The 249578-nt window shown below is 43.7% G+C and overlaps 1 protein-coding gene and 2 long non-coding RNA genes across 4 annotated transcripts; 2 read left to right on the forward strand and 1 right to left on the reverse strand.

Annotated features, from left to right (window-relative positions):
• Positions 1 to 27424: 27424 nt before the first annotated feature.
• On the reverse strand, positions 27425 to 193151 carry LOC123328548. 2 transcript variants are annotated; one of them, XR_006543439.2, is made up of 4 exons: positions 192633 to 193151; positions 136721 to 136862; positions 29758 to 29873; positions 27425 to 28829 (listed from the first exon to the last, which is right to left on the reverse strand). It is a non-coding gene; the product is annotated as an uncharacterized LOC123328548 (long non-coding RNA). The 2 variants fall into 2 exon arrangements; XR_006543438.2 differs by lacking the exons at positions 27425 to 28829; positions 29758 to 29873 and adding exons at positions 50265 to 51889; positions 80228 to 80324.
• On the forward strand, positions 50180 to 183139 carry LOC123464773. Its single transcript, XR_006639805.1, has 3 exons — positions 50180 to 50298; positions 169850 to 169968; positions 183053 to 183139. It is a non-coding gene; the product is annotated as an uncharacterized LOC123464773 (long non-coding RNA).
• LGALSL (galectin like) lies at positions 191993 to 200442 on the forward strand. Its single transcript, XM_006079811.4, has 5 exons — positions 191993 to 192522; positions 193249 to 193320; positions 193466 to 193554; positions 194771 to 194948; positions 197302 to 200442. The coding sequence occupies exons 1-5, from the start codon at positions 192487 to 192489 to the stop codon at positions 197443 to 197445; spliced, it is 519 nt and encodes a 172-aa protein (XP_006079873.1). The 5' UTR covers positions 191993 to 192486; the 3' UTR covers positions 197446 to 200442.
• The last annotated feature ends 49136 nt before the right edge of the window (positions 200443 to 249578 follow it).

The following is a 249578-nucleotide window of genomic DNA, read 5'->3' on the forward strand; positions in this document are numbered from 1 at the left end:
CTCCCGCAGAGTCCATAAGACTGATCTATACATCAGTGTCTCTTTTGCTGTCTCGTACACAGGGTTATTGTTACCATCTTTCTAAATTCCATATATATGCGTTAGTATACTGTATTGGTGTTTTTCTTTCTGGCTTACTTCACTCTGTATAATAGGCTCCAGTTTCATCCACCTCATTAGAACTGATTCAAATGTATTCTTTTTAATGGCTGAGTAATACTCCATTGTGTAAATGTACCACAGCTTTCTTATCCATTCATCTGCTGATGGGCATCTAGGTTGCTTCCATGTCCTGGCTGTTATAAACAGTGCTGCGATGAACATTGGGGTACACGTACACGTGTCTCTTTCCCTTCTGGTTTCCTCAGTGTGTATGCCCAGCAGTGGGATTGCTGGATCATAAGGCAGTTTTATTTCCAATTTTTTAAGGAATCTCCACACTATTCTCCATAGTGGCTGTACTAGTTTGCATTCCCACCAACAGTGTAAGAGGGTTCCCTTTTCTCCACACCCTCTCCAGCATTTATTGCTTGTAGACTTTTGGATCGCAGCCATTCTGACTGGCGTGAAATGGTACCTCATAGTGGTTTTGATTTGCATTTCTCTGATAATGAGTGATGTTGAGCATCTTTTCATGTGTTTGTTAGCCATCTGTATGTCTTCTTTGGAGAAATGTCTATTTAGTTCTTTGGCCCATTTTTTGATTGGGTCATTTATTTTTCTGGAGTTGAGCTGTAGGAGTTGCTTGTATATTTTTGAGATTAGTTGTTTGTCAGTTGCTTCATTTGCTATTATTTTCTCCCATTCTGAAGGCTGCCTTTTCACCTTGCTAATAGTTTCCTTTGTTGTGCAGAAGCTTTTAAGTTTAATTAGATCCCATTTGTTTATTTTTGCTTTTATTTCCAATATTCTGGGAGGTGGGTCATAGAGGATCCTGCTGTGATGTATGTCGGAGAGTGTTTTGCCTATGTTCTCCTCTGGGAGTTTTATAGTTTCTGGTCTTACATTGAGATCTTTAATCCATTTTGAGTTTATTTTTGTGTACGGTGTTAGAAAGTGTTCTAGTTTCATTCTTTTACAAGTGGTTGACCAGTTTTCCCAGCACCACTTGTTAAAGAGATTGTCTTTAATCCATTGTATATTCTTACCTCCTTTGTCAAAGATAAGGTGTCCATATGTGCATGGATTTATCTCTGGGCTTTCTATTTTGTTCCATTGATCAATATTTCTGTCTTTGTGCCAGTACCATACTGTCTTGATAACTGTGGCTTTGTAATAGAGCCTGAAGTCAGGTAGCTTGATTCCTCCAGTTCCATTCTTCTTTCTCAAGATAGCTTTGGCTATTCGAGGTTTTTTGTATTTCCATACAAATTGTGAAATTATTTGTTCTAGCTCTGTGAAGAATACCGTTGGTAGCTTGATAGGGATTGCATTGAATCTATAAATTGCTTTGGGTAGTATACTCATTTTCACTATATTGATTCTTCCAATCCATGTACATGGTATATTTCTCCATCTATTAGTGTCCTCTTTGATTTCTTTCACCAGTGTTTTATAGTTTTCTATATATAGGTCTTCAGTTTCTTTAGGTAGATATATTCCTAAGTATTTTATTCTTTCCGTTGCAATGGTGAATGGAATTGTTTCCTTAATTTCTCTTTCTGTTTTCTAATTATTAGTGTATAGGAATGCAAGGGATTTCTGTGTGTTGATTTTATATCCTGCTACTTTACTATAATCATTGATTAGTTCTAGTAATTTTCTGGTGGAGTCTTTAGGGTTTTCTATGTAGAGGATCTTTTTTTTTTTTTAAGATTATCAAGCTGTCTTGTCTCTGTCTCACATCCTCTCCATCATCTTTTATTTAGCAGTAGTATGAGAGTAGCGATTTAAAAAACAGATATCCTGAATTAAAATTCCAGTTTGACCACTTTCAATCTGCATGAATGTGGCAAGTTAACTGCTTTTGCTTCAGTTTCTTCATCTGGATAACAATAGGAGTTAATAATACCACCTACCTCATGGCGGTCTGAGAATGAAATTTTATTTATTTATTTGTTCACACATATATAAAATATGATGTTGTAATATAATTGAATATTAATCATGTATAATATATACTAATATATATTAATGTGTGGTGGTTGCATATATTATCCACGGTATCTGATCATAAGCATAAAATGGTTATACAATGAAAAGCATGTATTAAACACTCAATATTTATTGTTACTGTTATTTTGTGTTATGACTGGACAAGACTGGCAGAAGACAGCTGAGTGTAAAACAGAGTGGCAGTCAGCTGAAATACATGTTTCTGGAGGTGGAGTTCCATCAGAAGTGAAGGAGGGAAGAAACCACATCCATCTAAGGCAAGAAGAAAGTCGGACTGAGCCCAGATAGAACAGGAAGGTCAGCCTGCAGTAGGAACTGGGATGCAGCAGAGAAGGGAGGTGTTAGTGGGGAAGTTTGGGAATCAAACCTAGGCCCCCTCTATCGGGAGCTCAGCGTGTTAACCACTGGACCACCAGGAAAGTTCTACCACTGACTCTTAAAGCAGTTGGAACCTCAGGCAGGTCCTGGGAACAGGAGCTGGCCCTTTCTTTGGGGTGTCTCAAGTTGAGAAATTTTAGCTCTAGGATTTTCCATTGACCCCTATCTCTGTGTCTTAGCATAAGTCCCACCTTTAAAATCCCATTATCCACAGCATAGAACTCAGGCTCTGAATCCCACCCAGTCCTTCTAGTTATGTTGGCTCTGACTTTACCTACTTTCCTATCTCTTCTGGCATTGTTTACACACCCTTTCCCCACAAGACTTATTATCCTCACCAACACCATTGACTTCCACATATGACAGTCTTCCTATGGTTTGCTAAGCACATGGTTTTGGAAACAATGCCGTGTTCACCTAATTTCATTTTCCTGGGCAGCTGAGAACCTATTTCTCAGTTAGGTTGGGACAATGACCAAATTCTTGACCACAGACTAGTGAGCAGAAGGGATATACTTCTGGTTCAAGGAAGCTAAGATAGAGTCTGAATTCATGGTAGTCATTCTCTCTTGTCTATCATTCAGAAAGTGCTGAATAGTGGTTTGCAAGGTAGAAACAGACTGCATCCTGAGTTTCTGTTGCAGAAAACCTAACCGACTGGAATTGTACCTTTTCTTTTAATGAGAAGACAAGCCATTGCGATTATGGGGTTTGCTTATTTTCTCAGCAAGAGCCCATCCTATCCTGACTAATAATACACATGCTATACTCTTTCTCATTTTGGTGACTCTATAATAACATTATGCCACTTGGAATGCCTCTTGGATTTCCTACCCTGCAATAAAGAGCTACTGTCTTTGGAGTCTCCTCTGCATTTTTTTTTTAACCCCTTTCCTTTCTTTTTGTATTCTTATATTATGCTCAGATTTCTGGGCTGAGTGATTGGATAAATCTTGGCACCAATAAAAGAAAATAAAAATGAGTATATTTGGTAGAGAAGACGAGCTCACTAATGTGCATGATGAATTTGAGAACAGGATATCCAGGCAGAGATGTCCTGTAGATATTTGGATATATGAGAAGTAAGATTAGAAGAGAGTGGAAGATGGGAAGATGGAGCTGAGTGAAACACCAACGTTTCAGGGAAGGAAGAGAAGACAGAGCCCTTACAAACTTCCCTAACTTCACAGTATCCTCCTAGGCCTTTCAGGATCCAGCATGAATCTGGGAAACTAGCACTAGTTTGTTGATCAAAATTTACAAATGTGAAATTTAATCTTAAAGAAAACAGGGTACTGTGCATTCAAAACTGTTGAACAGACGAAAATGTCTTTGAAGATGGAATGGCTTGCCTTTATTACTGAGAAAACTTCCCTGTGAAAATTTAGCTTTGATCATATTAAGGGAAACCATAAATTGGTAAATTTAATTTAAAGCCTATCCTGGCTTTTATATTCCTGGCTTTTCTCAATCCAAAGTCTTCTGGCTTAGATCAACCCCAAAGACTGAGAAAGTTGCAAAGATTTTAAACTTGCTATAGAAGTGGATTGTTTTCACCGTCTTTGGTTTTGTTTTGTTTTTCTTCATGTGATTACTCTCTGCAGGTAAATCTTAAACTATTCTAAGTGGTCACTCAGTAACTGCAGGCCTTTAAATGGCACCTGGACTACCTTCAGGGGTATGAGAGAGATGTCACTGGTGCATATTTCACGGCTATCAGCAGACTTCTGAAGTTCTTTCAACCCAGATACTGTTTAACATCTGCAGTGTCGAAGGTTCCCAGGTCCAGATTACTGGAGTATGTCTCCCTCAGTAGTGTAACCCCCTTTGAAATCAGTTCCATGTGCAAAGGGGATGCTTTCTCTTTGACACAGAGCTATAAATAATATCAACCATTATACTGTCAGATAAAATTCCAATTGCAGCTCACCATGCTGGTTTCATGGAATTTGGGTTTGGAAGGTGAGAACCCCCAAATGCTTTTCAGTTGCCCGTTCTGTCACAAATCCTACCATAATTAGATGCAGCAGTAAGTAATTTAACCCCCTCTTTTTTTTTAAGTCTTTGGGTAAATTTAAGCACCTATTACTTCTACCCTTAATCTTGGGAATCTGTAGTAAAAATGCAGTCTGTATGGTTTGTGACTACACCACCATGCAGTATGTGGTGTATTTAATGCACATCATATATAGAAAGCCATAACTGAGAGAGTTTGAGGGAGGGGAATGAAAGGCAGCCTGCCCTGTGTCAAGGGCAGCACTCCAGGATGACATCTGCTCTTAAGCTGCTGGACAGCATTTCTCTCATACTGAAAAAATTATCCTTGTGATCTGCAGATTGAATGCCCTGCCTATGTGTTTACTAGTGATTTTATATTTCCTTTCATCAAGTCGGTGGAAACCTTTCCAGGTCCTCTAAATGTATGAACCTCTGCTGTTCTTTGTGGAACCATGGCTGTGACCATTTTGTTTGCTGGTTTGTCCCTGAGTGCCTATTATGGACTAGTCTCCATGATCATGCTTGGTCTCTTCAATCGTGTTCAATTCTTTGTGACCCCATGGACTGTAGCCTGCCAGGCTCCTCTGTCCATGGGATTCTCCAGGCAAGAATACTGAAGAAGTTGCCATGCCTTCCTCCAGGGGATCTTCCCAACCCAGGAATCAAACCTGAGTCTCTTACATCTCCTGCATTGCAGGTGGATTCTTTACCACTGAGCCACCAGGAGAGCCCGGATTAGTCTCCATATTGAGTTCAGTTCAGTTCAGTCGCTCAGTCGTGTCTGACTCTTTGCAACCCCATGAATCGCAGCACACCAGGCCTCCCTGTCCATCACCAACTCCCGGAGTTCACTCAAACCTATGTCCATCGAGTCGGTGATGCCATCCAGCCATCTCATCCTCTGTTATCCCCTTCTCCTCCCACCCCCAATCCCTCCCAGCATCAGGGTCTTTTCCAATGAGTCAACTCTTCTAATGAGGTGGCCAACGTATTGGAGTTTCAGCTTTAGCATCAGTCCTTCCAATGAACACCCAGGACCAATCTCCTTTAGAATGGACTGGTTGGATCGCCTTGCAATCCAAGGGACTCTCAAGAGTCTCCATATTAGGGACTTATATAAAATCTTCAGTATCCATATCAACTCTGCAAGATGGCCATTACAGTTTTCCTTGTGCAAATGAGGACATTGTGTTTTCAAGAGGTTAGTACATTGCTTTTTGTTCCAGCTTGTGTGTGGTACTGTTGGATTCAGAGCCTCCAGAGCTCATGCCCTTCCTGTGGGGCCTTGCCACTCCTCAGTTAGTCTTCCTTATGCCATCTTAGTACTTTTCCTCCATAATTTATCACTTGACCTTGGAAGTTCCAGTTTCCTGAGCCAGCCCCTTAGAGATTCTGATGAGTTGATCTCAAGTTTCTTCATCTGTTGAGGGAACTGTAAATTCCCTGAGCCTCCACCTCAAATTCCATTTATCTTGAATTCCTGCCTCCTCAGCAAGTGGCCTCCTCAGTGGCTGACCAGTTGAGTGGTAGCTAGTGGGTGGGTGTGCATCTGGTTCTCATCTTGGCTCTGTCTCTAACTCTCAGGGTGACCTGAGGATGTCATTTAACCATTTCATGTCTCTGGTTGTCCAAATATAAAATGAAGGTATTATGAATGATCTTCATTCTGAGAACTTGCATGGTATTATGAATGATCTTCATTCTGAGAACTTGCATGGTATTATGAATGATCTTCATTCTGAGAACTTGCATGGACTAACTAATTAGGCCCTGGACTACATTGTTGAACTAAGAAGCATATTAATTCAAGGCAATAAACATTTACTGAGTTGCAGAACAAGTGGAAGCATGATGTACCTGGCCTGTGGATGCCCTATTCTAAATATTTCCTTCATCTGCACCCTGAGATTCTACTCCACATCTAGAAATGCCTTTATCTTCACCTACATGTTTCTTTAATTTCTCTGTGTGCCAAGACTCACTCTTGAATGCTTTTTCATCCTTCCTCAGTCTACTTTGTTTGCAGGGAAACAGAGCATATTTCCTTCTTGTCCTTTAGGAAATTCTGTTAGAATTCAACCAGTTTGGAAAATGAGCTCTTCCTGGTCTGCTAAACTGGTCCTAATTCTCTGGGTTGGGGCATAGCATGGTCCAAAGAAGTCTACACAGCTAACTTAGAGGAACATACTTTTTATTTTTTATTTCAAACATGGCGCCTGGCCTAACATTGAGTCTTCCCACAGTGAGATCATGATAGTGACAATAGAACCTTCATGAATTTGGGGCTCTCTGCCAAGTGCATCCGTAAGTCTGAGATACAGCATTCCTGAGATTCCCAGGTCAGATCTTCCTTGGTCTCTGTGCCAACCCATGAGATAAACAGCATGCTCTGAACAATTCCAGTATTATGTTTACTTCTCTAGATCTGGCTCTCCAAAGGTTGAAACTTTACCCCCACCTTTTTTTTTTGAACCTGTTTTCTTATATTTTCCACTTGGGATCTTTTAGTAACAAGACAGCCTACTGGGACTCTGTTGTGAGGCATTCTGGAACTGATGGGTATTTTCACATGTGTGTACATTTGCTCCTATTCTTTTGTGTGTGTGTGACTTAGAAGAGGGAAGAGTCTCTGTTTGGCTGGAAGTCTGGGATGATCCAGTCTCTACTGTTTTGGTTGCATTAATTAATGGAGCAAATGTCTCAGAAACTTAGTTATCATAGGGATACCAGGGGAGGGTCTTCAAAGAATCTCTACCATAGTCAAAGAGTGAATAGCCCTGTGGACCAGGAGCAAAACTGCTGAAAAGCACTGGTGGAGGGTCATTCGCTCCCTCGTGTCTTAATGCTCCATTTCATCAAGTTTGTGAAAGTTGTTCAGTTGTGTCTGTTCTTTGAGATCCCATGGACTATACAGTCCATGGAACTCCCCAGGCTAGAATACTGGAGTGGGTAGCCTGTCCCTTCTCCAGCGGATCTTCCCAACCCAGGAATCAAACTCAGGTCTCATGCATTGCAGGTGAATTCTTTACCAGCTGAGCTACCAAGGAATGCTCCATTTCATCAAGTTTGAGCTATGTCCATTTCTTAAAGCTTTTGGCCTGTGATAGGTGGTTCAAAACATGATGTCCAGTGACTTGAAGCAGAAGATTAAAGGAGGAAAAACTACTATTTTGGAAGAATAATAACAATTAAGCACCTGAACTTGCAGAACAAAACAAAACACCTCAAACTTGAAACAATACCAACCAACAAACAAAAGACTCCAAACCCACAAGACAGAGTACTCTTAAAGCCTCCTCTCTACTTCTGGTATCATCTCTGGAAACCAAATTTTATTAGAAATACGAAAATGGGATAAAACTTTTGAGACCATTTCTTGTCTGTTGGGTTCCCCCCACCTCCGCCCAGGTCCCTTAACTATCAGATATCTATTGTAAGGGATCCAAATACATGTTGAAGACTTTGTTTTATCCACTGAGTTTATTTATCTGACAACATACAGGTTTGCAAGATGAAAGATGGCAGGGAGGGTTTTACAGATTGAGCATCTATTAGGGTTTTCTGAGATTGGGATCTGCTTTTTAAAAAAAGCTCTCCAAGGTAATGACTGATGTACCAGAAGCCCTGATGTCACAAATAGCTATCTGAGACAAAGTTGTTCAATGAGGTTCAATAGCTGTACTGTTTTTTGCTGTGTCCTGTAGCATTTCAGTATCTAGATGTGTTGTCCTTTAAGAACCACCACTGCTGAAATGCATCCTCTACAATAGAGTTCCCCAGCCCCAGCAATGTGACCTTTTAGGAATCGGACCACACAACAGGAGGTGAGCGGCAGGTGAGTGAGGGAAGCTTCATCTGTATATACAGCCGTTCCCCATCACTCACATCCCCTTGGTTCATGGAAAATCTGTCTTCCGTAAAACTGGTCCCTGGTACCAAAAAGGGTGGGGCCCACTGCTGTACACTAAGGTTTCTTCTAGGTGGGAACATCATGGTCCCTTATCTTTTATTTCTACCATTAATTTTGGAGAAACTTCCACTCCTCGAGGAATGTCAGCAAAGCTGACTTTCCCACAGACCCTGAGTCCTATTATCTATGAAATCAGTGATTCTATTCATTGTTACACACAGTAGGACTGGCTTCATATTAATTTTAGAAACTCTTTTATCTTGGGACCACACAAGCCATGAAATGACCTGATTTGCCTTTTAGGAGGTAAGAAATCAAAAGCATTCAGTCTTGACCTTTTAAAATTCTTGCTAGTCTAGTTGAAATTCTTACTAGTCTTACTAGAAAATTAGAGATTTTTCTTGGAAACATAATGGAGTGGTTCATGATTGCTTTGTAAATTTACCAGTTGCATACATTTAAAAACTGTCCAGAATTAGAAGAAATATCATGACAAATATTTTAAATATTCACTGTCAGAAATGTACCACAGACCAAGGTCCTGCCATTCCCAGATGGTGTGTTAAGAATTTCTTTTAACTTTGCTAACATTCTGCTGCTTTGATTGAGGTGAGATGAAGAAATAATAAAACAACTCAATGAAAGTAAATTAAAATGCTAAATGTTTTTAATGCTGTTAAATGTTTTGAACTTGTTAGCTCTGTTCTCTGTGAATTAAAGGAAGGATATGCTCTCTTGCTTGGATAAAATACATCTGAATCCACGTTCTTCTCAAATACAATTGGAAATATTGATTCCTATAATTTGATCCCATCAATATAGTGAATTTATTCCAAGCAAATAATTAAGAAGCGCCCAAAGGTTTAACTACATGTTGATAATAGCAAAAAAAATTGGAGGTAATCTAACATTTAGGTTGCCCAATCTTGGAGGAAGAGTTAAACAATGGCACACACATGCAGTGGAGTTCTTGTAGCCACTTGTAAAGATGTTGCAGAGGAACATTTGATGATGTAATAAGATGACCAATATATGCTGAATGAAAAGTGCAGTTCACAAAATAGTATACAGCATTTGTTTTTAACCCTTTTGGGTTCCACATATGTATTTGAAAATCTGAGTGAAATGTACATGATCCTGGATGGTCTCTTCCAAGCTTTGCTTTTGGCAGTTTACTCATAAAACTTAAGTTTCTCCTTGGTTTGTAAGTTAGGTAAATCATGTAGTACTGACTTTGAGACTTTCCCCTAAATTTTATGTAAACAAAAAAGCTTCATGCATAACTTAAGAGGAGATCTACTATTCATGAAGATGATTTTAATGTTCTTGGTGCTAATTTTTGAAGGTCTCTCCTTTTTTCCATCTAATGTAAAATACTCAGAAGAGAGCTTGACATGTAGTAACAAATACACAAATGATACTGCTATTTTCACTCACATGCATTGATTTACCCATTCAAATTCTTATTGAACAATTGCTTTGAAATGGCTAGCCAGTGGTGAATAAGACTGATATCATTCTGCTCCCCTACAGCTTCTTACTGTTTATGGGGGCATGCAGACATCAATCAACCACTGAAGGAAACGCGGGGAGAGCACTACAGGGTGGAGATAGAGAGTACCACGTGAACATAGATGGGCACTCAGCCTCTTCTGAGATGTCAGGGAAGCTAAGATCTTAAGTGGGGAGTGAGATTAGATTGGAAGTTGGGGTACAGTGGATGGGAAGGAAACAGCATTCCAAGAAGAGGAAACAGCATGAAGAGAGGGCTCTGAGTCGACACTTGACCTGGATTCCAGTAGGTTTTCATAATTTAGAAAAGGTGTACGCTTAGTCTTTGGCAGTCAACAGAAGTGTAATTACTACTCTTTCCTTTAAAATGGACTTCTTTCTGTTTTCAAAGTTTGTCTTCCGTAACTCTATTTAGATTGGACATCCATTGCAATTATGGTGATCTTCCCAATAGCTCCAAGTATATGTAGAATGTATCGTGGAAAGTAAGCCTGCAAGACTGTTCAACAACAAAGATTGATCAAAGAGAGCATTTGATCACCATTATTTTTCTGGGGGGAAAAAAGGTTCTACTTGCCCCATAATATGTACAGATGGATCTGACTTTCTTCCTTTGAAGTCTGTTTGAATATATAAATAGATGCAAGGTCACTAGAAATTAAAAATATGGTAGATCATTTTGCAGGCATATCTGACTAGACTGGACCCTCTTATGGAGTTGCAGTTATATCAAATTTTGCAGCAGGCTTGAGTCCATGAAACCAGATTTTGTGGAAGAGAAAGTTCAGTGTAAGTTCACAGACAAAGGATGTGACAGAACCACTTTGCGAATATCAAAGACTGAAAAAAAAGTTACTTCCCTATATTTAAGCATTACTAGCCTCCCTCTTCCTACATAACATCATGTAAGACAATATTGCAAACAAATGCCCAGAGAGATGTTGAATTATTTATAAGAAACAGACTACTGCTGTGGATTAGAGAGAAGAAATAACAAAGCAAGAAATAATACTGTTATAGAGACTTATAGAGTAAAAGTGGGCTTCCCTGATAGCTCAGTTGGTAAAGAATCCACCTTCAATGCAGGAGACCCCAGTTCTATTCCTGGGTTGGGAAGATCCATTGGAGAAGGGATAGGCTATTCACTCCAGTATTCTAGGGCTTCACTTGTGGCTCAGCTGGTAAAGAATCTGCCTGCAATGTGAGAGACCTGGGTTTGATCGCTGGGTGGGGAAGATTCCCTGGAGAGGAGAAAGGCTACCCACTCCAGTATTCTGGCCTGGAGAATGCCATGGACTATATAGTCCACGGAGTCACAAAGAGTCAGACACGACTAAGCGACTTTCACTTTCAGAGTAAAAGCTCTTCTATCCCTGGGTTGGGAAGATCCCCTGGAGGAGGGCATGGCAACCGATTCCAGTATCCTTGCCTGGAGAATCTCTTGGGCAGAGAGGCTTGGTGGGCTACAGTCCATAGGGTTGCAAAGGGTCGGACAGGACTGAAGAGATTTAGCATGCACAGAGTAAAAGCAACAGAGTAAAATCACATAAGCAAATGTGTGTGAGCAATATCTGGAGATTTACTCCCACAGGAAAGCTGTATGCTGTCACTTGCTTCATGTTTTTTGCTATTATCAACATGCAGATCCTTACTTGAGAAGAGAAACAACACCTGGGAAATTAACTATACTGTATTACTTAACATTTATTTATAACTTTTCAACAATTTCCATAACCAGCATTATGTAGTCACAGATGTCTTGGTAATCAGGATCACAGGCTCTGATGGCCATATTTTTTTTTAATAATATATTTATTTTATTGTATTTTTTAACTTTACAATATTGTATTGGTTAACCCTCCTCCCTCCTCCCTCCCCGTACCATCCCTCTGGGTCATCCCAGTGCACCAGCCCCAAGCATCCAGTATCGTGCATCGAACCTGAACTGGCGACTCATTTCATATATGATATTATACATGTTTCAATGCCATTCTCCCAAATCATCCCACCCTCTCCCTCTCCCACAAAGTCCAATAGACTGTTCTATACATCAGTGTCTCTTTTGCTGTCTCGTACACAGGGTCATCGTTACCATCTTTCTAAATTTCATATATATGCATTAGTATACCGTATAGGTGTTTTTCTTTCTGGCTTACTTCACTCTGTATAGCCATATTTTTAAAAAGAGATGATTTGTAGTGTCTCAAGGACATTTGATAACTTTGAACTTTCCAGTCCTTGCCTATTCACTATTGTGTTTTTACAACAGACTACGTCAGTGATGACAATTAGAAGATTTTGAAGCTCTATTCTAGTGCTTTTTTCAAAAGAAATATCTTAAGACTGTCTGTTTCTAAGGGTTTTATTGTTCTTTTTTTTTCAGACGTAAGTGGCCAAGATAGTATTTATATTTTGGCCAAGAGCCAAGAGAAAATCTCAATGGTTACCACTGGGGTAGGGATACAGAAGAGCTAAGAATCTTAAGAAGGAACTTTCTCTTCAGAAAGTTATTCTAGGGTGAAGGTGTGCACCCAAAGCTTCCTGTGTGCCACATCTACTAAATCCTCCTGATTTTAAATTTAAGTCTGAATCAGATTTCCTTATAACAAAATCATATTTAAATTAAATCATAGCTTTAAAAATTAAAATATCGATAATCCTTTCTACTCCTGATTAGGATTTAGAACGCACGTAATGTACATTGAAATATATTTTTCCTGCTTGTGGGTAGGGACTTTTTTCATGAAATCAGATTTGTCTCTTTTTTTAACTCTTTCATCCCTAATGCCTAGAACAATGCCTGGCCCAGAGTAGGTGCTTATAAACATGAACAAATGAAATAAGATATTTAAGTGATTAAGGTAAACCAGAACAGAAACACTTATATAACCTATATGTATAGACCTTAGTCGTCTTAAACTACAAAATTAGTCACATTTGATATCCACTTTATGATGGCTTTGAACCTCTGCCTGGTTCTATGGGAAGCTAACTCCCATCAAATAGCCCCCAGGGATTTCTTAGAAGTCCTGAATGTGAGGGATCCCATGTGTTTATAAATGGAACCAATAGGTTCTTCTCTAGCTATGTGGCTGAGCCACTATACCCAGCCAGACTCCATCTATAGCACTGGGAGAGAGGTTACTCTTTTCCTCTTTGCTACTCTGTCCCAAGCCTGACACAGACTCTTTCCTTAGTTGCTCATAGCATAGCTGAAATGGGACTGCAATTTGGGGTAAAACTTGTATAGGGTGTTAGAGTTAAGAGTTTTGCATAGGGTGTTAAAAACAAAATTCAATTGGGTAAATTTGAAGATCTAGTTACTCAACAATTCATGGATCAGGCAGTGTCCCAGTGAGCAATCAGAAAGGTGTTCCAAGGGGTCATACCAAACAGGAGTTTTATAGGTAGAAGTGGGCACAGACAAGGCAAGAATAGCTTACCTCATCCTTTTTTGGAGAACAGAAGGAGTTTATCAGGTGGATTACCTCACTAGTGCTGACCTAGAAATTCCAGACTGACCAGTTTAAGATTATGTTCCTGGGAGGAGTTGAGACTGCCATTAGGTTAGGTATTAAATCTTGATTTGTTGATGTGGATCTTAGCACAAGTGACTCCATTTTGGACCTGTTGTTTCTTTTTAACCTGGTGATTACTGTTGTATTAGGTTGTACATAGAACCCATGAGTTCCAAATCTAGCCACATGAGTTTGGAGGCACTCAGCCTGTCTCAGTGTGGCAAGGGTCAGTCCCTTCCCACTGCTGGGAGTTCCTTCTCTTAGATCACAATGTCTTTAAAAACATTTGCAAGTACATGAGGGCCTAATGCTTGGTCCAAACAACAAATGCTAAGGCCATCCAGGTATAGGTGGTCAAAGGTACTTTCACCACAAAGGTGAGAGCTGTTGCTGCTTGAAAATATAGACATGAACTAAAATGTGATCCTGATAGTAGGTAATGAAGCTACAACTACCTTCGAACAGAGGAACATCTACTTCTCAGGCTAGATAGCCAGAAAGTTTAATCTGGGTAGAATCTGCCCTGGGATGTGTCAGAATGCCAGATCTTACTGTATGTTGACTTCACATTCAGCCATAAAGTTGCTGCTACTGCTGCTAAGTCACTTCAGTCGTGTCCGACTCTGTGCGACCCCAGAGACGGCAGCCCAGCAGGCTCCCCCGTTCCTGGGATTCTCCAAGCAAGAACACTGGAGTGGGTTGCCATTTCCTTCTCCAATGCATGAAAATGAAAAGTGAAAGTGAAGTCGCTCAGTCGTGTCCGACTCTTAGCAACCCCATGGACTTCAGCCTACCAGGCTCCTCCGCCCATGGGATTTTCCAGGCAAGAGTACTGGAGTGGGTTGCCATTGCCTTCTCCGAGCCATAAAGTTAGGCTAGATTTTTAAAAATAGGAATCCAAAGCAAGTTTTTATTTTTGTCTCTTAAGGTTTAGATTTGCTTTTGAGGCAAAAATACTAGAAAGGATGTGATGCAGAAGTAGTGGTCAATTTAACACAAGTCCACTCCTTGCTCCCCATCAGTTTCACATTCCATTTACTTTTGGGGCCCACCCTTGGTTCCCCCAATACGTGGAGAGGGCTGACCACACTGGGCACTCAGTGTAATGAAATGTTTTACTTGTGAGTTTTGTATCAACTCACAAGTAATTGCAGAACAACCTGTGTTCCACAACTCTCATCAGTCTAAACCTTTGTGAGCAAGGTATCAGAGCTTCCTTGTCTATCAGTATTGAGCTAACTTTGTGGCATTAAATAGAGAAGATGATGGTGTTGCCATTAAGATGTGAAGTAGGACTATGGGCATGGTTTTTTCAAGGCCTCCATGTACATGCCAAACTCTCCCTATGTGGGTGATTTAAATGAACTGGTAATTTTGCTGAGGTTTTTTTTTTTTTTTTAATATTTCCTTATGTCACTCCAAGTTTTACATTCCTTCCTTGTTTATTTATATCACATGAATTCATCTTACTGAAGAGAGGAGATGTGTTGTAAGTTAAGAAAGAACAAGGACTCTGGAGGCAAGTGGGTCAGCTCTGTCATGTTCTAGTCACATGACCTTGGACAAGTCATTTCCTTTCCTCTGAGCTGACTTTGCAAAACAGGGAGATAATTCCTTCCATCAGGGCTGCTGAGAGGTTTAAAGATAAAACTGTAGGAAGGTAACTTTGCAAAATGCGTGTCACACTGTCAATGCTCACAATGGGTAGCTACTATTATTCTTGATTTTGTCTTTCATGTTTCTAGTTTCTTGGTGGAAGAGTCATAACTGTTTTATTTTTTTTCAACAGGTACACAACAGGATCATTGATGGTGTTTGTGTCTGTATCAGTATTATCTACTCACCAGCCTAAGCCATGGAAGCAAGTGTTCTTGCTTCTTCTCCATGCCCTGCTTGTGGGACGTCTCTCCCTTCTCCCCACTTTTCTCATCCTCCACCTCTTTATCACTCACTGTCACCCCTTTATCAAGGTAGAAAATGTGGGCACACCACTACCAGTTTTCAGCATAGTTTTAATTTAAAAAAATTTCATATAATCCCATAACACTAGGTGGTTTCTGTCTAAAAATCAAAACCCAAGACTATTGTGTAGACCAAAAAAAAATATTTGGCAACTGGCTTTTTAAATTTTTTTCTACCATTTTTCATACAATGTACACTTAATACAACTCTGAGACTCTTTGAGAACAAGTTAGCAGGAATTGGTGAAACGTTTTTATAGACTAAAAACTCAACTTACATCCTTGGTTTTGACCCTAGTGAATAAAGGAATAAGAATGCTGAATGGTCTCCTCCCAAGAAGGGGGCCTGGAGTGGGGGAGGTCCCCACCAGTGTGGTGTCATTAGCAGTTGACATGCCTCAGCCATACTTCTTGACTCACCTGCCAGTGTCTCTCAGACATCACTCAGGCTCTGGGCCAGTTCACCTCCACCCCACACTCCTGCCTTGGCTATGCCCTCAGCCCAGAAATACTCCTATTCTTCTGGGGGAATTAATGCATTCATGGCACTTATTGGAAGAGATAGTAGATCTGGAAAAGAAAACCAAAATATGGTAGAGTGGACAGAATGCATCTTGGGAAGTCATTGGCAAATGTAGCTTCAAGTCTGGACTCTGTGAACCTCTGAGTAAATCATTTAGCTTCTTGAGCCCATTTACTTTGTCTGTAAAACAGTTTTTCCTTTATTCACAATTGGATATTTATTGAGTTCTTAGTAATTGCCAGGCATTGCTCTAGGTAGCCCCTGTGCCAGAGAAGAGGGTTAGAGGATGTAGGTAAAGGGTGTATAAGTCCAGTTTTAAAATAGGTCAGACAAGGGTTCACTGAGAAGGTGACATGTAAGTGAGCATTTGAAGGAAGTAAGGGAGTAAGTGTTGAGGGTATCTGGGGAGAGAATGTTCCAAACAGGAAGTTGCTTGTGCAAAGGCCCTGAGGTAGGAGGGAGCCTGACATGCTGGAAGAATAGTGGGTAGACCAGTGTGGCTGCAGCCCATGAGGGAAGCAGACAGTAGTGCAGATAGGTTCAGAGGGAAACAAGAGGGAGCTAAGTTGTGTGCAGTCTTGTAAGCCATGGTGAGGTCTTGGATTTTCATTGTAAGAGAAGATAGGAAATCCTTGGAGGGTCCTGAGCCAAGGACTTAGGTTTTGGAAGGGTCATTCTGGCTGCTGTGTGGACAATAGACTGTAGGTGGGCAGGGGTGTGAAGCAGGGACACAGGTTAGGAGGCTGTTGCCCTTAAGGTGGTTTGGACCAAGCTCTAGCTGTGGAGGTGGTTGGATTCTGGACGTATCTTGAAAGCAGAACAGTATGCTGATGGATTGGACTGAGCATGACGGAAAAAAAATAGTTAAGGAGCTCTCAAGGGTTTTGGTCTGAACAATTGGAAGAATTGTGCTGCCATTAAGGGAGATGGAAAAGCTGGGGGAGGAACAGATTTGGAGTCGGAGGGAGATGCGGAATTTAGTGATAATAATCATATCTGCCCTGCCTCCCTCATGGGGTTAAATTTGATGATTCATGTGTAATTTACCCTCCCAATATTCCTTACAGTTCCTAGTATTCAAAGACTCTATCCCTTTCCATTCAGATGCTGTCTGTACTGTGGAGAGTTGCCTCTCGTTTGCTCTCAGCTGGTTGCAGGTGGTAGTGGGTGAAGGGTTCCTAGCACGTGGACTCTTGGATCTGACAGGTATTATCTGAGCTATATTTAGGTGGATATTTTAGGATGGGTTTTCACAATCATGACTCAAGTATGACTTAACAGTTGATACCTTCATTTCTTCCCAGCAGAATATTGTTTCTAATTTTTCTTTCATATAGCAACTGATGTTGCCATGCAGATCTTTTGGTTGCTATGAGATGGTAACATTACTCTGCCCCACGATTGGCCGGGTCCTCCTAAGCAGTGTAGTTCTCACTTGGATGACTGGCACTGAGCTGTTACTATGGTGAACTTTACAATTTCCTTTGATTGGTGGTTTCAGAAATAGGTCATCAGTGGAATTCATTATATTTTGTAAGTAGAAACGAAAAATAAGTATTGTAACTTTTTCCCACCACCAACATGAAGGAAATCTGACACTTAATGACATAATGAATCACTGTTCGATGACTTAGGAACATGTTGAGAACTGAAAAGTAATGATAATCCTGTACTAAATTTTGGTGGGGGTATTTTCCCTCTTTCTTTGAGTTGATTATTCAGAGTTAGGGACATCAGGCTGACCAGAGTTGGGGTGGGGCTGGGGAGATGTACTTAGATTGAAAGGTAAACTCTCTTCTCTCTGAAGGATTCAAGGTGATGCTGGGGGCCTGGGTGTGGAGGGCAGGAGGGATGTGGGCTCCAGGCAGTGCTGATTCATGCTGCATCTCAGGGAAGTGTTCTCGTGGTCTCAGGAGGGGCTAAGCCTTTGGTAATCAGGTTTGCCTCTAGAGGGGAAAGCTATTGAATGTTCCTGGTTGGACATGGCTTGATGCAGGGGTTTAAGAGTCCAAGCAGGGCTTGTGCTAGCTGAATCCTATCTTACACCCCTTCCCCAGCTTTTCTCTGGTGGGTAGGCAGATCTTGAACAGTCAGGCTTCTACTCACCTTTGCTCTCAACAAATGGGAAAAAAAGGTAGAGGAATGCATTTTAACCTTTCTGATTTTATAACATCCTTCTCTATAAGAAAGCTGGAAGAACCTCAGAAGAAGGATGAATTATTTTAAGTACATGTGATCTACCTTTGTCCAACACTTGACTAACAGGTCTTGTTTGGAGTGATAGGTGGGAGGATAGGGGCAGGGATGGCAATGAAACTGTGTGGGAGAGTCAGGGAGCCCCCAAATGGAATAGGTAACAGATTAGGGTGCTAGGGCTAATATTTGACACCTAGAGGGGATCATTGCTAATGCCTCTTTCCGATATGACAAACTTATCTTTGGTAATCACACAATAAAATCAATAATAAGAGAAAAGAAATGTTCTTTTATGAAATTTTGTACCATATGAATTTAAAAAATAAAAAATATAAATCACAATCTAAAAAAGGGAAAGAGTTACAAAGTAATATTTGTAATTTCACTAATGTATTTTTGAAGAAAGAGATGAAAACATAGACCGACCTATTGGTTTTATACAGTAATGAGCAGCAACTTTATACTTTCTGTTTTTGCTATTGCCTTCTGCGAATTTGTCAGTGAATTTGTCAAACTTCTCTTCCCATAATCATGATTTTGATCCAACTTTGATCAAAGAACACTTTTCATTCATTTTAATTTTAGAAGCTTTCTTTCATAGGAAGCAATAGTTTAAATAAATAGAAAGCCTTCAACATAAGGATACTTTTGGCAGAGATGCATAAAAATCCCATTTCACAATCAATTCCAGAAACTTTAAACACAATAAAAACTCCAAGTGATCACACAGCATGACAGAATTGAAGTACCTCAAGTTCTGTTTGTCCTTACAATCACTGTGCAGTTGTTTATTTTGAATCAATTGTTTGAACACAGAATTTGAAGGACCAAAGAGATTGGACACATGTGCCCAAAGCAAGCTTTCTTATGCACTTACTCTTAAAATAAAGGCACCGAGTTAATTCTCGGAGTCAACTTCCACATAGAATATGCTTACTAAAGGAGAAGCAATAAAAATATGCTAAATTGAAGCTTACATTTATGTTGTTAAAACTCAATATCAGTTGCAGTAATTGTTTGGAACCTAGACCAACAAAAATATTTTTTTTGGCGAGGGCAGAGCAGTTTATTATTGACATTGTTTAGAACTGCTTGCCATCCTGATAATAGAAAGCAGACTGGCTTTTTAGCTGATTTTGTCACTGTTTTTAAGTCTCCTTTAAGCCATGTACCCCTGGATGGCCCGCCCCTGGGGTGGCCCACTCCTCTTGCCCCCAGCGCTGCACCCGAGTAGAATCACTCTGATTGTATCTTGCTGGAGACACAGCATAGCAAAAGGTGATGATGCAGGGGACTGAAGGAATGACAGGCACTGAGAGGCTGTCAGTCAGCAAATATCTGGTAAATCCTCTGACTCTGATACAACCAAATGGATTTTTTTTTCTCAAACATTATTAGCTTAAGCATCCTTCTTTCTCATAAAAACACTGGTGATTCCTGCAGCTTTGCATGTTTTTTGTATAGCTCTTCTGTAGCCTGACATTTTCTCCTAAACTTCTTGCTATTTTATTTTCTGTTCTGGGGCATTGTTTTTAACCCCTAATTTAATTCTGCACTAAAATCAACCCTGAGCTTATCTTTACTAATAAAACATGTGACGTGCTTTGCTGAGTCTTCAGAACTGGTTGAGTCATGGAGCAAAGGCATTGGATGTCTGAAGTTGCAGGAACCATTATGAGGGCTAGAATGATTGGTAAGGGAAGGAGGAAAAAATAAATAGCAGAAGTCACAACTTACCCTTCAAGGTTTGCTGTATATGACACCCCTTTTTTTTTCCTTTCACCACATCAGACAGATATATTTAGATCCACCCTTGTATTAACAGATAGTTTCCTGGGTAGGGTGATTTAAAAGCACTGGTGCCTGAACTTCTTCATTAGCTTTCTCTATCCCTTTAGCTTAAATATTTGCTCTCCACAGGCCTCTGGAAAGCAGCTACCTCTGGAATACAGGTACCCCTGGGAGAAGTAACATATCCAGTCTCTAACACTTTAGTATAAATGAGTGTATTTGATTGCTTCTTCTGTCACCTGATCAGCAGGATGTGGGCCCTGGGTAATTAGAAAGTCATGGAGACACTTCTCAACTCAGCCCAGCTCAGCCTTGAATGTGTGCATTCGCTTTAAGATCTTCCAATTCCCTCTCTGAGGATAAACAACAGAAAAAGGCCCACCCTGTTGATAAGAAGTCTGAAAGAACTTCATGTGTAAGGAATAATATGGTTTATTTCTCTCCGAAGAGCCAGAACATCCTCCTATCCTACAGCACAGCCTCGGACTTTGCCCCAAGAGCTGCGGAGGCCTTGTGCCATCACTTGTGACTCATTTTTATTCTACTTGCATATGTCTGGGGAGAGGGCCCTCTGAGATTTCCTCTTGGCTGTGCTTTAGGCTCCATAATAGCAATGGATCCAAGCTTCTTAATCCAGTGAGGTCAGGTGGCAGCCAGCCAAAGTGGCCTCCGTGGAGTGCGTTGGTAGGAGTGGCACTTTCAGAATGCATTAAAATATCAGGAGCCAGCCAGGACAAAAGCCCAGACTGACAGCACGCCTCTAAGAAGAGTGCCTGCACCAAGCTTTAAAAAAATAAATAAAGGAAGGAAGGAAAGTATTTCTATTGAACCAAATTATTGTTCTGTGCCAGCTTTTGTTCCTAGAAGCATTGTGTTTGTGTGTGTGCGCACACACATCTGTGAACATGCAGTGACTGATTACTCATAGAGGCCACTACCTGAAAACTCACACAGGCAAGTTGTAGAGATGAGCTAGAAAGTGTTAAGAAGGCAGCTGAGAGGATGCCCGCCAAGGTTATCAAGAGCAAATGAAGTGACCTTGATTTTGTTAATACTTTGTCTTCCTCTCAGGGTTTAAAAATGTGTGTGTGTGTGTGTGTTTTAGTCACTCAGTCGTGTCTGACTTTATACGACCCCATGAACTGTAGCCCGACAGACTCCTCTGTCCATGGGATTCTCCAGGCAAGAATACTGGAGTGGGTAGCCGTTCATCCTCCAGGGGTTCTTCCCAATCCAGGGATTGAAAACAGGTCTCCAGCATTGCAGGCGGATTTTTTTTTTTTTAACCGTCTGAACCACCAGGGAAGCCCTTAAAAATATATTTATGTCAGTATATAATCCAAGAATGTTCATTAACTGCCTACTGGGGTGGTTGTGTTCATAATATGTATCTATTCCAAACACAAGATGTTCATAGGAAGCATGAAAACTGCTCTGGCTGTGGAATAGTGTCTGCTGTTTTAAGGTTTAGAGCCACATATATAAATGTAGTACCATACAAATTCACCCTCCCTTCCATGAGCCATTGTTCTTCATTATACACAGGTACTTTCCCAGGAATATGTGTATAAGATAAATATTTTCAAATAAAATCATATTTTGATTGCTCTAAAAAAGGAAGTGCATGTGGCAAAACTTTCCTTTCTGAAAAGTATGAGTACAGAATGAGAAGCTCATGGGCCTGGTTATTTTCCCTCTGTGGGCTCGGTTTTCTCATCTACAGAATCAGAGAGTGAGTGCAATGAACGTCTTTCTAAGACTTCATCCCAGTTTTATCCTTCTGAGTTCCAAAACTGTTTTAACATAATCACCTCATAATTTGCCCATCATCTTTTTAAACCCAGAATTTTGACTCTGGGCTGTCTTACTTAAGAAGGGTTCACCTGAATTGGTACTAACAGGTTGTCTGAATGTGTTATTCCTTTCCACTGTTCTTTAGGGATGAAGTAGAATGAGTCATAAGTGAGGAGGTTATAGAGGCCCAGGCACATCAACAGGAAGACAGAGACAGGAAGAGGGGTAGTGAGACATGTCAGCATTTTCCCCCAGACAGCTTGAAAGCAAAAGCAGAGGCCCCTTGTTTTGCTCACTGCTTTTGTAACACTGACCTGTCCGCGTGGGACACCTGGCCACAGAGCACAGCCAGGAGCATTTCCTGGAAGCCCACAGGCCTCGAATGCAAACAGCTGCCCTGCAGGTTTCTCTAGGAGAGAAAAGTCTGGGAACTGCATGAATTACAGGAAGTGAGCCTTAGGCAGGACTTCCCCAACCGTTGCCCCATTTGACAGTTTGTTGAAATTCTCCCCAAACCAAATATGCCTTTAAAGAGGATTTTTTCTTAGTATTTCCACTGTGGGAAATTAAAAGCCTCTTACTTGGTGATGGTAAAAATTTGGTAATTTTGCACCTTTGGTGCCTTTTTTGTGATTTATATCCTTTCTTCTGGAAATGGCCTGTTGACCAAGAATATTTATTAACATACTTTGAAGGACAGTGACAGCAAAATATGATCTGCCTCTTGTTGTGTCTGACTCTTTGCGACCCCAAGGACTGCAGCATGCCAGGCTTCCCTGTCCTTCACTATCTTTGGCAGTTTGCTCAAACTTATGTCCATTGAGTCAGTGATCCATCCAACTATCTCATCCTCTGTTGTCCTCTTCTCTTCCCGCCTTCAATCTTTCCCAGCATCAGGGTCTTTTCCAATGGGTCAGTTCTTCTCATCAAGTAGCCAAAGTATTGGAATTTCAGCATCAGTCCTTCCAGTGAATAGTCAGGGTTGATTTCCTTTAGGACTGCCTGGTTTGAACTTCTTGCTGTCCAGGGGACTCTCAAGAGTCTTCTTCAGCATCACAATTCAAAAGCATCAGTTCTTTGGCACTCAGCCTTCTTTATGGTCTCTCGCATCCATACATGACTCCTGGAAACACCATAGCTTTAACTAGATGGATCTTTGTCGGCAAAGTAATGTCTCTGCTTTTTAATATGCTGTCTAGGTTTGTCATAGTTTTTCTGCAAAGGAGCAAGCATCTTTTAATTTCATGGCTGCAGTTACTGTCCTCAGAGTGATTTTTGAGCTCAAGAAAATAAGATCTGCCACTGTTTCCACTTTTCCCCCATCTATTTGCCACAAAGTGATGGGACCAGATGCCATGACCTTAGTTTTTTTAATGTTGAGTTCTAAGCCAGCTTTTCACTCTCCTCTTTCACTCTCATCAAGAGGTTCTTTATTTCCTCTTCACTTTCTGCCATTAGAGTGGTATTATCTGCATATCTGAGGTTATTGATTTTTCTCCTGGCAATCTTGATTCCAGCTTGTGATTCATCCTCTAAATCACACAAATTACTCAATTTGTAGATGAATGACCACACCCTTTAAAGAAAAGAGTAACTTGGTTTATCTTAACAGCCATTCTCTGAGCATCTATTCTTTGTCCAGAAGTGTGTTAGGGATGAAGTGATCAGGCCTTTCTTGCTGTATTTTAATATTCCTGAATCCTCTACACCTATGGACTGAGTGTTTATATCCCCACTGTTCTGATGTTGAAACCCTACCCCCACAACATGATAGTATTAGAAGTTAGGGCTTTGGGGGAATAATTAGGATTAAATGAGGTCATATGGATGGAGCCCTCATGAATGGGATTAGTATCTTTATATAAGTCATGAAAGAACTCGCCTCCCCTCTCTACTCAAGACCATGTGAAGTCATAGGGAAAAGCTGAGAGTCTGCAACCCAGAAGAGGACCCTCACCAGAATCCGACCATGCTGATCTCAGACTTTCCTCATCCATCCTGCTCTCAGACTTTGAGGCTTCAGAACTACGAGAAATAAATTTCTACTGTTTATAAGCACCTCAATCTATGTACTTTATCATAGCAGTCTGACACTAATACACCCTCTGTTGGTATTTCCAGAACCACATATTTATCTATTGTCCTACCTAGGATTTTGTGATGTGCAACAGTACACATCAACAAATTCTAGTTTAACTTTTGTTGGTTATAAGGCAGCAACCTTGCCAAAATTCTCTGTTCTGTATTTTGACCTTATGCCAGTTAGTGGCTTTCTAGTAATGCTTGTTTTCTAATACTGTCTTCAATTTAGTGTGTGCTGCTAGATTAGTTAAACACTACTACCTCATCTATCTTATAGTTTTAGCACAATTATTGTGGCAGCTTCTATTACCACAGGAAGGGGATTAGAGTTTAGTCTCCCATTGGTGACTGTACTCTGTTTATGTGCGTGAGTGCTAAGTTGCTTCAGTCATGTCTGACTCTTTGTAACACTATGGTCTGTAGCCCGCCAGGATCCTCTGTTCATGGGATTCTCCAGGCAAGAATACTGGAGTAGGTTGCTGTGACTTCCTCCAGGTGATCTTTCCAACCCAGGGATCAAATCCATGTCTTATGAGGCTCCTGCATTGCAGGCAGATTCTTTACCACTGAGCCACCAGGGAAGCCCCACTCTGTTTATATGTAATATCAAGAGGTTATTTTTTTGTAAAATCATTTTCAAAAACCATAACCCTCTTATTAATTGTTTAAGAAAACTTCTATATAATCTTGACTGAATTGATGCAGGTAAATACCACAAAGATAATCCAACCTGGAGTAGGATATACTCCTATTATACTGTAAAACTAGAATGTCAAAGTTCTCTAGATATCTCAACGCTTGTCAAAAGTGGATGCTAAGGGATCCAGGGCCACTATTTGCACCATACAATATTAAGTTATGAAAATGGTAACTACACTCCAAACCCTATAAAAAAAAAATGAAAACCCAAATCTGAATATGGAATAAAATAGAGCTTTAAAGGAAGGGGTGTAGAAAGGTGATAGAAAGTTGGTGAAACATGCTCACTTGCTCAACCATTTTTTGCAGACTGAGGTGGTAGTATTCATAGTTATCAGAACAAGACTGGAAATTATTTCAGTGCCCCTTTTGGCACACAGCATAAATGCAAGCCTGGGCACCTTTAAATTGAATGTGCTTGTGTGGTACATATATATGATGGAATATTAATGAAATAGCACCGTTTGCAGAGATGTGGATGAACCTAGTGACTGTCAAACAGAGTGAAGTAAGTCATAAAGAGAAAAACAAATATTGCTTACATGTGGAATCTAGAAAAATGGTAAAGAAGAAGCTTCTTGCAAAAAAGAAATAGAGTCACAGATGTAGAGAATGGTTACCGCGAAGGGAAGTGGGGATGGGATGAATTGGGAGATTGGGACTAATATATATATACACAACTATGTATAAAGTAGATAACTAATGAGAACCTACTGTATAGCACAGGGAACTGTACTCAGTGCTCAGTGATGACCTACATGGGAAGGAAGTCGAGAAAAGAGTGGATGTATGCAAAAATATGCCTGATTCACTTTGCTGTACAGAAGAAACCAATACAACATTGTAAAGCAACTATACTCCAATAAAAATTAACTTAAAAAATTGAATACACTCAGCGTAAATTGAACCTTTTGGTCTGAGGATCCATTTCCTCGTGAAGAGGAGCAACTCCCACTTCACTCTCCTCCTGCTTTCTTGGTAGTTGCACCCTGAGCTGGCCTTACTGGTCCTTCCCAGGGTTAGCTGGGGTTGCCTTTTGGCTCTTGGATCCAGTCTCCTTTAAAATTCTATGAAAACACCATTCAAAAGAGGATTGTGAGCTCTTGCTGCCTTTGATCCCTGAGCAGGAAAGGTGACTGTAATATGATTAATGAGCTCAATTGGACTTTGCCCAGTGGCCTAGAGAATGATATGGGCTCCCAAGAACATTTAGAGGAAAAACAGGAAGAGACCCAGAATGTTCTGAGGGCAGTTGGTCTCTTGGAAATGTGTAGTCTTGGAGGAGATATCTCAGCCCAGCAGGGTTGCCTGTCATGGAGTGACAGAGACAAGCTGAAGTGGGTGGCCACCCATCCACTCACATAAACCCACCCTTCTGCTAGCTATGTGTTCCCTCTAGTTCAAGGAAGTTTCCACTCAGTGTGGTAGCACTTGAATTAATGGGAGAAATGGATTTGAATGGGATACAGAGAGGAACTTAGCTAAGAGGGAGGGCCAGGTGAAAGGGAGACAAGCTGGAATGTGACCAGCTTTAGTTCTCCAGCTAAGAAAGACTGTGATCACTACCCAAAGCATACTAAGTCTATACTGTACCTGTCACCTTCTTGGTGAGCTGTGTTGTGTTTATGGTCCCATATGGATTCGGTTCTTCTCAGTAAGCTTATATTTCTTTTGAGAAACATCCCTTCTTCCTGAAGGGAGCTCTCTGAACAGGATGGTTCAGTTTGTACCAGCTGACAATGGTGTCTTTTCTGGGTGAAGGATGTGAGGAGGGGCTGGATCTCAACTGGCTGAGCTTCTGGCCCAGGGTGGAGTCAGCTGAAGGAAGGAACACCTTTGTATAATTGGCCTGCATTTTTTGAGTTTACTAGAATGCTAGTACTATATGAGCACCATCCCAGGAGGGTCAAGGCACCATGTATGATGCCATCCTGGTACTCACCTTGGATAGCTCATAGGCACACCTGCAGGAAGCCTGTACCTCTTTAGGTTGCCACTTATGCTCTTGTACCTGAACAATGACAAAACCTTGATCTTCAAGACTTCTACAAATGGCTGCATTGGTCTAACTGCTCTTGTGAAGCCCCAAGTTCCTTCTAACATGAGAATAAACCCCTATCCTGAGAGGACTCTGAAGACATGAATTTTTCATCTGATCTACCTCCAACAGCTGTTTGATCTAAAAGGAGTCATTTAACCCTTCGGATCTTCTGTTTCCTTACCTGGAATGACAGGAAAGGGAATGACAATTTTCACATCAAAGGAACAAGATAATGTTTTGGAGAACATTTTGAGACATAATATCCTGAACAAAGGAAAGTCAGGAGTGACCATCATTCTCCTGCATCACCTTGAGATGGAAACTAGATGTTCTGTTTCCAGTTTGTACAGCGTCCACTTCAAACTCTTGTGTCGTCTGCTGCATGATGCTGGTGAGAACCGAGCCCCTGTGCTCTGGAAGCAAGGCTCCAGAGCTCGCTGTCGCTGCTTACTTGGAGAAGACTTCTCTAGAGATAAATAACACTGCTCAAGGGAATTTCAGAGAGAAAATCTTCCATGGGCCATAAAAAGGATTTATCTCTGGGAACTTAGCTATCTGTGAAAAGTAAAAAGGTAAAAGATTAGGGGACAACCAAAGTTAGGAATCTGACTCTCTTTAAATGGACTTCCAAATGTTTTTGTCAGTTTATAAGTGATAAGAATAAATATTTGAGTCAGATGGAGACAAATCTCCTGGGTCATGTGTTTTCCGCTCCAAAATGCCAGCTATGGCAGTCCCAAGCTGCTTTCAGACTGACCTCTCTTTCAAGTCTTTCTCCAAATCATTGTAATTATCAAAATCCTCCATTTTTGGCCCCACAACTGGGTTGATGGGCAGGTGGAATAGGTGTTCATTGAACTTAAGAAATTCCTCCACCTCAAAATACCTCCTGAGTATCCCATTGCCAATAACTGAAATTCTGCTATTAGCCATCACTTTCTCTAAATGAAAGATGTTGCCTCTTATTAAAATCTAAGTAATGGATTTTTTTTTTCTCCTGGAGAAGTAACATATTAAAACTGTAATGCCTTAGTGTGAAGGACTTGATTCAAGGGCCAGTAAATGACTTTTTCTGTAAAGGATTGGATAGTAACTATTTTAAGCTTTGTGGGTCATCAGATCTCTGTTGGAGCTGCTCAGCTCTGACGTGGTAGGATGGAAGCAGCCATTGAATAAGCATGGCCGAGTTTCTGTAAGATTTCATTTGCAAAAACAGGAGGTGGGCTCTAATTGGCCTGTGGGCTGTTGTTTCCAACCCCTGACTTAACTGAATCCTTTTGAAAGGAGCAACCAGCTGAGAGCAGGGGAAGGAGCACCTGACACCTGGTTTAAGGGAAGGGAAGTGACCAGTAGGGTATGAAATGTGGAACAAAGAGCCACAGGGAGAGATGGGCTGCACAGGCCAAACTTTGTAAGAGTTAGTACTGTTTAGCCATTCAGACTTTTTTTTCCTAGTTGAAATAATTTGACTCAATCAGTTTGCTTACTATATGTATTTCTACAATTTTTTATTTGGTGGAAGGGTGACACTCATTTTAATTGTGTTTAGTATATCATTCTTATTTAAAAGTGATAGTGAAAGTTGCTCTGACTTGTCTGACTCTTTGTGACCCCATGGACTCTAGCCTGCCAGGCTCCTCTGTCCATGGAATTCTCTAGGCCAGAATACTGGAGTGGGTAGCCATTCCCTTCTTCAAGGGATCTTCCCAATGCAGGGATCAAACCCAGGTCTCCCACATTGCAGGCAGATTCTTTATCATCTGAGCAGTCACACGACAAGGCAGCTCCCATTCTATCACTGAACAGCTCAGGATACTAGTCACATCATGAAAATTGCTAAACATTAAAAGGGAAACATTTTTGCATACAAAAAAAATTCAGATTGTATTATGCTCTCTCTCCCCTTCCTCTGTTTTCACTGAACATTTTTGATGCTTGAATTATGTTATGGATGGTCTGATTCAAGAAAATCAGAATGGCGTTCTGATTTTCTTGAAGCTGTGCATAAAAGAAGCTTTTTCCAAACAGGGTTTTATTTCAGGATCAATGAAAGCTGATGCATGGCTCTTAGTCTTAGCTGTGACATATTCTTAAAGGAAAAAGAGAATTATCTATAAGCTTTTTCAAGCCTCATTCAGGTGTTCGTGGACACGTAGGGGAAAATGCATGATATCCACAGAACTGTCATGGCTGACCCACACCACAGAGGGATTGAGCTTGAGTGGTCTTGAGTGGCTTCAGTGGTCTTCCAGGAGTGGGGTGTGGTTTGACTAAGATGTGACTCCTTGTTGCCAGTTCCTCCTGAGTCACGCTGCGAACATGGAAGATGAAAAATTTAAAATTAGCAATGGAGCCTGCAGCTATGGACCAGGCAAGCTAGAATCATCATCTCAGCCTCTTGAGAAGACTACTGCTGACCACTGGACTGGGGATAGCAAGGACGGTGGGTTGTTAAATTGGTGCCTTCATGTCACTCTGAGACGTGCTGGCTTCTCTCCACTTGGGAATAGGCCCAATGCCTTGGATACAGTCTAATTATCTTTTTATACATTCATAAAGAAGTTTATTTTTGGTAAAGTCACTAAAACTGGAATAGACTTGATTGGTTTATATTGGAAAAGTAATTTGGGGCTCATCATCCAAATTACATTAAAAATGCTGAAATGCATTCCAGTTATTACCTAATCTAGCCTACTTCTTTTTTATCAGGGAGATGGAATAACATTCAAATTATAGGGCTTGTGTATATTTTGTGTCCCTAAGTATAAGCTATTAAGAGAAAAACTGTTTTAAAAAGGGGACTGTTAATATTCACTGTATGGTTTATAGATGGACCCCCTTCTTCCCTCTGCAGGATATTGTTGGAGATCTGAATGCAGAAAGGACAAAAGATCCTCATCAACTGTGCTGTACACAGCCAGCCCTGGAGGAAAGGGTGGTACCTGCATGAGTCAGGGTGCCTCCAGAGAAACAGAACCAGTAGGGCGCACACACATGCATGCCAATACACACACACACAGTCAGTCCTCACTATTCATGGTAGTTATGTTTCATAAAGTCTACAAACATTGAATTAGTAAGTACAGAGTCATGGTTCCTAGGGGAAATACAGTGTGGTTCCTATGAGCTTCTGGTCACATTCCCATCAACTGATCAAAATATAATCTTGTTTTATCTGTATTTCTGTTTAAAGACACCTTACTTAATATACACTCTTGATTCATTAACGTTGAACTCACGGCCTGCAGCTCTGTAACCGATGCCTGAAGGAAGTCTGTTTCCTCACGGGGCTCAATCACAGCCGTCTGGCATTAGGAACACTGGACAAGCACTTCAGCATGATGCTTAGGAGCATCTGCAAACAGTAAAATCACCAACAAAAAATGTAAAAATATGAAAATCATGGTGCTACATACACCGTGTAAAGAACACTTGTTTACAGTCTGAGAGCTGAACAAGAAGGCAGAGCGTCATCTCGTTCAACCTTAGATAGAAACGAATGGATTAGGTGACAAATTCTTTACCACTCTACATGTAGCCAGGAATGACTGTGGAAGCACCAGAAGTGTTAATTTGGGGGTAATACTAAATTTTAACAAGTAGGCAAAGTCACAAATACAGAATCTGTGAATAATGAGGATCAAATGTATACCGAACAAGATTTATTTAAAGCAATCAGCCTTCACGATTGTGGGGACTTGCAAGGCTGGAAACTCTCTGGCAAGAGCTGAAGCTGCACATTTTAACAGGTGGAACTTCTACATCAGGGAAACCTCAGTTTTGCTCTTAAGGCCTTTCAAGTGAGTGGATGAAGCCCTCAGACTGTGAAGATCTTTATTTAATGCTAGTTGATTGTACACGTCAACAGCATCTACAAAATAACTTCACAGCAACATCTTAACTAGTTTTTAATCGAACAATGGGGTGCTATCATCTAGCCAAGCTCACACATTAAATTAACCATCACAGCATGCAATTTAGAGTCCAGGATAGTGGCCCTGGAGATCTTCCCTTTGCATTTTCCTAGAAGCTTGTATGAGAAAGCATCAGTCTATCATAAACCCCACCCTCTTCCTAAGTCAGTGTTTGTTCCATGTACTTTGACAACTTCCAGTCTGCAAAGGGACCTCACTCTGTCAGAGCACTGAGCACAGTGGGTGGAAGTGATAAGGATCTTTCATGTGAGGTGTTTAAAAGGGACAAAGGTATAAATAGCCAGTGGGAATTTGCTGTGTGACTCAGGGAACTCAAACTGGGGCTCTGTAACAACCTAGAGGGGTGGGCTAGAGAAGGAAATGGCAAACCACTCCAGTATTCTTGCCTAGAGAATCCCGTGGACAGAGGAGCCTGGTGGGCTGCTGTCCATAGGGTCGCACAGAGTCGGACAGGACTGAAGTGACTTAGCATGCATGATGCATTGGATAAGGAAATGGCAACCCACTCCAGTATTCTTGCCTGGAGGATCCCAGGGACAGAGGAGCCTGGTGGGCAGCCATCTATGGGGGCATACAGAGTTGGACACGACTGAAGCAACTTAGCAGCAACAGAGGGCTGGGCTGGGGAGGGAGTCAGAGGGAGGTTCAAGAAGGAGGAGACAGAGGTATACCTATGGCTGATTCATGCTGATGTTTGGCAGAAACCAACACAAAATTGTAGAACAGTTATCCTTCAATTAAAAATAAATTTAATTATAAAAAAAGGGACAGAGGTTTTCAACCTTTTCCTTTGATTCATCAAATACAACCCATCTTTGTTTGAAATTTGATAATTTTCTTATGCCTGAAAGATTCAGGCTTTTTCTGCTCTGAGCCTCATCCAGCAGCCAGCTGTTCAGCCCCTGCCCTGGAATTAATGACAGGGCTCAGACTTCTCTCAGTCTCTGGGCTGCCGCATGCTGTCAACAGTGTTGTTGAGCAAGAGCAGTGTTATTGCCCAATCTCTAGGCTTCCTCATTCCTCTCGGGCCCGTGATGGAGGAGGAAAGGCAGGAGGGACCTTGCCTCATGCTGTAGCCCCTTTATTCCGAGTGTGATGCACAAACCAGAAGCACTGGCATCACCTGAGAACTCATTAGAGATGAAGAGCACCAGACTTACTGAATCAGGATCTGCACTTTTTGTCAGGTTCCAGGAGATTCATATCTACGTTTAAGATTTGCAAGCATGCTCTGGGGAGTTCTGTGGAGCCTACGATCCTTCAACCCTCATTGTTTAGGTCTTGAATCCTGACCCATCTTTCCACCTATTTTGAATCAGATATTCCAGAACAATGCTGCTCTACCTGGCACTGGTGAATGGACACCTCCATCTTACTTTCCACAATAGGAAACCTTTGAGTAATCCCAGCTGCAGAGCCGGCCTGCAGTTTTTCTTCCCCTGGTTGTGGGTGACTTTATTCTCAGTGCCTGCCCCGGAGCATGACTTCTGCCCCATCCTGCCCTGTTATCCTGCCTGCTCACTGCCCCCTGAACTCCTGTCAGGTTCTACACACAAACATGTGGGAGAAGAGACTGGAATTTCCTCTTCAGAACCGACTTGGACAGATTCAAACACTGATGAGCACAGTTGGAGAGAGGAAGTAGAATCAGCTGAGAGATGCAGGGAACAGGGAGTCAGTTTCTAGCTGCGTCATTTCCAGAGCAATCTGAGGTCACCATATGAGCTCTACTGAAGCCTCTGTTGCCTAATTCTAAATTGACAAGGCATCTACCTACCTTTGAAACCCTTCTGTGAAACCCGTTAAACCAGTTCAGAACCTCAAAGTTTCTCTGTACATTTGCTTTTGAGGCTGGTTTAACAAGGATGTGGCCAGCAAAGAGCTACAGTATTGACTTCACTAGAGGTCTAATGGTATCATTTTTATTAAGCATGGCATCCATTAACCTGTCATTATGGGATACCCCCATGCCATGAAGTCAAATGATTAATTTACCATGCATTTAATAGTATAGTCTGTAATTATCAAGGCTATTTTCCAAACTTCACATTTGATCATTCTTGAAGAGAGAGGATTTCTTACCATGAAAACCAGCTTTAGGCTTGGATAGCAATTACTCATCCTTTTTCCCCCTGGCATTATAACTATGGGGAAGACAATAGATTGGTTCCCAAAATGACCTCAAGCTTTTTCCACTTGCTTTGTTGTTCAGTTGCTAAATTATATCTGATTCTTTGCGACTCCATGGACTGTAGCACACCAGGCTCCTCTGTCCTCCACTATCTCCTGAGTTTGCTCAGTGATGTTATGTAACTATCTCATCCTTTGCCATCCCTTTCTCCTTTTGCCTTCACTCTTTCCCAGCATCAGGGTCTTTTTCAATGAGTCAGCTCTTTGCTTCAGGTGGCCAAAGTATTGGACTTTCAGCTCTAGCAACAGTCCTTCCAATGAATATTCAGGGTTGACTTCCTTTAGGATTGACTGGTTTGATCTCCTTGCTGTCCAAGTGACTTTTAAGAGTCTTCTCCAGCACCACAGTTCTAAAGCATCAATTCTTCAGTGCTTACCTTTCTTCATGGACCATCTTTCATATTGGCATAAGACTTGGTCCCTAAGAAGGCTAACATCACCAAAGAACTGATGCTTTTCCCACTTAAACTGTGTCAATTTCTAGCCTCATCTCCCATGTCTCTAGAAGGGGAGAACATTTAGTCATAAGCTGATCAATAAACACCAGCCTGCAATTTGCTGAGGGTCGTTTTCTTGACTCGTCTGAACCAACACACGCTTATTGTGATTGCCATTGTGTCTAGACTAAGTGCCTGTCAGTAGATGTGCAAGTCAACCTGAGCAAAGGAAATTGACTAGACAAATGAACTGACTAACATGTGCCTGGAACACTCTGAGCTGTTCTGCTGTACAACTCTAGGGGGTACTATGGTTATCTGTGTAAACAGAGTTCATGAGCAGTGCGCAACCTGTAAGACGGCATGTGGTGGCCCTGGGAACATTCTTTCCCTGGCTCTACCTTGTCATCCATCTGCTATTGCCTAAATACCATCTCAGAAAAGCTTTCTTGACCATTTCATCATAAGGGGCTGCACTCTTACACCCCACTCTGTTTATTTCCTTCATTGTACTTACCACAGTCTGAAAGGATCTGGTTTAGTCTCTGCTTTTCTATACTAAACTGGAAGTTTCTGGAGGGCAGGGGTGTTATCTGTTTGATACACAGGAGGTGCTTAATATGTATTTGTGGACTGAGTGAATGAGATACTTAATATATGCATTTAAAGCAATGCCTGAAAGAAGGGAGATTACTTCAGGAATCTTTTACCCTATCATCAAAATGCTTAACTAAAATTTTTCCCATGGTTATTCTTTCTGGAATTTTTTGTTTTGTATAACTTCTGTCCTGTTTTACTTTGCCTTGTCTCTTATCCTCTGCTATCTTAAGGTAAAAATAATAACTTTAAACATCTCTAAAATGAGAGAAGCACCTGGTATGAGTGCCCACCGAATACCAGGCATGGTTACCAATACAAAGTAGTGAAAACCATGGTCTTTACATCAATTATAAAGCAAGACACAAACATGAAACGTCGATGCTTTTTAATAATTCAGGCTATGCCTATGTTCTTAAGGATTGATAGAGAAGGGGACTATCTTTCTCTGCTCAATATCCTTAGAACCAGAAAGATAATCCACTAAATATATTTTTTTCTAGTACAATAAAAATAATTAACACCAATTTGAGGAAAGAACAGAAGAGTTGTCACAGACAAAAACATGATTAATTACCAAATTAGCTCTGTAAACACAATTGCTTCAGAGGCCTGTATGTTTAGCCTGAGACACTCAGAGACTTGATAAAGGTTGGTGCTAAGTCTGAGAGTCTTAAAGGGAATGTAGTGGGATTCCTGATTTGAATCTAAACTCTTTCCACCAGCAAGACTAGAATATATCCAAGTTCCTCTGAGTACAGCCAGGCGAACAACTCTCAGATGTACACTTGCATGAGTAAATTGTCAAGAGTGCCTCTGTGTGGGGTCAGGGACCAGAGACCAGGAAGGACTCTGGTCTGAGCCTGTGGAAAGAGGGCAGATGCCCAAGGAGCTGCCATCAGGAAGGGTCTGAGTCACAGAGCTGCGGGAGGGTCCCCTGGTGTCTAGTGGGTGGAGGCTGGCCTACTACCTGTGTCTTAAGGAGTCCACGAGACACAATGCTGGCACCTTGAGGGTCGACTCTTGGGCTCATCAGGAGAAAAGATATTACATCATTCATGGAGGATATTTAGAGGAATGGCAGACTTGGCTGGAAGCATACACGTGGGGGCATAAGGATAGCTGGCGTGGGAAAAGAAGAACATGGCAGAGGCCATGTGTTTGTGGCACATAGTGAGTATACGTCAAACAATGTGTGGGGTGAAACTTCTGGTGTGACTCTGAGGGGCCTCAGAGATCACACATCACTCAGGTGAGGTGATGCAGGGAGGTTCTATTGCTGTGACTCATAGGCCAATAAAGCTAGACAGACTCAGCGTATAGAGTTTGCAAATATTTGAAGAGTTGGGCCCATAATGTAGCAGAAAGATGTGAGCGAGAAGATTGGGAGTAGGACCATGCACATCACTTTCCAGAAACAGGGTCTTGTAGGGGGTGGATGGGAAACCAGGGTGCAAAGATAGACTGTGGCCAGAAGCAGTGGCCCTGAATGACCAAGCTAAAGATATTGTCATTGGAGGCTAATCAGAAGGAAAGTGATGCAAGGAAATCAGGATTCAGGGAGACTTACCTGGTCCTGGTGTTTAGTAGTAGTTTTCAAACTTGCTTTAACATTGGAAACATTTTTGTGAAATGAAATTTAATGAGGATGCTTTGTAGGTATGAAGTAGATCAGACCAGAATGGTATTAATAGAAAGGGAGGGTAGAAAAAGCTGGGGCCTGGGTTACACTGTGATGCCCAACAGATACTTCTTGGTGGTGCAGTAGTTGGAAGTTTAAGCTTGTTTTTCTCACCTGTATTTCCTAATATAAACAGTTATTAGTATCATAATTAAAAATTCCAAAATTATTTTAAAAACTAAAACAATTCACTGCTTTGTATTTAGAATCAGTTCATGGCGAGCCTCCTCAAAAAACTTTCTTTCTTTCTCTGAACCTCATGTATTTTCTTCTAATATATCATCTTGTATGCTCTTTGAAACTTGTGAATGGATTCACAGAGGTGCTGTTTTGGTCCATTCAGGCCACTGTAACACTATACCATAGACTGAGTGGCTTATAATCAACAGAAACTTATTTCTCACTGTTTGGAGGCTGGAAAGTCCAAGAGCAAGGCACCAGAGCATTTGACTTCTGGCAAGAACCCACTTCTTACATGTGTGAGTGTGTGTGTGTGTGTGTGTGTGTGAATATGCATATATATGAATGAAGAAACGATGCAGTACAAGGAACAGTGCTCGGATGGCAAATTCGTTAGCCAGTAAATCTGAGATTGATTAAAAGTCCTGCTATTCTCTCCTGGGTATGCCCTGTCCCAATAGATGACTCACTCAAATTCACACTGGGCCCAACCACAGAGGAGCAGCAGTGACTAAAAGTGACTAAGCACTTTAGGAAATCAACATTCTGGTTTCTCAAATGTTGAGTCTGATTATAGTTTCACATCTTGGGACCCGCCTCACTCTGGCACAGCTTCATTCAAAATCTCCCCAGAGAGGGTGTGGGGCAGACACAAGAGCCCCCGGGGCTTGAAAAGAACTTTGAGAGGCTAATTGTCTGTGGAGATGAATGGTTACAGTCAGTGGGCCCTCGAAACTGGAATGTAGCTTATGAAATAGAACATTATTATTCCAAAACCCACTCTATGCAGAGGAAGTGGAACTTCTCTAGCCAATTGGTGAGCTGAGCTTCTCAGTTGTTTACCTCTGGGCTTCACGTTCGAGAAGAGCTTATTTCCTAAGGCCTCACCAGCCACAGGGAGAGAAATCAAGGATCTGAGTTACAAAGAGGTATTTGATTGCAGGCACCACCTGGTTTCCCAGGATGTCAACATTTGCCAGAGCTCAAAGAAGCTGCTTGGGCTGTTCCTGCCCCAGGTTTGAACTTAATGACCCCGTAGAGAGGAGGCCTCCCACAGGCCTCAGAAAACACAGGCTGTCTAGTATCAGATGTCCATCTGGTGGACTAGAGATCAGTTGAAAAGGGGCCAGGACTGATCCTCACCCCTTTTTTTGGTACCCTGAGCCCAACCTCTCCCATTCAGGGAAAGTTCTCCATCTCATAAAGGAGTTGGGTAGTGGGGAGCGTCTCTTTTTTTCTTCTCCTTTACATGAGGGTCTAATCCCCAAATCCAGAACTTAGAGAAAGGTCTTCCTTCTCCTTCAGATCCTCTTTAGAGCAAAATCCTGGTGGTCACTTGGATGTTCCAGGCCCTGAACCAGCCAGGCAGGTTAGTTTCGGCTGCTGCCCTCCCTGTAAACAGGTATTTAGATGCCCTTTTTGTGACAACGTGTGCGTGCTCAGTTGCTCGGTCAGGTCCAACTCTTTGCAACCCCCCAGACTGTAGTCCACCAGGCTCTTCTGTCCATGGGATTCTCCAGGCAAGAATACTGGAGTGGGCTGCCATTTCCTTCTCCAGGGGATCTTCCTGATTCAGGAATCAAACCTGTGTCTCCTGCATCTCACGCATTGGCAGGTGGATTCTTTACCACTGAGCCATTGGGAAGCCCTTTTGTGACAATATTTGTGGTTAAATATAGGCATCTTAGTCAAACAGGAAATTCACGTTCTTTAGCCAGAGTTGAAGAAGATGCTACAGAAGCAGCAGTGCAGGTCAAGAATCTGTGGAATGTGACTGTTCCTCATGTTTCATGCTTTGTTGGAAACCATGGTACCTTCTCCATCCTCTTTGTCCTCTGACATGACAACACTCACTCTTCACCTGGTGACAGCTCAGAAAGGACTAGAGCATGGCATGGCACTTACAGGATCAGCCTTCCATGTTAGCACAGACCAACTTTCAAATCTTCGGGCCACTCAATCACTTAAAGGACAGGGCTCGAGGAGACTCACTAAAGGAAAAGAGGAGAACCAGGAAGGTCTGGTATCTGGGAAGCCAAGAAAAGTGACAGAGCCTACTTCAAGGTAAGACAGGTATGTGGCCAGAGTCACGAAAGAATGGACTTTTCCAGAACTTGGCTGTGAGGGACAGGGACAGTGGCAGGCAAGCCAGGGAGAGAGGTGTTAAGAAGGGAGAGACCTGACCATCTCTAGGCTGGGAAGAAGAAGTAAAAAGGAAAGAGCAAAGGCCCAGAAGAGACTGGATCCAGAGCCCCAGAGGAGTCTCTGGGCAGGAGAGGATCCATCTTTTCCTTTGTGAAAGCTGGAAGGTAACTGCAAAAGTGGCTGAAGTTCCAAGGATGTGAGCTGAAGTAGTTCATGAAATAGAAACTGTAATCCCCTAGAGGAGGAAATGGCAACCTGCCGGGAGCCGGCATATTGCATATTGAGTGTATATTGCATATTGCATATTGGGTGCAGCACTTTCCACTGCATCATCTTTCAGGATCTGGAATAGCTCAACTGGAATTCTATCACTGCCGGGAGCCAGCGTGAGGAGCTCCACCCATGACAAAGGTCATGAGGAAGGAGGCTCGGCATACGCAAAGGCGGGATCGAGCCTCAGGAGTCCCCCTGGAAATTCTCAAGCATCTATCCCCCAAAACCAGAGTCTGCCTACTTTCTGCTTTGTGCTTTCACCTACACCTCTGACTTTACGGGGGGCTGTCCCCCACTACCTCTCTCTGAAAAAAGAGTTAACTTACAGCTCCAGTTAATAAAATTCCTGGGTGTGATAGTGTTTCAACCTACAAATTCCTTTGGAAGTCCTCTAGCCTGCCTGAATAGGTTTTTCCGGCCACATGTGATTGCTCAGAGCCTCCCAACTGTGAGAGGCATGAGATGTTCTAAACTGTCTAAATACAGATTCCTTTGAGCAGTTAAAAGATTGATTAGAAATTGTATTGGTGAAGGGTTTTTCACTTATTGAGCCAATGTTTGCTGCTAAGTTTCCATATCCCTTACCTGCTGTGTCCCTGGCAGTGTATTGATTAATATAATTGGTGTAAGTAGTAGCTTTAATGTTTGTAACCTGGGACCCTTGAGTTAATTCTTTTTCTTGTTACAGCCCACCACACCTTTGCTCTGTAGGAATGCAACTTTATCTAAGGCTTTTGGAGGGTGGCTCCTGACCAATCACCTTTAGAGAAAAATAAGTTTTCTGAAGAAAGGGTCTTAAAATGTTAACAGGTCTCCGGGCCAGAAGATGATGCAAATCACCTAAGCTTTTGCATATGATAAGTTTGCAGGAAGAAAGCCTGGCTTGCTGCATGACTCTTCCCCTTCCCCCATTATCCTCTATGCATAACTTAAGGTATAAAAACTACTTTGGAAAATAAAGTGCGGGCCTTGTTCACCGAAACTTGGTCTCCCCATGTCGTTCTTTCTCTCACCTTCTGGCTGAATTATTCAGCCTCTTTTCTCCACTAAATTTCCTCACTGAGCTATCCTTATTTCAGCCTCTTTTCTCCACTGAATTTCCTCACTGAGCTATCCTTATTCTATTACTCTTTATATCCTTAATTAAAGTTTAATTAAGTAGTTGTTTCCTGATCCTCGCCGACGCCGTCCCCGCTTCGAATTCCCTGGATCCACCGGGGCTGGACCCTGGCAGCAACCCCTCCAGTATTCTTGCCTGGGAAATCCCATGGACAGAGGATCCTGGTGGGCTACAGTCCATGGGGTTGAAAAAGAATCAGATGTGACTTAGTGACTCAGCAACAACAATGGACTAAATGTTTATGTCCCTCCAATTTGTATATTGAAGTCTTAATCCCCAATGTGGTGGGATTTGGAGGTGGGATTTTGGGGGGATAATTTGGTTTAGATGAGGTCATGTGCATGGAGCCCCTATGATGGGATTAATGTCCTTATAAGAAGAGGAAGAGACCAGAGCCTCTCTCACCCTGCCATGTGAGGGAATAGCAAGAAGGCAGCCCTTTACAAATTAGGAAAGGGGCTCTCACTAGACACAGCATCTGTGAACACCTTGATCTTGAAATCACCAGCCTCCATAACCATGAGAAGTCAATGTCTGATTTTGAGCCACCCATAAGTATATGATATTTTGTTATAGCAGCCCAAACTGCCTAAAAAAGAAGCCTTAGTTGTCTGCTGAGAGAAAGGTGGCTATGGCTGGGTGTAGTGGTGAAGGTTTAAACAGCAACTGGGAGCGTCACAGGAAGAAAGGAAGCTTGATCAATGAATTGTGAAAGGGTGGCTGTGCTGAGAACCCAACTGAGGATAGAGGACATGGCTTGTCAAACCCAAACCATAAGACTATGAATTCCTATGCTACCCTCAGTGGCCTTCACATAGGTAGTAAGTAGGAAAATGGTTGGGGTGATCCACAGAAAAGAATTTGTGGGACTGACAGCAAGAGGAAGGGGGCAAGGAGTTTGAGGCTTGTTGCAAAAATGACAGAAGAGTTATGTCCTGGGGTCCAGCTGTGTTGTCAGCGATGGGCTAGGAGAAAAGAATAGAGATGAGCAGCAGATGACCCAGGAGAAAGGGGGTGATGGAACAGAAAGAATAAGGGATGGGTTTGATGAAAGAAGGGGCTCCCCAGGTGATTCAGTGAGTAATGAATCCACTTTCAACGCAGACCTAGGTTTGACCCCTGGGTTGGGAAAATCCCCTGGAGGAGGGCATGGCAACCCACTCCACTATTCTTGCCTGGAAAATCCTGATGAACAGAGGAGCCTGGTGGGCTTCATTGGAGTCACAGAGTTGGATGCAACTGAAGGGGCTTAGCACACATGCACCATCATCAAGTAATTGGAATTGACTTATGAGATGGAAACTGCTTTCAGTTCTGTTCCAGATGAAAGGTGACAAGCCTGGGCCAGGTTTTTAGCAACATGGGTAAAGCAATAGTGATGTGTAAACTAAGGTCAGCTTGTCATAATCCATGTATCCTTCCTATTCATCCTTAGGTGCTCAATTAATGCTTACTGGCTAAGGAAATATCCTTCTGCTAACCTGGGAGGGAGCAGGATCCGAAGCTCACCTGTACCTATTTAAGCTGTGTTTGGAGTGTGGCCTACAGCTTTAGGGACTTTTGCATATATCTTGAATATTGACTTGTTTTTAATTACTGGATTCCTACTGCTCTCCATAATGTTATATATTTGGTCCTAGCCAAAAGAGACTGCACCTGAAGAGATTCTGCCACTTACTCAGAAAATCTTAGTCTTTTACTAGTTAGGTTAGGAGAGGACACAGAGAGAAATGTGGGAAGCTAGAAGCTACCAGAGCTCAACCTCGAGGAAATACCATGAGATGGGTAACAGGGAGCATGTGTATTACTCTCAAGCTTCAAATCTGCCAAGTGTGTGTCTCGTCACAGATATTTCATGTCATACCTCTATTTGCCACACAAGGCTCTCTCATCTTCTTACACATCACAGATGCACACACGCATACACACAATCTCAAGTGTTGTGGTTTCCTTTGTAAATCAATAAGGCTTTGGTTCTATAGATCAGGATTTTCCTTTCTTCAGTTCTGGGCTCTTCTGCTAAGTACCAAAGGGGTAACAAACACGAACAATGAGATGAACAGCAAAACCCAGTCCCGGAAGTCCTCATATTGAAGCCATCTCATTATGTAACAACAATTTAAAAAGTCCTAAATAAGTGAAGACCAGGATGACATATAGATGACTTTTTAAAATATTAATAACAGTCTAAAGGAAGTTGTGGAGACAACTCAGGGATTACCTCTTTACATGGTATCTGATCTATCACCACCACTGTGCTTAATAGGATTCAATAGTCTCAGTTATATTGTACAATCAGAGATCTGTTTGGCAATGGCTTAAGAAGACAAAGGCCTAAAATCAAAAAGTTCCAGCAGAAAGGAAAGAAATGAGGCATTTTGCCAGCTGAAGCCACGTACCCAAAGGGAAAAGGATTGTAAGGTGAAAGGTGTTTCTCAGAGATGGGCCCAACGCTGCTTCTGTTTTCTCATAGCCTCAGGCTGGGTCTATCTTTTAGGACATTGTGACCCAGAGTGACTAACTGCATCCTCCCACCAGCTCCTACCAAGCCAGGGACAGAAATACTCATCTATGGCCGATGTGGATAATCACTGAGTCATGAGATCTGTGTTTTCCCTCATTCTCCAGCTCTGGAAGGCAGCCACGGCTCACCAACCTGGGATTGCCATCTGGGACAGCAAGAGGCAGTCCAGGTGAGCTCTGGGGCTTCAGTAAACTGGCCTTAGGGTGCCCCCAGGGCAATTCTGAGTTTTGGGGTCATCCCTAGAGCCACCCCTCTCGGGGTTCTGAGAACCAGTGAGGCTGAGCTGTGAGATGTCCTTTCCCCCTGAAAGAACCATTAATTGAGCATCTATTGATGAATAGGAAGGACACATGGATTATGACAAGCTGACCTTAGTAATTTTACAGAATGGTTAGGAAGGAACATTAACACACCTTAGGCAGTAGGTGCCTGCCTATCGTATATGGACTGTTTGTGTCCCTGTAAAGTTCATGTGTTGAAACCAAATCCTCAACATGATGATATTTGGAAGTGATGGCCTTTGGGAGGTGATTAGGTCTTGAGAGTGGAGCCCTCAGGAATGTGGTTATACTCTTATAAGAAGAGACCCCAAAGAGTCCCCTTGCTCTTTCTGCCATGTGAGGACACAGTGAGTAGATGGCATATATATATATATATACACATGTCCACTCATATATGTATATATTCAATCACATATATATTCATAAAATAGAGAAATAGCCTTGGGAAATAGCTCTTGAACTGTTTTGCTAGAAGATCAGTAGTAGTAGCTTACCTCATAGTTCCCTCAGCATGAATACTGAGGGGTTTCCTAATTTGGTGGTACAGATTATTCCAGAGTTTATCCTGTGGGTGGAACCCCCACTCTCCCTCACTTTCCCTCACTTTCCAGCTCCCAGTGGAGTTTCGGAATGCAGAAGGAGATGGCAGGAAAGCATTTGAAAGAGCCGCCCACCAAAAACAAACCCAACCCAATTCCAGACGACTTGGCTCCATTTTGAATGGGGCTTTCTTATTGTTCTTCTTTTTCGCTTTGAAATTGGTTTTCATTATCCACTGTTTCCCTAAGTGGATAAGAACTGAAAGTGTGGATATTACATTTTAATTGGGGTCGGGATTATTTAACGATTAGGAATTTAACTGATGTTTTTCTAGAAAACTCCACTTTCTGGCATGAAAAATATTCTTTTGCCCCAGTTTTTCATATGTTGATGCAGGAGTGTAGGAAAAGTCATCAAATGTCCAAAATACAATATTTTCAAATAGTAAACTGTAACTCAGTTCTTTTATTGTGTCACAGATTGCAGGGACCCTTGCAGTTGTCACCACTAAATGGATATCTGTCACAACAAATCAGATCAGATCAGATCAGATCAGATCACTCAGTCGTGTCCGACTCTTTGCGACCCCATGAATCGCAGCACGCCAGGCCTCCCTGTCCATCACCAACTCCCGGAGTTCACTGAGACTCACGTCCATTGAGTCAGTGATGCCATCCAGCCATCTCACCCTCTGTCGTCCCCTTCTCCTCCTGCCCCCAATCCCTCCCAGCATCAGAGTCTTTTCCAATGAATCAACTCTTCGCATGAAGTGGCCAAAGTACTGGAGTTTCAGCTTTAGCATCAGTCCCTCCAAAGAAATCCCAGGGCTGATTCCTTCAGAATGGACTGGTTGGATCTCCTTGCAGTCCAAGGGACTCTCAAGCGTCTTCTCCAACACCACAGTTCAAAAGCATCAATTCTTCGGCACTCAGCCTTCTTCACAGTCCAAATCTCACATCCACACATGACCACAGGAAAAACCATAGCCTTGACTAGATGAACCTTTGTTGGCAAAGTAATGTCTCTGCTTTTGAATATGCTATCTAGGTTGGACATAACTTTCCTTCCAAGGAGTAAGCGTCTTTTAATTTCATGGCTGCAGTCACCTTCTGCAGTGATTTTGGAGCCCAAAAAAATAAAGTCTGACACTGTTTCCACTGTTTCCCCATCTATTTCCCATGAAGTGATGGGACCAGATGCCACGATCTTCGTTTTCTGAATGTTGAGCTTTAAGCCAACTTTTTCACTCTCCACTTTCACTTTCATCAAGAGGCTTTTGAGTTCCTCTTCACTTTCTGCCATAAGGGTGGTGTCATCTGCATATCTGAGGTTATTGCTATTTCTCCCGGCAATCTTGATTCCAGCTTGTGTTTCTTCCAGTCCAGTGTTTCTCATGATGTACTCTGCATATAAGTTAAATAAACAGGGTGACAATATACAACCTTGATGAACTCCTTTTCCTATTTGGAACCAGTCTGTTGTTTCATGTCCAGTTCTAACTGTTGCTTCCTGACCTGCATACAAATTTCTCAAGAGGCAGATCAAGTGGTCTGGTATTCCCATCTCTTGAAGAATTTTCCACAGTTTATTGTTATCCACACAGTCAAAGGCTTTGGCATAGTCAATAAAGCAGAAATAGATGTTTTTCTGGAACTCTCTTGCTTTTTCTATGATCCAGCGGATGTTGGCAATTTGATCTCTGGTTCCTCTGTCTTTTCTAAAACCAGCTTGAACATCAGGAAGTTCACAGTTCACATATTGCTGAAGCCTGGCTTGGAGGATTTTGAGCATTACTTTACTAGCATGTGAGATGAGTGCAATTGTGTGGTAGTTTGAGCATTCTTTGGCATTGCCTTTCTTTGGGATTGGAACGAAAACTGCCCTTTTCCAGTCCTGTGGCCACTGCTGAGTTTTCCAAATTTGCTGGCATATTGAGTGCAGCACTTTCACAGCATCATCTTTCAGGATTTGGAATAGCTCAATTGGAATTCCATCACCTCCACTAGCTTTGTTCACAATAAACATCACCCTACAACTCTCTTACTTTGCTTGTTAACTCCTGTTAAGTGGTTTGAGACAGTAAACAATTCTTTCTAACTCTAGAACTTCCAAACAGAATGGTTTTAAAGAATTAATCATACCCATTATTAAAAGTAGTCCCAGAAAATATGTGATGTGATACATTATCATATATTCTCCGTTTGTGAATATAAAGATATCAAATAGAATTAACCTGTTTGTCACCAGCTTAGGGAGACAAATGGAAAACCCCATTCAGTATTAAAGATCTAATTAATGTATCAGCTATTTGCCTCATCACTTGACCAAAATAAAAATGCCATTTATAGAAATTATATAGATTTGTCATATTTTATTTTCTAGACTAGTTTTATAATTATCTTAGCCAAAAGATTTCAGCTAGTTATGTCATTTCTTATTTATTATTGTTGTTCTAGTAACTTGGAAGGTGATTAAAATGACTTTATAGATTGACTATTGAATGATTCAGTAGATCAGTATCTAACCTACACCCAGGAAATAAAACTTAACTTACTTTTTAATCTCAATATTACAGCTACACTATTTCATAGAACCTAGATTTAGTCTTCAGAATTTTGGAAGGAGAAAGTGGCAGGGGAAAAATGATGGACTTAGTTTTTAATGGGACAGAACACAAATATACTTGCTTCCCTTACACGGTCAAACGTGAAACCACATTGATCCATCAACCTATGAATGTTTAAAATCTGTCTAGTTCAGCTCTTTTCAATGCCTGGAACATTTAGGAATGTAAAATTAATTTAAAAACACTCTCTAAAAACAGGTTTCAACTCAGTTCCTCAGAGGAGTAGTAAGCGTGTTGATAATCACCTGATTGGATCTTCTGTTTCCTCAAGAACTTACAGAATACTTATGACCTTTCCATTCCTATCATGCTTGTCTTTTAGACGTCGCCGTTAGACTAGTTTTGTCTGTACATTTATTTCACTATCAGTTGAACAGGGTAAGGGAGACCCTGAGTGATGTCTGAAACCAGAATTGCCTGATTCTTGTTATTTGGTTACATAAAGTATAACATAAACAGAATGAGTGTTGCCTTGTAGGACAGAAGTTAAAGCACTCAAAGCAGAGTGGATCTTGAAGAGAGTCATATGGTTGTAAATGGATCTCAGTAGCCATTGCCTTTGCTCTTATTAACTACTTCAATTCCCACTTTTGCTTTCACTTCAGAGATTATTAAATCACTGGCCCCCAGCTCCTACTTCAATCTTTTGACTGCATATTGACTGATACACAAGCAATACTCCTCATCGTGTAGAAGGGATCTGAGGATATCAATTGTACTTACATAGCTGTAGCTCGAAAGACATAGTTAGAAGATGCAGACTGTATTGCTGTGCAGCTGAGCATCTGGGAGGTTCGGGAACATGGTTAGCACTTGGCAACTGACTGAGCCAGGACCTCCACAGCTATGATAGCTGCCATAATCAGGTGGGCAATGGGTCTTCCTGATTTTCCATTAACTCCATACCACCATGGAATAAGGCATATAGGATCACTCCCAAAGCAGAATAAACCTATGCTTCAGCCACCAGCAAAGCAAATGCCAATCCCTCCTTCTCTCTGCCCATCTATCTAATCAGTTGAAGGCCTTAAAAGATTGAGATCCCCTAAGAAGCAAGAAATCTGTCTTTGGACTCTGACAGCAGCATCAGCTCTTCCCTGGGTCTCTAGTCTGCCATACAGATTTTGGACTTGCTAGCCCCACGATTGTGTGAGCTGATTCCTGAAACTCTCTTTTTGTCTCTCTCATTCCATCTATCATCTACTACCTATCTATTCACTACTGGTGCTGTTTCTCTGGAGAGCCCTAACAAATACAATGACATTTGTTCAGAGGTGGGCACTGAAGAAATGGGATGGAATAATATTCCTAAAATTTTACTGGTGTTTCATGTTCCTATTACTTCTCCCCTTTGCCTGTCCCTCAAGGTAAGGTACTCATTGCTTCACAGCAGATGTAACAGAAACAAGTCTTTCTTGCTTTGGTTTCCAAAAGCCCTATGGCCCTTAGGGGACTGTGACTCCATCCAGAGCCAAAATATATGGGAGACATGGGGTTTCAGAAGAGCAGTGCTTCCTCTGGACTAGACAAGTTACTCCAGACCTTGGAAGGGGAAGTGAAGGGGACATAAGAGGCCAGAGATGTTGTTAGTTCTGAAGTCCAGTGGAGGTGAGGTGGGTAGGTTAAGAGGAAGGAAGACCCTAGCTAAGGAATGACTGTGCAGCAAGTCTGGACAGACAGTCCTTACATAGCCAGGCAGAGTTCTGGTTTCTAAATGAGACATGAAAGCCACAAGGAAAGCCTAGACCACTTGTGCAGAGGCAAAGTGACCAGGAACCCATCCCAGTGATGACTAACATGTTTCCATGGCCTGTAATTAGGAGAACAAAGGATGCCTCCGTGGACACCCTTGTGGTTGGATGATGTAGGACCAATGGGCCTTCACCAACCCAGTGACCTGACACAACTTCAGCTTCCAGGAAGTGAGACGCCACCAGAGAAACTCCAACTTGGCTTAGTTTAAGTTTCTACCACTCTGGAGAATGGGAACGCAATGGTTTAGAGAAAAAGCTATGTCTAGACACCTGGACTGTGGCAAGCAGCATATAAGAGTGGGATGGCTTTGGGGAACTGAAAGGTGGCCATGAGTGTGCAGTGCAGTGAGCGAGCAGAAGGTAGTCCAAGCTGCGAGGATGGGCAGGGGCCAGATCACACATGCCTGCAGAGAGCATGCGTTGTGAGTGACAGGGGAAGCTGTTGAAGGATTTCAAGAATGCCACAACTTTTAAAGGTGACATTGGCTATTGCATGGAAAATGGAAGGGGTGTGGCCTGTGTGTAGCTTAGGGGAGCTGCCTGATAAGCTATAGCAGTCATCCAGACAAAAGATAGTGACAAAAGATGGAAGCTTAAACCAGGTTGGTGGTAGTAAAGGGGATGGATTATTGATATGTTTTAGTGGTAGAAATAACAGGTCTTGTCATTGGGGTGTACTTGTGGAGTGAGGGAAAGTAAAGGGTCAATAAGGACTGTCAGGTTTCTGTTTAAGCAACAAGTAGAAAATGAAGCCATTAACTAAAGGAGGAAAAGTCTGAAAGAAAACGAGTACCTGTGGGGAAACACAAATTTCTGTTGTGATTGAAGTAAGTTTGAGATGCCTGAGTGACAATCCTGTGGAAATGTCCAGAAGGTATAAACAGAGCACAGAGAAGAAGTCTGGGTTGTAGGTATGAATGTGGATGTCATCAGAATTAGCCTTTGCTGTTTTTTGTATTGTTTTGATTTGCACCTGCCCAACTTCCATTCATCTTTCAGGTGTCAGCTTAAATGTTGCTTTCCGTGAGGTCTCCCCTCCCCCCACCAATAAACATCAGTATAAATGAGGGGCTGTACTAGGGTCTCTCCCTATTTAACTTTTTTCAAAGTACTTATCATGGTTAGAAATTAAGGTTCATGTTTGCTCGCTCCTTAGGGATGAATCTCAGCCCACATTGAGATGCTCTAGGAAAAAAATGACTGTTTTTCTATAATGAAATCTTCTAGACCCTAAATTTTAGAAAAAAAGGAAGACAGGAAGAAAAGAAAGGAGAGCCCAGAGCTGAGTGAAGATAGACTGACACATTCATGGGTGGAATAGAAGAGGAAGCTGACAAAAGCAGCTGCTAAGAAGGAACTAGAAAGAATACAAGGTCTGGGATGTGAGGGGAGACAAGGACTGAGGGAGTGTCACTGTGTCCACTTCTGCTGAGAAGTCAAGCCCAGTGGAGAGACTGAAGTGCCTGTTGGATTTACACCATGGTGGGCATGGGGGGCTTTGTAAGAGCTGTTTGTATGGAGCTGTGTGAATAGAAGACAAGTTGCAGCGAGTAAAGGAATGAATGGAAAGGAGGAATGATAAATAATACATGAAGACTATTGTTCCAAGAAGTTTTACTGTTGGGGGAGAGGAAACTAGATCAGTGGCTAGAAGGATATGTGCGGTTAAAGGACGGTAACGTTGGGCAATACTGAATTGTATTCCTGTGCAGATGAGGACAATGGGTTGAAGGGGAGTGGGGAGAAATAACAGCAGAAGGAATTAGAGATGAATAAAGAAAGAAGAGGAAGGGACAGAGCAGGTAGGAAAGTGGTGACACACAGAGAATGGAGCCAAGAAGCCTTTGAAGGCCACGGCCAGAGCTGCCCCAGCTGTGCCCATCGCCTGAGGCAGTGCCAGCTGCTGCTAGGAGGGGGACGCCATCGCTGGCTAAGAGGTTAGTCACTCTGTCGGCAGCCAGACCCTGGCCCCTGGCCAGCCACATGTTGGGAGCAGAGTAATGAGTTTTCTGGCAGGCGTTGTCGAAGAGAAAGGGCGGTGTGGGTGAGCTCTGAGCAGCGGGAGGGCAGTAAGACAGGCTTCAGAGGGAGCCTGCAGCTGAGATGCCACCCCCGCGCCCTCTTTGTTCCTCTTGCCCACACAGCCTGCAGCCAAAGGAGTGGGGGTGCAATTTCACTCCTTTCTCCTACCACCTCTCAGTTCTGCCACTCCAGGGGGTCGGACCCTGCAGCCCCAGGAGCAGATGGGCACTGCTCTGGCTGCCCCATGCAGACCTCACCTTCTTGGTGGGGAATCTGAAGCTCACAGATGGGAGAGGGTGCTGGCCTCTCAGTGGGAGGCCCAGGCTGGCTGAGCCCCAGAAGCACACAGAGGAGCAGGCCTGGGCTCTTGGCACTGCAAGAGCCTGGGGAGGGTGTCTGCTGCAATACACAAAACCATTCCGTGTCCCCATGTGCCATAGACCAGTGCTTTTCAGATTTTAATGTGCAAGAGAATGGCCAGGGAGTTGTGTTAAGAGGCAAATTCTGAGGCCACAGAACTGGGGTGGGGCCTGAGAGTAGGCACTCCTTTTTTTTTCCCTTTCAAATATGTCCTTATTTATTTGATTGACTCGGGTCTTAGTGCGGCACAGGGGGGGTGTTCCTTTGGTCACGTGGAATCTTCCTTTGGGGCCCACAGATTCTCCAGCTGTGGCCCACTGGCTCTGTACCGTCCAGGCTTAGTTGCTCCACGGCATGTGGAATCTTAGTTCTCCGACCAGGGATTGAACTCATGTCCCTGCATTGCTGGACCACCAGGGAAGTCCTGAGAGTAGACATCTCTAACAAGTTCCAGGGTGATGCTGACACTGATGCTGCTCTGTCAGGGCCTTGAATTCATTAGCAAGGCTTGAGAGCCCTGATGGGCCTCTTTCACAGAAACACGTATCAGCTCATACGCACAGACCTTCCACACCCTCTTGGAGTCACACAGACACTGGAGGCTATTCTTTGGGCTTCAATCCCCAGGATAGTGACCCCTGCACCACACAGGATTACTGTCAAGTCATTGCCCTTCCCCTAACTCCACCCCAGAAGGTCTCAGAACTGAGAGGACCAAGTCACCTGGGATACTTGGTAAAAACACAGACACTCTGCCCCCTTTCCTCATTCCCAGAAGACCAGATTCAACAGGTCTGGGGCAGGGTGTGGGAATACACAAGTTTGATCAAGTTCCCCAGGGGATTCTGATCCAACTATTTTCATCGAACACACCTGAGAAACACTAATTACAAACACTTAGGTTTATGGTTTCCCAGGAATACGTGTACTGAAGTCTGAAGACCTGAAGACTTGAAGGAATAAATATTCGACTGAGGAAGTTTAGAGGCTGAGGCTGGTATTCCTGCTCAAGGGACCCTCCTGAGCATTCTCTCAAGTCAGCCTAGAACAATCACTGTGACCGCATGCTTGGTTGATCCTACCTTCTAGCAGACCAGCAGCTGCCCCCCAGGAAGGTGAGTGCTATTTTTCAAGCATTGGCGATGGATTTGAAGTGGCTGATCAGGTTCTTCCAGGAACTGGGGACACCTCCTTACTAGCTGCTATGTTAGCCCCTTTGTGGAAGGGTTCTGGGGTCTTTCAGACACTTTTAAATCATAGGACAAGTTTTTCTCCTGCTAATGGAGCAGGCAGGAATCTTATTCCATTATCCAGGGACCTGAGAAATGTCGCATTAACTTGCTTTATTTATATCTGATTTTAAGTCTCTGGTCCCCTGGGCTAGCAGAAAATTTGAGTTCAGTCATTACTAGGGAGCTTAAAACCTCTAGGGCAGTGCAAAGATCCCCAAAGACCCTCAGATATTTAGCTCATGCTAGTCCCCTTTCAAGGCCCCTGTTACCCAGTGAATTTAGTCAGAACTGTTGCTCTGTACTTGGATCTTTATGGAGGCTGGGAACGCCATGCTTAGGCTCTACCTCCTAGGTGCCCTGTTCAGTATTTCCTTCTGGAAATCCTGCTACTTTTCCGGAGAGTGGGCCAGGGATCAACATAATCTTTAGGGCCTGTGGGCCCATCACCTTCTCAGCCTTGGGGATTCTCCCTCCTCTGTCACCCTACTTCTGCCTTCTTTTCCTGCCCACCTTTCATAAACTCAGAAGAAACTCAGGCTTTTGAAAAACAAAAGCTAGAAAGAGAGGTTGTCTGTAATATAAATCATTTTTGAAGGAGTGTAAAGTTTTCATTAAAATATAGCAAGTACAAACCTCAAAATAATATCTCAATGATCCCATCACAGAAATCACAGAAGCATATGACTCTCATTGATATGACCTCATTCTTTTTTTTAACACTTTTTTTTTTTTTTTTTTTTTTTTTGCTGCACTGCATGGCATGTGGGATGCAGGGATCAAAGCTCAGGGAAGTCCCATTCTTCCACTAGCAAAGTATCTTTGTCTTTACTCTGGCTCACCAAAGGAGCCCCCCACTTCCTACAAAAGGAGGAGGATGAGCAGGATATAAACCTCTTTCTGTACCATATTAAACTCTCCAGTGGAGAGTCAGCCCTCTGTTGTGTCCCTGAAGCAAGTTTACAGATCCTTCTGAACATTGCTTGAAAATCCACAAAAACAGAGAACAGAGGGAAAGCTCATCCTGGATCTCATTAGTGTGAGATGTTAGCCCACCTGTCCCATTATCAAAACCTGCACTCTAACTGCAGCTTGCTGCCCGCCCGAGGCCTGGCTAAGTCACAAGAAAAGAGTTGGATATATTGTGACAAATCACACCTGGGGCTGCACGTTGTTACACAGAGGAGAGCAGCCCGAGAACTGCACCTGTGGGGAGCATTCTCCTTCCTGAAGTTGACTGCAATGGTCTCTCTCACTTCCCCAGGTCTCACTTTGTGCATTGTGTCACAAAGAAGACCCACTTCCTGTGAGCAGACAAGTATTTGCTTCCTTAGTTTGTAGAGCTGGCCGTTCGAGTCTCCATGGCTGTGCTGTTTCCCTTTCCGGCTCGCGCTGCCCCATCTTCCCTTTGTTTCATATGAAACTCATCAGCAAGGCAGTCTTGGGGCAGGAGTCACTGTAGCCTCTGGCAGGGATCCTGAACGGGAGATCAGAGAGACCGTGAGAAAAATGTCAAGCTCTGCTCTGACCGGATGTGTCCCAAGATGGGAGGAAGGTGGGTCTCACAGAAGAGAAACTGTTATTCATCTCAGTCTTTTGGATTTAGAAGCTAACGTTACACATAGAGTTTACAGAAGTGAGTTAACCCCTAAGCCTCTAAAATACTCAGATGGCCAGCTTCCCTAGTGGCTTTTCAGTCTGAAATATTGCCTTGTCCTTCTAGATTTATGGTTCATGAAATGTTAGCATGTGCCAGAATCACCTGGATGGCTTGTTAAAACGGAATCCCGCATCCTGCCTCTCAGAGTTTCTCATTCAATGACCTATGAATTTGCATGTTTAACAAATTCCCAAATGTTGCCACTGCTGCTCCAGGGAACACACTTTGCGAATCACTTTTTTAGATTAATGCTTCTTAAACTTTAATATATATAAGAATCGCCCAGAGACGCTCCTTCAAAGGCAGATTCTGGGTCAGTAGGTCTGGGATGAGATTCTGCATTTCTAGCAAGTTCTCAGATAATGTCTATACTGCTGGTTTTCAGACCACAGTTTGAGTCACAAATCTCTAAAGCAGTGGTTCTCAACCCTGGCTACATATTAGAAACATCTGGTGGGGTCTTGAAAAATCCCCATGCACAGGCCACACTCATCCAGTGAAATCAGAATTTCTGGGAGGGAGGTCCAGACATCAACCATTTTAAAAACTCCCCAGATGAATGTAATTGTGCAGCCAAGATTAAAGACTATTGTTTTAGAACAGTGGTTCCCAACCCTACTGCATATTTTAAATGTATGAGATGCTTTTCCAAAACACCTATTCTTTTTTTTCCTCTTAAGCTTTATTTTTTTAATTTTCTTTTTAAAATAAGCTTTTTATTTTAGGGTAGTTTTCGATTTACAGAAAAGTTGCAAAGATAGTCCAGAAAGTTCCCATGTACACAGCACTCCATTTCCTCTGTTTTTAAGATCTCATATGAGTGTGGCACATTTGTCACAACAGATGTCACAACTAATTCTGTTGATTATTTGCTCAGTCATGTCCAAGTCTTTTGCGACCCCAGGGACTGTAGCCCACCAGGCTCCTCTGTCCGTAGGGATTCCCATGCAAGAATACTGAAGTGGGTTGCCATTTCTTCTCCAGGGGATCGTCCCAACCAGGAATGGAACCCACATCCCTTGCATTGGCAAGCGGATTCTTTACCACTGAACTGCCTGGGAAGCCTGTCATAACTAATACTGATATGTTATTATTAACTGAAGTCCATGCATTTTTCAGATTTAGTTTCAATATAATATCATTGTTCTATTCTAGAATCCCATCTGGGAAACCACATTATATTTGTGTTATTTTGGGTTTTTGAAAAATACCTGGTATTTTGGTATTTGAAAAATACCTATTCTTGAGTCACACGCCTAATAACTTTCTAGCTGATCTGCCCAATAAACATGATTGCATGTTTTCCAAATAAACACACACACACATACTCACACACCTTTAAAATCTTCAATAGCTTCTCTTTCCTTTTAGATAAAAACAAAAGTCAGAATTTCTGGACATGGGACCTGGGTCTTTATCTTAGAAAATACCTCCAGAGATTCAAGTGTGCAGCCAGGATTGAGAACTGCTCTAGATAGTCTCTAGTTACATTCTACCTGCTCTATAACATTTGCCCATTAAATGTGGTCTGCCCACCTGCTGCTGCTGCTGCTGCGTCGCTTCAGTCGTGTCTGACTCCATTCAACCCCATAGATGGCAGGCCACCAGGCTCCACCATCTCTGGGATTCTCCAGGCAAGAACACTGAAGTGGGTTGCCATTTCCTTCTCCAATGCATGAAAGTGAAAAGTGAAAGGGAAGTCGCTCAGTCGTGTCTGACCTTCGCGATCCCATGGACTGCAGCCTACCAGGCTCCTCTGTCAAAGGGGTTTCCCAGGCAAGAGTACTGGAGTGGGTTGCCATTGCCTTCTCCCGCCCACCTAGGCATGCAGAAACCTACCCTGGGCAGCAGCCTCTGCTGGCTGACCCCTCCCACTTGCCTGCTTAACTTGCTCTTCCCCACTTTGATCGTTGTCAGTTTGATCCTCTTCATTTGTTCTTTGCCTCCCCAGAGCTGCCTTGGGACTCCTCCATGTTTTACTAAACATAAGCCCCTCATCTCTGGGTTCTGACCCTGCTCCACAGTCTCCCACACTCTGACTTGGATTTTGGCTCTGTACACTTACTCCCCTCTTGGGCTTCCCTGGAAGTTCAGAAGGTAAAGAATCTGCCTTCAGTGCAGGAGACCCAGGTACAGTCTCTCAATTGGGAAGATCCCCTGGAGAAGGAAATGGCAACCCACTCCAGTATTCTTGCCTGGAGAATTCCATGGACAGAGGAACCTGGCAAGCTACAGTCCACGGGTTCGCAGAGTTGGACGCTACTGAATGACAAACACTTATTTCACTCCCCTCTTGGCATCAGCTTTCCCACCATCCAATACTGGCTGCCTGCATAGCCTCCCAGCCACCAGGTCAAGTATGTAGACTCTCTGCAAATATTTACTATGGGTCTCTGAGGTGCCCGGCACTGTGCTAGACAGGAACTGCCTTGTGAACCAAAACAGACCTGTCACTGCCCTTGGAGAACTTTGCTTTCTGGTGTGGGAAACAGTGATGAAACAAATGTAAAATGTGTACAGTATTATGTGCTGGGGAGAAGAGGGCACAGTACTGTGGATGTCTATCAGAGGGGAGCCTTGCCCGAGGAGCAATATTTAAGCTAAAATCTAAGACAGCACTGGGTGTTACCTAGGTAAAGAGGAGAGGGAGATGGAGGAGGAAAGGGTGTCATGTGCAAAGTCTGGGCTGTGGGACGGAACATGTCATATGAGGGGACAGAAGGCCTGGGTGGCTGCTGCAGAGGGAGAGAGAGGTGTGAAGCGGCTTTCGACCTTCTATAACCTATATGGCACCCACTCTCTGGCCAAGGTTCAGCACACAGCGGCCACCCACCCCGATGTAGCAGTCATTTGGTAACTGGCTCTAGTGGGCCACAATTTGTGCAGTGGTGCAGGTTGTCAGCCCTGACTCTGTGAATAGCAAAACTGAATGTCTCTCTTCCCTCTTCCTAGCCCCTATCCCTGGAGCTTTCACCCTTTTTCTAGGGAAATAGGACAAATCTGACTACAGACTATAATAGAAAGAGATGGGTTTCATGGTTTATTTTAGCTGGCCAGGCACAGGATGTTCAAAGTAGTCCTTTATTTTAAATTCAAGTTGTGCATCTTCCAATTCATACGTTGTCCATAGAGGTTGGAAGTCTGGGAGGAACTCCTTTATCCCATTCAGTTGTCCCCTACATCCTCAGCAATTGAAGTGTTCCCACACATCTTACCTTCTGGAGGTCAGCCCCGTCTCCTCCAGCCCCTGGAGAACAACAGACTTCCCTTTGAATCCTCATTTACAATAGAGTGTTCTAGGAAGAGGTGACTAATCACAGTGAAGAAGGGACTGTCCTAAAGGACTCCATGATTCAACAGGGAACTCCAGAGCTTCTTGTCTATGGGGTGTACTCCCCAAGAATGTACTCAGGTCTTTAAATGCCAAAAATAGGGAGGAACCAGCCCTTGCACTAGACCCAATGAGAATACCTGAAGCCAAAGGGAGGAAGATGCTAACATAACTAACTATAATTAAAGGTAGAAAAAAGATGGTGTGTTAAAAAGCCTGCAACTTCCTCAACTTGATAAATACTATCTATTAATACAAAAATTCTACAGTTAACCTCATGCTTAAATGATGAGAAATAGATGCTTTCCACTAAGATCAGGTACAAGGCAAGGGTGTCCTCTCATACCACAACTTTTAACATCATACTGGAAGTCCTTGCAAATATAATAATGCAAGAAAAGGAAATAAAAGGTATAATGATTAGGAAAGAAGATATAAAACTATCTATTCACAGATAACATGAGCATTTATGTAGAAAATCTAAAAAATTCCTGGAACTAATAAATGATTATAGCAAGCTGGCAGGATACAAAGTTGATATGTACAAGTCAATTGTTTTCCTGTATATTAGCAATGATCAAGTAGAATTTGAAATTAAAAACCATTTACATTTATGTTAGCACCCTCAAAAGATATGCTTAAGTATGTGTGTGCATGTACAGGCTTAGTCACTCAGTCGTGTCTGATTTTGCAACCCCGCCAGGCTCCTCTGTCCATGGGATTCTCTGGGCAAGGATACTGGAGTGGGTTGCCATTCCTTTCTCCAGGGGATCTTCTAGATTTGGGGATCGAACCTGGGTCTCCTTCATTGCAAGCAGATTCTCTACCATCTGAGCCATCAGGGAAGCCCATACTTAAGTATAAACCTCACAAAAAAAGTACAAAATCTATACACAAAACTCTGATGAATGATATCAAAGAAGAACTAAATAAATAGATATTCTATGTTCATGAATAGTTATAGCTAAGTTGGTAAAGAATCCGGCTGCAATGCAAGAGACCCCGGTTTGATTCCTGGGCCAGGAAGATCCTCTGGAGAAGGGATAGGCTACCCACTCCAGCATTCTGGCTGGAGAATTCCATGGACTGCCACGAACAGTATAGTCCATGGGGTCACAAAGAGTCCAACACGACTAAGCAACTTCCACTTTCATGTTCATGAATAGGAAGACTCGATATTGTCACTATGTCAGCGCTTCCCAATTTGATCTATAGATTCAATGTAATACTAACAAGAGCCTGTAGAGAAAGGTAGCCTACCGAGAGAATGGAGAAGCAGCAGGTTTGGCCTACAGCAAATTTTGCCTGTCCTTACTGAAGGACTAAATTACTTGGTTTCCAGAAATGTACATTTAGTAAAAGAATTTCAGAGAGTAACAAACAAGGTCTGGTGAGGTCTGTGTGCCTGGGACTCTGTGTACCTTTCTAATTGACAGCTGACCTGCAGAGAGATTTGATCATCTCAGATTACAACGAAAGTTTAATTACTAAGGTGAGAAAATTGCCCTGTAGTAATGGCTCTCAATCCTCACAACCTGTTACTAACGATGTACTTTTTCATGATTCTTATGCTATGCAATCATTCTTTCTTTCCTATAGTCACCCATCCATCCATTGATTCAATAATATTCATTTAGCACCTACTAAGTAACAGGCTTTGGCAATACCAAGACAAATAAGTCATACTCTCTGTTCTCAAGGGCAGTGAGTACTGTTCATTCATAGACCTTTCATAGCTTGTAATGATGTGTATTTGTAGGATTCTTTGTTTAATCTCTCTCTTCCCCATTATGTCAGTTTTATGAGGGAAGAATCATGTCATCTTGTTCACTGTCGTAACCTAGCACCTGGCCGAGTTCCTGGCACACAATGGGCACTTGATACATATTTGGTGAACAAAGGGCTTTCAGTCTATTCAAGACTTAGAATTGTCTTTCCTTGGTTTTTATTTAGCCCTTATTATATCCTACTACGTAAAAGGAGATTTTATAGGAGAATCAGGCAATAATACATTTTGAAAGCTAGGTTACTAATGTCCCACAGTGTTTGAAAATTACAAACTCTGTGACAGGTGCCTGAGATAACAACTTGGTAACAAAAATCCTGCCTTGTAATCGGGATCCTTGGCATCTGGGGACTCTTCCTTTCTTGGTAGCGCTCAGATTAAAACTGGTCAAGAGAGTGGGTTCACAGAATGCAGCCGATTCTTTCACCTTGAGGAAATGGACTGTGGAAAGCAGAAGTGACTGTGGGAAATGCCCATCCCTAGACTGATAAGAGGGGGTGGGCAGAGAGGACAAGGGATGCCTCACAGAGTTGGGCAGGTTGCACACTCCTTAAGGCACCCAGACAAGGGGTAAGTAGGGGCTGAAACCAAGCCATGCTCTTTTTCTTAACAGTGAACATTGGTGAGAGGCTGTGTCAAAGGAGTCCCAAGGAGGTGGTAGCCCACGGAGGAGTCCTCATTTTCTTAGGAAGAATGAGAGTAATGAAGAAGGGTGCGGAAGGAACCTGCATTTTTATTCAATCAGAAAGCAGAGAGTGGAGCCTTGCCCACTCTGATGGCCTCACTCTGAACCACTGATTCCCCCTCACCCCCTTATCCCCACTCCAGCACACCCAGTCCTCATGGTGATAAAGGCTGTCTCCTAGTAAGAGCAGGAAGATTTGTGACAAGACATCTTAAAACCAAAGATGTTAGCAAGAGGAGACGAGCCACCTGCTTCCCTGAAGGTAGATGCAGGGGGCTGGGAGGGCCGACAGAGGGGTTGCTAAGCTGCTGACCCAGGTCTGGCTGGCGGCATAAGGCATCCTTTCCCCAAATGTGGATAGACTCTATGACACTGCAGAGAACTCATGTACACAGCTTAAAAGAAAAGCAGTTTGGTACCAAATAGCTTTAAAAAAAAAAAAGATTACCCACACCCACCCTTATTCTGCTCTTTATGGTACATGGAAACTCCAGGGCTATTTCTAGCTCAAGATGAAGGGACGCTGGTGAGCAGTGAGGTTTCTGCAGCTGATTACTCATACGCCCGAGCTGTTGCCACCCTGCAGAGGTGCTAGGGCCAGGCAGCTTGACTGCACATGGCCAGCACATGGCGGGTGGGCGGGAGGACGTCTGGCTGGTTCTGTGGGGAGGAGGGGGGATGCAAGTGGCTCAGAAATTGCATTTTGGGAGCAGTAAGCTAAAGACAGTGCAGTTCTATGTGCCTCCAACACCACCTTCCTTCCAGAAAGAAAGAATGAAAACTGGGGATATCAGTGCTGCTTCTGTGATTGTTTCTCTTGCTTCCAGTCTGGAATGTCACTGCAGGGGGCCAAGATGCAGTTCTTTTTCCTGATGGAGAATGAATAATCTTAAAGAAAGTGGTCAAATCTATCTCTTTTTTTTTGGCTATGAGGCATGTGGGATCTTAGTTCCCTGACCAAGAATCGAAGCCATGCCTACTGCATTGGAAACACAGAGTCTTAACCACTGGACCTCCAGGGAAGTCCCTAAAGTGGTCAGATCTTAAGGAAGGTTATCAAAACATCATGGAGAGATCAGGAAAGGGAAGGATTAACTTCAACTATAAAATTTCAGAGACTTTGAAATCAGATGAATTTGAGTTCAGTTTCTGTCTCTTTCATTATCAGCGGTGTGACTTTCGGCAGGTATTTAACCTCTCTGCAACTCATTTCCCTCATCTGTTAAGTGGGGAGAATCCAGGACTGGACTTTTTGGTGGGGTTTTATTTTGGTGGGGTTGGGGGGTTGGCCGCCAGTGCATGGTCATGGATCTAAACACTCATTTTCTGAGTAGGTCAGTCATTCCAAAACCCAGGATTCTGACTCTTGTTCATCCTCTCCTAAGACAGTACTCATTGATTTTCTTCACTTTTATATTTTATCTTAATGGAAAGCTGGCAGTTTTGCACAAAGACCAGATAGAAATGTGATTTATATTACATATGGTATGTTACTTACAGAACAAAATTCACACAGTGCCTTGTTTTTAAGTTTAAATATTTTTGCCCTCTAGGATGTGGGGTGTCAAATATTGCTCCTCTTCAAAGCCATGTCTAAATTGACAGTAATATGTAAATTGAAATGACTTTTGTAAGAGTTAGGCATGTGAGTATTTCTCTCCATGCCTGGCATCTAAGCACAAAGGAAAAAAAGTGGCTTTGGTGGGAGGTGTGTGTTTTCAAACACCACACATAGGCATAGAATTATTCGATTACTTTCTAAATCAGATTGTACCTTATTCGGAGCCTCCACTTTGTACATCCTATTCATTATCGAGGTTGGAATATTCTCCTCAAGTCATGAGAAGTCTGAGGAAACTCACATGGAGCAGAAGTGTCCAGAAGGCTCTCTGGCTTTCAACCCACATTGGTCACTCGCTGCTGTGCTCATGGTCCGAGCGCTCAGACGGGGCCTTCTGATGTTTCCACCCTGTGCTTAGGTTCACAGTGTTTACAGGGACTGAAAGTCCCAGCCCCTAGCACCCGGGTCCCCCCACCCCCCCAGCCCTTCAGTTTACCTCCTAGCTATTCTCCACCCAGACATCTCTCTGGGCGACTGCAAAGAAGCAGAGGCTCTATTATCTGAATGCCCCTAAGACTCCTGGAGCCCAAACCACCCTTCTCTTCCCGGGCTCAGAGATTATCTTCTTTCCCGGAAGGGAGGGGGTGCCAGACAAGGCTGCTTCAGCATCTACTCCTCCAAACACCAGGTAATCTCTCTCTAAAGAGGCCATTTTCCTCTTAATTCACATTTTTACTCCATTATCTTCACTATTTTTGAACAGGATTTGTCGTCTTATCATGGGGATTTAGGACTCTTTGGGGAAATCCCTGGTGACTAAGATGGTAACGAATCTGCCTGCAAGGCAACAGATCTGAGTTCAATCCCTGGATCAGGAAGATCCCCTAGAGAAGAGAATGGCTACCCACTTCAGTTTTCTTGCCTGGAGAATTCCATGGACAGAGGAGCCTGGCAGGCTACAGTCCATGAGGTTGCAAAGAGTCAGACACAACTGAGTGACTAACACTTAGCACTTAGTCTCTTTTGCCATATTTTTATTCCAAGAGCTACAAACACTCTCAAAATCCCATACATTCTGATACCAAAAGAAGATCTAGACCTATAGAGCAGAAATTAGCTCAGGTCCATTGAAAAACAGAGATCTCTTTCATTTGTTTCCTGTTCCTTTCAAGATAGCACAGTGCTTTAAATTCTTTGTGAAATATCCTCTGCTTACCTTTCTCTGTTACAGAACTTCCCCAACTCTATGAGCTATTTCACTTGACTGTACTGGGAAGAGAATGTGTGTCTGTAGAGTGTGATCATCTCAGAGGAGGAAGTATGTTTGTCTGGGATTTTTCTGCAGAAGGCAGCCAGCAACACAAGCCCATAGCCTATAAATAGAACATCTGACTTTCTTACCAATGTGGTTGAATCTTCTGTTTTCTTACTCAGCAAGAGTTTGTTGAAAACTGACATTGTAGTTGCTGGCTGGGGTCATAATGCTGCAAATTATTTCTAATGGTATGCAGCGTTTCTAACAGGAGTCAAGCAAGGTCAGCTCTGTGGGTATTTGTCTGATAGCCTCCAGGGTTAATGAGCATTTTTGTTTACTTTGAGAAGGGGAAAGATAGGAGAGGATGAAGACCTGTGATCTGCGGTCCAGAAAAGTTCTGCTATTGGCTATTACCATAGATGTTTCTGAATTTTTCCATCCATGAAGAAAATGACTAATAAAATATGTGCAAACTTAGCTCTTAATAAATCTATTTCTACTATTATTAAATGCTTTTTAAAGTCATCAGAATGTTGAAGAAGTAGATGTGCCCTTGTTGATAATTCATGCAAATGAGGAAGCCACAAAGGAGAAGGATGAGAATTAGTCCAGACAGACATGGCCAATGATAGAAAGTCATAAAATCTTATCACAGACTTTCCAAAGCTCTGCTTCATTTGTGAAATTGGGAAACAGTTAGGGAGGACTTTAGCTAAAGATGATAAACACACAAAGGGAACCTCTTGACTCAATCCAAATATTTGAGAACTTCTGGATACAATATAATCAAAGTGCTTGTAATATATAAGTAGACATGAAGTCAGAAAGGAAAATCACCAAGTTGCAGAAGGAAAAAGAGAACTCATAGTCAGAGGTGAATGGGAGTTGTACTGTGTATAAAGTGAGATCTAATCTCATAATATCTACAGAATGTGGAAATCCAAGCTTTGATACTAACATTAAAAACCTGTCTTGACCTTGATGTAAAAATATGAGTTCATGAAAAGATAGATTTAAAAGGCTTCAAGATGAAAAATAAATCAGTTTCAAGCTTTTAAGAAGATTCACTATCAAGATCAATTTGGCCAGGTTTATCTGTAAACTTGGGAATATTCTGCGGATATTCTGCAGAAAAATCCCAGCTTCTTATAAAATGTACATGGAAGGGCAAAGGGCCAAAAAGAGGAGAGGAAATTCTGAAGAGGGAGAAGTAGAAGGAGGAAGAGGATTTGCCCCATCAGGTGGCAAAAACTGACTGTAAAACCCTAGCAATGAAGACTTGGGGGAGGGGAGAATTGATGGGGATGGGATAAACAAATAAACCATTTCTAGAATGGAAAAGAGCTTAGAAATAAACTCACCACATGAGAACAACTTGATTCATAACAGAGCAAGCATTACAGGTAAGTAAAGAAAGGAATGGGATGATCAAAAAGAAGTCAGGACACGTACATTCAAAATAGATTATAAAGATTTAAATGTAAGACCTGAAACCATAAAACTTCCAGAAGAAAACATAGGTATGCTCTTTGACATCAGTCTTAGCAATACTCTTTTTGGATCTATTTCCTCAGGCAAGGAAAACAAAAGCAAAAAGAAACAAATGTGACTACATCAAATTTAAAAGCTTTTTACACAGTGAAGGAAACTATCAACAATATGAAAAGACACTCTACTGAATAGGAGAGAATATTTGCAAACAATGTGTCTGACAAAGGGCTAATATCTAAAATATACAAGAAATTATGCAACTCAACATCAATTGAAAGTTAGTCATTCAGTCGTGTCTGACTCTTTGTGACCCCATGGACTTCTCTGTCCATGGGATTTCCCAGGCAACAATACTGGAGTGGGTTGCCATTTCCTTCTGCAGGGGATCTTCCTAACCCAGGGATCAAACCCAGATCTCCCGCATTGCAGGCAGACCCTTTATCAACTGAGCCACCTAAACAACCCAATTTAAAAATGAGCAGAGGACCTGAATAGAAATTTTCTAAAGAAGACACTCAGATGGCCAGAAGATACATGAGAAGATGCTCAATAACACTAATCATGAGGAAAACACAAATCAAAACCACAATGAGATATCACCTAACGCCTGTCAAAATGGTTATCATCAAAAAGACAACAAATCACAAGTATTGGTGAGAATGTGGAGAAGAGAGAACCCTCAGGCACTGTTGGTAGGAATGTAATTTGGTGCAGGCATTATGGAAAACAGTACAGAGATTCCTCAAAAAGTTAAAAATATGATCCAGCAAGTCCACTCCTGGATATGTATCCAAAGAGAATAAAAACACGAATTAGAAAAGATGTATGCACCCCTATGTGCATTATTTAGGTAGCCAACATAGGGAAACACTAAAGGCCCCTCAGTGGATGAATGGATAAACGGTGCAAGAGAACTATACCTTTGTTTTCCATAGTGGGATTGCACTATGATTCTAACCACCAAAACAAATAAGCAGACAAGAAACAATGACACAAACGTGTTATTTAGAGATGGAGCAGTAAACCCCAAACAATCAACTGAAAGAGCTGAAAATGACTTCTCTGGGGAAGAGAACACAGGATCCCTATATGCCTGTTTCAACAATGAGCACATATATCTTTATAATAATAAAAACTGACTCCACTGATAAATAATCACAAAGAACCAAATTGAAAGTCTAAGAATTAAAAAATTAAACCATTGGAATTAAAAGCTCAAAAGATGGATTGAACTGAGAAATAGACACAGCTCCCTCTGGAGTTTCTTGGGCCAACCAATAAAAGTAGGGAGACTAGGAAGAGAGTGTGTCTTCACCAGGAAACAGACTTGCTGAGCAGGGCAAGGTGATTTCTAAGTCATTTAGCACTCTGCCCAGCCCTCTCTCTCTGCTCTACAGCTTGGCTAAGGTTCCAGGATGAAAGACCTAGATTTTTGGCATCACTTCCCTACCTGCCTCACATTAACAATAACCATTAACATTAACTGAGCGCCTGTTCTAAGCACTTTACATATACTAATGTATTACCACTTTATCCTCACAATCACATTATAAGGTAAATATTTTGACTCTCATAATTAAAACTGAGGGGCACAGAGTGAAGGAACTTGCTTAAAGTCATTCATCTGGTAAGTGGTATATTTGGGATTTGAACCCTGGCAGTCTATCTTCCCAGGTGGCTCAGTGGCAAAGAATTCACAGGCCAATGCTGGAGCCACAGGAGACATGGGTTCAATCCCTGGGTCAGGAAGATCTTCTGGAGAAGGAGATGGCAACCCATTACAGTATTCTTGCTGGTAAAATCCCATAGACAGAGGAGCCTGGCGTACTATGGTCCATGGCACCGCAAAGAGTCAGACTCTACTGAGCAACTGAGTAGGCAGCACCTGGTCTGTCTTCAAGGCTCACATTCTCAATGATTATGCCATGCTGTGTCTTGTTACACACACATACATTCCTGCCTGAATGTCTGAAGTCTTCAGTGAAATAGCAAGTTTATCTCTGATCACAGGTTAACTTTGTTGTTGAGCTGCTAAGTTATGTCTGACTCTTTGTGACCCCATGGGCTACATTATGCCAGGCTCCTCTGTCCTCCGCTAACTCCCTGAGTTTGCTCAAATTCATGTCCATTGAGTCAGTGATGTTATTTAACCATCTCATCTTCTGTCACCCCTTCTCCTTTTGCCGACAATCTTTCCCAGCATCAGGGTCTTTTCCAATGAGTTGGCTCTTCGCATCAGGTGGCCAAAGTATTGGGGCTGCAGCTTCAGCATCAGTCCTTCCAAATAGGTGGGAAAACAATGGAAACAGTGACAGACTTTCTTTCCTTCGGCTCCAAAATCACTGCAGATGGTGACTGCAGCCATGAAATTAAAAGACGCTTTCTCCTTGGAAGAAAAGCTATGACCAACCTAGACAGCATATTAAAAAACAGAGAGACCTTTGCCAACAAAGGTCTGTCTAGTCAAAAGCATGGTTTTTCCAGTAGTCATGTATGGATGTGAGAGTTGGACCATAAAGAATGCTGAGGGCTGAAGAATAGATGCTTTTGAACTGTGGTGTTGAAGACTCTTGAGAGTCCCTCGGATTGCAAAGAGATCAAACCAGTCAATCCTAAAGGAAATAAATCCTGAATATTCATTGGAAGGACTGATTATGAAGCTGAGGTTCCAATACTTTGGCTACCTGATGTGAAGAACTGACTCATTGGAAAAGACCCTGCTGCTGGGGAAGGTTGAAAGCAGGAGGAGAAGGGGACAACAGAGGATGGGATGGTTGGATGGCATCACTGACTCAATGGACATGAGTTTGAGCAAACTCTGGGAATTGATGATGGACAGGGAAGCCTGGCATGCTGCAGTCCATGGGGTCATAAAGAGTCAGACATGACTAAGTGACTGAACTGAACTGAGAAACTAAATAAAATATGAGCAAAGTAAAAAGAGCCTAAGCAAGTGGTTAAATGAATATGCCAACCAAAAAGTCAAGAAGTTTGCTGTATCTGAAAATAAAACCAAAATATGATCCTCCTGGCAGCCAAGACAAAGAAAGGAATACAAGTAGCTGCAAAAATCTCATTGTAAACTAGGAGACAGTTGATTGAATGTTGTATGATGTACAAGTTAAGTGCATGATAGAAAAAGAAGGGTAGGTGAAATGTCTTGTCCTTACATATGGAGTCACTGTGATTTTGGAGAAAGATACCACCTTTCTTACATCAGTTGGGAAAGTAAATTTGGAAAAGCTTCACGTGGCCCCACTGTCTGCCTTGAAGATATCTGGCTCCTTTCTTAGGGTCACAACATTAAAACTACAGTTCAGGCTGCTTTTCTAAGTCAATGGAGCCATCCTTAAGACGAATCAAGCTGCTGCTGCTAAGCCGCTTCAGTCGTGTCCGACTCTGTGCGACCCCATAGATGGCAGCCCACCAGGCTCCCCCGTCCCTGGGATTCTCCAGGCAAGAACACTGGAGTGGGTTGCCATTTCCTTCTCCAAGCCACAAAAGTGAAAAGTGAAAGTGAAGTCGTTCAGTCATGTCTGACTCTTAGTGACCCCATGGACTGCAGCCTACCAGGCTCCTCCGTCCATGGAATTTTCCAGGCAAGAGTACTGGAGTGGGTTGCCATTGCTTTCTCCGATGAATCAAGCTAATTCAGGGTAAATAGAGAAAGCAATCAGTGTAGAGCCAGGTGGGACTTGAACTCCGGTTGCAAAAGTGCAATAACGTTTCCTGTGCTCATGGGCCTTGTTGGCAGCCCTCTTCCTCTGCTGGGTGGAGCAGCTGATTGTGCAGATTTTGGAAGGCTGGGATGGAGGCCACCTGTGGATTGATAGCCAAGCGTACCCGATTCTGGCATTGAGAACAGAGTCCTTAGGTGCTCCTGGGATCCTGGGTACTTGAGGACAATACTAGCTACACCCACTGTGATATTTCAGAGAAGAGAAGACAACCAACCAGCCAGCAGTTTACATGCCAGCTCCCTTCCTTGTCTCTTTGACCTGATAGCCCTGGCATCCTGGGACCCTCTCTTTTCTGGGAAATTTGCATTGACCCTAATATAAGGAGACTTAGAACTCAACAGAAATTCAAATAATCATTTAAGGGACCAAGACGATCTTCCCTGTTCGGGCTGAGTCCACTCAGTGCAGCCATCACATCCTCCTCCAACAGCCACCCTACTTCTCTCTGCCACAGCCAAACTCCTTGAAGGAACTGTCTCCACATGCTGTTTCTACTTCTTTACCTCCCATCCAATCTTCCAGCGAAACTGCTAATGATCTTTTTACCTTTTTGTTGTTGGTGGGCACATCTCTTGTCTTCTTGATCTCTTTGCAGCAGGGCTACCCTTTCTTTGGAAACTCACTTCCCTTGGTGTCCATAACTCCATTGTCTCTTGACTTTTATTCTCAGGTTCTTGCCCTGGGCCCTGAGTTTTTATTGCCCCCCCTCCTGCATGCAAACCTGGTGCCCTGTGAGCTCTGAGGGAAGAGAAGATCTGTTTGCTCACCACTGTTTCTCTCGCTACAGTTGGGCTCAAGTCCCAAGAGAAGAGTGGACAGCTGGTAGTGCCAGCTCCTCTCCACCTCTGGGGAGAGACTTGCAAAATGCTGGGCATGTAGAAGGTGATCAATAAATATTTTTGAAGGAATGAACAAATGAAAGTCTTATTCATGTTTATTTAGGATTTGTATCCTGATGACTTCAAGGAAAGGATTGAAGGTGGCTTATAATATTAAAATATATCAAAAATACAAGTAAACATTTAAAGAGAGAAAGAAATGGTGGAAACCAAATGAAAGTAGAATTAGATGGACATATCAGCTTCCTGGAATGAATTAATTACTGCAATGGAACATTCAGTTTAGTTCTGAGCTTCCTGGTAAGCAAAGCAAAATGAGAAACAAACCAAGTTATATACACAGTTCCTCATTAGCAAGTAAAAGGAAGCTTACAAGTTTGAGTATAGGTAGAAATATTTTCTGATACTAAATTTTAGTAGGTGTTCTACTATAGTTACCTTGATAAGGAAGACACATTACTAATATCCTGGGTACTGTCTTTGACCATCATTTTTATGTCTAGATGCTTGTCCAAGTTGTTCTTTTTAAACACCTAGATGATACTACCAGAAGGGTTAGGTATTTCAAGACATATCAGAGCTATCTTAATTGAAGAAGTGAATTGAGATTGAATGGGATAAACTCCTTGTGGATATCAGGCATTCACAAGATGCATTTGTAATATGTACTCAAACACTATGGCTCCCTTCCCCTTGTTGAAAAGTCTAAGTACATTTTGATGAAGGCCAAGGGGACCAGCTATACTGATTTTCACAAGGAAATACACACAGAAACCCTAGCTCCATTTCTCCTCAGATATTTAACACCTTGGGTTCATAAAAGCTCCAACTTGGAAATGGGGAAATCTGTGTTCAAATAAAACCAGCACTCTGGGAGCATGTGATGTTAAAATCCCCAAGAGCGGCTAGGTAGGATTTCTGCTGGTGCATCCCTTTCCTACAAGATTTGGGCTACATCCAAAGACACCACAATTCAAAAGGAGGTACAAGGTTCAAAATTAGGTACAAAGGCCTAGGGAAAAAAAAAAAAAAAATCCAGTGAGATAATTCTTAATGCCCTCTCAACATCCAACTTAAAAGTAGAGCTGAGAATGGAACTTTAGAGACAAGACTTTCAGTGAGAATTTTGGAGAAAACCAGTGGTATTCTGAGGGCTTCCTTCATCCCTGCATACAAATGGAAGAGATGCATGGCCTTCCTCTCACCATAGAGGGGCTTACGGAGAACTTAAAATGTGTCGCCTTTAGTTTGGGAGACGCAGAAGGTTGAAACTGCCTGGAAAACCTACACAGACAGGCTAGTGGCTTTGATGGCCGAGTGAGGAAAGAGGGCTGCACGAGTGAGTGTAGATCAAAGAATGCAGGGAGCAGACCATGCATGCTGAGATGACCAACATGGAGACTGCTGCTGCCCCTCAAGTCATCTCGGGGTGGGGTAAAGGGATCTCGGCTGGGAGAAGCAGAGACATCACTGGATTTCCAGGAACAGAGGGAGAGTAAGCACACTCTGGAATCTAGATGTGTTGACCTTTGTTGTTCTAGAGCTCACAGTCCTGGCCAGGGGATGCTGAGGTGGAGGATGGGGAGTGGTGTCTCTGAAGAAGACGAAACTGTAATCCTGACCAAGTCTTGAGAAAGCTAGAAATTTCCAGCTTCCTCTCCAGGTCTCCCTTTTCCTCCAACTGCCTGGTATATGTGTGTGTGTGCACGCCTGCATGTTTGGGAGGGTGGCGGGGTCAGAAACCACAGTCAGCAGTTACAGGAGGAGAAGGAGGGAAGGAAAATGACCCACAGCTGCCCTCCCTCCCACGGCTGGCCTGAGCTGGAAGCCAGGAGAGGCCTCAGCTTTAAATCTGGTTCATAGTTTTTATTAGTACATAGGAATGGACATTTTTATTTCTGGATTGAGTCTCTTATTTTTTTAACTTCAATGACTATAGGCCTCTTTTTTAGCTAAGATGGACCTGAGAAGTCAGAGGGTCTACTTAGGTTTCCTTTCAGAGCCAGGGGGAAGAGCCCATAATACAAGGTTTAAGGGATCCTGGAAGATGGAACCTAGCTTCTGGGTGATGCCTGCCCCCAGTCGCACTGGCACAAAGTAGCGGGTACATAAGCAGGCCCATCCCTGCCCTGAAGCAGGGACAACGAGAGAGTGCAGAGTCCACCGAGCTCAGGCTTGGGATTCCAGCCCATTCAGAGGAGAGGCCTATCCCTGGCGGCAAAGCAGGACGCCGAGCTCACTCTGGCACCAAAGAGTCTGGAAAGTGCGGGCCCTGGTGGAGAGGCTCCCAGATCCTGGTGGGGAGGGACGGGGCAGAGCCGCATGGAGGCTTCTGAACCACCCTAGGGTCAGGTCCAGCCCCCGGGGGCCCCCCGCCCAGATGAAAAGCTCCTCCGTCTGATAACACCCAGGAAAGTGAGCCCAGGTGATGCACTCTTCTGCCCCAGGCTCTGGTAAAGAAAATGAGTTTAGAGCCCCAATCCAAAGAATGTGTAATTAGAATCTGCATGTAGACACAGACAGACAGGTCATACCTGCCCTCACACAACTGAGAGTACTCCAGGCACTTTGGAAGAAAGGCACAGGGAAAACACAAAGTAATATTATTATCACTTCATTATAATTAGAACCTACAAGTCAAGTCTTGAAAGACATTTATAGCTCATCTTTACTTGTTTAGGTAAGCTTCCCAGAAAGAGCAGGGAAAATAGACTTGCACTTTTAAAATCTAGGCAAGAAACAGATAGATCTGTGGGTCAGGGCCACTATCTAGAGCTCCTCTATGTTAAGCGTACCCTTTGGGGCTTAGGTATATTAACTCTTAGAACCTAAAAGTTCAACATGATTTAAAAAAAAAAAAAAAAAAAGGCTTGTTTTTTAGCCTTGGAGGGCTCCAGGCCAACTGGAAGCTTCTATCTGCTGTGAAGTCATGTGACCAGTAAAATAGTTGGTGAATTATCCAGGACTCAGCATCTGATGAGTGATGTGTCTGCAAAGCAGAGCATGAAGGGAGGATGCTCAACAAGTATCTAGGGGAACCCCAATGTTCCCTGATTATTACAGGGCTTATTGTCTTGTTTGAGGATAATTCAGACTCATTGGCCTTTTGCCTCTCACCTCCTGCCTCTATTAGAGGCCAGGAGGTGGCGGAGTGGGGCCAGAAGGGGAAATGCTCCCTGCTTATTGAGGTATGAAGGGCAACTCTGGTAGGAAAATCCATGTGAGCAGGTGAGGGCTGATGGTTGCAATGAGTCTCTGTCTCTGTGGATTTCAGGCCCCTATTCTCAGAGCACTTTGGAAGAAAAAAATCCAGAAACGCCTGTGATTGGCAGAGACACTGAAACCAGAGATGCATAGACATGACGCAAAGAGTCACACCATGTGTGTTGCAGCAAGGTCTGAGGCTTTGTGACTGATGAAGACAAGTGTTGCACAACAGCCTATGAAAAACTGGTTTTAAAGGGCCTGTGTACCTGTGTCAGAGTCAATAAGGACTTAGTGGAGATGCAGTCAGGGATGATCTGCTTCTATTCTCCTCCTACTCCCAAAACATAGGCTCCTAGGCTTCCTGGGCTATCCAGGGCCCTGCTTCATGCCTGGCACTGCCTGTCTCATACTCTGAATCTATTTCTGAGTCCTGTTTCCCTTCTCCACTCAGTTGTTGTTCAGTCGCTAAGTTGTGTCCAACTCTTTGCAACCCCATGGACTGCAGCGTGCCAGGTTTCCCTGTCCTTCACTATCTCCCAGGGTTTGCTCACACTCATGTCCATTGAGTTGGTGATGTCATCCAACTGTCTCATCCTCTGTCGCCCCCTTCTCCTCCTGCCTTCAGTCTTTCCCAGCATTAGAGTCTTTTCCAGTGAGTTGGCTCTTCTCATCACATGGGTGAAGTATTGGAGCATAAGCTTCAACATCAGTCTTTCCAATGAATATTCAGGGTTGATTTCCTTTAATATTGACCACTCAGTCCTTATATTCCAAACTTACCCATCCTTAGTCTCTCCCTTAGGGACTCTGAGAGTTTGAAAATTAACAATGTTGAATTAACATATCCCTTCTTCTAGATAGCATTTTTATTGTACTTGACTTTGTGGAGCTGTGCCTTCCAAAAGGAGACTGGTATGAGCCTCTGAGGCATCGTGTAGCACAACAAGGGGTGGGTAACTGGGGGTAGAATATTCCAACAGCACCAGATACACGTCTAAAAAGGATCTTTTATTCAATGCTGTCCTGAGTTTCTTGGCTGCTATCTTCACTCAGATAAGTTTTCCTCTTCCTAAATTTCTGATCCCTCAGTTTGTCACAACTCAGGATGAAAACAAATTTTACTCCCCCACCCCTGCCAACCCCAAGTGTTGTAGCAATTTTTCTGTGGGTGGGAAGAAACTGACGAGTCCACCTCAGAAACCTGAGAAAAGGAAACTTCACTTCTTCAGAGACCAGCATGTATTTGTCACTGACAGGGGGTTTCCCTGAAGTAAGGAGTATTTTGTATGCCTTCTGGGTGATTTGGTGCAAAAATCCACAGTGTCGAGAGAACATGGTTATTAGCAGCAAACCATACAACCCCTTATCTGTTTCTTCACAGGCTCTAACCATGGGGGTTAGAGCCAAGTGCCAGCTCTTCGTGCTAAAAATGTTCACAATTTGGTCTATGCCAGCAGTGAAGACTGCAGTGTGAATATGTGAATTCTTGCTCCAAACTGGCTAGACGCACACTCTGTAAATGTCATTTCTCGGGCGCCTGTTTTATCTGAGAAACCAGATTTCACCAGCGACACTGACACTAGCTGATGATGTCGTACAAGCTCTGCATCTTGCAGGGAGAAGATCTTTTAAGGCCCCTTTCAATACGACTGGCGTGCCTCTCACTTTCAAACCTTTTTAGGATGAGGTTAAATCCGCAAATCACTCTACAAATCTGACAAAGTGAAAATCAAACGTATTACTTTTACAAACCGCTCAAGTCCACTTTCTCCTTTACATTTGATATAACTGCCAATATAATAGAAAATATTAAAACCTTCTCCTTGCTATCTACCAATGGAGTAATATGGGTTTGATATATACCAAAATGGAGCTTCCCTGGTAACTCGGCTGGTAAAGAATAGGCCTGCAATACAGGAAACCCCGGTTCAATTCCTGGGTCAGGAAGATCCCCTGGAGAAGGGATAGGCTACCCACTCCAGTATTCTTGGGCTTCCCTGGCAGCTCAGATGGTAAAGAATCTGCCTACAATGTAGGAGACCTGGATTTGATCCCTGGGTTGGGAAGATTCCCCTTGAGGGAGGGCATGGCAACCCATTCCAGTATTCTTGCCTGGAGAATCCCCATGGACAGTGGAATCTGATGGGCTAAAATCCATGGGGTTTTCACAAAGAGTCGGACACAACTGAGCAACAAAGCACAAGAACATACACCAAAATGAAGAACTGAAAATGCATTACAAATTTAAAATACAGATTTTTCTGTAACAAGATGACCATCCCAGATCTCCCTCTTTAAAAATTAATGTCATCATAGCCAAAGTATTTTTTGACCATGCAAAGTCAGTATCAGGTAAACCTCGAATTCTAATCCTAGGGTAAAAGATGCTGTCTCAAAATGGAACAAACTGTCTTCTTCCAGAATTATTAGATGCTTGTATAATATATGTGCAATAAAAGCATTAAACCAGATAAGCTGGTCTCTAGGTATGTATTAACCTGAGAAAGGACATAGAGAGATATACCATGTATACAATCCTCAATCAGATACTCTGCTTTGCTTCATTAAGGCTTGTACTCAATAGAACTACTATCTATGTATATTTAAATGAAATATAATTTTCCCACTAAATGGAAAATTTAGGGAAAATGTGTGTCGCTATTTTGGCAGGCAATGAATAACATGATGAGGGAGCTACATGTTCAGTAAATTTAAAGTTGAAAATGAGCATTTGTTGTTCAAATTACAAAAAAAATTCTTGTTTGCCCGGAATCCAAATTGCTTGAGATGTCCAAAAAAAAAATGCTTTGGAAATATTCTGCTTTTATGGTTTTTATGATGTGCCTAGTAACTAAGCTTTTACCCCAGGATATCTGCCATCTGAGATTCTACTAGAACCTGCTCTAGGTTCTGTGCCCATGGGAGGGCCCTGAATGGGTCTGAAGGGTTGTGTGTGCCCAAGGCCCAAGGACAACACCGACAGAGCAAAGAGGCAGGAAATTACTGTGACTGAGTGTGTGGATGGCAGCTGGCAGCTGGCCTGGGTTCAAAGCCCTGCCAGACCATTTAACTACTGTGTGACTTTGTGCCAGTTATTATTCTGTTTTTGTCTCAGTTCCCTTATCTGTTAATGTGCATCATAGACTTGTGAAGAATATATAGAATATAGAGTGTCTAGCATAATATTGGCACATAGAACAATAAACTTAGGCCATAAACGTCAGTGATTATCATTCCCAAATGTTTTTCTCCCAATGGATCCCAACCTTCAGTCTATGCTTTGACCTGACTAAATATAACGATAGGACCATATTTGGGAGGGTTACCATAGAAACGCCTATCACCTTTCTATCGCCCCAGGTACAGCTCCTAAAACTCTATCATTTGAGCAAGTGTCAACAGAGTATATTTGGATGTAGAACACAAGTGTTACTATTAGCAGTAACAACTGCAAACACTCTTCTGCAAGTGTTACATCCTCTGCCTCGGAAGTCAGTTAAGATACAGGGCTCTGCCCCAGCTCAAACCCAGAATCCCCAGGCTCCTGCTCCCTGTGTCTCCAAACACCAGGCTCACCATTCATCTTGGCCTTCTGACCAATTACAGATTTTCTCACTCCTCCCAATGATCATGTGCTCTAGATTTAAGAGGAGCAAATCTCCTTTCATCTAGGCCAGGGCAGAGCAAGCATGAAGGAGACATTTGTTTCTCTTCCTTGCTTGACTGTCAGGTCTTTGGGAGCTGGCCAAGGACAAAGGATAGCACCTTGGGGAACTGCAAAACCAGTGTCAGCTGCCTGGCTATCACAGGCTATACAGACTCCTGGGGTTTTCACTTTTCCCTGGCACTCAAGCAGCGTGACAAGGACCCCCACCCCATATGTGGAGAAAGCCGGCGTGCCCCTCCCTACAATGTCTCAGGGGACTCGCAAGGAGCTTACTTGCCTCCCAGTCACCTCTTTTCCAGATTTCTTGCTTCCACTGCACTCTTGAGCTACTGCATGTCTTGCTTCCTAGAAGTACTCCGTTCTCCCCACTGTTCAGTCCCATGCCGACCTTAATTTCTACATTTTCGCCAACGCACCACCAATAGGAGGCTGTGGTATGTAGCAGCATTCGGAGCAATGGAGAGGTGACAAGAACAACAGGAACAACAAACCTCAGGATGTGAGAGCCCATCAATTATTGTCACCTGGGGGAATTTCCTGCTGGCCTTAGACCCATCTTTTTTTTTTTTAGTTATTGGCGTATAGTTGCTTTACAGTGTTGTGTTCGTTTCTGCTGCCTAGCAAAGTGAATCAGCTGTATGTTTACATATATCCCCTCTTTTTAGACTTCCTTCCCATTTAAGTCACCACAGAGCACTGAGTAGAATTCCCTGTACTATCTATATCTAGGTGCCATTTCCCAGGTTCCCTTCTCCCCTCTGCAGGCCTTTCCTCCCTTTGTAGGGGCCAGTCTTCTCCAGATTCAAATTTCTTTCTCATGCACAGCACCTAGCTCTCCATCGCTTGTTTCCCACTAAACTCATATCTACCTTTGCATGTCTACCAGCTCCCCCAAGGTGCTTTGCTAAGCAGAGGCCTCTGCCTTTGGGGTTCTGCCCTTAAGCTGCATAATGATCTGAGAGAAGCTTTGCAAACACACAATCAAAGTTATAACTTGGACACCTGTTCCCCACAATCTCTGTAAGAGAGAGGACGACAGCATAGTGAATAGGATAGGGTACCAGTGTGGCTCAACGTCAGAGATCCACAACAACGGTAGCTGAAAGAAACAGAATTTTAGCTTCTCCACACAGAGATGTCTGATCTGGACCTGGGGCACTGCAGAGTCCTTGCATCTGATTGCTCTTCTATCCCTAAGGTGTTGTCTTCATCACCCAGTTCCAGATGGCGCACGGCTACGTTCCAGTCAACTTAGCAAAAAGGAGCCAAGAGCCAGGGGAAGGGCTGCTTCCCTCAGACATAACCTGAAAGTCGCCTGTATCGTGTTCCTTCGTATCTATTGGCCAAACTGTAATCCCATGCCCACAAGAGAGGCTATGAAGCGAAGTCTTTATTTTAGGTGACCATGTGCCCAGCTAAAAATCGGGGCTACTCCAGAACTTTGCCCTTCAGTACTGGTAGGCACTGATTGTGAGTGGCTATGGAAACAGCCTAAGTGTCTGACACCAGGGGAATGGATAAAGATGTGGTGCATACACACAATGGAATATTACTCAGCCATTAAAAAAGGAATGAAACTGGGTCATTTGTAGAGACATGGATGGACCTAGAGAATGTCATAAAGAATGAAGTAAGTCAGAAAGAAAAAAAATTCTGTATGCTAATACATACATGTGGAACCTGAAAAAATTGGTAGAGATAATCTTATTTACAAAACAGAAATAGAGACAGACATAGAGAGCAAATATAGGGATACCAAAGGGATAATGGGGAGGGGGTGTCAGATGAGTTGGGAGATTGAGGTTGACATATACACGCTACTGACACTGTGTATAAAATAGATAACTAGTGAGAACCTACTGTATAGCACAGGGAACTGTACTCAGTGCTCTGTGGTGACCTAAATGGGAAGCAAATCCAAAAAAGAGGGGATATATGTATACGTATAGCTGGTTCACTTTGCTGTATAATACAAGCACAACATTATAAAGCAACTATACTCCAATAAATATTTTTAAGAAAATTAATTAAAATAAATCTAAATTAGTTAAAAATTCAAATTCAGTTCTTCAGTCCGTCTAGCCGCATTTCAAGTGCCCCACAACCATGAGCCAAGTGCCGTGGCTCATGGCAACAGCATGGCACGATGTGGATCTAGAACATTTTCATCATCACAGCAGGTTCTACTGGACAGTGCTGCTAGAGCAGAAAGAGTGGGACACTGGGGCAGGACTCGTAGTCACTGTCACCAGCAATATAAAGATTTACTTTGCCCCTCTCACGAGGAGGTGCCTTCGGGCTGAGGGCTTTGTCCAGTGCCACTCTGTGCACTGGTTACTCACTCGTTTGAGCGTGCCCTACAGCTGTTCACCAGACAATATCATGGGTCGAGGATCTAACACAGGCCTGGCACATAGTAGGCAGTCACTAGATGCCAGCTCCCTATGTGTCCCCCACCCACCAAGCCCGCATCCATACTCACGGTGCCCCTTCCCTGTACAGAACTTATTTCCGGAGTCCTACACTGCCTCCCTGAGGGACAGGCATCATTAATCACTCCCCCATAACAGAACCCCATCCCTATCACACAAAGTGATTTTTTCTTGGGCTCCAAAATCACTGCAGATGGTGACTGCAGTCATGAAATTAAAAGATGCTTGCTCCTTGGAAGAAAAGCTATGACAAACCTAGACAGTGTATTAAAAAGCAGAGATATCATTTTGCTGACAAAGGTCCATATAGTTAAAGCTATGGTTTTTCCATCAGCCATGTACAGATGTGAGAGTTGGACCATAAAGAAGAGTGAGTGCTGAAGAACTGATGCTTTCAAATTGTAGTGCTGGAAAAGACCGTTGAGAGTCCCTTGGATAGTAAGAAGATTAAACTAGTCAATCACAAAGGAAATTAGTCCTAAATATTCATTAGAAGAACTGACACTGAAGTACCAACACTTTGGCCACCTGATGCGAAGAGCTGACTCTTTGGAAAAGACCCTGATGCTGGCAAAGATTGAGGGCAGGAGGAGAAGTGGGCAGCAGAGGATGAGATGGCATCATCGACTCAATGGACATGAGTTTGAGCAAACTCCAGGAAGTGGTGAAGGACAGGGAAGCCTGGCATGCTGCAGTCCATGGGGTGGCAAAGAGTTGGACAAGACTTAGCGACTGAACAATATCACAAAAGAGGATTTGAGACTTAGCCAAGGTGAGGGAGCAAAGTGTCTACCAGGGTAGGGGCTCCAGCTCTCTCTTGCTCTGCTCTTTAATGTCCCCTTCGATGCAGGGAAAGCCTGACAGTGACAGATGACCACATTCTCAAGCTTTTTTAAGAATTCATGGGAAAAAATAATCACATATACTTGCAGAAGAGAGGGAGGTTATTCTCTCTAACTAACCCAGCCCTCAGCAGGCACATTTGTCTCAGACAATACTTGCTGGGAACATTCTGGGCTGAGTCTGGAACCTTAGAGCTGGGTCACTTTGTCCCCTTGACCTTTTGCTTCTGGGAGGTCTGTGACCTTAGATTTCCTTTCTTTAGATCAGGAATTCACATGCTGAGACATACCGTCAGAGCTGCTGGAGGCTAAAGGAGTGAAGGAAGAAGCCAAGGGTGTGGAAAAGTTTCAACATTGGTCCCTCAAGTGAACATCTACGTTTGGGTTCTTTGGAAAGAAGGAGGAATCATGAAATTGCTAATTCTTAAATTTCGTGGGGTCACTTGCCTGTTGGAGAGTTTGAGACTGTCTCCTCAGAAAAATGCATGTACACACCAAAATCTACAAACATCTTAGAAAGTTCATGCACCCACTTAATTAAATTGTGTTACCATTTGACTTGGAGTCCCCAATGATTGCCATGGCTTCGAAAAGTTTTATGAGAGAACATTATCAGGCTTGAAGAAGTCCTCCGGGATCCCAAGCTCATTAAGGGCCAGGCTTCATAGAGGCCAGTTGTAGACTGATGTCACAGCTTGTAGGCTTCATTTTCCCTCTTTTTTTTTTTTCCTTTTTTGGATTTCTTTGTTTCTGGGAATATGAAGAACTCCTTCTCTAGAACGACACCCCAGGGATAAAGTCAGCCACATCCACCAGGCTGAGAAAATACCCGAAGGTTCAGCCAGGAGCACAAATTACCCAGATTGGAAGATAGGGAAATGAAAATGCATGAGAAATGAAAATGCATGAGGCTCAACTGCACAACTTTCAAATGAGAAAATAAAATTCCTGATTTGAAGTCTCCTTGGGGAGGTTCTTCTTTGCTCTGTGATGGGAACAAAAGGTTATTGCCTTGGTGGATGGCGGATGTTTTCTCATTAGCGTGTGGGCGGCTCGATGAGAGGCTTCCTGAGGCCTCTTGGCTCAAGTGCAGAGATTGAAGTGTGAGTGGAGGGTGGAATGAAGCGAGGAGGGGCCACACAGGCAGAGACTGGATCGTTACAACCTGTGCTGTCCGCTGGGGCTGCCATCTATGACACTTTGAGCTCTTCCTGCTTTGCCCAGGGCTGCATTTCCTGGGGCAGCTGGTGCTCATAGCTTTGGAAGCTCTGCCCATTCAGTCAGTGGTTCTCAGCCCTGGCTGTACATAAGGCCCCCCTGGAGAACATTAAAATCACCGCTGCCCAGACACTGCTCTTTGACTAGTCTGGAGTGGATTCCAAGACTCCTGGAAATAAACACTCCCTGGGTGATTCCAGTGTCCACCTAGGGTAGAGAATCATCACTCTCAGTGTTGTTGAAACTATCGTAGGTTTTCTGAGGAGCTGTAGAGAACTTAGAAACTTAATAATCAGAGAAAAGCTAAAAGGACTGTTCCTTTAACAAACATGACTGCCTTAGAGAGAGAAAAATCGTGCTGCCCAAGAAGGTTGACCAGGAAAATGGGCTGTGGGTACATTTGTCTTCCTTTCAGTCCTTAAATAACAGATTCTGATCAGCTTTGGTAACAAAACTGAAGTTCTATTAAATACTTAATGAGAGTTTCCAGAGAGAATTAATCAAGAATGAGTTTAATACTATTCCAATTAGGTGTGGGTTAAATAACGCACGGCATAAAAATTCAAACCAAACAGAGATCAAGTAGGCTGTGGGAGTCCCGCTGGTCAGGGAGGGAGTGGCTGTGCTCGAAGGTGGGGAAGGTTGGCTGTGCACGTCACTTGGCAATAAAATCTGGTGAGTTTGCACTTCCTTACAGTTTAATATTATTCCAATGAGGTTAAATGTCACTTTTCTTCCAACAAGATTATTTTTGTTTTTAGGAAGCAGACAGAAGGTTAAGGGTGACCCCTGGAGACTGGTCAGTCATATATCAGAGCAATCAGTAAGTTGAAGGTTTTAATTCTGGTTCCCACAGAAGCATGCTCTAAAACAAGGATTATATTAATAGGGCAAGTAGTTCATTTGGAAGGTGATGCTAGGAACCATTGGAAAGACAATGGAGAAGGGAGAAGGGAAGAAAAGAAAGGGTATAGAGGATCTGTTATCAAGCAGTTACCACTGAGGGCAACTGGGTTGCCATGCAACCATGCAGACATGCCTCGGTCACCCTGACTGAGATGCAAGGAAGCTGGGCTGGTTATCCACCAAGTACCCATCCACCATAGACTGAGGGCTACTTCTAGGATATTAACTCTCCTCTTCTGGCTATCAGGCCTAATGTGCTCCCCTGGCCAGATAAAAGCTCTCAAAGACAGAGAGGCAGGTATGGGAAACAAGCAGCCTTTGGCGTACAGAGTTCATATGCGCAAGGCACTAACAGTGTCTGCTGCAGTGGATGAATACTGAGAGTAAAGTAGTATCCATCCATCCATCCACCCACCCATCCAATAGAATCATGAGCAGGTGATGTGTGTGCTCAGTCACTAAGTCCTATCTGACTCTTTGCGACCACATGGACTATAGTCCTCCAGACTTCTCTGTCCATGGGATTTTCCAGGCAAGAATACTAGAATACAAGAGTGGGGTGCCATTTCCTCCTCCAAGGGATCTTCCCCACTCAGTGATTAAACCCACGTCTCCTTCATCTCCTGCATTGGCAGGTGGATTCTTTACCACTGAGCCACCTGGGAAGCCTTCAATCAAGTGGCAGACATATACAATTCAGATTAAGGGCTGGTTACATAAACGCTTACAGATTTCTGTACAGTGGCTTTGCAGAGAAGAACCAGGACAGTACACCTGTCCACCATATTTCTCTTTATCTGCCGGCTAGTCTCCTAGCCCACTTGATCACTAAATCTAGAAAGTATTGTTTACTCTGATTCTCCAAAAAAAAATCTGTCGTGTTTAAAACTTCCTTCTAACCCCATTCCCACTCCAATGCTCAAAACTCAATGACAGGTTGGCAGGTGGAGTCCCCTTGAATCTGGCCTATAAGAGATAAAGGGAGAAAAGTCACTTGGTAAGAGTCATTGACACTAAAAGAGATGAAAATGACCTACCCAAGCTGGGCTGGATCTCCTGACCATTTTGCCATTGTTAACTGCTCTGCTATCAAAGGAGCCTTTGCCATGACCTCTAGACCCAACCCAAAGCATGGATTCTTTAACAGTTTTCTGATATTTCTTTATACTAATCGAGTAATCAGAGAAATTCTTACCAGTAAGAAGCCAGGAGTGAGCCAGAACGCAGGGTCACTGCAGGGAGAAGAGGGGAATCATTTCCGGTGAGTGAAATTCAAATGCAGTCATTTCATCCTTTAACAGAGCCAAACAGAAACATCTACTAAATCTTCAGGCTTCAAAAAGTAACTAGGGGCACATGTATACCTGTGGCGGATTCGTTTTGATGTTTGGCAAAACTAATACAGTGTTTCAGGTTTAAAAATAAAATAAAATTGAAAAAAAGAAAAAGTAACTAGGGATTTGCAGAATCAAATAATCTCACTCAATCCCTGGCCTCCCTTTTTGTGGAGCAGGGTTTGAGGTAAGGCAAAGGCCAGGGAAGGATGAAGTGGAGGGGTCCCTGGAAGGAGGGGCTTGTGGGCCGAAGGGCTGATACCACCTGGCACAGAGATCCAGGTTCCTGTTTTTGTTCCATGTGCTCATCTCAAGAGGTGCCATCAGTCAGACAGACAGCAACTGCCCTTCTCTGAGAGTTTGCTCATAATTTACTAGTCCACCTCTCACATTCTCTGCTCCATCCCTTAAAATTAACTAGTTGTTGTGTGGGGTTCACTGAGGACATTTGAACCATAACATAATCTCTTTTTCTTACTTCAGCATGCCCAGAAAAACCATCAATAAAATTTCTAGGGCTTCTCTAAATACTTTCGATTAAAGACACACATTAAATGCATCACGGTGCCTCCCAAATTATGAATTTTTTAGAGACAAAACTAATGTAGCCCTAGAGTCTTCTCCTGTTCTGGCAGACTTAAAAATTCTCTTTATGGCCTTTTCTGATTATAAAAATAATTCACCTCATAAAAATTCAAACCAAACAGAGATGAAGTAGACTGCAGGAGTCCCTCAGGGTCAGGGTCAGGGTTAGGAGCAACACAAAGCCAGGAGTGTCTGCTATGCATGTTACTTGGCAATAACACCTCATGACCTTGCAGTTGGACAGGGCACTAACGACAAGACGGTTCCATCGTCACAGTCACATGGGCCTCTTTCAGATGTCCCGCCTCCTGGGGATGGAGAGGTGGAGGCCTCAGGCTCCTGGCCTGTTCTGTTCTGTGTATCATGCAACACAATTCCACAATTCCATACATGCTTACTGAGTGCCAAGCTCTAAGACGTTGATGAGCAGGGCAGACAAAAGACACAGATCGCTTCTCTCCATGGCCGGTCTGAAGGGAGATAGACCTAAAGAAAATTGGCCACACTCCTCATGCACAATTGTAATCAGTGATGAGAACTCCTGAGGAAAGGAAACTGGTCCTAAGAAAACAGGTAACAGAGGACTCTGCCCTAGATGGGATTGAGGACAACTTCCCTGATGAGATGATGCTGAGATCAGAAAGGATGGGGCAGGGAAGTGGGAACCCTGGGTGTTGCAGATGGCAGGGACAGCATGTGCAAAAGCCCTGTGGTAGGAGGGGATCTCTGCAGTTCTAGGAAGGCTTGCAGGGAACAGAGAAAGGTGTATAATGCAGTGGAATCAGGCAACGTTTGTCAGTCAGTCTAGGGTTTAAGCAGTCAGGAGGGTTTAAGCTGGATTTGAGCATGTGGATCAGTGGGGTGCCTGGTGGGGGTGGGGAGGCATGCTGATGCTGGTCACAGCTGGAGGGTGGATAGGGCAGGGCAAGAGTAGTGGCTGCATTATTGATGGGTATAACCCCAGCTTGTGGTCTACTGCGACTGTCCTGGCCAAAGCAGCTGAACATGCCTGGGGCTGGCATGTGCCTCCAAAGCCTCTTACGGCCACAGACACAACATTACTGCTTCTGTGACTGGCTTCCAGATCCTAGTCCACCCTGCCAGCCCAACTGCATCAGTTTCCCTGAGGAAGCTTCCTTTAAAGTGTTAGTTGCTCAATCGTGTCCGACTCTTTGTGACTCCATGGACTCTAGCCTGCCAGGTTCCCTTGTCCATGGAATTCTCTAGGCAAGGATACTGGTGTGGGTAGCCACTTCCATTCTCCAGGGGATCTTCCCAACACAGGAATTGAACCTGGGTCTCCTGCCTTGCAGACGGTCTCTTTACCAACTGAGCCACCAGGGAAGTCTACTCCTATACATATCGATTCTTATTCAGACGGTCTCAGGAGGACCCAGGAATCCAGTTTTAAAGCTTCTACAGGAGTCTCAGATGTGTGTCCACATTTTTTTCCATTTTCTCCACAAAGATTTGCTTGGGAAGATGGTGTTGAATCTTGGACTGAGCCCTGGGTGTTAGTTCAGTTCTACTACTCCTAACAGTGTGGCCTCAAACAAATGGCTGCACGTCATGAACCTCAACTTCACCATCTGTAAATTGGGCATCATATTTATTTTCTTCCTGAGTGCCTGGGCAGGGGGGCATGGAGGGTGTTTTGAGGATCTAATGAGATGCTGAATTGGAAAGTTTAACACAAATACCTGATATTCTTTACCTGCAAACAAACTATAGTTTTAAGTGTGGATAACGCATTCAGAATTTATTGCTCGGTGCTTTGGCCCTTTTTCCTCTGGTTACCTTTTGTAAGTGAAAGCTGTCCAAAGGCATTGATGCTTGGTTCCAAAGGCACCCTCCCTATTCTCTGAGGAAGGGGTGGTCTCCCCCGCTTTCCTAAGGGTCTGTCCTCCCTCTAGGCAATGGCCACAGTGTCCCCTTTCACGTGCTCATACACTCGTCCCCACTGCAGCCAGCATTGCTGTTCCCGCTGCCTGTTTGCTATGTGCCAGGCATTGAACTTAACTCTTCACGCTTATTAAAAGTTACCCCCCATCACCCTCATTAAAGATAAGGAAACTGAGCTGTGAAGAGGTCAGATAATTTACTGAGGGTCATGTGGCCAGGAAAGCAAGGAGCTATTTAACCACTCTCTTATACCATTATTTGTAGGAGGCGTCTGACCATTAGTCTTAAATTTTACCTTTGCCTTTCTTCCAGAAGAACAGGGGTATCATAAGGCAATGGTGACTCTTCAAGTGAGTGTAGATACAACCTTGAGTCTCATTAAGCAGTGGAAATACCCGTAAGATTGTGAGCCTCCTGAGGGCAAGGACATACTCATTCATCATTGGGTGAATGGCATAGATCAGGTGTTTGGTAAAGTTTGTTGATGAATGAAGTACTGACACAGTTTACACAATGGCACAACATAATATTTATCCCATGAGATGATTTTTATACCTATTAGAAGGAAGACAAAGGTGAGGCATGAGAACAAAGAGAACACCAGCATGGAAGCCAGATGGATGGATCACAGCTTTGTTCACAATAGTTATCATGTGACTATGTGGCACTGAACTAGGTACTCATCCCCTGGAATCTCCACATTGTGTGTTTGTGTGTAGTCACTCAGTTGTGTCCAACTCTTTGCAACCTTATGGTTGCAACCTTATAGCCCATCAGGCTCCTCTGTCCATGGGTTTTCAATCCTCGCATTCAGTTCAGTTCAGTTGTGTCCGACTCTTTGCAACCCCATGAATTGCAGCACACCAGGCCTCCCTGTCCATCACCAACTCCTGGAGTTCACTCAGACTCACGTCCATCGAGTCAGTGATGCCATCCAGCCATTTCATCCTCTGTCATCCCCTTCTCCTCTTGCCCCCACTCCCTCCCAGCATCAGAGTCTTTTCCAATGAGTCAACTCTTCACATGAGGTGGCCAAAGTACTGGAGTTTCAGCTTTAGCATCATTCCTTCCAAAGAAATCCCAGGGCTGATCTCCTTCAGAATGGACTGGTTGGATCTCCTTGCAGTCCAAGGGACTCTCAAGAGTCTTCTCCAACACCACAGTTCAAAAGCATCAATTCTTCAGCACTCAGCTTTCTTCACAGTCCAACTCTCACATCCATACATGACCACTGGAAAAACCATAGCCTTGATCCTCACATTACTCATAGGTAAAATGGAGGTGTTTATAGCACCATTTACATAGTATTTTCTTGAAGTTAAATGAGATGATGCATAAAAGCATCAGGCACATAGTAAGTGCTCAGTAAATACTGGCTCTTGCCAGTGGAAATAGAACTGATGAATTCTGGTCATTTGGCTTCAGGTGAATGTTCTTTACCCTAGATTTGAAGTATGTGAACAGTATGTTTATACTAAACAAATACATAGCAGAATATTAGAGAATTTATGAAAATACTTACCCAAAGAGTTGGCATTTGCATTAATGGAAACCAAAGTAGTAGGACCCTCGGGACTGAACATGGGTGTGTGTCTTTGACAAACTTGGGTCCTTGAAACTAAGAAAGATGGTCCTCTCTGCTTATAATACAGTGGCCAGCACACTGACCCTGGCTTATTGTCACCAACTAATTTCAATCGTTACCTGAGGCATCACTTGAGAATGGAATTCATCTAGTCAACAATCATTTATTGGGCACCTATTGTACCAGCCTATTGTAGGGATCACTATAGTGACTCAGACGGTAAAGTGTCTGTCTGCAATGCAGAAGACCCAGGTTCGATCCCTGGGTTGGGAAGATCCCCTGGAGAAGGAAATGGCAGCCCACTCCAGTATTCTTGCCTGGAAAATCCCATGGACGGAGGAGCCTGGTAGGCTACCGTCCATGGGATGGCAGAGAGTCAGACACGACTGAGCAACTTCACTTTCACCTCCCTCTTGAGCCTCCTCCCATCCCATCCCTCTAGGTCATCACACAGTGCCAAGTTGTTATATAGCAACTTCTCACCAGCAGTCTATTTTACACATGGTACTGTACATAGGTCAATGCTACTCGGGGTCTGTTATAGTCCATTTCTTCTTAGTGGTAAAGTTGTGAACAAGTCTCAAAGCCCATTTCTGCTTGGAGGAAATACAGGTAAGAAATGGTCATGGATACAAAACAGAGAGGAGTAGAGTCCAAGGATCCATGAAAACGTCTCCTGATGGCAGATACCCTCTGCCTGCAGAGAGAACCCCATGACTCATCCTGATGTAATCTGACCATCCTTTACAATGCTGTCCCCAGGGATGTGCATTCTTGGCTGGATGGAACAATGAAGGGAGTCCCTTTGATTTCCATGATGAGACTTAACCTCCCTTCAGTGTAGATTCACAGAGATGGTAGTTTAATAGAGAGATTTAAATTATCCAAAATTAACTACTGAAAACATAAAACAACATTTACAAGAGACTAAACAATATTTATGGTCTTGGCCTCTTAGCTACTGATACAGAGATAACTAGAGTTAAAAACATTGGTTTACATGTCCTCTTACTAGGGAAGTATTTACTTCCAAAGAAACTGTGTTCTCATTTCCAGATCATATTTTCTGAGTGTCCTAAACCCAGCACTGGAGCTGGCAGAAAGGACATAGCTACAATTTGTGTTGTGCCTTTTCATTTATATGAAAGGCAAATGCCTTACATAGGACCTGCCTTGTAGAATTAGCTTAGTAATCAAATGAGATCATGTATGTAAAACAGCACAGTGCCTGGCATGTTATAAGCTATAACTATTTGTAGTGGATTTCTGGTGTTGGTCTGCCTAGCACCCATCTCTCCCTTGGGGAACAGTCCTCCCGTTTCCCATGGCCTTGGTAGGTATGGAACCCAGACTGGGCTGATCATGGTACCCTGTCCCTTATTTACGGCAGACAAGAGTTATGTCAACATGCAAAAATATGCAGAAATGAAAACCGGGTGGACAGAGAGACAGTCCTGACATACTTGTGGCCAACCGTAAACCCAGATTCCTATTTAATAGCTCCTCATGCAGTTCTGTCAGCTGCTCTGAGCTGAGTCACAAAGGTGAGCCAAAAGTTCCTCTTTTGCTTAAGTGACTTGAGTTGGGTTTCTATAACGTACTGTTGGGATCATGAGGACGTGAGAACGTGAAGCTGCAAGCCTGTACGACAGGAGGATGGGAAGAGGCCGTGCCCTTTCAGGAGCCCACAGCTGAGAGGTGAGAATGTTCTTGGTCCATTCCCCAGGTCTTAGTCACTGATGTTTCAACCAGATGCAGAACATCTCCTTTCATCTTCCTCTCACCTGTTCTGGATGAGTTACATCACGTGGCTCATCCCCAAAAGTCCCCTTCCCTTCCGAGTCTCAGAGACAAAAAGTAGGCTGAGAAAGGGAACCAGGTCTTAGTGACGGGGACCCCTCACTTGTTTAGACAAGGAAGGACACCCAGTGGTCAGTCCAGGGGCTGGAAGGAAAGCAAGGTGGGCGTAATGAGCAGTGAAATTTAAACTGGAAAACAGGCACTAATCCCAGGGCACTTCCTGTGTTTCATTCACCTTTGGAGTCCCCGGGGTGAGTGCAGTATCAGGTGCTTCACTGAGTCCTCTGGAAGGTCTCAGTGAGTGGAAGGAATCTGAGTAGGCAAGTTCACTCGGGTTATAAGGCCATAAGGGACGAGGCCCTTAGTGGGAGCTGACAAGGCTTGAGACCTGCCTCCTGCCTTCAAGGAGCTCCACCAGAGAGAGGGAGGCGAGGAAATCGCTGTACTGGGGGAATTCAGTATATCATGGAGATATGATTCCACATCCACGGGGTGGAGCTCTCTCTTGAGAGGTTGGAAGGGCCGGGGAGTGGGGTGTCTGCTGGCCTCTGGTGGGGAGGGAGGGGGAATGGTGACTAGGATTCTGAGTGTGAAGAGTGAAGCCGAAGATCAGGCAGCTGTGGGTTAAGGGAAGCAGGAGCTTTAGACCTGCAAGGGGTCAGGAAGATATAGCTGAACAGATAAAATGAGAACTGTCCTGGTGGGCGTGGGGGTTTGTAGTAGTTAGGACGTGTGGGAGGGTGGTGGAGAGATTTCTGCTCACACATTCAAATCTGTTGATTGGGTAGCATTTGACCTTGAGTGACTGGTGGGACAGCTGCCTTTGGTGGCAATGCAGAGGTGTGGACAGAGTGCTGTTCTTGACAGCAGCATCCAGGAGCTTGTGAGTAAAGGCAAATCCTCCACCCTACCCTAGACCTGCTAATTCAGAAACTTTAGGGGTGCAACCCTGCTGCTTGTGTTTAACAGGCCTTCCAGATGGTTCTGATGTCTGGCCTCGTGCAGTCCACGTTCAAAGAATGTCTAGGGGGGCCAGGCAGGCAAGGTGGGCTGGCATCTGATTGCAGGATCCTGAAGGCCAGATTCAACACTTAAGGTTTCCCTGGTAGTTTAGCTGATAAAGAATCTGCCTGCAATGTGGGAGATCCTGGTCCAATTCCTAAGTTGGGAGGATCCCCTGGAGGAGGGCATGGCAACCCACTCTAACATTCTTGCCTGGAGAATCCCTATGGACAGAGGAGCCTGGTGGGCTACAGTCCATGGGGTCACAAAGATTCAGACATGCACATAGCACAGACATAGGGCATTTTCCCTGTACCACTGAGAAGCTACGAAAAGTTTCTGAACATGAGTCATGTTTTCTCTCGTTCACTCAGCTAATGTATATTGTATACCTGCCATGTGCCAGGCCCCACACTGGACATGGGAGAAAATACACCAATGTGAGTTCAGGCCAGCATTTTAAGTACAAACTTATCTGGAGACAAGATTGCCATTGTCTGTCTTTTTAAAAAAAAAAAAAAAATCTGATTTACAAATGGGAAAAAACACCTATTATGCTCTCCAGAAACAACTCTGCTGCTTGTCTGTGCCAACAGAAGTTATTCAGCTAAATGTTTACTAAAATCTCAAACACTAGGGATGGGAACTGATGAAGGGAAAACAGGGACACACACACACACACACACACACACACACACACACACACGCTCACACACAATGAATGGAAAGGGGTGATGGGAGGGTCAAAGGAACAAACTTCCTGATGTAAAATAAATGAGTCCTGGAAATGTCATGTACCATGCAGTGGCCATAGTTAGTAATGCTGTGTTAGAGATCTGAAAGTTGCCAAGAGAATAGATCTTAAAAGTTCTCATCACAAGGAAAAAAAAAAATCTGTAACCATGTGAGATGAAGGAAAGTACCTAGGCTTCTTGTGGTGACCCTTTTACAGGGTGTACAGATATCAAGTCACTATGCTGCACACCTAAAACGAATACACTGTTATGTATCAGTCATATCACAGTTTTTAAAAAAAAATTAAACAAGGGGGTGGGAAGGAAGCATTTTTCTCCTGTCCATGCTGCCTGTCAGAGAGCTGCCTTTTACAGAGTTCTCAGATGGACCTGCAGCCTTGGAAGGTGAGGGCCGATTAGCTCCAAGTGTTTCTATGTTTACCTAACAGTTTTGGAGGGTGGGAGGGGAGAGAAGGGGAGGAGAAGGAAGGAGTCAAGTGTGGGAGGCTTGCTCCTGTTCTCAGACATCAGTCCTGGCTGCTCAAGGAAACTGGAGCTTGACTTCAAAGGCAAACAGGTCTTATCATCTGAGTCCAATGAAACAACCAAGGTGCTCGTCTGGAAGGTCACGTGCCCTCAGGACAAGTTTCAAGCCTTTTTACTGTCTATGCAGGCATGCACGCTAAATCACTTCAGTGGTGTCCAACTTTTTGCAACCCTATGGATTGTAGCCTGCCAGACTCCTCTGTTTATGGGATTCTCCAGGCAAGAATACTGGAGTGGGTGGCCATTCCCTTCTCCAGGGGATCTCCCTAACCAAGGGTTTGAACCTGGGTCTCCTGCACGGCAGGCAGATTCTTTACCATCTGAGCCACCAGGGAAGCCTTTACTGTCTGGCCAAACTGGGGGTGAGGAGGGGGAGGCTGGAGCACCTCCGGGGGTCCCTGTCTGCGGCCACAAGTCTCCTCTATGTTCCCATCTGGCACTCTGAGGTTGGTGGACCTGGCCCTCCCCTGGGGAGAAACCTACTAAGGCTAGTGGTGATTGCACCAAGTGGCAGAGGACCGGACTCAGAGGTGTCCCGGGGCTGTTCCAGTTTGAGTTTCTGTCTGGCCTGTAAGAAAAGAGACAGGTTTCTGATCTCCCCTAAATCCTTTGTCTCCCAAGTCTACACCCCTCTGCCTCCCCAACAAACCAATTATCGTCCACTCCTTCCTCTGAGTGGTCCTCTGCTGCTGCTGCTGCTGCTAAGTCGCTTCATTCGTGTCCAACTCTGTGCGACCCCATAGACGGCAGCCCACCAGGCTCCCCCGTCTCCGAGATTCTCCAGGCAAGAACACGAGTGGGTTGCCATTTCCTTCTCCAGTGCATGAAAGTGAAAAGTGAAAGTGAAGTCGCTCAGTCGTGTCTGACTCTTCGCGACCCCAGGGACTGCAGCCTACCAGGCTCCTCCATCCATGGATTTTCCAGGCAAGAGTACTGGAGTGGGGTGCCATTGCCTTCTCCAGAGCAGTCCTCAGCTGGCTCCAAATCAGAGGAAAGGACCAGAAGAGAGAAACTGAGAAATCTCCGTGTTCAGTATCACCCGTGCCACCTACCCTGTTTCTGTGTCCTGTGTGTGATAATGCAACAGCAGCCTGACTGATGCATGACCCCCTCCTCATTTGCTTCCTGAGGATTGTTTATTAGAGACCAGCATTCCAGAGAGCAAGGGCCAGCTTGAACACAGCAATAAGCAGCTCACCGTCACCGGCATGATGGAGCTTATGTTTAACTAATTACATTACAGAGGGGTGGGTGGCAGGGAGAAGGGGGTGGGGCATTATAATTGGATGAATTTAAAAAAAAATAGTTTTTTAAAAATCTCAGGCTTAATTTAGTAAATGTCAATTACAAAGGGAGTTACTAAACTGCAGATTATTTGCATTAGATCCTTAATCACCACTTCATTTGTACCGGGGATCATCAATAGAGATTCTTGAGAATGCGCCGTCAGAATAAGTGATGGGTCCTAATGAGGTCTTTGTTCTTCCTGAGTCTCTCTTCTGAAGCTCTTTCCTCCCTCTGTGGAGAGGCACAGAGTTTTCCAAACAGGGTGGAGACACCTTAAATTAGAAATGGAGCGTGTGAAGAAATCAAGAGTTTTTCAAGCTGGCTTCACCACCAGGAGAGAGGATGCCATACTCCTCCTCCAGCTCTCTTAACGGGGTTTTTTAATTTCCCTCATATGCATTAGCTCTGCTGGGCTGCTATGGATGCGTCTGCTCCCGTGCCGGCCACAGACATCCGCCTTTATTAGCTGGCAACAGAGAAAATGGCCTTTCTGGACCTTCCTCTTGCGAATAATGGATATGCTGCTGTAGACCTTCCTGCTTCTGTTTTTTCTGCTTCCTCTGAAGAAAGTGCATCCAGTGGTCCCTGGCCACTAGGTCTTTATTGGAAAAGCTGTTTTCCAAGATCATTTAGCTCTAAAAAAGTGATGAACCCACAGGGACTTTGAGACTGTGTGTGTGTGTTAAGATCCATTTTGTAAGAGAGGGTCTCTTTTTTTGGGGTGGGGTGAGAGGAGTAAGGAAAGGGTAAAGTAAATAAAAATCTCTTATCTAAATCCTAATACCTGCAGTTCTTTCCTTCATATGCCACCTCCTATTCTGCAGGGCTTTATAAAGCACTTGTTTATTATCTTATAGGTTTAAAAAAAAAATTTCCCTCATCCTGCAAATGAGAAAACTGAGGCTCAGAAAGGTTAAGCGACTTGCCCAAAGTCAGTCAGCGTAGGGGGTGCCAGACTGAGGATTTCAGTCCATGTCTCTGAATCCTGTGCTCCTTCCAATACCCCAAACCACTTCTCACGGGCTGCCGGCAGTCCGCACATTCACCCCATTTGTGGAGGTCGGCATCTTCACTTTCACGCATTGGAGAAGGAAATGGCAACCCACTCCAGTGCTCTTCCCTGGAGAATCCCAGGGACAGGGGAGCCTGGTGGGCTGCCGTCTATGGGGTGGCAAAGAGTTGGACACGACTGAAGCGACTTAGCAGCAGCAGCAGTGTGTTATCCATTTCAACTTCATTTCTGAATCTGTGTATTTCAGCAACAGTTTTGTTTCAGAGGACTCCAGAGAGTAGCCTTACTTAACCTTCCTCTGGAGGTATGTCTCTTTGGTGGGGAGCAGAGAAGAGGGTGGAGGGGGGAGCGGAAGGGAGCAGCCAGCAGAGAATTTTCCCAGTTTTCCACTGCAGGAAGCCAAGCCCCGGGGAATCAGACAAATCCACGATTCTCCTGGCATTCTGAACGTTTGCCAGGTCCCTGCTCTTTGCTCTCCCTATTCTTCTGGGCTGGTTCCAAGTGTGGAGGAATGTCTGCTGAAGTGTTTGTGTTGGGGTTGTGTGTGTTCTGGGGGGAGTGCGGGGAGACTGATGCTGGCAAGAAGGAGGGTGTTTACGAAGAGTCCAGCCAAGCCTTGGGGTCACAGGGGCTGGTCCAAAGTAGGAAGTGTCCTCTGAGCTGGAGGGTCATTTATGTCCTCCAGAACCTCCTGTATTCTGTAGCTTCCTCTGCTCTAGCTGGCTACCCCCTCATGGTGCAGATAGAATGTGTGTGTGTGTGTGTGTGTGTGTGTGTGTGTGTTAAGTCGCTTCAATTGTGTCAGATAGTATACTTTGGTGAAATGTTTTTAAGCTAAATAACTGGATTCAAATCCCACTTCCACTTGTTAGCTGACAGATCTGGGCAAGTCACTTAACTTTCCCAAGGATCAGTTTTCTCATATATTGAATGAGAATATTAACATCCACTCTCTGGGTTGTTCTGAGGTTTAAACGAATGATGTAAAGCAAAGAGCAAAAGGTGGCTTTGATTAGTAGAGGGTTTGAGGCAGCCAGGAAGTGGGAGGATAATAAAAGGAGACTGCTTGTCCCACAAAGACATTAGCAAGAGGGCAGGAGTGGGTTCAGTGATGAGACAGCTTGCAAGGACTTTTGCAAATAGGCCATATGCTGGCTCTGGGGGAAACACTGAGAAACTAGTTTGAAAAGCACAAAAGTCATAAAATAGCACTGGTATTATTGGTTTTTTCCCCTTAGTGTGAGCAAAAATATTCAAGCTGACAAAGCCAAGCCAATCTTCTGGGAACATGACTCTAAATTTACTTGTGAATCACCTCAGCTTCCTTCCAAGAGAAAGACACCCCCGTCCCTTCACCCAACACCCCCATCTATGACGCATTAGGATCATAACGTCTCAGTTTCTCCCACCAAAATCATAGTCCCTCGTCGTGGGCTTGAGGACAGCCCTGAAGTCTGGTACTGTTTCCTTGTCAGTCCCTCTGGCGGTTGGAGTCAGTTTCCAAAACACCCTATCAAGGGAGCGGGATGCGCGCCAAGCCCTACAGTGGACACTAGGTGGCGCCGGACCCCACATTATTCAGGCAACTTGACACCGCTTCCCTTTCTGGAAAATTGTGGCTGAGTGACGTCCTCTTCTCCGAGAAGGGGGCTATTTCAGTTTATGCCATAAGCATAAAGGGCCACTAGAAGATTGCCCCCGGCTTTTCTGCTAACTGGGACAATTGTCCGGATGTGACTGCGGAAGGCCGTTCTCAGACCTGAAGCTGGAGACCCAGCAGTCAGTTGCTGAGCTATATATAACTTGTTAGGAACAAGTAGCTCTTTTCAATTTCTGCTCTGCCCAAAGGGCCAGGAAGGAAAAGAACTTTCTCCCTTAGGAAGAGTGGGGGGCGGGGAAAGTGGCAGATGCCCAGGCTCCTCCCTGAACTGCCTGGCATCTGCCCTGCCCGGAAGGAAGGGAGCCGAGGACTTCCAACCCTGACCCCAGGCCATTTCATTCCAGGCCCCACCCCCTGTCTGGCGGGGACCAGCCATCCGTAGTGCCCCTGAGGAGTTGGGCTGTGCGTTTATTTTCTGTCGAGGGATCTGAGCTGAGGTTGCCATTAAGTACCCGCTTAATTTCATTGCACTGAGAGTACACTCTCACATGGGTCTGTGGCATACTGGGATCCTGAGGGCTGTGATCACAAAGTTCTTATGGACAACAGCAGGAAGTGGCAGTTATAAAGTCATTTCCAGTTTTCTAAGTGTTTATGAGCACTCTACCCACAGAGGCAGGTGAATTTCATTTTCTGATTCCAGATAAAGTGACTGACCCTCCAGGGTCTCACTGGAGCTGCTGGCACTGATGTCTCTTTGAAACAGTGATGATCCTTGCTGCTTACTATCATTTTCACTGTTATGTTCCCTTTTGTGTAGGAGGCCAAACAGAACACTTGCCTAAGGACAGCTTTTGGCTACTGAGTTTCTGTTTGGCTCATGCTATCTAGGCAAAGGGTCGTCCCAGCTGGTTCAGTTCAGTTCAGCCACTCAGTCGTGATCCAGCTGGTGTTAGTGGTTAAAAAGAACCTCCTGCCTGCCAATGCAGGAGACATAAGAGAGAAGGGTTGGATCCCTGGGTCAGGAAGATCCCCTGGAGGAGGGCATGGCAACCCACTTCAATATTCTTGCCTGGAGAATCCCAATGGACAGAGGAACCTGGCAGGCTACAGTCCAGAGGGTTGCAAAGAGTGAGACATGACTGAAGTGACTTACCACGCACGTATCTAGGCAAAGGAGAGCTGAATGTGGAGAGCCAACTAAGTGGGGTGAACGCTGAGCAGACCCTCGACTTCTTGGGCGGGCAAGAGTTTCCTTCAGTGGGAGATGGGCTCTGCAGAGTTGGAGGGGGATGTGTTGGGAGGGCAGATGTGTTGGCGGTGCTGTTGAGAAGACAACAGGGGAGTCCCCATCAACCAGGCAGTCAGCACATTCATGGGCACCTACCATATAGAATAGAAATACTGTGGCTCCAGTCTGCCTCCAAAGAGCTGGTGGTACACTGTCAGTGGGGCAAGTATAGCATGTACAGACAAAAAGAAAATGAATGACTCAGAGGAGTCCTAGGGAATATCCTAGCTTGGTTGTGTGGCGCTTCCCTTTGAAGCAAAGAGGAGGGAAGGGGTTGGTGGTGTTAGAAGGAGATGGGAGGAAGGGGCCAGTTGGGACTGCTGGTGGCCTGGGCTGGACCTGAGAGTCTGCATAACATGGGGCTTGTGCCCAGGTCATGTCCAGGCTGTAGACGTCCTGCTTGGGTCAAAGGGGAATCAAAGGTGCAGAGTGCCTGGGGGGTATATTGTACCTACAGGATACCTGTGCTGTGGCCTAGGAAGCCAGAGGAAGTCACCTGGGGCAGGTGAACTTTCTACTCTTGAACTTTATATTCTCCTGCCCTCCTCCCAAAAGGTTCTGTTCCTTAGGTCCTTGGAGGTGTGGGCACAGTTCTAGGCCCATCACCGCCACTTCTGGTCAGTCCTGGCAACTCTGCTCTGGACTTTCTCCTTCCTCCCCACCCCCACCCACCACCACTGACACATTTCAGGCCTCATCACACCTGGTCAGAAGGGCTTTTAAAAATAAAATGATTTCTATAGGAAAAGTGCACATGGAAATGAGTGTGCATGGATAAATCTGACAAAAGCATTTATAGTAAAAGTAAGCCTCCCTTTCACTCTAGGTCCCCAGCCTCCCAAGTCCTCTCCACAAAGCAGTCCTCACCTTTTTCTCCCTACCAGCCCAAGCCTTGTCCAACCACCCTTTTCTGCTTTCTAGAATCTAGTTCTTTAAAGCACAAATTGATCCTGTTTGCCCTTGGCCTTGGATGGGTGAAAATGCTAACTCCTTGGCCCAACCATCAGTCCCTGTAGACTTCTCCAACCTTCTCTGCACCCCGCATACCGCCGCCAGCCCCTCACAAGCTGTGCTCCTGCTGGGCCCACGTATTTGCAGTGGCCTAAATCCACGTTCTTCTCTGTCAGAGTGTATATTTTAAAATAATTTTTAATTTACTTTTTTGAATAGATAACACCAATACACACATACATAATAATCTATGCTCCTAACCACTATTTATTAATTTCTTGTATTTCCTTCCAGATCATTTTTATGCATAGCCTTCTCCCTTTTTTACTCAAATGATAACATGTAAGTCATACTTTCTATATCTGTGTTTTAAACATTTAGTCATAATATCTTAGAAACTTCTCCGTAGCAATTCATAAAGAGCTTTCTCATTGTTTTCCATAGCTCTGTGGTATCCAATTGCTTGGATACACTCTAATCTGGCAAACTTTTTTGTGAAGGACCAGATAGTCAATATCTGAGGGTTTTTGGCCATCCGGTCTCCATGAAACCACTCCCCTCTCTGCCGTGGTGCAAATGGAGCCCTGGGTGTTGTGTAGACAAAGGGGCCTGGCTGTGTTCCGTATACTTCTACTTATGGACACTAATGTTACAATTTTATATGGTGTTCATGCGTCATGAAATTAAATTCTTCTTTTGATTTTTTTCAACCATTAAAAAATTTTAAAATGATTCATAGCTTCAGGCCCTACAATAGCTGGCAGAGGGGCCAGTTTAATGAGAGTTCACTGACCCCTAACCTAGTCAAAAGTGAAGTCGCTCAGTCGTGTCCGACTCTTAGTGACCCCATGGACTGCAGCCTACCAGGCTCCCCCGTCCATGGGATTTTCCAGGCAAGAGTACTGGAGTGGGGTGCCATTGCCTAATGAGCATTTAAATAATTTCTGATTTTTTCCTGCAATTTATAAGCATGTACACATGTCACTTTATATGCATCAGATAGATTTTTCTGTAGGGTCAGCTCTAAGAAGGAGGGTTGCCAGGTCAGAAGGTGTATACATTTATTTTGATGTGTGTGTGTGTGTGTGTGTGTGTGTATGTTAAGTCACTTTAGTCGTGTCCAACTCTGTGCGACCCTTTAGACTGTAGCCCACCAGGCTTCTCTGTCGATGGGATTCTCCAGGCAAGAATACTGGAATGGGTTGCCATGCCCTCCTCCAGGGGAATCTTCCCAACCAAGGATCAAACCTGCGTCTCTTGTCGCTCCTGCATTGGCAGGCAGGTTCTCTACCACTAGCGACACTTGGAAAGCCCAGGTTTATTGTGATAAAGATTGTTAAATTGCCCTTTGGGTCTGGCCTAGTGGACATGCTCACCAGCAATGGACGGAAATGTCTGAGTCCTCACGGATAACCGTGTATTTTCAAACTTGTGTTTTTGCCACGCTAATAGGTTAAAAAACACAAGAGGCATCTCAGCACATAGCCATTTGAATTTCCTTTTGTTTCTGTGAGTTGTCTTTTCATTACCTTTGCTTGTATTTTTATGAATCTTTTCTTTAGAGATCTGTTTATATTTTTGTAATTTAAGGAGATTAGACCTCTGTCTGCAAAGTTGCATATATTCTTTGCAGGTTTTAATTTGTTTGTTACTTTGCTTACACAAGTTTGCTTGTTTGGCGTGCACAAGCTCTAAATTTTTTTTTAAACTTTTATTAGGTGAATTTATCAACTTGTTATTTTATTAGCTTATGGTTTTTAAGTCATAATTAGGAATAATTTTCCCACTGTAAGATTATAAAAGAATTCTCCCATGTTTTCTCTTGGTACTTGTGTGGTTTTATTATCAAAATGTAAATGTTGAATCCATTTGGAATTTATTCTGGTATATAGTATGAGGGGGCTTCCCAGGTGGCACAGTGGTAAAGCATCCACCTAACAATGAAGGTGATGTAGGTTCAATCTCTGGGTTGGAAAGACCCCCTGGAGAAAGAAATGGCAACTCACTCTAGTATTCTTGCCTGGAGAATCCCCATGGACAGAAGAGCCTGGTGGACCACAGTCCATGAAGTTGCAAAGAATCAGACACGACTGAGCAAATAAGCACAAACGCACCCATGGCTTCCACTTAATCTTTTTCTAGATGGTTACCCAGGAATCTCAACACCATTTATTGAATGAGTCACTGGATTTGGAATGCCACCTTTATCGTATGCTAAACGTATTTATATTCTTCCAAACATATATAGTCTGTCTAGTCCAGGATTTCTCAGCCTCAACACTATTGACATCTTGGGCCAGATGCCATTCTTTGTTGTGGAGGGCTGTCCTGTGCAATGTAAGATTTTGAACAGCATCCCTGGCCTTTACTCATTAGATGTCAGTAGCAGGAACACATGCACACGTGCGCGCACGCGCGCACACACACACACACACACACACACACATACTTGTAATATGCAAAAAAGAAAAGAAGAAAAGTTTCCAGATTTGCCATACATCCTCTGGGTGACAAAATCACTCCTCTTGAGAACGACTGATCTAGTCATTCCATGTTGCTCTTTTTTTTTTTTTCATAGCTTCTTGTTTCTTCTTATTTATTTCATCACTGTGTGTTTATACATGCTGATCCATCTCTTGGAAGGTCCTCCAATTACTTTCCCATCAGGATTTGGCTCAGGGAGCCTTCTTGAACCACCCTGCTCTGTCTCCAATCAACAGGTGCGACCCGCATGAGAATTTCCGTGAAATTTGCTTGTCTTTCACCCCTGAGCAGGCTGTCAGCTCCAAGAAGAGAGGGGCTTTGTTCCTGTCTTTATCTCCAGCCTCTGGCACTGAGCCTGGCACAGGGTAGAGGCTCTATCACTATTGGTGGATGAATGGATGAGTGGATACTTCTTTTACCCACCTCCCACCAACAGCCACAAGTTCAGTCAAAGCAGACAAAGGATGCGATTGGCTACTGGGAGCGCAGCCCTGGTGCTGAGAAACAGCCAGGGCGGGGAGAGCTTGTGTGTGCCTGGGCACACTAGTGATGAGATGTGTGCAGTCTCCTGTTTAATACCCTGCAGTCCCCAGCTATGGAGATGTACTCCGCTGCTTAAGAACAGGAAAAGGAGAGCTGGGGACAGCTGGCCATGTGGTTTCTTGGAAAAGCAGGATAAACAGTGATAACAGCGTGAGCCCTGGATTTTGACAGCTTATGTCAGATTCCTACTCTGTTCACTTACCAGGTACTTCACCTCTTTAAGTCTGTTTCTTCATTAGTCAAATGGAGGTAGTAACAGTACTCACCTCAGAGGTGAGCAATGCCCTCTTTGGCTGGTTGTTTATAGTCCCTCAATTCCTCCCAGTTTTCCTGCCTTAAACACCTTGGAGAGAAGAGAGAGAGAGAGACCAACCTGTTCTCCAAGGTATAAGCCAGGCGGTGTGGGAGAGAATGATGGCTTGGGGAGCCTCTGTCTGACTTCTCTAAGGCAAAGGGACCCTAGCATTGATGTGGAAAGAACCAGCTACTAGGTAAGAAGTGACTGCTTCGTCCCCAACCCCCAGCCCCAAAGCTGACACCTGAAGCATTTACCCAATATCTTAAATGAAGCAGAATGCTTCAGTTCTATGCATAGGAGAAGACAATGATAATCATAAGTAGCATCTATTAAATGCCAGACACTGCACCCACTGCTTACATTCAGTTGCACAACCAACCCCCACACACCTCCCTCTCTCAGAGCAGGTTTTCATCTGGTGATGGGATGGGGTGGAATTGCTGTATGCAGCCCCCTTCCCCCATTATCAATTTCCTTATTAATTCTAGCCCTGTTGATCTCCAACCTGAAATCTCTCTCCTGGCTGCCACACCCTGCTCTGTGTAGGCTGGGCTGGAGTTTGAAGCAAACTAAATGAATCAGATGTGAGCACAGACGCTAGTCTTGATTTTAGAGGATTTTAACTCGCAGCTGCTCATGGCTAGAGGAGGAAGGGCTGCGCACCTGGCCTGCACCTCATGCCTGCTGCCTACAGCACCATAAAGAGCATGCCTGTTCCTGGAGAAACGCTCCGAGAGAGAAAACAGAAAAGCCAAAGAACACATGCTTCTCTTTCGCATTTTCTCTGCTGCCTGCTCAGAACCATGGCTGCTGAGAAGTTGTTGCTGATGGGTTTGCCCTGGCCTGAGATGCATTCCTATGGATGTGGCTGATAGAGGTAGTGGGGTACGGAAATAGTGTGCCCCATTTATTGATTTTTTTTCTTTTTTAAAAAATATTTAGTTGGCTGTGCTGGGTCTTGGTTGCAGCACAGGGGATCTGTAGTTGCAGCATGCAGGATCTTTAGTTGTGGCATATGGGATCTAGTTTCCTGACCAGGGATAAAAACCTGGGCCCTGTGCATCAGGAGCATGGAGTCTTAGCCACTGGACCACCAGGCAAGTCCCTTGTTTTCACCATAATCCTTACCCAGGCCACCTGTCACCTTTTCCCCCAGAATCTACAGCCTTTTCAAGGATGTCTCTGACCCTAGCCTTTACCTGCCTGAGATATTATGATTTATAATAAGAAATATATATTTCATCTTTGGCATCCCATCTTTATTTAGTGAAACTCTACCTGGTGAGTGCATCAAATAGCATGTAAATGTCACTTCCTCAAGAAGACCTACTCCCAGGTAGTCATTACCAGCTCTTATGGCTCCAAGTACTCATCACAGTTGCAATTTTATATTGTTTGTGCAATTATTAAGCAATGTTTTCTCTCCCAGTCCATGAGTTCAAGTGGTATCTTTTTTTTTTTTTCTTACCACTTATCCTCAGAGCTTAGCATGATGGCTGAAGCATAATAGATACTCAATATTTATTGAGTGAATAGTGAATGATGGGTTAAGTATAACCTGGTAGGTAATACTAATATTTATGTGCCAGGAAAGTTCTGAGCATGTTAAAAATATTATGATCTTCCTAACAATCTATGAGGTGGGTAGTATTACCCCTACTTTACACATGAGAAAATTCACTCATGATCCCATAAATAGTAAGAGGCAGGATTTGAATCCAGGGTGCTGGCTCCAGAGTCTGAACCTTTAGCTACTATGTTATTCTAGCCTATGTTGTTCTCCCCTGTTTCAGTAAATTCACAAATTTCATTTTGTTCTAAATTATTACATCATGCCTCGTGCCTCTTACATGCAATGAATTGTACTCCTCTTGATGTGACATTAGAAAATTTCTTTGACAAAGTATTTTATCTGCCAAATAGTGCTGTAGTAATATGCATCCTGTGTTTTAGCAAAAATAAGTTCTATGTATTAATAAACATTTGATGGCAAAACTATGGATGTCACAGTATATGTTGAGAACCACTGGTCTAATGGCTGATAACAAATCTTTAGTATATTTATTCATTCCATTCTCTCTTATGGATTATAGTTAAAATTCTGCTCACCATTCTCCTAAGAAAAATATGTCTTCCTGGACTTGGCGGCCTGCTTCATCTTTCTGCTTGGTAAAACTTTGATCTTAAAGAGAAGCAAGGTCTCCTTCTATCCCTAAGCCCCAAACACCTGCCTCTCTGATACTTGCGGTGGTCCACCTCAAAGGGTGAAGCCAAACACGTATTCAGAGGTTTTGATATCTTTCTGTTTAGTTTGTTCCTTGGTACTTTGGAAAAACCAGCCTCACCCCTTTGCAGGAAAGAACCAGGGACATTAATTCAGGGCTTTCTTGAGTAACCTGCATGTTTCACTTTTCTAGATGAAATTGAAAATGACTTACCATTTCTGGTAAAATACTTTTTTTAAATGTATTTTTAAAAAGTTGTATAAATATGTGTGTGTGTGTATACATAGTATACTGTATGTACATAGTATATATATTTTGCAGTCCATGAGGTCGCAGAGTCAGACACGACTTATCAAATGAACAACAATAACAAAGTAATAGAATAGATGTGGGAAGAATCTCTATCAGAAGTGATTACCTCCAGGGACTTCCCTGGTGGTCCAATGGTTAAGACTCATGCAGGAGACACAGGTTTGATCCCTGGCTGGGGAACTAAGATCCCACATGCTGTGTGGCCAAAAGTTTTTTTTTTTTTAAGTAGTTACCTCCAGAGGCAGAGGTAAGAATGAAAGAGATATGAAGGGGAACGTCTTCAAATCTGGGGAGGTGGTATGCTTCTAAACATTTGGATCTTTACAAAGTAAGACTATATTCACATATCAGATAATTAACTCCTTCCCCCCGAAAGAAGAGAGCCAAAGAAAGAACTATTATTAATGCTGAGAAAGGAGGGGAGAGAAGGGGGGTAGTCAATGAAAGGACTCTTTCATTTTTGACTGTATACTTCTGTATTATTTGAATTTAGGCAACAGGGACACACTCATGTATTTCTTGTATAGCTGTTTTTTTATATCATGCGAAGACTCATTGATGCATTCAACAGCTATTATTTTTACTCCTTACTCTATGCTGAACACTGTGCTCTGTACTTGATCTGCTATAATCCTCACACTATTCCATGAGTCACATACTATCATCCCATTCTATAAGAGAGAAATTCGGGGCCCAAAGACTGGTTAGGTCATCTGCCCAATGGCCCATCTAGCTAGCAAACAGCAGGCTGACATCCAGCCAGCTCTCCCTGATTGGATGTGGGCCACAGTGGTGGGTACAGAAGGAATGAGGCTGCCCTGCCTTTATATAAGTGGAACCTAGTTGAGACGGGAAACATGAGAGAAAGGCTAAAGGAGTAAACAGACTGAGAAAAATAAACAGACATTTAGCAGAAAGAAACACTCAGAGAAATAACCCTAGTAAAGCTGAATGACTTCAGAAAGACAGTCAGAAATGGTCTGGTGCCCCCAAACGCCCGTAAACATTTTCATTTGGTTCTACGCACTCCAGAAGCCTCCTGTCACACTGAAGCTCTGTCCAGACGATTCTAATAATAGCCCGATGGAATCCTGTGGTTGGAAGAAACTGTGAGAGGTCACTGAGTCCGTCCCCCGCCTGCAGAAGGGCGTAAGTGTTCTCCTTATGGGAAAACAGAGGCAAGGAGTGACTTCAACTGCTAGATCAGTCACTCCTCCACCCCCAACCCCAAGTCAGCCAAGGAGTTGGAACCGTGTCCTGGGGTCAAGGGCACCAACAGCTTTGTGAGTCAGCATGTGGGAAATATACTCATACTGCAGCTCTTTACAAAGGAAGCTACTGCTCACCGTCTTTTCCAGCTGTAAAACATTTGGCTGGCCGTGGGGGAGGGTGTCAGCTGGGGAAGTGAAGAGGAGTCACCATAATGCCCCTTCTCCCAAAGCAGCAGCAGGCGGAGGAATGAGGACAGCGGCAGGGGCTTGGGGCTGGGCAGGAGCTGGGTGTCAGTTGCTCTTGATTGCTGGTGTCACCCTTCTTCCCATTATCTACTTCGTCAGGATGCGGCTCCATTAGCACACTGGATCAGGCCAAGTGTGTTAGGAACGTTAAGGGCCTTGCAGGAGATTAAAGGAATTACATTTGTATACTCCTTCTAGCCAAAGGCTGCCGGACAACGGCAGGCAAACCTCTTAATAGCTTTACATGCAAACAGTAAGAATAACTGCAGCTGGTTCCAGGCTTAATGCTTTGAATCATGAGGATGTGGTGTGATGCAGAGACAAGTTCTCTGAGGGCAAGTGGCTCCTCAGTCATGGGCACTGAGAAGACTGTGGGTGGTTGGTGGGGGATGTGTTCGTGAAGGTACAAGTCTGACAACAACGATCTAGGAGGCGATCCTCAGGGTCGCCCTTGGGCCACTGGGGCTCACCAGGCCAGGACTAGAGTGAAGCTCTCACCTCCTGGGCCACCAAAAAATTCAGTTATCAAGAAAAATAATATTTGAATGCCATATTTTTAAAAAATAAAAATTAATGTAAAAATTTCATAATGAACAAAGGATCAAAATTTCAAATAAAGACTATTGGAATAGTCTTTCAAACAAAGGGGCCGAGCCATATTGGAGCCTGAGGCAAAAAGAAAAATGTGAGCCCCTGGCTTTAGTGGACGCAAACTCATCAATCCTATTTTCCAAATTTACTTCTCTTCCCTCATTTTTAATTGAGAGAATTGTCTTGTTTGATGATTTTTCTTGACTAAGTGACAATCTTAAATAATTTTAATTAATTATATTATTTTTAATTAATTGTTAGTCATTGATATATTAATTAATTAATTAAAAATCATAGTAAATTCCACTGGGTTATAAATTAAATATTTGAATTTAATGTGAATTTTAACATACCTATTTTTTGATCTTTCAGTATTTTTTCCACGACTTTAATGTTCTGGAAAAAAACAAGTGCATATGGGGTGCACAACTTTCCTTCTGCCTCAGACTCCAACACAACCTCCATGGCTTGGGTGGTAAAGAAACCACATCCGATGGTCTCCAGGTGGAAATGGCGGGTGTCTTGGTCAAGCATGGGGAACCTTGCTGATGATGCCTCCCCTCAGCCTACAGAAGACCCTTCCCTCTCTGGGCCTACCCTCTGGGAGTGGGGATTCAGGAAGTCATCTCATCACATTTCACACTGTTCTAGAGGCCACGAGGTTATTGCGAGCTGTGACATCATCCCACCCTCACTGCTTGATGAGTAGGGTCTCTGACCTTTGGGGAGGGGTCACCTTGAGTCCAAGGGCACATAGCACATCCTTGATAGAGAACTTGTGACTAGTACTCCTACACAGCAAGCAACTTTAAGAAACACCATTGGGAAGTTTCTTGGCTAGAAGAAACTTTCTGAGATAAGGAGGGTTTTTTCCTTATTTTCTTTTGAAATATATATTATGCTCCCATGGTTCAAATACAAAAAGATGTAAAAGGTAAACATTGAGAAGCCGTCCTCCCAACCTTGTTCCACGCTCCTCTTCTCACGTACAAATAGGCTACAACTTCTAGTCATTTCTTGGCAATTGCGGCTTCTTGAAAACCAGTATGTAGATAGGTTTTACGAGTTAGGGTAGGACCCACCCAGCTCCTCCTGGATGAGACTAGCTAGCCTGTACGGAGTACTGAGCAGAGTGGTCACATTCTGTGTACGTGGCTGACCCTGGCAGGAGCCAGAGCGGCCTGCTTGCGGCCACTGGAGTCACAGGCAGGTGGGCTTCTCTCTTCCAGACTGGCACGCAGTCCAGCGTCGGTGCTATTGGATACCCCAGAGCCAGGCCAACAGGGAACGGGTCTGAGGCCACTGGCATGGCTGGCATCTTGATCTAATAGTAATCAGGTATCAACGTTTCCTAGAAACACATGACGGGGTTTGTGATCCGTCCCTCCTGAACCGCGAGCAAGCTTCTGCATACTCGGGATGACACGCATCCTCGCAATCGGAATGACATTCCAAACCACAAACACAACTCTTTGTTTTTGTGGTCACCATGTCCCCTCAAGATATCAGTTGCTCCCAAGGTAACCAATTTCCTCTGCTCTCTTGGTCACGGTTGGGAGGTCACTGGAAGAGTGGAAGGGAGGAATACCCTTATAGCCAGGGTCCCACAGGGCCCAGAGCTGGAGGCTGGGCTGGTTGAGATCTCAGTACCAACTAGGGAGAAATGCTGATTGAACCACCAAGCCACATTAGCTTTACAATGTGCAAAAGGCGTCCTCTCCTCACGCCTCTTTTGACCACATCCTACTCACCACTCTTCTCTATAAAGTTGCTTCCCACTGAGTCACCCTCTAGGGCTTGCTGGCAAACTTTCAGCTCCCCTGGTTTTCAGCCAAGGGGCCGCTCCCAGACTTCTCCACTCATTCTGACCCTTCACAAGGCCTTGGAAACTTTGTTGAAAACTTGAGTGGCATGTGAACTCCCAGGTAGTTCATAAGCAGAGTGAACCCTCTTTGCTCACTCTGGGCTCTCCGTCTAATTGAAATTTAGGAGGACATGGAGCCTACAGGGTCAAGAAAAAGAGAACAGAGTTTGTGGTTCCACCCTAGGGCAGCATTGCCTAGCCTAGAACAGACACATTTTTGGTTCAGTTCAACTAGTGTTAATTAACGCATTCAAGAAAGTGATGATGGCTTTGGAGGCAACTGTAAGTGTAGGAGGAGGGGCTAGAAGTGGTAGCCTGTATTCAGAGATCAGGAAATGTCTAGACAGCTCTGGAAAGACAGGCTATGAATTGGGACAAGTGTCAAATGCCTAAATGCTGAAGGAAATCCACGTGAAGAAAACAGAACCTGCAGGGTGGGTTCTGAAGGGAGGTTTCTAGGTGAAGCAAGATCCCTGAGCACTGTCCCTATGCAAGCCTCTCCCTTCTTCCATTTGTGCAATGCTGGATTGTGCCTACTTCACTAGGGGTACTCAACAATCAACTCAAATAATGTATTTCTCAGTGTATTTTTTTTATCTCCTGGGATAGGTCTTCCTCCATTTTTGAGAAGAAACTTTTCATCAGCAGTAGTCCATTTCCAGAAATACACTGTAGCCTGGGGGCTTCCCTTGTGGCTCAGCTGGTAAAAAATCTGCCTGCAGTGCAGGAGACCTGGGTTCGATCCCAGGGTTGGGAAGATCCCCTGCAGAAGGGAAAGGTTACCCACTCTAGTATTCTGGCCTGGAGCAGGAAATGGCACCCCACTCCAATATTGTTGCCTGGGAAATCCCATGGACAGAGGGGCCTGGTGGTTGACAGTCCATGGGGTCGCAATGAGTCAGACACGACTGAGCGTCTGAGCATAGGACTTATCCTGTGTGCTATGTCTCAGGAACACTTAAACATATTTTCATAAGTAATTGTCACGTGTGTTCCCAAGGGTTATTGGCTATCCTTCTGTCAGTGAGTGGGGTAAAGGGTAGATCATTATCTCACAGTTAGACCAAAACAGAGGGTCTGAATGTTGCTTTGATTTTCTTGACTGTTTGACTCTTTGACACTTGCATATTTTTTCTCAAACTCTGTAATTTTGAGGTCACGCTGATGGAATGCTCCTTTGTACTCCTGCTGCTGTCTGGAAATGTCTGTTGTCATCTTATGGATTAAAGAGATCTCAGATTTCTATAGTTTAATCAGTTCGACCTACATAGCGGTGATCAGCTCACACTTCACCCATACCGTTCTGATGTGATACAGGACATGTAAGCATGCCTTTGAAATTCGGATTAGCTCAGGGGAGTTGAATTGCTTACTTTACTTCCCACTTGCTGTTAGGAGATCTCTCCCAGGTTCATCCCATAAACTCTAGCCACCTGGGGGAGAGGGTGGGAAAGAATCGAGAAATATGTTCTCTCACCGCACAGTTGAATAAACTTCAACTTCCTTCCTTCAAAGGTGAACTGCTTGATAGTTCTCATCTTACCAAACGCCAGCTCCTCCCTCCTTATAGGATGATTCCTCTGATCTACCCAATAACTTCACTCCTTGGAGTGGCCCCTCTTTCTCTGCTGCCTTGCTACCTCTCTCTCTCTCCTGAATCATTCCCATTCACCAAGAAAACACACATGAACACGTCCCCTTCTGTCACACCCCCCAGGCACAGCCTCACCTCCCTGTTCCCATCATACCCAAATGACTTGTCTGCCCACTGTCGAAACTCTTGTCTTCATGGCACCACTGAAATGACCTCTCTCAGGCCCCCCCAGTGACTGCCCTGCTCCCCAAGACTCGTGCTTTGTCCTAAGCTCTTTGGATCTGGCCACTCCCTCCTCTTGGACTTGGCTTCTGGAACAACCCATCTGCTGGTTTCCTTCCTCCTTCCCTGTCCCCATCTGCTTAGCCTCTTCTATCCAACTTCAAAAGTTGGGGCAGGGCTTCCCTGGTGGCTCAGTGGTAAAGAGGCTGCCTGCCAATGCGGGAGACACAGGTTCAATCCCTGATCCAGGAAGAGCCCATGTGTCATGGAGTGACTAAGCCTGTGTGCCACATCTACTGGACCCACATGCAGCAAACACGGAAGCCCACGCACTCCGGAGCCTGCACTCCACAACAAGAGAAATCACCGCAGTGAGAGGCCTGTGCGCTGCATCTAGAGAAGCCCGCACTGGCTACAGCTAAAGTCTGCACAGCCCCAAATATAGAAATAAATAAATAAAAACAAATGGTAAAATTTTTTAAACTTGGGGCCGCTGGAGGGTTTCATCTTAGCCTCTTTCTTCCTCCATCTACACTCTCCCTGGGTCATCTCACCAGTGCCCAGGGACTGAAATTTCCCCTTCATGCTATTGACTCCCAAATTTCTCTCACCAACCCAGACCCTGCCAACACAAGGTTGGCTCACCAAACTACCTGCCGATATGGCTTCTCTCCGGTCTTTCCATTTCATGGATGTCCCATAGCCAACCAATCCCAAACAAGCTCTTATCTGCATTTCTGAGCATCTGAGAATTAAAGGAATTTATTCTTGTCTTCATCCTGGGTGATGATGCGTGATGCTAAAATCTCTGAGTGTGTGTGTGAAGTGCGATTTGGGTGTATGTGAGTGTGTGTGACCTAGAATTCTACCCTCACTCTCCATGTGTACACTTCCCTGATAGGCAGCTATGTGTCATTTTCCCTGAGTTTCCTTCTACTGGACTATGTGGACTTTTCCTGCTACTCTCATGATAATTTGAATCATGACCTCCCACACCCCAGAACCACACCCCATATATTTCCTGAAATGTTGGGAAATGTTTTGTAAACTATGGTGACTGCCTTGCTGGCACCACAGAGCTAGGCCATACCCTTTCAGGTAAGACTGGAGGAGGGTTTCCCTTGAAGGAAAGAGATGTTCTCACTGCTGTTCAGTCACAGAAGGGTTGGTTCTGAGCCTTAGATGTAAGTGAAGGAAACCATAATCGCTCTGGATTCAAGGCCTGGGGGCACTGAAAATGCTAGTAGTGGGCAGGTTCCTTACAGTGACATAAAACATTTGAAAGCTTTTTTTGTGTCAGCTTACTCACTAGTCCATCTCCTGACCTAGGTGTCCCCTAAGGTCCTAACTCATCAATCATGAAGCTTCCAACAAGAGAGATTCTCATATGAGCAAGACCACACGAGAAGGGCCGTGAAGCTCTGGTCCATGGCTTCCCATCCTGCCACTCTGGAATTACTCCGCCGTGCTTAGTCACTCAGTCGTGTCTGACTCTTTTTGACCCCATGGACTGTAGCCCACCAGGCTCCTCTGTCCATGGTGATTCTTCAGGCAAGAATACTGTAGTATTGCTATGCCCTCCTCCAGTGGATCTTCCCAACCCAGAGATCAAACCCTGTTCTCCCGCATTGCAGGCAGATTTTTTTTTTACCATCTGAGCCACGGGGAGCTTTAAAAAGTGCTGAGGGCTGGAACCTTCCCCAGAGATGCTGATGTATATGGTCTGGGTGTGGCCGGGTTTTCAAAGTTTCCCAGGTGTATCAGATGCACAGCCAAGGTTGACAGCTCAACTCTGGGCCACTCTGACACCGGCTTCATAATGTTTCTCTTCACCACAGAAGATTTCCAGTGGTAGGACTTCTGTCCAGTGAGCCTCGGGCTTGCATCCATCACATCACACTGCCCTGTAACGTTCAGCATAGATTTCTCTTGCCCAGTAGACTGTGCAGTCTTTGAGGACTGGGGCTGTGTCATGGCATCTGCTTCTCTCTGTCCAGTACACCGTGGAGCTCAACGTTAGCTCAATGCATAGGTGCCTGTCCCAGACAAGGTGAAGTGGATGGTTGCCCCCACATCCCACGCTCTGGCATTCAAATTCACCTTCAGAGACCCCGCACCATCTGGTGCACACTGGGCGTGTACTTTGCATCACAATACATTTCAAACTCAGGTCCCCAGGCTCCCATGCCTGGCGGGCACTCTGTGTGGAACTGTTCAGTTGCTGCCTCCTCCACAGGGGGGAAAACTCACCACAATAGGCTAGTTCCCTGTTTGCTGCAGCTGCGGACTGTCAGCCCAGAACATTCCATCACCACTCTAGGCCTACTCTCCTACTAGCCCAGGAATGCAGTTTCCTGAACGCTGGAACCAAATGGGTGGTTCTGAGAAAGGTCCCAGAGGCCGTGGAAGTAAGTGTTCCATAAAGAATGGTTTCTCTCTGGGATGTGTCACTGATTTGACATTGTCACTTGTCTTTCTCTGAGTCTCAGGATGACTTCATACAGCTCAGGACTCCAGGTGTGGTGGGTGGTGGTGCTGGCAATCTTTGTGTTTGCTTTCAGGCAGCTCTGTTCCTTGGGACTGAGCGCTTCACGGTAGGGTGTCTTAACCCAGGGCTGACAGATGGGTCTTGGGGAGGAGGGGCCGTGACTCCCTGAGATTGTACGTGGGGTGTTGCATCTGTATGCTTAAGCACATTCCTCTAAAGAGTTGTGCTGTGCTAAGTTGCTCGATCATGTCTAACTCTTTGTGAACCCACGGACTGTAGCCCACCAGGCCCCTCTGTCCATGGAATTCTCCAGGCAAGAATATTGGAGTGGGTTGCCATTTTCTACTTCAGGGGATCTTCTCAACCCAGGGAATGAACTCAGGTCTCCTGCATTGCAGGCAGATTCTTTTTTTGTTTTTCCTGCAGGCAGATTCTTTACTGACTGAGCCACCAGGGAAGCCCCTCTCTAAAGAGAGAGCCCCCTAATTTTCTTCAGATAGTTAAAGCTGTCCATGAAACTGCAAAAGTTTTGGCCCTTTGACTGCCACTGTCTTCCTTACAATTTTAACTTCCTGCTGTTTCTAGAAGGTCCTGAGAGGGTGAGTTCTACATCCTTCTGGCACAAGACGTGGAATGAGGTTGTCTGGGTTAGACCAGCCTCTGTGGATATAGAAAGAGACCGGGGATTACTTGGTTTTCTGAGAGCTTGGAAGGTAGAGGAGCATATTAGTGGCCATCTGTCATCCTCTATCTTGAACACTGAGTGTGTGTGTATGTGAGAGAGTGTGAGAGTGTGAGAATATGTGTGTATGAGTGCACGTGAGAGAGTATGTGAAAGTGTGTGAGTGTGTATGAGAGTGTATGTGAGAGAGTGGGTGAAAGTGAATGTGCATGTGAGTGTATGGGTATGTGAGGGAATATGTGAGTCAGTGCATGAGTGTGTGAGAAAATAGGTGTCTGAGAATGTGTGTTTGAATGTATGAGAATATGTGTGTGAGACTGTATGGGCGCGTGGGTATGTGAGGGAGTGTGATTATGTGTGTGTGTGTAAGAGAGAATATATGTGAGTGTTGTGTGTGAGAATTGTGTGAGTGTGTGAAAGTGTGTTAGTGTGTATGAGAGAGTGTGTGAGTGTGGGGATGTGTGAGAATGTATGTGAAAGAATTATGTGAGTGTGTAAAAACATGTAAATGTGCATGTGAGAGTGTATGGGTGTGAGAGTGTGTGGGTGTGTGAGAGTGTGAGTGTGAGAATGTATGGGAGAGTGTTGAGTGTGTGTGAGATGTGTGTGTATATGTGAGACAACTGCAGCCCTCCTCACACTGAGTGTGTGTGTCACTCGCGACAGCGCCTGTATCTCACGTCCCTGCCTTTCCCTGTTCACAGCGTTAGTATTCTCTGGCTCTGTGAGGCCTACTCAGAATGACTGGAAATTCCTCCGAGATGACCCTCCTGCCTCCAAAACCCCCACCCCTGCCCACCTTGAACTCCTCACACCTGCCCAGTATCGCCCCGTTCTCCAGGCCTGGTTGGGTTTATTTTCAGCAAGATGCGCGCCTGCTCCCCCTCCATGGGCAGAGGCTGCTCATAAAGGGAAGCCTTGTTCCTACACGAGAGCTGCACCCCCAGCCCAGCCCTCACTCCATCTCCTTGGCGTGGAAACACTGACAAGTGAGGACTGAGGCAGGGAGTGCAGCACCCAACTTGGAGATGCTGGGTGACAGCACCCTAGGCTGGAAATGCCAGGCCCACTCGCTATCTGTGCGGGGCTCAGCTGCCCTGGAGAGAGCCCAATGCCCGAGGCCTCCCTCACCACCCTCCAGGGGAGAGCAGGCGGGGTGGGTCGCCAGACTCTTCCAGGTCCTCTTTCCACACAGCCTTGTATTCCGAGGGCTGGCAGCAGCCTCAGGCCGCTGGTGCTTGGGTAGTAAAAAGGTGGCATGGCGCCAGAAGACACTTTACTTGGCAGATGCTGGGCCCTGAATTTAGGGAAGCAGGTCCCATGTTAGGAACCTGGAAATCCTGGGCTTTGTTATGAAACTACCTGTGGGCCTGAACCCATAGTCTTCTCTCGCTGCCCAGAATTTTCTATGTTTAAACCGTTCACATATATGAGTGCCTACTTCGGTACAGAAGGTACTATAGCTGGCACCTGCCCTCGAGGAGACTGCAGTATAGTGTGGAACCCGTTATGTGCACACAAGAATAACGACTACTGTTTCAAAACAGTAGCTGGCATTTATGAAGTATGGGGTACACCACATACACTGCTAAGCACGTCATGCAGATGACCCCTTTTAATCCCCATGGGACACCTGAAGTAGGTACCGCTGTTATGAGAGTTTAGAGGAAGCTAAAGCTCTGACAAGTTAAGTAACTTGCCCTAGGTCTCACGGTAGGCAGCACTGGGAGTGGTGCAAACGGCAGGTGATATGGCAATTCAGAAGAATGAAAAAGCCAGGTGATAAAAGGAAAGGGAAGGAGTGGAACGGGAACGAGACATAAAACTCTGGAAAAGAGAGCCTTGCCTCTGCCATGGAAATCCATTAGTTCCACTCCAAGCTTGATATTGAAAGGATGCCTGTGGTAATCTTGAAAGCTGTGTCTAATCTCTTCACTCTGACAGGCCATCTGGCCACCAGTGTGGGAGCCCCTTGTCTGCTCCCAGACCCCTCTCATTTCGGTTGATTCTGGGGACTCTGAGTGTTCTGTCAACGCTCCAGTGCTCCACCGCGTCCTCCCAGGTCCCTCCTCCCCTGTGTGGGCTTGGCTTTGAACAGCCTGCGCCTGCAGCTTCCTTAAAGGCCTGCCCGTGGGCTAATGGAACCACTTTCTCCTTCAGAAGTAGGAAGCCCTGGGAACGTGTAAGCCCCCAGAGTCGCCTGTAACCAAGGCTAACTGGAGGATGAAAGCTCAGCAACCTTCTCTCGAGGTGGTACCGGCACTGAGGTGCGATTTCCACTCCAGAGCTCTTCGGCGCCGGGCTTCCCCCAAGGTCACATCCACTGCCCGGCCACCCTGCCTACTTCCCCACTCCCTGCGATTTCTCGTGGGAGCACCACCTGCACAACCACGTGTGCAGAAACCTCATCTCAGGGCTGCTCCCAGGAACCAGACTTAAGACAATATGGCTGTGAAGTTCCAGCAACACCTCTGGGGAGACCGAGTTAACCTGAGCTGACTGGATACCATGCCAAGTCTGAGACTCTGGGAACCTTTGTGGGTTAAAGAACCCCTAAAGGAAGCGCGAGAGCTTTCAGAGAGCAGGGCAAGGGCACAGGCTGGCATTCACCCCTCCCAAAGGATAGGTAGGAGGGTGAGGGAGAGCATTCTTGGGGGAGACACAAGATGAACACTGAAGAGGAAGTCCTCTTGGGTCTCCCACTCTTTAGTGGAGCTAGACCTGGGGCCACGGCCCTGCGGCCAGCTCACTGAAGGTCAGACCCCTCTAGGCCACCTGTAGAGTCCTCAGCCCGTGGTTGGGACAGCCACTGAATATGAGCCTTTTCTTCCTTCAGTAACTCCTACTCCTCCAAGCCACAGTGCACTAAGGTGAGAGTGGGTGGTGATTCCCACAGGAGTTACCTCACCTGAGGAGCCATGTTTCCTGAGTTTCAGATACAAATATTCTGATGGGAAGACACCCAGTGATTAGGCCTCCCACTGTGGAGACTTCACATTACCTCCTGCACATACACACCCATGTACACACACACACACACACACACACACACACAGACCACTTGTAATCTCTCATCCATGCGTTGACCTCAGTCAAGGCCAGCTGGGTCGATGCAGGTGACCCGGCCTTGAGGCCTGCAGTAAAGGCAGACTCTGGGGTGCCTACATTTTCATGCTTAAGTAAGCCCTAGCTGGCAGCCTGACCCAGATAACCAGCAGCTCAGGTCACAGAAAAAGTGGTGGCGTCGGAAGAAAGAAAGTGAAGCACCGTAGGGCCTTGGGACCTAGCTGACAGTGATGGGCCCCTCCCCTGCTTAAGTCATCTTGACTCTCGCCCTCCACACCTGCTCAGAGAGCGTGACCTGCTGCTTGCGGAATGCAGGTGCCTCCCTCCACAGCCTCGAAAAGGAGGACAGCTGTTCCACCTCTGGGGAGGAGTCTCTTCCTTGGCCCTGGAGGGATGCTGAGTCCCGCCCTCTTCCTCATTTCTGAAGTTGTGGCAGTTCTTCTTCCTTGGGTGATGCTAGGTGTGGTCTTCATTGGAGTTTATCCTCCACTCGTGGGTATTTATCCATCATGAACCAGGAATGCACTTCCTCCCCTCTGGGAAGGTCCTAAGGTAGTACACCATTCCTCCTCCTTTGTCAGAACTTCCACTGATACTTCCCACAGCCAAACTCAAGCCTTGAAGGAGGCTGAGAATGTCTTCAGCAGGAAATGTAGAGTTCCTAGTGGTATACTTCCCTCCATTCAGGAAAAGCAACAACTTCAGATTCTCTCAAAAACAACTCAACTGACCCTTAGGACCATTGTGGACAGTTCCATAGGTTGCATACTGCACAAATTTGCCCTGCTGAAGGCATGAGGGGAGGCTGAAACTCAGCCAGAGTTTTATTTGGCAAGTCATGTACTCTGGTATGGGACTGCATCCTTTTTTGCTCACTGGGCTGTGTACCTAGAAGGGGCACCCAAATGGCAACCCACTCTACTATTCTTGCCTGGAAAATCCCATGGACGGAGGAGCTTGGTAGGCTACTCCATACTACTAGTCCATAGGTTTGCAAACAGTCTGACACAACTGAGCGACTTCACTTCACTTCACTGCTTAATTCACACAAAGGCTCCCAATTATCTAGCTTCTGACCTGCCAACCTTGCTTCCCTTGCGTTCTGCCTAGAAATATTCCCAGCTCTGCAGTCTCATGGAGAAGGCAATGGTACCCCACTCCAGTACTCTTGCCTGGAAAATCCCATGGATGGAGGAGCCTGGCGGGCTGCCGTCTATGGCATCACACAGAGTCGGACACGGCTGAAGCGACTTCGCAGCAGCAGCAGCAGCAGCAGCCGCAGTCTCAAAAGACAACATCTTTTCCCTTTTCATCTCTTTCCCTTCTGTCTTAGGAAGGTCTAATAGAATCAGGGGCTAATAGTCTATGCCTATCATTGAGAAAGTATGCCCACATGCCTTCTCAGGATCTTCATTTTCAATGAACAGCAGCTCCAGCCACTCTGGACAGAACTGTCAGTACCAGTTTGCCCATCCACGTGGCCTGGTCTTCCATCTCTTCCTTCCACATTTCCAGCAAGACTATTTCTTATAAGGCTTTCTCCTGGAGAGGTGAACAAAGATGAACCTGAAAAGAGCCCCCTGCCCCTGCTGCAGCCTTAACACATAGTAAGTGGAGCTCGTGACCAGCCTGGCTCCAGTCCCCCTTTGATCTCCTATTAATATTTACATCCCCTTGTCAGGTCTTCCCCTGCTAGGCTGTGAGCTGGGACTAAGCACTGCATCTGAGGGCAGTGCCCAGCATGGAGAGGCGCTCAAACAAAACTATGGAAAGTGCCTGCCACATACACCGCCCGCACCAGCTTCAGTCTGTCTGATGCACGGAGGCACACTTCTATTTCAGGTTCAGTTAGAAGCCAGGCCCAGGAAGAAGCGGGCTGATTCCTCACTGCCTTGTCACCACTTTGTTTTCAGTAGCATCTTAGTGAAAGAGAGCATCGTGGTTCCGAAGAAGTCAAAGCACTTACTCTGTGGCTCTGTGCATGTGCTCAGTCCTATCTGACTCTTTGTATCTCCATGGACTGTAGCCCACTAGGCTCCTCTGTCCATGGGATTTCCCAGGCAAGAATACTGGAGTGGGTTGCCATTTCCTTCTCCAGGGCATCTTCCTGACCCAGGGATCGAATGTGAGTCTCATGCATCTCCTGCATTGAAAGGCGGATTCTTTACCACTGAGCCATCAGGGAATCTCTGTAGTCATATCCTATTGAACCTCCTCCCTACCAAGGGCTTCAAGGATGTTTTATCTATGTGTCTTCTTGACCTTGGTGTACACGCGAAGAAAGAACAGTTCCTCCTAAGAAATGAATGCAAGAACTTTATGCTTGGCAGAGGGTAGAGAGACATTTTGACACCAGGGCTCAAGTCTTCTTTAGGGATGAAGATAATACATGACCTTTGGTAAGCTCCCAAGTGCTGAACTAATGCAAGTCATTATTGCTATGGTCTAATTCTTCTGCCCTCCATCCTGACCCTTCACAGAGAGAATACTGAACCTGGGGAAACTCTATATTGGTAGAAAAATCTATCTCCCAGGACATAATTGTTTTCTCTTTAGACCTTTATTAGCAGTTGTGGGAATGTTTTATAGCTCTGGGCCTTCTAAATTAGCAGTGGCTTTCCCACTTCTGTCTCAGGAGGCTTCAGCAAAAACAATCAGTCTGGGTTTGTTCTCCCTCCACCTTTGTAACTACAGCCCTGATCCTGCAACCCAGCACGTGCTATAAAACGTGGACTCGTGGAGCCCAGAGGATGTAAAACACCTTTGGGAAAGTGTGTTTCTCACAATCCAAATTGGCAAACTTCACCTGCTGAGAAACAATTTAAGTTGCTGTTGCTAAAGAAAAGACTCTTGAGAGTCCCTTGGACTGCAAGATCAAACCAATCAATCCTAAAGGAAATCAGTCCTTAATATTTGTTGGAAGGACTAATTCTGAAGCTGAAGCTCCAATACTTTGGCCACCTAATGTGAAGAACTGACTCATTGGAAATACCCTGATGCTGGGAAAGATTGAGGGCAGAAGGAGAAAGGGGTGACAGAGGATAAGATGGTTGGATGACATCACTGACTCAATGGACATGAGTTTGAGCAAACTCCAGGAGATGGTGAAGGACAGGGAAGTCTGGCGTGCTGCAGTCCATGGGTTCGCAAAGAGTCAGACATGACTGAGCAACTGAACAGAAAGAGAAGAAAGATTAGAGGACTGAGGTTAATCACACATTTAGCTTTCTATGCCAGTCACTGTACTAGGTAGTTCAAGGTTAAGGCATTTGATTCTCAAACCAAAATAAAGAGAAATGTCCTTGTATGACATAGAAGGAAAGTGAAGCTTCAGTGAAGTAGAGTTCCTGAGGTTATATACCTTCAAGATCGGTGATTAGTTTTTTGAGACAGATGTTTTTGACTTCAAAGGTTGTCGAAAACACACTCATCATACTTAGAACAGTGAGGCTGAGGCTCAACCTTAAAATTTTTTTAAACTGGAATGATGGGAATGGAAGCATCGGGGGTTCATAGTGGGGCTAAGAGCCTGGAAAATGACTGTTCCCTTAAAGGTGCCAGGGGGGGTTTAGTCTCTGGAGGTGGATACTTCTTTTCAACTTTGGTGAAGAGTAAGGTATGGCAACCCACTCCAGTATTCTTGCCTGGAGAATCCCATGGACAAAGGAGACTGGTGGGCTATACAGTCCACGGGTTGCAAAGAGTCGGACACAACTGAGCAACAGAGCACACACGCACACTCCTTGGTTTGGGGACTATCGCCACCAGAATGGGCTTTCTCGTGCTCAGAAGCACTTGCAAGAATTGAGGAGAATGGTTTCCTGAGAGACGTGGGGACCTGGCTGAGGGCAGCTGCTTCTTGGACCAAGGAAGTTCCATGGCACTTTGGAACCCTTTGCAATTAAACAGTACAGGTTTCTTGCCTCTGCAGTTCCCTAAAGCTGTTAATACTGGTTGTATCTTTATTCACGATGCTGCATCATCCATCACGTCACCATCTGCCAGTCACTCTTTCAAAGGCTTCCTTGATGATGGCCACAAATAAGAGTCTTATTCAGAGTATGCAGATAAATGTAAACAGTTATTTGTCTTTTTGTTGTTGTTTAGTCACTCAGTTGTGTCTGACTCTTTTGCGATCCCATGGACTATATAGCCCGCTTGATTCCTCTGTCCATAGGATTTCCCAGGCAAGAATATTGGAGTAGGTGGCCATTTCCTTCTCCAGGGGATCTTCCTGACTTAGGGATTGAACTGATGTCTCCTGCATGAGCAGGCATATTCCTTACTACTGAGCCTTTCTAGTCATGTTGAATTATTAACATTTATAAGAATTTTATAGTGAAAGTATAGAAACATATTTTCTAATCTTGTCTTCTCTTAAACTCATTAGTCAAAGTCACTGCATTCCTAGAATGTAACCTCTTTCAAGAGAAGGCATCCCTAAAGACAGCCTCTTCAACAAGGGGTGTTGGGAAAGTTTATAGCCACATGTAAATCAATGAAGTTAGAAGATACCCTCATACCATACACAGAAGTAAACTCAAAATGGCCTACAGATGTAAATATAAAGCATAACATCATAAAATTCCTAGAAGTTTTATGAAGAACTCCATAAAACATAGGCAAAACATTCCCTGACATAAATCGTACCAACATTTTTTTTGGATCAGTCTACAAGGGCAATAGAAATAAAAGCAAAAATAAACAAATGAGACCTAATCAAAGTAAAACTTTTTAACAGCAAAGGAAACCATAAGCAAAATGAAAAGACAGACTACAGACTGGGAAAAAGTATTTGCAAATATATAACTGACAAGAGCTTAATTTTCAAAATATACAAACAGTTCATACTCTTCAGTAACAAAAAACCAAACGACCCAATCAAAAAATTGGCAGAAGACCTAAACAGACATTTCTCCAAAGAAAACACACAGACGGCCAATAGGTACATGAAAAGATGCTTAACATTGTTAATTGTTAGAGAAATTCAAGTAAGAATTACAATGAGGTACCACCTCACACCAGTCAGAATGTCCGTCATTAAAAAGTCTACAAATAACAAATGCTGGAGAGGGTGTGGATAAAAGGGAACCCTACTACACTGTGTATACACACACACATACACACACACACACACAGTTGGTGGGAGTGTGAATTGGTGCAGCCATTTTGGAAAACAGTATGGAGATTTCTCAAAAAACTAAAAATAGAGTTGCCTTATGATTCAGCAATCCCACTCCAGAGCATATACCCAGACAAAATTATAATTTGGAAAGATACATGCACCCTGTGTTCATAGCAGCACTGTTCACAATAGCCAAGACATGGAAGCGACCTTAATGTCCATTGACAGATAAATGGATAAAGGTGTACGGAAATGGAATACTACTCAAAAAAAGAATGAAATAATATTGTTTGCAGCAACATGGATGGACCTAGAGATTATCACACTAAGTGAAGTCAGTCAGAAAGAGGAAAACAAATACCATATGATATCACTTATATGTGAAATCTAAAATATGACACAAACGAACTTATCTACCAAACAGAAACAGACTCACAGACACAGAGAACAGACTTGTGGTTGCCAAAGGGAGGGGGCCTGGGAAGGGAGGACTGGGAGTTTGGGACTAGCAGATGCAAACTATCATTAATAGAATGGATACACAACAAGGTCCTGTCATATAGTACTGCTGCTGCTAAGTCACTTCAGTCGTGTCTGACTCTGTGCGACCCCATAGACGGCAGCCCACCAGGCTCCCCCGTCCCTGGGATTCTCCAGGCAAGAACACTGGAGTGGGTTGCCATTTCCTTCTCCAATGCATGAAAGTGAAAAGTGAAAGTGAAGTCACTCAGTCATGTCCAACCCTCAGCGACCCCATGGACTGCAGCCTTCTAGGCTCCTCTGTCCATGGGATTTTCCAGGCAAGAGTACTGGAGTGGGGTGCCATTGCCTTCTATATTCAATATCCTATAATAAAACATAATGGAAAAGTAAAAGAAATTTTTAAATTAAAAAAAAAGAAAGCATCCCTGACTACTAAACACTCCCCTAGTAGAGATGATAATTGAGGGACCAGTGATGGAACCAGAAGATCCAACCCATTCGTACAAAGAGGTCAGTCCTTGTCCTGGTCCGGCAAGGCTGAAGACTAACTGGGCGAGTATGAGATCAGTCAGAAAGGCTCATTAGCACTGCAGAGCAATTGTTCCTAAACCCCTGGAGGAGACAGGCAAGGCCACCCCAGGGGACGGTCTGACACATGGCCTGGAGCCTGTGGTCGAGGTGGGGTAACAGTGATGAGGGGAGGAAGGTGTGCCATAGGGTACAGGACATCCCACTGACACCCTTGCCGCCCTTGGGTGTTTACACTGGGAGTGACTCCACAGTGGGAACACACGTGGGTGAGAGTCAGAGCGTAGCTCAAGCCCAAGTCTGGCCACAGGTACCCCAAAACCGCAACCTTGTCCTTAGTCCTACAAGAGTGAGAATCTTCCCCTGAAAACAATATTGCACTGACCCAGAAAAAACAATTCACTCACCAGGCCTCCTTCCCAGGGCTCCACACGTCCCAGGAACCATCCCAACTTTAGAAAAGCAGATTCCAAAGCAGGGGAGCAGGGGTATGGAGGATCAGGGCCTCACTCGTCTGGGCCTAAGGCTGGTAGGAAAACACTGTCTCCCTGTGTTGGGAGCACCTGCAGCGGTTCTGGCATCTGCTCCGGTCCTGGCAGTGGGATGACTGAATGTAGAGGGAGGGACCACAGCCAGGGTTAGCTGGAAGGGAGAGGGAAAGCCCACAGGTTCTGCTGGAGAGGCACTTCTAATTCCCTTTGAAAACTTTTCCTTTGCATTCACAACCTGGCTATCTGTTTGGTGCAAGAGGCCTAGATTTTGGCCTATCTCAACTTTTGACATGCCTTCCTCTCTGTGCTCAATCACTCGTACCTTTTGATTTAAAGTGAGAGATGTGTGACTCTTCCTTTCACTTGAACATGCAGAGGCCATGGTAGGGTTATTAACTGACCTAGTTTCAATATTGTTGGGTCTCAGGGAATAGGGAGGCCGAGGAGAGTGAGCAAAATGGGGGAGACAGCGGCTGGTGGAGCAGTCAGAACACACACAGCATTTATTAAGTTTTCTCTTACATAGGTGTAGTTTTCAGGACCCCAGAACTGTTATAGTAACATCAAACTGATCACAGATAATAATAACAAGAAGGCATAATAATAATGTTTGAAATATGACAAGAATTACCAAAATGTGGCACAGAGAGAGAATGAGCAATCGCTCTGGTAAAAATGGTGCTCGTAGACTTGCTCAACACAGAGCTGCTGCAAACTTTCAGTTTGTGAAAAACATAATATTTGGAAAGCACACTAAAGTGAGGTATGCCTGTATTTCAGCAGTTCTTTTTTTTTTTATTGCTGAGATGATTCTGTTTATTTCTGTTCTACAAACAGAATTCACAGCTTATTTTCCTACTGATGGACTTGGGTTTCCTACTGATGGACTTGGTGTTTCCATCACCTGTGATTTAGAACCATGTTCTGAGGCACCTCGGATGTATGCAGGGTCCACTCAGGATTAGCTGCTAGAGTGGAAGTCAACGCCTCCGTGTTACAGCTCCCTAGGAAAGAGTTGATTAGTTTTCTAAGAGCTGAGAGTCCCTTGGCTTTTTGCCAGCATCAGTGCTAAGGGAGAGACAATCTAGATTAAGTCAGAAACCAATAAACCAGGGGCAGTCACAGCTGCCTGATGACTGACTGCCAAATAGACCTGTCCAGATATGCCATTCAGCTCACTCTGGTGAGTAACTCTGCTCCTGGAACAAGGACTCTTGTGTAATGAACAAAATTCACAAAAGGAATTAGACTCCTACTGTTTGCCACATTCCAAAGCAGTTAACCAACTGAAGGCTAATGGGAGCCTCAGCTTCTGCTGGAGTTTAGGTCAGACATATCAATACAGACATATAAATCAGTACAATAAAATAAAGCATAACCATCTAGAGTGTCTCCAACTTATCATTCATCCAGAAAGTAGAATATGGATGATGTGTCTCTCACAGGAGGACAGTGAGGTGGCTGACAAGGCCTGGGTTCTCAAAGAGGGTCCATCAAATGGGCTTGCAGAGGCCCAGCTTGGAGAATTGGATAAAACAGGAGGTGTGGCCATGCACAGAGCTAGATTTTCAAAATGACTCCTGCCTTCTAGTCCTCTTTTCCTCTCCACCCCCCAAAATACTGGAGTAAGAGGAAATGTACTGCTGGCTCCACCAACACAGCTGCTCTAAAGGGGCCCACAGTGAACCACTGACACTCTCCCACCAGCCGCACCGCCAGCTTCCCTTTCTGGGTCTTTACCCAGTTTCACAGGAAGCTTTGTACTTTCTGCTTTCGGCCACCAGCAAACTCAGAGAGACATTTGCCACCCACATATCTCAGGTGTATAATACCTTATCATCTAGACACCCTATTTTTTTTTCTTTAAAAAATTTTATTTATTTTTTTGACTGTGCTGGCTCTTAGTTGCTGCATATGGGATTTAGTTCCCTGACTAGGGATTGAGCCCAGGCCCCTCTGCATTGTGAGTGTGCTTAGCCACTGGACTGCCAGGGAAATCTATCAACCTATTCTGATTGGTCCTTTCCCTCTTCCTAATTTCATTTTGCATTACATTTCACTAACACACTGTACATTTCCTATAAGCCATGTTTAATCCTTTGTGGAATGAGGTGAGGTATGAATAAATAAGTCAGAAAGCCTGACCTCAGAGCTAAGTTGAATCCTTCTATATTTCTTCTCTCCTCCTACCCAGCAGGTTGGCTGACACAGTGACTCCTTCTGGTGAGTGCAGCTGCCTCTGGAGGTGATGCTTTCCAACCTTCTTACCAGTGCTTTGAACTTTTACTTATTTATTCATTCAACAAGTATCTACTGAACACCTAATATATGCCAGTGGCCAGGTGAAATAAGTAGGTCCCTGGTCCTGTGGAATCTCCCCCTGTGGGGGGGGGGGGGGAGGGGAGGTTGACAGAGATAAGTTACTGAGCCAAAAAAAAGGGAAAAATATCACATGATTTTGGATAAGTTCTATAAAGAAACTGTGTTTTAGCTAGGACAGTCAGAGGAGGCCCCTGGGAGGGGGCGATATTTGAACAAAGACATGAATAAAGGGATGGAGGTGAGCCAGAGGATGTTCTGGCGGAAGAATTTTCCAGGCTTCGGGAACAGCCGTGCAAAGGCCATGTGATGGCCCAGTGAGCTTGACCCATTCTGGGTGAAATTTGACTGCCGTCACCATCTCCTTCACTAGCATTCAGGTCTGAGCCGCCTCACACCCCTGCAGGGGCCTCCTGACTAAGCCCCCTGCTTCTTCTCTTGGTCCTCTTCAGTCTATTCAGCACACAGCAGCCAGAGAGAGCATCTGAAATTATAAATCAGTTTATTCCACTCTCTTGCACAAAAGGCTTCATCAGTTTCCAATTATACTCAGAATAAATTCCGAAGTCTTTACCACAACATATGAGGACCTATACGAGCTGATTCCTTCTCTCCCACCACCGGCATTACTATCGTCACCACCACTCCACCATTATGACCATCAGCTCCACCACCACTCCACCATCAGCTCCACCACCATCACCATTATGACCATCAGCTCCACCACCACTCCACCATCAGCTCCACCACCACTCCACCATCATCACCTCATCACTACCATCAATATCACCATCACTACCACTTCATGCACAACCAAAAAAAAAAAGCTTCCGTAATAATTATACTAGTTAATATATACACAGTATCAGTTCAGTTCAGTGGCTCAGTTGTGTCCAACTTTGTTAATATATACACATTAGTATACATATAGTTAATATATACACAGATATCTATGTATAAATCTCCTATTGTATGGCAGACATTGTTCTTAGCACTTCCCAGGTGGTGCTAGTGGTTAAGAACCCGCCTGCCAATGCAGGAGACGAAACAGACGACGGTTCAATCCCTGGTTCAAGAAGATCCCTTGGAGACGGAAATGGCAACTCACTCCAGTATTCTTGCCTGGAGAATCCCATGGACAGAGGAGCCTGGTGGGCTACAGTCCATGGGGTCTCAAAGAGTCCAACATGACTGAAGCGACTTAGCACACAGCACATTCTTAGCACTTTCCACATACCGACTCATTTAAGCATCACATTTAATATGTAAATTCAAATATAATTTATACAAATGTAAGTCATATATAAATATAAAGCCTCAAATTTTCACATAATAGCCACTTAAGCTTCAACAATGCTGAGGAGAAAACACTATTATCCTCATCATCACCACTCTCACTTCATAGATAAGGAAACCGAAATTTAACAAAGTAACAAAATAGGAGAAACTTAGGTCCCTGACAGGATGGAGCCCTTTTATCCATTCTGGATTGCTTAGGGGAGAAAAAAATCAACTTCTGCCTGGTTTAAGCCTCTGTTATATCAGGTCTTCATGACAACAGCTGAATCAGTATCTGTAATGACAAATGGGCAAAGTCAACCTGGAAAACAGAGGTTTGCCCATGGCATGGCCACCGTCCTCATCTCAGAAACTGACGTTCCAAGGGGCCATGTTCGTCTCTGTGTGAGGCTGGAGATTTCTGAAAACCTCTACACCAGGCTACACAAGCCAGGCTCACACTAGAGGTGGGAGGAGCCCATCTCTGCAGCAAGGTGCTGATGCTTTTATTTATGTAGATCCATAAATGTCCCAGTAGTTTTTACGAGCGTAAAGCAGAAAATTATCAAATCAGAGCAAGGCTTACTAAGCCAAGAGCTGACACTCCAAAAAAGAGGCCTCATCTCACAAAAACAGGGTGTGTGTATATTTGGAGGATGTAAGATCATAGGAGAAACTAGATAGGCAATCTAATCTGATCTGAAGTCTGGAAAAGAGAAAAAGAGAGTGAGGTGAAAGAGGCTGAGCTGAGTCACAAGGGGCTGGTTAGGGAGGAGCACAGAAGGATTCAAAGTGTTTTTTCAAATCTCTTTTTTCATTGAAAAATCACTATAATAGTGAAAGAATGTTTTAAGCTTCTGTGATTTCACTAGTTTTTAACAGAACTTTAAAAGGAATCTTTGATATAAACATCCCTTCTAGTTTTTGTACTGGTTATTATCAATTTTATCTACAAGTTAATTCAACTCTAAAATTTCTAATTATACTTCCCCATATTTCTACACACCCATTGCTGTTGTTGGGAAAGTCACTTAACTCACAGAGCCTCAGTTTTCTTGTCTTTAAAATGGGGTTAATAATACCTATAATAATACTCCATAAAAATGGGATTGTTATTGAGGATTAACTGAAGTAAAGAGGGTCAAACACTTAGCAGAGGTCCTGCCACAGAGTCAGTGTAACCCAGAAGCATCATTCTCTCTAAAGAGTTCAAGTTTCCCCCAGAATCCACTTCAAGGGCCCTGAGAGTTCAAAACATCCCCTTCAATTCTGTAAATTTCTGACAGTGAACTTCCTCAAGGTTCTAATCTCCATGCTCATAAGCTATTTCTTTTCTGTTCACATCAAACAGCAAAGTAGCATATAAAAGCTTGGATACATAAATCAATAGTTGATTGATGGAATGCTAGACAGCAATAAAAAAGAACAAATCATTGTTACAGGCAGCAATACAGTGTAACTCACGGTTGTAATGTTGGCTGGAAGATATTAGATACAAAATGACACAGACTCTGTGGTCCCCTCATACAAATTTCCAAAAGAGGCAAAACTGAGCTATGATGACAGATATCACAGTAGTAGTTACTTTAGGGGGAAGATGATGGGGAGGGGGTACAAGGCAGGGGTTTAAGTAATGTCCAATATCTCGATCTGCAAGATAGTTACACAAACATGTTTACTTTGTAAAAAATACATCACCCAGTTCACCCTTGATTTGTGTAGTTTATTTATGTTCTACTTTAATTAAAAAGTTAATTTGTGGGGCAGGGGGAAGGATAAATTGAGAGTATTGAATTAACTCTCACATTAGGTACAAATTACCATATATAAAATAATCAACAGGATTTACTATATAGCACAGGGAACTATATTCAATATCTCATAATAAATAAACATGGAAAAGGAGTGAGAAAGAATACAGATATAAACATACATATGTATAATTGAGTCACTTTGCTGTACCCCTGCAACTAATACAATATTGTAAATCAATTATATTTCAACAAAAGAAAAAAGTTAATTTACAAAGTGAGGGGGTCTGAGCTGCCACAGGAGCAGATTCCAATGCAGGATCCCTGGCTTGCCCTGAATGCGGCCAACCCCACTCCCTCTCTGCCATCTCCCTCTCTAGTGTCCAAACACATTTCCCCCCCTTTCTCAGGCAGAACAATTTTTCCAAGTCTAAGGGTCCAGGAGAAGCTTGAAGTCTGCTCTTATGTGTCATGGTGATGAATTTATTCCTTCCAAATTCTTTTCTCATTCACATCACTGTGATAAACTCCTTTATGTGTGTGTGTATCTTTTTCTCTTAAATGAACTTCTAAGAGTGAGATCACATCTTTATGACGTTTTATTCGTATGGCCACTGAGTTTTCTTAAGTTGGGGGTACCCAGTCACAGCATCCAAGGGATTTTCATACACAATTAGCTCTTGCTAGTTTGTAGCCCAGGAAAAACACACCACTCCTGAGGACACCAGCCTGGCTACTCTTAAGCCATTCCCTAAAAAGGATGTTACTTCCCCTGAACTCGAGGCGATTGTTCATCTCAAATGTGTCATCATTCACATTCACGCATTCCACGAACAAGTCTACCCAGGCCTGGTACTGTGCTGTGTGCTAGGATGAGCGTTACAAGGGTGTGCAGCCAGCACAGTGATCTCTGCTTTCTGGCAATGTCTGCTTTCTTCCTAATAGTTCTTGGGAAGGAGGAGAAGAAGGAGAGTCACCCCCAGTGAAGGAGGGCATCTCTCCTGGTGGGAAAGGAGGTGTTGAACAAACCAAACAAGACATGATCTTTATGACACAGTGAGCTCACACGTGTGCATGCATGTACACACGTGAATGCAGATGCTCTCTTAGCTTCAATTCTGCCCCCAAAAGACCCTGACACAGATTTGAGTGCAGTTTTTTTGGGGAGGTGATCCTAGTCAAGACAACAAGAATAGAAGTGAGGGAGGGAAAACATCCATGAAGGGGACATTTTTTAAAATATTTATTGATTTATTTAGGGCTTCCCTGGTAGCTCAGCTGGTAAAGAATGAGCCTGCATTGCAGGAGACCTGGGTTCGATCCCTGGGTTGGAAAGATTTCCCTGAAGGAGGGGATGGCAATCCACTTCAGTATTCTTGCCTGGAGAATTCCATGGACAGAGGAGCCTGGTGGTCAACAGTCCATGGAGTCAGACAAAGTCGGCAAAAAGTCGGACATGACTGAGCGACTAAGCACAGCATACTGATTTATTTAGAGCCTTCCCAAGTGGCTCAGCGGTAAGGAATCCACCTGCCAATGCAGGAGACATGGGTTCTATCCCTGGGTCGGGAAGATCCCCTGGAGAAGAAAATGACAACCCACTCCAGTATTCTTGCCTGGAGAATCCCATGGACAGAGGAGTCTGGTGGGCTATAGTCCATGGCATTGCAAAGAGTCGACAGACTTAGTGACTAAACAACAAATTGATTTATTTACCCACTGGACCACCAGGGAAGTCCCATGAAGAGAACATTTTAAAACCAAATAGCAACAAGGCTAACTGGAGCTTAAGCCCACTGGAAACTCTGGAGTCCACACAGCAGTCACCTGAGTTATCCCACCTGAGTAGCTGCTGCTTCACCAATTCGCATCTTCCATTGGTGGAGGGCTGCTCTGGAGCTTGGGGGAAGTTCAGTTCTCTGAAACTTCTGGCCTGTCATCAGCCACATGGCCACCTGTCTAGCAGGCTCCGGGTGCCAGAGAAAGCCCAGTGCATTGGGAGATCTGGCCAGCATTCACGATGGTAGAGGCCCTGGGAAATATTGTAGGGGTGTTGACAGTGTCTGCTTCACACATGCTTACATTTCAGGGGCAGAGACAACTCTGGGAAGCCCTATATCTTTATACATAATGTCAGAAGAATAAGAAACTTGTGTCCCCTCTCAGCACACATGGAAGTGAGGCTCAGGTCAGAATAGCTCTTGGGAAATGGATAAATACAGAGCTTTACCTGAAAATCTGTTAGCTTCCCAGCACCTGGAGTGCTGGGCTATGCTTCCGGGGGCAATGACCCTAGACAGGGTGTTCATGTATGGGCATATTTATTGGCTTCTTTCCATGCAGTGTGGCAGATCAGTGTATTTCATGGCCCAAGTCCTAGCAACCGGTTCAGGGATGAACTTCTGATCCACATTAGTAAAATTCAGAATTAATTCTAGAATGTTTGCTGGAATAACAAGGAAAATATTCTCTCTTTCTGCAAGACATGAAACTGGGAATGTGTAGGCCTGGAGCTATGGAAGCCACTGTAAAAAAGGAAACTGCCTGAAGAATGGCAACAGAAAAAAAAGAAAAGAGCCAAAGGCTGTGAAGCACCCGAGGGCTGATGACATCACATGAACTACTGGGTCTAGCTATGCCTGAGTACCAACCAAACACACTCCTGACTTTTCAGTTATGTGTATTAAGATGAATACGATTTGCTAAAGAATTTTTTTTTCTGTCACATATCTGAAAGAGTTTTCGCAAATATAAGATGTGAACTTGCAAACAGTAAGATTTCCAGGCAAGCCCTAGTTGAAAGAACCAAGAAAATGTCAACTGCTCTTTTTTTTTTTTTTAATTTATTTTTAAAATTGGAGGATAGCTGCTTTACAATATTATGTTGGTTTCTGCCATATATTAACGTGAATCAGCCATAGGTATACATATGTCCCCTCTCTCTTAAACCTCCCTTCCATATCCCACCCCATTCTACTCCTCTAGTCAACTGCTCTTAATGCTTCTCAGAACTAATTTTCTGAAACATTGGTGAATGGCATCTTAAGGGTTACCACTGCAATGCAATCAGTTCTTACAAGTGAGTTTAAGCCTCTCCTTCTTTATCTCTGGAAAATAATTGATGGGACACTTGCTAGAGAAAAATCCACATTGGCTGGTTAAAGAAATAAGTGACTTCTAGCGCCTTCCAATGAGTTATTGGCCCAGTAGAGCCTCAGCCAGACTTTTCTGGCATCTTTCAAGGCCAACCAGAGTAAGAGATCAGAGTAGGATCGCACAGTAACAGCAAACATTTTTGAGTACTTATTATGTGTCTGGTAGAGTTCTAAAATGTTTCATATATATAAACTCACTTAATCGTCACAAAAATCCTATGAGATAGGCACTATTTTTATCCCTGCTGTACAGATGAGGAGTTGAAGAAGAGAGGTTAAGTAACTTACTAAAAGTCACACAGCTGGGGCATAGTGGGACCAGGATTCAATCCAGGAATCTAGAACCTACACTCTTATCTCATCCCCAAACCTGCTTTCCATTAATGCCACAGCACCAGCCGAGCATGTCCCCAACCTATTCCTACAAGTGAGATGTGAACTATTCCTCTCAGGATGAGATGGGCCAAGAGTAGTCAGGCATTTGGGGGCAGAGGCTGTTTTGTGGAATTAGTTGTATGTGGTAATATAGCTAAAGTCTTGGAGAACATTCCTGGGGGAAGGTGGGGTCTAGCTCCTCTCCATGTCCCTTTCCTTCTCCTTTTCCGTCGTCACTATACCAGAGCACCTCATCCTCAATGTCCTATTTCCCTCACTATCCGCTGATGGCCTCATCACCTGTTCCACCAAGAAGACAGCATCTGAGCCCCTCAGGTTCCTGCTTCCATAAATGTACCTGCATCTCCAAACATAGAAACCCAGGTTCCTATGCTTAGCCTGAGGATGTGTCCCATCTCCTCCAGGCTTTGCCTTCACTCCAGATCCCATTCCTGTTACCTCTGCAGACTTCCCAGACCCGATTATTTTCTCTCCACCCTGGCTCCCTCTCCTTAACCAGTAAGACTGCCCAACTCCCTCCCAACCTAAAAAAAAGTTAGAAAGCCAACCGCCAACTCCTTTTCATTGCCACACCTCATGAAAGAGGTCCACAGTGGTGTTTCTACTTCTTCATACCCAGTCTCTCTGCAGCCTGCTGCTGTCTGGTTTCTGCCCACCACCCGCTCCCTTTACAAACTGTTCCTGTGCCAAGCTTGGATGACCTAATCTTATTTGACATCCCTACTGCATTGGCAACCCCCTTCTCCTTTTTTGAGTGTGAATAACAGTGTGGCAGTAAAGAGTGCTATCTCAGGAGACAGACTATCTGAATTCAAAGTCCAGCTTCTACCTGTGTGACCTTGAGCAAGTGACTTAATCTCTCTGAGCTCCATTTTTCTCTTTCTTGCTGCTGCTGCTGCTGCTAAGTCGCTTCAGTCATGCCCGACTCTGTGCGACACCATAGTCGGAAGCCCTCCCCAGTCCTTGGGATTCTCCAGGCAAGAGCACTGGAGTGGGTTGCCATCTCCTTCTCCATTGCATGAAAGTGAAAAGTGAAAGGGAAGTCGCTCAGTCGTGTCCGACTCTGTGCGACCCCATGGACTGCCGCCTACCAGGCTCCTCCGTCCATGGGATTTTCCAGGCAAGAGTACTGGAGTGGGGTGCCATTGAGGTACTTAAAAAAAAATTCATTCATTTATTTATTTGGTTGCATCAGGTCTTAGTTGCACCATGCAGGATCTTTTGTTATGGCACCCAGACTCTCTAGTTGCGGCATGAGGGTTCAGCAGCAAAAGGCTTGGTTGCCTGTGGCTTGTGGAATGTGGGATCTTAGTTCCCTGACCACATCCCCTGCATTGCAAGGCAGATTCTTAACCACTAACCCAACCAGGGAAGTCCCTCTTAGAGGTACTTATAATAATGGTGGTTTACATAATCAAGTACCTTAGACTGGATGAAATATGGTACCCTGCTACACAGAGATTAATGGTGTTTCTCCCTGTTAAAAGCCTTAGTGACTCTCTTTTGCCTGGAGTACGACATCCAACTCCTTAACCACAAATACAGGGCCCATTCCCATCTCCCCCAACTCTACCAACACCAGATCACAGAGATGCCTCCACAAACTACTCTCACCTCTTCAGGGGGCCAGTTCAGAGGGGAATATGGGGTGGGAGATTGCTGTCCTGGAGCCTCTGCTATGAAAGTCAGCAGGCTGGACCTGCATTCACTTTCCCCCTCTCTAAGTCATGGCTAGAAAATTATTTTTCAACAAGAAATAAAATATTAAATTTTCAGATTTTATTTTATAAAGATAGAACACTTGAAACTAAAAGCCATTTAAAAACTAGGATTCGATGTGGGAAATAATGAAAAAGAACATGTTTTGGGAAAACAATTCTATTTCATACATGTATAAGTATTGTTCAGTATGTATGTTTCAAACCCATATTTAAATGGTTTCTAAATTTTGGAGTAGAGTTGATGTCACAAGAAATGTGATATTTCATTCAACGACAGGTTCACAATAAAGATTTGTTATGGTGTTCTTGAACTTGATTGTTCTTGAACTAATTTTTTATTAGTTTGGTGTTTTACTCTGAGCTATCATAGAAGCCCTCTTAAATAACTATAGATTAGAAATTACAAAAATAGTAAAAGAGGCTTTATGTACTCCTATGATTTATTCTTAACAGATGCTAGAAACCAATATAATGAAATATGTCCATAACATTTAAAAGTTCAAATAAAACTTACAAAAGAGGGGTTTTGTGCATTTTGTATATATTTGCAGGATAAATTCCACTTGGTCACAACGCATTATTATTATTATGTATTGCTGAATTTCATTTGCTTATATTTTGTTGAGGATTTCTGTGTCTATATTCACAGGTATATTGGTCTGTCACTTCATTTCCTTAGATGTCTTGTCAGGTCTTGATATCAGGGTTATGCATATCTCCTAAAATGAATTTTAAAACTTTCCCTTCTCTCTTTTTGAAACAGTTTGTGCATGATTTATACTATTTTTCTCCTTAAATGAATGTAATTCACAAGTGAAATCATCTAGGCATAGGGAGCTTCCCTGGTAGCTCAGATGGTAAAAGCATCTGTTTGCAATGCTGGAGACCCGGGTTCTGTCCACGGGTGGGGAAGATACCCTGCAGAAGGAAATGACAACCCACTCCAGTACTCTTGCCTGGAAAAGTCCATGGATGGAGGAGCCTCATAGGCTACAGTCCATGGGGTCGCAAAGAGTCAGACACAACTGAGCGACTTCACTTTTCTTTGTGGCAAGCTTCTGATAATGAATTAAATTTCTTTATAAAATATAGATTATTTAGATCTTCTGTTTATTCTTGGTCAATTTTGGTAAGTTGTATTTTTCAAAGAAAGTTCATCTCACTTAGTTATCAACCTTACTGGCATAAAGCTGTTCATAGTATTCCCCTATTACCATTATAATGCCTGTAGGATTGGTCCTTCTTCCATCCCATATATTGGTAACTTGAATTTTCTCTCTCTTTTTTTAACTGATCAGTCTTACTATGGGTTTATAAATTTTATGAAACTTCAAACAACCAGTTTTCAAGTTTGTTAAAAATCCCTACAGTTTGTTTTCTGATATACTGATTTCTATTTTATATTTATTGTTTTTTCTTTCCTTGGGCTTAATTTCCTTATTTTTCTTTTTCAAGTGGAAATTTGGATAATTAATTTTAAACCTTTTTTCTTTTCTAATATGATCAGGTTGGTGCTATTGATTTCTCTCTAAGTGCTGTACCCTATAAATTTTATAAATGGAAATGTAATATTGACTTTTTATCATTCCACTTAAATATTTTCTAATTGCTCTTAAAGTAGCTTCTTTAATCCATATTTATTTAGAAGTACTCAGTTCAGTTCAGTTCAGTCACTCAGTCGTGCCTGACTCTTTGCGACCCCATGAACTGCAGCACGCCAGGCCTCCCTGTCCATCACCAACTCCCGGAGTTCACCCACACTCACGTCCATCGAGTCACTGATGCCATCCAGCCATCTCATCCTGGATGTCGTCCCCTTCTCCTCCTGCCCCCAATCCCTCCCAGCATCAGAGTCTTTTCCAATGAATCAACTCTTCGCATGAGGTGGCCAAAGTACTGGAGTTTCAGCTTTAGCATCATTCCTTCCAAAGAAATCCCAGGGCTGATCTCCTTCAGAATGGACTGGTTGGATCTCCTTGCAGTCCAAGGGACTCTCAAGAGTCTTCTCCAACACCACAGTTCAAAAGCATCAATTCTTCTGCGCTCAGCCTTCTTCACAGTCCAACTCTCACATCCATACATGACCACTGGAAAAACCATAGCCTTGACTAGACGGACCTTTGTTGGCAAAGTAATGTCTCTGCTTTCAATATGCTATCTAGGTTGGTCATAACTTTCCTTCCAAGGAATAAGCGTCTTTTAATTTCATGGCTGCAGTCACCATCTGCAGTGATTTTGGAGCCCAAAAACATAAAGTCTGACACTGTTTCCACTGTTTCCCCATCTATTTGCCATGAAGTGATGGGACCGGATGCCATGATCTTCGTTTTCTGAATGTTGAGCTTTAAGCCAACTTTTTCACTCTCCTCTTTCACTTTCATCAAGAGGCTTTTTAGTTCCTCTTCACTTTCTGCCATAAGGGTGGTGTCATCTGCATATCTGAGGTTATTGCTATTTCTCCCGGCAATCTTGATTCCAGCTTGTGTTTCTTCCAGTCCAGCGTTTCTCATGATGTACTCTGCATATAAGTTTAAACAGGGTGACAATATACAGCCTTGACGTACTCCTTTTCCTATTTGGAACCAGTCTGTTGTTCCATGTCCAGTTCTAACTGTTGCTTCCTGACCTGCATACAAATTTCTCAAGAGGCAGGTCAGGTGGCCTGGTATTCCCATCTCTTAAAGAATTTTCCACAGTTTATTGTGATCCACACAGTCAAAGGCTTTGGCATAGTCAATAAGTATTAAATATTATTTAATATTCAAATATTTATAATTATCTAGGTATTTTATTCAGTTTAAGTTCATTCCATTGTGGTCAAAGAACATAGTCTGTAAGATTTCAGTCTTTTTAAATATGTGAATATAAACAAGTATGTAACTTGCTTCATAGAAAATTGAAAGTAGTTATCAGAGAGGTGAGGATAAAGTACCGTGAGAGTGGCGTGAAAAGGAAATTCCACCTGGGCTCAATCATGGAAGGCTTATGGAGGGAGGTGGCATTTGAGCTGGATCTTGAAGGATGGATAGGATTAAGAAATAAGACTCAATTTTCCTTAAAAGGAGAAATTATGATTATCTTATATGAAACCCGGGACCTCAGAGCACTGCTGAGCACAGCTGAGTGCTCAGAGTACTGCTGAGTGCTCAGAGCACTGCTGAGTGCACTTCAAACAGGTTTCATTAAAGTGACCACCAACCTATGGCCCCAATTCTTTCCTCTAAGCTTCCTTAAAACACCTGCTCCCAAACCACTGCTTAAATACCTTGAATTTTGAATCTGGTCACCTCCTGTTTTAGAAACTCAAGCTGCACGATATATTCTGAATGAGTAATAACAAAAACCAGATTTCATAACTTGAAAAGCATTTTTCTTTTCAAGTTCCCTGTACTCATCATTCTAAGCTTTCTTTTTATGCCCACAAATGCAGGAGTTTAAGAAGTGAGATACACTGGGAAGTCTGTATTTGTAGTCACCCCTCTTCCTTTCGGAGAAGTTTGGAATTCTCAGTGACATCCCTGGAGAAAAGCTCTAGTAGTCACTACAGTCATGTGGCAAGAGTCACTCTTGAAAGTGTCACAGGCAGGAGGCAAGTGCCTCGTGGGGATCTATGTCATCTGAAAATAACTCCTGATCAGAGCCCTCTGCATGAGTGATGCAATTAAACCTGGGCCTGAATCCATTATCCTTCAGCCAAGCAACACAGAGGATGAGATGGTTGGATGGACATGAGTTTGAGCAAACTCCGGGTGAAGGACGAGGAAGCCTGTGCTGCAGTCCATGGGGTCGCAGAGAGTCAGACACAAAATAGCAACTGAACAACAAGCAACATGTAGGCTACCTTGCAGCTCTGTAGAATCCTGAGGGCTCTCAGCCACCATCCCAGAGCACAGGGCAGGGATGGTGTTCTTACCTGTTTCTCATTGAAAGTCCCTCAAGGGACTGAGCAGGGTCCAGTTGAGCCTCTTCTTCCCTGAGCTCAGCACACGGTGGGTGTGGCCTTTGCCCTGCTCTGCTCTCTTAGAGGCGAGATGGTCGCCCTTATCTTGACTCTTTCTTAGGGACTGAGCTCCCTATGTGGAAGGGTTTGCTTGGAATGTTTGCTCAGATCTTCTCTGACAAGCTGACACCTACCTTCCTGCCTAAAGTTAATTGTCTTGCCAGATGCCATGGCTTGCCTGTGTCATAGGTGCCCTGGGGACTTGTGAGTGGTCTGAATGGCTGAGTCCTGACAGCTGACTCTCAAAAGACTCCAAAGCCACATCAAAGTCTATCAAGGCCTTCAGTTCCAGATAGAATCATTTAATATAATTCCTGGCAAGAAAGGTGGAATCCAAAGTCAGGGTGAGGGTTAGTCCTCTTTGGGTCTAATGAAGCCTATTTGAAAAAAATCAGCTGCTGTTCCATTTGGTCTTGCTGAAAGTCCCTGTTCTCTGGCTAGTGGCTGATTTTGGACACACCAGCATGCCTGCCCATGTGTGACACACTTCAGCCGTGTGTTTACAATGAAAACTGCAGCAAGGTCCCCCCCTCTAGTGAGCAGTACCTCCTTGGCTTTTGCAATTCCTAGGCTGAGTGCCAAGTCGCTTCAATTGTGTCCGACTCTGTGCGACCCCATGGACTGCAGCCTACCAGGCTTCTCCGTCCATGGGATTCTCCAGGCAAGAACACTGGAGTGGGTTGCCACTTCCTTCTCCAATGCATGAAAGTGGAAAGTGAAAGTGAAGTCACTCAGTCATGTCTGACTCTTAGTGACCCCATGGACTGCAGCCCACCAGGCTCCTCCATCCATGGGATTTTCCGGGCAACAGTCCTGGAGTGGGGTGCCATTGCCTTCTCCCTCCTAGGCTGGAGGGCTCCCTAATTAGGACAGTGGTGAAGATGAAACTCTCCCCAGAATGCTTCTCTTCAGAAGCACCTGATGCTTTTGTGTTAGAGACACAGACAAAATGTGAGGGCAGAAAATGCCTCTTCCTCTGCGAGCACACCATCTCCAGCAATGACATCTGATTGTTTCTCAGGCTGAGTTATCTTGGCAAAGCCTGCCAGCTCAGTTCTTAACACCGGGCAGAAAATGGGCATCTGGTACCTCTCTCTCCAAGTGCGGAGTGAAGAATGTACAGGGAACCTCCGGGCTAGAGGCCCCCTTGAGGTTGCGAGGCCTGGATGAGTGCTTTTCTTTAAAAATTATTTATTTTTAATTGGAGGATAATTGCTTTACAATGTTGTGTTAGCTTCCGCCTTACAACAATGTGAATCAGATGTCAGTATACATATGTCCCCTGTCTTGAACCTCCCTCCCAACTCCCACCCCATCCCAGCTCTCTAGGTTGTCACAGAGCATCGGGTTGAGGTCCCTGGGTTATACGGCAACCTGCCACTAGCTATCCATTTTACATATTGCAATGTGTATGTTTCAATGCTACTCTCTCAATTCATCCCACCCTCTCCTTCCCCCACTGTGTCCAGGAGACTGTTTTCTATGTCCTTTCTCTATTTCCTGCCTTGCAAACAGGTTCTTCAGTACTATATATCTAGATATATGCATTAATATACAATATTTGTTTTTCTCTTTCTGACTCACTTCACTCTGCATAACAGGATCTAGGTTCAGCCACTTCACTTCAACTGACTCATATTTGTTCCTTTTTATGGCAAGTAACATCCCATTGTATCTATGTACCACATCTGTCAGTGGATATCTAGGTTGCTTCCATGTCCTGGCTCTTGTAAACAGTGTTACAGTGAACAGCGGGGTGTGCCGGTGCTCAGTCACGTCAGTCATGTCCGACTCTTGGTGACCCTATGCATTGTAGCATGTCAGGCTCTTTTGTCCATGGGATTTTCCCAGCAAGAATACTGGAGTGAGTTGCCATGCCCTCCTCCAGTGGATCTTCCCATCCCAGGGATTGAACCCACGTCTCCTGCATCTCCTGCACTGGCAGGCAGGTTCTTTACCACTGAGCCACTGGGGAAGCCTGAACATTGGGGTACATGTGTCTTTTTGAATTATGGTTTTTGCAGGGTGTATGCCCAGTAATGGGATTGCTGGGTCATATGGTAGTTTTATTCCTAGTTTGTTTTTTTTTTTTAAGGAATCTCCATACTGTTCTCCATAGTGGCTGTATCAGTTTATATTCCCACCTTAGAGCATTTAGGGGCAAACACTTCAATCTTGAGTCTGGCATCTTCTCCCTGATGGGTTGGTTTATGTCACTAGTCCGTCCCATCAACTCACCAATTACTTCCTTATTTACTCCTCCCTATTTTTCTCTCTCTTTGCAGAGGAGGCTAGTATTTGAGGACTGCAAGGTTTGGAGGCTTGTAGACTGAGACTGGAAACCAGAAAGAGGCCCAAGTGAAAAAATGAAACGCCTAACAGATATATGCCTATGGCATATATATGTCAGGAGAGGAAGGAATACTGATGACCAGAAAGGCCAAGGGAAGGCTGCTGGCAACACCTCTTACAGATTTTGATAATGCATTTATAAGCCAGGCCAAATGCTACAGAAAGACATGTTCCAAGTGTATTTGGGTTTGACAAACTGGGGTAATGTCAATGTCATATTTGTTTGAGACGTTTCCAGCATCCTCCCAGAACGTGCCCAGAGCAATAACTATTACAACAACCTCATCGAAACAGGAGTGCCCTGGCATGTTCCACCCTCCACTTTAGGGGTTAGGCTTCATGTATTAGCATACATTCCCGACACTTAACAGAACTCCTTCCTTGTGCATAAGATGCTCGGGCTCAAAATAATTGGTTTGCACTTAAATGCCCAAATATGATTATATAACTTTGATTCAATTAACAGGTCTGACTTGATTTAAACCTTGCCTAGGAATGAGCCAAACAGTCATCTAAATAATAATTAGAACAAGACAAACCAGCCTGGCTGGTCTCCAGTGTGGAAGATTAAAGGAACTTCCAAGTCATCAGATGGACCTGAGGATCCAGAGGTCCCAAGACTATGCTCACTTACCTTTGAGACCCAGGGCTAATGGTCTGGGGTTCACGCACAGTGGCCAGTAAGGGCTCTGACCATTGCTCCCTCTATACAACTCAGCAATGATAAAATGGAGTCCAGGAAAGGTGATGTTGCTAGGCCAGGTTTGTTCCATCAGCTGAAAGCAGAGTGAAGACTCAAGTTCAGCACAAATGGCTGTAGAGTTTATCTCATTCAACCTCCCTCCCAGTATAAGACCCTCTGACTGTCATCATCCCTCTGCTTGGCCTCTGTCAACAAACACCCTTTACCTCCACCAGTCTTGGACAGTTCCAACTATGATAAATTTTTCCTTGTTTTGAGCTCAAACTCATATTCCTATAACTTTCATCCAAAGATCCTTTTATCCTTATCATTGTCATTTCTTGTTGCTTAATCACTAAGTCATGTCCGACTCTTTGCCAACCCCATGGACTGCATGCAGCACACCAGGCTTCCCTGTCTTTCAGTGTCTCTGGAGTTTGCTCAAACTCATGTCCATTGAGTCAATGATGCCATCCATCCAACCATCTCATCCTCTGTCAACCCCTTCTCCTTCTGCCCTCAATCTTTCCCAGCATCGGGTCTTTTACAATGAGTCGGCTCTTCCTGTCAGGTGGCCGAAGTATTGTAGCTTCAGCTTCAGCATCAGTCCCTCCAATGAATATTCAGGGTTGATTTCCTTTAGTATTGACTAGTTTGATCTCCTTGCTGTCCAAAGGACTCTCAAGAGTCATTTCTTAACTTCCTCAATTCCACTCCTTCAAAATAGATCCTGGATCTTTAAAAAATCTGCTCTGCTAAGGTACGTTAACCAGCTTAGGCTCATGGTTTCTTATAAAACCCAATTGTGGGCCCTGCCTTGAATTTTGAATGTTTCAGCTGCCCCATTGTTGAACACCAAAACAGCCCCAGACCTGGCAGAGTTCAGAGGAATTAAGGAATCCAGAACTTTGCTGTACAAAGTCATTGGAAGACTAGAACAAAATTGAGAGGAAAATAAAATAACTAATTAGAGCCTTTGCCATAGAATAATATATGTTGATGAGAAAATTTGAATTGTTTTTCTGAATAGATTTTTATATCATTTTCATGGTGTCATTTATGATTAGCGAATGATGATACAGTATGTCTTTCATAATATTGGAAATGGATCCCACTGAGGGCAAGTTTGCAGAAGGAGAGGCCAGATTACCCAGTATCTTGATTAGATGTTTCATTTGAAGAGATTAGATAGAATTCATCACAGTTTACACAATGCATGACACCTAAGATGCTGGGAACTGTGTACCTGCCTGCCTTTGCCACCAGACTGTGAAGTCCTTGAAGGCAGGAAGAATGCCCCCTTCATCACTGTACCCTCAAGGTTGGCACAGGTTTCTCAGTAAAGCGTTGCTGGCCCACAGCCTCCATGAGAGAAGGGCTTTGGCTTCTTGGGCAGGGCAGCTGCCACCTTCAGGGTTTGATTTCTCACCACAGGTTCACTGTTAACACAGAATCCCTTGGCTTTCCACTTCTAATTATAAATTACTTAGAAGTCTGGGAATCCCATCCTGATGTAAAGGGGTGGGAAAGTATGAGTGAGGGGCTGGTGAGTACCTGCGTGATGGTGAACTGGTTCTGACACCACCTTCTTTCCCTTCTCTCTCCACCTCCTTCATGCTCAACCATGGGACAGGAGAGAAGCCACAGTGTTCCTGGCACCCCCATGCTTCAATTCTGTCTTTGCAGGTAACAGATAGAGACCCTAGCTTTGAGATAACCAACTTGGGATTCAGCTTAATCCTCCCCTATAAGCCAACTAGGAAGAAAAAAACCTATCATGAGTCCCTCTTCGCCTACAGGCCGAGGGGGAGGGGTCATTTTGGGAGTACTGATGTCCTCGGGCAGTCTCTTTTCTGGCCTTTGCCCAGAATGACCCAGTTACATGGCATATGGCATACAGAACGGCTGGGGTGGGCCTGCCCTGTGGGAATGAATGGGACTGGAACGAAACAGGTGATTAGTTCCATTTCCCATTGTTCATCCTAGCCAGAGGAAGCTGTGTATTAGATGGCTCTGGTTGCATTTGTCCCCAGTTAATAATCTCCTTGCCTCATCTGTAGAATGATGGCCCTTTACCCCTGGCTCCACCCAATCTCCTTAAGTCTTCCCCCACCCTGTCTCGACTCATGCTTTCCCTTCACAGTGCCTCCTCTTTATCCTCAAATACACCATATTCTTTGACACCACTGAGTCCCTTCTATCTAAAATAGCTCTCCCCAATCCTCTCTCCATTGTCTACACCCAACTCTGATGTCACCTTCTTGCTGTAGCTTGCCATAACAAAGCAAAATTAATGACTCCCTCTTCCAAATTTCCATAGCACTTTGTCTATATCGCTTGTCATATGATATGACAGCATTCATTCCCATGTCTGTCTCACTGGTCGAACAATGCACTCCTCGGAGGGGAGGAACCATTTCTTATTCCTGTGTACACCCCCAGGGCCTGGACACAGAAGCGGCTTCATGAATGTTGTTGCTGCCATGGCAGCAGCAGCATCAGAAGACATTTTGTTTTTTTGCTCCAAGGGTCCCAGGAAGCTCCTGGGGACCAGGAGCACAGGTCAGGTTCCAGAGTGAGAGGATCTCGCCTCCCTTTCTTACCACATTCTCCAGGGGGGCTCAGTTTGGGTACTAGAGGAGAGAGTCTGTCATTTCTAGAGCAAGGAGGGTGTTCTGGGGGCAGAGTTTGGTTTGGGGGCTCAAAGTGTCCTTTGAAGGACATCAGGGTTATTTCTCAAATCCATGAGGATGGCTCCCTAAGCAAGAGGTACAGATAGACAGATGGAGTCACAATTTACTACCTGGCTTGTGCGTGGGTTTGCAAAATGTTGGACACGACTGAGCGACTAAGCACACACAACTTTGAACAAATCTCAATATGTTCACTTATACACAAGGGGAAGATGATCAAACCTGGTGTTGCTGTAAAGATTAATAATTACTACTTATTGGATTTATTGTAGCAGAATGAGCTCTACAAACATCATCTGGTGAGAAAACAATAGAGACAGAATCAGAACAATGACACCATATGAAAAGGACATGGAAAAATGCAAAAGACTCCACAAATGTTACTACAGCTTTTGCTGAAAGTACACTGAGACTTCAAAACCTTCATCCAGTTAGGAACTGAAGCTGGAAAAAAAAAAAAAAAAGACATTTTTCCTGGACCACAGTAAATGGTGGTTCTAGGAAGTACAAAGGTCAGGGGACGGCAGGGACAGCTAATTGTCCACCAACAAATCGTGCCTCATCTTCCTGGCTGAATTATTTCTGGAAGTGGCTGCCCAGCCAGGGATTACATTTCCCAGCTTCCTATGTATGTAGGTGGGGCCATATAATAGATTCTCCTAAGGAATGGAATCAAATGACAGATGTCACTTGCATGTCAAGATGGTTAAGAAGAGGGTGTGAAAAGCCAAGAGGTTAAAACAACCCAAGTGTCCATTAACAGATGAATGGATAAACGAAATGTGGTGTACACATACCATGGAATATTATTCAGCCTTCAAAGGGAAGGAAATTCTAACAGGTGCCACAACATGGGTGAAACTTGAAGACATGGTGCTAAACAAAATAATCCAGTCACAAAAGGACAAATATCACAAGACGCCACTTATATGAGGTATTTAGAGTAGCCAAATTCACAGAGACAGACAGTAGAATGATAGTTGCCAGGAGCCGGGGGGTAGCAGGAAATGAGGAGCTAGTGTTTAATGGGGAAAGAGTTTCCATTTGGGAAGATGAAAAGTTCTAGGGAGTTCCCTGGCAGCCCAATGGTTAAGACTCTGTATGGTCATTGCAAAGGGCAAGGGTTTGATCCCTGGTCAGGGAACTAAGATCTCACATGCCAGAAGTGTACCCAAAAAAAGAGAAAAAGTTCTGAAGATGGATAGCAGTGATGGCTACAAAGCAATGTGCATGTACTTGCCCCTGAACTATACACTTTAAAAAGGTTAAATGGTAGATTTAATGTATATTTACTGCAATAAAAAAAGAAGAGGATGTGACTTCTCTACATCCGTCAGTTAGATGCAGAGGACTTCCAGGTCCTTGGATGGAAAAAGCCACACAATGGCAAACAGCCACATGACAAAAAGCCACTTGCTGACTAGGAATCAGGCACTAGACTCTTATGTGAGTGGTGAGTAGACTTCTAATGTGTTAAATCACTGAACTTGGGGCTTGTTATAGCAGCTCGTGGCACCCTAACACAGCCTGCAGCCAATATTCACGGCTGATGTCATGGCACGATACCACTGCAACATGGTCCTCTGAGAACAAGACCGAAGATGCCGTCAGAGCTTGGCTTGGTTTGGAGATGAGCAGACCTTTGTGCTGAGGGCACATCTCCAAGTTCAGCAGTTCTCAAAGACGGAATCACAACCCCTGGCTGCAAGATGGATTCCAAGGACTTTATGACTGAGGAGTCTGTCTCCTTGAAAGACACATAACTCATTCAGTGATAGGAACTGGGTGTAGGCTTAGGCTATAGCAATGCAGAGGAGAAGGGAGCTGTGGGCCTCAGTGAACCTGTCCCCACATGCTGTCCTGGCCCAGGCTGCCCAGGGGCAGTGGCTCCTCATGGCTCCACTGGGGAGCGGCCTTAGCTGAGCATGGTGAGAGGGGCCAGGGACCATCCTGTCTTGGGCTCAAAGGACAATTGCCAGTGGGACCTGCACCAGGGCTCCTGGCTGTGCCACAGACTCCAGGATCAGCAGCAAGAGAAGTCCAAAACTCAGGGTTAGAGCAAGTGGGAGCAACCAGGACAGGCTTTGAGGCTCAGACAAGGTCATGGAATTACATACTGGCAGCAACTGCAGCAACCATACAAGCTGCTGTGGGCTCTGGCCCCTCGGGCTTTGGCGACCACCCAAGAACCCTGCATTTGGCAGTGACTGAGGAGCTCCCAGGCTGAAGGCATGCATCTGAGGTGGCTCCAGTAGTCCAAGAGACCAGGAGTCTTCTAATTGTTGAAAAAAATTTTGGAAATGTTAAATATAATTGCCAAATCCCAAATTAGATTATCTTTAAATTAATTACTGTAAGCCTCAGTTCTTCAGCTTTAAACAAAAATTGTCTTGCTTTTTGTCATAAGCTTTTTGTTTATATTAAAGACTGTATATATATATATATATATATATATATATATATATATAAAAAGAGAGAGAGACCAGGAGTCACTGTTGCATTTCAGATAATCATCCTGGGAACCTGGACTTCCTGGGTCCATCACAGAACAAGTGACCTGGGGAAAGATAGGCCATCCTTACGGTAGAGCGGATGAAGCTGGAGCCAAAGCAATGGAACTGACAAAAGAGATGCAACCTCATTTCATTCTCAGTTTTGCAAAGAATTTACTGTTTTAATGACTTAGAGCAATTCAAGTTTACCCTATAATGACCATACTCTTACATGCATTCTTCCTGAGCTGCTAAGCTGGAGTGAATGAAATGAGGGCCCAGGAATTGCACACATTTGACAGTTGTGTCAAAATCTGGCACTGTCTACAGAGGTGAATCATGAAGGTAAAGGTCATGTGAGTCACATTAAAATAAAGGCTGAGAATGATTGGGTTTTCTATATTTTTTTCAAAGAGCCAATGTTAGTGGCCATCAACTCTGCTGTCAGCTATTAGTCCTCTGTAGCTTGTCTCAGGCAAGATGTGGGTTTGATCCCTATGGCAGGAAGATCCCCTGGAGGAGGACATGGCAATCCACTCCAGTATTCTTGCCTGGAGAATCCCATGGACAGATGAGCCTGGTAGGCTACAGTCCATTGGGTGGCAAAGAGTCGGATACAACTGAAGCAACTTAGCACGCACGCACGCAGGCATTCACCATGTGATACGACATCAAGCTCTGAGGCATTCAGCGATGACAAGTGGCATGACAGTCAAAGAAAAAAAGGTGCAGACCCAGACTTTCTTTAACAGCCCATGTCTCTTGGAGTCATTCCCCCATCTTCCTACAGGAAGGTGTCTGTTGTGTTCTCCACCTCTGGGCTGATGTTCGCTTTTTCTTTCACTAAGGTCCAAGTGGTATGGAAGCACCTGCCTATGGTCTGAGCCTTATTTTCAAAAAGCTGTTCTGACTTCCCTGGCATCTTCCATGTTCTTATGAAGCCTCAGCATAGGCCTGGTACAAAAGCCCACTGATAAAGCATCTTGAAGCCAGCCTTTGACATGGTGCCAAGACCACTTGGATCCCTTGCAGCTTCCTGGGAGCTGGTCCCAAAGGCTGAGCATCAGGCGTCCTGCCTGCCTAACCCAGGCAGGACCCAGCCGAGAGTGGAAGCCCTTGCGAAAGGGAGGCCTGACCTTTGTCAATCGGAGGCTGAGTCAGAGCTGCTGATCCGGAATCCCAGGTCCCACAACGTGAAGACACTCTCCTGCCACTCACTTGCCAGGATACCCAGCCCTGCCCCCCTCCCTCCTCCACCCCTTTGGCTGGCAGCGCTCACCTGCGTGGGAAGCACTCACTGGGTCACGGGAATATTTTCCCATCCCCTACAGTGCTGGGGTGGGTTGGTGGTGGTGGTGACTTGGGGTCATTCAGTGCCCTGCCTCTCAGTCTCCTCTGGGTCTCCTGTCTTGCTGCTACTGGGAATGGGCTGAACCATTCCTGACCCCTGGAGTTGAGCAACACTGCAGGGAGGCCATGGGTGAATGAGGATAACCACGCTGGGTTCAGCATGCCTTGTGACGCACAAAGCACATGAATGCCAAACCCCGGCCCACTTCCACGGGGAGGCTGAGGCCTTGGGGGGAGGGGGAGAGCAGACTTATGTTCTGAGGCTCGCCTCTGCCTCCTAGATTCTGCTTCCTCTGGATTTTTTCAGTTCGAGGCACTTTGGGACCTGTGTGCACTGTCCTAGGTCTGCACCTAACTCAAGTCCTTGCCTCAGTTTCCACCAAAACCAAACCAAACACTCATGAAAGACCTGTGTGGTCAAGGGCTGCTCAGGCCAAGCAGATTTAGGTTGCAGCAATACAAACAACTTTGAAATGAACTTTTGATCCTTAACAATCTTCTTTGAGGCTGTCCCACCTCTGAAGAGATCTAACTGATCAGACTACCCCAAGTTGCTAACCAAGTGTGGTTCATTAGCCGGCTGCACCGTAATTGCCAGCGTGGAATTGGGGGTCTATTGGGGGGAGTGTGTGTGTACACGTGTGTGCATAAGAGACAGGCAACTTTGTATTTTTGGCTCATTTGTTTGGATTTTGGTGTTTTTTTTTAGGACACCTGTTTTTAAGGGAAGTTTTACATTTGGGGCTGTCATTATACACTCCCCTCAAACATTTTTACATTGGTGTCTAAGAGTTTTCATTTTAAGTTTAAATAGCTGCAAAAAATTAAAAGTCCACTGTAAATCTGAAATATTTTAACAGTTTAAACATTTAAAAATCATTGTTGTCCCTCATTTAAATGTATCCAAATAGAATTGAAATATTAAAGAAATTAACATCCTCCATCATCCTTTTAAAAATATCACAAATGTGCACTTCCTTAATGGTAAGAAGTTTTACATTATTCCTTCTTCTCTTTGAATTTGTATTTCTATTTCTCTTCCCCTATAAAACTTTATCATAATATAATATACATTTATGATTAAAATACTTTATTAATCACTTTATCATATTTATCTTATAAATGTATACAAATTCAAATTTAGTAGTTTTTCCTTTTCTGTGGCCATAAAGTTCTCAAGCTGTGCTGTCCAACACTATAGCAACTAGCCACATGTGACCATTAAAACTTTTTTAAATAAATAAAATTTGAAATTCAGCTCCTCATTCACACTAGCCACATTCCAGGTATTTAATAGCAACACATGGCATATGGGGCTGTATTGGATGGAGCAAATCCAATCATCACGCAAAGTTCTGTTAGACAGCACTAGTCTACAGCAAGAAGATTTTCTTACAGAATGAATTATCATTACAATTAGTAGTAACACACAATTCATCAAAATAACATAACTATATCACAGGTTTATTGAACATTTTAATAAAACATTATTATCCCAAAGAATATTTTGGAAATGCTTTTCTTAATGAGACCGTTGGTGCTTTCCCCTCCACATTAGTTCAGTTCAGTTCAGTCGTTCAGTCGTGTCCGACTCTTTGAGACCCCATGAATCGCAGCACGCCAGGCCTCCCTGTCCATCACCAACTCCCGGAGTTCACCCACACTCACGTCCATCAAGTCAGCGATGCCATCCAGCCATCTCATCCTCTGTCGTCCCCTTCTCCTCCTGCCCCCAATCCCTCCCATCATCAGAGTCTTTTCCAATGAGTCAACTCTTCGCATGAGGTGGCCAAAGTACTGGAGTTTCAGCTTTAGCATCATTCCTTCCAAAGAAATACTCCTTCAGAATGGACTGGTTGGATCTCCTTGCAGTCCAAGGGACTCTCAAGAGTCTTCTCCAACACCACAGTTCAAAAGCATCATATCCATGGATAAATATTACTCTTTCAAGAATGAAAGTGGGTTCAGCATCAATTCTAGCTTTAATTTTTCACTTTTAAAAATGTAAGTGCTAAGAAAACATATTCAGGATGGAGGGAATTTATTGTAGGAATTCATGCATAATAACAAGATCATTATTAATCATTTATCACATGATATTGCTAAATGTTCATTGGTTTCTCCTTCACCTTTGTTAAAATGATGGGATAACATCTGATTTGCAAACAGATCTGTAGTCCTATCTTTGGAGTAATTCACTTGCTCAACTAGAACCAGGACTGAATTGTCTCTTTGATTCCCGTCTGGAGATTTTTATCAAGGACAAAATGACAAGAAGGAGCACATTTTTCTTTTGAAAAATATGGGAAAAGTCCACTTAAAAAAGAGGAAAGGGGAAAGGAGAACAGCTCAAACACAGGAGTATTCTCAGGGAGACCAATGTTAGTCAAGAGGACATCTAGAAATGAGCATCTAGAAACTGATTGTTTAATAGAATATGTATTACAACCTTTTAGAATGTCTTCATGGACCCTGGAAATATGTTTATCCCAGTTTAAAGACCATTGCTCCAGGACTTCCAAGTGTTTCTCAATTTAGCTCTCACCTTCTCTTCTCTCGGCCTCCACTTTTTAAAAATCCAAATATACAAATTATGTATTTGGATAAAAAAATTAAAGATTTATTCTTTTCTCTCTCTTTTTTTTGTTTCTTCCTTTTCAATATTTTATACCTAATATACATATATATACTTAAATAAGACATATATATATATAGTTGCTGTTGTCATTGTTTAGTTGCTAAGTTGTGTCTGATTCTTTGTAATCCTATGGACTGTAGCCTGCCAGGGCCCCTGTCCATGACATTTTCCCAGCAAAAATACTGGAGTGGGTTGCCATGCCCTCCTCCAGGGGATGTTCCCGACCCATGTCTCCTGCTTGGTAGGTGGATTTTTTTTACCACTGAGCCACCTGGGAAGCCCATATACGTAAATAGCAGATGATAAGCATAAATGTATTTTTAAATTTATATGTATAAATTAATAAATAAGCAAGTACTCTATGAACCTACCACTCAACTTAAAGCCAAATGATCCTAATAAAGTAGAACAATACCAAATGACCCAAATGTCTCAATTTCCCTCCTGGGCACATAATCAGATGGCACTTCCTCAGTTCCTTGTACATGCACATGGCCATGTGACTTGCTCTGGCCAATAGGATGTGAGCAGAAGTAACAAGTGCCTCTTCTGGATGGCCTCTCAGACCTAGTGCATGTCTTATCATGGTCCCTCTCCTCACCACACTTATTCAAGACACACCAACTGGTGGAGGCCATATTAGCTGGACTGTAATGAATCTTTAATGTATTTAAGCCATTGAGATTTCAGGGGCTGTTTGTTCCCAAAGCATAATTAGCCCATCATAAAGGACTGATGCTAAAGCTGAAACTCCAATACTTTGGCTACCTCATGCAAAGAGTTGACTCATTGGAAAAGACTCTGATGCTGGGAGGGATTGGGGGCAGGAGGAGAAGCGAACGACAGAGGATGAGATGGCTGGATGGCATCACGGACTCGATGGACGTGAGTCTGAGTGAACTCCGGGAGTTGGTGGTGGACAGGGAGGCCTGGCGTGCTGCGATTCATGGGGTCTCAAAGAGTCAGACACAACTGAGCGACTGAACTGAACTGAAACAGAAGTATTTCTGAAATTCCACGTATATCCCTTGGCAGTGGTGGTATTCTTTCCCTCTTCCCCAGTGTTAACCATTGTCCTTGCTTTTCTTTAAGGTTTTGCCATATATTTATATCACTAAATAATATGTTTTTGAACTCTATGAACATGAAATCATATTTTATTGTTTTTTGTAAAGTATTGTTTGTGAGATTCAGCGATACTATGAATATATCACAATTTATCACTTCTATTATTTATAAACATTTAAGTTGGGTTTCTTTTTTCTGTTACAAATAAGACCACTCTGAGCATGCTTGTACTTTTCTCCTGGGATCAAAGTAAGAAATGTTTTCTGGGCACCCCTGAGATGATTTTGGTGGGGGTGGAGGAGGTGATCTGAGAAGTCAAAACTGTTTTCATAATAATATAAAGATTTTTTGGCTTTTTTGCTTTCATACTCTCATAAGTAAATGGTGAAGTTTTCCACCAACTACATGAGATAACACAGACATGCAGAAGCAGATATGAGAATTCCAGCTGTCTTCTATTAACTCAGATTTCCAAGATTATAAAACAATGGCACTCTTCCCACTAAGTTGTTTTGTTTTAGAAAATAGTTATTTTTCATAAGTGTTATTTGTTGGTTATGTAATGCATTTTTATTGTTACTTGTAAATGCATTAATAGGTTATCAAAGTCTTAGGTTTAATTTCTAGTGTGGTAAATATTGGTCAAGCTGGAATCAAGATTGCCGGGAGAAATATCAATAACCTCAGATATGCAGATGACACCACCCTTACGGCAGAAAGTGAAGAGGAACTAAAAAGCCTCCTGATGAAAGTGAAAGTGGAGAGTGAAAAAGTTGGCTTAAAGCTCAACATTCAGAAAAAGAAGATCATGGCATCTGGTCCCATCACTTCATGGGAAATAGATGGGAAAACAGTGGAAACAGTGTCAGACTTTATTTTGGGGGGTTCCAAAATCACTGCAGATGGTGACTGCAGCCATGAAATTAAAAGACGCTTACTCCTTGGAAGGAAAGTTATGACCAACCTAGATAGCATATTCAAAAGCAGAGACATTACTTTGCCAACAAAGGTCCATCTAGTCAAGGCTATGGTTTTTCCAGTGGTCATGTATGGATGTGAGAGTTGGACTGTGAAGAAGGCTGAGTGCCGAAGAATTGATGCTTTTGAACTGTGGTGTTGGAGAAGACTCTTGAGAGTCCCTTGGACTGCAAGGAGATCCAACCAGTCCATTCTGAAGGAGATCAGCCCTGGGATTTCTTTGGAAGGAATGATGCTAAAGCTGAAACTCCAGTACTTTGGCCACCTCATGCGAAGAGTTGACTCATTGGAAAAGACTCTGATGATGGGAGGGATTGGGGGCAGGAGGAGAAGGGGACGACAGAGGATGAGATGGCTGGATGACATCAGTGACTCGATGGACGTGAGTGTGGGTGAACTCCGGGAGTTGGTGATGGACAGGGAGGCCTGGTGTGCTGCGATTCACGGGGTCGCAAAGAATCAGACACGACTGAGCGACTGAACTGAACTGAACTGAACTGAAATATTGGTCAATATAACTCACCTAAGCAAAAGTTATTTGGCACCCTAAGCAATATTTCATAGTGAAAGGGGGTCCTGAAACCAAAAGCCTTAAGAGCTGCTGTTCTAGGACACATAACGAAGAATGGAATTGCTGGGTTAGTTTCGCACATCTTGGATTCTCCTATGTAATGTGACAAGTTCTCCCAAGTGGCTGTACCAAGTCACCCTCCCACCAGCAACACCTCAGAGTTCCTATAGCAGTACAGATGACCAACCTTCTCAGAAAGCCTTGTGAAAGGGGTGGCTTTAAATGCATCCACTTCTCCCCTCGGGCTTCCCAAGTGGTGCTCGTGGTAAAGAACCCACCTGCCAATGTAGGAGACAGAAGAGACACAAGTTGGATCCCTGAATTGGGAAGATCCCCTGGAGGAGGTCATGACAACCCATTCCAGTACTCTTGTTTGGAGAATCCCCATGGACAGAGGAGCCTGGGGGTGGCTACAGCTCATAGGGTCACAAAGAGTCAGACATGACAAGTGACTTAGCATGCACACACACGCACTCGTCCCCTCTGCTGTCCCCTGCCCCACAGGGCTTTCCAGGTGGGCTTCCCAGATGAATCAGATTCATAGTCCACTCTCTGAGAAAAAAGTGGCTCCTTTGGCTCTGGGGACAGCTTCACAGTGAGGCTCTGAAGTCAAAGAGATTATGAAATGCCCCCACCCCATCAGGGACAGCTGTGGGCTGGGGTTCTGGACAGGAGAATGAGTTATTGCAGACTGAGGGTCTGCTTATCCACTTTGGATCTCTTGGGAACCATGCTAATTTTAGACCTTTCTGCAATTATAAATGTGTAACTTCTTTCTCCCTCTTCATTCACGCCTTCCGCTCCCCGCTCAGAGCTTTCCTTCCCCAAGTGCACCTTGCTGGAGCAGCTAAGGCAGGTTGTCTACATATCTGTAGCCCTCACCCTCCCCAGCCTAAAAAAGACCTGAAGAGGCCATAACTGGGCCTCTGGCTCTCACAGGCTGGAAAGGAGTTTCCCAGGAGAATTCCCAGCCTTGTCCTGGAAGATGAAATCTAGAAGGCATGTTCCTGCCTCAGAAACACAAAAAGGTGGAGCTTATTATTATTATTATTTTTAATTTTCTTAACACCAAAAACATTTTATATTGGGGTATAGCCTATAACAATGTTGTGATAATTTGAGGTGAACAGTGAAGGGATTCAGTCATACATATACATGTATCCATTCTGATGTGGGGCTGAGTTTTGCACTCCATGATTCCAAAGCCCTCTCAGGCTGGGACCACGAATAGTTTATCATATCCTTTCTTTGAACACAAACACGCACACCTGGGAATAACTGCATTCACAGGAAGTAGGCCAGTCTGGAAGAATAAAAACCGTCCTCATTTTCAGAAACATGTTTACCCCCAGACAGGCTTTTTAACCCGGAAGAATGCTGCTGGGTTGTGTCCATTCCCTTCAGAGCCCTCTTCCCTCCACCCTTCCCACAAAACCTCCACTTCCGTCACAAGTTGGCAGGAACTTGCTGTTCCTCAGGCCTGGGATGCCTGCCAGAGCCCTCCCGTTTTCCGGAGAGATTTTCTTCTATTTCTAAGTAGAGTTGTTTAAAATCCGGATGCCATATGGAGCCCGGCTCCTTGCCCTTCACGTCCCACCCCCTTCCCTAACCCCTGGGCCCACAGAGCAGGCCCCTCCCCACTTCACTGTTCTTGGCTATGGAGCCAGCCAGTGTGACCACAGCCAAGCTGCTTCTGTGCAGCAGGCAGGCTCCGGCTCCAGGTCAGCGATGGGGGAAGCTGCCAGAAGAAATCTCACTGGGCAGTGAGGCTCCTGAAAGACCTACCAGCTGCCTCTTCTCTCAGGCCCCTCACTTTCTTCTCCCCCATCTCACTGTCCTAGTGTCCTCAGACCAGAGGAATCAGACCAGCTCATCTAGCCCTCAGACAGAGCCAGACTTAAGCCAGCACAGATGACAGGGAGATAGTCTAGTTGAAAAAAACAACCAAAGGAGTGTCTATAGCCTTCATTCATTTTGTTCTAATACACAGCCATTCATTCATTAATTTTCGGTCCAACAAGGTATCTACACGTACCAGCTGCTGCTCTCAGTATTGTGCCGTTGTGGATCTTATGTACAACTGATGGATATTAGAGATTTAATATAGGAAGGAAAGGGGCTTCCCTGGTGGCTTGGTGGTAAAGAATCCGCCTGCCAGCGCAGAAGACTCGGGTTCTGGGAAGATCCTACATGTTTCGGAGCAACTAAGCCTCTATGCCACAACTACTGAGCCCGAGCTCTAGAGCCTGGGAGCCAAAACTACCAAGCCCATGTGCCACAACTGCTGAAGCCCACGCTCCACAAAAAAGAAGCCTGCACACCACAACTAGAGAGTAGCCCCTGCTCGCTGCAACTAGTAGCCCCTGCCGAAGTAGTAATGAAGACCCAGCTTAGCCAATAAATAAAAATTTTAAATATATATATATATATATATATATATATATATATATATATATATATATATATATATATGAAGGAAGGAATAGGAAGCCATTGGAAAAATTATAATTAGAGAATAATTAGAGGCTGCTCAGCCCCAGATCTGAAAATATCCTTTGACCCTATTGCAAACTTATCGGTGCATCTAGGGTTCACCCGGCCTGAAGTCCAGATCTAGCAATCAGGAAGGCTGAAAAACCCACCAAGAATGTAATGGCAAAGGGAGTGGGGAACTGAAAATGTAGCTTTGAATTTCCCCCAACACATACACAGAAGGAAGTGAGCCATCATCGGAAGCTTAGAGAGGAGGGCCCTGGCCCCAGCAGCCGCAGAACCCTTTGCTCAAGTCTGCAGAGCTGCTGGCAATTAGAGGATCTCCCCCAGGCTGGGGGAGGGGCCCTTGGCCTCCTTCCTTGGTGCTGCTTTTCTGGTTGCTACAGGAGCTGTGGGTGTGCTTAGCCGCTCAGTCACGTACGACTCTTTGCAACCCATCAGGCTCCTCTGTCCATGGGATTCTCCAGGCAAGAACACTGAAGTGGGTTGCCATTCCGTTCTCCAGGGGATATTCCCAACCCAGAGATCGAACCCAGGTCTCCCACATTGCAGACAGGTTTGTTACTGTCTGAGCCACCAGGAACGAATCCGTATACCCACAGGTCACCCATGGTGACAGGTTGGGCAGGGGATCCAATAAGAAACAATCACTGCTGTTCTCCAGAGTCGTAGTGAGGTCCAAGTCTTTACAAATCAAATTCAGTTTTCCACAGTGAACTCATTGTCTGTGTGGGAGACTTTATCTCTGTTCCTGATGATTGTTTCTTGAGCAAGGCCTTCAACATTTGGCTTTGAGTTTCTCTGTGTCCAGCTTATCTGTCACATGGACACTGATCTATAAATACACATTCATTCATTCAAGGAACATGCACTGGGTGGCAACCACAGCCAGGCCCTGTGCAGGATGCCGAGAATGCTGTTTTGGAGAAGTACGGGTCCTGCCCTGAGGGTTGTGATGAGAGAGGCAGGCACCTGAGAAATGCTCTCATGGAGACATTAGTGAGCCAAGTGTCTGGGGCAGACAGGAGGGCACTCCTGACTCCCCGGGGGTGCATCTGGGCCTTCACCCAGTGTCGATTGCACTGCACTAGGCATTGGGATCTCAGCAGGCTTAGCTTAGGATGGATGGTGAGCTCATTCAAGATGAATGAATAGAACTCGGAAGGCAGGCTCCTGACGGGGAAGGAGCCGGGAGCTGGTGGAGTGAATGACTTGTGCAAAGGCTGAGAAGGGGAAAAGGGCAAGGTTCACAGCTTGCCAAAGAGTAGTTCCCATGTCGGAGCCTGAGTGTGGGGGTGGGGAAGTGGCCTGACAAGGAGAACTTGGGAGTGGAGAGGCCAGAGGGTGTGTGTGGAGGACTTGCCAAGCAGAGTTTGGACTTTGCTCTATAATAAGAAGGAACTATGGAAGGTTTTGAAAGCATGACATGATCAGATCAAGAGACACACTCGCATATACATACATATATATAATATATGTATTATACAAACAGCTACACACATATAGATACCTATAAAATACACTAAAATATCTAAATATTTAAAACATATATATATTTGAAATACATATATTTCACTCCTATAAATCTAGATAAATCATTTTTTATGTTTTTCTTTCTCTGTTCACTCTCCCTCAGGCAGTTAGAAGCCTGCACATTGCCCAGGAGAATTACGATGCTCTTAGCAGAAACATAAAGAGAAAAACACAATTAATATTCAGTTGGGGTTCCCCCCTCCTTTTATTCCAAATGATGCTCTTGAGAATCAATAAGCAAGGCACTAGGGAAGTGAATTGAAAAAGAAGCGGAGAGGGGAGTGGGCAGATGACACCCCTCCCAAGGGGGCCTCCTCTTCCCCCACCACTGGGGTGGGAGATGCACAGAGGAAGGCTGGAGACACAGGCAGCCTAGGGAGGAGGAGGCCCCTTGAGAGACTGCCGTGATGCCCGCACCCACACGCCTTCAGCTTCTTCGCACTGACTCATCTCTACCCCTGGGCAGAAGGGGTGGAAGTTCTACAACAGCTGGCTGAGCGCTGTGGGGGTCACACCTGAAACTGCTGAGCCCCATCGTCTGAACTGGCTGAGGTGAGGGCTTAGGTCAGCCCTCCAGCTCTCCCACTCCACTACCCCAGAAGGGTAGTCCCAAGAGGCCACACAAGAGGGGAAGGAATGGTGTGGGAGCTATAAATATATATATATATATATATATATATATATATATATATATATATATACACCACATATCATTAAAATATTTTTTGAGACAACTTACAAAATATACCCACTGTAAAATCTTTTAAAATTGTATAAAGAAATAAGATATAAGGAGAAAATAGAGCAGAAGTAGAAGAAAGGAGATTCATGTAGAAAGGCAGTACTCAGTGATTTGCACTGATCTTATAAAATTTTCAAACGTAGGCTATCGATTAGGTTGTGAACTTCCTATAAAACAAAGCAAAAATGAAAATGTGAGTTATGAAATTGTTGTTGTTGTTTAGTCACTTAAGTTGTGTCGGACTCTTTTGCAACCCTGTGAACTGTAACAAAAGATGAAAACCAGTTCCCCAGGACTAGCTCTATTTGTCCTTGTTCTGAGACCCGAGTGAACATTTTCCTCCAAGTCCTCATACAGGGCAGTCTCCCAGTGCCCCCAACAGCTCTCCAGCAACACTAAGTTTTCTATGGCATTTTCCATAGGGTCACTGTGCGTGATACTCCAAAGGTCAATTTAGGACAGCAATTCTTTGAGGTGGCAGAGGAGGAAGGCCAAACACATCAACCCACAGTATTAGACTTAATCCAATGTGGATCCAAAAATAATGTCTACATTCTCTAAAGAGAGGACTGCATATCCTTCAAGAATTCTTCCATAAACATTTCTTAAAAGTTGAGTTGTACATAGAAGTTATACTATCTGAAAAGACTCAGCTAGAATAATTTTCTACTACTGATTAAAAGCAAGTAAGTAACCTTAAAAATCAATCTAACACATTCCATAGAAACACTAGAAAGTCATTAACAATTATTTTCTATATCATAATTTTCACAATCTACAAATGTCTATAATAGAAGAGTTAAAAAATCAGTAACAAAATATGATGTGTAGCATGAAGCACTGGGAGAAGAAAAGGAAAGATATAAAATATTAATTGGTCAGTTCTAAGTGGAAAAATGTGTGTGTGTGTGTACTTATATATAAGGAGAGAGAAAGAGTGAAAGAAAGGATATAAATGTTTACTGTCTCTAGGAGGTAGAATCCTACCACTTTGCTCTTGACATGGGCTTCCCTGGTATCTCAGTGGCAAAGCATCCGCCTGCCAATGGAGGAGATGCAGGTTCCATCTATGGGTTGGGAAGATCCCCTAGAGGAGGAAATGACAACCTACTCCAGCATTCTTGCCTAGGAAATCCCATGGACAGAGGAGCCTAGCAAGCTACAGTCTGTGGGGTCACAAAGAGTCGGACACAGCTGAGCAACTAACACTTTCACCTTCACTTCCTCTTGACATAGTGTAGGTTCTCCTTACTCCTAACACAAGGATTCGGGTGCATGTGGTATGTTTGGAGATAATCCAGGCAGCACTAGAAGGGGAGTGGGAAAGTGAAACAGAGCAGGGAAGAAAGCCAATCAGGAGTGCCTTGGTGAGGGGCACTTGCATGTGGGCAAGTGGGCAACTGGAGTGAAATCCCCCAGGGACTCTGAGAGGCATGCGTAACATATCTTAGACATGTGGCGCTGAAGGTCAGATAGCTGGGGATTTTACCCAGCCACTCTCACCCCTACTGTTGAGGGTTGCTCTTGGGGTGTTAACTCCCCAGTACTTTTGACCTGCCCTGTGTGGAGGCCAAGGAAGCCCCTGTGTCCTCAAGAAGATAAAGTCCTCACGAAGAGGACAGAGATGCTGAAAAAAGGACACCACCGACAGATAAGGTCCCCTGTCAGCAGGGGACCTCCAGAACAGATTAGGAATATGGACAGACAACATAGTTTTCAAATTTTCTATGTGTATTACTTTTGCTATTGGGAAAATACTTTAAAAAATTGAATTGTCAGAAGCTGTCTGTTGGCACCTGTTACAAGAATTGCAGAGCTGACCATGACTCTCCCAAACAATGACAATTCCCTCTCTGTCCAAAGGTGGACTTGGGCCAGTACAATAGAAAGAATGAAGTTCGTCTCATCAAATATGCTGGAAGCAACCCAGAACATAGGTTCCCTGGTGGCTCACTTGGTAAAAGAAACCGCCTGCCAACGCAGGAGACGAGGATTCAATCCCTGGATTGGGAAGTTCCCCTGGAGAAGGAAATGGCAACCCACTCCAGTATTCTTGCCTAAAAAATTCCATGGACAGAGGAGCCTGGCAGGCTATAGTCCATGGGGCCACAAAGAGTCAGACACGACTGAGTATACACACACACACACACACACACCAGAACACAAGCCAATGAGAAGTCAAAATCTCAAACCTTCACCCATGGAATACTAGCCACATGGATGCTGGCCTAAAATTTGTTCACATTGGGAGTTACCAACTGTCCACTAGACCATAGCACTCAGTCATGCATTCATGAAGCATTTAAATTTAGGCATTACAGTTACCAAGGAAAGATGACTTTCATTTTACATTTATCATCACAGACTTCAAATGGGTGCCCAACCCTGCCTGAGAATGATCACATCTGTTCTAGTAAGTTCGTCTTCCCCATCGTGGCAGTTGAGAATGCATCATAGGGAGCATAACTAGCCTAAGGACCCAGCAGCTGTGCTCTGAAATCCATCCAGGTCTGTGCTGATGCTAAGACCACCTTCCCAGGTGCTGCTCCCCAATGACTGGGCTCAGCAGGAACAGCAAGGAAACAGAGGACTCCTCTGACAGCCAGCTTCAGCTCTCCATTGGCCTTGCTGAAACTTCTCTAGATTTCATGGCAGTCTAGTACGCTTCCATTCGCCCTTCCTTTCCTCTCTTCTTCACTTGGAGTCAGACCTGCATCACTATCTGACAGCTTTCCCAGCCTCTTCTGGCTCCCTCCCCATTTTTTTCTTAGGCATGGTTCTACTAATAAAATCCTTGCATGTTTACGCCCATATTGGCATCTGCTTCTTGCAAGACCTGGGCCGATACACCACTCTTGAAACTGGCTCTTTCCTCCCTCTCCTCTCTTCTCAAGAACTCCCTTCTCTTCCCCCCTCACAGCTGATGTCCTGAAGCCTGACAATGGAAATCATCAGATGGAACCTAAATCCACAAGCATATTTTTTCATCACAATATGCGGAGATGAAGTGTCCCTCCTCCTGCCGAAGCCCAATCTTTCCAGAGGCACCCAGGGTCTCACCCCCTTCTCCCCAAGAAGATCTTCACCCCTTCAGTTCTCTTCTCCTCTCCTGCAGCAGCAGTCTCTTCCTCATTCTCTGCTGTCCAACCCCTCTGGCTATTGCCTCATCCTTTACTCCTCTCCAAAATCAAATTTTTAGGAGGCAATATTTACACATCTTATCACCACTTAGTCACTTACCATTCACCCCTAATCCACTTCATTTTAGCCTCAGCAACCACTGCTCTAGTGCTCTTGCCAAGGGCAACACTATTTCCACTCAGGCAAATCCATGGAACACTCACCTATCTTCGTCTCACTCAGCTGTTCACAGCATTTGGCACAGCTGACTATTTCCTCATTCTTTAAACTTTCTTCTCTTTTGACTGACACCATAGACTCCTGGTTTTCCTCCTACACTGCTGGCTATTCCTTCCCAGTCTCTTTTTCTGAATCTTCCTCTTTTGTCAGATATCCAAATGTGGTGTCTTCCAAGGCTCTCAACTCTTTTCTCTGTCTTTCTCCCTATGTGAGCTCATTCATGACCTGGTTTTCAGTACCACTGATATGCATGAGTGTCAAGTTTGTATCTCCAGCTTTTACATTCCTCTAATATTTAGACATGTTATAACCTACTCCACATCTCCACTCAGATGTCTAATAAGCATCTCAAATTTAATAGATCAGAGTTTTGTTTTTTTTTCTCTCCCCAGATATGCTCTCCTTGGCCCTCTTTTTCTCAGTAAACAGCACCACCATTCACCCTGATTGTATTAGTCAGAGATCTAGGAGTGACCTTAATTCTTCCCACTTCAACTCCAGACTATAAGGAAAGGCATATGTGTTTCTCTTTTTCTGTATTTCTATGTTTCATTCATTACCTGGACTTTACAACATGACTGAATCTTTCCATTTCCCTTGCACTGCAGAGGGAAAGGCTCCTCCGATAGTAGAGCCTGACTCTGGGAGTGCTCCCAAACTTACGGAGTTAGACTCTCGCCCCTTGGAGGAAGCCGCATGCTTCTGTGGCATTCCTCTGTTGTCCAGGACTCTCGGGCTGAAACCACGCACAGAGAAAAGTGGTAAGTATTGGAAACGTGTATCCCACTGAAACCAGATTAGCAACCACAGTGCAGTCTCTTAAGGTTAGGGTGGGTGTTTGCTGTTTTATGTTTCATTGGTTGCTGAAAGAAAAGGTGGTGGGGAGAGGAATCATCAGGAAAGCTTTCATAAAATGGGGATCAAATCACCACCACCCTTAGCAAGGGGGAAGGGGGTGAATCATGATTTTCACGTCGAAAGTCAACCCCTTTCTAATCCTCCAGCCTGATCTCAACTCATGATGTTTAACATTGCAACAAGAGGAGCCAAGGGTAAATAACTAGTGAATTAATTAAATTACGGGGGGAAAAAAGCTAAACATGCTTAAATATAATCCCAGAGAAACAAATGCATATGGTCCTCTAGAGACATGTAGAAGAATATTTACAACAGCTATATTCATAATAACAAAAAAGTAGAAACATCCCAAACATCCTTCAATAGTGAAATAAGGAATAGTGGTCTCTTCATACAGATGAATACTACACAGTGGAAAAGAATGAACAAAGTAAGCACTCATCAATATGGACAAATCTCATAGACATTAGGCTGAACCAAAGAAGTCAAACACAAAACAGACAGAATGTGGCAGACACACTCTGTGGTGACTCCCCCCAACACACCATATCCTTATCCAATCCTCTCCTTTTGATTGCAGGGGGACTCTGTGACTTGTTTCTAACAATAGAATAAAGCAAACGTAATGGAACATTGCTTCTTTGGTTAGATCATGATATATGTCACAAGTAACGGAACACCACTTCTCCCATGGTAATATCACTTTATACAAGACTCTGTCATTGTAAACTAGAGAGAGAGAGATTCTCCCTTACTTTCCATGAAGTAGCTGTCATATTGTGAGAGAGCCTGTGATAAGGGGTCCTTGTGGCAAGGAACTACAAGTATTTCCTAAGAACTGAGAGTGGCCTTTGGCCAACAGTCATGCAACCACAAGGGAGTGAATTCTGCCAAGAACCTGAATGAACTTGCAAGCAGTTTCTTCCCCACCAAGCCATCAGATGAGAACACAGCCTAGCCAAAATCTTGACTGCAGCCTCAGAAGATCCTGAGCAGACGATCCAGCTAAGCTATGCCCCAGAAAATGTGAGATGATAAATATCTGTTGTTTTAAACTACTATGGTTATGGTAATCTGTTATACCATAATAGAAAATTAATACAGAAAATACATTGAATGACTCCTTTTATATGAAGTTCAAGAAAAGGAAAAGCTAATCAATGGTAAGAGAAATCAGAATACTGGTTACCTCTAGAGTAAGGAAGGATAATAAAGTATGAATGAGCAAGGGTTACTTTCTGGGATGATGAAGATGTCTATATATCTGAGTAGTGGTGACATGGATATACATGTACGCAAAAGTTTATTGAGCTGTACACATAAGATTAATACACTTTAAACACTTTATTATATATATTATATTCTTTGATTTGAAATTATTTAAAAGAAGAAGAAAACCAAAGGAGAGCAGGATTTCAGAAGAAGGATCCTTTCTGAAGAAAGGATCTGCTCACCAGTCTTATATCCAGTTGAGCCTCCAGCAAAGAGAGGTTCCCAGAATTTGGATTCTAGCACATTTTCTTAGCCTTCCCTCAGCTGAGGTCCACGTCCCTGACCTACACTTCTTAAAGGAAGCCACTTGAAGAATTTGGGGCAGAATTTTAAAGCAGGGTCATGGTATTAATTTAACAATGATGGTTTGACTGTTGTTCATTTGCTAAGTCATGTCCATATCTTCTCGAACCCATGAACTGCAGCACACCAGGATTCCCTGTCCTTCACTATCACCCAGAGTTCGCACAAATGCATGTCCATTGAGTTGGTGACGCTATCTAACCATCTCATCCTCTGCTGCTCCATTCTCTTTTTGCCTTCAATATTTCCCAGCATCAGGGTCTTTTCCAATGAGTCAGCTCTTCACATCAGCCAAAGTATAGGAGCTTCAGCATCAGTCCTTCTGGTGAATATTCAGGGATGATTTCCTTTAGGATTGACTCATTTGATCACCTTGCAATTCAAGGGATTCTCAAGAGTCTTCTCCAGCAGCACAATTTAAAAGCATCAATTATTCAGCTCTCAGCCTTCTTTATGGTTCAATGCTCACATCTGTATGTGACTACTGGAAAAACCATAGCTCTGACTATCCAGACTTTTTTTTCAAAGTGACATCTCTGCTTTTTAATACACTGTCTGGGTTTGTCATGGTTTGCCTTCCAAAAGAGCAAGCGTCTTTTAATTTTGTGGCTGCAGTCACCATCCATAGTGATTTTGGCTCCCAAGAAAATAAAATCTGCCACTCTTCCATGTTTTCCCTTTCTTTGCCAGGAAGTGATGGGAGAGTTTGTTTGACTAGTCCTTCATAACCCAGAATCCCTGTGATGCAGATGTCTTTGGATGAGGCTTACTTGTGTCTATCTCTCTCTGGAAGCTTGGGTGATCCAAAATGTCACTTAGCTAGTGTGAGTGAACCTGGCCAACAGAGCAGCAACCATATCACAAGGGGATTTTATCATTCTCTACTGTCTTTGTGTCCACATTCTACTGGGTGGAGTCTATACTCTTGGATGTTCACATATTGAGGGTTCTGGGAAGTCTCCAGTTATCTCCTGCCTCTTGAAGTCAATCACACAGACAGGCGCCTTCACTGGCCCATCCTACCCCTCCACCCCCCAGCAGAGTTCCCTCATATCTTTGCTAACGCCTCCTGCCTGCTCAGCTTCTAACATGACTCAGTCAACCATACTCTCTGCTGGATTCTCTGCTGACAATCCAGCTTTGTTTGTGCTCTCTTTAGATGGGCTCCAGGGAAGAGCTTCTGTTTCTCAGTGCTTTCTCAAGATATGTACTCATCTTAGAACTTTTCTCCCCACTTCTTGAAAGATTAACCCTATTGTTTCAGGGGATAGGAGACAATGAGGATAACTGGGGATAGGAGACAATGAGGATAACTAACTGGGAAATATCAGCTTAGGTCCTGCACAGATCCAATACTTTCAAAACACTCAGCACTCTCAGGGGAAAAATCTCAGCCTTGTGATTCCCACAATCAACCCTGGCCTCTGTCTCAGTATCAAAGCAGAGGTGGATCTACTGTAAAGCGAATGAAGCTCTGAGATCCACTGACTCCTCTTGCACTCACTCCTCCAGGCTTTTGAAGGGCCCTAGCAATGGGATCATAGAGCCATATATTTTTGTAAAATTGGCAATATATATATGTGTGTGTGTATATATCAATTTATATGGTACATGTATACAGTAGAATATTTACTATTATAAATGTATAATATATAGCATATAATAGACTACATATTATATATATCACTGATACATACAGTATGTTGCTGCTGCTCAGTCGCTTCAGTTGTGCCTGACTCTGTGCAACTCCATGGATTGTAGTCCACCAGGTTCCTCTGTCCATGGGATTCTCCAGGCAAGAATACTGGAGTGGGTTGCCATTTCCTGCTCCAGAATATATGGTGTATATATATATATAAAATATACAAGTTACAGGGTCCACTTGAAATATGTATCACACTATCTGCAGTATAAATAATAAAATATACATATGTAAATATATGTATTTCTATCAGCAACAATTTAAAATCACAGCCTCTTTTCACTCTCCCTCCTCCTCTATCATGCATTCACCCCAAGTCAGTCAGTCCTGGACAGCTCATGGGCATTTGGGGGATCTGGCTGAGGAGAATTCAAATTAGAGACACACCTCTGCATGCATTTAGGGAATGTCTGTGGTGTTTTCCACATGCAGATCAGTGACAGCGAGCCATCCCACTGCAGGAATGGCCTTGACAGACCACTCTGCAAGCTCATCCAATGTCCTGACATGTCCTCTCTAAGTGAAGCTAAGGCAGAGATGGATGCACCTTGTTCATTTATCCCAACATTCTTATTTCTCAAATCCTTCACCTTCTCCTTCCTCTTAGTTCCCCACCTCCCAATATAGCCAAAAAGGGAGAAGCAATGGCCTGGTCTCTTCATAATTACTTACTGTCCCACCTCCCTCCAAATAAACACACACACACACTCACGGCACTGTGATCTGTTCCCCTAACACATTTAGCATATAAGCCATTTATAAGGATAAATACCCAGTGAGGTCTAAGGACTGTCTAGAGTCTAAACAGCAAATAGACCAAGTCCCATACCAGGAGTTTTGAGAAATAATTCCTGGTAGATTTCACAAATGCTTATCTGTCCTCTATATGAAATGTAAAAGCTGGACCCGTCACATCCAGTTTCATTATTGACCATGGGGATAACCATAGGGTGAACCAGAGAATAGCTGGTGTGATTAATTTCTGACTCAGGCCTTTAACACCATCTTGATACTAACTAGTAGTGATCTGATCTGCTCCCTCCAGACATCTGGGGCCTCATGAGACTGGCAACCAGAACAGGACACACACTCTCAATTGCTAAACAAACTGGATACCTTTTGAGGCCTTAGCAGTCATAGTCCCTGAACTTTGCCTGCCCTGGTAGACTAAGTTAGGAGAAGACAGCTTTTGCCTCGTGGAATAATGTATGTAAACTCTGCCAATTATCAGAAGCAATATAAATGCAGTGTTTCTACTCACTGTTTTTAAAAGCCCTGATCTGGAAGTCCTTGGAAGGTGTTCCCGAGCCCATAGTACTCAGCTGGCATTCCCCTAAAGCACGTTAAATGTGTACCTGACTAATAATTTGGCCCAAAAAGAAACCCTTATGGTAATACAATTCTATTTTTATAAGAGCTACAAAGAAGACTATTAATGGCGATGCTTTCTGTTGCTAATAATCAAGCTTGCCAAAAACAGTACCTTTGGTGTTCAGGTCCTCACACCCCTGAGATGTGAGAGACTGCTGGAGCTCAAACCAACCAGTCCCCAGGAGATATTGGCTTCTTTGGCTATGAAAGTTTTGCCTATGAAAAGCATGACTTTTTTTTTTTTTAATGTCCTTTGGCCTTTCTGCTTCCTCTGTGTTCAGTGTCCCAAAGCTAAATTCAAAGTCTATCTGTTTCTCTAAATAGACTTGCATTATTAGTTAGTGTTCTATGAGTAAATGTCATCCCTCCCTTCATGAACATGGTGGTCCTGATTCTAAGGGTCATAGCTAAATAGTAGCTCATCCTAGTGGTTTAGGAAGCCCTTTTCTCTGTTTTCAGGATTAAAAATAAAGATTAGTCACATAGATCTGTGATTCTATCTTGGCAGAGAGTTTCAGAGTCCAAAAACCAGCATCTATTAGATGAACATTTAGAGGCTTAATTTCAGAATCTCAAATGACAGAAACATTCTCACTGACTGCAAATGAGGGCCAGAATACTAGGTGAGTTTTTATATTTTAAGCAGCCTTAAAACAACAGGGACTATCATCTCTTGAATTTCCGTATTTCAAAATGCATTCTTGAACTGCCACAACAAAAAAAAAGTTGACGTTCAGTCATTGAGAAAATTACCTGGTAAATTATCAAGAACATTTGTTGATACACAAAGAACTATGCTAAGTACCTTGGTGCCCAAAAAAACAGGACACAGTTTCTATCGGGAGGACCTTACAGTCCAGCCGAGGAGTCAAAACATGTGCCCTGGTGAACACAAATAGAAAGTGAGAGGTGCCACAAAAGAGGGGCAAACAAGCTATAGGATTTCAGATGCAAGAGATTACTTCTAGCTGAAGAGACTCCATGAAGATCTTGAAGGAGGTGACATCTGAGCTGAGTTTTAGAAGGTGTGCATAGTCTTGCTACTAGATCTGCCTGGTGTTTCTCCAGTTACCCACTCGATAATGTTTTCTTGCCAGTGGCTCTCATAGTTTTGACTTGTGTGAGTTTTCTATTGCTGCATAACACATACCACAAATTGGATGACTTAAAACAACCCACATTTGTCATTTCATAGTTTCTGTTGGTCCGAGACACAGAGTAGCTAAGTTCTCTGCTCAGGGTCTCGAGATATTAGCTGGGCTGTGCTCTCACCTGGAGTTCTTCTGATTTCACTCAGTTGTTGGCAGAATTTTCTTGTAGGACTGAGGTCCCTTGTTTCTTACTGGCTGTTGCTTGGCGTTGCTATCAGCTCTTAGAGGGCACCCTTATCATGTAGCCTCATGGCCTTCTCACAAGGCAGTTTACCTCTTCAAAGCCAGGAGGAGAATCCCTAATTTAGGGAAAATCTGACAGGGGGTCCCCACCTCCAGGCTCTAATGCCTGATGAGCTGAGGTGGAACTGACTTAATAATAATAAAAATAAAGTGAACAATAAATGTAATGCACTTGAATCATTCCAAAGTCACCCCTACCTCACCCCGTGTCCATGGAAAAATCGTTTTCCAAGAAACCAGTCCCAAGTGCCAAAAAGGTCACGGACTGTTGCTTTAAAGGACTCATCTGATTATGTCAGGCCACCAGTGTAATCTCCCTTTTCTTAACTCAAAGTAACCGACTAGGGACCTTAATTACATCTGCAAAACCCTCTACCTTTGCATCTCATGTAACTTAATCATCCCAGGAAATCCCCATCAGAGGCACAGGTCCCCCCAACTCAAGGGGAGGGGATTATGCAGGACGTGTAGACCAGGAGGTGGAAATCTTGGGGTTCACCCTGAGGCCAGTCTCCCTACCACATGGTTCAAGCAAAAGTGTAAGTTTAACACCCATACACTACACAAACCTCACCACAAATTCCATCTCTGACTATAAATGTAAACCACTAGGGTATAAGAGGCAAAGAAAGGAATGGTGAATGTGAAAAGAGAGGTAGTAGATTGAACTTTCTTTTATTTATTTTTTTTTTCACCTCTTATTATAGCTTTATTTTTTTTTAATTTTATTTTATTTTTAAACTTTACATAATTTTATTAGTTTTGCCAAATATCAAAATACCTGTGGCGGATTCATTTTGAACTTTCTTTTAAACACAGCTGCCACAACACGGTGCGTGTTCACTATACTTAATACATACACACTACATTGCTGCAATAGAGCACACAGAGCATTACATGCACACATACACACACTACGCAGGCTGTTTTTACCATACGACGCTGAACCCTCCCTCCATTGTGTAGTGTGTTCTGTGTTACACCCCCCTTCTTGAATCTGGACAGAATTTTGTATCTGCCTCAACAATTATAATATTGGTATTATTATATTACCAAAATATTACCATGGCTAACACCATTAAACAGGTATTATATATACATAAAATGCTTTACAGTCTGTCATTATTATATAAGCAGTTTTACATTTTTTTCACTGCTATGCGCTACAACCTCTCTATGAAATAAGTTCAATATTTAGCAAATGAGAAAATTAAAGAAATGCAAAAAAAAAATGCATCTAGACCTAAAACTGATTTGTAGTGAGAGAGCCTAGAAGGATCCTAACTCCAAGTTCATTCTCCTTTCCAGTTCCTTCTTCAGGGAGAATGAGATGAAACATTAAAGCATCACATACTGTCAGTAAATGCTAGATTTTCCAAGGATTTCTAGTTTCTTAAAGGTTCAGTATGATTTGTTCACTATGACAATTAGTTCAAATCTTTTTTCCCTCTCACTCTATGACTGTTTTCATCAGTTCAATTCAGTCGCTCAGTCGTGTCCGACTTTGTGACCCCATGAATTGCAGCACGCCAGGCCTCACTGTCCATCACCAACTCCCAGAGTCTACCCAAACCCATGTGCATCGAGTTGGTGATGCCATCCAGCCATCTCATCCTCTGTCGTCCCCTTCTCCTCCTGCCCTCAATCTTGCCCAGCATCAGGGTCTTTTCAAATGAGTCAGCTCTTCGCATCAGGTGGCCAAAGTATTGGAGTTTCAGCTTCAACATCAGTCCTTCCAATGAACACCCGGGACTGATCTCCTTTAGGATGGACTGGTTGGATCTTCTTGCAGTCCAAGGGACTCTCAATAGTCTTCTCCAACACCACAGTTTAAAAGCATCAATTCTTCGGCACTCAGCTTTCTTTATAGTCCAACTCTCACATCCATACATGACCACTGGAAAAACTGTAGCCTTGACTAGTCTGACCTTTGTTGGCAAAGTAATGTCTCTGTTTTTTAATATGCTGTGTAGGTTGGTCATGACTTTCCTTCCAAGGAGTAAGTGTCTTTTAATTTCATTGCTGCAATCACCATCTGCAGTGATTTTGGATTGTTTTCAAACATGTTTGCATACTTTAAAGTGTTTGATTTAATTTTTGTTAACAATAGAATGGGCTTCCCAGATGGTGCTAATGGTAAAGAACCTGCCTGCCAGTGCAGAAGATGTAAAGAGACGTGAGTTTGATCCCTGGTTGGGGAAGATCCCTTGGAGAAGGAAATGGCAACCTACTCCAGTATTCTTGCCTGAAGAATCCCATGGACAGAAGAGCCTGGCGAGCTACAGTCCATGGGGTTGCAGAGTCGGACATGACTGAAGCGACTTAGCACGCACAGCCAGCAGAGTATAATAGAGTGATGCTAAATTACTTTCAAGACTAAGTCATAAAAATAATACCCTCTTCCACGTTGTCTCTTGATACGCTTTCTCTTGGAACCCAGCCACTATGCTGTGAGAATGCAGGTCTTTCAGAAAAGCCACATGAAGGTGTTCCAGTCGACAGTCCCAGTTAAGGTCCCAGCCAACAGCCAGCAATAAATAGCAGACTTGTGAGTGAATGAGTTTCGGATGACTCCACCCCCAGCCGAGGAGTCACCCCTCACCTTTGAGCCACCCTAGCAAGTGCCATGCTGAAATCACAGATTGAGGAACAAAACTCATGCTCGTTTGAAGCCACTGAGTCTGGGGTGACTTGTTAAGGAGCAATATAGGACTGGAACAGATGTGGAATGGCAAGATGGGCCCTGGCAGCTCTGAACAACCCTGGAATCAAGAGGAAACTCTCCTGTGGCCAGGAAGGTATAAGTGCTAAAGATTCTGACATCCAGCAGCCTAGTATCACACAGCATTCTAATCTTTCCTGCTTGAATGTGGGGCCCCCTCCACACAGCAGATTAAGAACACTGAGCTGCCGTTACAGGGAGCTTGACACGCTGTTCCCAGGCAAAACAGGAAGCAGGGGGTTGAGGGGGCGCTGGGGGCTGGGGCTAGAGAGATGAATGAAGAACAATAGAACTGGAGAAAGAGATGCAAAGGGAAGAAGAGGCTGACTTTTAAATTGGAGCCTGAAATGCAAATACACATGTAAATGGGGGAACACTAGAAAAGACAGAGATTTTAATGAAAGATGCCCCCTACACACACACACACACACACACACACACGCACACACACACACACACGCACACACGCACACACACACCCTTAGAGAGCGCAGCCCAGCCCTCCCTTGCCCTCTCAGGCTTGGGAAAAGGAATTTGATTTCCAAATACAAACTGAACTTTTCTTTTTACTGCCATGCCACGTCCCCGGTTCTCTACAAAGCATATAATTCCAGCTGTTTGGCTGCATCTCAAGAGGCACTGGAATAAGGCTTTTCACATGTGTTCTTGCTTATTTGGCTGGGTGTGGGAGACAGGGTTTCTGAAGGATCCGGAAATTCAGCACTGATGGGGCCATGTGGGTGGTCGCTCTGGAAAGCAGGAGTAAATAGTGCATGACGTGCCAAACACAGAGACTACACACACAACACATACACACTGCACACATGTGCTGCATACACACAACACACATACATGATGTACATATACACTACACCTATACCACATACACATTACATACACACCACATACACATTGCACGCACACACACACACACACACACATTGCCATTTAACCTACAGGAAGAAAATCATAGTGATAGGTAGGGTTTGACTTAAACACTTGTAAGAACCTGAGTAAAATGACAAATCCTAGAATTGGAATATTTAATTTCAATCTATTTTGTAGGCAGAGAAGCTGGGGTTTAGCCAGAAGTGGAAACCTGCATTCCCATCTCCAGGCTGGAGCTTTTCCCTCCTGACTCTGTGCTAGGGAAGTCCTCACTGTGCCTCTCCTGGAGTTTTAGAAAGAGCCACGCTGACTGAGACAGCTTCAGCAGCAGTCACACACACTCATCTGTGTGGCTGTTGTTTTGACTTAAGTTTTAAAAAAAAGAAAAAGAAAGGAAGGAATGTGTTGCTTCCTTTCATCACCCATGCAAAAAACCATGGGCTTCCTCTAGCTCCCAACATATGTAATCTTGTCCTTTATTTTTCAATCTGAACACCAAATCCAGATCCGAAAACTCCAAGGATAAAGTTGCTGTGGTATCTGAGGCTCAGAGCAAAGCGACAGAATGGGGGCCATGAGGAAACCTCTCTTGTTACCCAGACGTCCTCCTTTCCTCATACTCAGAGGTTACCCTTCACTTTGAGGCCCACAAGACAGCATCTGAGACCCTGAACCACATACCGAGGGCACCAGCCTCTCACTGGATCCTCGTTAGTTAGTTAGTTAGTCGTTAGTCACTTAGTTGTGTCTGACTCTTTGCAACCCCATGGACTGCAGCCAACAGGCTCCTCTGTCCGTGGGGATTCTCCAGGCAAGAATACAGGACTGGGTAGCCATTCCCTTCTCCCGACCCAGAGATCAAATCCAGGTCTCCTGCATTGCAGGCAGATTCTTTACCATCACACTGGATCCTTAACGGCCTCTTAACTGTATCCAGGGACGCCTCAGGAAGGTAAAACCACAGGTCTCTCTGTGGATGGTGCCACCCAGGAGCCCTGCTGGTCATGGGCCATTTCATCACCAGTGCCTCCTGGCCTCCCTGAGTCTGCTTAGAAATATCAAGTCAACTTTTGAATCCTGGGCCCCATGAGAGACAAACACATATTTCCTCTCAGTCTTGTTTCCCAGGAGCTCAGGGGACTTCACAGTCAGGTTAATCGTTTTCTGCTGAGACGCAGTTCTGCCCACCAAGAGGAACTTCTGCGCTGCAACCAGGAGGGCTCACCCTGGTCCAGCCTCACCTGAGTTCCTCTGCTGCGTCTTCCCTTCCACATCATCCTCACCCCTCTTGGGGCCAAGGACCCTCTGTTGTGGAGAGGCTTACAGGTGCCCCAAGCTGTTGTTGAAGGAGTCTGCCCAGCTGCGGATGGAGCTCAGCAGATGCCCTGGCCACGAGAGGTCAACTCTTCCATAGTTGATAGCCTTTCTGCTATGCTTCTTTCTATATAGTTTATGTTTTACTTTTAAATCCATGATCATTTTAAGTTAATTTTGTAAAAGATGTGCAATTTAAGTCATGGTTCTTTTTTTTTTTTTTTGGCCTATAGATGTCCAATTGCTACAGCACCATTTATTGAAAAGCCTGTCTTTCCATCACTGAACTGCTTTTGCACCTTTGTCCAAAATAAGTTGGACCTGTTTGTGTGAGCTTATTTCTGGGTTCTCTGTCCTGTTCCATGGATCTTTGTGTGTGTCCCTTCACCATTATCACTTAATCTTGATTGCTACAGCCGTATAATAAATCTTGAACTAAGGTAAACTGAGTTCTCCTACTCAATTATTTTTAAAAATTATTTTAGCTATTCTAGTTCCTTTATCTTCTGGTGTAAAATTTAGATTGCTCTTACTATATCTTTAAAAGCTCTTTCTGAGATTTGATAGGAATTCTGTCAAGCCTGTATATCAGTTTGGGGAGAATTTACATCTTTGTTGAGTCTTCTTGTCCATGAAAGGTGGTATGTTTCCATTAATTTAGATATTGCTATCTTTTATCAGTGCTATGTAGTTTTCATTGTAAAGTCCTAAATGTATTATATTATATTATTAATGTAAGCTTAAGGCTTACACTTAAGCAGTTCTTTCTTTTGAGCAATTATAAATGATCTTGCATCTTTAATTTCAGTGACTATGTTTGTATATTTTATATAGAAATATCATCTATTTTTGCACATTATTTGGCATCTATTTTACATCTTGCATCCTGTGCCTCTTGTACTTTGTGACCTTGCCGAACTTATTGCTTCTGGGGGGGGTTTATTGTATGGATTTCTTGGGACGTTCTACATAGTCAATCATGTTATCTGCAACCAGGAATTGTTTTATTTCTTTTGGACCACCAGGAAAGTCCCTGGAATGCTTCTTTCACACTTGTTTCTGAAATTCAGGTTTAATAAAACTTCCTTCAAGTAAGGAGTAAATTCTCCGATCCAGATTCCTTTAAAAAATCAAGTAATGGCATTAACATTCTGTTTTATTTCTATTTGAAGGCTTAATTATGTAGATTAAATAGTTTTTAATAACATTCAAAAATTGAATTAAATGGGACCTCAGATCTATCATCTTGATCTATTTGTGAAGGTTCATATTACCAACCACTCTAAAATATCTTAATGCCAGAATATCTGGGCTGAATATTTTCCATTTGTCCTTCCAGATCCACTCAGCTCTTTTTCATCCTGCTGAGGGCTTTAGGAGACTAACCTTTATGGACTGCACTAACCACCCACTGGCAGTTGTGCTGGGTCAGTGAGAAACACCCCAGGAAATCAGAGGGTAAGTAGAAATCAAGATCAGGATATTCATTTCCTGTTCACTTTCTGCTGGGTCACCATGGATTGATTGTGTCTCCCTTTCGAAGGTCACAGCTCTACAAATGTCAGGCAGCCATTTCTTATAGTTGTCTCTCTGAGTTCCATGATCTGCCCCCCGCCCCAGAAATGGTATTATTGCTGCTACCCCTGGGTACTATACCAGCCCCTGTTAGCTTTCCTTAACACATCACACTTCTGTAAATATCCCCTTCATTAAGCACTCCTCAACATGCTGAAGACTAAGACCTTGATTAACAGAATATCCTACCCAATTCTTTGTTTTCTTTCATCATTCTAAGGGTGACTTCCATAAGCCTTTCATTTTAAAAAGTGAACAAATATGTGATCAACAAGTTTACCTTTACACAAGTATCAACAAGACTTCTCTACAAGAGGAGATACAATTAGTAAAACAAGCATGTGGGAAAATATTCACTATTTAGGCCCAACTGTTTATCAAAACACAAATTAAACAACAATGAACTTTGTTTTCTGCCTGTCAGTCCCCATTATGCTGGCAAAAAAATATACAAAAAACAGTGAGATTACTAGTTCTGGTAAGGATACAATGACAGGTACACTCATACTTGGTTAACAGGTATTACCCCTGGAAACTATGTTAATTTATACAATTCTGATAAAGCCACTGAGCAATCTATTTTGAAAATCATTCACTGTTCTTCATTGATACAATTCTGATAAAGCCACTGAGCAATCTATTTTGATTCTAATATGAATCTATTCTTCCCCTTTGACACAATAATTCTGATGCTGAAAGTTCATCTAAGAGGAGATAATTTATAAAAATTAAAGGGGCTATATTAATGTTTGCATTAATTAGATAAGTATTTAAAATAAAGCAGAAAACAAGATTGGAAATGATTTAGATGTCTACTGATTGGTAAACTGTTGAGTAAAGAAAATGATAATTAAGAAAATTAATAGAACCTCCCTGAAGATCTAGTGGCTAAGACTCCATGCACCCAATACAGGGGGCCTGGGTTTGATCCCTGGTTGGGGAACAGCAAAGAATCTGCCTGCAATACAGGAGACCTGGGTTCAATCCCTGGGTTGGGAAAATTCCCTGGAGAAGGGAACGGCTACCCACTCCAGTATTCTGGCCTGGAGAATTCCGTGGACTGTATAGTCCTTGGGGTCGCAGAGATCAACACAACTGAGCAACTTTCATTTCACTCACAGGGGAACTAGAGCCTACATTTTGCAACTAAAGATCCACATGCAGCAAGTAAAGATCAAAGATCCTGCATGCCGCAATTAAGATGTGGCACAGCCTAATAAATAAATTATAATAAAATTTTAAAAAATCAAGTTAACAATGAGATGAAATTCTTAGCATATATGCTAAGTTCAAAAGCACATCTCGAAATTATAGTGATGCTATAACTATGTAAAATAATAAATGGATGTGATCAAGGACTAAGATGGAATCATTAAAATCAAAAGAATCTATTTTAAGACAACAGAATTATGGTTGAGTATTTTTTCTTTTACCAATTTTGTAATATAGCTGATTTTTAAAGGGTCCAAGGATACCTCACTAAGATAATATATATACAATATAGTATATATTGTAGTAATATAATATGCTCTATTATACACCATTATATTCCATACTACATGGTATTGCATTTGGCCCTTACCTATAGCATGGAGGTAGTGTAATCCTCATTTCATCCATGAGGAAATAGAGGCTCTGGGAGTTTAAGTAAACTTGCTCAAGAACACCATGTAATCAAGAAGTGGAGCAGAGAGTCAGGCACAAAGCTTGCAATAGCACTATCTGCTGTAAGATCTGACCCCTGCCCTAGTACACCCTTCTAGAGGCTTTCCTCCTCCACTTTCATAATATAGTTATTGACTGTTCTGCTCCTCTGACCATCCTTGCTGAATCCCAAGAGTATGAGCCTGGAATGAAGGAATTTTCACAGTTCTACTCTTGGCTTTCCCCTCTTTAGACATCATCTTTTAGATCACCAAGCTATCCCCAGGGTTGTAACTGGTTCTCTGTAGATCCAGACCCCTCTGTTCTCCTGCCTTTGAAACCTGCATTTCCAACTGTCTGGCAGGCCTTCACATAGTTTGGCATCTTGACCTAATCATGTCCAAAACCAGAGCTCTTCTTCCTTCAAAGTACTTTCTTGCCCCCTAAACTTCAAAGAGTCTGATACTGGGAAAGATTGTAGGCAAGAGGAGAAGGGGGCAACAGAGGATGAAATGGTTGGATGGCATCACCGACTGAATGGACATGAGTTTGAGCAAACTCAGGGAGATAGTGAAGGACAGAGAAGCCTGGTGTGCTGCAGATCATGGGGTCACAAAGAGTAGGACACAACTTAGCGACTGAACAACAACCTTCTCTCCCTGTTATTATATCATCATTCTTCCCCAGTGACCCAGGCATACAATCTCTCTGAATTCCCTTTGTTTCTATACCATCCTCACATTCCTTCACTTGTCAAGGCATGTAAGTTCTTGCCTCACTTTGTTTATTACATCCCTCCCAACCTTTTCCGCTCCCACTGCCTCTCTCCAAGTTCTGGTCTCATAAGCGCTCAACTGGACTGTCAATAGTCCTCACAATCAGTTTGGACTCATAAATTCTCACCACTAGTTTATGCATCAAAAGTACACACACACACACACACACACACACACGCACACACACACACTCCCAAGCCCAAGGCACACCTACTAAATCAGAAACTTTAGAAGTGCAATATAGATTTGCTGCTACTGCTGCTGCTGCTGCTAAGTCGCTTCAGTCATGTCCGACTCTGTGTGACCCCATAGACGACAGCCCACCAGGCTCCCCTATCCCCGGGATTCTCCAGGCAAGAACACTGGAGTGGGTTGCCATTTCCTTCTCCAATGCATGAAAGTGAAAAGTGAAAGTGAAGTCGCTCAGTCGTGTCCGACTCTTCGTGACCCAATGGACTGCAGCCCACCAGGCTCCTCCATCCATGGGATTTTTCAGGCAAGAGTACTGGAGTGTGGTGTTTTAAAAAATCTCCAAGGGGTTCTGACAGGTAGCCAGGTTGAGAAGACCCTGACTTACCGATTCTTTGCCTCTAGTTTTCACCTAGGCACACTCTTTCCAAAATATTGATGATACAGTTTGTACACTGCTTTCAGAAATGTTTCTAAAGCATCTGCTTACATCATTCTTTTCAAAGAATTCCAGGGGCTCCCCACTGTCCCTCCAGCACCTTCTTGCTGTCAGGTGTTATGGTGGGAGAATGGTGAGGGGAATCCTGGGTTAAGTTTAACCAGTCCCTTTTAAAACAGAATTTGTCAGCCTTTAGTCATCAATTATACATCGTGAATTTTCAAGATGGAGGGATGGATATATAGTTCCCAGATTTATATGACCATGTGCTAAGTCGCTTTAGTTGTGTCCGACTTTGTGCAACCCTATGGACTATAGCCTGCCAGGCTCCTCTATCCATGGGATTCTCCAAGCAAGAATACTGGAGTGGGTTGCCAGGCCCTGCTCCAGGGGATCTTCCCAACCCAGGGATCGAATCCACATCTTTTAAGTCTCCTGCACTGGCACATGGGTTCTTTACCACTAGATCCACCTGGGAAGACTTTCTGACCATGGAACATTTCTTTTCTGAAATATCTCATTACCCTAGGGTTCTAAGAAAGTCTTTGGCAAAGTATGGGATGAACTCCAAATTTCTGTACCTGGCCAGTCAGGCCATGGATAAACCCGTCTGCCTTTCCAGCTTTATCATGCACAGCTTCCAAATACCCCACCCAGACTGAACTGGTCACTCTTCTCTCAACACATCTTTTTCTTTTTTCAATGTTATCTTATTTTATATTGGAGTATAGTTGATTAACAATGTTATGTTTCAGGTGTACAGCAAAGTTATTCAGTTACAAATATATCAGTTTAGTTCAGTTCAGTCGCTCAGTCGTGTCCGACTCTTTGCAACCCCATGAATCGCAGCACGCCAGGCCTTCCTGTCCATCACCAACTGCCGGAGTTCACTCAGACTCCCCCTTCTCCTCCTGCCCACAATCCCTCCCAGCATCAGAGTCTTTTCCAATGAGTCAACTCTTCGCATGAGGTGGCCAAAACTGGAGTTTCAGCTTTAGCATCATTCCTTCCAAAGAAATCCCAGGGCTGATTTCCTTCAGAATGGACTGGTTGGATCTCCTTGCAGTCCAAGGGACTCCCAAGAGTCTTCTCCAACACCACACTTCAAAAGCATCATTTTTTCGGCACTCAGCCTTCTTCACAGTCCAACTCTCACATCCATACATGACCACAGGAAAAACCATAGCCTTGTCTAGACGAACCTTTGTTGGCAAAGTCATGTCTCTGCTTTTGAATATGCTATCTAGGTTGGTCATAACCTTCTTTCCAAGGAGTAAGCATCTTTTAATTTCATGGCTGCAATCACCATCTGCAGTGATTTTGGAGCCCAGAAAAATAAAGTCTGACACTGTTTCCACTGTTTCCCCATCTATTTCCCATGAAGTGATGGGACCGGATGCCATGATCTTCATTTTCTGAATGTTGAGCTTTAAGCCAACTTTTTCACTCTCCTCTTTTACTTTCATCAAGAGGCTTTTGAGTTCCTCTTCACTTTCTACCATAAGGGTGGTGTCATCTGCATATCTGAGGTTATTGATATTTCTCCCAGCAATCTTGATTCCAGCTTGTGTTTCTTCCAGTCCAGCGTTTCTCATGATGTACTCTGCATATAAGTTAAATAAGCAGGGTGACAATATACAGCCTTGAAATATTCCTTTTCCTATTTGGAACCAGTCTGTTGTTCCATGTCCAGTTCTAATTGTTGCTTCCTGACCTGCATATAGGTTTCTCAAGAGGCAGATCAGGTGGTCTGGTATTCCCATCTCTTTCAGAATTTTCCACAGTTTATTGTGATCCACACAGTCAAAGGCTTTGGCATAGTCAATAAAGCAGAAATAGATGTTTTTCTGGAACTCTCTTGCTTTTTCCATGATCCAGCAGATGTTGGCAATTTGATCTCTGGTTCCTCTGTCTTTTCTAAAACCAGCTTGAACATCAGGAAGTTCACAGTTCACATATTGCTGAAGCCTGGCTTGGAGAATTTTGAGCATTACTTTACTAGCGTGTGAGATGAGTGCAATTGTGCGGTAGTTTGAGCATTCTTTGGCATTGCCTTTCTTTGGGATTGGAATGAAAACGGACCTTTTCCAGTCCTGTGGCCACTGTTGAGTTTTCCAAATTTGCTGGCATATTGAGTGCAACACTTTCACAGCATCATCTTTCAAGATTTGAAATAGCTCAACTGGAATTCCATCACCTCCACTAGCTTTGTTCGTAGTGATGCTTTCTAAGGCCCACTTGACTTCACATTCCAGGATGTCTGGCTCTAGGTCAGTGATCACACCATCGTGATTATCTGAGTCGTGAAGATCTTTTTTGTACAGTTCTTCTGTGTATTCTTGCCACCTCTTCTTAATATCTTCTGCTTCTGTTAGGTCCATACCATTTCTGTCCTTTATCGAGCCCATCTTTGCATGAAATGTTCCCTTGGTATCTCTAATTTTCTTGAAGAGATCTCTAGTCTTTCCCATTCTGTTGTTTTCCTCTATTGATCGCTGAGGAAGGCTTTTTTATCTCTTCTTGCTATTCTTTGGAACTCTGCATTCAGAGGCGTATATCTTTCCTTTTCTCCTTTGCTTTTCGCTTAGTCACTACAGATGTGGCTAACTCTTTGTGACCCCATGAACTTAGCCTGTCAGGTTCCTCTGTCCGTGAGATTTCCCAGGCAAGAATACTGGAGAGAGTTTCTATTTCCTTCTCCAGGGGATCTTCCTGACCCAGGAATCAAACTGTTGTCCCCTGCATTGGCAGGTAGATTCTTTACCGCTGAGCCACCAGGGAAGTCCACTCTCTATATAACATTTAGCAAATTACCTATACAAGGATGACTGAGCATTCCTTAGATCTTCTAGTCACTAAGCATGTAAAATGAACTTTCAGCAAATGAAACATAAAGCATAGTGTGCTCTGAAAATTGAAATTGCTATCAAAGCTGCTCTGGAAGAACTCCTTTTGCCCAGGGACCAAAAGGCTGATAGATATTTGAGTGACAAGTTTTTCAGTGAATTCCAATAATTCATGCATTTTCACCCAGCATGCAGAGAGGAAGAACTGTCTTCCTTATCTTGCTGATACTGAAACCGCTACAGTTTTTTTTTAATAGAAAATGCTTAAAAGAGTCCAGTGTGAGCTGATAATATACTAAATGCCTTGGATTTAAGAATTTGGGCAAGCTTCAGACATAACCTTCCCAACAAACCAGACAAAAGAAATACTAACAACAAATAATGGGGCCCGTGAAAAAGAACAACTCATTCCATCTGTAATGATCCAAAAGAAATAATCACTAAAAATACAGTCATTTTCCAGATTGCTTTATTGCAGTTTCATGCAAGACGTTCAGGAGCTGCACTCGTGTGGTGCGACAGCAAAGCCAAGAGAATTGGGCAGGCATCCTTCTCCCTCTGTGACTCAGGCCGGGTAGCTCTTTTCAACAGCACTTGTTAATCTTGTTAAATTGTAAGTGCCTCTTGGTTTTATGAACCACGCTCACTTTCCCTTCCAGCCGTCACTGACCTTGCTTTTTGTGGCTTGAATGTCATCTTATGAAAGAGGTGTACAGTTAATTCTAGAACCACAGCAGGCTGAAAAGTGTGCGTGTGGCTTGCATCACAGGGGTGAGGCACAGAGCCAAGGGTCGATATCAGATCCCCATAGAATTTATTTTAGACCTATCTGTGACCAAATATGGAGAAGGCAATGGCAACCTACTCCAGTACTCTTGCCTGGAAAATCCCATGGACGGAGGGGCCTGGTGGGCTGCAGTCCATGAGGTCGCTAAGAGTTGGACACGACTGAGCGACTTCACTTTCACTTTTCACTTTCATGCATTGGAGAAGGAAATGGCAACCCACTCCAGTGTTCTTGCCTGGAGAATCCCAGGGACGGGGGAGCCTAGTGGGCTGCCGTCTCTGGGGTCGCACAGAGTCGGAGACGACTGAAGCAACTTAGCAGCAGCAGCAGTGACCAAATATCTTTTAGAGATTGAATTTTGGTGACCTGGATGTTGCATGTTTGTCTTTGTTTTTTAGAAGAAAATAACTTTGTCTTAGGGTTGGTTCAACAGAGTGATGATATATCGCATATGAGAGAAGATAATGTGTTTAGTTGGTCCAGGAGCCTCTATAAAACTATTAGATGTGTACCCTATAATCAAGTGATTTCACTTCTAAGTAGCAAATGCTTTGATTTTTCATAAGAATGTATCCTGATTTGTCTGGTGAGTGGAGCACTCTATGAAACAGATCACTTTTTGATACTGAATTCAGCTCTTGAAAGGGACAAACATCCTAGAAGAGATGGATTGCAAATGCAGTGTCCAAAGATTGAATACAGGAACCTCGGTGTCCTAAAGCAACCCACCTTTTCAGTGCTCCCTAAAACAAGGCTTATTTTCAGTGGGTCCCATGCACAATGCCACAGAAAGGCAAGTCAGAATTGTCAACGGCTCAATAGAGAGCATGAAGAGCTCCAAAATATCTCCTCTCCCTTCTGTCACCCCAAATCCTTACCGCTCAACGGTGATCTTCCATGCTTATTCCTGCTTCTGTCTTCATAAAGCCTGTCACGTTTGGGAAAAATATTCTTCAATAAAATCCTAGAGTTCAGAAAGTTACTTGTCCCCCGGCCCAAATACAAACCATGTACTCCAGGAAACAGCAATTTTCCTCTGAAAACATGCTCGTTTTTAAGATGATGGCATTCGAAATATACTATGCTCCAAACACACATCCTCCCAATTTGGTTTAGTGTAATAGATGAGTTTGAGTATCTACTCTAAGTAAGATCCATTCTGGGCATCATGAGTTCTCCTGTGGTTTTAAATTATTTAACATCTATGTATTTGCTTTGCTTTGTGAATTATTTAGAGCAGTGTTATTCTGTGGGCTGAAAAGTAAGTTTCTAAGATGGCTTAATGTGTTATAAAAATGGGCAAATTGTGTTGAAATATCCATAAGGGAATGTGCTAGAATACGTGACATGGGAAAGAACCTGTTACTATTAAGGGTCAATAATAACAACGTAATCAGTTCAGCCGCAAGAATGACCTTTATTCAAATCACACATAGATCCTTTAATCCCTCAGAGGACACATTTGGTCTGCTGGGAAGTTTACATGTCCTGTTGTGAATCATATCCCCACTGACTATTTTTGCAAAGAGCCCTTACTTATCAAGACATTGTTACAGCCATTTGGAATGTGTTTTTATATACAAATAAAGATAGTGAGGGGTTAAACCAGAATTTCTCTACTGTTTTTAAAGAGGGGATTTCCCCAAACTTCAGAAAAAGAATGTGAAACAAGTTAATCCCACTGGAGTGAAAAGTCTTAAGGATAATGACTTCTATTGCTTGGACTCTTACAGACAAAAAGAGAATGATAAATAGGGAGAAACGTGTAGTCTACATCATCCAAAATAAAACAGTCAGCCTTGGATTCCTTCCTTACCCTAAGCCAGTCTGCAGAATTAAGAAATCTAATTATGTAATGTGGGAAATGATTTCTAAATATCTTTAAAAGATTATTTGTTGTCGTTCAGCCACTAAGTCATGTCTGACTCTCTTCCATCCAATGAACTCTAGCACTCCAGGCTCCTCTGTCTTCCACTATCTCTCAGAGTTGGCTCAAATTCACATCCATTGAGTCGGTGATGCTACTTAATCACTTCATCCTCTGTCACCCCCTTCTCCTCCTGCCTTCAATATTTCCCAGCATCAGGGTCTTTTCCAGTGAGTCAGCTCTTTGTATCAGGTGGTCAAAGTATTGGAACTTCAGCTTCAGTCCTTCCAGTGAATATTCAGGGTTGATTTCCTTTAGGATTGGCTGATTTGATCTCCTTGCTGTCCAAGAGACTCTCAAATGTCTTCCCCAGCACCTCAGTTCAAAAGCATCGGTTCTTTGGCACTCAGCCTTCTTTATGGTCCAACTCTCACATCTGTACATGACTACTGGAAAAACCATAGCTTTGAACATATGGATCTTTGCTAGCAAAGTGATGTCTCTGTTTTTCAATACACTGTCTAGGTTTGTCATAGCTTTTTTTCTAAGGGGCTAGCATCTTTTAATTTCATGGTTGCAGTCATGAAATCACCATCCGCAGTGATTTTGGAGCCCAAGTAAATAGAATCTGTCACTGTTTCCACTTTTTTCCCATCTATTTGCCATGAAGTGATGGGACCAGATGCCGTGATGTTCATTTTTTGAATATTGAGCCAGCTTTTTCACTCTCCTCTTTCACCCTAATTAAGAGGCTTTTTTTTTTTGTAAGTTCTTCTTTGCTTTCTGCCATTAGAGTGGTATCATCTGGTTATCTGAGGTTGTTGATATTTCTCCTGGCAATCTTGATTCCAGTCTGCGAGTCATCCAGCCCAGCATTTTGCATGATGTTACTCTGCATATAAGTTAAAAGTGTGTATGTATAATTCTAAAAACAGTGATGGAAAAAAAAAAAGTGTTTTGCTGCCACTGAGTTCTCTCTTTCCTCTCCTCTTCTGGCGAAGTCCACACATTTCCCCCCGAGGAGTAGTCTGGGCTTCTTTGACCTCCCCTCCTGCCCTCCTGGTTCTTCACAGTGCTGGACTTTCTTCAGACCCCCAGCACAGTGCCTGGACCCACCCTGCTCACACCTGTTAAATCCTCTCCTTCTTTATGTTCTTCCCAAGGTGCCATCTGCTTTTCCCTCAGGCCCATACCTAACTAACACTTCACTCCTGTGGCTGGCAGAGTACAGAACTGGTTGGCCTTGCCCTGTATTTTATAGCCTTTCTTCCCCCTACTCAATTTTCTTGCCCTAAACTCCAAAGGGACCCTTCCTTTTCCAGGCCAACATGAGAATTTCAGCACAGGCTACTTTGTACTGGAATTCAAATCCAGTCATTACCCCTCAGCATCTAGTCTGGATTCTTAGATGTTTACAGGTAGGATTTAATATTCAAATGAAATAGGCAACCCCAAATTATCACTCTTTGGATACTGTTTTTAGGAAATGCAACAGTAGCAGGCAAACACACATACACGTACACACTACCTTAAAAAGAATTAAATAACAACAGTACTGTCATTGTATTTTTAGTAGGCTATCGTCAACCCTTTCTGTGAAGTGATAGCTAAGACAGCATAGCTGAATAGTCCAGAATGCTAATTCTGGAGCCATACTGCTTAGGTCAGATATCAGCTCTGCTACCCGATCTAGTTTGGCAAATGAACTAATTTCTCCATGCCTCAGTTTTGTCATCTGTAAAATGGGGCTAATGAAAGGGCCTATCTCCTAGGGTTGTTGCAAGGGTTAAAGAAGCTAATATTTGAGCAGACCCAGAGGTGTATTTCAAGGGAGAACTTGCTGCCAAGAAGCAGCGAGGATAGGAAGCAGACAGGCTCCAGCTCTCAGCAACTCCAGTGTGCCTCAGCCACACAGCTGCCTCGCCCAAGGCTGTGCCCTTCCTGGGGGTAGCCCACATTTGGTGACTGAGCGAGGTGGAGGTAAAAAGCAGGCCATTCCAGTCCCACACAGGACACTCTGACAGGCAGCACATGCCTGGCAACACACCTCCCCTGGCTTCCTGAGCCTGTAGTACAGTTTGACTTCTTGAGGGTTTCTTGGCTTCCTCTTCAAAGGTGTTAATCCCTAACGAGCATCCTACACACCAAACTCTGTCTCCAGTATTGCTTCCAAAGAACTCAACCCAAGACAGCATTTGTCAAGTTTTTAGAGAGATACCTGGAGTGTAGTGAACATTCTGTGCTGTCCTAAGTCGCTTCAGTCATGTTCAACGCTGTGCGACCCTATGAACTGTGGCCCCCCAAGCTCTTCTGTCCATGGGGATTCTCCAGGCGAGAATACTGGAGTGGGTTACCATGCTCTCCTCTAGGGGATCTTCCCCACCTAGGGATTGAACCTGTGTCTCTTACATCTCCTGCATTGGCAGGAAGGTTCTTTACTATTAGCACCATTTGGGAACATTCTGTAAGCACTAATTAAATAAAATTAAATAAGTAATAGGGAAAAGCAGCACCTTCATTGCTCATTCCTCTTACAGAAGATGTTATAATTAATGTTCAATATCAGGTTACTTTAAAGAGCCTGAGAGCCTATCTCATCAGAATGAAGAAACAATAATACTGCTACTAAAGCTACTGACATTGCTATGCATGTGCTTTGGGATTTTTTTTCACTATTATCTTTTCTGCCCTTGGTCTCACCAATTCAACTTTTCATTGCTTACAAGTGTACTTTCTGACAATTATTACTTAGGTTCAACAATTTAATGTTTAGGTTGCTTCATGTTTAAGTTGAGTTTATGTCTAACCCATGGCATCTAGAATCAAGACTTCTCAGGGATGGGAAGGATCTCTCAGGGCATGTCTTTATATGTCAGTCCAAAGAGGATTGTTCTCAGGCTGTGCAACAGAGGGAAATGAGTAGACTCTGGCCTTGGGACCCTGGAGGGGTCCCTATAAGTGCGAGGTTTATTTTTTTAATTATTTACTTATTTGTTTTTGGCTGCACTGGATATTTGTTGCTGCACACAGGCTTTCTCTAGTTGTGGTGAGTGGGGGCTACTCATTGCAGCGGCTTCTCTGGAGGAGCACAGGCTCTCTAGGTGCACAGGCTTCGGTATGTTGTGGCACAGGGGCCCATGAGCCCTAGAGCACGCAGGCTCCAGTAGTGGCGATGCATGGGCTTTAGCTGCTCAAGGCATGTGGAGTCTCCCCAGGTCAGGGATTGAAGGGATGTCCCCTGCATTGGCAGGCGGATTATTATCCACTGCACCACCAGCAAAGTCCGGTTCTGAGGTTTTACTTCATCTGCAGATCTGCAGCTGTGCATTATTCAGTAATTCATTTACTCATACATTCAATCAATAAATCTTTGCTCCCAGTTTCACTTCACTTCAAGAAGAAGAAAGACAAGAATCTGCTCTCAAGGCTCGTACCCTCTGATGTGGAAAAGCCACACCAGGTAATAAACAAGACAATTAAAGATGAAGGGAGAATGTGGATGCAGTGCAAGAGCCCTGGCTGGAGCCTATGTTAGGAACTGTCTCTCATGGAAGGTGATATCTGAGTGAAGAATTTAAGAATAAGAAACCCAAAGAAGTGCCTGGGGAAGCACGCTCCCCCAAGAGCAAGTGACAAGACCCGGAGGAATGAGAGTGCTTGACTGCTGGGAAAACTTTAGGAAGGCCAGTTTGGGCTGAAAAGCAGTGAGCAGGGGGAGGAATATGGCCCCCAAGTAAAGGTGGAGAGAGAGGCCCAGCTCCCACAGTGCCTTAAAAGCCATGGAAAGGAATTAGGGTTTCATCCTAAATACCGTGAGAACTCACCACGTGATTTTAAGGAGAGTCAGTGGTACATGATTTATGTTTTTAAAAGACCATACTGATAACATGAACTCAGCTTGGAAGACAGACCTGAATTACAGTTTACAAAAGATGTGGCTACTCTCAGATTCTTGGATGATGCCCTATTTTAGCACTGTGCAGTAATCTCTAAGGGCTTTGGGGTGAACTGTGACTGTTTTATGAGCTGCTATCAGGGCACTGAGAATAAAACCACACTGTAGATGAAAACCAACACTAGACCTCAAGAAACACGCATCCTGCCCGTACTCAGAAAGTCTACCCATCCTCTCTTCTCACTGAGCTCGTTCCTTGTTATTTCTAACTATAGAATATCACCTGACATTGGATAGTTTGTATAAATCAGCTAAAGCAACCCTTAGTTATAGCTTCTCTAGAATAACTGTCAGCTGTATCACTTTATGAAATGGGATGACACTTCTGCCCGGTCCTGGCTACAGCATCAGTCTGTCAACAGAGACTAAAAGAGAAGCCTTCTGAAAGACAAGAACTCCTGCCTTCCAGAGAAGGGCATTTTGTAAATGCAACGTGCTTGTCTGTTTTTGATTTTCTCTTTCAGGCTGGGTGAGAGTGTACTCACTGAAGACAGGCTGTGGAGGAGGGGCCTGCCCAGGAGGAGAGTCCAGATCCAATGGGAAGAGAGGGGTGGAGCCTGGAAACAGCAAGGAAGTGGAGGAGCCTGGCGGGGGAGGAGCTGGGATTACTGGGGAAAGTGCCCAGGAGACTAATGTGCAAAGTGGGCATTACTGGCCAGGAATAGAGTTTTGTGAAGGAAGATTCTGAACCAGTCTCAAGGAGGACATCTGTTAGCAGAGAAAATATCAAAGGATAGAAATTTAATATGTGTATCTCTGCCTCAGTCATCTGAAAAAAAAGAATATGAGGTTCTCTTCTGTTGATGGCGTTTTCACTGGCATTTAAATCAATGGACTCAAAAACAACCAGTTAGCTAGTTTGCTTCCTATCCTGAAGTTACTTCCATCTATTCCTGGTATTAAAATGAGGACTGGCTTTTAAGAAAGGCTGAAATTTTCCCTCCTTCCCCACTCCACCTGGCCTTACACACACACACACTCACACACACACCTCACATACCAAGTAAGTAAGTAAGTGTTAGTTGCTCAGTTGTGTCCAACTCTTTGCGGCCCTATGGACTATAACCTTCCAGGATCTTCTCTCCATGGAATTCTCCCGGCAAGATACTGGAGTGAGTTGCCATTCCTTTCTCCAGGGATCTTCCTGACCTAGGGATTGAACCCAGGTCTCTTGCATTGCAGGCAGATTCTTTACATCTGAGCCACCAGGGGAGCCCCATTTTTTATACACACACACACCACATACCAAGCAACCATGAAAAGTCACACCTAACTCCAATGCCTCCTGAATTTATATGATGTGTGATATGCTCAGTCGCTCAGTTGTGTCCTACTCTTTGCAACCCCATGGACTGCAGCCCGCCAGGCTCCTCTTTCCATGGGATTTTTCAGGCAAGAATAGTGGAGTGGGTTGCCATTTCCTTCTCCAGTGGATCTTCCAGACACAGGGAACGAACATGTGTCTCCTACATCTCCAAGCATTAGCAGGCAGATTCTTTACCCCTGAATCACCTGGGAAGACCCCTAAATTTACGAATTCCAATTAATTCTTACGTTCAAGAGCAACACTGAGCCAGCCATGGCCAAGGTTGTGAATGAATGAAATGTGATGAGTTTAATCACTGTAGATTACCAATTTGAACTTCTGCAATTTAAAATATTTTCGTCAACTCTTCAATTAATCTTTCTCTATGGGATAAATTAATCATTTGAACAATTTCAGGCCTAAAAATCAACACGTTACCAGCTAAACTAAATTTAGATAGAAAATGTGTTATCTGATTGGAAGTGGAATGAAACCAGCCTCTGAATTCAAAACACTTTATTTTTATTTTCTGGGCTATGCTGCCATGTTGGCAAGAGAGCTCTCAGACCCATTCTGGATACTGTCAGATGGAATAGGCTTTATGCAGGGAGGGGTCTACAGTATGAGGAAGGAGAGATGCCCTAAAGAGACTCATATGGAAAAGAAGGGCAAATATTTTAAGTATGTGTATGGTTGTTTGGGGCTTTTTTAAGGAAGTAAAAAATGATCCTAATTACAACTAAAACAGAGCCCAGCTCAATAAAGGATTGTTGAACAAATAAAGGAAGCCTGTTTCCTCTGAATCTCTTTGGTTAGTCAAATTTGGATGCCAAGTTTAAATTCCCAGGTCCCTCCTGGCTGGTGGTTTGTTCAGAAGCTGCCTGTGTTAATCCTACCTCTGTGCAGTTCACCTTTTAAGAAGTCTAGAAATCTGTGTCACCCAAACATGTTTCCTCTAAAAATCAAATGACCACCTGGCAGCCTGCCTCTGGAGTTTTCCTGTGCCCATTAGTCAGGATTTCCAGCGGACTGCTAAATCTGAACCTTCATCTGCTTCCACGCAGCCAAGCAAGTTTCCATGAAACTACCAGAGCAAGAAACCCTTTATGCCACTTGATGACAAGAAAATAAAATCACAGAGGCAATAAAAAGGAGGACTATAAACCAGCAGAGGAAAACAGAAACCTCATGCATAAAGTGAAATGAGGCCTGGGGCTCCGTCACGTAGTCCGGTCACATTCCTTATTGGTACAAGGCTGGCTGCGCACAGATCCGACTCTTGGAATTACTTCGAGGGAAGGCTGGAGAGAGGGGCACACAAACACAGCCTTGGCTCTCCATACCCACACAAAGCCTGTGCCTTAAAATACCTTTCATTCATGCTGCCAGATGCACAGGCTGGAAGCAGCGTTCTTTTCTGTTTCCCAGCAGAATGCTTTTTGCTTCTGTTACCTTTCAGCAAAGACTCCTGTTGCCTTTCACAGGAGTGAGCCCACTCGGGACCTGTGCGCTCCCAAGGTGTCTCAGACATGATAAAGGGCCCACAGTGCCATCCCTGGAGTAGGAAGCAGGGCATAGCTTTGAAGCCCTGAATTCCTCCTGGGAAATGGGCTCATTATTACCCTCTTCAGCCTGGAGGTTTTCTGAAATCAATCCTTCCTGCGCTAAATAATTAAAATGCAAGCAGGAGTCTGGTTCTAGTTTCCTCATAAATAAACTGAAAATAATGAAATGCTGGAAACTGGCACTGATTGCCAAATTTTATGGTTGTCCCCTAATTACACTGGTACAACACAAATTTGTGTGTGTGTCCAAAATAATTATTTGAAAACCATGACCAGAGTTCCTAGAATAATTAAGAACTTTAATTATGTATTGAAATACAGAAAAAGAGCTGATAAATGTTTGCCCTCCTACCTAACTAGGTAAACGAAAGAATGCTGAGTTTGTATATTTTCTGCCTAAGTGATTATTTATCCTGAACAGAGACTGGCCTGACTAAAACAATTACGGAGCGTTGAAAGCCTGACCAGCCTGTAAAACAGTGCATTATCTTATTCCTCAAAGTGGGCTGCAACCACCCTCTGGGGTCTGGGACAGGCAGGGAATCCGGCCATGAGATGAACAGGTAAACATTTAGATGCCTCAGTTTTGCTGTATTTATGAGTGGGAGCACATCATGTTTATATCAAAAATAAACATGGTGATATTATGGAACAGATTGCAAAAGTCACACAAATTTCTCAATATTACAGACATTTTGAGCTGGCAGCTACATTCATAGGGGTCTTCACAGGTCCTCCTTCATCGTAGAGGTTCTTTGCGCAACCATTTAAAGTACTCCCATAATATCAGGAAGCAATGACTTGTCAAATAAAAAGGCAAATGTTTCTGATGTACAAGTTTCTACTCTAGATCAGACTGGATAGATTATATATATATATTGCTTAGTCGTCTCAGGTGTGTCCAACTGTGAGACCCTGTGGACTGTAGCCCACCAGGCTTCTCTGTCCATGGGATTCTCCAGGCAAGAATACTGGAGTGGGTTGCCATGTCCTTCTCCAGGGGATCTTCTCAACCCAGGGATCAAACCCAGGTCTCCCACATTGCAGGCAGATTCTTTACCACTGAGCCACTAGGGAAGCCCATATATATATATATATATATATATATATATATATATATACATACACACACACACATATATACATATTGGAGAAGGAAATGGCAACCCACTTCAGTTAGACCTGACTGAAGTGACTTAATATACGCACATATAGGAGTAAAAGGAATCTTAAAGAAAAAATATGTATTTCTGCTTTATTGACTATACCGAAGCCTTTGACTGTGAGGATTACCACAAACTGTGGAAAATTCTGAAAGAGATGGGAATACCAGACCACCTGACCTGCCTCTTTAGAAACCTGTATGCAGGTCAGGAAGCAACAGTTAGAACTGGACATGGAACAACAGACTGGTTCCAAATAGGAAAAGGAGTACGTCAAGGCTGTACATTGTCACCCTGCTTATAACTTATATACAGAGTACACATCATGAGAAATGCTGGGCTGGAGGAAGCACAGGCTGGAATCAAGATTGCTGGGAGAAATACCAATAACCTCAGATATGCAGATGACACCACCCTTATGGCAGAAAGTGAAGAGGAACTAAAAAGCCTCTTGATGAAAGTGAAAGAGGAGAGTGAAAAAGTTGGCTTAAAGATCAACATTCAGAAAACGAAGATCATGGCATCTGGTCCCATCACTTCATGGCAAACCGATGGGGAAATAGTGGAAACAGTGGCTGACTTTATGTTTTTGGGCTCCAAAATCACTGCAGATGGTGACTGCAGCCATGAAATTAAAAGATGCTTACTCCTTAGAAGGAAAGTTATGACCAACCTAGATAGCATATTCAAAAGCAGAGACATTACTTTGTCAACAAAGGTCTGTCTAGTCAAGGCTATGGTTTTTCCAGTGGTTATGTATGGATGTGAGAGTTGGACTATAAAGAAAGCTGAGCGCTGAAGAATTGATGCTTTTGAACTGTGGTGTTGGAGAAGGCTCTTGCAAGGAGATGCAACCAGTCCATCCTAAAGGAGATCAGTCCTGGGTGTTCATTGGAAGGACTGATGTTAAAGCTGAAACTCCAATATTTTGGACACCTGATTCAAAGAGCTGATTCATCTGAAAAGACCCTGATGCTGGGAAAGATTGAGGGCAGGAGGAGAAGGGGACGACAGAGGATGAAATGGTTGGATGGCATCACCGATTCAATGGACATGGGTTTGGGTGGACTCTGGGAGTTGGTGATGGACAGGGAGGCCTGGCATGCTGCGGTTCATGGGGTCGCAAAGAGTCGGACACGACTGAGAGACTGAACTGAACTGAAAGCACCTTTTAGATAACTGGTTCTCAACTGGAGGCAAGTTTGCCCTATCCCACTCGGGGACATTTTACATCTGTCAGTGCTGGGGGAATTTCTGATTGTCACCATTTGGTGGTGGTGCAGGTAGCACTACTGGCCTCTACCCCCGACTGGAAAGAATTTCTCAGCCTAAAATGTCAGTAGGGTTGAGGATGAGAAACCCTGCTGCTGCTGATGCATATACATACACGCAGATAGGAAATGAGTGGTCTGAAGGTCAAAGTCAGCCACGTGTAGAGAAAGAAGGCACATATCCACCTGGACCACAGCAGGAGACAGAATCAGCCTCTGAGAACTGGGGTTCAGCTGGTTTAGAATTTGAACCATGAAAACAGCTGTAGTGCAGTCTCTGCAGACTCGCTTTGGGGGGAATGTGGAAGGGGCTGCTGTACATGTGGTCAGAGATATGCCAGCCCCTCTAGAAAGCTGCGGTAATCCTCCCAATGGGAGTGACTCCCCCAACTTGTTACTTGGGCTGTAGATCTAAGGCCTTATTATCTTATCTCCTGCATTCTACATAGGTTCCCAGAATGACCTGTGAGCTCCTGCAGGACAACATCTATGCATTTTCAAATATCTCTTCTTGGTGCACGGTATCACAGCACCTAGCCTTGCTCATAATATGGTTGCTGAAATGACGTCAATGCTATATTCTTCCCCCAGTATTAGAAATTCTACATGCCTGCATTTGAAAAAAAAAAACAAAAAACATATTAAACAGGAAGGAAAGAAAGACACTTCCCCTCTACTATTTCCATCTGGGAAGACCATTTAGCAAAGTCTGTCTTCAAAGAGCCGTGCATACTTCTTCTTTGATGCTAATCATGTTTGACTGCCTCCCCCACACACCTTAGCCTTTTTATTAGTCTCCAGCAGTAGTGAAGTTCACTCTTGCATTTCATAAAAGGGTCACAGTCTTGGTTAATGTTTTTTAGACACAAATGCCCATAATCAAAGCCCAGAGCAAAGTTTGCCTGTCTTTCTTTGTACAACTCTTTAAAAACTCAAGCTCTATATTTCATTTATTTGCTAATGAATTTCCCTGTAAGGGATGGTTTGACTCTGCTCAGCTTTAATTATAACAACAATAACAAAAAATTCATTTAGGCTTTCTGCTTGCTCTCCATGTTCAAACCTATTCTATAGAATGATTGAGAAGGAACAAAGCATTTTTGGAATAAAAGCAATTTTCCAGAATAAAGTGTTCTGGGCAGGCTCAGTATCTTCCTGTTTTTTACACTCTTAAAACGTAAGAAATGTAAGACCTCATCTCAAGCAATCCAAGTATCTTCAACTCCACTTACAATGTAAATCAAAGCATTATTCTTCACCCTACAAACTACTTATTGAAAGATTCAACCCAAGATTATTTTCATTCAAAAGCACCTACCCTCAAACCATTTACATTTAGATGGTATTTACACAGCTTTTCAGGAACCAGAAGAACTTTTTAAGAGCTAAGGAGGAATGGTGAATGAGCCCAACCTCTTAATTTTGCAGTGAGGTAACTGAGGCTTAGAAGTCGATTTGAACTCTCCCAACTACCTAATAACAACGGCTAGCTCTTATCAAGGGCCCACAGCTTCTCATATCTTCAGCACTTCTACCGTGTCTGAGCCACCACGATATCTTGCTCGGATTGGTGCAGGAGCCTCCTAAGTCCTGCTTATACTCTGCTTAGGTCAACAAAAAAGTCCTCACTGAGGTTCCTTAAAAAACTAAAAGTAGAGTTACCATATGATCCAGCAATCCCACTCCTGGGCAAGTATCTGGAAAAGACGAAAACTCTATTCCGAAAAGATACGTGTACCCCAGTGTTCATAGCAGCACTATTTACAATGGCCAAGACATGGAAGCAACCTAAATATCCATCAACAAATGAATGAATAAAGAAGATGCATTATGTATATACAATGGAATATTGCTCAGTCACTCAGTCATGTCTAACTCTTTTCAACCCCATGAATGGCAGCCCACCAGGCTCCTCTATCCCATTGAACTGCCCTGGTAAGAATACTGGAGTGGGTTGCTTTCCTCCTCCAGGGGATTGTTCCAACCCAGGGATTGAACCTGGGTCTCCTGCATCTCCTGCATTGGCAGGTGAATTCTTTACCACTGAACCACCTTGGAAACCCACAATGGAATATTACTCAGCCATAAAAAGAATGAAATAATGCCATTTGCAGCAACATGGATGGACCTAGAGATTATCCTAGTAAGTGAGGTAAGTCAGAGAGAAACAAATATCATGTGATATCACTTATCACTTATATGTGGACTATAACAAAAGTTACAAACAAACATTTGTATTTACATATTTACAAAACAGAAACAGACATAGAAAATGAACTTATGGGTACCAAAGGAGAAAGGGGTGGAGAAGGATAAATTAGTAGTTTGACTTAACAGATACACAGTACTATATATAAAATAGATAAACATCAAGGTCCTACTTATAGCACAGGGAACTATATTCAATAATGTGTAATAACCTAAAAGGGAAAAGAATCTGAAAAAGAATAGATAGATAGCTGAATCACTTTGCCATATATTTGAAACTAACAAATATGATATAATCAATTATATTTCCATTCTTAAAATGATTTTAAAATAATAATAAAATAGAACTACAAAAAGAATCCCCACAAATTCCCCAGTGCCTGATACATGGCAGGCCTTCAGGATGTTTGTGAATTTGTAAAGTGCTTACTATATGCCAGGTACTAATCTAACGAAGGTGTGGGAACCAATTACCTAATCTTTCCAATAACACAAGGTAAGTGCTATTATCATCACTGCTGTCATCTTGGATTCACAGATGAAGAAATTGGGGCACAGAGAAGTTTAGTAACTTGCCCAAGATCACCCAGCTAGTTAATCATAGAGCCAGGATTTGAACCTAGGGCACAGGCTCTTTAACTACCACAATGTCCCTCTTAGCTTAGCTAATGATGAAAAAAAACGTCAATGAGTCTTCCCTACACCAAGCTCTCAGAAGTTGAAATATATCAAAGTGCGCTTAAAAAACAATTGTTTCCTATGACTGCCTAACATTTTAAAATAATCAATAAGGTGTGATTTTGAACTAAGACTGGTAAACAAGAGCAAAAGTGTGAGTCACAACTGTGTTGCACTTCAGTCTCGAGTTCAGAGCACACAAAGGGTATGACTGTGGCTTACAGTCGTGTGCAGGTAATTCTCCCTACTCAACTGAGATTACCATGATTAGCTCTGGTCCATAAAGGGAAAGCTAAGACACAAAAGCCTCAGTGATGTTCCAGGCCACACAGTCAGCAACCATGGCAGGAAAGGAGTCTCTGAGGGCCCCTCTGAGGTCACACATGTTCTCTGATTATTAAGTATAAAACACCAGGGTGATGCACACAATGGAATGTTTAAGCCAAGATGTCACCGAATACAGAGTATGTTGATACAGCTTTATCTGAGAAGTTACATAATCGTCCTAATGTGGAAACACCATAAAGGAATTTGTGACTTGGAATGAGGAGAAGTGCATTCCCTGGGAATCACTCCTCAAAGCGTATAGGGAGATGTTCAGTGAGAAACCCACTCCCCTAGATTGAGCAGGTGACTTGTAAAAAACAAACAAAACAGCCCAATGAAGGCTTTCTGAGGGCAGGCACTGTGCCCAGTTCAATTTAATGAGACTTAACCAGACCCCTGGCTGAAAACAGTCTCCAGGGACCCCATCTTTTCGCAGGGCGGGGAGGTCTATTCTATATTCAGTCTCCTGTTATATAAAAGTCCCTACTCTGAGTCCTCTCTGCCTCTTGCTTTTAGGTCAAATATTTATTTATGAAAGCCCAGAGGCCTTTCATTATCTTTATACCCTGGAAGGTTCGAAATGAATCTTTTCTCGCACTTCGTTGAAATTCTTTGAAAGAAATCTCGAGCTCTGGAATCCACCTCCACCTCCAATCGTCCCTGGATCTCGGCCTCCACTGTCCCACCTGCCCCCAGGCGCAGCCAGAGAAGGAAGGGGGTGGCCGGAGGGGAGGGGCGGGGATGTCACAAGCACCTGTCACCTGGCAGGCCCCGGCCTCACTTCCTCACCCCCGGCCCCACCCACCCTGCCGCAAGAGAGGACCGACCAGGCGCCCGCCCCCTCGCACGCCCCGACACTGGCAGGCCAGTCCCTCCCGCCCCAGCCTCCTGCCGCCGTCCAATGGCCGAGGGGCAGGGCAAGCTGAGCAAGCCGCGGCAGCCCAGCCGGGTCTCCGCCCTGTTCCCGGTTCCCGAACCGGGCCCCGGCGGCCTTTAAATGCCGCCCTAGGCCGACACGGCGCGGCCTTCGCCACCTTTTTCCTCGGGCGGCGGCAGCGGCACCCCGACGAAGAAAGCAGCTTAGACTCTGCAGCTCCGTCCCGGCCGCGGCGGCTACCTCCGACCTCCGGGCCCGCGCCGCCTCCTTCGCCTCCCCCTACTCCTCCCCTTCCCCCTCCCCCGGGTCCCGCTGGCCCGGTCGGCGCCGGGCCCCTGGGCGTGCGCGCGCGCGTACCCGCGCGTGTGTGCGCGCCCCAGCCAGCCTCGGACCCGCGCCTCCGCCCGGCGCAGGACCGCCCCGGGATCCCAGCCCGCGCTTCGCGTCCCACGTCCCCCGCCGCCCGGCCGCCAGCCGCGCGCCCCGCCGCGCCGCGCGAGAAGATGGCGGGGTCGGTGGCCGACAGCGATGCAGTGGTGGTGAGTGCGGGCGAGGCGCCCCCTTCCCGCGGCCCGCACGGCCCCGCCGCTGGCTCCCGCCTGGCGGAGGCCCAGCCCCGCGCCCCCGGCGGGAGAAGGCGCTCCAGTACCTGGTTAGAGGGAGCCGGCTATGCGCGACCGAAGTGGGGGGAGGGCTGGAGGGGTGCCCCGTGGGAGGACCGCTGGCTGAGTGGAGGTGTTGGGGGCGGCCTGCGCGTGGGGGTGAGCTACAGCCCACTCCGCGCCGTGCAGCCACCGGCCAGGTGTGAGTGTGCGCGTGTGTGAGTGTGTCCGGCGCGCGCGCCCCGTGTCCGCTCCCCCCTCCACGACATCCCGGGGATTCCCCCTTGGAAATGGGTCCTAGCCTGGGGCTCGCGGGAGAAGTTGAGCCGGGCTGCTGCACTCCAGCCACGTCCTGGAGGACAGGCCTTGGCGACAGGTTGGAGAGGAGCCTGCCTTCCTCCGGAGCGGGGCTCTGGTTCCCCAGTGGGCCTCGACCTTCATTTTGATCTAGATCTGAAGGGTCTGGGGAGCATCAGAGACTTAGCTACCTGATAGAAAGGACGGGTTTGGTTCCGGGGTTTTCTGCGGGTATTCGGTGTACTGAGCCTATGTTGTGGGGAGGGTTGCTGGATTCCTCCAGATTTGTATAGGTTCTTCCCCGCTCCCGCTAACACCCACCTCCGAAAGCCTTTGGAAAGCCAATCTGTGTGCTTCTATTTTTAGAAACTAGATGATGGGCATTTAAACAACTCCTTGGGCTCTCCAGTTCAAGCCGACGTGTACTTCCCACGACTGGTAAATGATTTTGTTCCCTCTTCGGTGTCTGCCTGTACCCTCTTGTTTCTAACTGCATTTTCAAATGGGTCAAGTCCTAAGGAACTGAGGGCTTGGCTCTTCTCTAACAGGCTGTGAACTTTGCTTCTGCTCTCATCCTCTACAGATCGTGCCATTTTGTGGGCACATTAAAGGTGGCATGAGACCAGGCAAGAAGGTGTTAGTAATGGGCATTGTAGACCTCAACCCAGAAAGGTAAGACAGATTCCTTGTCTCCTATGATGCTGTCAAAAATCTTGGCTTTCTCTGCCCACCCAAGCCAAATGAAAAATACAGAGACAGAGTTTGGAGAAAATAAAAGGGTGGCTTTACTCAGCCAGAGGAGGGGAAAGCAGGCTAGATCCTCAAGAACTGTGTGCCTCTCCCATGAGGAATTGGGGGGGGGGGTGATTATATAGATGAGGGGGTCAGTGATGAGGAACAAACGTGTGAAGGTCTTGTATTCTTCTTCCTTTTGGATCATTTCAAAAACAGTCATAGACTAGCCATCAGGTAGCCCAATAGTTGGGTCCATTGTCTTGCATGAATTGTACTGTGGCCTCCTTTCTGTAATGCAAAAAGAAAGGAAAAGAACTGTGAGGGGTCGTCTGCAAAGAGAGTGCTGTAAAGGTGAGCCCCAGACAGAATGTGATCAGCATACCAGGTTAGTCTTGATTACCTACTACAGATCAGGAACAGTTAAAGTGAAAAAAAGAGCTCAGAAAAGGGCAAGAGAAAAAACAAAACAACTTTTTCCTCTTTTTTCACTACAACACTTATACCTATCCAGCAGTTACGAGGTCCTGCTCACTCTTGTTGTGGCTTTCTGCTGCTCTTCCAACCCCTGTGGCCAGTGTTACTCGTTGCAAGTGCCAAGAAAGTACTATGTTCCCATGAAAAGAATGTGTATGAATCTCAGCAGCCATTTCTCTAGACAGCTATTTATATCAGAGATTATAAATATAGACCCACATCATTTTCTCTTTGACCCTTAGGGAGGCCAAAGGACTTTTTTTTTTTTTTTTATGTTTTTCAAACACAGTGCTTGGAGTAAGAACTATCAATATAAATGAGAACCAAACTACAAGATATTGTTTCCCTTGGTCAGTTTCCCCTGGCTGTTTTTGAGTCTTCTGAAATGGGTTGAAACACAGATGTGTGGGTAGTTTGGGGTATCTGAAATGTCCACAGTTAGTTACTTTCATCTCTATCAAAGTTTTCTCCAGGGCCACCTCCTGTGGGTAACAAAATAAACTAGTTTGATTGTAATCCTACTTATCCATGGTCTATCACACCCCAACCCCTGCCCTGTGGAGAGTGGTGGCCCGCTAAAAGCTGACAAATCCAGAGAGGAAGAAGGAAATGGGAGCCTGGGTCTTTGTTAAGTGTTATTTTGCTCAACTGTGAATAAATGAGATTATTTTCTTTTAAGCTTTGCAATCAGCTTGACCTGTGGTGATTCAGAAGATCCTCCTGCCGACGTGGCAATTGAACTCAAAGCAGTGTTCACAGACCGACAGCTACTCAGAAATTCTTGTATATCTGGGGAAAGGGGTGAAGAACAGTCAGCGATCCCTTACTTCCCATTCATCCCAGACCAGCCATTCAGGGTGAGTACCTCGAGTGCTTCAGCTCCAGCCATTGGCAGGTTGGTGATATTCTCATCTAAGATGTGCCAAGAGTGCTTTAAGCGGCCAGAATTTTTGCATGTCCAGGAAATTTGTCACCTGATGGTGAAAAAAAGAAAAATGATCAAAAGAGCTCTGTTTGCTGATATGAATTAAGTCAGCAGTAGCTCTTGGTTCTGTTTAGCCAATACATGTAAATAAGCCCATATTTACATGTCTAGATTGTTAAGAATAAATACTTCTCTGTGTAGTATTCAATATAGTACTAGGCATTTAATAGATAATTGTCCTAAGCTAACTATTTAATAAATATTAATAAATACCTAGAATTTCTTTATTTTTTTCAACCTTTAAGTAGTACCAGACCATATCAGTTATACCTTTTTTAAGACTAGAGCGATTATTATTTTATTTTCTCTTGTTCCCTTTGCTAATGAGGACTAGCAGTGCCGTTGCTCCCCTGGTGGCTCAGATGGTAAAGACTCTGCCTGCAGTGCAGAAGACCCAGGTTCCCTAGGTGGGGAAGATCCTCTGGAGGAGGGCATGGCAACCCACTCCAGCATTCTTGCCTGGAGAATTCCATGGACAGAGGAACCTGGCAGGCTACAGTCCATAGGGTCATAAAGAGTCAGACATGACTGAGTGACTAATGCTGGGTTAAGTGGCCTCAGTCTACTTCATTGTCACAGGCTGTGTGGCTGATAGATTCCTTCCCTTGGGCTGGAATGAGTATAGATTTGCTCCCCACTATCTGTCAGGCAGTAAGCACAGCCCAAATTTCCATTCCCATCAAATAGCACGAGCTGCACCTTCCTCTATGAAGGACATTGCCAAGTAAAAGATGCAAGTCAGTAATGTGTTAGAAAAGAATTTACTGACCTGTCGGACCTGGTGATGAAATGTCTGCGTTATACTTTGTTGTGCTTAGTTGCTTCAGTCCTGTCTGATTCTTTCCAACCCTATAGACTGTAGCCCAGCAGGCTCCTCTGTCCATGGATTCTCCAGGCGAGAATACTAGAGTGGATTGCCATGCCTTCCTCCAGGGGATCTTCCCCACCCAGGGATCAAATCCGTGTCTTTTACATCTCCTGCATGGGCAGATGAGTTCTGTACTGCTAAGCTACAGGGGAAGCCCTATACTTTGTTAACATACATCATAATAATGACAACTTGGCTAAGAGCTCCCTGTTTCATATATACCTAACAAACCAGAACTACCCTTAACCTGTTGCTCCTCATCTAGAAATGTACGAAGGCCTTATGAATAAGTCATAATTTTTCTTCCCATCTTGCAGTCTTGCGGGGAAAGAAGAATCTATGACATTCACATCAGTGATAGAAGAGAGACTAATTGCCCTTCTAGCATAGCCTGGGGAAGGTACCCCTACCCTTCTCTAGAATGATAATGACCCTGAGGCTCCCCTGAACTGTGACAGTTTCTTAATGGTGACTCTTAATGCAGAGCTCATGAGTGTGAGTAACCAAAGCTTCTGCCCAGTGGAATAACGCTCCCCAACAACAAAATTGAGATGGAATCAGCCCTTCTTGGTGATATAATTTTAGTAATAATATGCATTAAATGTGACTAATATCACATATGGAATCTCTCCTTACATGATGAATACAAATGCTTTTAATAAATACATAGTGCAAAACCAGTGATTAAACTCTATGGTGACTTCCTTAAGTTAGAAAAAAGAGGGAGAAAAAGCTTTTACCATATGGAATCAGTATTTTTGTTTGGCTTAACAAAGCCTTGTTAATTACACATCCTTGGTCCAATGGTAATTACTGTGTATCCTTCTCTGCTTAGTGTTTATCTTGTTTGAGTGTCCAAACTGTTATTACATGCTCCTAATGGTTACCTGCTCTGCCTTGTGAGGGGCTTCTCTGAAGGTGGGATAGAATTGTTCAGGGGATGAGGATGGAGGCATTAAATACCATATAGATGAATCTATACCACTTTATATCACTTTCTGGCATGCAATGAGAAGGGAGAAATAGTAAGGCAATTTTACATCCTTCAAGGACATTGAATAGTGTAGAGCAGTGCCTCCCAAAGTGTGTCCCTCATTCCAGTAACACCAGCATCATCTTGGAACTTGGTGGAAAAGCACATTCTTAGACCTTACCCTTGACTTACTAAATGGAAAATTTGAGGGGGGAGGTGGAGCCCAGCAGTCTGTTCTATAGCCTTCTGTCTGATTCCAGTGCACTCTAGAGTTTGAGAACTACTGAGGATGTTGCCTTTCTCTAAAATGAGGTATTTGTTCATTTTTCCCAGCAGAGTTCATTGAAATTATGAACTGAGGGTTTTATTTTGTTTTTTTTCCAGGTGGAAATCCTTTGTGAGCACCCACGTTTTAGAGTGTTTGTGGATGGACACCAACTTTTTGATTTTTACCACCGCATTCAAACGTTATCTGCAATCGACACCATAAAGATCAACGGAGACCTCCAGATCACTAAGCTTGGCTGATGTTTAAACCATGTCTGTTTCAAAGAGCATCAGGTGCCACAACTGCCTGACTGTTGATCTGGAAGAAGTGTCCTGGCAAGGTCTAAAGACTTAAAAAGAAAACAAAAAGGCAGACTTCACTGTCTCTTCTTTCTGTGCAGTTTAAACCCAAAATGACTTCAACGGTGGTTTGCCCTTAGGAAGCTATCGGAACTAAGACACCGAGCCATTATTCCCAGAACAAAGTAATACATTTATGCTGGATTTTATTCAGACTAAACTGAGATGGATTTGTGACTATTTGTGATTTGGTAATAAGTTATTCATCTTTTCACAGCAAGGTGATATTTAGAACAAAAGTGCTAAAGACTTAAAACAACAACAACAAAGACGGTACACAGAAATCAACTCATTTCTGCACTGAAGTGGAATTGTGTAGCACAACCAACATTTTAGTCAGGGTATTTAACATAGAATGTAGGTTGTTCGAGGGTTTTTTTGTGTTTTTTTTTTTCTTTTTGCACAGCATAATGTTAACTCAGATTTTTTTAAGCTTTCTTGTAGTTATTTATTTCTACTCAGTGTATATGTTAGAGATGATTAATGTCTCAAGAACAGCTTGTTATGAACTTTTGAATGTACAATTATCTTAGGTCTGAGTGGGGAAATTACCTATTACAGTCATGAGAAAGGTGAGTTTCTACCTTAAAGAGTTGAGTCTTATCCTCCTACCCCTAAACTTAGGATCTCTTGATATAAATTGCTGTAAGTGCTTTTGGGAAAACTTTGCAACAGTTCAGCAAGACTGCTTTTCAAGTTATTGATTATTTAAAACTCTACTTACATTGCTTTTTCTCCATACTGTGAAATTAGCACAGTATTACCTTCCTTAAGACTAATTAACTACTTTTCACTGGATCTACATAATAGCTCATCAAGTTGTTATTAAGCTAGTCGAAAACACATTAAGAGGTGATTGCATCGATAGTTTTAAAAATGGACTATTATATACATTTTTAAAGGTATAGTGTGAAAATGATTTGGGAATGCAATGGAAAGCAGAAGCAAATGGCCCCAAATAACTTACTTGGAAATAATTTATATCAACTTAAGCTGTTAGCTCATTGTATCACTTTTATTATGTGACCCTCACCAATCCCTAAGCAATGCCTTTGGAGCTTCAGAGTAGAAGATGCTTCCCTACTGTGTGGGCTCTGCTAAGATAGTATGATAAAAAAAGATCCAACCTAGGAAATGATCCAGTTAGTTTATCTGAAAAGTTAACTCCCAGGACTGTAGGTCTTTGAGTCCAGCCAATAGTGTGAACACTTCAGTGAAGCTCTGGGAGTTTCCCTGTTCTTGTGGAACTGATGAGACAGCAGGGAGTCTCCAGGAAAAGCCTGCAGTGATGCACACGTCACTGCAAGGCAAGGGATGGTTGGAGTCCTGGGTGCTGGATTCCATAAACTGCATCGGCCTTGGAGAGAAGGACCCTTGGCATTGCTCTGGTCAGCTAGTTTAGGGGGGTAAGGGGGTGCTGGGGTGGGGGTGTATTTATATATAATTTAGGTTTTATTTGTACAGCGTCTTGTTATGACACGTCCTTGTCCTGCTTTGCTTTTGAGTTTTTTTACACAACATGCAGAGGCACTGAAGTGGCCACATCATTTTCACGTGTCAAGAATGTAGACAGTGTTTCAGTACCAAAGTTTAAGAAAAAGCAAAATAAAATTGTGAATTTTTTTTATAGGTGATATATTTAGATTCTCCTCAGCTTTGAAACTGTTTAGCACAGTTCCATTGTGTTATGTAAGAAGATGCTTTACCCAACAAGACTGGCTGAGCATTGAAAAGCTTTATGTCCCAGCTGACTTAACCAGCCATATTCAGCCAGGAGGGCTGTGCTCCGGCTCCGGGTATCTTGAAGCCCGTGACTAACCTTGTGCAGCCACTAGATTTTGTCAGGTGTTTGTAGAGAGACCTAGAGGGCACCCTGAAATATATTGGTACGGGTTTTGTTCTCGTTGTGGTAGAAGACCCCCCCCACACACACAACAGGAGTTTTTTCTTTGAGTGGGCATCCATTCCCGCTCACTGCATAATTCAGCAGAAACTAGAGGAGTTGGGCGTGTAACTGTTGGAACTGACCCTGTTCTCTCTACCTATCAGCTAACTGGTTAGCAGCCAAGCCCTTAGGCAGCTTAGTGTAAAGATACACTGTTAACCCTTCATTGTTCTGTGGGGTCAGTGAGAACCTCTTGGTTAAGCTTATTGAAATTTATCTGAATGATGTGATGGTTTGATTCAGGTATAATTAAGTTAGCAGGGGGCTAGTCCAGCTGTATTAATCATTAGCTGTAAACTGGAAACTGTTCATATCTTCTCATCAGCATGTGAGGTCTAAGGTGGGAATTCAGGATGAAAAGTGCAATTTTAAGCTTCACAGGAAAGCATTTGGGTGTGTAAGGTGTTATTTCTGACCAGAGCCCTAATTCTGCAATATGACCAAAACCAAGGAACATAAATAACAATCAGGCTCTGGGGGAATAATAGGCAGGCTTTAGACAATCTGTTCATTTCTGCATCAAAATTGGAGTGAATGTATGTATCTATTTAAAAGTTAATAGAAGTGACTTCTACTTTCTGGGCTATCCCAGAATTGTCTTAATTTTTTAAAAAATTTGAAACCCCATTTCAAATCATGCCAACCTTAGTTCAAAACCTCCAAAGGGATCATTCTTAGAATTGTTGATGATTTGTTAAAATGGCAAATCCTTTCATTTGTATTAAAAAGAAAATATCCAAAAAGAGGGAGGGAGCCCTTTTGCCTTGAGAGAAACACCCTTGGCATTTTCCAGCTACATTATTAATGTAGAAATAATGTTCCTATGATGACATATTTTCAAAGAAACACTTTCTTATTTACTGCGTGGTGTAAAATGTTGCTAAATGTGTTTTAGCGTTATGATGTCACTGCTGAAAGTTATTTGCACTATAATAAAGGAATTTTCTACAAAATGGTTTCCAATTTATAAGGTGCTAAATTTGGTACCAGGTGTGATGTACTTGGGCTTCCCGGGTAGCTCAGTGGTAAAGAATCCTGCCAATGCAGGAGACACAGGAGACTCAGATTCAATCCCTGGGTCAGGAAGATCCCCTGGAAAAGGAATTGGCAACCTACTCCAGTATTGTTGCTTGAAAAATCCCATGGGCAGAGGAGCCTGGCAGGCTACAGTCCATGGGGTTGCAGAGAGTTGGACGGGACTAAGCACACGGGACGTGATGTGCTTAGCGTGGACCATCTGGTAGCACAACCCTCCCGCCCTCACACACTCACTCCAAGACCACTTGTTTGTGTGTTGCCGACATCAATGAACTAATCAAGGGAAAGTGTCTGAGAGGGCCTCAGAGACCTAGTGAATTGTGTGTGTAATGGGTTATTTTAAAATACAATTTGCACATTTTTCTTGATGTGCAGTTTTATGAATTTTAATACATGAATGGATTCATATAACAATCACCTCAAACAGGATACAGAATTGTTCCATCAACCCCAAAACCACCTTGTGCTACCACTTTATGGTTAAATGTGACCCCCACTCCCAGGCCTAATCAGGCAACAACTGACCCATTCCACCTGCCTATAGTTTTGCCTTTTCCTGAATGTCATATAAAGAGAATCATGTAATCCTTTAGGATTGGTTTCTTGCATAATGCATTTGAGGTTCATATTGTGTGTATTAAGGTTTTCCTTTTTATTGCTGAGTAGTATTCCGTTGTATGGATGGACCAGGTTCTTGATTCATTCACCTGTTAAGGATGTAGTGGGTTCTTAATAAATTATTAATATAATCTTATTACCACAGTGTATATACAAAAGCCTAACAGAAGCAGAAGATATTAAGAAGAGGTGGCAAGAATACACAGAATAACTGTAAAAAAAAGATCTTCACAACAAAGATAATCACGACGGTGTGATCACTGACCTAGAGCCAGACATCCTGGAATGTGAAGTCGAGTGGGCCTTAGAAAGCATCACTACGAACAAAGCTAGTGGAGGTGATGGAATTCCAGTTGAGCTATTTCAAATCTTGAAAGATAATGCTGTGAAAGTGCTGCACTCACTATGCCAGCAAATTTGGAAAACTCAACAGTGGCCACAGGACTGGAAAAGGTCAGTTTTCATTCCAATCCCAAAGAAAGGCAATGCCAGAGAATGCTCAAAGTACCACACAATTGCACTCATCTCACACGCTAGTAAAGTAATGCTCAAAATTCTCCAAGCCAGGCTTCAGCAATACGTGAACCGTGAACTTCCTGATGTTGAAGTTGGTTTTAGAAAAGACAGAGGAACCAGAGATCAAATGGCCAACATCCGCTGGATCATGGAAAAAGCAAGAGAGTTCCAGAAAAACATCTATTTCTGCTTTATTGACTATGCCAAAGCCTTTGACTGTGTGGATACAATAAACTGTGGAAAATTCTGAAAGAGATGGGAATACCAGACCATCTGACCTGCCTCTTGAGAAATCTGTATGTAGGTCAGGAAGCAACAGTTAGAACTGGACATGGAACAACAGACTGGTTCCAAATAGGAAAAGGAGTACATCAAGGCTATATATTATCACCCTGCTTATTTAACTTCTATGCAGAGTACATCATGAGAAACGCTGGACTGGAAGAAACACAAGCTGGAATCAAGATTGCCAGGAGAAATATCAATAACCTCAGATATGCAGATAACACCACCCTTATGGCAGAAAGTGAAGAGGAACTAAAATGCCTCTTGATGAAAGTGAAAGTGGAGAGTGAAAAAGTTGGCCTAAAGCTCAACATTCAGAAAATGAAGATCATGGCATCCGGTCCCACCACTTCATGGGAAATAGATGGGGAAACAATGGAAACAGTGTCAGACTTTATTTTGGGGGGCTCCAAAATCACTGCAGATGGTGACTGCAGCCATGAAATTAAAAGACGCTTACTCCTTGGAAGGAAAGTTATGACCAACCTAGATAGCATATTCAAAAGCAGAGACATTACTTTGCCAACAAAGGTCTGTCTAGTCAAGGCTATGGTTTTTCCTGTGGTCATGTATGGATGTGAGAGTTGGACTGTGAAGAAGGCTGAGTGCCAAAGAATTGATGCTTTTGAAGTGTGGTGTTGGAGAAGACTCTTGAGAGTCCCTTGGACTGCAAGGAGATCCAACCAGTCCATTCTAAAGGAGATCAGCCCTGGGATTTCTTTGGAGGGAGTGATGCTAAAGCTGAAACTCCAGTACTTTGGCCACCTCATGCGAAGAGTTGACTCATTGGAAAAGACTCTGATGCTGGGAGGGATTGGGGGCAGGAGGAGAAGGGGACGACACAGGATGAGATGGCTGGATGGCATCACTGACTCAATGGACGTCTGAGTGAACTCCGGGAGTTGGTGATGGACAGGGAGGCCTGGTGTGCTGCGATTCATGGGGTCGCAAAGAGTCGGACACGACTGAGTGACTAAACTGAACTGAACTGATATACAAAAGCAAGATTGTGTATGCAATCTTTCCTGTGGTTTGAATGATTAAGAAGGAAACTTGATCCCTTAGCTATTATGACTACAAATAAAACTGGCTTATAGAAGTTTGCCTAGCTTTAGTTATGGGTGGTTTAGGAAAGATAATTTACTCAATATGCTGGATTTAGGGTACCTACTTATACCTTAGTTGGTTTTACTAATTCCTTCCTTTATTATTATTATTATTATTATTATTTTAAGGAAGCAAAGCTGTGAGGCTGGTCTTTGTCAGTTTTTGCAGTAGGCAGGGAAGGGCTTCCTAGTTGTTGCTAGTGGTAAAGAACCAGCCTGCCTATGCAGGAAATATAAAAAGATTTTAGTTCAATCCCTAGGTTGGGAAGATCCCTTGGAGGAGGGCATGGCAACCCACTCCAATATTCTTGGCAGGAAAATTCCATGGACAGAGGAGCCTGGCAGGCTACAGTCCATGAGGTCGCAAAAAGTCGGACACTACTGAAGCGACTTGTCATGCACACACATAGGCAGGGAAAGCCCTGTCAAAGTGGGAACAATTTGCTGAGGCTGCTGGGCAGAGATGGGAGAGCTTCCTCTGCCCCCGTGGGATACAACAGTATCCTTGTTCTATGACAGTATTTTGTTTTTTTTTTTCTTTTCATTATATTTTATTGTTAATTTTTTAATTGAAGTATGGTTGAATTACAATGTTAATTACTGCTGTACAACAAAATGACTCAATTATACAGATATCTATATCTGTATTTTGAATTAGACAGTCTATAAGATATTTATCGGAGAAGGCAATGGCACCCCACTCCAGTACTTTTGCCTAGAAAATCTCGTGGACGGAGGAGCCTGGTAGGCTGCAGTCTATGGGGTCGCTAGAGTCGGACACGACTGAGTGACTTCAGTTTCACTTTTCGCTTTCATGCATTGGAGAAGGAAATGGCAACCCACTGCAGTGTTCTTGCCTGGAGAATCCCAGGGACGGGGAAGCCTGGTGGGCTGCCGTCTATGGGGTCGCACAGAGTCGGACACGACTGATGCGACTTAGCAGCAGTAGCAGTAGCAGAAGATATTTATAGCTGGAGTGGGTCTCTGAGTGCCACAGACACTTAAGGACCTTTATTCATTCAGCAGGTATTTATTGAGCTCTGTCAATTGCTGTTCTAGATACTTGGACCCATCAATGAATAAAACAGACCCTGATGCTTTTAAACTTCAGTATGCTGAAGAATCACCCAAGAAGCCTCCTTAGGGAGTAAAAGTCCATTCTCACCCTGGGAAATTATGTTTCAATGGGTCTGGAGTAGGTCTCAGGAGTTTGTATTTTTAAAAAACATCCTTGATGGTGGCAGTGGTCCCAGATCCCAAACTAAGCCGCTCTGCCTTTGGGACTTCCATAAACATTCACTGAATCAAGCTGCTGAGTTGTGCCAGGCTGTGGGGTTCTGATCAGTGGGTATCTTTCTGTGAAAACTTCAACACTGGGGCATCCTGCTCTGCCAAAAAACCACCGCACAACTTTAATTGTAACTTTACAACTATGTCTTCCCCCCACCACCACCCGCCCCTCCACAGGTTTAACATTCCTCACTCCCACCCCTCCCTCACTATAAACACTGCAGGGAAAGGAAGTGTCTTTCAACCGAGTTGGGTAAGAACCCTCCTTATTGGGGTGGCTGTACGACCTCACTAGAACCCTCAGTGTGTGTTAGTCTCTCAGTCGTGTCAGACTCTTTGTGACTCCATGGAGCCCGCCAGTCTCCTCTGTCCATGGAATTTTCCAGGCAAGAATAGTGGAGTGGTTAGTCATTCCCTTCTGCAGGGGATCTTCCAGACCCAGGGATCAAACCTGGGTCTCCTGCATTGCAGGCAGACTCTTTAATATCTGAGCCACCAAAGGACCCTGACCCCTGTTTTAAGTAGCAGGTGCTCTGAGAAAGATTAAGGTTCTACGGGAAGCTTACCTCATTTCTTGGTAAATATATCAATTAATTATTCATTTGCAGAATTGCCAGGGTGGGGCCCAATTTTTCTACAACGTAAATATACAAGGTGGCTTGTAACTTGTAAAGAGGGTAGAGGGCAAGTGGTAATGGCCCAGCTGAGCTCTTCACAGCATTTTGGAAATAAATTTCAAGTCTCCCTTTCACAAAGAGCAGCTGAGTTTGTACCCAGTAATGCACGCCTAACTTGTTTCCTGATCACTGTGTTAATTTCACAATGATTTTTTTTTTTTAAGTCTCTTGCAAAAGGCAAAGAACTGCTTTGGAAAGCATATATTTCATCATGAATTTACTTAGGTATATACAAGGTGCCGAAACACTACTCAACCTAGAGAGAGAAGGGGAAGAAATAGCCACTGACGCTTTCTCTTGCTTTGATACACCCTTCCATCTCCCAGGGAAAGATGGTGACGAGGTGAGCAAACACAGAAGGGAAGCAGGCTTTGTTGTTTGAGAGGACAACACAGACAGTTCTAAATAATAGACTCTGGCAGTGGCAAGCCAGCCACAGACCTTGGGGATGATGGGTCTTCCAAGCTTTCATGAGTAAGAACAATAAGAAACATTTACCATTGACTCCAGTACCTCCCTTTCTGTCAGTATTCTGTCATTAATTCTGAAAAGACAGATGCAAATAATCAAAGCTTACCTGAACAGTTAGTCTGGGAACAGGAAGAAGAGAAGCAGTGAGGCTGTGATGAGGGTGAGAAGGAAGAGCCATCTGGACCTCAGGGATATATTGTGTGTGTTCAGACGGGCACTTCAAATCTCCAGTCTTAATTTGCCTCCCATGCAATGGAAATAATGGCACTTGTGGCAGTGTGTTTTGAGAGCCAGCAGTGACAGCGGTGTAAGCATTCCTTACAGCTGATAAGGCCAGAGTTAAAATAATCATGATACCAATCTCTGTAATTATCCTGCATGATTCTGTAAGAAACAGTACTAAAAGTGTTAATCCTTCAAACTGTGTCTAATCCACTGGAACATGCTTTTCATATCATTTCATTGAAGCCTGTTTTATTTAAAATCTAGCCAAAATTAGCAGTGTATTAGGCAATGTATAGAATGATGTTTGTAAAATGTACTCTGGGATTTTTTTTTTTTTTACTTTGAATTATTACAGCTGTTCCAACATTAGAAAGCATAGGTTTTTCTTAATGCAATAAAAATCACCTTTAGTCCACCATAAAATTATTTTAATGCTGTGAAAGGTGAACAAGGAAGAAATATACAACATAATAAGATATGACAAATAATTTTTTTAAGTGAGAGTCTTCCTAGAGTCCTGTGGTCTGTTATTTTAAGAGTCTAATTAACCATTCATTTATCCCTCATTAAAAAAAAACACACACACACATATGTACAGACACAAGATCACAGTCTCTTTGAGGAAGTTAGAAATAGATGCTGGTTTTTTTTGGAAAGGCTTTGATTAACATCAAATATTGGGATTACCTCATAGTTTGAGGTTTTTAAGGCAACTAACATTATCTTTGCTTTTACAAATGTAAATTCCTGACTTGGGAATCCCCTTGCAATCCTCAACTTCAAAATTAAGTAAATGATTTTAAAAATTCAGCTTGCTAAGTTGAAAGGGCAAATCCTGGCCTTTTCATATAGTTGGTGCTCTTACAGCATGTGTGTAGAGTTAGTTCATATCCTGAAAGAATCACTCATAACTGATGAAGCTACATAGAAACAGAGCACTTTTATATGAAGGCACCATGTTAGACAGTGTGGGTTATAAAAACATAAAAGACCTATGCCCTTGAAGACCTATGGCATCTGCCCTTGAAGAATTTATGATCTTATTAAAAGACAGGTCAGGTACCTATGAAATAAAACACAAGGATGACTGTCAATATATAGAGCCAGACTGAATGGGCAGAGAAGTGCATATGACAAGAGTTCCCAGGAACACAACCTGTCCACTGGGGTGAACCAGGAGGGCATCTGGGTCTAAAGGACCTTAGCTGGGCTTCCAATGGCCTGAAGGCCCCTTCCTCTCTGTGCAACACCCAAACACCCCAGTATACAGACCAACTTCAGGTTTGATCTGAGGGGCTAGTGTTGTGTTTTCTGGGACTCAGTGTTGTAGTTGAGATTCTGACCTCCCAAAGGAGGAGTTCAAGGAGAAACCTGGTATTCTTTAATTACAAAACACATGAGTCTCTGGTGGAGCGCAGACCCTTTCTCTAATGATGCCCCCAGCAAAGAAAGGATGGCCCGGACTTCCCTGGTAGCCCAGGGGTTCAAACTCCACACTCCCATTGCAAAGGGCATGATGGGTTCCATCCCTGGCCGGGGAACTAAGATCCCATATGCCCTACAGCAATACAAAAAAAAAGAAAAAAAAAATGACATCCTCATGGAATATGTGTGGGGAAATTGTATTGTAAATGCATTTCATGTATTCAACTTCACCTCCACACATTCGGCACCAAAACACAAAACAAAACAAAAAACACCGCATAGAGAAAAAGAACCCTTGACCACTTTGGGCAATTCCACCTGTCCTCCTGTTGGAGGAGCGGACATGTGATTCAGGTGCTTCTGTCTCCTGCATCTCTCACAGTTGAGCTCTCTGGCTCCCTGGAGTGTCACACCAGGGTGCAGAGAGATCTTTGATCTTCCTCATGCTTGCTGCTAACTGCAAATCATGGCTTTCTGGTGCTCAGCCAAAGAAACAAAGATCTGCTCTATCATTGGATGAAAAATTGTGGTCTTGAATTCACTGAGAGCTCATGTCCCAAGTGACCCCTTCCTAAGGGACTTTTCAAGGGAAAATTTGACATGAAGCTATTTTTGCCTTATATGCTGACTTTTGCGCCTAACCCATGTGTGAGACAGACTTCTGTTTATCTTGAATGAATAGTTTTCTTATGTACACATAATGGCCAGCTCTTTGATAGCAGAATCCATTTTTTGAGTTCTGGCTCTAGACGCAAGGCTGTTCAATAAAACTGTGGTGTTGGGGAGGTTCTATCTACTAATATAATTTACACAGTCCAACATGGTGGCCACTAGCCACAAGGGTCTATTAAGCACTTCACATGTGGCTGATGCCACTGAGGAACTAAATTTTAAATTTTATTGAATTTTCGTTAACTTTTTGTATGTGTCCTTGTGTATATATGTGTGACACATGGGCTTAGTTGCTCCACGGCATGTGGGATCTTAGTTCTCCAGACCAGAGATTGAACCCACATCCCCTGCATTGCAAGGCGGATTCTTAATCACTGGACCACCAGGGAAGTCCCTCATTAACCTAACTTTAAATAGCCAAATGTTGCTCAAGGCTACCATGTTGGACACTGCAGGTCTAGAACATCAGACCCTGCTGGGCTTCTGTCTGGTCTCAGTCCTCATATGCATATGACAGGTAGCAGAAGTTCCTATTTGAACCTAAGCCATGTTCACTCTCAAATTCAGGAAAGTCTAGACACTTTCTGAAGGCTAGTGGAGAAGTGGAGGCCTTTTCATAGAAGAGACCAAGACACCCACGGGAAAGAACTTATCCCAGGGGAAACAAAACAAGGGTCCACAAGGTGGTTTGTTTCAGGAAGATAGGCAAGCTTCAGAAGAAAGTGGCAACTATGCGGTCAGATCTGCCTTGTCACTCACACTGTCCCAGGCCCAGTGCAATGGAGCCATTCCTGAATCTAGGAACAAGGGGCTGCAACCCACGCCCTGCTCCCTGTAAGCCGCGCTTCCCTGTAAGCCCCACTCCCCGGAGCATTGAAGGACAAGGAAGTGGCGGTGCAGGAAGCATGCAGCAACATTTCTGAGCTGCTCCAGAGTGCCAGGCATGGCGCCAGGTGCCTCCAGGGCTGACATCTGCTGCAGCACCTGCCTGGGCCCTGCCTTCAGCAACCTCTGCACAGTTGTCAGCAGGGCACCAATGCCACTGATGAGCATCGAGAGCACAGCCCCCACAGCACGGGGCATTGCCATGATGATCTGAAGCTTTTTTTTTTTTTTTTTTATGGTTAACACCACTACATTTATGTATTTGTTTAACGTTACTATAAGTGGCTGGTCTCATGTGAACAGTCTGGGGTTCACCTGAAGCCATTCTTGAAAGCAGGCATATTCTCCTCTGTCCTCCTTGTCATATCCTCAAAAACAAGAAATTATACCGGCCAAGAATGGCCAGTGGGAGAAAGAGCATTTTACCATACTTTACATGAGAAACAAAGGAATAAAAATCCTCACTAGATATTTTTTCTCCCCAAGTCCCTCTTTAGCTTCTAGCCTTCTCCAACCCTCTCCTTGGTTGCTTCTTAAATCTCCCTAATTCCTTTCCTAATGCAGAGCTATTTGACCTGTACCAGCTTTCCTAGGGGGCTTTTTAAAGCACTTACCTAGCAAAAGGTCACTTTCTCCATAGGGGAGATTCATTCCCTAAGAAAAATAAGAATTCTCCATCATTTTGATTTCTAGTTTCTTTAACACCCTGTGTCATTTCCAGAAGAACTCAAGGCAGCCAAAAATGAGGCCATTAAGAGGAAAATGCCAGAACCTTCTAGTTCTATCTTCCTCAGGTTTAATGTCTCCTCATCAACTTTCCCAACAACTTAATTTTGAAGAAGGTGCCTCCTCTCTCTCAATGTTCTTTGACCTGTTTGTCTGTTTGCTTAATGTTCATCTCTCCTGCTAAATGATCATTTCCATCAGGGCAGGTACCCTACTGATCATGTTCACTACTGCACCCTAAGCATGTGGCATGGGGCTTGTCACAATAAATAATGAATGGATGTCTGTCAGATGAATGAATGGTCAACAAATGCAGTATTGGTTATCCATTGCTTGGCAACTAATTATCCCAAAATGTACCAGCTTACAACAACAATGATCATTTATTATCTCACACAGGAATCTAGGAACAGCTTTGCTGGGTAATTCTAACTCAGGGTCTCTCCTGATGTGACAGTTACACCATCTTCTGGCGCTGCAGTCCTCTGAAGGCTTGACTGGTCCTCCATAAAGTGTACCTTCTTTGTATTTGGCAACAATTTTTTAGGGGACCAGCTTCTCTCCACTCAGAGGTACCGTGCAAAGGAAAAAAGCACTAGGAAAAAGATTGGCATTCAAATCCTGCTGCTTACCAGCTCCATGATCTCTTTGTGTAAGTCTTGACAAGTCTGAACTCTTTTTTATCATTCCTCTTTTTTCTCTTCTGTAATAGGGGCTTGCACGACTCTTCTTTGCAAGACAACTGTGAGGCTTAAGCAAAAGGAGGTCCATAACACACCAAGCATAGCACGGTGTGTAATAAGAGCTTGATAAGTGGTGGCTGTTAGAGTGATGACTCCCTCACCTGATCCTTTATTCTGGACCTCAGCTTAGCCGTTCTGGTACCTCCTGGGTGGTAGAGTTGGCTAGGTTCTCACATTGCCGATGAGAAAAACAAGTCCAGAGTGCTTAAGTGCTTGTCCACAGTGTGGCTTTGCTCCTCACTGCTTGTTGGGATCCTGGGCAGGGCTCTCTGAGGAGACTCAGTGATCACCAGCTCAGCAAGGGTGACAAGTGGCCCGAGACAGCGGTGTCCCACCTCAGCTCCCCCAGGCCATTCTTGAGGGGGAGTGGGACTCTGGTTAATGTCTCGGCTGAGTCTTCAGGGGAGGTTCCTGTGCCTGACCCTCCTCCCCGCGCTGGGTCACAGGGATTAATTAGCGGCTGGTAAAACAGCAATGACAGAACATCCTTATCCCAACAAGCCACCCGAGTGCCTCCAACAGCTACAGGCAGGTGGAAAACGACCACTTAGGCCTGAATGAGCTTGCCCAGCGGTAATTCTGGGGAGTCCTGAGAGCCTTAGCAGTCATCCAGTCTTGTGGTTACCGTTGTTGTTTGGGTTTTCTAGGTTTATTTTGGTTTTTGTTTGTTATGGGGTTTGGTCGTAGGGGGGATGTTTGTTTGTTTGTTTAAGATTTTCCTCACTGAGCAGACTCCTGCTTTGATTACTCAGCCAGGCTGTCACATCCTACTTTGTGCGTAGATTTCCAGTCATTTGCAGATGTGAGATTATGAGACTGTGTTTGCATTTGCCTGCTTTCTAACTGCCTTCAGTTTACCTGAATGGCTTTCATCTTTAACCCAAAGAGCACGCACTTCTTTTTCAAATCCAATCTAGAAGCTGTGACAACCAACTCAGGGCACTAGAGGAGAAAGGGGCCAGACTTTCTCTTTTCCAAAAAAAGTAACTCCCTGCTTAAGCAAAGAAAAAACATCAGACACTTTTTAGGTCAGCAGGGTCAGATGGAGTGCCCTACACAGGTTTTGATGAACACCTCTGTATGTGAGACACCACCATGAAATGTACAGTTAGTTTGTGTTCACAGTGCAATAGGCTCAAAGTCTACTTCACCTCACCCATGACCTAAACAGAGGGGAAATTCCTACTTATGCATGAATTTGTACAAGCAGAGTGTCTGGACCAGGGGAGTACCACTGAGACAAGCAAGTTCTGGGTGGCTGGAGAAGGCAATGGCACCCCCCTCCAGTAGTCTTGCCTGGAAAATCCCATGGATGGAGGAGCCTGGTAGGCTGCGGTCCAAGGGATCACTAAGAGTCGGACACGACTGAGTGACTTCACTTTCACTTTTCACTTTGATGCATTGGAGAAGGAAATGGCAACCCACTCCAGTGTTCTTGCCTGGAGAATCCCAGGGGCGGGGGAGCCTGGTGGGCTGACATCTATGGGGTCGCACGGAGTCGGACACGACTGAAGTGACTTAGCAGCACCAGCTTTTTCGAAGTGAGTGGTGGCCACCACAAAATCAGGCTCCAGAGCATCACTCACCCCCAATCCAGGGTGTGCTGTTCCCCCCAGGAGAGTTATACTCTGGAGGTGTGGCCCCGCCTCTAGAAGACACTTGGGAAGAATTCAAAAAAAATGTCTGGAAGGACAGTATATTGATCCTGCAGGAGTGGGACCTGGAAGGCTAGGTCTAAGATGAGAGAGGGAACTGACAGGAGGCATAGATCATTCAGTGATCTGATATTGTCATTCTTTAAAACTAAGGTCCAAAGAGATGAAGTCAACTGCTTAAAATCACAGTTTGCCACAGACCTGCCTCCTAGGCTAGGACGTATGGCAGGAGAAAAGCCAGGAGCTGGAGGAGGCAGCATTAGAAGTGGAGGTGAGATGGGAGTTTCTGAGGCTGCTTGAGAAGCACTGAAAGGCAAGGAGCTGGGTACTCCGCGTACTTCACGTGTTTTCCAGGGATTATCCCAGCTTAGCGAATAATGAAGGCAACTCTCCGAGAAATTGAATTTTGCTTCAAGGGTAAGGAAAAAAAGATGCAGAAAGAGAGAAGGGCCTATTCAATTTAGTTGGAGGCCCCAAAAAAGAAGGACTGAGATGAAGCCCTGTCAGGTGACTTTGGGACGCTGCATGCAGATACAGTAGTCTGCCGGAAGCATGGCAGACAGTTCAGGTCCACAGAGATGCTTCCAGCAGAAAGTCTGTTGAAACAGAACAGAGGTAAACTGATCATCATGGGGTCTCAAGAATCAGACACGACTTAGTGACTAAAACCACCACCTTGGTACCTAAAGTGACAGTGAAAGTGTTAGTCATGTCCGACTCTTTGCGACCCCATGAACTGTAGCCCACCAGGCTCCTCTGTCCATGGGCTTCTCCTTCTCCAGGGGATCTTCCTGATCCAGGGATCAAATCCATGTCTTTTGCATTGCAGGCAGATTCTTTACCATCTGAGCCACCAGGGAAGCCCAATGGTACCTAAGAATGACATAATTATCCAAAGACAAGTGCCAAAGGCCAACTCTGCCGGGTGCACCTGCCACCCACATTCCTATCAGCCACTGGCTCTCAGGGACGGGCTTGCCCCTGGGACTCTCCACCTTGTGGAGGACTGTTCATCCCTATGAAATGAGGAAAGGCAAGGGTCCCTAAGGACCCTCCATGTTAGGCTGGCAAATGGGAATATAGACCCTGAGAGGAATGCGTGAGAAGGATGGGGGTGCTGGACCTCAAGTTCCCCTAACTATTGGAACCGCTCCATACCCTGAAGTGGGACACTGAGCAGTCCATGTCGGGGAGGGACAATGTGTGTGTTTGACTCCTTGGTGGGCAGGAGGCTGAACTAAGTCTGCACTGCAGAGTCGAGCCTGCAACATCTGGAGCATCACTCAGGACAAGGAGAACAGAGAGCAGACACACTCTCTGTTTCTGCACTTCTCTTTACTACTACATGCCCCAAATGATGAGCTTTTAATAGATCGTCTTCCAATAATGGGCTTCCCTGGTGGCTCAGACAGTAAAGAATTCGCCTGCAATGTGGGAGACCTGGGTTCGGTCCCTAGATTAGGAAGATCCCCTAGAGGAAGGCATGGCAACCCGCTCCAGTATTCTTGCCTGGAGAATCCCCATAGACAGAGGAGCCTAGCGGGCTATAGTCCATGGGGTCGCAAAAGAGCTGGACATGACTGAGTGTCTAAGCACACTTCCAATAGCGACCAATAACATAATGTGGTTCTCAGGTCATTGGTGATGAGCCTGGCCATCTAGGGCTTGGCCCGATCAAGACTTGGGCTCACCTCTATTCCCAAGTGGGAAGGAGCCAAGTGACAGTCTTGTGTGGTCCTTGGATTCATGCTATACTCACTTGGTCAATGTCATGTTCCTGTAATCATCATATCCCGTGGCCTCTGGCCTCCAGAGGGTTCAATTTCTGCTGAAAACACTGTAAAAAGAAATCTCTCTGCTTGTCAAACAACAGTTTGCGCACTTCAGAGGGTGTGAACGCTGAGACTTTCTATTTTCTGTTCCTTTTCTGAAGTGCAAAGGGCGGCTGATGGGCCAGGAGGCTGTTCCAGATTAAAAGCCCTCCTGCCAGGTTTCCCATGGACCTCCCCGCACACAGCCTCCTGAAGTACCAAGATGCCCAGGCCAGCCTTTCCTGTCAGGAGTCTCACCTGGACAGGAAAAATAGACAAACTTCCTAAAGGCATTTTATAAAACAGAAGAGAACACTTTTTAAAATTCAGATCTTTGAAAACAGACACTCCCAAACAGTGCTGGGAGAAGTGTGCTTTGAAGAGCTTTGTTGGCAAGCCATTTGGCAAAAAGCATCACAAGTACATCTGCCATTCAAAATTCCCATCAAAAGTGCAGGTGGGAATTCCACTTCTAGGAACTTACCCGAGGAAACAGTCTAAGATATGCCTAAGGACTGAGTTGCCAGGGAATTCATTACAGCCTATTTAGAACAGGGAAAAAGCTGGAAACAACCTAAATGGCATCACTGACTCAATGGACATGAGTTTGAGCAAATTCCGGGAGATAGTGAAGGACAGGGAAGCCTGGCGTGCTACAATTCATGGCATCGCAGAGTCGGACATGATTTAGCAACTGAACAACAACAATAGTAGTAATCATACTACTTGGGTAATTTTCAGCCTATAGTCCAGGACTGATTTATACCAGAGGCTCTCCAAACAATTCCCAGGTAGCTCAGCAAGTAAAGAATCTGCCTGCAATGCAGGATACCCTGGTTCAATTCCAGGGTCGGGCAGATTCGCTAAAGAAGGGATAAGCTCCCCACTCCAGTATTCTTGGGTTTCCCTTAGTGGCTCAGCTGCTAAAGAATCTGCCTGCAATGCGAGAGACCTGGGTTCAATCCTAGGTTGTGAAGATCCTCTGGAGAAGGGAACAGCTACCCACTCCAGTATTCTGGCCTGGAGAATTTCAGACTATACAGTCCATGGGGTCACAAAGAGTCAGACACAACTGACTGATTTTCATTTTCACTTTCACTGTACAAACCACCATGCTTGGCTGAAATCCATGGCCCTCCTATCTCTTTCTCCCACATCCTACTCCTGCTTGTCATGGCAAAGCAAGCATAAGCTTTGGAAGGGCAGTAGGGAAATCCAGACCTGCCTTTGGAGAAGGCTGCATTTTTGGTAAGTATCTGAAGGCATGACTGATTTGTGTGGGAAGCTGGATACCTGTGGTGAGAGATGGGGCAATGGGATAAACAGCAAGGATGGCTGTGACGCCAGCCTTGCTGAGGCATCTAGGTGGCTTTCACAAAGTCAGTAATGTCTCTGTGCCACACTTTTCTTGTGGGAATGTTTGCCCTGCCTGTAGATCTAATCAGATTAAAGAAAGGAAAACATATCTGCCCTGTCTACCTGCATGGGGAGTTGCCCCAGGATGGCCCAACCTGTGGCCACAGCAGGTTGAATCAGGAGTGGACACCACCCTCACATAGGTCTAATCAGACTTCCTGTCCTGGGATTATATTTTATTTTTTAAAACGTTTTATTTTATATTGGAGTAGAGTTGATTAGTAATGTGTTAGTTTCAGGTGTACAGCAAAGGGATTCCGTTACACATATACATGGCTCTGTTCTTTTTCAAATTCTTTCCCTAATTAGATTGTTACAGAATATTGAGCCCAGTTCCCTGTGCTATACAGTAGGTCCTTGTTGGTTATCTATTTTAAATATAGCAGTGTGCACATGTCGATCCTGAACCTCTCCTGGGATTTTAGAATAAGTACCAGGAGGTTCAGGCTCAGTATGAATTGATTTTTTGAAAGAAAGAAATGAAAAGCCTCAGTCTCTGGGCTTGGCCATCTTTGAGAGAGGAAGTTGGGCTATAGAAGAACAGAGCAGTTTGTGGGGCAGAGCTGAGAGACGTTCTTGACTGATTTCCAGTTGCCGAACCCTGGCCTGGCCTGAGACCGAGCTTTCCTTCTATCTTCAGGTCTGAGGAAATGTCCTCATCTTTTATCATAAGTTCCCCAGTTTTGCTCACAGCTAGCTTAAATGGTCTCAGCTTCTCAAAACTAAAGGGTTCTAACTAATACCCTTGCTCACAAAGCTGGTATGAAAATAAAATAGACTCATTTTACACAAAACATTTGAAAACTCCTTTAAAAAAACAGACTTAAATTTGCAGTTAGGGCAGGATCACAGGCTCTGACTGTTTTTTTTAGCCCCAAATTTTAAAAAAACTCTGCTGATTTCAACCCTATCCTTGCCACAAGTTTAAAAGTACATGTTGCATCCAATTTCTGGGTTTGGGGTGAGGGAAAGGCTGTGGGGAGTGTGTCTGTGACTGAAGGCAGCATGATCCTTGGATTCTATATTACAATCAGTGACCCTGACTACTCTACCAACAAACTCCCAACTTCAGCAATTTGCAAAATAAAAAGATAACGCCCACCTCCTGTCCAAGCCCAAGGGTGTTGGCAAGGAAGCTCTGCTTAAATCTGTTATCTGGGACCCTAGGTTTCTTCTCATGCATTGGAGAAGGAAATGGCAACCCACTCCAGTGTTCTTGCCTGGAGACTCCCAGGGACAGGGGAGCCTCGTGGGCTTCCGTCTGTGGGGTCGCACAGAGTCGGACACGACTGAAGCGACTTAGCAGCAGCAGCAGCAGGTTTCTTCTACTTTTCTGCCTTTGCCACTTGGCATACCTTCTTTCCAGGGGCACAGAGTTCTCCATGGGTCCTCTGTACCCAGCCAGCAGATAAGGGAAGAGCAAGTGAGAACACAGAGATCTCCTGGGACGTTTTTAAGGAGCCAGGCCTGAAGATGGAAGACTTTGTTTCTGCTCATATTCCATTATTCAGAGTTCAGTCACATGGCCCCACTTAACTATGAGAGAGGTTGGGAGAATGTAGGCCACCTATAAGTCCACAAGGAAAACGAAATGCTGTGAGCGTCGCAGTCCCTGACTCCATTGTTTAGCCTTTCTTCCCTGACTCCTGTTTGTAGTTGTCCCTGGCCTGCTCTCATGCAACCAATAATACAGGGACTGGCCAACAACCGGCCTGTGGGTTATATCCCACCTACAGCCTGCTTTTGTAAATAAAGTTTTATTGGAACACAGCCATGCCCATTTGTTCATTTCTTGTCTTTGGCTGTGATAATTCCTATGATAATGGCAATGTTGAATAATTTTGACGAAGACCACAAAGACCACGAAGGCGGAAACATTTACTCTCTGGACCTTTACAGAAAAATTTGACAACTTCTACAAAAAATACATAAGCTTTCCAAATTCCAAAAGTATGTTGATCCCTCTGAACTGTGTCTTTTCTTTTTCTGTTTCCTTGCCCTTGTGGGTCAGTTTGCTGCCCTGGGCAAACCAGTGAATGAGACCACATGTGGTGAAGCATTCCATTGTGTTGGGAAGAACTTGGGTGCTCACTTTTTCTGGGGTCATTGGGGCATTTTGGTCATTTTCATAACATTGCTGAAGTTTTCACTATTTTTAGGCTTAAGGAAACTCTGAATTTAATTCTTTGCACTTATTCAACCTCTAAATGAAGTTCCCATATCATCTGGAAGTTTTAATATGTTTTCAATTAATGGAAGAGAAAGCCAATAATGTGAGTGTGGCCAACTCAAGAACAACAACAACAAAAACGGATTATAGGAAGAGCAAAAACTGGAAAGAGAGCTGAGCAATGTTATGATAAGCCTCACAAACTGCAACCCTAACCCTACTCCTGTAAAATTATCTTATTGTTACTACTGAAAAAATGCCTAACTGCAAAATATGATTTACTGCATAAGTTGCGCATCTTTATAAATTAAAATATTATATGTCACTTAGGTCATTTTAAATTAATAATAACTAGATGTTGCTTCATTTTCCCTCACTATATATGATGTTATTATACTTTGCTGTATGATCAAGACCCTTTGGATCCTTTATTTAATGAAGATTTTGAGACTTCAAAAGAGCCTTCCTCCCCTCTCAAATGGCCTTTACTTGCCTGGAGTTTCTGTGATTCACTGCAGTACCATCAAATCCCAGCCACTCTGCCAAGCCCTTCTGCAGTGTTTCTAAGGACATAGGTTTGGTTTCTAAGAGCACCAACACGTCTCGCCTCTCCCAGCGCTCAGAGTTTCCACCTTCTGGTTTGGGGCTTTGGCCAGAGCCCACGCCCTGTTTTGCAGATGTGCCAGAAGGAGCCCAGACCCTCTGGCAGAAGTGCTATCTTTTCCGCCTGTGGAGTGGCTGGTGGGGCGGTGATGTGGTTGTTGTTCCCCTCCCCCAAGTCACAGGGAGACTCTGGGGTTGGGGCTGGAAGATACGCAGTCTCTTCCTCTGGGCCCCACCTGAAAGAGAAGTTCTAGGCTATGAAGCTTGTGAGGAATTTTTGTTTGCTGCTTTGTGAGTCTTGTTCACGAATCCCCCTTTTCCATGGATCATTGGGGCATTTGAGAACAGAAATTCCAGGGGCTCCAGCTGAGACCAGGGGAAACCTCTCTGCCCCCTAAAGGGTCTTGCTAGAATGTAAGCTCCACGAAGACAGGTAGTTTTGTCTCTTCATTGATGGATTCTAGAACAGTCCTAGTACATATTAACTGCTCAAGAAATATTTGCTGAATGAATGACCCTTAGACAGATGACTGACCAAATGGCATTTGGGAATGACTCTGTGTCTGCTTACTGATACTTCTTTTCTCATTTTTTCAACAACAATAACAACAACAAAAACAGGTTTTATTTAGGTAATATTTACACACAAAGAAATGTATAGGTCTTCAGTGCACAGTCTGATGAACTTTGAGACCAGATATTCCCTATGTATCCAAGGGCTTCCCAGGTGTCACTAGTGTTAAAGAATCCACCTGCCAATGCAGGGGACATAAGAGATGTGGTTTTGATCCCTGAGTCTGGAAGATTCCCCTGGAGAAGTACATGGCAACCCACTCCAGTATTTTTGTCTGGAGAATCCCAAGGATAGAGGAGCCTAGCAGGCTACAGTCCATAGGGTCGCAAGGAGTAAGACGCAATGGAAGCAACTTAGCATGCACACACCCATGCAACCAATGTTCCAATCAAGTTTTATAATATTTCCATCACCACAGAAAAGAACAATGCCTTATATTAATCAACTTGGGGTCCAGCCTTACTTTATGTAGTTCCCTTTAGAATTCTCATTTCATTTTATCCTATTATAAGAACTCACTTGAGCCTACACCTACCAAAATATAAGCTCGGTGAGGTTGAAGATACCATGACCTGTCATGGCATGTCTGGAGCCAGGTAACTAAATAGATGTTGACGTACGCACTCCTGGATAATCCGAAGATACGTCTTACATCAAAGATGCACTGGGGTGCATGTGACCTATTTCTGAGTGCAGCACTGGGTGCAGAGCACAGAGAGAAGACACAGAGTGGAGGAGAAGGAAAAGCCAGCTAAGTCAAAGAAAGAACAGAAAAGGTTCAAGAAGGGCCAGATAGGGGGACACACAGAGACTTCACAGTTTTGTCTCAGGTCAGATCTACTATTCTTACCAGCAAAAGGATTCCCTTCCCAATCATTATATGAAAGACTAGTGTGCTTCATCTCCATACCAAATCTCACATCCCACGTTTGCAAATTAGCAGTGTTTCACACTCAGTGGCTGTTCAACACAAGATTCTTCAACAGAATTTATTGAATACCTGTCTTTTCTCATGATACAGCTGTACCTGACCCAAACAACTAGGACCCAAAGGACTCTGCAAGAAATAGACTAAGATCTAGAATCAGTCACTAGCATCACGGTGCAGAATACAGGTTTTAGAGCCCGTTGACTGCATTCAACTCCCAGCACCACTACAAGATGGGCAACTCTGTGCATGTTATTTAACCTCTCTGTTCCACACTGTCTGCATTTGTAAAGGAGCATGACAAGAGGGACAAGCTTCTTGCAGGGATTAATGAAATCAAAGCACATAAAGAGCTTAGCATGAGCCCAGCATATACTAAGTACTCAACCAGTTTTCTCATTATTAGCAACTCTTAGAGAATGAGCCTGACAAGAATACCCTCAGCTGCAGGAACTGAGCAAAAAGTATTTCATCTGTTCTGGGGTCAGCTACAGTACTGAGAAGATGCAGCCTCTGCAGGTCACAGTCTCAGCAGAGAGAAGGCCTTGGAGAATCTCATCGGAGGTGGTGGAATAGCCCGCAAAGCAGGGACAGAAAAAAAAAAAATGGGGCAGTGGAGACGGAAGAGGAGCCTGGGAGAACTCCTTAGAGAGAGGACAGAAACCAAAAATGAGTGACTTGTTCAGAAATATGGAGGCAATTCTGCCTTAGGACCCAATACATCTAACTCCTTTCCCCAATTTTGTTCTAATTAAGCTGGTACACACCAGGTATGTGCTTGATATTGGCACATGCACAAATACATCACATTTGTCCTGATGAAAAGATTTTGGTAATTAATACAGAATATTGAAAATACAAAATGGAGGAAAAGGAACTTGTGATACATTTCCACTCATGTAGTGGTTTCCTGATAAAATGTGATTCTCAGCTCTATAAATCAGATTGATAATGAAATGCAACTGTAGGTTGGTAAGGGCTGTAAGAACTGGGGTCTGGAAACTTGAGCTAAGCATCACTTCTTCCCTAGATCAGAGCAAAGCAGAGAGGGAAGAGACATAGCTTAGATAAGAGGCTCGTTCTGTGTAAACTCCTTCCTTTTTTAGGTCACTTTCAGAGTATCACAATTATTAATTATCCATTTCTACACTCCCTTATTAGAAGGACCCCCTCCAGGGAAAAAGCAGTTGACCTTCTAAAAAATGCAGTCCTTTAAAGGCTTGGGCCTATGACTATCCCCTCTGTGATGTTCTAAAAATGCTTCCCTTGGTGGTTCAGCTATTACTCACATGGCCCAGAACAGCATTTCAGAAAAATTGTTTGTGTCTGTCTCTAGTCTCCATTCTTGCTTTCTCTTGTTCAGCTGGTAAGACTTTACAGTGCCATCCAGGTGAAGGAATCAGAGTTATATCTGCAAATAGAACACTCCATTCCTTCACACATCCCATCTGGTGTGGCAGAAGTTGAGAGTAAGGGTTCCTCCTTCATAGTAAGGAAGCTTAGGACATCCTCTCTGGGCCCCCAAATTCCTGGCTGGCCTTCTCCACTGAGGTGGGCCATTGCAGGTACCCATGAGAGCAGGTGGCACTGCATCTTCCCTGGCATGTTCAGCTTTGGTTTAACACAGAAGCAATTTGACTTGGAGAGTGATGAAGGGATTCCCTCCCCAAGGGATCTGTTTAGCTGGCAGCAGTTCTGGTTAGAAATTTACCTGTTGGCACAGAAAGAAAAGAACAGAGTAATTCTGTCAAAACTGTACAATCAAACTGGTCAGCCCTCTCTGAATGAAGGCCTGATGCTGGAGTCAGCCCTGTGCCCCCATCAGCATGAACAAAGGGCCTATTATTGGATGAAAACAATTACCTGTGTGCCAGCAGGCAGCATGCTGCAGCAGGACCAACATGCTTTGTTTGTATCCCATCACTGCCACTTCCCTGATAAGTGATCTTGAGAAAGTTTTGTCAACCCTCCATGCTTCAATTTTCTTATCTGTGGAACAGATCTAATAAAACCAGCCTTCTAGGGTTTGGGGAAATGATTCAATAAGACTAATCATGGAAAGGGGGCTTCAAAGTGCTTGACATATAGTAGGCCCTCATTATTGCTAGTTTCTCAATATATGTCTCTTCTTTGTTCTTTTGCTTTCCTGCTGGTTTTCCTAAAAACAAGGAGAATGGAAAGAAATAAAAGTTATGAAGAAGACGGGGATATTACAGGCAAGGAGGAAGACAGAACTGGCAGGAAGTCTGATGAGGAAAGCTCAGGACATTCAGAAACCAGAACAACGGTGGTATTTTGGGTACTAGTAGGTTCTGCAGCAGATAACTGTGTATTTTTTCTGTCTGCTCAACGTCTTTCCTTCTTGTATTAACTTTCTATTGTTGTATAACAAGTTACTCCAAAACTTAGCAGCTTAAAGCCATGTGCACTGCTGACATCACAGTTCCTATGGGTCAGGAATGTAAGTACAGCTTAGCTGGATCATCCAGCTCAGGGTCTCTCACAGGCTATAGTCAAGGAGTCGGCCAGGTCTGCCCTCACTCAAGGCTCATATGGGGAGGCATCCACTCCGAAGATCACTCAGCGAGTTATTAATGACAGGACTTAGCTCCCTGTGGGCTATTGGATTGAGAGCCTCAGTTCCTTGCTGTCTATTGGCCAGAGCTGATCCTCAACTTCTTGCCACATGAGCCTTTCCATAGGGTAGCTTATAATATGGGAGTTGGCTTCATCAGAGTAAGCAAGGGAAAAAGGGGATCATAGACTTTGGTAAAATAATGTTAGAAGGAATATTCCATCACCTTCACTGTATTCTATACATTAGAAGTGGATCACTAGATCAAACTCACACTTAAAGGGAGGGGATTATGTAAAGGCCTAGACATCAGGACGTGGTGATCACTGGGGATTTAGAAGGCTGATAACCTCATTGCCCTTCTGGTGAGAGCAACCCTCCATAATACCTGCCATCTCTCCTGGACCACTCAATGGGATAACATGAGACCCAGGTCATCTTTCATCATAGCACATCCAGTTAGCCACAGTGATTGGGTCAAGAAGTAGCCATGTGACCCAAACTGGGCCAATCAGAGTCTTTCCCTGGGATTTATATATACTAAAACAAGGAGACAGAAGTTCTCTGTTTCATCTGAAATCACTAATATGAAATGATGTAGCCTGGGGTTTCCCATGGCCATATCCTCTACTAATCATAAAAAAGAATTCCAACTCTACAAAGAACAATTTAAGACATCACATTTTGAAGTAAAGACGAAAGATCTAAGATCAAAAAGAGAGCACTAACAAACCAATGGCATTTGTTTTTAACCCCTGAAGCTAGTTTCACCCTTGAAAATGAATATATCTCCCCTTTTCACTTGAGATAATTTAAGTTGGGTTACATCTCTTGAAACAAAAAGAATCTTGGTTAAGTTGGCCTAGGTTTTTGCATCTGTAAAATCAAAGAGCTAAACCAAATGATTCCATGTTTCAAGTTCTAAGATTTTGACTTGAATGGTCTGATCCTTTATCGAGAAATAGATTTTTCAGAAGTGGGGAAAGAAGAGCAGCCTGAAGGAAGAGGAGCACACAAGGGGGACAGGGGCTCTCCTGTGACCCGTGGGAGCCAAAGACCAAGTCTTCCTTCTCCAGAATTTACCAAGGCTCCAAGTTTTAACTCAGAACATTAAGAATTCCACCAAAAAGGATTCATGCCTCTAGTGACCCAGGGTAAGAATCAGACATCTTATTTCATATACTGCTGGAGCCATGATAACACAGTCTTCAGGGACATGGACTTTAGAGGCAGTAGCCTTGTGCTTAATGATTATAATAATAAAATAATAATATACAATGTTTACTGAGTGAGTACTACATACCTGGCAATATCTCACATCCCAAGTTCTTGACTTCCTAGGTATGTGACCTTAGACAAGTGACTTACCCTCCATAAGGTAAGCCTCTGCTTCCTCATCTGTAAATTGGGGATGATAGTAGTTCCCTTCTCACAGGGCTATTGTGAGCACCACATATGAGTCAATGCAGGTAAAGCACCAAGCACAGTACCTGGCCTGTGCTGTTCTTCAAATGTTTTTCCTTGCCTTTTACACCCAGCTCAAGTATCATCCACTCCACAAACCATCCATTCTTGTCCATCCACCTCCTCTGTGCGCCCCTCCCGCCCACAGCACTTTATTCCTGCCTGCTTTTCTAGTCCCATGAACTTGCATTACATTTACCTATTCACCTAGTTATCACTCTTGGCCAACCATACCTTATTTATCTGTGAGTTCTTAAGGTCTAGATTCATGCCAAACACACAATTTGGATCTCAACAAATCCAAACAGGTGGATAAGCACAATATACATCAGCCTCTAAAGCAGAGGAGCAGATGATCTGACTGGGAGGAGGACACATCTCTTGGTTTCATGACCTTGTTGGGTATTTAGGATTTTTGTCAAGCGAAACTCTGCTGTGTGTTTGTAAAGCTTCTCCTCCAATGAAACCATCAATTGCTCAAGTTAAGAGTAATAATTCCTCGCAACTGGCAGTCCAACCCATCAGTAACCAGCGTGGAGCCCAGTGTTAATGGGTGCGGTCCTGCTGGTTTGGAAGCTGACCAGAGACAGCAAGTAAACATGACGGTTGCCTGGGTGTACAAACACCAAACCAGCTTCTCATGGCCTCATCCCTGGGACAGTCCAGTCACTGCATCTGTGACACCCACATGTGGCTACTTGTCAGCTCCTGTCAAGCACAGCAGCAAGGGCCGATCACCCTCCAAATGCAGATATTAAGGACAAAAACACAAGAACAGCAGTTTTTATAAGAAGCCAATGTGTTTGTGTGGGTGTGTTCAGAAAAAGTGGTCATTTTCTAAGGCGGGTATATGATAAAGACCTGTGTTAAAAGAGGAAATATTTCTCTCCTTCTAAGACCACATTCTTTTTTCCAGCTAGAGGCCAGGCAGGACTAGAAGGTTAGAACTGTGCACCCACCCAACTGATGCCAGAAAGATGCTCTGGGGGATGGTCTCCTAGGCTATACAGCACTTCATTTCTCGTTTGTGTGGATGTCAGGGAAGCAGTGCAAAGTGTTTTTGGAATCTATAAGTAGTGTGGAAAAGGAAATGGGAAGCATGCCTGGCTCCTGTGGCATGAATAATGGAATAAAAAATTTTAAATACAATGTTTATTCCCTTGTACTCACTGGAATTCAACTCCAGGGCATAGTAGGGCTTACAGGATTACAGTGGGTGGTCTCCCTCATGACAGGAATTCAATAAAATGCTTACCAATTCTTCCCCATCTGTTAGTTTCTCTTCATTCACTCACTCATTTATCTATACCCTGTCTGGTTCCTGGTTCTGGAAAGGAATGCAGCCGCATATTCTATAGGCTTGGGGAGCTGTGCATTTTAAGCAGGGGAACTCCCTGCTTAAATAAGACTTTTAGAGCATCCAGCATCTAGAATCAGCGCTGAGGATGAGAATAGAGGTCAGTAGCCATCCAGATGAGTCCTAACTAGTGGCTGTGGAGGAGAGAGGATAATCAGAATTTCTTGGCTTGGCCAGAATGTGGATGGTGGAGAAAGAGCAAAAACTAACTAGAACGTTTCTTGTTTAGGTGATTTTTGTAAATGATGACATTACCAAAAACTGACAATACAGAGGAGGAGAATTTTGGAGAAGAGGAGATGAAAAGCATGAGGAACCACCTTAGTGAAAAGTGGCATGTAATGATGTGTCCCATTACCAGTGAAGGGGACAGATAATGTTGCTAAGGAGGGTCATGTGTTGTTCCAATGGTCAATTGTGGGTTGACCTACAGCGGCACCATGTTGGGTTGCTCTGTCTCACATCCACAGCTGGTCTTACATGCTGATTGTGCCCCATGGCATGACCACTATATCCACTAAAGGAACTTTGAGGGTGTGGGAATGGGGCAGTACAAGCCTAGGACCACCCTTAGAGACCACCCAGAAGCCCTCTATCTTTACTGATAGTGGGCCTGGTGTGCACCACTTTCACACCTAAATATCTTGAGCTTGGGCAGAAATCCACAGGTAGTGGAAAATTGAGTACACCAGAGTAGATAATCAGACTGTTATGATCATCCTCAGGCTCTGCCTTGAATCTCTGCTCAAATTTGACCTCCTAACCTGAGGGATGAAGTATACTTAGTCGCTCAGTCAGTTCTGACTCTTTTCAACCCTGTGGACAGTAGCTTGCCAGGCTCCTCTGTCCAAGGGATTTCCCAGGCAAGAATACTGGAGTGGGTAGCCATTCCCTGTGCCAGAGGATCTTTCTGACCCAGGGATGGAAGGCGGATTCTTTACTGTCTGAGCTACCAGGGAAGCCTGGAAGGGAAAGAGGAATTCTTTTCAAGAACCCTAGTCTTCTGTCTTGACCCCCAAAGCACCTTCTCCTCATCTGAGAGCCTCTGATGCTCCTCCCACGTCCCCATAAACCCTTTCTTTTCCATACTGGGCAAGTCTATGAGCCGAGCAGCTTCCTGGGTGGCAGAGCTGTTATCCATTGGAGCAGTTCAGACTTCGTAGGCTGTCTGTCTCTGCTGCACATATAGAAGGCAGCTTGGAGATTTTCTTTCTTTTTTTTTTTTTTGTCTTGTATTGCTTATTTATTCCCACTTTGTTTTAAATAAAAGTTTTAGGCTTCTCAGTATAACGAGCTTTAAAAATTTTAAGAACAGAGGGACTGGGAAATGTCTTGCACAAGGCTAAGACCCATCCCCACCAAGGATCAAATGTGGAGGCGACCCCTGCTGGCTAGTTTTGCTCCTGCAGCCCTCTGCCCATCTGAACACGTTAGCCTTTGGGAAGGCCTGTGCAGTTTCACAGGGGAGAATCGCCTAGCACCAGAAGACACTCTTGCTTTCCGAAACAATGGTCAGTGCCCCTGTAGATTGACCATGTCTAAAACTCATTCCATCACTCTTTGCCCTTCTCTTTCATCAGCTCTTGCACAAATATGCAGGGTCTTAATTTGTTCGTCCGTGGAACATTTCCGGGGCCCTGAGGCAAAGCCCGCACTTCGCCAGCAGTGGGAGCCCTCAGGCGAAAGAACACGTTTCCTACCCGGGAGTCCAGCATTAGCAAAGTTGGTCTCTTTCAGTAGTAAACTCCAGCCATCCAGGCTGAGAACACTCAGTCTACAGGGGTTCCTGAGAAGTAGGTTTACATCTACCTAGGATTTTTCAGGAAACCGGAGTATTTATTTTATCATGAGATAAGCCGGTGCTTCCTCTAGGCTGAGGCAGAACCAGGCTGCCCCCTGCAGGTGGGAGGGAGAGGTACGCCTCCTGAGGGCTGCTGCCCAGGTGGCCTTTGCTCAACCCACGTGACCTTCGTCTCAGAGGTTCCCCCACGCCCTGGGCGTTGCTCCATGTGATGCTCAACACGCGATCCCCAGACTAGCGGCAGGGGTGCACCTGGGAACTTGTTAGAAGTGTAAATTCTCAGGCCCCACCCCAGTCCTACTGAAAGGCAACTCTGGGGGTGGGGCCAGCAGCCCGCTTCAGCAAACCCTCCAGGGGATCCTGATGCACCTCAAGTTTGAGAACCACTGGTCTGGAAAGAGCAGTGTAGCTACCTCTGGGGGCCCTACTAGACAGCCCCGCTACATGAGACGCAGCTCCTCCTGCCTCATGTCAGCCTCAGAACCACAGGATCTCAGAAGTGCCTACTGCAGAGCCCTTCCATTTACAAATAAGAACAGTGAGGTACAAGGGTGTGAGGGAATTCTCCCACAAACCTCGCAAATTACACGAGAGGAAAAGGAAGGCCAGGAAAAGTAACCCTCCCGGGGTTCCTCAGACCTACCTGGGTTTGGGGGCTCTGCCCATTCCTCTCTGCGGGTCTGGCTTTCCCACGCCTGTGCCAGGGCGACTCAGAGCTCTAGGCCTGGAGACAGAGCCCCTGGCTTTGCCTTCCTCTCTTCAGAGCGATGTTCCTTCAGCCTTCTCCTTTTTGATCACACTAAGTCCTGCCTGCCACTCAGAGATGGAACAGAAAGGGCCCAGCTGTGAAAGGATCACAGCAGGATTTGGTTTTGTTTTTCATCAGTCTCCAGCATCTTAAAACGATTTGTCAATCAACGAGAGATAGGAAGTCACTAGAAAGACAGGAAACATTGGAGGATGGAAACACATCCTGTTCAGCCGCAGCTGGCTTTGCAGATGAGCGCCTGGGTCTTTCTGGAAGGCTGGGATGAAGAGTATGCACTGCCTCCCTCCCTCTCCTCCCAGTGTTCAGATGCACGCTGATTTTCTAGAAGGGCCAGGGAGCCGGGGGGTGGGGGGTAGGAGAGAAGAGAATAGCATCTAATAAAGAGCTATGTGTAAAAAAGAATTTAAAAATGGCATCTAATATATTTGCTAACAAAATCAGAGGGGTTCGGTCCCCAAGGGGAGATTATACCTTGAACACGCAGCTTTCTGTCAAAGACTGGAGAAGCAATCGGCCCCTTTTCTAAGCTCTGCACATAGCCATGGAGGATCCCCCGACACTCCCCACTTGCATGGCCTTGGTGACAGGTCCAGCGCTCCTTTGTTTCAGAACATCACCATATACACTTTTCCACCCAGTACCCACTGGGCAGGGTGGGCAGTGGAGGAGACTTTAAACAAAGGAAAAGCTGTCCTTCTCCCCAGATTTGGAGGAGTCATTTTTGCCAGAGGCTTTAAACGAATGCTGCAGCTGAAACTACTGGGAAGTACTGAGGGAAATCGTTCAGTAACAGAAGGACAATCCTTTTTCACATTTCAGTGGGAGCACTACTCCCTTCAGCCCTCTTGGGAGGTGGGCTTTGTACAAAGCTGTTCCATTCAGAGGGACTTCAGCAGGTATTTGTAGCCCGGCTGGACTTTGGGACTGCAATTAAAAGAGGCCGAGGAGAGGATCTTGCAGTGGTGTAGGAAAGGGAGCTCAGGGTATAAAAGGCATGTTCATTACCAACACACTTGCATTACACACACACTCATACTCACACTCAAAGCTAATTCTGCTTTGTTTTCTGAATATCCTGTCTCTGCATTCCAAGAAAGTGTTAAGCTAATACTTATATTTCTTACCCTCAAGAGCACTTGCTAAGTGGAAAGTTGGTGTTTTCAGAAGATAAGCTCTTTTCCTGGCCTAAATGAAAGTTGTAATCTCATTGAGGATTTTCTATTCTTCTGGAAGTGGGCTGTGTTTAGGGGAGGGATGGGGCAGGAGCTGAGGCAAGAGGAAGAGTCACACACTAGGGTCCTGGTATGAAAGATCTAAGAATGTCTAAATGCTGTGGAACAGGTGATCATGACTTTTTAGCAAGACATGGAACAAGAGAGGAAAAGGCAAATAGTAGTTGGGGTGAGGAAGAAGGAAAATGTGTCCACAAAGATCATATTGTAGGACATATCTGGAGATACCAGAAGGAAAATACAGGCAGCTCTTCCAACAGGAGCATGTGTTCAGGACACGTAATCAGAACAACCAACCCCCCAAAAGAGGTGGAAGCAATAGACACTGTCATGTTGGAGGGGTGGGGGTGATCAGGCCAAGAGTAGCATGTGGCTCCAGGGAACCAAGTTTGCCCACAGTCAAAAATGTTTGGGTTCCATAGATTGGTGGCCTTACATGTACTAGAACTCTGAAATGTTAAAATCCTAGAAGGGGCTTTGCTGCTTATCTAATCTGACCCCTTCCCTTTTTATAAGAGAGGAAGCTGAGACTCAGAAATGTGAAACAGCTTGACCCAAATCACATTAAACTTGTCAGGACTCTTTCATTCACAATGACAGAAACCCAGCTCAAACCAATTCAATACCCAAAAGGGAATATATTGGCTGGTGTAACTATGGGGACCACAACTGGTCCCCACAGCAGGACTGAGACAGCAATTTGGATGTGAACAATTCTAGAATTTATAGCAGAGATAGTATGAGAAATAGACTTCTGTCACAGTCTTCTGTGAAAAGACAGGCAGGCAGGCAGGCGTGGGGCTCCCTGGAATTTATAAAACTTTTCTTAAAAACTCCTTGTGGTCTATTTCCCAGAACAAAATAAATCAAACATCCTTTGTGAGAGGCAGGAAATTGCTTGCGACTCTAAATGGCACTTTCCTCCAAGGACTTCTCAGTAAGGATCTAAAACAGAAGTTGTAAACTCATGAGCCATGCACTAAATCCCATCTCCAACTGTGCGTTGTCTGACCCACATATTAGGATGTTTTTTTAAATTCATTTACTTAACAAATAAATGTTAAGCTCTCTAAGTACCAGGTACTATTCTAGGCACTTGGCACACAAAAGTGAACAAAACAAGTCAAAAAAAAAATCCTTGCTCTCATATACTTTGATTATAATGGTAGGAAATGGGCAGGAATGGTAGGAAATCACTAAGTTTTTAAATTATTATTTATTTGTGTGTGTTAGTCGCTCAATTGTGTCTGACTCTTTGCGACCTCATGGATTGGGGCCCACCAGGCTCCTCCATGCATGGGATTCTCCAGGCAAGAATACTGGAGTGGGTTGCCATTCCCTTACCTTTTAGAAGGTAATAAATTCCCTTACCTTTTAGAAGGTATTACCATTTAGAAGGTAATAAATAATATGGAGAAGAAAAAAACAGGAAAAGAAGAGAAAATATAAGGCAGGAGGAAGAGGGTGTTGTGGCTTAAAGAGGGTGGTTGGGAAAGGCTGAGAAGGTGACATTTGAGCAAAGATATGAAGAGAAGAAGAAACAAGCCTTACAGATGCCTAGAGGAAGTATATTCCAGGAAGAAGTGCAAAAACTTTGAGGCAGAAACACCTATGATGTTTAGGAAACAGCAAAAATGCTTTTTGGTTTTTTGATCTATATGAGCTGCCAACATTTAAAAAATTGGAAGATTTCACATCAACATCCAGATTCCCACTTTTTCTTGGGAAAAAAAAAAAAAATCCAGTTAGGATCTGGCAATGTTGGGCCCAAATTATACCATAAGAGAATGAGCCAGATCTAAACAGCAGCTCTTCCCCTGTAATGGAACAAGCATCTCCAACTCAGAGCAGTCCCCTCCCGACCCCAGTACCTCTCTTGGCTCTCCGCTACTTCATTCATTTCAGTTGGTCAAATCCCTGCAGGCATTTAAGCTCTTGTAGCTACATAGGCCAGGCTATGGTCTTAGGTAAAGCCCAGCAGCTCAGTGGCTTAATACAACAGAAGATTTATTTCCAGTTCACACAAAATCCAACAGGAGTGGGGTGATTCTTCCAAGCATCTGCCCCCTGTGAAATGACTCCAGGATCCAGGTTATTTCCATCTTGTGGCTCTGCCTTTTCAATTTTGGAAACCTAAGTGCTTTGACTTTTATAGCAGGTGCAACAAATGAGCCAGTGGAAGAGAAAGGTGAGAGGGAGGAAGAGCACGGTGTTACGGAAACCGTGGTAAGTATCTGAAGAAAGAGAGAACAGCCAAGTTATCTTCCACTCCTGGATATAGTCATGCACTTAGAGTAATTGGGTTCTATAGATTAGATGAAACTCACTTTGGGTGAGCTTTAGCAATATGCCTAAGTCCATCAAGTAAGAGGAAAACTCCCTATGAGTTCTGGGTTGTCTGTTCAAATCCCCCAAACAAAAGCCATACAGCCATTCCTCTGCCTAAGCAGTGCTGCACCCAAGCCCACCAGGATGGACAGGACCTGCTGTTCTGGCTCTGACAATGTCTGTTGTGTGATCAGTTGTGTCTGACTCTTGGCGACCCCATGGACTGTAGCACACCAGGCTCCTTTGTCCATATAATTCTCCTGACAAGAATACTGGAGTGGGTTGCTGTTCCCTTCTCCAGGGGATCTTCCCAACTCAGGGATCGAACCTGAGTCTCTTGTGTCTCCTGCATTGGCAGGTGAATTCTTTACCACTGGCACCATATGGGAAATTGTAGTTCCACATAAACTGACTAGAGCCCGAATTCTGATAGACAAGCATAGTCATGCTCTAGGTTTTTGCAATCAAGGCATTAGGGACTGTTTTCAAGTAGCTGGAGGAGAACAGGATCTTGAAGATGCCAGAAAGAGAAAGATAACTGTCAACAGAGGAGGAGGTGGGGAATTATTGATAAAATCAAGAACTCCAGAAAAGATTAGTTTGGGAAACAAAAATAGGCTTCTCTGGAATTAGGTAAAAAAAACTGAAGGGAAAAAGTAAAGGATGGATGACAAGGCAGATCAAGTTGAGACAGCAGAGAGGAGAGCTGAGGCTTTGATTCCCTCAGTAAACTAGGTGTGGAGACCATCTGGGGAAGGGGAAGGTCAGAAGTTCTTCCAGAAAAGGATTTGGAACAGCTGTCTTGAAGAATTTAATGGAAAGTCAAGAGGAATAAAAAGGCTACTCCTTCAACAAAATGACATATGAATCTGAAAATCAAACATGCCTGGATAATGCATTGGATACAGATTGATTTCCTCCAGAAAAAAAGTCTTTACAGGTCTCTGCTGATTGTACTGCTTGTTGGAATATCCATCTGAATGTCTAAGTCAGATACAAATCTTTGGCAGACTAACTAATGGCTGGGATAGCTATTAGCATGCACGTCTCAATACTTAGAGAAATGAAATGTTCCACTCACAGTAAGCTGTTAAAATCCTAATTATCTCCTTGGAGCCCAGCCCTTTCAATTTCAGAAACTAGCTCCTTTACAAAGGAAGGAAATTACACACACACACACACACACACACACGCACGCATCCATTCATAGGCACTATGAATAAAATAAATGGATCTTCATTTCCTCATCCAGTAAGATACTCTAAGTCACTGCTTGACATACCGACTTTTTGGTAATCCCATCATTGATCATTCCAAACAAAGTAAGCTTTCTACCAGTTCCAGTGACAGCAGCAGCTGGATTTTGTTGGAAGATGCATTTATGTCAACTCTGGAGAACATTTACTCCCACACCACACTGTGGCCAATTATGAATGAAAGGCCTTTCCTCCTGGGCTTTTGTGGAGAGACTGAGAAAATCATTTCCTGGGGAAATGAAGGCTGAAAGCCCTGGCAGGAAAGGAGACAGTTCTCCAGAGAGGGGTAGCAAAAGGTTGGCAGGGGGAGAAATGTAAGGGACTGATGCCAGAAGCAAGATACCCAAATGATTATGGCACCTTCTTCTCAACCCTAAATGGCTTCTCCATGGGCTCAGGCTTTCAGCAAATGGCAGTGTGAAGCAGCAAAGAGAGCTGTTTTTACGTGACCCTGAGTAACACAGCCTGGGAAGTCCCAAGTCAACCAGAAGCCCCGTGGCAGTTTGCCCAAAGGGGAACCCAAAACAGAATGGAGGTTGGAGGAGGTTTGGGAAGCAGAGGCACGCTTTGACCAAAAGGTGAGCAATAAGAAAAGGAAAGGGAATGAAAGCTTTCCTGTGTGGTCATTCCTGCACAGAAGATTGAATTAATTAAATTAAGAGGCTCTAATAATACTCTACTAAATTTAGAATTTGCAGCATTTTGTTATTTGGGAGCTGTTAGATTGCAGTGAGACCTGTAGTTTGGTATAAACAGATCATATCTGTTTTAATTATGAATCCACCAGTGGTTAAAAAAAAAAAAAGGAACCAGCAGGGCTATGGGGGGCGGGGGGTGGCAGTGCTATGGGTACATAGTTATGGGCAATTAAAGAGTACAAAGGACTTCCCTGGTGGCCCAGTGGGTAAGGATCCGCCTTCCAATGCAGGGGATGCAGATTCAATCCCTGGTTGGGGCGGAGGTGGGGTAGGGGGGAAGATCCCACATGCCCAGGGGCAACTAAACCCAAGCACCTCAACTACTGAGCCCAAGTGCCCTAGAATCCACACTCAGCAACTAGAGAAGCCCCTAAGCCACAACAAAGACCCAGCACAGCCAACAACAATAAAAAAGAGAGTACAAAGAATATGGAGTTAAATGAATCGAGTGGGGCTACCGCCTAGGAGATAAAGGTTAGTAATTGAGTTGAAGCATAACCAGACAGGTGATATATTGTGTTCTTTCCCAAGGTTGGCTGTTCTTTAATTGTGCTGTTTATCTCTTAAGAACACTTGAGTATCTGTAAAGTTAACTTCTGAGCTGAAGCTGAAGAACTATAGGTCCACACACATCCCTATTGCTTATAGATCCCTTGGTGCAGAAGTGAAGACTCTCCACAGATTGGTGTCAGCCTGCCTTTCCAAAATAAGGCATAGAAGAGCCAGTGGATAATGCATTAGGTTGGGGAAAGATGAATTAACATTGGACCTGACACCACATTGATAATTGATAGAAATGACAGGTTGTCTACAAAGGAGTGAGAAGGTAGGAAGAACAAGTCTTGCCCATGGGTCAAGGCACTGTCCCATCTCCTCTGCTGCCCTCTCCACTTTGTCCCTCCTTCACTCTCATCCCCTCTCCAAGACATCCAGTTATACTCTGGAGGTGCTTTCTGACTAGCTGAAGTTACCATCACATCCCAAACTAGGCTGGCAGCTCTTTGACATGCTTCAAATTACTTACACCCCTTTCCTTCCACTTTCTGCTCCATTTGTTAGACAAATCCATAAAGACACCATGGAATTATCTGTCACAGCAAAATACAATAGAGACAACTTTATGCCAATCATCATGGGAATTGGTTAAAAAATTATAGCCAGCATATTATGGAGTACTATGCAACCATAGAAAGGGAAACACACTGTGTAAATTGGTAGGAGAAATGTCCATAATATATTGCTGAGTTTTTTCAAAAAGTAGTTTGTCTGAAACAATGTCAGAAGTCAGATGATTCCATCTTTGTAAAATGAATACAACCAAAGAATGTATAGATGCCTTGAGACTCCAAGACTAAGCTTGGGGAACAGCAGGTAGTCTGTTTGGCAAGAGCCTGAGACTCACCTTGATGGTGAAAGGTTGTTGCTGAACCACGAAAGACACCGGGATTCTTGGCCTCCGGAGGAGAAGAATTCAATCCGGGGCCAGGGATGAAGTTTGATTGCTCAGAACTTTTGTGTAATAAAGTTTTATTAAAGTATAAAAGAGATAGAGAAAGCTTCTGACACAGACATCGGAAGGGGACAGAAAGAGTGCCCCTCTGCTAGTCTTTAGTAGTTAAATAGCTACTAGCAAGCTGTTAATTATAGAAAGGAGATGTCTCAAAACTCAGAGTGGCACCAGGCCCCTCACCCACAGCATGCATTTTGAGATAACATTGGCACCAGGTGAGTCATCCCGGGCAGGAGAAAAGAAAGGACTGGAGAGACGCCATGCCACGGGGAGAGGAACTACACAGGGGATGTTCTGACAGTTACTCGGCAAGTCACCTGGGCTGTGGTGTGATTGCCACTTTCTAGAGCCAGTTTCTCAGTTCAGAACATCTTTCTGCACACTGTGGAAAAATGAAACTCTTCACTGAGTTTTAAGTTTATAAATTAGCAGAAGAACTTTTATTTATTCATTTTTAAGCAGAGTTGGTGTTTGCTGCTTCAAACACTAGACATTACACTATATGGTCTTGAAGAAAAACCTGGAGGATAGTGAGAAAGGAGGAGTATACAGACCTTTGTTGGCAAAGTCTCTGCCAAAAAAAAAAAGCTTTTGATTTTTTGTCTCTGCTTTTTTAATATGCTGTGTAGGTTTGTCACAGCTAACCTTTAAAAATTGTGAAACACTGTGTTGTACACCTATAATATATACTGTTGTACATCAACTAAATACCTCAGTTAAAAAAAGAAACTTAGACTGTTTATACATGTAACTCCATGTCATTCATTCATTTAAGATGTTCTATACTGTATAACCACATCATAATGTATTTATACATTCTTTTCAATGGTGACAAGTGGTTTTCACATTTTTGCTATTACAACCAATGTTGCCATCAACATTCATATTCTCACCTTATTATGCTGGCTTGCAAAGTTTTCTCTAAGATATACTTCTGAGGCAGAGTTGCTGGGGTGAGAATCCCTTGGACTGCAAGGAGATCCAACCAGTCAATCCTAAAGGAAATCAGTCCTGAATATTCACTGGAAGGACTGATGCTGAAGCTGAAGCTCCAATGCTTTGGTCACCTGATGTAAAGAACTGACTCATTGGAAAAGACCCTGATGCTGGGAAAGATTGATGGCAGGAGGAGAAGGGGACGACAGAGGATAACATGGTTGGATAGCATCATTGACTTGATGGACATGAGTTTGTGCAAGTTCTGGGAGTTGGTGATGGACAGGGAAGCCTGGTGTGCTACAGTCCGTGGGGTCACAAATAGTCGGACAATACTGAGCAACTGAACTGACTGACTGATGGGGAGGGGTGGTGTGTGCTATTTGTTTTATTGAATATTGGCAAATTGCTCTCCAGAATGGAAGTACCAATTTATATTCCTATAGACATTAAATGTATCATTTATTTTAATTTGGCAAACTAATAGCTGTTAAATTGTGTCTTACTATGTGATTTTAATATTTTTTTCCTGATGACTAGCGAAGTTGGAAATCATTTTATGTTTATTGGACATTTGAGTTTTCTTCTTCTGTGAATTACCTGTTAATATCCTTATTCATTCTATATTGGGATATTTAACTTTCCTTTGTTTACTTATAGGAATCATTTTTATATTCTGGATATTAATACTTGTTGAATGTATTACAATTATCCTCTCTTGGTTTTTGATGTAACTTTATGCTTTTAAAATATGATGTCTTTTGATTTATTTCAATTTTAATGTAGTCACATTTACCAATCTTTTCACTTGTGGTTTGTATTTTTTGTATTTTATTTTAGGAACTATTAAAAGTTCTTAAAATAGTTAAAGAACTATTTCCTTATCATGAGGTCATAAAGTATTCTTGTATATTTTCCTGAAAGTTTTTAAATTTTGTTTTTCATTTTCAGGCTTTTAATCTATCTAGAATTTACTTTTCATTTGTTTTGAAGCATGGTTCTAATTTTACATCTGAATGGAAAATTCAGGTTAAGACTCTGCCCTTCAATGCAGGTGGTCCAGATTCGATCCCTGGTCAGGGAACTAAGATCCCGCATGCCACATGGCAAGGCCAAAAATAAATTTAAAAAGAAAATTCAAATGAAGTAATTTGCCAGCACTCTTTATCCCATGGTGTCTTTTCCCTCTCCTGTCTGTAGTGACAGTTCTGTCGTGTATCACGCTGCATTTGTGTAGATCTATTTCTGGGCTCTCTAATCTATTCCATTGGTTTACCTGTATATCTCTAAGCTAATACAAACTTTTTTCAAAACTATAGCTTTACGTTATGGCTTGTTAAGGTAATCACCCCCATCATGTTCTTCACATTTTTACTTTTCTTGGCCCTTTGCTCTTCCAAATGTTTAAATCAACTTATTAAATTTTATGCAAAAGGCATGTTTGAATTTGTGTTGGAAAATGATGAAATTTGTAAGTTTATCCATGAAAAATTGATCTCTCTATCATAGTGCAGCTTCCTTTCTATGAACACAGTGTACCTCTTTACTTAGGTGGTTTTAGTACATTTTTTAAAAGATTTATGATCTTCCTCTATAGAATCTTGCCCATCTTTTGTTAAATTTTCTTTTTTGTTGTTGGAATTATGAATAACATACATATTTAAGTTATAGTTTTCTCACTGTTTCTTATGTATGGTATTGCAGTTGATTCTTTCATATTAATCTTTTATCCAGCAAACTTTAGCTCCAACAATTTGTCTATAAAGTATTTTAGATTTTCTGTTGTTTTTTCTTCCCTTACATATAATATAATAACATTTATATTTTTTTACTTGCATGTTATCTTACCATGTTGTCTAAGACCTCCAATACAATGCAGAATAAAGCAGTGGCAGCAGGCATCTTTGTTTTATTTCTGATTTTAAAGACAATGCTTCTAAAATGTTACCTCTACATTTAATAGTTGTGGCAGATCTGGTTTCATGTTCTTTTTCTTCAAAGGGGAGGTGGTTTACATTTTTACTTTTTTCCATGGACATGTAAGGATGGTCAGGTGCCAGTAAGTTGAAACCTGCTGACCGCACTTACAAAAGACTGACTAGAGCATCAGTTAATTACTTTATAATAAGAAGAATAAATACCAGGTAGACGAGATACTGGTACATAGATATTCTGTCTGGGGCCAAATCTTTCTGAGAAACCAAATTATCTTCAGAAGGTCGCTTAGTGTGTGCAAAAAGTTTGCAAAAGTGTTATCAAACTGTGATACTTCATTGCTGTATGCTCTACTACAGGATAAACCCAACTGAATCAGCACATGGTCAAACGTCAAGGCTTCTCTGTCCTGGACAAAGTAATGCTGCATTTGTTTCTCCTCTACTTCCCATGTGTCTATTGCTGGCCAACCTTTTTCTGAATGACATCCGGTAGTATGCTTGTGCCTTCAATCATATTAATACATATGATGACAATTTAAGAAGAATTTCTTATGTTCCTACTGAGATCAGCAGTGTGTTTGACATTCTACAGCAACTGAATTTACAGTTTTGACACTCATACAGCAACTATGTGATAGTGTGACACTCAGAGTTTGGCACTCATACAATTATATTTCACCTAATTTTAAGAATGTAGATCATCCCAAAATGTGTCCACCCTTTGATCTTACAGTTCCAATTCTGAGAAACGGTAGGATAAGTCTTCAAATGTGCATAGGTATAAATGGTTCAGTGCTATTTTAATATTTAAAAAATTGAAACATAAATATACCTCAACAGGGGACTGGTTAAATTAATTGAGTATATCCACTCAATGAAATATACCACACCTGCTAAAGAGGCTAGGATAGGTTTTTATATACTTGCATGGAAATAGGTAGGCTTCCCTGATTGCTCAGTGGGTAAAGAATCCGCCTGCAATACAGCAGATGTGGGTTTGATCCCTGGGTAGGCAAGATCCCCTGGAGGAAGAAATGGCAACCCACTCCAGTATTTTTGCCCCACAATCACATGGACAGAGGAACCTGAGGGGCTATAGTCCAAAGGGTTGCAAAGAATTGAACACAACTGAGTGGATACCACAATGATAATGGAAATAGGTACCTAACATGATTCCATAGAGGAAAAAAAAAGATCATAAAATAAGTGTTTATAATATTATCTTCAGTTCAGTTCAGTTGCTCAGTTGTGTCCGACTCTTTGTGACCCCATGGACTGCCCCATGCCAGGCCTCCCTGTCCATCACCACTGAGTCAATGATGCCATCCAGTCATCTCTTCTCCTGCCTTCAATCTTTCCCAGCATCAGGGTCTTTTCAAATGAGTCAGTTCGTAACATCAGGTGGTCAAGGTATTGGAGTTTCAGCTTCAGTATCAGTCCTTCCAATGAATATTCAGGACTGATTTCCTTTAGGATTGACTGGTTGGATCTCCTTGTAGTCCAAGGGACTCTCAAGAGTTTTTTTCAACACCAGACTTCAAAAGCATCAATTCTTGGTGCTCAGCTTTCTTTATAGTCCAACTCTTACATCTGTACATGACTACTGGAAAAACCATAGCTTTGACTAGATGGACCTTTGTTGGCAAAGTAATGTCTCTGCTTTTTAATATGCTGTCTAGGTTGGTCATAACTTTCCTTCCAAAGAGTAAGCATCTTTTAATTTCATGGTTGCAGTCACCATCTGCAGTTATTTTGGAGCCCCAAAAAATAAAGTCTGACACTGTTGCCATTGCTTCCCCATCTATTTGCCATGAAATGATGGGACCAGATGCCATGATCTTAGTTTTCTGAATGTTGAGCTTTAAGCCAAATTTTTCACTCTCCTCCTTCACTTTCATCAAGAGGAGCTCTTTAGTTCTTCACTTTCTGCCATAAGGATGGTGTCATCTGCATATCTGAGGTTATTGATATTTCTCCTGACAATCTTGATTCCAGCTTGTGCTTCCTCCTGCCCAGCGTTTCTCATGATGTACTCTGCGTATAAGTTAAATAAGCACAGTGACAATATACAGCCTTGACATACTCCTTTTCCTTTTTGGAACCAGTCTGTTGTTCCATGTCCAGTTCTAACTGTTGCTTCCTGACCTGTATACTGATTTCTCAGGAGGCAGGTCAGGTGGTCTGGTATTCCTATCTCTTGAAGAATTTTCCACAGTTTGTTGTGATCCACACAGTCAAAGGTTTTGGCATAGTCAATAAAGCAGAAGTAGATGTTTTTCTGGAACTCTCTTGCTTTTTCGATGATCCAGTGGATGTTGGCAATTTGATCTCTGGTTCCTCTGTCTTTTCTAAATCCAGCTTGAACATCTGGAAGTTCATGGTTCATGTACTGTTGAAGCCTGGCTTGGAGAATTTTGAGCATTACTTTGCTAGCGTGTAAGATGAGTGCAATGGCGGTAGTTTGAACATTCTTTCGCATTGCCCTTCTTTGAGACTGGAATGAAAACTGACCTTTTCCAGTCCCGTGGCCACTGCTGAGTTTTCCAAATTTGCTGGCATATTGAGTGCAGCACTTTCACAGCATCATCTTTTAGAATTTGAAACAGCTCATCTGGGATTCCATCACCTCCACTAGCTTTGTTCATAGTGATGCTTTCTAAGGCCCACTTGACTTCACATTCCAGGATGTCTGGCTGTAGGTGAGTGATCACACCATTGTGATTATCTGGGTCATGAAGATGTTTTCTGTATAGTTCTTCTGTGTATTCTTGCCACCTCTTCTTAATACCTGCTTCTCTTAGGTCCATACCTTTTCTGTCCTTTATTGAGCCCATCTTTGCATGAAATGTTCCCATGGTATCTCTAATTTTCTTGAAGAGATCTCTAGTCTTTCCCATTCTATTGTTTTCCTCTGTTTCTTTGCATTGATCACTGAGGAAGGCTTTCTTATTTCTCCTTGCTATTCTTTGGAACTCTGCATTCAAATGGGTATATCTTTCCTTTTCTTCTTTGCCTTTTGCTTCTCTTCTTTTCACAGCTATTTGTAAGGCCTCCCCAGACAGCCACTTTGCCTTTTTGCATTTCTTTTCTTGGGGATGGTCTTGATCACTGCCTCCTATACAATGTCACGAACCTCCAGCCATAGTTCTTCAGGCACTCTGTCTATCAGATCTAATCTCTTGAATGTATTTGTCACTTCCACTGTATAATCATAAGGGATTTGATTTAGGTCATACCTGAATGGTCTAGTAGTTTTCCCTACTTTCTTCAATTTAAGTCTGAATTTGGCAATAAGGAGTTCATGATCTGAGCCACAGTCAGCTCCCAGTCTTGTTTTTGCTGACTGTATAGAGCCTCTCCATCTTTGGCTGCAAAGAATATAATCAATCTGATTTCGGTGTTGACCATCTGGTGATGTCCATGTGTAGAGTCTTCTCTTGTGTTGTTGGAAGAGGGTGTTTGCTATGACCAGTGTGTTCTCTTGGCAAAACTCAGTTAGCCTTTGCCCTGCTTCATTCCATATTCCAAGGCCAAATTTGCCTGTTACTCCAGGTGTTTCTTGATTTCCTACTTTTGCATTCCAGTCCCCTATAATGAAAAGGACATCTTTTGGGGGTGTTAGTTCTAGACGATCTTGTAGGTCTTCATAGAATCATTCAACTTCAGCTTCTTCAGCACTACTGGTCAGGGCACTGACTTGGGTTACTGTGATATTGAATGGTTTGCCTTGGAAATGAACAGAGATCATTCTGTCATTTTTGAGATTGCATCCAAGTACTGCATTATGGACTCTTTTGTTGACTACTATAGCTACTCCATTTCTTCTAAGGGATTCTTGCCCACAGTAGTAGAAATAATGGCCATCTGAAGTAAATTCACCCATTCCAGTCCATTTTAGTTCACTGATTTCTAAAATGTTGATGTTCACTCTTGCCATCTCCTGTTTGACCATTTCTAATTTGCCTTGATTCATGGACCTAACATTCCAGGTTCCTATGCAATATTGCTATGTACAGCATTGGACTTTACTTCCATCACCACTTTACTTCACATCCACAACTGGGTGTTTTTGTTGCTTTTGTTCTGTCTCTTCACTCATTCATATTATCTTACCTTTATATTTTTAATGTTTATGTGTGTTTATATAGGTCAAAAAACCTATAACTGCATATCCCACACACACACGGATATGTATATATTAGCAAGCTGCTAACATTAGCTATCACTAAGGAGAGGAAATTGTGGAGTTACAGTAGCAGACAATCCCCCTTTTTCTGTATTTCCATTATACTGTATTATCTGACAAAAAATATTTCTGGATTTTTTTTTGCATTTTTATAATTTTTTTTAATTATGCAACATAAAGGTACAAAAGTTATAAATATATTGTAGGGTTAAAAAAATTGACAGACCCATTTTTTTTAAAAGATTACTTGGATAGAGATGGAAGGAGAGGAAATTTGTCAGCAATAAGAAAGCAGAAGACAGAAAAAGAATTTTGATGTATTGAGATACTATTTTGTTTTTTTAATCATGCTGTCCAGCATGTGGGATCTTAGTTTCCTGGTTGGGGATTGAACCCAGGCCACCTGCACTGGAAACAGAAAGTTTTAACCACTGGACCATCAGGGAAGTCCTAACAGACCTGTTTTCAAAAAAAGAAAAAGCCTTTGCAGGACTTCCCTTGTGGTCCAGTGGTTAAGACTTTGTGCTTCCAATGCAGGAGGCAAGAGTTCCATCCTTGGTTGGGGAACTAAGATCCCACATGGCATTTGATATGGTCAAAAAGTAAAAATTAAACAATCAAAAAAAAAAAAAAAAAAAACCACCTTTGCTATTTATAAGAACTGCATTGCCAAAAGGAAGGAGGAAAGGACTCCTAGCTCACGATTGGGAACCACCGATCCCAGTTCCTTAGTTCCCCAGTTCCTTGATTTTGTAGGGTCTCTTACACCCAAGTACAACCTGAGATTCAGAGAAGGCAATGGCACCCCACTCCAGTACTCTTGCCTGGAAAATCCCATGGATGGAGGAGCCTGGCAGGCTACAGTCCATGGGGTCTCTAAGAGTCAGACATGACTGAGCGACTTCACTTTTCACTTTTCACTTTCATGCATTGGAGAAGGAAATGGCAACCCACTGCAGTGTTCTTGCCTGGAGAATTCCAGGGATGGGGGAGCCTGGTGGGCTGCCATCTATGGGGTCTCACAGAGTCGGACACGACTGAAGCGACTTAGCAGCAGCACAACCCGAGATTCAGCGTGTCCCCACGCTACTCTGGGAACTGCTTTGTGAACCACGAAAGAGGAAAGGCCTTGTGACACACGGAACATGGGTCCAAAGCACCTGCTGGGAAAATGCAGGCTATCCGTCTCTAGCAAATGCCCAACCTGAAGGATGGAAGTAGGATGACAGATACTCCTCCACCCAAAGCTCTGCTCCTCATTAGTGGACAGCATGTCATCCATGACTTTCCTCCTCACAAGCTTCAATCGTTTACTTGAAAGGAAAAACTGAAAACATATATTTGAAAATGAAAGGAATTCCAGCATTTGTTTGAAGAATAAGAATCAGTAGCACATTAAGGAACTCAATTTTAACTTTTAGAATGTGTGACATGAAGGTCTTTGATTATGGAAGGACTGATTCCTCGCAGGCTCCTACCCATTTTGAGATTATACAGATATTAATATTTTGCCTTAATTGCCACTGACATTTCTCTTTTTTAACAATGAAATATGGCAAGAAAAACGAAGGCCTCCCTCCCAAACTTCCCCTCGTTTTCCTTCCCAGAGATCAGCCCAAACTCCCACCTCCTATTTCCCTTTCCGAGCTCTTTTTCCATTATCCTGTAGTTTGTATGCTGTATTTCCCATGCATGTTTTATTATGGTAAAAGAGCATGCATACTATTCTATGTTTAAATATACACAGATAATTTCAAATTACACATGTCCTTTAGCTACTAGCTTTCTCTTCCAATCAACCTTGTTTTTGAAATTTATACACGTAGATCCAGTTCATTCACATTAAGTGTGAATAACCACAGTTGGTTTACCATCCCCCTGCAGAAGGACAGATTGCTTCCACTATTCCACTGTTATAAATGGAGCTATAATGGGTGTTCTAATACTTACTCCTTGGACACAGATGCTGGAATGGTTCATGGGAGTTAATGGCATACTTATTTTCTGAATTCCTTCAGAATGAACTCTAAAGCATTTAAGTGAATATTTTGTTTATTAAAATAAAAATAAAATTATTATTCATAGAACATATCTATTATTCTATGAATATATGTGGTCTCAAATGGTTGGTTTGAACCCTTAGGTCAGTGGTCCCCAACCTTTTTGGCACCAGACATCCGTTTTGTGGAAGTCAATTTTTCTGTGGACCAGGTTGAGGGTGGACAGTTTCAGGATGATCAAGTGCATTATGTTTATTGAGCACTTTATTTCTATTATTATTACATCAGCTCCACCTCAGACTTCCCTAGTGGCTCAGACGGCAAAGTGTCTGCCTATAATGTGGAAGATGCAGGTTCAATCCCTGGATCGGGAAGATCCCCTGGAGACGGAAATGGCAACCCATTCCAGTACTCTTGCCTGAAAAATCCCATGGATGGAGGATCCTGGTAAGCTACAGTCCGTGGGGTCGCAAAGAGTTGGACAGGACTGAGGGACTTCACTCATTCACTCACTCCACCTCAAGATCATCAGGAACTAGGAGTTTGGGGACTCCTGCCTTGGGGCATGTTAACCTTCTAGTAAGATGAAAGTGACAGTAAAGTGAGTGATAATGACTCTTTGCACCTTAAAAGGAGAGATTGAATTTTATGGTATCTCACCCTTGTTAGTCTTTTTACATATATATCCTATCTCCTCAACTAGTTCATGAACCACTTGTCAGGAGGTGCCTCAGAATTCTCAGCCATCAGGAGGGTGCCCTTTACATAGTATAACCCCCTTGCTACTCAAATATGTAACTCAAACTAGCACCATAGGCATCACCTGAGGTAGAAATGCAGAATTACATGTCTCAAACCAGACAAACTGAATCCGGTTCTGCAGGTTAATAGATTTCCCTCCCGTTAAAGTCTGAGCAGCGCTGGTGTAAGTAAACAGAATGTTCCCTGGGCTTTCCCAGCAGATGTGGTTAATTTTGATGTGTTAACCTCAATAACTCAGATTCCCTAACCCTATGTTTATTTGCTTTCAAGAACCTTAACTATTTCTGTGCCTATGATGCACCACCAGTGTGATATGGGGGTATTAGAAATAGGGCATTCTCAGATGAGTGGGTCAGAACACAGTCCCAAAGAAGTTGATGTCTGAGCAAGTCTTAAAGCACTCTTGGTCAGTAACCAAGTAACCAAGAAAGGCAGAGGGAATCAAGTGAGAAGAGGTTCCAGAGCTGTTTTAACAAACTAAATTTCATACCATCAATTTCATATTATCTTTCAATTATTCACCCATCCAACAGATGTTAGAGGAACCCTACAGTAAGATGCTAGAGATACAGGGATGAAAGTACAGTCCATTCCTTTAAAGTTGTACATTTAATGCAGTAGACAATTAAGGAAGTTGGAAATTACAATTGATATAAGGGCAACATTATGGATACACCAAAAAAGCACTGCAGGGGCTTAGAAGAGGGGCAAAATATTTAGATGGGGGGTGGGGTGGGCAAGTACAGAGAAGATATCAGTAAAAATTTCCAGAAGTAGTAATCTTGAGCTCTGAATTTTATCTTAAGGAAAAAAAGAGAAGCCAACTGGTTTAAAGGAGTATTGTTTAGAGGTCTTAGTCACAAGCAACACAACTTGAGATTGTCTGATTAAGAAGAAAAGAAATTTATTTAAATGATAGCAGATAGCTCACAGAATTTCATGAATGACCCCACAACCATGCTCAGAGTCCATGCAGCCAGAAACATTTCCCCAAATTATGCCAGAGATCTAGCCCAGTAAGGATGCAGCTGAATTTGGTCTTGCCGGCGCCCCTGGCCCTGAACACTCAGCAGCAACTAGCCCCTGCTGCCTTGAGGTTCAGTCTTGCTGCAGCTGCTACCATCACCGTCCGCAAAAATTCTCCGAACTCCTGCTTCTGTGTATCATTAGCTCCTAACTGAAAGTCTGGTCAGCAAAGCCTAGGTCACATGCTATCTCTAGCTGCAAAGAAAGAAAGGAAAGCCAACACTTGCCTGTTTTCTTTATCCACTGCTGCATAACACTGGAGAGGGAAATGATAACCCACTCCAGTATTCTTGCCTGGAGAATCCCATGGACAGACGAGCCTGGAGGGCTACAGTCCACGGGGTTGCAAAGAGTCAGACACTACTGGAGCAACTTAGCATGCATAACAAACTGCCCCCAAACTCAATGGCTTCAAACATCAACAACCATTATTATATCTCAAGATTTTGTAGGTTGACTGGGCTTAGCTGGACAGCTGTTCTCCAAGTGGTGTCTTCTGGGTCTAAAGTCATCTGAAAGCTCATCCAAGATGGCTCACATGGCTGGCTGTTGGCTGGGAACTCAGCCAGTCACCTAATATTATTTTAATAAAGTTATTTTCTACTTAATCAGCCAATTTGATTGCTTGAACATTACTTAATTGAGGAAAAAACAAGACTGAGGAAGAGATAGAACTGTAGCAGGTCAAATTCTCCTCAGTGGGTCTCTTCACGTAGACTGGGCTTCCCCACAGCTTGGTGCTCTTGGAAAAATTTTACATTTCACGTGATATCTTTCTTCCAAGTGGGGACATTCCAAGCAGCAAAGTCAGAAGCTTCAGATCTCCTAATGCTAGGCCTGAAAAGTTACACAGCACCACCTTCACCAATTCTGTTAGTCAAATCAAGCCTCAGGTTAGCACACACTCAAGTAGTAGATCTCAAAATACAAAGAGGGGCAAAACCCCTGCAGCTGTCTTAAAGTCCCCACACTGGCACTTTCAGCTCTTATGTTAATACTTGGAGGAAGGCTTTGCCTTCCACCTAGTCTAAGTTAGAGATTTTCTCAAAGGTATAAAAAAGGGTTCAGATGCTGAACTCTCAAATAAAAAAAAAAAGACTATTGTCCACTGTAAGAAGCAGGAAGAAGGGCATTCCATGCAGAGTGAACAGTATTGGAAAGTCAAACAGGGCTTCAGTTGATCCTGCCACTTAAATAGTGTACTACTCATGATAGCTTAATTCTTGCTAACACTGCATTAGCACTGCTTTTTGTTGAGCAGAGTTGTAATTCTACTGCATTTGTGCGTGTTAGAGAGTTTAACCTAATTACAATTGATTTGGGAGTTGCAGTCCTTGCTTGTTTTCTCCTTTCTACATCTTTAAAACACTTTACAAGATCACTGTTTACAAGATCTGCTCCTGAATCAGAAATGTGTGTTTGACAATGATAGCCTAAGGTGTGCAGTAATTTGAAAATAAAAGTAAGGAAAATCCAAACCCCATTATATGCTCAGGTATTTTTAAGAGTCTTTTATTTTAATTATGAAAATATTCAAAATGGGAAAAGTAGAAAGAAAAGTACAATTAACACCAAGATATCCACCATCTTGATTCAATACAGTAACTGCTAGCATTCTGCCATATTTGCTTTATCTCTATGTATCCATTTTAAAATGAGTTACATATAACATGATATTTTAGTCACCTCCAAAAAGTAAGGAAATTCTCCTACATGTCCATAATTTTGTTATTATATCTAAAAAAGTTAATAGTAATTCCTCAAGGCAATTTCATATCAGCACACATTCAGATTTCCTGTTATCCCCAAAATGTCTTCTATAACTGATCTGTTCAAATAAAGGTCCTGTTAAGAACCATGCACTACATTTGGTTGCTATTTCCCTTAAGTCTCTTTTAATCTAGAATTTCCCTTTTGAACAGACCAAGTTATTTGTTTTGTCCAGTAATCCAGGTACTGGATTGGTATGACTGTTTCTTTGTAGCCCTGTTCAACTGGTTCTTCCAGTATTTCCTGTAAAACGAAATGTATATTTACAAGCTTGTAGATTCAGGTTAAATATATTTGGCAAGAATACCCTGTACTTCTGTGATCTGTATATTTCATCTGTGATGAGAATATACAATTGAATGAATTGTATACATTAAATACAATTCAATATATTGAATACAATGAAATATACATTGAATCATATCAGGAGGCTCACGGTGGTCAGTTGTCTTTGTCTTTTAGTTCGAGGAAACAGCAAAAATAATACACATCAGGTTTATGAGGCAAAACAGTCTAAGCCAGGGTCATAGCAGGACTAAAGGTGTGGAGAGAAGTGGTAACCAGCCCATGACTGGGGTGTTGTCGGTTTCTAAGCACTAAGCTTCGGGCTGACTTGCTCACCTGAGACAAGAGACACTCATCTTTTTTAAGTCTTTATCGAATTTGTAACAATATTGCTTCTGTTTTATGTTTTGGTTTTTTGGCCAAGAGGTATAGGGATCTTAGCTCCCCAGTCAGGGATCAAACCCACACCCCCTGCATTGGAAGGCAAAATCTTAACCGCTGGACCACCAGGAAAGTTCCAAGAGAGACTCATCTTGACAGTATTAATGAAGGAGGGCAAAGATGCTGGCTGGAGTCTAAAGATAGATCCTCCTCTCTAGCTCAGAGGAGAGGAAGATCTCAGCACAGCCCCTGAACAAGTCTTTCTCACCCTGTCCTGGGAGAAGCCTAGCCTGATTTTCTAACAAGGAAAGCAGTACATCAACATTTACTTATTGGGAGCTATGGATCTGTGAGAATTTAGGGTCCGGTGTACTTATGTTGGCCCAGAGGCCAAACACCAGAATTATTGTCACTGTCAGCTCTAACACACCAGTAGAAGCCCAAAAATGGCATTAAGAAATCCTCTGGAAAGCTGGTGAAGAAGTGTGGCTCCTGGAGTGCTCTCAAGTTTGTAGGTGCAGTAACAAATACTTAAGGACCCAGGATTAGCGGCCCTAGTGGACAGAATTAGCCAAGGCAATACAGTAACAACTGGCACCCTCAGGGTGGTCTAGAGCAGGATTTCTCAACCTAGCCACTACTGACAGTTGGGGCTGAATAATTCTTTATTGTGGAGGCCATCCTCTGCATGGCAGGGTGTTTCATGACAGCCCTGGCCTCTACCCACTAGATGCCATCTGCACCCCAACCCTAGCTGTGACAATGAAAAGTTTCTCTAGACATTGCTAAACGACCTAGGCAGGGGCAGAGAGGTAAAATTGCCCCTGGTTTTGAATCACTGGTCCAAAGGAAGGGTCAGTTAGGTAGCCGTAGGGTTTTCCACTGAGGGACTAACACCAGGCTCTCTACTGAAACCTCTTACATACATTGAAAGTGAAAGTGAAAGTGAAGTTGCTTAGTCATGTCTGACTCTTTGCGACCCTGTGGACTGTAGTCCTACCAGGCTTCTCCATCCATGGGGTTCTCCAGGCAAGAGTACTTGAGTGGGTTGCCATTTCCTTCTCCAGGGCATCTTCCCAACCCAGGGATCGAATCCGGGTCTTCCATACATTCAGATCAGATCAGATCAGATTAGTCGCTCAGTCGTGTCCGACTCTTTACGACCCCATGAATCGCAGCACGCCAGGCCTCCCTGTCCATCACCAACTCCCGGAGTTCACTCAGACCCACGTCCATCGAGTCACTGATGCCATCCAGCCATCTCATTCTCTGTCCCTTCTCCTCCTGCCCCCAATCCCTCCCAGCATCAGAGTCTTTTCCAATGAGTCAACTCTTCACATGAGGTGGCCAAAGTACTGGAGTTTCAGCTTTAGCATCATTCCTTCCAAAGAAATCCCAGGGTTGATCTCCTTCAGAATGGACTAGTTGGATCTCCTTGCAGTCCAAGGGACTCTCAAGAGTCTTCTCCAACACCACAGTTCAAAAGCATCAATTCTTTGGCGCTCAGCCTTCTTCACAGTCCAACTCTCACATCCATACATGACCACAGGAAAAACCATAGCCTTGACTAGACGAACCTTTGTTGGCAGTGCATCTCAATTAGCAGCAGCTCTGTGAGGCACGGGTACTGTCTCGAATTTTACAGCTGAGAAAAGTTCTCAGCAAGGTTCTATGATGTGGCTAAGGTTCTGTCCAGGGTCTATCCCACTTTCAATCTAATTATTGGTCTTCCCTGGTGGTTCAGCAGTAAAGAATCCACCTGGCAATGCAGGAGACACGGGTTCTATCCCTGATCCAGGAGGATCCCACAGGCTGTGAGGAAACTAAGCCCGTGAGCCACAGCTACTGAGGCCCAAGTGGCCTAGAGCCCGTACTCCACAACAGGAGAGGCCACTGCAGTGAAAAGCTCATGCACCAAAACTCGGAAGTAGTCCCCGCTCACCGCAACTAGAGAAAAGCCCTCACAGCAGTGAAGACCCAGT

Source organism: Bubalus bubalis, chromosome 12 (assembly GCF_019923935.1).
Source record: "Bubalus bubalis isolate 160015118507 breed Murrah chromosome 12, NDDB_SH_1, whole genome shotgun sequence".
Taxonomy (NCBI): Eukaryota; Metazoa; Chordata; class Mammalia; order Artiodactyla; family Bovidae; genus Bubalus; species Bubalus bubalis.

Bases quoted from the DNA above. Each gene is read 5' to 3' on its own strand.
- LGALSL (XM_006079811.4), top strand. From the start codon at position 192,487: ATGGCGGGGTCGGTGGCCGACAGCGATGCAGTGGTG. The intron at 192,523-193,248 runs GTGAGTGCGGGC...TTCTATTTTTAG, and splicing joins CCGACAGCGATGCAGTGGTG to AAACTAGATGATGGGCATTT. The intron at 193,321-193,465 runs GTAAATGATTTT...CATCCTCTACAG, and splicing joins ACGTGTACTTCCCACGACTG to ATCGTGCCATTTTGTGGGCA.